This window comes from Heterodontus francisci, chromosome 7 (genome assembly GCF_036365525.1).
Source record: "Heterodontus francisci isolate sHetFra1 chromosome 7, sHetFra1.hap1, whole genome shotgun sequence".
NCBI classification, from domain to species: Eukaryota; Metazoa; Chordata; class Chondrichthyes; order Heterodontiformes; family Heterodontidae; genus Heterodontus; species Heterodontus francisci.
In genome coordinates, this window is record NC_090377.1 from 53195827 (window position 1) to 53484184 (window position 288358).

At 42.7% G+C, this 288358-nt stretch overlaps 1 protein-coding gene across 1 annotated transcript; it reads right to left on the reverse strand.

Annotated features, from left to right (window-relative positions):
* Window positions 1–32046: 32046 nt before the first annotated feature.
* LOC137371989 (xin actin-binding repeat-containing protein 2-like) lies at window positions 32047–161211 on the reverse strand. Its single transcript, XM_068035206.1, has 12 exons — window positions 159989–161211; window positions 112403–112553; window positions 86491–86627; window positions 80330–80434; window positions 67000–67110; window positions 63503–63505; window positions 63109–63184; window positions 61320–61435; window positions 53938–60666; window positions 51111–53850; window positions 42883–43016; window positions 32047–32135 (listed from the first exon to the last, which is right to left on the reverse strand). The coding sequence occupies exons 1-11, from the start codon at window positions 160199–160201 to the stop codon at window positions 42922–42924; spliced, it is 10476 nt and encodes a 3491-aa protein (XP_067891307.1). The 5' UTR covers window positions 160202–161211; the 3' UTR covers window positions 32047–32135; window positions 42883–42921.
* Between the last annotated feature and the right edge of the window lie 127147 nt (window positions 161212–288358).

Consider the following 288358-nt stretch of genomic DNA (forward strand, 5'->3'; position numbering starts at 1 on the left):
TTGGGAGTTCAATTTTTTTTAAAAAGTCCCACGTTGCCCAGCAGGCTAGTCATAGAGTCATGCAGCAGTGAAACAGGACCTTCAGCCCACCAAGTCTGTGCTGATCATCAACCACCCATTTATACTAATCCTACATTAATCCCTACCACATCCCCACCTTCCCTCAATTCTCCTACCACCTCCCTACACTAGGGGCAATTTACAATGGCCAATTTACCTATCAACCTGCAAGGCTTTGGCTGTGGGAGGAAACCAGAGCACCTGGCGGAAACCCGTGCGGTCACAGGGAGAACTTGCAAACTCCACAGAGGCTGTACTCAGAACCGAACCCAGGCCTATGGAGCTGTGAGGCTGCAGTGCTGCCCTAGTCATATGACTAGCTCCTTATATGGAACAGTTGCTTCAAAAACCCTTTGTGGAAAGTGCAACCTCTCTGCACCAGCCATAGTCATGTGACTATAACTGGTCTGACCACCTCAGACCACTTTTAAAAAATTTGAACTCCCAAACAAGGGGATTTGAGGCAGAACGCCGTGTGCTGTCCTGGAACTAAAAACATCTCCTGTCTTTGTTGTATTGGGAAGCAACTGCTGGGGACTCCATTGTTTCAACATTGTCTGGTATTATGCAAATATCCTTCCACTTAGGGCTTGCAGTTTTAAGTTTCTGTTCATGTGGCGAAATAATGTGTGCCTCAGTCTTGACGGGGGGGTGGGGGGGGCAGGGTGCGGGTGGGGGTGGTTTGCCTGACAATATAAGGATGAATTCTAATATATTATGTCAGTCATGAGCATTAAAAAAATTGGGATTTTCCAGCTAGTCAGTAGCACTCTCAATGTTTGCTTGGATCCCAAAAGTTAAATATTTACAACTGGAGTTTCTGATCAACATTCTTTTAACATTAGTGGTAACCCATTATTTTAAATGGATCGCTACCAGCATTATAATATTGTTCAGAAAGCCTAAACGTCAATCTTAATGGGGGTTGGAGCTTAGGTCCAAGGTATGCCTTAATCATTCCTACATTAATGGGGACATTGACTGGAATATGAACTTCAGAGGCAGAAAATTAGTGAAGGCATTAAATTGTATATTGTAAGAAGATCAAGTGCAGCTACGTATTAATTAATTCTACCTCTTGCTGAGAATCAAGGACTGATCTTGCAAAGTTTGCTAAGTATAACATTTATGTTTACATCTTATGTTTATGCAGACTTTATAATGAAGTCGAGGTTTGTTGCAAGCTGTTTGATATGCAATAGCTTGTGAAAAATGCAATATTTTCTTTAAGGTGATTAAGGTCATCCAAATCTGAAGCGGCTGCTGGTTTGTTGTTTAGTTGAATGTTTAGAATGTAAACAGTTTTATGTATAACTATTAATTGTTAAAAGTGCAAATTTTAATGCATCAGCTGAAGATCTGTATTCAACAGCAGCAAATGTTGGAAATACTCAGCAGGTCAGGCAGCATCTGTGGAGAGAAAAACAGAGTTAAAGTTTCAGATCTGTTTTTCTCTGAACAGACGCTGCCTGACCTGCTAAGTTCCAACATTTTCTGTTTTTATTTCAGATTTTCAGATTTCCAGCATCTGAAGTATTTTGCTTTTGTAAAGATCTGTATTATTTGACTGAAACAAGCAGACTCGAACTGTTGTCCCCAACATGCAAACTGCTTGGCATAGTTTATAGAGTAAAACAGGAAGGAGATAGTGAAGACATTGGGGTCAATTCTAACTATTTCGGCCTGGCGGAAACTGTATGGGAGGCAAATAAGATGGAGCAGATAACTCACCTACCTCTGTCTTGCTCTAATTTTACCAACTGCAATTTTAAATTGCAAAATGCTGGGACACACGTCCCAAGTTGTGGGGCAGCAGGCTCACTTTAAATATGCAGACTAGGCTCCAATTATGTCATCAGGGCCCAATATGCCATTTTAACCCAAGGTCTGAGTGGAAAATCAATTGTAGCTTCCCCACCAGGCAAAACCTTCCAGGAGCTTCACTTTGAGCCAGAAGAGGCACAGTAAGGTTTTATTTTTTCACAAGGTTCTATGTGGACCAGGGAAATGAGGAGTACTCATGCAGGCCACACTGTAAAACTGTCCCGGTCTGGACTTCCCAACCCCTCCACTGACCAGAATTCCCGTCCCAGAGTACTTACCTTGAGATGGGAACCATTCCCCTTGGAGTCTGGTGGCAGCCTCCTAACTGTCAAATTTAAGTGGACAAGCAGTCATTTCCTGTTGCCTTCCCAATGTCTTGATTGGGAAGGCTGAAAGCAGCTGTCAATGAGGCCCAGCCATGAAACTATACAGACCCATTCCTGCTACCACTCCTAAATTAGCCAGCTGCTTGCTGTGCCATGTTCCCATCCTAATGTAAGTTGTTGTTGGAGTTAAAGATAGCATGTCAAAATTCCAAATATGCCTCTGGGAGAGTGTGACACTGAGTTGGGAATCTAAATTTGTCAAATTGCCTCTAAAAGCAGAAGGGCTGTAGAGTTTGTTGTCAACACATGGAAAATTGTCAAGATGAGGAAGAGATCAGTCACTGAAATCCAGAAAGTAGTCTGACATATCTAGGAATTTGAGAAACTATAAAGGAATGGGAAGCTTCTAAATCTCCAAAGGGACAAACTTAGAAGATTCAGATCAGGGAGATCCTGACCAGGCAAATGGGAGAAGAAGCAAAAAGAGTAGATGTTAAGAAAATTCTTATTCTCCAAGGTAAGACAACAGAAGGATTGTTAAATTGTGTTCCTTTAATACTCAAATTAGACTCTGACAATGTGAGTGTTAGCATTACAGAATATTTAAACCATATGAGCCCTGTGTCAAATGATATGAAGTCATATACATTCATTCCAACAGTATATTCATACAACCCTGCTGAAAGAAATGGGGCAACAATGAGTAAAACAATTCATTGACTACATGGGAACCGCTCAGTCAAACAAGCCACTGAAGAAAATGAAACCATGGAAAAGATGGCTGGGAGTGGGGGTTGTAAGGGTATCAGTTCCCTTCCTCCTTGCAATAATTCTTGGACCCTGAAATTACAAGAACAAATACATGCGACAAAACAGGTTTTGGCTCAACCTAAAATTGTTAGTTTATTAGAGCAACAAACCCCAGTATAAACCCCTCTATGATTGAAACTTATAATCACCCATACGGCTGGTCATTACTGATGTTGATTGTACGCCTGGATCTGGAGATGACTGGTCCCTGTGCTTCCCTGACTGCAGTGCCCACGTTCCAATGTTGTCCTTTCTTATAGTGTTCCAGTCATGCTGTCCCACACCTGGGCCTCAGCCGTAGTTTCAGTTATCAGCCTGCTGAGCCACCTGGTCTTTCACATCCCTTTATCTTGGTCTTTCAATCTCCTGAGCTATGTAGAACTGCAAGGTTAGAGACAACTCCTCATCTCCTCCCCTGCCGTCTTCACAGAATAAAGATAATTTGATTTCCCTCACGGTAATGGGCGCTTAGCTCATGGCATTGTTCAGGTGTTAATGTGTCCTCCATTCTTGCCAGGAATTGATCGTGATACATAATCTCAGTTAATTTATGGCATTGTCCAGTTGTTACTGTCCTCCAAGCTGATCATGAGTCAGAGTCTCAATTAACTTATTCCTCCTGTGCATCGAGATTAACTGTTTCATGTCCTTCAGGGTAGTGGGTAGCATGGGGAGGAAGAAGAAAATTGTATAGAATTGTTAGAGGTTGCTCATTGTGTACTGCACTGTGACTAGATAAGGACATATAGTCATAGGGATGAATTTTACTAGCCCTCTGGAGACGGGCTGGGAGGTGAGAGGCCTCATAAAATGGCAGCTGAAGGGATCTGGAGGGGCGCCCGACATCTTTCCACGGCCACAGGATATCCTCAATGGTGGGAACATTAGCGCCGTGGCTGCCCACCGACTGGAGGTGGGTGGCCAGTTAAACCAAATAATTGGCCAATTAATAGGCACTTCCTGCCCCCACTGGCATTTTTCTCGTCTCAGACAGACCCCTGCCACATGGAGAGACTGCCAGGTAAATCATGACGGCCTCCCAGCGCATTTCTACGAGGGGGCCTTCCTTCATGGCCGATCCATGGCCCACCGAGGCAACGGTCACCCCCATGGCTCTGATGCCAGTGCTGGATGGTTCATCCCTCCAATCGCTGAGGCCTGCCTGCCTGACACATTAAAAAAAAGTATCTGGCCTTCAAGGGCACCTCAACATTGAGGCCGTCTCTTCCTCTCCCTGCAGCCTCAGCAGTGGCCACCTTTATCAGTGATGCTGCCGACGCTGACAAGCTGCCAGCCCTCTAATTGAACCAGCAGCTCTGAGAGGCGGGTTGCTGTCCTCAATTGGTTGTCACCGGTAAAATCCCACACGAGGTTCCACCGTCCATCTGCACAGGCTCGGGACCCGCTTTTGTTCATGGCAGCAGGACTATCTGGTTCTTGGAAAGATCCAAGCTATCGACTCATTACAGCACAGAAGTAGACCATTCAGCCCATCGAGTCCACGCTGGCTCTCTGTAGAGCAATCCAGTCAGTCCCATGCCCCTGCTCTATCCCCTTAGTCCTACAAGTTTATTTCCCTAAAGTGCCTATCCAATTTGCTTTTGAAATCATCAATCGTCTCCACTTCCACCACTCTCGTAGGCAGCAGGTTCCAGGTCATTACCACTCGTTGTGTAAAAAGGGTTCTTCCTCACATCCCCCCTATGCCTCTTGCCTAAAACCTTAAATCTGTGTCCCCTAGTCCTTGTACCATCAGCTAATAGGAACAGTTTTTTTGTCTAAATTATCTAAACCTGTCATAATCTTGTAGACCTCTATCAAATCTCCCCATAACCTCCTTTGCTCCAAGGAGAATAACCTCAACATCTCCAACCTAACCTTGTAGCTAAATTCTGGTAAATCTCCTCTGCACCCTCTCAACAACTCTCACATCCAGAAATTTCAAGCAACTCATCTTAGCTACCCATCCATGCTAAGGTTAAAGCTAATTAAATTAAATGCTAAATACAAAACTGAACTAAATTTTAGAACAAGATCAACCCTTAAAACCCTTAAAATTCCCTCACTCACCAAATTCCCAGTTTTCATACTCTGAAGAAGCAGTTCTCCGTAAAAGTGGACATCTATATCAAAGTTGGTTTGCTTGAAATTTCAGTGCCGTGTCTGAACTTCATAACACTTCATGTGTCTTGAGGGACGATATGTGTAGGAAGTGTCTCCAGCTGCTTGAGCTTGAGCTTGAGCTCGAGCAAGTCATTGCGAAACATCAGGGAGGCTGTGAGTTTCCTGGATTCTAATTTTGACGAGGTGGCAACCCCACAGGCAGAGAGAGTTCAGAATAGTAGATTGAAGTGTCAGCCTAGATGATGTACTTAAGTCTCTGGAATGGGGCCTGAACCCATAACCTTCTGGCTCAGAAGTGAGCGGGTTACCATTGAGTGAATATACCTATACTGTATATGCCTTTTAATTTCAAAGTTAATTATCAGTTAACTCAACATTCTTTCATGCAGAAAATTCCTCCTATGCTATTTTTAATTGTTTATTTCAAACTGCTGCATTATTCTATTAAAACTGAAGTCAGCAGGGATCAAGGGGAAACTCTTCAGTGGCTGGAAAATATCTGGCACATAAAAAGATTGTCATGGTTGTAGGGATTCAAACATCTCAGCTCAGGACATAGCTGCAGAAATTCCACTGTGCAGTGTCCGACACACAACTATTTTTTAACTGCTTCATTAATGACCTTCCTTCCATCACAAGGTCAGAAGTGGGACTGGTAACTGATAAGTGCACAGTGTTCAGTTCCAGTCACAATTCCTTATAGTGAAGTAGTCCATACCTGGAAGCAGCAAGAACCAGACAACATTTAGGTTTGCGCTGTTAAGTGACAAGTAACATTTGCAATGCACAAGTTCCAGGTAATGACCATTTCCAAAACAAGAGAGCCTAACCACCTCTCTTTGATATTTAATGGCATTACTGCTACCGGCTTCCCTAACAATAAACATCCATTAACCAGAGAGACAACTAGACCAGCCACATAAATACAGTAACTGCTGGAGCTGATCAAAGGTTGCTGGGGCAAATTGGACTCTGTATTTGGGGGGCCACAAGGCCTCTTAAACTACGAAAATATCATCCATGATACACATACACACTTCCAATGGGAAATGTGGTGGATACTATCTTTGTAAAAGGGTGAGCATGTGCGCATTGAGTCATTGACAGCAGCATGCAGAGCAGGCAGCTCATGATGTCAATCAGCGCATAATGCTGATTTGACAACAGCACTGCTGTTATGGAGCACTATGCTCCAGCCTATGCCTAATTGACAGCCCAAAAGGAAGACGTTGAAAACAATGCTGACCAAATGGGTTACGGAATGTAGTCAGCTCTTGAGATTTCTCAGCTAAATGTACTAACCAATATCCATTCTTTCCATCTGGTTTTGAGAAAAATGTGGCTCCCACGAATTTTGGGTTAAGCTTTTCCAATGTGGGAATCTTGGGTGGACAACGCTTAAGTGCTTTCTTCAACCTTCTCGGATCCAGACAGGCTCTAAGTGATCCGTCTTTCTTGACTACACTCGTGATTGAGCTGCACCAATCCATATGTTCTTGTACCTTTCTGATGATCTCATCGGTTTCCATCTTGTCCCGTTCGACTTTCAACTTGGACTGAATGTTAATGCTGCATTTGCGTGGTGGGTCAATTGATGGTACGGCATCCTCTCTTAAAAATTTGTGGCTCCCTTGAAGCTGCCAATTCTATCAAAGCAATCTGAGTACTGTGCTGTTAGATCACTGACAAAAGTGATGGTGTCATGCTAAGCCTCCACCTACCAAGAAGGAGGCAGATTAATTTTTCATGAACATTGATTTTAAACTGTTACTGGAGTGAAGAAAGGACTTGTTAAACAGATCAGCTGTGGCTGGAAAATACATTTGCATATTAACAGACGGCAATTGGAAGGACAAAGGACCATTCCCTGACACATTCAACCCACAATGGACCTTGATCACCAGGTATTGTGTGTAAGAGGAGCATTCCAGAGACTGCTAAGGTGATACAATCCAAGACGTGTTCAGACCAGTTAGTCACATGAATAACCTACTTGGCAACCTGGGTTTTTCTGCATTGTACAAACTGTTTGAACTGAGAGTGTCAGTTTGCTCCTGGACTGAGAAGATCTCTCCTGTCTGCTCCCATCTCTTTCTCACAAGCTTTTGAATCCACTGAAGACACATGAACCCCAAGAGAAAAAAGTCTCTTACAGTGAATAAGGTTTAAGAAGAATACTGGGCCCCACCAAAAAGCAAGAACTACCTACAATCAAGAACTCTACAGTGAGCTTGAAGAACCATAACAAAAACTCTTCAGATAGTGCCTCAAACTTTTCCACTTTATTTTTTCTTCTCTTTTCTGTTTCTAATTGCATGTGTATATCACGTATGCATGCTAGCTTGGGCGCATCGTGTATCCGTAGGCATCAACCGAATTAGAATTTAAGTTTAATAAATTTCAACTTTTCTTCTTTAAACCTAAGAAAACCTGTTTGTGCTGGTTTCTTTGCCTTATAATTGGAAAGCGGTGAACAAAGATTCACCAAAGGGGAGCTAAAAACACAGTGTTTTAAAATTAAACCCTGTTACGGTAAGACCAGGTGAAGGCTGAAAGGGACCCCCAGACAACTTTCTCACCGGGTCGTAACAGATGGTCATATCTGTGATACTGTTTTGCTTTCCAGCACCTGGTTGATCCCATGTATTGGTACCAAGTTTAGATATCAGCACACTGATAGACCTGCAATCGCTGGATCTTCATACATCCCTATGATGTAGAACGTTTGCGACATCCACGATGGCTCGTTATATTTACACTCTATCGTGATGGATCCTAAGCATGGAATGGCTGATCCATTGTATGCAGACATTTTTACAGCTGTTGGTTTTGTCATGACCTTCCATTTGCTTTGGTACATTTTTTGTAGAATCTGCAGAGGGAGTATGTTTGTGCTCACCACTGTATCTATTTTGGCCAATAACAAATATTTGCCAACTTTTTGTGGACAGATGATCTGGATTGTGGCAAAAACTTCAGATGATGCAATGACATCTATATGTTCTGTGATATGGATGGTGTGGAAAGTGTGCTCACCTTGCCTCGCATCAGGTTGCACTTCAATGCCACTGTCCACTTTGTCCACTACCTTGTGTATGCTTTTCCTGCCAAATCTGCTCCAATCTTTATTGCTGCCTGAAGTTACTGTCTGCCTGTGGTCCACTGGAACCTTTGTGTGACTCCTCACAGCTCTTCTGCATTGTCTCTGCCAGTGTTGCTTCATGCCATATGCTTTGCAGATATGAAAGAACGCTGGACAAATCTTTGGTGCGTGTAGAAGTCCACATCTCTTACATGGTTTTCCAGGCTTGGATACTGTCCTCAGTGTGTTGATTGTAAAGATTGTGCATAAACCTTGTAGGCTCTGTTAGCCTGCAATGATGGCTTCATATTTGAGTCCATCCTTAAGCAGTTCATAAATGCTGCTACTTTTGGGTTTATCTAGCAGATCTTTCTGAAATCCATCGATCAGTGTGGATGCAAACACCAGCTCGGGGAGTCTTTCTGCTAGCTTGGCGTCTGATAAGTCGTAGTCTGCATGCTTTTACTTGCACCTAATAATGAAGTGGTCAATGGACTCTGTCCATACCCCTCATGATTTTGGATACCTCTATCAACTCCCCTCTCAGCCTTCTTTTCTCCAAGGAAAACAGTCCTAACTTCTCCAATATGGCTTCATAACTGAAGTTCCTCATCCCTGGAACCATTCTCATGAATCTTTTCTGCACTCTCTGCAAAGGTAATGATAATCAGTGTATGGCAGGAAGGGACAGTGATTGCAAACGTAAGAGTGTGCCAGCAGATAGGGATAGAGTTTACAAAAACAGTAAAAAAAAACTGAATTAAGGGCTCTGTAACTGAATACCCACAGCATTTGCAATAAAACAGATGAATTGTCAGCTCAAATAGAAATTCATATGTATGACCTGATAGCACTTACAGAGACATGGCTACAAGGAAACCAAAGCCAGGACCTGAATATCCAAGGGTACATGACATTCAGGAAGGACAGAAAGCTGGGAAAAGGTGGTGGGGTAGCTCTGTTAATTAAAGAGGGCATTGGTACTGTAGTGAGAGATGACCTTAGTTCTAAGGATCAAAATGTAGAATCAGTTTGGGTTGAACTCAGAAAAAGCAAGGGGCAGAAAACATTGTTGGGAGTTATTTATGGGCCACCAAACAGCAGTGGAAATGTAAATCACAGTATAAATCAGGAAATTAAAGATGTGTGTAACAAGGGTAGAACAGTAATCATGGGGGATTTCAATCTACATATAGACTGGGTAAACCTAATTAGGACTAATGTTGTGACGGACAAACTCTTGGAACATATGCAGGCTGGTTTTATAGAGCAGTACACTGAGGAACCAACTCGGGAATGAACTATTTTAGATCTAGTATTGTGCAATGAAAAAGGGCTAATTAATAATCTTGTTTTAAAGGAGCCTTTAGGAAAGAGTGACCGTAATATGATAGAATTTTACATTAAGTTTGAAAGTGATGTAGTTCAATCAGAAACTAGCGTCTTAAATCTAAGCAAAGGAAGCTATGAAGGTACGAGGGGCAAATTGGTTATGGTGGATTGGGAAACTATGTGAAAAGGTATGACGGTAGACAGGCAATGGCTAACATTTAAAGAGCTAGTATATAGTTTACAACAAAAATACATTTGTTTAATGCACAAAAATCCAGCAAGGAAAGTGTTCCAACCGTGGCTAATGAAAGAAATCAAGGATTGTATTAGATCAAAGGAAGAGGTGTATAAAGTTGCCCAAAAAAATGGTAAATTGAGGATTGGGAGCATTTCAGAATTCTGCAAAGGAAGAGCAAGAAAAAGATTAAAAAAGGGAAAATAAAATATGACAATAAACTAGCAAGAAACATAAAAATAGACTGTAAAAGATTCTTTAGGTATATAAAAGAAAAAGACTAGCAAAAACAAATGTGGATCCATTACAAGCGGAGTCAGGAGTATTTATAATGGGGTATAAGGAAATGGCAGAGAAACTAAACAAATACTTTGTGGCAGTCTATACGGAGGAAAATACTAAAAACCTCCCAGAAATAATGGAGAATCAAAGGACTAGTGTAAATTAGGAATGGCAAGATATTAATGTTCACAAAAAAAATGTGCTAGAGAAATTAATGGGACTTAAAGTAGATAAATCTCCTGGACTTGATGATTTACATCCCAGTGTTGAAAGAGGTGGCTGTAGAGATAGTACATGCACTGGTGGTCATCTTTCAAAATTCTATAGACTATGGAATGGTTCCTGCAGATTGGAATGTGGCAATTTTAACCCCACTATTTAAGAAAGGAGGGAGAGAAAAAAGGGGGAACTACAGTCCTGTTAGTCTAACATCAGTCATAGGGAAAATGCGGGAATCTATAATAAAGGATGTGATAACAGAACGCTTAGAAAATAATGGTAGGATTGGGCAGAGTCAACATGGATTTATGAAAGGGAAATCATGTTTAACAAACGCATTGGAATTTTTTTGAGGATGTAACTAGCAGAATAGAGAAGGGGGACCAGTGGATGTGGTATATTTAGATTTTCAGAAAGCTTTTGAGTAAGGTCCCATGTAAGAGGTTAGTAAACAAAACTAGAGCACATGGGATTGTGCGGAATATACTGGCATGGATTAAGAATTGGTTAACGGACAGAAACAGAGAGTAGGAATAAATGAGTCATTCCCTCCTGCGTCATTTTCAGGTTGGCAGGTTGTTATTAGTGTGGTACTGCAAGGATCAGTGCTTGGGCCCCAGCTATTCACAATCTACATCAATGATTTGGATGTGGGGATTAAATGTAATCTTTCTAAGTTTGCAGATGATGTAAGTGCGAGTTGTGAAGAAAGACAATTCAAGGCGATTTGGAGAGGCTAAGCGAGTGGGCAAAAATGTTGTATGTTTGTATGTTTGTATGGCAGGGGAGGCGGTGATGTAGTGATAATGTCACTAGACTAGTAAGCCAGATGCTTAGGCTAATGCTCTGGGACATGGGTTTGAATCCTGCCATGGCAAATGGTGAAATTTGAATTCAATTAATAAATCTGGAATTAAAAGCTAGTCTAATGGTGACCATGAAACCATTGTCGATGTTGTAATAACCCATCTGGTTCACTAATGTCCTTTAGGGAAGGAAATTTGCTGTCCTTACCTGGTCTGGCCTACATGTAACTCCAGACCCACAGCATTGTGGTTGACTCTTAAATGCCCTCTGAAATGGCCCGGCAAGCCACTCAGTTGTATTAAACCACTACAAAGTGTAAATCACTACAAAGTATAAGCAAAGGAATAAAACCAGACATTCCAGCCGGCATTGACTTAAGCACTGAAAACAACAACGGCAAACCCAGCCCTGTTGACCCTGTAAAGTCTGCCTTACTAACATCTGCAAACGTACACCCTTGTTCAAAGAAGGGTGTAAAGATAAGTCCAGCACCTACAGGCCAGTCGGTTTAACTTCCATGGTAGAAAAACTTCTAGAAAAAATAATTCGGGACAAAATCAATAGTCACATGGACAAATGCGAGTTAATTAAGGAAAGCTAGCAGGGATTTCTTAATGGAAAATCATGTTTAGCTAACTTGCTGGAGTTTTTTGAAAAGGTAACAGAGAGGGTTGATGAGAGCAATGCTGTTGATGTGGTGAACATAGACTTTCAAAAGGCATTTGATACAGTGCCACACAACAGACTTGTGATCAAACACGTAGCTCATGGAATAAAAGGGACAGTAGCAACATGGATACGAAATTGGTTGAGTGATAGGAAACAAAGTGTAGTGGTTAATGAAAGTTTTTCGGGTTGGAGGAAGGTTTGTAGTGGAGTTCCCCAAGGATCAGTATTGGGACCCTTGCTTTTCCTGAGATATATTAATGACTTAGACCTTGGTGTACAGGGCACAATTTCAAAGTTTGCAGATGATACAAAACTTGGAAACATTGTAAACTGTGAGGAAGATAGTGTAGAACTTCAAAAGGACATAGACAAGTTGGTGGAATGGACAGACAGGTGGCAGATAAAGTTCAATGCAGAGAAATGTGAAGTGATTCGTAGGAAGAACATGGAGAGACAATATAGAATAAAGGGTATAATTCTAAAGGGGGTGCAGGAGCAGAGGGACCTAGGTGTATATGTACACAAGTCAGTGAAGGCGGCAGGACAGGTTGAGTGAGCAATTAATAAAGCATGTAGTATCCTGGGCTTATTAATAGGGGCATAGAGTACAAGAGCAAGGAAGTTATGTTGAACTTGTATAAGACACTAGTTTGGCCTCAGCTGGAGGATTGTGTCCAATTCTGGGCACCGCACTTGAGGAAAGACTTGAGGGCATTGGAGAGAGTACAGAAAAGATTCACAAGAATGGTTCCAGGTATGAGGAATTTCAGTTATGAAGATAGATTAGAGAAGTTAGGAGTGTTTTCCTTGGAAAAGAGAAGGCTGAAGGGTGATTTGTTCGAGGTCTTGAAAATCATGAGGGGTATGGACAGAGTAGATAGAGAGAAACTGTTCCCTTTCATGAAAGAATCGAGAACGAGAGGGCACAGATTTAAAGTATTTAGTAAGAGAGGCAAAAGCGACATGAGGAAAATCTTTTTCACGCAGCGAGTAGTTAAGGTCTGGAATGCACTGTCTGAGAATGTGGTGGAGGCAGGTTCAATTGAAGCATCCAAAAGGGAATTAGACAGTTACATGACAACATCCAGATTTGGACTGATAAGTCGCAAGTAACATTCGTGCAATACAAGTGCCAGGCAATGACCATCTCAAAAAAGAGAGAACCTAGCCATCTTCCCTTGGCGTTCAATGGCATTACCATCGCTGAATCCCCCACTATCAACATCCTGGGAGTTACCATTGACCAGAAACTGAACTGGACCAGCAACATAAATGCTGTGGCTACAAGAGCAGGTCAGAGGCTGGGAATTCTGCGGCGAGTAAATCACCTCCTGACTGCCCAGTGCCTGTCCACAGGGCACAAATCAGGAATGTGATGGAATACTCTCCACCTGCCTGGATGGGTGCAGCTCCAACAACACTCTAAAAGCTCGACACCATCCAGGACAAAGCAGCCCGCTTGATTTGCACCCCACCCACCACCTTCTATATTTACTCTTCACCACTGACGCACAGTACCATCTACAAGATGCACTGCAGCAATGCACCAAGCCTCCTTCGGCAGCACCTTCCAAACACGCAACCTCTACCATCTAGAAGGACAAGGGTAGCAGTTGCATGGGAACACCACCACCTTCAAGTTCCCCTCCAAGCCATACACCATCCAGACTTGGAACTATATCGCTGTTCCGTCACTGTCGCTGGGTCAAAATCCTGGAACTCACTTCCTTACACCACCTTCTTAAGGGCAATCAGTGATGGGCAATAAATGCTGGCCTAGCCAGCAATGCCCACATCCCATGAACGATTATAAAAAAGAAATGTGGAGAAATGTGAGGTTATCGACTTTGGTAGGAAAAACTGAAATACAGATTGCCTGTTCAATGGTAAGAAGCTGGGAAGTGTTGAACTTCGAAAAGATTTGGTTGTCCTTTTCATGAATCACTGACAGCTAACTTGCAGGTGCAGCAAGCAATTAGGAGGTCAAATGGTATGTTGATCTTTATTGCAAGAGAATTTGAGTATAGGAGTAAAGATGTCATACTGCAATTATATAGAGCCTCGTTCAGACCACAGCTAGAGTATTCTGTGCAGTTTTGATCTCCTTACCTAAGGAAAGATATACTTCCCAAAGAGGCAGTGCAAAGAAGGTTCACCAAAATAATTCCTGGGATGGAGGGATTGTCCTATGAGGAAAGATTGAATAGACTGGGCCCTTATTCTCTGGAGTTTAGAAGAATGAGAGAAGATCTCATTGAAGCATACAAAATTCTTACAGGGCTTGGCTGGGGAGTCATAGAGAGAGATACAGCACTGAAACAGGCCCTTCAGCCCACTGAGTCTGTGCCGACCATCAACCACCCATTTGTACTAATCCTACATTAATCTTACCACATTCCCACCTTCCCGCAATTCTCCTACCTATACTAGGGGCAATTTACCTATCAACCTGCAAGTCTTTGGCTGTGGGCGGAAACCAGAGCACCCGCGGTACCAATGCCGTCACAGGGAGAACGTGCAAACTCCGCACAGGCAGCACCCAGAATTTAACCTGGGTTGCTGGATCTGTGAGGCTGCAGTGCTAACCACTGTGCCACTCACATTGGGGAGTCTGGAACCAAGGGACCCAGTCTCAGAATAAGGGGCAGGCCATTTAGGACTGAGATGAGAAGGAATTTCTTCACTCAGAGGGTGGTAAATCTTTGGAATTCTCTGCTCCAGAGGGTTGTGGAGGCTCAGTTGTTGGATATGTTCAAGACTGAGATCAATAGATTTCTACATTGTCATGCCAATGTGCTTTGCTGAATGATAATTTTCTTTAATCCAGTGACTGAAGATCTGAATTTATATTTTTTGAAGAAATTTTAAAAAAGAACAGATAAAAAAGATGACTTTACTGGCAGCTTAGGATGGCCACATAATTTGCAATCCTGTATCCTACATTGCAAGGCTTGTGAGGAGGGAGACAAAATGTCTATTCATTCCCCAGAAATAACTAAGACCCAGGAAGTTTAAGGGAACTGCTTGTTCATTTTCTTTTAGCCAGAAGAAATACTGCTAACTGCTATGTTTGAATTACTGAGTGACTGTGATGTGACAGTCCCCATCTGTGATTTTAAGCTTGTGTTTCTCTGCAGCAGAGGAGAAGCTTCTGGACTCTGTCATGTGCAGACCCAAGTGGGGGGAGGGGGGGGGGGGGTCTCTCTCTCTCTCTCTCTCTCTCTCTCCATTCCAGCTTGAAACTTTCAAATCCTGCTTGTTGACTGACCACCTTTGCATACTCCAGCTATAATCAGAAACCCCACTGGAGAAAATCATCCACATCGCTGTCTCCAAGAAACCCATAGAACCAGTGGTTCACAAGGTAGTGGTGCCACCGAGGTACTGCAGGAAAATATTGAGAATAGCCCACGAGATTCTAAAGGCTGGACATGTCAGTATCAGAAAAACCCAAGCTCACATAAGATAGCATTTTCACAAGGATGTGGAGTTCTCTAAGACTTGCTATACTTGCCAGGTTGCAGGGAAGCCTCAACCTGCAATAAAACCTGCACCCCTAATTCCCATACCGGCTTTTGGGGAACTGTTCAGCAGATTGTGTGGGGCCTCTGCTGAAAACAAAAGGGGGCTACCAGTATCTTCTCACCATTATGGATGTGGCTGCCTGACTTTCAGAGGCTATCCCTCTGAGAACTATCTCTGCCAAGGTAGTGGTGGAGGGACTAATCCAATCCTTCACCCGATATGGACTGCCTGTTGAAATCCAGTATTTTTCAAAAGTTCATGGGTGATCTGGGCATAACCCAGCTAAAGTCCTCAGCCTACCCGCCCCCGCCCCCAGTCAAATGGGGCTTAGGAGCAGTACCACCAGACCCTAAAGACAATAATCAGGGCAAACTGCGATGAGTACCCCCATGACTGGGACAAAAGGCTGGGATTTCTTCTGTTTGCTCAGAGGGACGATCCCAATGTGTCCACTGGCTTTAGTTCCTTTGAATTAGTTTATGGACATGAGGTGAGAAGTCCTCTAAAACTAATAATGGGGAAGTTATTAGGACATAGGGATGAATATTCCCGGTTAGACTACATCTGCATGTTCCAAGGACGGCTCACAAGAGCCTCTGTGGGGGCTCAGGAACACCTAAAAACCTCCCAGACAACTATATAAAAGCAGGTGGATAAACATGCCAAGGCCAGAACATTTCATGCCAGAGACCATGCGTTAATGCTATTACCAATACAGGGAGAACCATCGAAAGCCCGGTTCAATGGCTTGTACAGAGTAATAAAGTGAATTAGCCAGGTAAATTATATAATTAATCCCAGATCATAGGAAAAAGCAAAGGCTGTACCACATCAATATGTTAAAACGATATCACAGCCGGGAAGGGGACAAACAAGCACAAGACTATCAGGCAGTCAGGAAAGAGGAAAGCAAAAAGGACAGTGAGGACAGGTTAGAGGGAGGCCTGGAGGATTCCCAAATTGAACCCCCTACTGTTCGGTTAGGGAAATTAGACTGAAATGTTAGGGAAATTAGACATCATACTCTCCTATTTAAATGCAGAACAGAGAGGAGACCTAACAAGGCTATTCACATCATTTAAAGGGATCTGCAGGGACAAACCAGGGTGCACAACCCTAACCCTACATGATGTTGATGTAGGAGAGACCCCTCCCATAAAACAATTTCCTTATCACCTAAGTCCCAGGAAACTGACGCAGGTTCGGCAGGAAATTGAGACTGAAGACGTAGAAATTAAAGATTTAAATTCTGAAGGGAGACACAGAAAAGCTCATAAGCCAAAGGAAAACCCGAAGCCCAGATCAGTTTTTGTGGTAGATTTGGAGGGTGGTGATGGTGGTGGTGACTGCAAGTCAAGTATCCTAACTGAGGAGGAATTGTGGGCCAGGCTGGATAAGCTGGAACAACAGGAAGAGTTGCAGGATAAAATTGATAGGCAAGGAAAAAAATCCAGCATTGGGTTAAAGTATAAAATGACTATGAAGCGCTACAAGGCAGGCGTAAAACTTTGCCTGACAAAGTGTCTTATAATGTTAAGGCGCCATTTGGCCCGCTTGCATTTATGCCAGGACAGCTAATCCACACAAATGAAGTCACCATTTTACCAGGTGACAGTTGGTATGCAAAGTGCTCTGCAAAGCAAGCTGGTGACCTGGTGGAGCACAAAAAAAAAATGAACAAAAAGCACTGGATAATCTTCACAAAGTTATGAACAGTTCACTGATATAGAGAAACTGGAATAGGATGGTATTGTAGAAATACATGGGGAAATTCAGTATATGTGGAAGGAAAAGCTGATTGAGCCCAGTCAGAGCAGTTGGAGTTCCCCAGTTGTGCTCGTGCCCAATCCCGGATGAAAAAAAAAACTAGAGTATGGCCATAACAGTGGCACTGATGACTGTGTGAGTACAGTTTCTTTTTAATTTGCGACCTCACAATGAAATATTTCTGTCATCACATTTCATTTCGCATGGTGGGGAGACGTCACACCAATGTGCTTTGTTGAATGATAATTTTCTTTAATCCACTGACTGAAGACATTTAAAAAAGAACAGAAAAAAATGACTTTGGTGACAGCTTCAGATGGCCACATAATTTGCAACATTGTATCCTACATTGCAAGGCTTGTCAGGAGGGAAACAAAATGTCTGCTCATTCCCCAGAAAGTACCAAGATCCAGGAAGTTTAAGGGAACTGCTTATTCTTTTTCTTTTAGCCAGAGGAAATACTGCTAACTGCTATGTTTGAATCACTGAGTGACTGTGATGTGACAAGCCCCTCCAAATCTGTGGTTTTAAGCTTGTGTTTCTCTGTAGAAGAGCAGAAGCTTCCGGACTCTGACACGTGCAGATCTAAGTGGGGGGTCTCTCTCTCTCTTTCTCCCCCCATTCCAGCTTGAAAGCTTTCAAATCCTGCTTGTTGTAAACCGTAGCACGGAGTCAACTCCCCTTGGCCCCTTTATTCCCTTCGCCCACTTGATCCTGGCTGTCACGTGGGACTAAGTCCTCTTAATTCAGGCTCAGGCTGGGTGTTTGGGATATCGGGGTTGCAGGAGAGCCACCCTCCACCTAATCCACCGGCTACGGTTAATGGCTTAGTACAAAGAGGAGGAAACTCAGAGGTAGTAATCTCAGGATTGCTACCAGTGCCACGTGCTAGTCAGAGTAGAAATGAAAGAATAGTCAGGATGAATGCGTGGCATGAGAGATGGTGCAGGAGGGAGGGGTTCAGATTTTTGGGACATTGGGACCGGTTCTGGGGGAGGTGGGACTATTACAAATTGGACGGTCTACACCTGGGCCGGACTGGAACCAATGTCCTTGGGGGTGCTTTTGCTAACGCTGTTGGGGAGGGTTTAAACTAATGTGGCAGGGGGATGGGAACCAAATGAGGAGGTCAGTGGACAGTAAGGAGGTAGTAACTAAAGCCTGTAAGGAACTAGATAATGAAGTCAGCGTGACTAAGGGGAAGAGTAGGCAGGGAGCAGATGATGAACGCAAAGGGACTGGTGGTCTGAGGTGCATTTGTTTTAATGCAAGAAGTGTAGTAGGCAAGGCAGATGAACTTAGGGCTTGGATTAGTACCTGGGAGTGTGATGTTATTGCTATTACTGAAACTTGGTTGAGGGAAGGGCACGATTGGCAACTAAATATCCCAGGATATCGATGCTTCAGGCGGGATAGAGAGGGAGGTAAAAGGGGTGGAGGAGTTGCATTACTGGTCAAAGAGGATATCACAGCTGTGCTGAAGGAGGGCACTATGGAGGACTCGAGCAGTGAAGCAATATGGGCAGAACTCAGAAATAGGAAGGGTGTGGTAACAATGTTGGGGCTGTACTACAGGCCTCCCAACAGCGAGCGTGAGATAGAGGTACAAATATGTAAACAGATTATGGAAAGATGTAGGAGCAACAGGGTGGTGGTGATAGGAGATTTTAATTTTCCCAACATTGACTGGGATTCACTTAGTGGTAGAGGTCTAGATGGAGCAGAATTTGTAAGGAGCATCCAGGAGGGTTTTCTAGAGCAGTATGTAAATAGTCCAACTCGGGAAGGGGCCATACTGGACCTGGTGTTGGGGAATGAGCCTGGCCAGGTGGTTGAAGTTTCAGTAGGGGACTACTTTGGGAATAGTGATCACAATTCCGTAAGTTTTAGAATACTCATGGACAAAGACGAGAGTGGTCCTAAAGGAAGAGTGCTAAATTGGGGGAAGGCCAACTATACCAAAATTCGGCAGGAGCTGGGGAATGTAGATTGGGAGCAGCTGTTTGAAGATAAATCCACATTTGATATGTGGGAGGCTTTTAAAGAGAGGTTGATTAGCGTGCAGGAGAGACATGTTCCTGTGAAAATGAGGGATAGAAATGGCAAGATTAGGGAACCATGGATGACAGGTGAAATTGTGAGACGAGCTAAGAGGAAAAAGGAAGCATACATAAGGTCTAGGCGGCTGAAGAAAGACGAAGCTTTGGAAGAATATCGGGAATGTAGGACCAATCTGAAACGAGGAATTAAGAGGGCTAAAAGGGGTCATGAAATATCTTTAGCAAACAGGGTTAAGGAAAATCCCAAAGCCTTTTATTCATATATAAGGAGCAAGAGGGTAGCGAGAGAAAGGATTGGCCCACTCAAGGACAAAGGAGGAAAATTATGCGTGGAGTCAGAGAAAATGGGTGAGATTCTAAACGAGTACTTTGCATCGGTATTCACCGAGGAGAGGGACATGACGGATGTTGAGGTTAGGGATAGATGTTTGATTACTCTCGGTCAAGTCGGCATAAGGAGGGAGGAAGTGTTGGGTATTCTAAAAGGCATTAAGGTGGACAAGTCCCCAGGTCCGGATGGGATCTATCCCAGATTACTGAGGGAAGCAAGAGAGGAAATAGCTGGGGCCTTAACAGATATCTTTGCAGCATCCTTAAACACGGGTGAGGTCCCGGAGGACTGGAGAATTGCTAATGTTGTCACCTTGTTTAAGAAGGGTAGCAGGGATAATCCAGGTAATTATAGACCGGTGAGGCCTGACGTCAGTGGTAGGGAAGCTGCTGGAGAAGATACTGAGGGATAGGATCTATTCCCATTTGGAAGAAAATGGGCTTATCAGTGATAGGCAACATGGTTTTGTGCAGGGAAGGTCATGTCTTACCAACTTAATAGAATTCTTTGAGGAAGTGACAAAGTTGATTGATGAGGGAAGGGCTGTAGATGTCATATACATGGACTTCAGTAAGGCGTTTGATAAGGTTCCCCATGGTAGGTTGATGGAGAAAGTGAAGTCGCATGGGGTCCAGGGTGTACTAGCTAGATGGATAAAGAATTGGCTGGGCAACAGGAGACAGAGAGTAGCAGTGGAAGGGAGTTTCTCAAAATGGAGATGTGTGACCAGTGGTGATCCACAGGGATCCGTGCTGGGACCACTGTTGTTTGTGATATACATAAATGATTTGGAGGAAAGTATAGGTGGTCTGATTAGCAAGTTTGCAGACGACACTAAGATTGGTGGAGTAGCAGATAGTGAAGGGGACTGTCAGAGAATACAGCAGAATATAGATAGATTGGAGAGTTGGGCAGAGAAATGGCAGATGGAGTTCAATCCGGGCAAATGCGAGGTGATGCATTTTGGAAGATCCAATTCAAGAGTGAACTATACAATAAATGGAAAAGTCCTGGGGAAAATTGACGTACAGAGAGATTTGGGTGTTCAGGTCCATTGTTCCCTGAAGGTGGCAACGCAGGTCAATAGAGTAGTCAAGAAGGCATGCGGCATGCTTTCCTTCATCGGACGGGGTATTGAGTACAAGAGTTGGCAGGTCATGTTACAGTTGTATAGGACTTTGGTTCGGCCACATTTGGAATACTGCGTGCAGTTCTGGTCGCCACATTACCAAAAGGATGTAGATGCTTTGGAGAGGGTGCAAAGGAGGTTCACCAGGATGTTGCCTGGCATGGAGGGCGCTAGCTATGAAGAGAGGTTGAGTAGATTAGGATTATTTTCATTAGAAAGACGGAGGTTGAGGGGGGATCTGATTGAGGTGTACAAAATCATGAGAGGTATAGACAGGGTGGATAGCAAGAAGCTTTTTCCCAGAGTGGGGGATTCAATTACTAGGGGTCACGAGTTCAAAGTGAGAGGGGAAAAGTTTAGGGGGGATATGCGTGGAAAGTTCTTTACGCAGAGGGTGGTGGGTGCCTGGAACGCGTTGCCAGCGGAGGTGGTAGACGCGGGCACAATAGCGTCTTTTAAGATGTATCTAGACAGATACATGAATGGGCAGGAAGCAAAGAGATACAGCCCCTTAGAAAATAGGCGACAGGTTTAGATAGAGGATCTGGATCGGCGCAGGCTTGAAGGGCCGAAGGGCCTGTTCCTGTGCTGTAATTTTTTTTGTTCTTTGTTCTTTCTTTAACTATCAATTTACTTTATTCACGTTGTTGTACAATGTAAGAATAAGGCTTATACACTTGGTTAGACAAAAAGATGCAACTTATACTGGGTTATACAGTTAATGACCAAGCTAGCTAGAAACGATACGTACACCCACTAGGTTCCTCTGACCTTCCCTGACCTAGTCACAGAAAACAAAGGATAATACCCGAAAAAGGGGAGAGCTGACGCTGGCCAGGCGTTCCGTTCTCTCTCTCTTTTACGTTGTCGCCGCGTTGCTGACGCAGAGTCTTCCACCCGCGATGGTTGGTCTCCGGAGTTTCTCACTGGCTCTATGCCCGAGATTCTCCATACTTATTCTCTTTCTTATCTCTTTGAGCTGTGCTGTCTCTTTCCTGTTGGTTTAGGCCTGCTCACCTCTTTCGTATCTTCTCCTTATTGGCCCAGGCCCAAAGACCCCGGTATCACTCCGTGTCCAAATAAGGCTCTATTCCTGTGATCTCTCCCTTGTCTTTCACATAAATTAATTAGTTCAAACTGGTTTTTACCAGCACAGGCCAGTGTCTGAGCTCAGGTTAATTTAGTTCACAAGCAATCCAACAGTGTCTGAGCTCAGGTTACTTCAGTTCACAAGCAATTCAACAGTTTGTAACAGACTCTGTACTTCTTGCAGCCCCTGGCCAACATTGTTGACTGACCACCTTTGCATACTCCGGCTACAATCATAAACCCCGTTGGAGGAAATCATCCACATCACTGTCTCCAAGAAACCCATCAAACCAGTCATCTACCTTTTCAAACTAAAAGCCTCAGGACCACCGAATTCAGCTAGAAGCCAGCTGAATCATCAAACTCCACAGATTGTATACCCCTTATTTCTATGTATAACTCAACTGAATTATCTTTCCCCACTCTGTAACCTATTTGTGTGTGTGTAAACCTCGAGTGTGTGTGTGTGTGAGTGAAAGTTGGCGTGTAGTTTGTTATTTTTATTAGTGCGGTTTCGGTACAATAAAGTTAACCTCTTTCTTTGGTAAACTCAAGAAAACCTGTCCGATTGTTTTTTGTTATGATCATAACAAGTAAGTAATCCAGCAGCTACTGAATTGGCCAGTACATCCACTTTAATAAAGAATTAAACCTGTTGTAGTCAAACAAGGAGAGGGAAAAGAGGGAAGCCCTTTGACTCCTCCTCACTTGACCTTAACAACACATTAAAAACAACAAAGGATATGGGGATAGTGCAAGATAATGGTGTTGAAGTTGAAGATCAGCTACAATCTCATACAATGGCAGAGCGGGCTGGATGAGCTAATGGCCCACTCTTGCTCCTTTACTTATGTTCTTATGCCTTCACATCTTTCTGAAAGTGCGGCGCCCAGAACTGGATGCAATGCTCCAGCGGAGGCTGAACTAGTGTCTTATACAAGTTCAACGTGACCTCCTTGCTCTTGTACTCTGTACCCCTATTAATAGGGCCCAGGATACTGTAAGCTTTATTAACTGCTCTCTCAACCTGTCCTGCCACCTTCGATAACTTATGCACATATACACCCAGGTCCCTCTTCACCTGCGCCCCGGTTGGAATTGTACCCTTTATTTTATATTGTCTCTCTATGTTCTTCCTACCAAAATGAATCACTTCACATTGAACTTCATCTGCCACCTGTCTACCCATTCCACCAACTTGTCTATCCAGTTTTGTATCATAGACATACTGCACTGAAACAGGCCCTTTGGCCCACCGAGTCTGTGCTGACCATTAACCACCCATTTATACTAATCCTACATTAATCCCATATTCCCTGCCACATCCCCACAATTCTTCTACCATCTACCTACACTAGGGGCAATTTACAATGGCCAATTTACCTATCAACCTGCAAGTCACAGGGAGAACTTGCAAACTCCACATAGGCAGTGCCCAGAAATGAACCGAAGTCACTGGAGCTGTGAGGCTGTGGTGCTAACCACTGCACCACCCTAATCTGCAAGCTTTGAAATTGTGCCCTGTACACAAAGGTCTAAATCATTAATATATATCAGCCCAAAAAACATCTATTAACCACTATTCTTTGTTTCCTGTCACTCAACCAATTCCGTATCCATGTTACTACTGTCCAGTTTATTCCATGAGCTATAATTTTGCTCACAAGTCTGTTGTGTGGCACTGTATCAAATGCCTTTTGGAAGTCCACGTACACCACATAAACTGCATTGCTCTCACCAACCCTCTCTGTTACCTCCTCAAAAAACTCCAGCAAGTTAGGTAAACATGATTTACCTCAAGAAATCCATGATGGCTTTCTTTAACCTGCATTTGTCCATGTGGCTATTAATTTTGTCCCGACTTATTCTATCTAGAAGTTTCCCCACTACCGAAGTTAAACTGACTGGCCTGTAGTTGCTGGGCTTATCTTTACACCCTTCTTTGAACAAGGGTATAACATTTGCAATTCTCCATTCCTCTGGCACCACCCCTGAGTCTAAGGAAGACTGAAAAGTTATGGCCAGTGCCTCCGCAATTTCTGCTCTCACTTCCCTCAGTATCCTTGGATGCATCTCATCTGGTCCTGGCACTTTATCCACTTTAAGTACAGACAGCCTATCTAATACCGCCTCCTTATCAATTTTAAACCTTTCTCGTGTCTGAATTACCTCCTCTTTCACCATTGCCTTGGTTGCATCTTCTTTCTTGATGCAAAAATTAACTTGAACTCTTAACTGGTCTTCTCGAGTTGTCCAGATTTCTTTGGATCCCTTTGGTGCTCTTCTGTGAGCCCAGATGTATCTAATCGTTGTAGGCCTTCGTTTCCAATCGCAATACGGATATTGATAGACTGCTTATCTGGCTCAGAGATTCCCAGGAAGATGAACCATAGCTCTATTCTTTGTTTGAACAGCCTGAACTCTGATAATAAATCGGCTGCTTTCCAATTGATGCTTTGAAATTTTACAGTCATGTTCCCAGTTTTCGGGACTTTCCTGCTGCTTTCTGTGTTTTAAAGCAATGTCCCTGTCGTTTTGCTGCTCAGAGCCTGAGCAGTCACTGTGGACGCTGCAGTTCCTCTGCTTGTCACAGCTTGTCCTATTGCTGAAGCACGAGTTAAGTTGGGTGGCACTGTTGTCACTTCCGCGTGCTTTTCTCTGACTCCACCCACAAAGCTCAGTTGCGGCAGGATGAACCACAGTGCCTGCACAGTCTGTAATGGTTTGTATATATTTGTTTTTGCCATCAACATTTGTGACCCTTCTTGGCCCAATTTCAACAATGGTTCCAATATTGCTTGCTCGCAATCAATCTGGATGCCCATGTCCCCGTAATTCGACTTCTCTAGCTGAGCACTGCTCGGCGCTCGACCTCTTGGTGCACTGTTCCAATTTTTAAAGCTTACAGAACTCACTGCGTAGTTGTCTTTGGTTTTTACACCACGCACTGTTTGTCCACTGAGCGGATTTGACTCTGAAGTTCATTATTGCTTAGCAGTCGTTTCTGGTATCTCCGATGGTTCCGCACTGCACATGGTGAACTTGAATTTCAAAAATCTTCGAGTCTTCAACTCTTCACCACCACTAGCTGATGTTGTATTTCATGGGCTTTAAAATGAAGCTCTGGTTAGACCCCATTTAAAGTACAGCATTCAGTTCTGGGCACCTCAAAAATAATATATTGTCCTTGGAAGGATACATTGCAGATTCATCCATCATGTTATGTGACACAGCCACCATGCTAAATGGGATAGATTCATAACAATTCTAGTAGCTCAAAACTGGACATCTATGAGGTGCTGTGGGCCATCAGCAGCAGTAGAATTGTATTCAACCACAAGCTGTAATCTCATGGTCCAGCATATCTCTCGCTCTACCATTACCATCAAGCCAAGGGATCAACCCTGGTTCAATGAAGAGTGCAGGAGAACATGCCAGGAGCAGCACTATGCATACCTAAAAATGTGGTGTCAACCTAGTGAAGCTACAATATAAGACTACATGCTGTAGACAGAGCAAAGCATCCCCACAGCCAACTATCAGATCAAAGCCTTTCAGTCCTGCCACTTCCAGTCATGAATGGTGGCAGATAATTTATTCGATAATTAAACAACTAAGTGGAGGAAAAGGCTCCACAAACATCCCCATTCTCAATGATGGTGGCCCCCAGCATATCTGTGCAAGTCAAGATCGAAGCTTTTGCAACCATCTTCAGCCAGAAGTGTCGTGTGGATGATCCATCTCAGCCTCCACCTCAGGTCCCCACAACCACAGATGCCAGTCTTCAGCCAATTTGATTTATTCCATGTGATATCAAGAAATGACTGAAGGCACTGGGTACAGCAAAGGCTATAGTACTGAAGACTTGTGCTCCAGAATTAGCTGCGCCTTTACACAAGCTGTTCCAGTACAGCTACAACACTGGCATCTACCCGACACTGTGGAAAATTGCCCAGCTATGTTCTGTCAACAAAAAGCAGGACAAATGTTTCCTCTGGTGGGGCAATCTAGAACGAGAGGTCATAGTTTTAGGATAAGGGGTAGCAGATTTAAAAGAGAGATGAGGAGAAATTACTTCTCTCAAAGGATCGTGAGTCTGTGGAATTCACTACCCCAGAGTGCGGTGGATGCTGGGACATTGAGTAAATTTAAGGAGGAGATAGACAGATTTTTAATTAGTAATGGGTTGAAGGGTTATGGAGAATAGGCAGGAAAGTGGAGTTGAGGCTGAGATGAGATCAGCCATGATCGTATTGAATGATGGAGCAGACCCGAGGGGCTGAATTGCCTACTCCTGCTCCTAGTTCTTATGTTCTTATATAAATCTAATCCAGCCAATTACCACCTTATCAGTCTACTCTCGATCATCAGCAAATTGATGGAAGGTGTCATTGTCAGTGCTATCAAGCGGCACTCACTTAGCAATAACCTGTTCAATTTGAGTTCCGGCAGAGCCACTCAGCTCTAGACCTCATTACAGTTTTGGTCCAAATATGGACAAAGGAGCTGAATACCAGAGGTGAGGTGAGAGGACTGCCCTTGACATCAGGACAGCATTTGACCGAGTGTGGTATCAAGGAGCCCTAGCAAAATTGAAGTCAATGGGAATTAGGGGAAAAGCTCTTTGCTGGTTGGAGTCATACCTAGCACAAAGGAAGATGGTTGTTGTTGTTGGAGGTCAATCATTTAAGTCTTAGGACATCGCTGCAGCTTTCCTCAGGGTAGTGTCCTCGGCCCAACCATCTTCAGCTGCTTCATCAATCTTCACCTCTAAGATAAGGTCAGAAGTTGGGATGTTCACTGATGATTGCACAGTGTTCAGTATCATTCTACTCCTCAGAAAGTGAAGCAGTCCATGTCCGCATGCAGAAAGGCCTGGACAACATTCAGGCTTGAGCAAGTTGCAAATAACATTCATGCCACACAAGTGCCAGGCAATGACCATCTCCAACAACAGAGAATCTAACCATCTTCCCTTGCGGTTCACCAACATTACCATTGCTGCATGCCGCACCATCAACATCTTGGCGGTTACCATTGACCAGACACTTAACTGGACCAGCCATATAAATACTGTGGCTACAAGAGCAGGTCAGTGGCTGGGAATTCTGCAGTGAATAACTCATCACCTAACTGTCCAAAGCCTATCCACCATCTGCAAAGCACAAATCAAGAGTGTGATGCAATACTCTCCAGTTGCCTGGATGAGTATGGCTACAACACTCAAGAGGTTCAACACCATCCAGAACAAAGCAGCCCGCTTGATCAGAGCCACATCCATCACCTTAAGCATTCACTCTTTCCGCCACCAGCGCACAATGGTGGCCGTGTCTACCATCTATAAGATTCACTGCAGCAACTCGCCAAGGCTCCTTCAACAGCACCTTCCAGACCTGCAACCTCTACCACCTAGAAGGACAAGGGCAACGGACACATGGGTACATCAGCACCTGCAAGATCCCCTCCAAGCCACACACCATCCTGACCTGGAATTATATTCCTTCACAGTGACTGGGTCAAAATCCTGGAATTCCCTCCCTATCAGCACTGTGGCTGTATCTACACCACATGGACTGCAGCAGTTCAAGAAGGCAGCTCACCACCAGCTTTTCAAGGGCAATTAAGGATAGGCAACAAACGCTGGCCTTGCCAGCGATGCTCATATCCCATGAATGAATAAAAAAAGAATGATACCAGGCTATGAGGATTATAATTATGAAGACAGGTTGCATAGACTAGGCTTGTATTCCTTTGAGTCTAGAAGATTAAGGAGTTAATAGGTAGTCTAATTGAAGTGTTTAGATGATTAAACGAGCTGATGAGTTAGGTAGACAGAAATTATTTCCTCTGGTGGTGAAGTCCAGGACAAGGGAGTAGAACCTAAAATTGTAGTTCGGCCATTCAGGAGCAATGTCAGGAGGCACTTCACATGACGTGTGATGGAAATCTGGGACTCTGTCCCTCAAGAAACTGTTAAGGCCACGTCAGTTGGAAGTTTAAAAACTGAGATTGATAGATTTTTGTTAGGCTAGGCTGGTAGCTGGAGTTAAGATACAGATCAGCCATAATCTAATTGAATGTTGGAACAGGTTAGACAGGTGAGTAGCCTGTTCCTGTCCCTATGTTCCTTTCATGAGGTTAAGCATTATGCATATGATTTACCTAGAAGAAAAAGGAATTACAAACAAATAAGCTCTCTTGTGTCTATGCCAGTGTAAAAAGGAAATTGCACACAGGAGTGCTATTTTTGTGTTTAATACATTCTGTAACTGTAACTGCTCCAGTTGCTGCTTAGCTCTCAACTCTGTTTTGCACATACTGACCTAATTCATTGGTACACAACATTTTAACCAGTGACATGTTGATGTACATGCACACTTGCAGAAATCTTCCGAAACAATTGCACATTATTAGTTCATACTTAACTGTGCTTTCTGTTCCTAAAATAGTGCATTAAAATCTTAAGCAAGATCACATTGGGGAAGATGGATCTGCAGTATTCACATTGGTGCCTCAATGTCTCACTCTTCAGGGATCTGCAAAGATAGCTTGTGTCATGGAAAGTTATCCATTTTCTGTATGGATCTGCAAATGTCTTCTGCAGAAGAATGCTTATGAGAAGTTGTAATGTTGAATGCAATTAAAAATAAATAGATAAATAACAACATAATGCTTTGGAGATTGATCTTAAAATGAAAAAAAGTTATTTTGGCTCATTGTTTTATTATTGGTCATTATAGATAAACAATTGAGATGGAAGTTGGCCAGGTACAATGAACATGGGAAAATTTGGGAGATCATTGGCACAATCCCTATGGCAACAAATCAATAGGCACACAATACCCGCTAAAGGCAAATCACTGGAGAGGGCTTCCTCACCTTTAAACCCTTCACCCCCTTCAAGAATAAAGCCACAAAGCATGTAGGGAGATACTCAGCTCCGACCATGAAAAAGGGTGGGGTCGACAGCATCTTACTGTCATCAAGTTACAGACTGAGCTCTTGCATTGTCACCTAGACATCTCTGTGAAGCACCCCACAGCCACAAATGTCCAATCCCTCTAAGGTTCACCCATTTTTGTCATCAACCCTCCCTGCTAATCCACTACAGCAATGGGTGGCATAGCACGGGGAAGAGGATGGTGATGAGGACAAAGTCACCCAGGAGCAGCTGAATGACATTGCCATTCTTCAGGACAAAAAGAGGCATTACAATGGAACAAGTAGAAAATGAGCCTGGCTACAACCCATTGACAGAGTATTGAAAGAACAGACTTGAAAGCATGTTTGCTGAACCTAGTTGCAAAACAGAAAGCCTAAAATTTCTGCTGACAGGAGCCACTTCTGTGTGTAAATTGGGTGGCTGGTAGTGGAAATATGGATCAGGATCCCATCCTGCTGGAACTCTATACACTTTGCATCATAGCATAGTTTTTGGTGGTTGTTGACCAGGGCATGTGAAATGCTTCCCTCAAACAAGACATTGGGGAACACACCCAACCTGCACATCATTCCCAACATATGGGCTTGCATAATGTCATTGCTAAGGTATAGAAAGGGCATCCAGCATTGCTAGGGAAACAGCTGTGTCGTCAGCTGATTTAAAGGTCACAGATAACTGTGTTGAATCTGCAATATTTCTGTAATATGTAGACCATTCTTGTTAATTTATTTTGTTTTCTGCTGGCCAGGACACTCACTTTGCAACCATGGAACAGGCAAAGCATGTGCTGCCCTGCTCCATCACTTGCCTGGAGCTTCTGCTTTGTGATTTCACATGTGCGTTCCCTTTTGCTTCAGTATTCTCATAGATTCATTTACGGCTCAGAAGGAGGTCATTCGACCCATTGGGTCCATGCCAGCTCTCCATGGAGCTATGCAGTCCATCCCACTCCCTGGCTCGATCCCCATTGCCCTCTGGCCTTTCTTTCCCTTCTCCTTCATTTATGCCTTGGCCAAGACTGCCAATATGCTCAGTGCATTTTCAACATTTCAAACATTGTAAAAAAATTCTCCCATTCAATGCCGCCAATTACTTTTAAATGATAGCATCTCTTTAAATTTCAGCTGCTGCTCTATTTTGTGCTCTCCGCATTTGGACGGCTCAAAGCAAAATCTAGGGAAGGAGCTTGTTATAATTATGATATGACATGACTTGGAGAGTTGTAGTAAGTGCACATTTCACTATCATTGCTGGAGCTGTTGGCCAATCCTAGTTTCACTAAGCTGTGTTCAGAAAATAGGAGCTTATCTATATTACTTTTCTGAAAAATTAAATCAAAGTAATGTCATTTTTGTGTTATTTCAAATGACTAGAAAAATCAAGGACACTGTATGAATATAGATTTTTTTATTATGCATAAAACAGCCACAAAAGCATGGTTACAATTTACTAGTGAAGAGCTGAAAGAAGTATATAGAAGCAGAAACAAGCAACATTTAAGTGAACTGTTATCAACTAGATTTAAACTTGAAAGTGTATAATCTAGAAGCAGCTAAATGATTTGTGGCTTCTTTACATTGAGTATTTTAGATGTATGTGTATCGATTAGAAAGAAATTAACATAAAATTGTACCAATTATGAGCAACAGCTCTATCAATAAAATAACCATAATTCGTCCTCTGCACGCCAGGTGCTTTACTCAAATTTAAAATGGTTTGTACAGCAAGAGATAAGCTTATCAAACAACCTTAAAAACAATAGAATGGTAGAATATAAAATGAGCATAAGGCCTGTCTATTCCCATTGTTGTACTAAAAATGTAACATGATGCATCACTCCATGAATTTGTATACTGAAATCGCATAATAAAGCATAACATTTTTAAAAAAGTATTTATTTTAAAATGTTATTCAAGACTTAATCTACGAAATAACCAAAATCAAAATGAATGTATCAGACATGAATACATTTTCAAAAATCAATCCACAGTGTTACTTAAAACCTTATTTTTTCTTATTCATCTTCATCATAGCATCTGTTTCTCTTGATTTGTTCTTCAATTGTAAGTAGAAGAGGCTCTTTTTTAAAAAGGCTGGTATTGGAAAATGGTTCCATCACATCTCCTGAGCCAAGAATGTCATAAGGCAGTTTGTTACCCCCCAATTCATTTGTATCAACTTCAGTAGCCAGAAAGTCACAAAATAAAGTATAATCCTTTTGGTTACTAAGACACTGCATTCTTGAAGACTCTGTCGGACTGAGGCCAAGAAAGTCATCTTCTTCTGAATTCTGATCAACAGATGAGATGTGATATTCAGCATCATTTGGCTTACCATTTCTACCATATAGAATTTCATCCAGAGATTTTGTACCTGTCTTTTCAGATTGTTTTAATGGTTTCAAGCAGCTCTCTCCAAATGAGTCATTGGATAAATTAGCAGTATCAGCATCTTTTTTAGAACTAGATACCAACTGTTTACTATCAAAGAAATCTGAAAAGGTTACATCAATTTGACTGACTTGATCTGTTGAAATGTTATCACTTAATTCTTCTGTTAAGATTTGATTACATGGTTGTGTGAATTGATTCAACATTGCCTGATCTGGGAGGAAATCGATTATTGGAGATTCTTCAATTGAGTCATGAATTTGCAGAAAAGCTATTTGTTGCACAGCCCCATTATTGTTGTTATTGGAATTTAAGTTTTCAAGATAATTTTCACTTTCTTTATCACTGACAACCAAGGATTTCAATGTCTCTTCAGGCTCAGCCAATTTTCCTTCAAAGTCTTTTGGATCCTTTGTCTCGACTTCATTAAACACCTTACTTGTTCCATTAACACATACTTCATTTATATTGTTTCCATCATTCAGTTCCACTTCCACATTCTCTTTACCATCCACTTCAAACTGTACCTCATCATCTTCTTTCTCAATATTTTCATAATTGGAATGCTCATTATACAAGATGCTTTCTGCTTTTTCCACAGTTTTGATTTGTGGTTGCAGAGTGCTGACTAATGATTCTGTAGGCTCTTCACACTCATTTACTTTAGAATTCAATGTTTGTTGACTAGAACCTTCTGGAGGCCATTTTGGTTTTGTCACTTTCACTTCCTCTTCAATACTGAAAGTTTTCTTATTTGCATCAATGGAAGGTGGCCAATTGATATTTAATCTATTTCTGTCTGTGGCCTTCTTGATCTGATCAGGCGAGTTTTTCAATTGTTCCTCTGTATTCCTGTTCTGTTGCTCTACATCATGTGCATCAACCAACTGATCAAATTTATTGCTGATGGTTTTCTCTTCTTCCAAAATCTCCATTGTGCTGCAATCTGTAGTTGTCTTATTTCCTGGAGAAATTTTATTAACAGAGAAGTTGCTTTGACTGTTATTTATCCGGCTGCCTTTGTAAGGTGTGTGTCCAAAACCTTCATCATAGTTGCCTTTGGATTTGAAAAGCTGCTTAAAATGAGGTTTGCAGTACATTTGTCCATGGAGGGATGCATAATTTCCAAGACTTGTGAAAATAAGAAGCACAGTTTAACATCCTAAAGACACTTTATTGGCACATGTCATTAAATATCTTAAGTCAAATAGTTGTCCTATTCTGCTTGTCTGTGACTTTGCTTGTTCTAACCTAATGCACATAACACAATTTTTTAAAAATCATAGCTTCTTTTAATTGTCTCAGAGTTCAGTTAAATTATATAAACTAGACCAAGACTAGTTAGTGTGATATTGCAGCATTAATATATGAAGATGAATGAAAATTACCTGACTGTTTTGGCACATCGAGCTGAATTTTCAGGTCCTGCCAAGGGCAGGAAAGGAGACGATGGTAAAGGCCTGCTCAGGGCACAAAAACAAACCCGACCCGAACCCAACAGAACCACATCGGACCTGAGCCCAACCCGAGTCCCTCCATTTTTTTCCCGCACCCGACCCGACCTGAGCCTGGCCCGACCTGACCCGAGCCGAGCCCAACCTGACCACAGGAATGTTCCCTTTACCTACCTTGCGACTCCCAATCTGCAGGAAGCTGCAGCATGAGCGTGATGACATCATAGAGATGCTCACTCGCTCACTGCGCAGGTTCAGAGTTTCCCTCTTTGATGTCCTGGACTCCCAGCTCAGGTAGGTTTTTTACTTTTAACACTTCTTGCTGCGTGTGTCCGACCCGGATCCGGACCCGGACCCAGCCCGAACTGGGCCTGACCCGACCCAGACCCGGCCCGACCCGAGCCCGAAAGCCGGACCTGGAAGAGCGACCCAACCCAAACCCGATACGTGACGTTGGGTTTGGGTTGGGTAGTAGGCCTTTAGACGATGATACCACCACTGGCCGGCGTGCCGGTTTCCTGACACGTTCTTGGTGCCAGCTATATTCACCAGGCTAGGAAGAGGGTGGGATTGCAATCCCACCACATCCCACATTTTTAAGGTCAATTAAGGAGGGCTCAATAAGAGCTCGTTAATGGGGGTGTGTGTTGAGAGTTTTACGAGAGAGCGCTGTCTAGGACAGACCAGGTGAAGGGAGGCGTGCACAGACTGCAGAGCCAATCATGGCACCTCTGCCCCAGGGAATTACCCCAGACCCATAAAAGTTTAAACGGTGCAGATTCAGACTTGGCCATTCACAAAAGGTTGCCTTTGGTGCTGCACAGGCCCTGGGGAGAGTGGGCAGCAAGCAGTGCGGGGGGAGGGTTATTGGGGGGGGGGTGTCATCACCTTGGGCTCACGGTAGCAGAAGAGTGGGGTCAAGGACAATTGGGAAACCAGCTGACCACAAGGAAGGCAGAATCTGTCAATGGGGAATGGGGCCATGACTCTCAGATTTTGGGCCCAGTAGCAATAAGGAGCAACACCCTCTGCAAGAAGGGCAAAGCCCTGGGCATCAGGAGGGCAGGGGAGAGGAACGAGGGGCAGGAAGAACATGGAGGCCATACGCTCCTCATAGGATTTGCCGCCAAAGAGGGAGATACCTGGAGATGACTGAGACCCAGTGCCGTAGGAGATTGCGACTTTCCAGGCACATGGTCACAGACATTTGTTCCCTTTGTCATCTCGCATCTCACAGCGCGGGTTCCCATGCCTGCCAATGGCCATCAAAGTCACAATGGTGCTGACCATCTTCACCTCTGGCTGCTCCCAGTGATCAGTTGCAGACTGCCTCTTGCAGATCACAAATGCCCTATTTGCCTGATGGACAATGCATTCATTTCACGACAGATGAGGCCTCGCAGGCACAAAAGGCATTGGATTTTGCCACCACTGTTGGATTTCCTCAGGTGGAGGGCATGAATTATTGCACCCATGTGCTCATCAAGGCACCCAGCGACTGCCCAGTCAGATTCATCAAGAGGAAGGGCTTCCACTCCCTCAACGTCCAACTGGTCTGTGACCACAACAAGAACTTCCTCCATGTGTGTTCTCGCTTTCCTGGCAGCTGCCATGACTCCTTCATCCCCCGGCAGTCCAGGTGGCCGCAGATCTTCACTCCAACCCCCAAAGTTCTGTGGATGGATCCCGGGGACAAGGGATATCCTTCAAACAGATGGCTACTTACCCCTCTATGGGAGCTCCAGACAGAAGCACAGAAGCAATACAGTCAATGCCACCTGCTCATTAGGACAACCATTGACCCGGCCATCGGTCTTTTCAAAATGTATTTCCTGTGCATGGACATGTTTAGTGGCACCCTCTAATACAATCCTGCAAGGATCTCGCTCATTGTGGTGATCTGCTGCACCCTCCATAACATGGCCCTCCAGAGAGGTGTGGACCTTGAGAATGGTGAGGTCACGGAACCAGATAGAACATCGGAGGAAGAGGAGGCATAGGAGGTGAGAGAAGAGGAGGAAGCAGAGGGGGAGACGCAGAACACCGAGGTTCCCGGCCACACAAGGAGGTAGCCGGGCAGGGTGCGGGGTGCGAAGTTCTCATCAGGATGCCATGAATGTCAGGAATAATTTGATTCAGGGATGTTTCAACTGAGTCCCACTGAAGGATGAAGGGCATGGTAGGGAAGTCAGCGTGAGATGCCTGTGCTAACACATCCATTCCAGATGCAGCCTGAAACATCTAATCATTAACCACTAATGAAGATGCACATCTATCCAGAGCCTTTTCCCTCACTGTGGAGGAACTCTTGATCTCCTCCACCATCTTATAACACTTTTCTTGGCACACTAGCAATAAAAGGAGTCTCATTATTTATACAGTGATAAGAAAGGGAAACAATGCACAGAGACAGAAGAAGACACCCAAGTGACCTACTCGGTGCTCTGCACGCCATGATAGCCTCCGTGCTCAGCCACTGTTATGCGGTGCTCTCCTTGTGACCTTGGTGGAAGTGGAGGCAGCCCGCTCACTTGTGTCTGCTTGCAGCTGAGATACATGTGGTGGTCGACGGAGCGGCAGCCTCCGTCATTGGCTCTGCTGCACAGAGGCTCCCACTGTCAGAGAAGCCAAGGAGGCCGAGGACAATAAAGGTGCCCCATGAGAGGTGGAACCCTCATCCTCCTTTGTGACATCCTCAGCCCTTGGCGGACGCACCGGATGCCTGAAGAGGGACACCATTCAGGACGCAACTGGCATCTACTCCAAACATCTCTGCGCCACCAGCGCCACTGACCAGTCCAGGCTACACAGTGTGGCATGCATCCTGTGAATATCAGTTCGCATTTCCTGCATGTGCTCCAAGTGCTGCATGTGGCTCTCCAAGAGATTGGCCACTGTCTCAGTGGAGGAGCTCATGTGCTCATAGCCCTGAGTCATGGTGGTGCACTTGAGCTGGATGGACTCATCTATTCTCTGCCCATGACCCTACACTATGTCAGGGAACTGTGGCATGTGGGAGCACATGTGAGAGCAGGAGAACAGCATGAACCTGATCCCAAACATTCAGGAGTGATAGCAGGTAGGTGATTGGTGAGTATTAGGTTTTTTTTTAAAAACTAGGGCAGTAGTTTAAACTAGGACCAGGAAACTGTTAAAGTACTGTATTAAATTTATAGCTTAACTAGTTAAACTAATTAATAAGATTTCAATCGGGATAAGTATAACAGTAAGGAAATTTGTATTAAGAGCATTTGCACAGAACAGGTCTAGAGGCATGAAATAAAATTAATAGTTTATACAAGGTAGTAACTAGATTCTAAAAGAGGGAACAGAGATTTTTTCTTAGATCTTGGATGGGCAGTTGGAATCTGTTGCTTTCAAATCCTGCACATTTTCAGGATACGTCATGTGAATTGGGGACCATGTGTGAAGGAAGTGTCTGCAGTTACTTGAACTTGAGCTCAGGATTTCCAAGCCTAAGGAGCAGCTGGAGACACTGCAGAGCATCAGGGTGGATGAGAGTTTCCTGGTTTGTGCATTCCAGGAGGTGGTCACCACGCATGCAGTGAGAGTTCAGGATAGTAGATGGGTGGCAATCCAGAAGAGTAGGAAGAGGTAGGTTGTGCAGGAATCTTCAGGGCGTGTACTACTCTGAAACTGAGTATTTGAGATTGCTGGGATGGACGACACCTTGAAGGTGATGGCACCAATGGGCAAGGGACTGCACAAGAGGGAATAGCAAAGATTAGAAATGCAGTCATTATAGGAGATTCTATAGTTAGGGGACAGGCACTTTTGTAACTGTCATTGTGAGTTCCACATCATTATGTTGCCTCCCTGGTGCTAGGGTAAAGGTCATCACAGAGAGGGTGCAGAATATTCTGTAGGGGACAGGAGTGAGCCAGAAGTTGTGGTACTCATCAGTACCAACGACATAGAGAGAGCAGGTATAGCAGTCTCACAGTCAGAATTTCAGGAGTTAGGGAAGAAGTTAAAAACTAGGATCTTGAAGATGATAATCTCTACATTACTCCCAGTGTCACATGATAACAAGAGTAGCAATAGGAAGATAGGGAGGATCAATGCATGGCTTAAAGCATAGTGCAGGAGGGAGGGTTAAAGATTCTTGGGGCATTGGGACCAGTTCTAGGGCAGGGTGCATCTATTCAAAAGGGATGTGTTGCACCTCAACAGGATGGGACCAATGTCCTCAAGGGGAGGTTCACTAGTGTGATTGGGGAAGGCTTAAACTAAATTGGCAGGGAGATGGGCAAAGGCATAGGAATAAAGGAGTGAGAGTGCTCAATAGTACTACAGAAGGAAGTAGTACCATATTGGATAGGAGCAGACTATGAAGGACTACAAAGAATACAAAGACAGGTTTACAAAGTATGTATTGAAAAACACAAAGCGTGGTGAATAAGGTTTGTGAGCTACAAACACAAAGGCACGTGCGAATATGAAGCAGTGGCAATTACGGAAACATGGCTTAAAATGGTGAGGACCAGACGCTTAATATTCAAGGATACAAAGTGTTCAGGAAAGATAGGGAAGGAGAAAAGGAGGTGGGGTATCAATACTGATTCGGCAAGACACTGCAGTGTTGGAAAGGGAAGATGTCCTTGAAGGGCCAAACATAGAATCCATTTGGTTAGAGTTGAGAAGCATAAAGGATAAAGGCTACTGGGGGTATTCTATAGGACTCCAAATAGTAACACAAAGAAAGAGAGAGATATCGAGAAGCAGGGAAATCACTAAGATGTGCAAGAACAATAGAGTGGTGATCTTGGGGGACTTTAATTACCGAAATAGTGATTGGGATAATGCGAGAGTAAAGAATAAGGAAAGGGAGAAATTTCTGAACTGCATTCAGGAAAAGTTCCTTGACCAATATGTTCTCTGTCCAACCAGGAAGGAGGCATTGCTGGATCTGGTGCTGGGGAATGAAGTGAGCCAAATGGACCAAGTTTCTCTGGGGGAGCACTTGGGTAAGAGTGATCATTGTATCTTAAGGTTTAGATTAGTAATGGAGAAAAGCAAGGAACAATCTGAAGTAGAACTTCTAAATTGAAGAGGGCTAACTTCAACAGGATGAGAGGGGATCTAGCCAGGGTAAAATAGAACCAAAGATTTGACAGGAAAAACTGTAACAGAACAATGGATGACCTTTAAGGAGATGATGTTTCAGGTACAGGTTAGGTAAATTCTAACAAGGACGAAAGATAAGGGAATCCAAACCAGGGCTCCTTCATGAGGAGGATAGAGCAAATGAGGAAACAAAAAAAGAGGGTGCATGATGCGTGTCAGGTGAATTCTTCAAACGAGAACCAGGCCAAATAAAAGAAATTGCGGGGGAAGTGAAGAGGAAATTAAGACTGGCAAAGAGAGAATATGAGAATAGAATGACAGTTAACATAAAAAGGAACCTAAAAATCTTCTACTGGCATGCAAATAGTAAGCGGGTAGTAAGAGGTGCAGTATGGCCTGCAGGACAAAGAGGATGATATATACTTAGAGGCATAGGGAAATGCTAGAATACTTAATAAGTTCTTTTTATCGGTGTTTACTACATAAGAGGATGCTGACAAGATATTGATAGAAGCAGAGGCTTTGACCAAGTCTTTTGTATCTGTCTTCTCAGTAGAAGAAACAAAAAGTATCCCAAGAATAGTAGAAAATGAGGAGGCAAAAGGGAGGGAGGAACGTAAAACATCACTATCGCTAGAGAAAAAGTAATGGGAATATTAATGGGACCAAAAGCGGACAAGTCCCCTAAACCTGATGGCCTGTATCCTCAGGCCTTAAAGGAAGTGGCTGCAGAGATAGTGGATGCATTGGCTGTAATCTTCCAAAATTCCCTAGATTCTGGAAAGGTCCCAGTGGATTGGAAAACTGCAAATGTAACACCTCTGTTCAAGAAAGGAGGGAGACAGAAAGCAGGAAACGATAGGCCAGTTAGCCTAATGTCTGTCATTGGGAAAATGCCAGAATCCATTATTAAAGAGGTAGTAGCGGGACATCTATAAAATCAAAATACAAACAGGCAGAGTTAACATGGCTTTGTGAAAGGGAAATTGTGTTTGACAAATTTATTAGAGTTCTTTGAGGATGTAACAAGTAGGGTGGATGAAGGGGACCCAGTAGATGTAGTGTATTTGGATTTCCAAAAGGCATTCAATAAGGTGGCATATAAAATTTTACTACACAAGATAAGATCTCATGATTTTGGGGGTGATACATCAGCATGGATGGCTAACTAACAGGAAACAGAGTAAGGATAAATGGGTCTTTTTCAGTATGGCAAACTGTAACTAGTGGAGTACCACAAGGATCTGATTGGCTGGCAGCTGTCGAAGGGCGGGATTTCTGTTGATAGGGTCCTAAATCCTATGGAAGGCCTGCCGCTGACCACTTAAGTGCCTGATTGGCACTAAATTCAGCAGGCCTTCTGGAAAACAGGCAACATGGGGATCTTGGCGTTGTTTCCCCAACGTTGAGACCCCTGCCACCAGCATAAGATTCCTCCCATAATGTGAGAAAAAGTGAAGGAGAAAAGCAGAATATTATTTAAATGGAAAGATACGGCAGAATGCTGTAGTACAGAGGGTGTCCTTGTACATAAATCATAAAAAGTCAGCATGCAGAGACAGCAAGTAATTAGGAGTGCAAATGAGATGTTGGTCTTTATTGCAAGGGAGATGGAGTATAAAAGTAAGGAAGTCTTGCTACAACTGTACAGGGCACTGGTGAGACTGCACCTACAGTACTATGTACAGTTTTGGTCACCTTATTTAAGGAGGAACATATATACATTGGAAATAGTTCAGAGAAGGTTCACTAGGCTGATTCCTGGGATGAGGGGTTTGTCCTATGAGGAAAGGTTGAGCAGGTTGGGCCTATACTCATGGGAGTTTAGAAGATTGAGATCTTATTGATGCTTATAAGATTCTGAGGGGGCTTAACAGAATAGATGCTGAGAGGATGTTTCCCCTCGTGGGGAATCCAGAACTAAGGGGCACAGTTTCAAATTAAGGAGTCTCCCATTTAAAGATGGAGATAAGGAGGAATTTCTTCTCTCAGAGAGTAGTTAGTGTTTGTAATTCTATTCCCCAGTGAGCAGTGGAGGCTGAGTCACTGAATATATTCAAGGCTGAGTTAGACAGATTTTTGATTGACAAGGGAGTAAAGTGTTATGGAGGCAAGCAGGAAGGTGGAGTTCAGGCCACAATCAGATCAGCCATGATCTTATTGAATAGTGGAGTAAGCCCGAGCGACTGAATGGCCTACTCCTGCTCCTATTTTCTTATGAGATGGTAGAGGCAATAGCTGGGGTTAAAATTGATAGCAAGGATGTACTCGAAAGGCTTACTATGCTTGTCCAGAAGGCTTGCATTCCAGGTTGCAAAAGAAAGTGGGAGTGGAGATAATGGAAGGGCTTGCCATAATCTTCCAATCTTGCCTAGATACAGGGATATGACTGCCAGAGTGGAAAATGTGACACCCTTGTTTAAGAAAGGGTGGAAAGACATTCCTAGTATCTACAGGCCGGTAAGTTTAACATCAGTGGTGGATAAGGTTTGCAAAACAATAATCAGGACAAAAATTAGCACAAACTTGGAGAGGTTTGAGTTAATTAAGGAGGGCCAACATGGATTTATAAAAGGAAGATTGTATTTGACTAAGCTAATTGAATTTTTTGTTGAAGTAACAGAGAAGGTTAATGAAGGAATGCAGTGAACGTTGTCTATATGGATTTTAAGAAAGCCTTTGACAAAGTACCACATAAAAGGGTGACTAACAAAACTGAAGCTCATTTAATAGGAGGGTCAGTGTCAGCTTGGATAAAATATTGGTTTAAGGATAGAAAACAGCGAGTCATGGTAAATGGGTTTTTTTTAGACTGGAGGATGGTGGAGTGGTGTTCCACAAGAATCAGTGCTAGGACCACTGCTTTATATATATATGACTTGAATATTGGAATACAGAGTGAAATTTAAAAATTTGCTGATAATACCAAACTTGAAGGTGTGGCAGACAGTGAGGATGCAACAGGACATAGATAGGCTAACAGAATGGGCAGACAATAGGCAGATGGAATTTAATACAGAGAAGTGTAAGGTGCTACACTATGGCAGAAGGGATAGGGAGAGGCAGTATATAGGTAATGGCACTGTTCTAAAGAGTGTGCAGGGCAGAGGAATCTGGGGGTTCATGTGCATGGATCTTTGACAATGGCAGGACACATTGACAGTGTGGTTAGCAAAGCATATGGGCTTCATAATAGAGGCATTGAGTACAAATGCAGGAAGCTGTGTGTTTATAAACCTCTTGTTGGGCCACAACTTGAGTATTGTGTCCAGTTCTGGTCACCACACTTTAGGAAGGATGTGAGGGTCCTTGAGAAGGTGCAGAGGAGATTTACCGTAATGGCTGCATGGATGAGGGAATTTAATACAAGGTTAGGATGGAGAAGCTGGGGTTGTTCTCCTTGGAACAAAGGAGATTGAGGGGAGATTTGATAAAGCTGTGTAAGGTTATAGCAGCTTTAAATCAGGTAGACGAAGAAAAGCTGTTCCCATTAGCTGATGGCACAAAGACTACGGGACACAGATTTAAGGATTTGGGCAAGCGATGCAGAGGGGATGTGAGGAAAAACTTCTTTACACAGTGATTGGTAAAGACCTGGAGCTCACTGCCTATGAGGATGGTGGAAGCAAAGAAGATGAATGATTTCAAAATGAAATTGGATGTGGAGGAAAATAAATTTGCAGGGCTACGAGGATTAAGCAGGGAAATGGGATTGATTGGATTGTTCTGCAGAGAACTGGCATGGACTCGATGGGCCGAATGGCCTCATTCTGTGCTGTAATGACTCTATGACTCTATGACATCTCCTGCTGCTGTTCTAGGTCGAGCCTCCTTTCTTGTGACTCCTGAGGTCCTACATCTCTGCTCAGCTGAGCACTGCCCACTGGTGCCATGCTCCTCACCCAGTGACACACTCCGTAACCGCACATAAGGACCCACTGAGGTGAGAGTATCTGTGCTGGTGGATGGTACACTTGTAAGGTGTGATGGTGCTTTTTCTGTATCTCACTGTTGCTCTTGTGCCGCTGTTTATAAGGGAGAAGGTCTCTCTGGATAGACGCCTGTACCTGTGGGAGACATAAGGAAAGATCATGATCGCTAGCCTCACAGAGCAGTGCTGAGGCTTCCCAGGGCAATTCAGTTTTTGGCATGCTGTCAGATGTGGGAGAGTGTAGTGCACCCCGTTAATGAATGCATTGCCCTCTGTAATCACCATCTCCACCATGAATGCCCATTTTGCCAGGGCTGACTTCCTCCTGATCAATGATCCTAACTATTTCCATCACTCCACCTTACATGGGTGTTATCACTTGAATGCAGGGGCCAACACCTCCCATTTAGGCCTTTTCCCACACATTGTGTGCCCACTTCTCTTGCAAGGACAAAAGAGAGCGAGATAAGGCACTGCTGTCCTATATGGTCAATGTCACCTGCTACTGTTCATGAGGAGCTGCATGTCTTAGTGGTGACAGGTCCTCAGCAGCACTATGGCTCTGACCCATTCTGAGGGAGTATCATTAAGTATCCTGGGCACGCACTCCTCCCATGTTCAGGGCAGAATACACCCAGGGACTCCTCAGCAGGTAAAACTGCTGGAGGGTGAACCATCAGGGACTTGCCCTGAGGGTTGGGGATGGCACTCACCTTGCCAGAGCATATGAGGCAATTGAACCATTTCTGGCATTGGATCCAGGATCTCCAGGTGACACTTCTGCCGCTCACAATTGCAGCGATGTCCTGCCAGGCCTATGTGCGGGTGGCATCCTCCTGCTACCCTCCGGGAAGAGGATCTCCCTCCTCTCCTGCACTGCTTCCAACATAGCTTCAAGGTCTGCATCAAAGAAATGAGGAGCAGCCCTGCTCCAGATTCCAGGCCTCTGGCTCTCCTGGAACATCTTGGAGTTAACAACAATAGCTGCCATAGTCTGTTAAAATTGCGCCTTCACTTGAACAGTCCTGCCTCCATTCCAGCCCCCGCAGCCACTAATTGGATGGTAAACTCTTAAAGGGGCACCCCCGTGGATATCATTCATCATTTCTGTTTCCCATTGGGGGCGGGTTCACAACCCGGAAACCGTCCCAGCTTACATTACCTGCCCCCAACTTGAAAATTCAGCCCATCTTGTTTCCTCAAAAAGGGTAATGTCAAACACTAATCTCAAAATCTATCTATCAACAAATACTGTAAAAACATTATTATGCCTACTTTGAAGCACTAATCCTGAAAAAATTATATTTAACATATTGTGGAGTAGATACTATAATTCTATGAAATGTAAGAAATAGATACTATAATTTTTTAAGGAACTTACTTGTACATTTGAAATATCTCCTACCTTAATTTATTGTTACAGTGGTGGCAACGGAAACAGGACTTATGAAAGATTTGCTTGTCTGCTGTCAGACTTTCCATGGGATATACTATCTTTCGGCAAATTGCGCAGGTCTCCCTGGAAAGAACCTGTATTTTCTAAGACAACAAAAAACATGTTACAATGGCTCTTACCTCTTCTTTCTAATTCTGTATTCTTTTTGAAATGGTGTTAGTTTATATGTCCAATAATTAAATACTGTTGCATCCATACAAAAATCTATTGAACCTTTCCAGTGAACATCTCAAAGGTAAAAATTGTAAAATTTGGATTTTATTCCTTTGATTAAAATATTTAGTAATAAGAATGTTAAGATGTTATGAAAAAGATTCCAAATTTTATTAACGTAGAAAGTAAGAATTCAACATTGATTTTTTATCCTATTTTACTCGTAAGTGCAATTATTTATTAATTATTACTCTGAAAATACCCAATCCTTTTGTGATTTTCACAGAAATTATCCATAGTCAGAAATATTAATATCTGAATAAGAATTCAGTTAAATATAATATTGTCAGTTAAATGTAATTGCACTCAAGTTAGTGAAAATTGTAATATTGAAATGCAATCAACAATCTTGTTCTGTTCTTACAAAAGTCATGAGAATATCATAGGGACTATTTTATTCTCCTATACATCTGGTAAATGCGCAGTTTCCAAGTGCAAAGGAGAGTGAAAAGGCATGTGGAGCCTTTGACACAGATTTTGGACAGCAAGTAGAAGACCCCACATTTGTTGACCATTAGCACTTCTACAGACCTCTTAAGCCACCATCCTAATCCTAGGTGCAGAACCCTGCCAAAATCTGCAGAAACACTGGGGCAATACTTCTCATCATATCCCAGGAATCCAAGCAGGTTCAAGTCACAACAGGTGGAGTCCGCCTTACCTGAACTGCACCCAAAGTGGGTGGGGTGGGCGGGGGGGGGGGGGGGGATGGTGAGGAAGGGAGGAGGAAACAGGGGATGTAAAATTCAGTTCCATATATTTTGAAGTTTAGTACTGGCCAGATGGTTTAGAGTTTTTATTTCCCCTTCTGAACATTCCTACGTTCATATATGGTGGTGCAAGAATTGTGAACTGTCATGCAATTAGTGATCTAAAATTAGTTTTGAACAGTTGGGCAATTATCTGCAATTTATCGTTATTGTCAATAAAAGTAAATTTGTGCAGCAAATAAATGTGAAGCAAAAATGAGTTATGGTCATGCTTCACCCATTGCATAGTCAGTGAACAGAAAATCTAGCTAATGTTTCTAACTTAATACCAACATTAGATTGCAAGATGTAGGCAGTAGCTTTTAAAATCTCATTGTATTTTATCGATTATTCACCTTGTAAAAGATCTGTATTTTCCTAAAATATAGTATCAAGACCTTCGAAAATATTTCTTAGTTATGAATTAAACCAATGTACTGTATTGCCAACAACAGATCAATCTTGCGTTCTCAGAGTAGATCATAACATGGAAGTATGTTTCATATGCACACAGACCTGGAAATTCCTGGGTCCCCAATGCAGTGACATAAGTGCAGTGAGGTTGGAACTATGCTAGTCAATATTGGAGGAGGCTGACCTAGTGAGAAATCCTGGGATCAGCAAATTTAAATAATATTGTCAGGATAAAGGCCGTTATCCTTCCAGCAAGGATTCCAACATACCAGGGACCCGAGAAAATTTGGGAAGGGCGAAGCAAAGACACAACTGTATTTAAAGGATTGAGCAGGCTCTTGGAAGTGGAAGTAAAATGGTTGGAGCTAAAGAAAGAAATAATTTACATTTATATAGCACCTTTCATGACCAAAGGATTTCCCCAAGCACTTTACAACCAATGAAATACTTTTGAAGTGTGTCACTGTTTTCCTGTAAGGCAACAAGGCAGTCAACTTGCAAGCAACAGAAATGCGATACATGACCAGATTTTAAAAAAAAATTATGTTGGTTTAAGGATAAATATCAGCTAGCATACTAGAGTGGGAAGGGAACTCCCCTGCTCTTCTTCAATTAGTATCATAGCATATTTTGCACACACCTCTGAGGGCCAACGGGCCTCAGTATAATGTTGTATCTGAAAGACAACACCTCTGACAGTGCAGGGTTCTCTCAGTACTGCACTGAACTATCAGCCTAGATTACACTCAAGTTCTGGACTGTGGTTTGAATCTACAACCTTCTGACTCAGGGATGAGCGTATTCCAACTGAGTCAAAGCTGATAACTAAAGAAAAAAGATGAGCATGTAACTTTTCTGAGGTTGCTGACACACATCAGAGAACAGAGGGATGTCATTTTTGGATTATCAAGGAAGAAGCAATCATAGGCAGCAGCACCTGCCATGTGGAAATTTGCAACTGTTGGCTGTAAGTGGGTCCTCCACAAGCCAAAGCAGCCCTTTGCAGTGTCAGAAGAAGTTTAGTGTCCTCACTATACCTGCAAAGGTTTGAGTGTTTTCTTATGAATAACAAGCCAGATAACTGATACACAGAGAAGCTCATGGATATTCCCAAGAATAGTCAGGCATTCCCCTTTAGAGTGTCATATGGCATCATAGTGCTTGACCCAGAAGCAACGTCACTCAGCAATACTCATATTAAGCATCTCACATCCTGTAATACATGCTAGCACACTGAAGTCTCTCTTGGTTTCTTACATCTATCATTACTATCATCAATTCTACAAATCCTGACTGGTTGTGACTCCTGGATCTAGAGACTGCAACAGCTAATTTACACAATATATTTATCCTGCAGGCGAAGATAGAATACCATGCCAGGGAACACCAATCCACAAGAGGAGAATATGTCAATGTCTGGATGCAATGTCCATAATTAGTTTTCACTTTGGCTTGACAGGTAGGGATAAAGATGTGGGAATTTCTGGGCCTATGGTGTGTTCATGAGAACATACACTTCTTATTTTTAATGCTTCTAAGTCTTCTTCAATCTCTTTAATGTTCATTAGTTTCACTAAAAGATCCACAAAGCAGCTGATTAAGAAAGAATACTGCTCAAGCGTACCAAAGTTAACAATACTGTGCAGAATGTAGGAGAAGACATCCTGAGAGTGAGTGATCTTTCCCCCCAATACCTACAGAGTCCCAAGACATAGCCAAAAGTCTCCACAAGTAAACTTAGTTGTGCTATGTCCCTTTAACCAAGTACTTCTGCTCAAAAAAAAAAACAGTGGAAAACAATTTCAAGGACAGATAGGAAGATGGAAGTCAGAATTTAAGATGAATGATGTCATCCCATCCTAACAGTGGCGCAGTGGTTAGCACCGCAGCCTCACAGCTCCAGGGACCCGAGTTCGATTCTGGGTTCTGCCTGTGTGGAGTTTGCAAGTTCTCCCTGTGTCTGCGTGGGTTTCCTCCGGGTGCTCCGGTTTCCTCCCACAAGCAAAAAGACTTGCAGGTTGGTAGGTAAATTGGCCATTATAAATTGTCACTAGTATAGGTAGGTGGTAGGGAAATATAGGGGCAGGTGGGGATGATTGGTAGGAATGTGGGATTAGTGTAGGATTAGCATAAATGGGTGGTTGATGGTCGGCACAGACTCGGTGGGCCGAAGGGCCTGTTTCAGTGCTGTATATCTAATCTAATCTAATCAACTCTGTCATTTATATGTGGCTGGCACTGAGACAGTAAACACTTCTTCAATGCTCCCTGCAACTGAATGGAATTTATGTCAGCACATTTCTTTATTAGAACCTCAGCATACGTTGGTTCGATCAGAAATTCTTGGCTTCACAAAAGTGTAATTGCAGACTTATGCCTTCCCCTAGCTCAGAAATTTTCGGAACCATTCTCTGGAAATTTCATCTGGTGTTCTCCCAATTTTTGGTGGAGATTTTGGATCTATCTGGAGTTTCAGCCAATTGTCCATTGATGTTACAGTGGCCAAGTGGGTGAACCTCTGAAAAGTTTCCTGGAAAATATGTTTACATCAATAGATTTACAGGCATTAAGTGCCTCAACAGGAGGACTATTCCTCAACCATTCGAACTTTAGCCCAACCTACAATTGCTAAATTTGCCAGCTGATAATCAGCTTCTTTCAACTTATTCTATATTTTCCCCCCTGTCAGCATAGCACTTAAGAACCCAAGGAACAAAAAGAGGCCATTCAATCTAAGCCCATTCTTTGATACTAACCAACTCATCCCAAGAAAATATTCCTCAAAAACTGAACAAAACACTTCTAAATTTATACTGTAGACTATTCATTTCTGGCCTTTCTCAGGACCAAATTCATATGGTTCCAGCTGTTCAGAATCCATCATGTTCCATGGAGCATTTGATCACCTCTATCTATATTAACTCTCAAACCTGTTCTTAACTGGATGCTTATCCAATTTTTTCAAAGGTGTTAATTGATACTGCATTAACTACTTTAGCTTCTGACTCGATACCTAAAGTGATAATTTTACAAAATTTGCACCCCTCATGTGAACCTTTGCCTACGAGGAGAACATTTTGGGAATTCAAGCATGTATTCCCTGTGATTTTCTGTCCAGCTAATTCACAAAATTAACCCTGACAAATCCACTATTCTGTGAAAAAATAATAACTTTTATACTTGTTTTGGGTTGTTAATTTTATATTTATGCCATCTGTCACTTACAGTTAAATAATCATCTTGCTATTTTTATTCTCCAACTTCGTCAAGAATTTAATGTCATGTACCCCCTTAAACTGTGCACCTCTAATTAAAATAACCTTGTTCTTCTCAGTGCAGTTTTCTTTCAGGTCAAACTCCTCACATTTTCATTCCTCTCCATCTTTGTTGGCTATTTTTTACTCACCATTCTGCCTTTATTGTACAAACCTCCCCAATATGAAGAGTAGATCATACAGTTACAATGTAAGCTACAACCTCATACAGACTTCAGCATTGGCAGTAGCCCATCAAACATTTTATTTTCATATAAGATAAGACAGGAATGTCCAATCTTTTTGATCTGTTGAAAAATCAGTGAGTAGGCTAGATGATTACATAGAAATATATGAGTGCCAGTTGGTAGCAGATTCAAATACTTTCATAGACAAAGATTCAAACCCCCATACATAAAACTTATGATACCCACATAGACCAAAAAGTGAGACTGCCCACATATAACTTTATACTTTTCACACATAAAATGCGAAATCCTGTCAACACAAAAAGTGAAACCCTTTTACACAAATTCTCCCCAATACACAAAAGTTCAAGCCTTTCCACTCTTCCCACCATGCTTAGCCCCATCTTTCCTTCTGTCCTCATTCTCACCCTCCCTACTTGCCATAATTTCATTCTTGTTCTTCTCTACCTATCTTTTTCCTCTTAGATCCAAGGAAGATGCATATAAATTTGCCAGAAAAAACAACAGACCTGAGGATTGGGAGCAGTTTAGAATTCAGCAAAGGAGGACCAAGGGATTGATTAAGAAGGGGAAAATAGAGTACGAGAGCAAGCTTGCGGGGAACATAAAAATTGACTGTAAAAGTTTCTATAGGTATGTGAAGAGAAAAAGATTAGTGAAGACAAATGTAGGTCCCTTACAGTCAGAAACAGGGAATTTATTATGGGGAACAAAGAAATGGCTGACCAACTAAGTGCATGCTTTGGTTCTGTCTTCACAAAGGAGGACACAAATATCATAGCAGAAATGTTGGGGAACACAGGACTTAGTGAGAGGGAGGAACTGAAGAAAATCAGTATTAGTAGAGAAATGGTGTTGGGGAAATTGATGGGACTGAAGGGCAATAAATCCCCAGGGCCTGATAATCTACATCCCAGAGTACTTAAGGTAGTGGCCCTAGAAATAGTGGATGCATTGGTGGTCATCTTCCAAGATTCTATAGACTCTGGAACAGTTCCTACAGATTGGAGGGTAGCTAATGTAACCCCACTATTTAAAAAGGGAGGTAGAGAGAGAGCAGGGAATTATAGACCAGTCAGCCTGATGTCGGTAGTGGGGAAAATTCTAGAGTCCATTATCAAAGATTTTATAGCAGAGCATTTAGAGAACAGTGGTAGAATCGGGCAGAGTCAGCATGGATTTACGAAAGGGAAATTATGCTTGACAAATCTACTAGAATTCTTCGAGGATGTAACTAGCGGAGTTGGTGAGGGGGAGCCAGTGGATGTGGTTTATTTGGACTTTCAGAAGGCTTTTGACAAAGTCCCATATAACAGATTAGCATGTAAAATTAAAGTGCATGGGATTGGGGGTAGTGTATTGCGATGGATAGAAAATTGGTTGGCAGACAGGAAACAAAGAGTAGGGATAAATGGGTCTTTTTCTGAATGGCAGGCAGTGACTAGTGGGGATCGGTGTTAAGACCCCAGCTATTCACAATATATATTAATGATTTAGATGAGGGAACCAAATGTAATATTACCAAATTTGCAGATGACACAAAACTGGGTGGGAGGGTGAGTTGTGAGGAGGATGCAGAGAGGCTTCAGGGTGATTTGGACAAGTTGAGTGAGTGGGCTAATGCATGGCAGATGCAGTACAATGTGGATAAATGTGAGGTTATACACTTTGGTAGCAAAAACAGGAAGGCAGACTATTACCTGAATGGTTATAACCTGAGAGAGGGGAATATGCAGCAAGACCTGGGTGTTCTCGTACACCAGTTGCTGAAGGTAAGCATGCAGGTGCAACAGGCGGTAAAAAAGGCAAATGGTATGTTGGCATTCATAGCGAGAGGATTCGAGTACAGGAGCAGGGATGTCTTGCTGCAATTATACAGGGCCTTGGTGAGACCACACCTGGAATATGGTGTGCAGTTCTGGTCTCCTTATCTGAGGAAGGATGTTCTTGCTATAGAGGGAGTGCAGCGAAGGTTTACCAGACTGATTCCTGGGATGGCGGATCTGACGTATGAGGAGAGATTGAGTTGGTTGGGTTTATATTTGCTGGAGTTCAGAAGAGTGAGGGGGAGGATCTCATAGAAACCTATAAAATTCTAACAGGACTGTTCAGGGTAGATGCAAGAAGGATGTTCCTAATGGTGGGGGAGTACAGAACCAGGGGTCACAGTCTAAGGATACGGGATAAACCTTTCAGGACTGAGATGAGGAGAAATTTCTTCACCCAGAGAGTGGTGAGCCTGTGGCATTCGTTATCACAGAAAGCAGTTGAGACCAAAACATTGTATGTTTTCAAGAAGGAGTTAGATATAGCTCTTGTGTCTAAAGAGATCAAAGGGTATGGGGCGAAAGTGGGAACAGGTTACTGAGTTGGATGATCAGCCATGATCATAATGAATGGCAGAGCAGGCTTGAAAGGCTGAATGGCCTACTCCTGCTCCTATTTTCTATGTTTCAATGTTTCCCGAAGCATGAAAAATGGGAAGCTTCAGTCTAATCTCTTTAAACGTCCTAGGCTGCCACTTAAGGGCCTTTGCCTGCTTCCATGGGGATTTTACCCGTGGCAATCGGGCGACCTGGAGATGTAAAAGGCCGCCCAGTGAAACCTGGTGGCCTCTCAGCGCACTGGGTGGAGGGGGCCCAGACAACGGGCACAAGGTGCCCGATTGAAGGCCACCCCCACTTCCCCAACTATCCCCAGGACCTGAAACATCCCCCTTTCCCCCCAAATGACCATCCTTGCCTCGCCAGGGCCCGACCAATCAGCCCGGCGAGGCAACCCTAATTTACCTAGACTCCTGGCTCCATGTCCTTGGCTGGGCTGCAGACCCAGCAGTGGCCACTGCTCCCAGTGTCGCTGCTGGGACTAAGAGCTGCCGGCCTGTAAAATGCGGGCCGGGCAGAAGCGGGTTCGCCATCAACTTTTACGTTGGTGGCCAGCTCCCATCCGCCCCACGCAAAATCCAGCCCATTGTCCACTGCTCCGAAAGCACTCTATAGCATTCCCAACCAAGAGAGATTTCTTACAGCATTGTAACTTGTTGAGTTTGCCACTCAGTTGTCAAGTTAGCCTTACTAGTGGAAATATTTATCCTATAGCATTCTTACCCCAATGTTATTAACTAAGAAATCTCATTTGTTTTAGTTCAGTAATAGTATCAATGTTCAGATTCATCACAAGAAAAGTGTGATGAGTGTGAAATAAAGCAGCAAATCAATGAAGAAAAAATAGATTAGTATTATTTCCATTATAGTTTTTATGATATAAATATATGTATGATATTGTGTTTGTTAATTTAATTGCTTAAGTTTAATCTTCATGCTTTTCATGCAGATTACCAGTCAAAGCCATATCTTCATGAAGTATATCTTCTTGCCACCTAGTTTCACTGGTGTCTGAGATTTCGTAGCCAAGACTCCTGAAGACACGTTCACTTTCCTGCCATGTCTTTTGAAAATTCTTCAGCAATTCTTCTGGTGTATTATCAGCTGATATATCTAATATCTGTCCTGAAATTACATCGTCATAGGTTGGTGGTGCATGCCTGGAATCAATGCCTGAAAACATTTCAGAGTGCTGAATTCTAGTTCGGGAGCCAGTTGCTTCAGTTTCAAACTCATCCACGTGTGCAAACTGCTTGTTAATCGCTTCAGGATATAGCATGGATTGTGTTGATGCCTTAATTCCTTCCTTCACTTTCTGAGAATATTTAGATTTTTTCAAAGGTTTTCCACCTCCCTGGAGATATTCATGTTTTATAGGACTAGTAGTTTGCCCAGAGCTTTCAAACACAGGCTTGACAGATTTTATATCAAAAGTTGGGATTTCCTGAAACACAGTTTTTTTCCCAAATAGGTCTTCTTCACCATCACTTTCTAATCTTTCAGTAATTATGTCTGGGTCCTTTTGAAAATAAATTGTTTGATCTGGCACTTCAAATTTATGAACAAGTTCTGAAAGATCTACTTTCGGCATCTGACCTTTCTGCTTGCTAACAGCAGCCTCAGACTCCTCTGTGTCAGAGCCCAAACGTTCTGGAATGTCTATGGGATCCTTACGCATATACACTTTATTTTCTTCTGACCTTCTAGCCTCTTCAAACATTTCTGTTATATCCCTAACCGTAACAGACATTACAGGAGATTCGTGTTTAGGTAATATATCTGTAACTGGCGTGTCAATCTTTAACTGACGTCGAAGAGTTGCTGGTGATGGAATAATTTCTGACCTTTTTTCTGCTACCTGAACATGTGTAGGCTGCGTAGATTGTGAAATTCCATGTGACAGTTTTGCTGTAGTATCTTTAAGTTTGGCAAGCTGATCATAACGTTTACCTCTTGGTGGAGACGGTGATGTTGAAGAGGTGCGAATTCTGGATGTTGGCATCTCAGAGCTGCGGATTGGTAGTGGAGGTGTTAGTGTAGTTTCCCGTTGGACTGGGGATGGTGTACTGTATGCTTTCTGAGAAAGTGGTGGAGAGGGAATAGTTCTAAGAGGTGATTCTGTGCGCCTTGCTGTAGACTCAATAGTTATGTAAGAAGGGGATGGTGATGACATTCTTTTTGCTGGCGACTGGGTTCTCTGCTCTGCAAACCTAATTTCACTCAGCTGTTCTTTTCTACTTTCACATGCTTGTTCTTCTACATTGTTTTTTCCTAATTTATCTAATTTGCAAGAACCAATGCTTATCTTGGATATCTTCTGTGATGGTGAACTACAACCAAATGTTTCTTTTCCAGGTTTTAAACCGGATATAGAAATCAATGCTTTTTGTATTGATTCATCAAAATATGCAAGCTTTAGTAATGCTTTCTGTTTAATTTGTGTTAGTTCGTTTTTCATCTTTTGCAAATCATTCCCTTTGATAACCTTCATTGGGAATCCATAGCCATCTGTAAGCCATTTAGGAACCTTTTCCAAAAAGGCTTTTATTGCATTTATATCTATGCTGTCATTCTCTTTTTCAAACTGAATCAGTCTGAATAAAATGTTTTGCAGTTCCTCACGCTTTCGGTAACTATCACTAATTTCTTCATAATGACTTGTCACACCTTTATCAAATTCCTTTTCATGCACAGCAGTATTTCTACTTTCTTTGTTCTCCTGTTTTATGTAAGCAGGGACCAGCCCATGCTTACTAGCCACATTTTTCACATAACAAGCTTGCTCTTCCTTTGCCTGAAAGGACTCTTGTTCAGTTTTATGTTCAATCTGACTTTCTGAAATTATCATTTCCTTCACATGTGCCTGTTTGCCTAAAGACTTTTGATTAATTACTTGCATTGCTAAGTCATCTTTCTGTTGATCTTGTTTTCCTTGAATTGTTGGAAATGCCTCTTTCTGAGCCTTAACATGATGCTTCTGCATTTTTTCACTCTTTACTTCTTTGTCTATGGCCCCTTTTTCCTTCTTTTGTTGTACTTTCTGAGTTTCTTTTAAATGAACTGTATATGATTGTTGATTATGCTGTTGTACCGCTTTCTTATTTTTCACTTGATCTTGTGCCACATTTGTTGCAAGTGTTTGTGAAACAGTTGGCTTTTCAATGTTCTGATTACCTTCAGTTGCTGATTGGTAATATTCACCCAAATAATTATGTTGCTGAACAATAATGTTATGCTGCTCTTGTTTAGCCACATTCAGACAGTTGTTTTGTTTTATTTGAAACTGTTCAGTGGCAGTTTTCTCTTGACTTTTATTTTCTTCTGGTTTTGAAATTTGTTTTTGCTCCCTTTTGTATGACAGTGTACTTTCTTTTTTTTCTTGCATTATTTGACCCCCTTTAGGTAGCTGAATAGTTTTAACCTTAAATTTTGGCAGAGAAACTGATTGAGGCTTCAGATGACTATGTTGTTCTTGTGCCTTTATGTGTCTCTCTTTGTCGTGTTTAATCATTTCCAAGCCAATATCTTTTACTGAATCTTTAAATGCATTAAATATCGTTTCCTTATTACTCATCCCATCGGAAGAATATTTTAATATACGATGCAGTTGTTCTGAAGCAGCCTCCACTGCTGACTGGGAGCAAGAAACAGAAGACACTGTTTTTGTGGATATCTGATCTCCTGAAGCAGAGGACTCTGCTGGTTTTGGATAAACTTGATGCCCTGCAGCAGTGAGTTCTGCTGGTTTTGGATAATCTTGATGCTCCACAATAGTGGGCACTCTTGGTTTTGGATTAATCTGATGTTTTTCAACAGTAGGCATGTTTTCTGTTTCCATTACCTGACTAGTCAGATGATCATCAGCCAATGTGACTTCTGGCAAAACTGAAGGCTTCACTGTAAAACTATTTTCAGATCCTCCTTTATTTGGGCTTTTGGATACTGCTGCCACTTGCTTCCCCATATTTATGGGCCAAGCCATTTTAGCTGCTTTACTTTTTTCCATTTCTTCTCTCTCTTTCCTGTATTTTTCTTCAGCTATCATTAAAGGAGTTTTAAATTTTCTGGTATAAGGTTTAGGCTGTGGTTTTGCAGTTTCTGTTTTGGGTAAAGGATCTAGTGGCATAAAAGCTTTGCTAACAGCAGAAGGAGCCTGTACTTCCTTTTTCTGCGATAGCTTGCATACAGGCCTTATTACTGGTTGATCGAGGGGTGATTGTGTAGCCTGTGAACATGTTGAATGCTGAACAGGTTCATGTTGTTTCTCTTGTATGGGATCATGTTTCTGCTGTTGAATATCTAGCTTAGATGATATGGAATCCTCTGCTATAATTACATTTGGTTTTGAAATGAATGGTATGTTCTTCTTCGGTTGCTCTTTTGGTTTGATAGATTCAAGGTTTGGCATTTTTGGTGAAGACTGTAACTTTGAGGTCTTATTAATGACTTTCCTTTGTTGGGAAGGTGATTGGGGAAGGGATGGTGTTGGTGGCAGTAAATTTAAATCAGACTGTGAAAGAGATGGAGGAAGATGTCCTGCTACGAACTTTTCCTGGACAAGAGGTATAATCGGAGTAATAGGGGGAGGGGGTGGAGGAGGAAGAGGAGAAGGAGGGAGTTCAGTTTCATATATCTCTGATTTTATCTGGACTAATGGCGGTGGTGGTGGTGGTGGTGGGAGAGGAAACATTTGACCATCTTCTTCTATATATGAAGGAGGAGGAGGAGGAGGAAGAGCAAGTTCAGCATCAGAAGATAGCAGAGTTGGTGGCAGTAGTGGCGGCGGTGGAATTGAAAATTGAACCACTGGCATACTCTTCTTGTCCATTTTTACATGGCTTAATCCTTTCTTTCTAGTAGTTTGAGTTTTAACATCCATCCTGCTTGTAGGCATTCTTAATTTTTCAAATGAAGGAGTTCCAGATATGATCGTAGGTACAAGTTCTTTACTTACTACCTGACTAAGGTCATCAACAGTTTTATGCAACTCTTTGTTACTTTTTATTTCCTGTTTACTTTTTACATCATATTCCATAATTGATTGTGATGTAAAAGTCTGAACTGTTTGATTGGATACCTGTGCAATTTCCTGAAGAATACTTGTTCCCTGAATGGGTTGAGAGTTCATGACTTGTGTAACTGCTGTATCAACATCTGTACAAATCTCAGTATTTGGTATTTCCATAACCTCAGAAGTTCTTGGAGACTGGAAGGAGTTCTGACCAGCTGTTGAGACTGTAACCTTCTGTTTAGCCATTTGTCTGTCAACTGAACCAAAGGTTCCTTTTACCTTGTGTGTATTATATTTATTATCTATGGACTTGCTTCTGGTTGCTTGTACACTTTGAGCACCACTATGTTTAGATGTCATCCTGGGACTGTGTACATCTGAGATCTTCTTTATGTCTTTGTTAATAACTTCATATACATTATATTGATGTTGCTTATCAGGTGGTAAAAGATATTGAAGTTCCTCTTGTGTATCTCTTTTCACTGAATCATCAGCTTTCATATTAATGCTTTTAGTACCCTCATGTTGTTCGATATTCAATTTTGTCCGTATTGTGTTTTTTTTAATATCCATCTTACTTTGTTCTTGAATTGCTAAAAGAGATTTTATGGAACCATGTGCACCTCCTTTATGGTCAATATTCTTTGCAATAGCTATCAGTTTCTGGCCTTCCTGATGGTTTTTAATAGTATTTTGAATGGCTCCTATTTCACTAGCCTGAGGTTGAACCTTCTGTTCTGATGACTTCTGTAGATTTTGGATAGTAATGTTTACATCCCCTTTATTGTTCATCCGATGTTCCACTTTCTTTTCGGAAGCTGCTTCTAATAAATTTCTCATTGAAGATTGAAGGTCAGCTCTCAATATAATTTCTTTTTCAGCCTGCTTCATTTTGCTTTCTGCTTCACCCAAACGTTTTGAAGTATAGTGGACGTCACTAGGCATCATATCTTCCTCGCCTACTTCAACCCTGGTATTTACTGACTTTTCTGGAGAATTTAGATTGCCTTTAATGTCTCCTGGAATAACATTAAACTTTTCAACATGTTTTTTCTGAGATTTTGCTGCTTCAAGAGATTTTAGAGTTGCAGATAAATTACCACGTACAACTTCTTCCTTTTCTACTAGTGTGGGTTGATTTATGGCCTGGTTCAGTGAATTCAAAGCTGCTTTTAAATTGCCTCGTATGATTTCTTCTTTTTCTACATTGGCAGATATATTTTGCCTTTCAGTCATAAAAGTCAGCACAGCATTTTGGACATCACCAGATAAAATTTCAGACTCTGCAACTGTACGTTCAATTTGCATTTGCTGCTGCTTAAGCATTTGTTTGGCACCCTCAACATCTCCATGTATTATTTCCTCAGACTTCTGTTGAACCATAGCGGTTTCATCAGTTCCCTGCTGAAGTAGTTTAAGATAATCCAATGCTCCAGACTCAATACAAGTTGTGTAAAACTGAACATTTCCTTTTTCAGTGTCATTTACTTTAACTTTCTGTGAAAGTTCACTGCTCAGAGAAATAGTTATAAGCTTATCAATTGCAGCTTGTATATCACCTTTTATGACTTCACCTTGCTGAACTTCGGTATCATCCATTCTGTTGAGAAGAGAATAAATTGTCATTCTAACATCCCCTTTCTCACTCTCTTGAATCAGAATCCCCTTTTTTGCAGAGTTGTCACAACTTAAAAGATTGTTGATAACTTGCTGAATATCACAACCAATTATTTTTTCTTTTTCTACATTAATATCTGTTGTCCTTTTAAAAAGCTGTGCTGTTGTCAAATTAACATTCCCTTTTTCATTAGAGTCTATAGTGATTCCCTTTTCAGTAGATTCATTTTTGTTTAGTAATTCCATCATTATTTTTTGTAGATCTCCTCTGACAATCTGTTCTTTTTGTATCTTTGGGGATGTTTGGTTCAAAAGTTGATATTTTGCCATTCTGACATCTCCAACCTCATCTGCTTCAATGAGGATTCCTTGGGATTGGACAAGTTTGCAGTCATAAAGTGACTTAAGGGTTTCTTCAATATTTTTTCCCATTATTTCTGGCCTCTCTACTGGACTTTCATTGAATTGGTGCAACGGTGTAGTTTCAAAAAGCCAGGTCGTAGTTTTGACATCCATTTGTGGAATTTCTTCTTGAAGTATTTTTACATTTGTATCATTACTTTCCTTTATGCTGTCCAATGGTTGCTTTTCAAAAAGCCAAATGGCCTGTTTTACGTCACCTTTTTGTACGTCTTCTCGTTCAACTGTCTTAATCTTTTTATATTCTGAATCTTCCCCTTTTATCTCATCAATGGTATGCGATTCAAAAAGCCAAGTGGCAGTCCTTACGTTACCATGCTGTATTTCACTGACACTCACTGTTCTAATGTATTTCTGATCAAGATCTGATTCGAATAGTTGAGTACTTGATCTCACATCACCACCTTGCACATCACAAACTGTTTTCAGGATTACTTTCTCATGATCTGCAATTTTGTCCAGTGGCTGTGTTTCAAATCTCCATCGTGCAGAAGTAACGTCTCCTTTTTGAATATCTTCCTGTGTCACAGCTTTGATCACATATACTTCATCAGTTTCTTTAATTAAATCTAGTGGCTTAGTTTCAAACAGCCACCTGGTGCCCCGCACATCTCCACTAATCACTTCCTCCTTCCGAACAGTCGTTACTTCATGATAACATCCTTCTTTATCTTTGATGGCATACAATGGCTGAGTTTCAAACAGCATAGTGTAGTTTTTAACATCTCCTTTTTCTCTTTGTTCGTTACTAAATTTTTTGAGGTCTGTAGTCTCGGAAGATTCTTCCTTAATCTGATCCAGTGAATAGGTCTCAAAAATAAAACGCCCTTTACCAACATCCCCACCCTGAACATCTGTGATTTTGCGGAGAATCGCTTGCTCTTCGACATTTTCTTTTATAGCATCTATTGGATGGTTTTCAAAAAGCCAAGTGCAATTAATAACATTACCTTTCTGAATATCTTCTGCTGTCATAGATCTAATCTTTTTCAACACCTCTTCTGAACTGGAGTTTATCGAATCAAGAGACTTATTTTCAAAGATCCACTTCTTGCGAGATACATCCCCTGATTGAATATCTATCTTAGTTACCCGCCTAAATTCTTCATTCTCTCCTTGTATATTTCCCAGAGGTTCAGTCTCAAACAGAAAGCGGGCCATTTGTACATCACTTCCCTGGATGTCTTCCCGCTGTACTGTACGCATTGTTAGAATTGTTTCTGAATTATCTTTTATGGCATCTAAAGGCTGAGTTTCAAATAACCAAGTACAAGTTTTTACATCTCCTTTCTGGATCTCATCTACTTCATTTTTAATGTCGACTTTTTCATAGAGCGTATCCATTGGTTGTGTTTCAAACAACCATCTGCAAATTTGTACATCTCCTTTAACATCATCACATTGCTTTGCTACAATTTCTTCATCTTCTACATTGCTAAAATATTTGATAGCATCAAGCGGCTGTGTTTCAAAGAGCCACTTAGCTGTCTTCACATCACCAGATTGTATTTCTTCTTTGGATATCCCCTTGATGATTTGAAACTTCTGAATACTTTCATCAAACTGATCAATAGGGGTTGTCTCAAACATCCATCTACAAGTTCGAACATCACCCCTCACAATTTCTTCTCTCCTCACCGTTTTAACCTCATGATAGTGTCCAGCACTATCCTGAACAGCATATAGAGGAGTTGTTTCAAATAAAATTCTATTTGACATTACAGCACCACTAGCCACACCATCCACTTGAATCTTTTTAGATTCATCAGTGTTACTTAAATTCATTGTTTCAAACATCTGTCTGTAATTGCTGACATCACCTTTTGTGATTTCTTCTAGCTGAATTGTTTTTGTATATTTTTCTTTCTCCTCCCCAATCATCTCAAGTGGTTGGGTTTCAAAAATCCATGTTTGGTGTCTCACGTCCCCTTTTTCCTCTTCAGATGCAAGCATATATTTATGCTTTGCTACATCTGGGCTGTCCTTTAAAGCATCCATAGGAATAGTCTCAAACAAGTGTTTTGTTGAACGCACATCACCTCCTATTATTTCTTCAGTTTCTATAGGTCTTGCATTGTCATTGTCTTTAAGTAAGTCAAATGGTTGGGTTTCAAAAATCCAGCAATGTCTGCTAACATCAGCGCCTTGTATTTCTTCTTTATATTTGACAGAAGTGTCTGTTTCTGACTGTTCTTTGATGCTGTCTAGGGAATGTGTTTCAAACAACCATTTAGCCCTGTTCACACCACCTTGATTAACTTCCTCCCTAGAGATACCACATACAACTTTTATACTTGAAACATCCTTGTGAATCGTATCTAAAGGTTTTGTCTCAAACAGCCAAAGTGCAGTTCTTACATCTCCTCTTTCAATCTCCTCTCTTTTGACAGTTTTGATTTCTAGCACTTGACCAGACTGATCCCTAATAACATAGAGAGGTTGAGTTTCGAACAATTTTGTTGTTTTCTTCACATTTCCTTTAATTTCTTCAATTTCAGTTTTCAGATGCAGGCAGTTCATTTCATCCACTGAATCCAAATGCCCAAGTGTATCAAGGGATTGAGTTTCAAATAAATATCTGGCAGTTTTAACATCACCAGCAGTAATGTCATTTGTGACAGAAGTCTCTTTTGCTTGCTCACTTTCTTGGTGAATCTTATTCATTAAATCAAGTGGCTGTGTTTCAAACAACCAGGTGGCAGTGCGGACATCTCCTCTTGCTAATTCAGGGATCTCACCAGTGGTTTCTGTAGATTCTGGAGAACTTACACCATGTGCATCAATGGCTTGTGTCTCAAACATCCATGCTGTGTACTTCACATCACCTCCTGCTATCATTTCTTGTTGCGAAATGTATTTTACATTGCTTTGGTCAGGGGATTCATCCTTGATAGAATCTAATGGTTGAGTCTCAAACATCCAGCGCATGGACTGTACCTCTCCTTTAAGGATCTCATCCCATTCTAAATACTCTCTTTCTGGGCTCATACATTTTTGGGGGCTGTGGCCGGTGTGTTCAAAAACATACTTAGCCTGCTGCACATCTCCCATGACATCATTATTTTTAGTTTCATTTGTCACAATCTCACTGATCTCTTGCATTAATTCCTTTTCCAGGTTCTTTCTCACCCCTGGATTGATATGCTTATACAACCGTTTTAGCTCATAAAGATTTCTTTGCTTTGAATACAGTTCCTTAGGAATGACTTGTTTTGTTGAAGAAAGAGGATGTTCGGGAGATTGTGAAAAATAAGTTATTTCTGATGGTGTATTTAGTAAATCTGGTGGTGGAGGAGGGAATTCTTCCATGCTTCCATGGTTACTGGAGCTGACAGAAACTGAAGCAGCTGTACTGTCTATTTTTCCTAATGATGTAGCTTCAGAAATCTTGACTGCTGTTGTGGCGATGTTGGAAGTAGAAACAACAGGAAGCCACTGCATCTCTTGGAGGTTATGCTCTGTCTTAATGAAAAAGTCAATATTCATGTTGAACTATGCATAGTTTTTGTTGCTGTTTCTGAACATGCAGTTTAGAAGTCTGCTTAAATCAGCTTTCATGCAATGCAATGTCAACACACCATCTTCATTATATTCCACCAAACGTATTTCAGTGTCACAATGCAATTTTAACAAAAAAAGGAACTGTTTTGTAATAATATTTTGTTTCTTCAAGTTGCTTCTCTGCTGCAGATTTTAAAGATTGATTCCATTATTTGATGGTAGTCATAATTAAGGAAGCCAAGTGATGTAAAAGTGATTTCTTACCTTTCTGTTTTCTTCAAAATATCCTTAATTTCTCCACAATGGTTCCTTTTCATTCCTAATTGTATGACTTAGTGGAACAAAAAATACTTTACATAGGGGCAGATTATGAAAGGGGATATAATATTTACAAGATGATGGGAAGTGGAAAATATAATGATGTGCAGCAGAGAAAGAAATGTTAAAGAATTAGAAAAAAGCAAGACATAAAGTTAGAAAAAGTCCACTTTTGCAAACGAAGACTCTGCATTTCAAATGTCATTTCTTGGATTTATATGTTTTACCAGTAGGCAAACAATGTTAATGGTCATTGCTGTCAACATGCACACATTCAAGAACACAGCAATATATACCTTAATCTTTTTGGTGGTGTTAGTTGCCATTTGGGTGGGCTGAGCCGATTTTTCAAACTGCTGTTTTAACATCTGAGTGGAGACTTGCGGCGTCTCATCTTCAGTCACTGCATCCACTTTTCAAGTGTAAAAGAAATATATGAAAAACATTTTTAGAATGGAAGGAGAAAGCAAAATACAATCTCCTCCAAACTCCCAATTGACACACCATATTTATTCTATGTTTTTTAACAAAATCCCTTCACAGATACTATCAATGCCCCTTACAGACTAACCTGCCAGAAGCCAAACTTGAATGAAAGAAAATAGGAATTCAGTCTATTTTTTCTAATTACACAAAAATCAATACTACATTCCCAGGTGAATGATGCAGTATATCTTTAAGTAAAATATCAGAAGTCAAACTTATTATCCTTTCTCTTAATTAACATACAGCCCCACCACACATCTGTATACATAGCATCAATGTTAACTCTAGAGTAAACTTACTTTTAACAATATGGAAAAATCTCCCCAATGCCCAATACTGACACATGAATATACTCTGAGAATTTTCTTCGATCTTCTGCTCCCCACCATAACTTTGACATAAAACGCATTTACACATGTAAATATATCTCTCGCAAAATTATGGTGGTGGAACAGGAGAAACCTAACATAATTCTCAGCAATACAGATTAAAGTTATGCGTTCAACTTCTGGGGTGTGCCATATTATTTGACCCCAGTTGGGAAAGCAGTTGAATGATAAAATTAGCCTCAGTACCTTGGAATAAGCAGGAGGAAAATCAGTCACGGTTCTTGCTTCAGATTGCTGACAACTAGGGACGGCACAGTGGTGCAGTGGTTAGCACCGCAGCCTCACAGCTCCAGGGACCCGGGTTCAATTCTGGGTACTGCCTGTGCGGAGTTTGCAAGTTCTCCCTGTGACTGTGTGGGTTTTCGCCGGGTGCTCCGGTTTCCTCCCACCGCCAAAGACTTGTAGGTGATAGGTAAATTGGCCATTGTAAATTGCCCCTAGTGTAGGTAGGTGGTAGGGAATATGGGATTACTGTAGGGTTAGTATAAATGGGTGGTTCTTGGTCAGCACAGACTCGGTGGGCCAAAGGGCCTGTTTCAGTGCTGTATCTCTAAATAAATAAATAAAAAAAATAACTACCCCCTTATTTGAATGCTAACATTTAGAAATATTGGGTGAGAATAGGATCAAGCTTAATTGTGATGGCTTCTATAGCCAAATACCCTGATCAGGGTTAAAATAAGAAATAGCTGCTTGGACAAGGTACAGGAGAGCTAATGGATCCTATGGAATCTTACCCTAACAATAGTGCATTCAAGGGAGCCAAGGAGAAAAGGGGAGAAATTAGAAGCATTATTCAGTACCTTTCAGATACAATCAACAATAATTCATAGTATTAGACATTTGCCTTTCACCTCTTTTGCCTAGTTCCAAATTTCTCTCAATCTTCTCTTCTGTAAGGAGAACAGCCCAAGCTTCTCTAATCTCAGCTGCAATATCCAATCCCTCCCTGCTGCTACATCACACTACCATCCCAAGAAAGGATGGAAGTTCTAGGCTAAAGGATTCTGTGCATATGTAGCGCCATTTTGAGAGTTATGTGTTAATTGGCACCACGCTTTGGTTGTCAATTTTTATTGAATTTAGTATGAGTTTGAGTTGTTAGTGGTTTATGAAAGTTTGAAGTTCAAAGTAATTTAACTTGAAGCACATAGCATAAGTAAACTAATGCAATGGTACCCATGCTTATAATATAATTCTATGCACTTACCACTGAAATCATTGAAGTGATTTTCAAAGTTGCCCACCATACTTGACAGATGAGTATTCTGCTCAATAACAGAAGCCTGCAGAAACACATCAAGTTTACTGGTACTGAATCCATTAGGATGCAGAAACACATCAAATATGTAACAATCATATGGTCTAGATATTGAAGGCATTTTAAACGGTCACTAGCCAAAAGCAATTCTCATTTATAAAGCAGTACTGTATTTTATAAAGTGAAATCACTGATGCACACAAGCTATTTGTTACAAAAGCAAAGTCCTACATATGCTGAAAATCTGAAATAATAACAGAAAATGCTGGAAATACTCAGTAGATCTAGCAGCATCTGTGAAGAGAGAAATGGAGTTAATGGGTCTCATTTTATCTTAACAGACCTGCTTACAGAGGGGGGACTGGTAGCGTGTCGGGAACCTGTTTGGTTCAGGAGCAGCATTAGCATCCCACTTCTGACCAATCAGATAGGGCGGGCAGGATGGCATGCCAAATATGTCAAAGGAAGGATTTCTAGTTAAAAGGGACTCTGGCAGGAGTCAGAATGGCTGGACTGTGTGCTGATTCCTGAGGCTTCAGTATCCACTGGAATGGAAAGGAGACCTGGGAAGGCTGTTCCCTGGACTTTTGCCTCTTAGCTGGACAGGAATTCGTTGGTGTGTGCGGCGGGCTTTGCGTGGCTTTTTAACTGAGCTGTGACATAGCATCCGGCTTCCGGGTTTCCTGACCAATCAAAAAGGTTTTTGTTAATTCGTTTGTGGGATGTGGGCGTTGCTGGCTAGGCCCACATTTATTGCCCATCCCTAATAGCCCTTAAGAAGGTGGTGGTGAGGGTGAGTGGTGTGGTGTGCCAAATCTGTCAAAGGAAGGATTTATAACTAAAGAGACCCTGACATGGGTCAGAAAGGCTTAACTGGATATGGAATCCTGAGGCTACAACAACCACCGGCATGGAAAGGACGACTAGGAAGGCTGCTCCCCCCACCACATGGGTCTCTCACTCTTACCTGGAGGTCCTGCTGCGGGATTTAAGGGACTGCAGTGAGGTGATCCTTCCCAAGGATTCCAGGAAGAGGCCAGCTTCTCAAACCAAGCAGGCATGGATGGAAGTGGCTGAGGAAGTGAGCAGCAGGAGTGTGGTCCCTTGAACTTGGAGACAGTGCCCCATGAGGTTCAAGGACCTCAGGATGGCAAGAAAGGTGAGCGGCATAATGCTTCCAGGTGCCAAGCCCACACTCTGACATTCCAGGGGGCAGGTGGTGGGGGGAGGCTTCCAGTGATATGTACCTTGACGGCCACTGACAATGCATGCCCACTTAGTCCACTGGGAAGGAGGTCTTGTTCCAAGAGGCAACAATTTGACTTGAAAGCTTGAAAGTCCTGTGGAGTGGCATGTGCCCATCTCGCCCCATTTCTCTGCCTCTCCCTGGAGTTCTGTGCTGTCTTCTTCTGCAAGTTGTGTGAATTGTGTGGAGAGGAGCGAAGGACAACATTTGTGGTGGGTGACTGTGAGGCATGGGTGTGATATGGCACAAAGATGAGGGTGAATCTGAGTGTTAGAGTCATAGAGTCATAGAGTTAAACAACACTGAAACAGGCCCTTTGGCCCATTGTGTCTGTGCCAACCATCAAGCACTGAACTATTCTAGTCCCATTTTCCAGCACTTGGCCCGCAGCCTTGTATGCTATGGCGTTTCAAGTACTCATCTAAATACTTCTTAAATGTTGTGAGAGTTCCTGCCTCTACCACCCCTTCAGGCAGTGTATTCCAGATTCCAACCACCCTCTGGGTGAAATTTGTTTTCCTCAAATCCCCTCTAAACCACCTGCCCCTTACCTTAAATCTATGCCCTCTGGTTATTGACCCCTCTGCTAAGGAAAAAAGTTTCTTCCTATCTAATCTATCAATGCCCCTCATAATTTTGTATACCTCAATCATGTCCCCCCTCAGCCTTCTCTACTCTAAGGAAAACAACCCTAGCCTTTGCATTCTCTTTTCATAGCTGAAATGCTCCAGCCCAGGCAACATCCTGGTGAATCTCCTCTGCACCCTCTCCAGTGCAATCACATCCTTCTTATAGTGTGGTGCCCAGAAGTGTACTCAGTACTCCAGCTGTGGCCTAACTAGCGTTTTATACAGCTCCATCATAACCTCCCTGCTCTTATATTCTACGCCTCGGCTAATAAAGGCAAGTATCCCATATGCCTTCCTAACCACCTTCTCTACCTGTGCTGCTGCCTTCTGTGATCGATGGACAAGTACACCCAGGTCCCTCTGACCTTCTGTACTTCCTAGGGTCCTACCATCCATTGTATATTCCCTTGCCTTGTTAGTCCTCCCAAAATGCATCACCTCACACTTCTCAGGATTAAATTCCATTTGTCACTGCTCCGCCCATCTTACCAGCCATCTATATTGTCCTGTAATCTAAGGCTTTCCTCCTCACTATTTACGACACTACCAATTTTCGTGTCATCTGCAAACTTACTTATCATACCTCCTGTATTCACGTCTAAATCATTAATGTACACAACAAACAGCATGGGTCCCAGCACCGATCCCTGCGGTACACCACTGGTCACAGGCTTCTACTCGAAAAAACAACCCTCGACCATTACCCTCTGTTTCCTGCCACCAAGCCAATTTTGGATCCAATTTGCCAAATTGCCCTGGATCCCATGGGCTCTTCCCTTCTTAACCAATCTCCCATGCGGGATCTTATCAAAAGCCTTACTGAGGTCCATGTAGACTACATCAACTGCTTTACCCTCATCTACACATCTAGTCACCTCCTCGAAAAATTCAATCAAGTTAGTTAGACACGATCTCCCCCTGACAAAGCCTTGCTGACTATCCCTGATTATTCCCTGCCTCTCCAAGTGGAAATTAATCCTATCCCTCAGAATTTTTTCCAATAGTTTCCCAACCACTGATGTTAGACTCACTGGCCTGTAATTACCTGGTCTATCTCAGGTCCACCAGCCGTCACCGCTCCTGTCTTCAGGTAAGACTGTTTAGATGGGGATGTGTGGAAGTGCCTGGAGTGGGAGGGATGAGTGAAGCTGCAAGTTGTGTTGGTGTGAGGAATGTTATACAAGAGAATACTGGGAAGGTCAGAGTGTGGGGTTTAGCACCAGAAAGTGTTATGCCCCCACCCACCTTTCTAGCCCTGCTAAGGTCCTTGAACCTCTTTGGGCTCTGTATCCGGGTTTGAGGGATCACATTCCTGCTGCTCACTTCCTTAGCCTCTTCCATGCATGCTTGCTCAGCTTGAGAGACTGGCCTTTTGCTCCCATCCTTGGTTGCTGTAGCCTCAGGAATCCATATCCAGTTGAGCCATTCTGACCCATGTCAGGGTCCCTTTAGTTATAAATCCTTCCTTTGACAGATTTGACGAGCCATACCACTCACCCTCACCACCACCTTCTTAAGGCAATTAGGGATGGGCAATAAATGCTGGCCTAGCCAGCGATGCCCACATCCCATGAACAATGAAAAAAAACCCTCTTTGATTGGTCAGGAAACCCGGAGGCAGGATGCCATGTCATCGCTTAGTTAAAAAGCCACGGCAAAGTCCGCTGCAATTACCAACGAGTTCCTGATCCACCACACGTCCCGCCATTTCAGAAGTGGACTATCAATTGAAAATTTCGCCTATTAACTCAGTTTCTCTGTCGACAGTTGCTGCCAGACCTACTCACATTTTCAATTTTTATTTCAAGTTATTGGTCATACAGTTTTACTCAAACACAAAGTGAAATCATTGGAAAATAACAACAGTTTTTATCTAATTCATAACATTAAGTGTTAAAGATAGAACCAGGTAAATAGAATTTACATTTAAATAACTTTATTCAAGTGTTGTATTGCACTTATTACCATTTCCATTTGGTAGGACAAAAGCTGTTCAGTTGTTGATGTTGGACCATTTCCCTGATCGTTTTTTCTGGTACTGCTGCTCACTTTAACTTTGCTGGTGCTTGTCGCATCCTGAAAGAAGTAGGTTAACATAGTGTTAGTTACATAGAGTCATTTATGGCATAGAAGAAAGCCCATCGAGTCCATACCAGTTCTCTGTGGAGAAATCCAGTCAGTCCCACTCCCCTGCTCGATCCCCGTAGCCCTGCACATTTATTTTCTTCAAGTGCCCATCAAATTTCCTTTTGAAATCATTGATTGTCTCTGCTTCCATCACCCTCACTGTCAGTGTGTTCCAGGTTATTACCACTTACTGTGTAAGAAGGTTCTTCCTCATATTCCCCCTGCATCTCTTGCCCAAAACCTTCAATCTGTGTCTCCTAGTCCTTGCACCATCAGTTAATGGGAACAATTTTTCCTTGTCTAACTTATCTAACCCTGTCTTAATCTTGTACACCTCTATCAAATCTCCCCTCAATCTCCTTTGCTCCAAGGAGAACAACCCCAGCTTTTCCAACCTAACTAAAATCCCCCATACCTGGAACCATTCTGGTAAATCACCTCTGCATCCTTTCAAGGAGGCTCGCATCATTCCTAAAGTGTGGTGACTAGAACTGGACGCAATATATGTAACATAAAAATTATTCACCCAGGTAAAGCTTGGCCTTTAAAAAGATGTTTTTATTCATGACATCAGTCCAAAAAGATTTGCTCAGCATGACAATCAGTAGCACTAACTATGCCTAAAACAAAATAACAGAAAGCCAAATAACTTATTTTATGCAAAACTAGAGCAAATATGTGTAAAATGTGCTAACATGCACAAACACACAGTTTATTAAAGTTAGTAAAGAGGTATTTCAGTCATCTTACAAACAAGTAAAGACATTTATATGGCTGCAGGGATTACTGGGCTGATTCAGCAGTACTTTGCATTAGGAAAGCAGGTGAACAACTGGCTCAGGGAGAACACTGAACTGAGAGCGAAGACCTTTTACCAATTCATTTTCTGACCTGCAATTATGCACCATGCATTTTAGTGAGGGGTGGTCCTTATGCATATTTCCTACACAAGCCTCATCAAGGCCCCCGGATTGAATGCAAACATATTTAAATGTACAAAATAAAAGCAAAATACTGTGGATGCTGGAAATCTGAAATAAAAACAGAAAATGCAGGAGATGCTCAGCAGGTCTGGCAGCATATGTGGAGAAAGAAACAGAGTTAATGGGCCGGATCTTGCTCCCATCCTGACGGTGGGTTTCGTGGCAGGGTGGGGGTGGGGGGAGGGGGGGGGTGGGTGCCAGAGAATTGGGGCAGGATCATCTGCCACGGAACACGACGCTGGGATTCCTGCTTTTGATTCTCCTGGGGGCGGGATAGGCCGATGATAACCTTCCTGCCCAGAAGCCAATTGAGGCCCTTAAGTGGCCTATTGACAGTGAATTAAGGGCTGCTTCCAGTCGCCACTGGGATCTTACCAGTGGTGGGGGGAGCCTCCACCACACGGGAAGGATGCCTTGTAAAATGAGGTGCCCTCCCTACAGGTTTGTGGAGGTGTGTCCCTCCTTCGTGGGCAATTTGTGGCCCACAGAGGACCTCCCCCAGGAATAACCGTACCCCGCCTGGGAACCTCTCCACCTGCACCGAATGCCCACCCACCCAACCCCTTGCCGGGGCCTTCAGGACTGGCTCCAGCGACCCCGCCTCACCTACCTCTTCTCAGGGGTTCCACCACTGGGCCTGGGTCCAAGGCCTCTGCAGCACTGGCAGTGGCCACCGCTGCTGGTGGCGCTGCCTATACTGCTGAGCTGCCAGCCGTCAGTTTGGCCGGCGGCTCTTGGGGGTGGGATTCCCATCTCTATAATGTCTTTAAAGGGACGGGGATCCTGCCTCGTTAAAGTTTGACCCCAAAAGATTGGAGGATCTCTCTGGGGGGGCTGAAAAAATGCAAAAGCAGTGGTCCCCCTGCCTTTTCTGCCTGGTACTGGGAGCCCTGCCTCCTGCACAAAATCCAGCCCAACATTTCAGGTCAATGACCTTTCATCAGAACTGGCAAAGGTTAGAAATATAATAGGTTTTGAGCAAGTGAAATGGAGGATGGGAAGAAGAACAAAAGGGAAGGTCGGTGATAGGGCGGAGGGTGGGAGAGATTAAATGACAAAGATGTCTTGAAACAAAAGGCAAAGGGAGTGGTAATAGTTGTAGTCAAAAACAAAGCACTTATCCAGAGAGAGTGTTAATGGCAGAATAATGAACTGCTCGGTCCAAAAGCAATAACATGGAAAACAAGCTTAAGGCCGGGTCGTGGTCTGAAATTGTTGAACTCAATGTTGAGTCCACACGGCTGTAAAGTGCCTAAGCAGAAGTTGAGGTGCTGTTCCTTGAGCTTCACTGGAACACGAAAGCAGGCCGAGGACACAAATGTGGGCTTGAGAACAAGGTGGTGAATTAAAATGGCAAGCAACCAGAAGCACTGGGTCATGCCTGCGGACTGAATGGAGGTATTACCAAAGGGGTCACCCAATCTGCATTTGGTCTCCTTAATTTAGGGGAAACCGCATTGTGAACAGCGAATACAGTATACTAAATTGAAAGAAGTACGAGTAAATCGCTGCTTCACCTAGAAGGAGTGTTTAGGGCCTTGGATGGTGAGAAGAGAGGAGGTAAAAGGGCAGGTGTTACACCTCTTGTGATTGCATGGGAAGGTGTCATGTTCTTTCTTTGCCAGTCTTATTTTCCTCTTCACCTCCCTCTCAACTTATTGTATATGGCCTGGTTCTCACTTGAAGAATTCACCTGACCTACATCATACACCCTCTCTTTTTGTTTCGACAATCAACAAACTAGGAGTACATCATTCTCACATATTGAAAGATGGACAGAGTGGTTAATATGTAAGTACTACTGTTTTCTTTCAAAGATTTGCTTTTGATAGTTCAGCAATCAGGGCAAATAAATTAGTCTATTATATTCCACTCTGTGCCAATTTGCATGTATTATCATTTCAAATAGTATGTTTCTGAAAGTAATAGAAATTGCAATTTCATCTGAATGGTTGAAATGTAAACAGCATGCAAATTACCCCTGGGTTTTCAAAGAACCTTTAATTTGATGATCTTGGGAACAAAGGCTACTTTGCTTAAGCCCAAATCCACTGTCTGTAGTTATTAAAACAGATCCCAAGGAAGCACTTAGACTCAATATTTAATAATCACCTTCCTTTGGGGTTGCATAATGAGCATGAAGATCAGTAGTCTTCAAGTAAAAGGGCACTAGTGAGTGGGTAATATTTGGACCATGATAAGCACACTTAATTTAGTTTGCATATTGAAATAATACTTTTGCCATTATTTTTAAACAATACCTTCACAAAGCCTACATCAATTAGGGGAAGAGAGAAGTAGAGTTGGAGAGAACACAAGAGTTTTTCGACTAATGAGGCTGAAGAACTGGGTATGTCATAACTGAGGCCTTACAGAATTACAGGCCGGTAAGTTTACATAAGCACTTTCCTATAGAATTATAAATTATTACAGCACAAAAGGAGGCCGTATGGTCTGTCGTGTGCATGCCAGCTCTCTGCAAGAGCAAATCAGCTAATTCCATTCCCCTCCCCTTTCCCCGTAGCCCCACACATTTTTTCATCCAATCCTCATTTGAAAGCCCCAATTGTACTTGCCTTCACCAGACTCTCAAGTAGTGCATTCCAGATCCTGAACACTCACTAGGTATAAAAGCTTTCCTAATGCTGCCACTGGTTCTTTTGTCAACTGCCTAAGGTCAACTATCACAGTCTAAGGAAAAGGGGTATTTTAGGACTGAGATGAGGAGAGATTTCTTCACCCAGAGAGTAGTGAACCTGTGGAATTCTCACGGAAAGCAGTTGAGGCCAAATCATTAAATATATTCAAGAAAGAGTTAGATATAGTTCTTAGGGCTAATGGGATCAAGGGATACGGGGAGGAAGCGGGAACAGGTTACTGAGTTTGGATGATCAGCTGTGATCGTATTGAATGGTGGAGCAGGCTCGAAGGGCCAAATGGCCTACTCCTGCTCCTATTTTTCTATGTTTCTACCTTAAATTGATGTCCTCTGGTTCTTGACCCTTCTGCCAATGGGTCTGTCTACTCTGTCTAGCACCCTCATGATTTTGAACATTTCTATTAATTCACCCCTCAAACTTTTGTAATCTAAGGAGAACAACCCCAGCTTCTCCAATCTATCCTGGTAACTGAAGTCCCTCATCCCTGGAACCATTAACGTGAATCTTTTTCTGCATCCTCTCTAAAGCCTTCACAGCCTTCTTAATTGGCAGAATTGTACACAATACCCCAGTTGAGGTTGAACCAGAGTTTTATAAAGGTTCAACATAACTTCCTTGATTTTGTACTCTATGGGCTGAAGTTTGTGCTGGAGGCAGGGTCCAGGCACTGGGCGAAAAAGGTGAGGGGATCCCTGCCTCTGCCTTTCCCTACACCCCCCACCAACCCCGCCCCCCCCCCGCCCCCCACAACCCAACCCCACCCCACCCCACCCCGGAGCAATCTACTTTTTTTTTCAACGTTTTAGGAGGTGGGATCCCCATTCCTTTAAAGAGACAAGGATCCCGCCTCCAAGAGCTGCTGGCCAATCACAGGGCTGGCAGCTCAGCAGTATCAGCAGCTCCACTGGGAGCGATGGCTGCTGCCGGTACTGCAGAGGCCTCTGACCCAGGCTCAGCACTGGAACCCTGGAGAAGAGGTAGGTGAGGCGGGGTCACTGGGCTCAGTCCGGAAGGCCCCAGCAAGGCGGGGTGGTGGGGGGATCCCAGGGGGTGATTTGGTTCCTGGTGGGAGACCTCCATGGGCTACAAATTGCCCATGAAGGAGAAACTCCTCCCAAGCCCACAGGGAGGGTGCATCGTTTTACAAGGCATCGTCCCCACGTGGCAGAAGCAGCCCCACCCCACACCCCCCACCCCACCCCACCGCCGCCCCTGGTAAGATCCCAGTGGGAAAAGGGCCTTAATTGGTCCTTAATAGGCCACTTAATACATCCAGTAGTCATAGAGTCATAGACTTATACAGCACAGAAACAGGCCCTTTGGTCCATTGTGTCCGTGACGGCCATCAAGCACCTAACTATTCTAATCCCATTTTCCAGCACTTGGCCCGTAGCCTTGTATGCTACAGCGTTTCAAGTGCTCATCTAAATACTTCTTAAATGTTGTGAGGGTTCCTGCCTCTACTACCTCTACAGGCAGTGCATTCCAGATTCCAATCGCCCTCTGGGTGAAAACTTTTTTCCTCAAATCCCCTCTAAACCGCCTGCCCCTTACCTTTAATCTATGCCCTCTGGTTATTGACCCCTCCGCTAAGGGAATTAGTTTCTTCCTATCTAATCTATCAATGCCCCTCATAATTTTGTATACCTCAGTCATGTCCCCCCTCAGCCTTCTCTGCTCTAAGGAAAACAACCCTAGCCTTTTCAGTCTCTCTTCATAGCTGAAATGTTCCAGTCCAGGCAACATCCTGGTGAATCTCCTCTGCACCCTCCAGTGCAATCCCATCCTTCCTATAGTGTGGTGCCCAGAACTGTACACAGTACTCCAAATGTGGCCTAACTAGCATTTTATACAGTTCCATCATAACCTCCCTGCTCTTATATTCTACGCCTCAGCTAATAAAGGCAAGTATCCGATATGCCTTCCTAACCACCTTATCTGCCTGTGCTGCTGCCTTCAGTGATCTATAGACACGTACACCAAGGTCCCTCTGACCCTCATTTTACACAGCTCCATCATAACCTCCCTGCTCTTATATTCTACGCCTCGGCTAATAAAGGCAAGTATCCCAATATGCCTTCCTAACCACCTTATTTACCTGTGCTGCTGCCTTCAGTGATCTATGGACAAGTACACCAAGGTCCCTCTGACCCTCTGTACTTCCTAGGGTCCTACCATCCATTGTAACCAGTAGTGTAATGATGCTCTATTGTTTCTTAACTCTAACCAAATAGATTCAGTCCTTGATTCCTCCAGGACATCCTCTCCCTCATAATATTGTCCTTAATCATTACAGCCACCCCTCCTCCTTTCTTTCCTTCCTTGTCTTTCCTGAAAATTTAGTACCCCGGCCTGCCCTTATTGAGCCTGGTCTCCATTATCACTACAACATCATATTTCCATGTGGCTATTTGTGTCTGCAGCTCACCAACCTTACTTAACATGTTTTGTGTGTCTACAAACATGTACTGTAAACTTAATTTAGATTTTATTGAATTACCTTTTAGTCCGACTCCACCAAATACCTTACTATTGCGTACTCTCGTGCTATCTGCTTCTCGCAATCCTCTGTGCATCTTCATAATGCTGCATCCTTGTTCCCATTCCCCTGCCAAGTTAGTTAAACCCTCCCCAACAGCAAGAGCAAACCGCCCCGTGAGGACATTGGTCCCAGCTCTGTTTAGGTGCAACCTGTCTGGTCTGTATAAGTACCACCTCCTCCAGAACTGTCCCAATGTCCCAGGGAATTATGTGTCCACAATTACAATGGAAAAAATGACACAGCAAAGACAATTATTAATAAATTATCCAATAATAAAGTATACTTGATATATCATCAGAGTTTGGCTCTGACATTCCTAGGGCTGTGAATTGGGAGTTCCAGCACAAAAGAGGTGGTAAAGGACCTGCAGAAAATCTAGTAGGAACTGAAAATGCTGGATCTGTGTCCTGGATATATTCACCAGGAATTCCTGTTGGGTTGTGTAGCAGTTTTGTCCACCCCACTCACGGCCTGCAATCAGGAAGGAGACAGAGCTAGCAGGATGGCAACACCCAGCAGAATTCAACTACTCCATCTTCTTTGCCTTAAGTGACCCAAATTTAAGAAATGATATCCTAGCATTGCAGGCAGCTCAGAAGAGGTTCACTAGTCTGATTCCTGGGATGAAGGGTTGACTTATCAAGAATGGTAAACAGGTTAGGCCTTTATTCATTAGAGTTTAGAAGAATGAGGGGTGATCTTATTGAAACATAGAAGATTCTAAAGGGGCTTGACAGGGTAGACGTTGAGAAGATGTTTCCACTAGTGGGAGAATCTCAAACTAGAGGACATAGTTACAGAATAAGGGGACACTCATTTAAAACTGAGATGCAAAGGAATTTCTTCTCTCAGAGGGTAGTGAATGTCTGGAATTCTTTACCCCAGACAGTTGTGGAGGCTAGACCACTGAAAGTATTTAAAGAGGAGGTAGATATATTTTTGAAATATCGGGGAGCTGAGGGCTATGAGTTGCTGACACGAAAGAGGAATTGAGGTCTGGAGCGGATCAGCCATGATCTTATTGAATGGCGGGGCAGGCTCGAGGGGCAGAATGGCCTACTCCTGCTCCTATTTCTTATGTTCTTATGGATGCTGGCAGGCACTAAGCTATCTACAGTGTTGTCGGGGCATCTGCCTTAGCTGAGGGAATTGCGAGAGCATATTAGTTGGTAGTACAGGCTGCAAACTTTAAAAAAAGTGTTTATGTGTAAATTTTTTAATTTGTGCTTTGACTCAGGTTGTGTTCGCCAAAATGGTTATTTAAATTTAATACCCTCCTCCATGACCCATACTCAGCATTCCTTATACCGAGCATTTCTAGGGTGCAGATGTCAGGAAATAATTGGATGGATGTCATATTAAGCTACTTTTTTGTGCTGTTAAGAGTGAGGAATGTTGACCAAGGCACCAGAATTCCCAATATGCAGTATGGTGTGAAGTTCTGCCCTGGGAGCACTGAAGCTGAACATTTACCCAATGTGTCCTCATGCCATTAGGCATTTTATCCAGTTTTAAATTTATTGTCATTTAATACATCATCAAGGTGAGTATATAAAATGATCGTGCTGTATGCACCCTAACTATGACAAAGACCCACTTCTGCAATTGCAGATTTTGTCCTTCATAGAATAGTGCCTGATGAGTATTTATTTAAGTCCAAGTTATAAGTTATTGGGTTCTCATTGTTAGGAATTTGCTTTGTTCGTTGTAAATATAGTACATTTTTTTATAATAGAATGCATGCATATAGGCATCTAAATGTAACTGTTGTTCCATTTGTAAAAATACAATATGGGAATTATAGTTTTCTAAATAAATTGCAATGTATAAGAAACATTCATACTACATTGCTGACAATGCTGTACAGTATATTATAAAACTCGAAGGCGATTAATATTGATGCAAAAATGTTAAAGCAGAATAACAGTGCTTATTTGTTCAGGTTCTGTAAATAATAGGGCAACTGATAACACTTATAAATGCAGTAAATAACACACATCTCAAAGGAAATTTACATGTTCTGAGTCTCCTTCTCCACCTTTAGGTCTTCTCTTAAGTATCATTACTCAGTCATACAACAGTTCCTAGCCATTCTGAGTAAACCACTAGGTGGCGTGCAAGATCAGTCAGGGCTGGCACTTAGATTATGGTTCCCTCCCAGTGAAGCAATAAATGGCCTTCACTTAAAGGCACAGACTAGATTGTAAGATTGGTAAGGATTGGAACAGTAAACATGAATCAGCTTCCAATTACCTAGTATGCATTGCATTGGAAAATTAATGCATATTAAAACTATTCTGGCCTGATAGCTCAAGGAAAAATAAAATGCAAAAGTATGATTTCTGGCATACAACTAAACTTAGCAAAGCAACTGAATATGGATTTTTTTAAAATGCTTTTGAAAATAAATCTTTAACTTCCTGACATCAAAATAAAACTCAGCAGAGTGATGCATAAAAAAGAATCTATCACATTTCAGGTTAGAAAACATCACACAATCCTACACCTATACTAACAGTCATGTACTGTTGCTATGGTCAGTCTGATTCAAATATGGATTAGACAAAGAATGCCAATCAGACACATTCTTCCTCAGGCTTTCTCATTTTTTTTTTGCCTTTAATTCCTCCAATTAAGATCATTTTGCCCAGCTGGTCTCTTTCACCTCTGCCTCTATGATCAAAATACTGCTCTCAGTTCTTGCCCTTATAAGCAAATATTCTTTACCACTCTTTTCAGTCCAGTCAAGTCAAGAGTGAGAGGATATTGTAGTAATCTTCGAGATCAGTGCCCACAAACCAGTATCTTGCCTTCAAGCTTTTTTTATGGTAATCTGTCTGAGTCAGGCAAAGAGCACAGTAGTGGTTTCTATCTATACAACAAAGATCCTATAGTGAGACAAAATGCTACACCAAGAGAACTTGTTGATAGCAGCGATCATGCTTAATTCACTGGAGAAAAGGAGGGGGACGGTGGAAGGGGGAAATCTGTGATGCCAACTTCCTACCCCCCTCTGGTAAGGTGTGAGAGGCAGGCATGTAAATGAAGTGGGGGTTGGGGGTGGGGAGGGTAATCACCGCCCTAGTACCTCATTTTGCTGACAGTTCAAAAGAAGGGTATCCAGTCCATCCTCTATCCATACCACAGCACTGAGAGTACCAAAAAAAGTAATGAATGAAAATCTTTGGTGATACAGATGATGGTATGCTATCCTGCCTTATCCTCCTCTGATCTTTGATCATACTGTCCTAATCCCCCACTTCTGTTCTTTTTGCCCAGTTACGTGGCTTGCCCTTGTGTGATTTTATTCCCACATTTCTCAACAGTCTGCACATCTCTACCAATTGCTTCTCATCTCTCCCTTGCAACGTTCAAAGCAGCAAATAAGGTACATATAAATAAAATTGGAGGGGAAACTAAATTACGTGGCCCAGTAAAATAGATCTGGGTATGGTGAGAAACTATTGTAAGGCTAAAGGATGATGTGAGGAGATAATTAGTCAAAATTGGGCTAATAAAAAAGGGGGGGAAAGTAAGCAAAACTGTGTTGAAAATATATTGTAAGGCAGTAAAGGAATGACAACAACTGGACTAATAGGCAGCACAAGAGAAACAGCAGTAAATCAAAAACACAGACAGTGTCTGGAGTCAGTGAAGGATGACCAAAATGCATCTTGAAAAGAGAAGTTGATTGATGAAAAACTGTGGCTGATCCAGGAGGCTAATAGTTGAGCTCTTCCTTGGAGCAAGTGACCAGAGTCATTTTTCCCATTTTTGCTTACTTTTTGTTACTCAATGCATGTGTTTTACTTGGCTATTTCTCAAATCCCTAATAATTTTTGGATGGGCTCCAGTATGACACTGAGTCAGATGCAGTGAGGTTTTCATTTTTGCTGGGAACAAATTCCCATATCGTTACTGAACTCCAGTATTACCATGGTTGATATTAACATTAAGTCAGAAATGGGGATGTTCACTGATGGTTGCAGTGTTCAGTCCTATTCGTAACTCCTCAGATAATGAAGCAATTTATGCAGACATGCAGCAAGACCTGGACAACATTCAGACTTGGGTTGATAAGTGGCAAGTAACATTCACACCACACAATTGCCAGGCAATGACCATTTCCAAAATAATCTAATCATCTCCCCATATCATTCAACAACATTACCATCACTGAACTCCCCACCATCAACATCCTAGGGGTTACCATTAACCAGAAACTGACAGAAACGGCCCCAGCTACATAAATACTGTGACTACAAGAGCAGGTCAGAAGTTGGGAATTCTGCAGTGAGTAACTCCTCTCCTGACTCCCCAGAGCCTGTTCACCATCTACAAGGCACAAGTCAGGATTGTGATGGAATACTCTCCACTTGCCTGGATGAGTGCTGCTCCAATAACACTGAAGAAACGTGACACCATCTGGGACAAAGCAGCCTGCCTGATTGGCACCATTCATTTCTTCCACTGCTGACGCAGAGTGGCATCTGTGTGTACCATCTATGGGATGCACTGCAGACGCTCACCAAGGCTCCTTCGAAAGCACCTGCCAAACCCACTACCTCTATCACCTAAAGGAACAAGGGCCACAGACAACTGGGAACACCACTAACTGCAAGATCCCCTCCAAGTCATACACCTACCTGAAATGGAAATATATCACATTCCTTCTCTGTCGCTGTGTCAATATCCTGCAACTCCCTCCCTAACAGCACTGTGGGTGTACCTACACTACAAGGACTGCAGTGGTTCACAAAGGCAGCTTACCACCACCTTCTCAAGGGCAAGTAGTGGCCTTGCCAGCAATCCCTACATCCCATGAATGAATAATGGAAACATATTTTCCCTTTTGTTTGATATAATTAGTCCTGGTATCCACTCGACAGGTAGGGCAAGATTCGGTTTCTCTAGTGGGTTGGGTTCTTGGCTCCTCATGTATAAGGGCTTCGTTTGACTAAAATTTCTTTTCTCTCTACAGTTGGTCTTTGTGCCTTTGTAAGACAGCTAGAAAACTTTTTTTTCCAAATGGGAAATGTTGCAAATTCACAAATCACTGGGGTGACCATTGTACCTAGCCTGCCAGTAAGAAAAATGAAAATTCAGTCTTAAAAGCCACATGATGTAACTATGATGGTGCTTCTTAGCAAACACTCAGTTATCCTACTGAGCCATTTTATTGCACTAAAAATCATAGTGAAACAATGGTCAGGAAATTGTGACTGGGCAGCACAGAAACTAAAAATTCTGGTCACTGGCTGGAATCTTACACCCTCCCCAGGAGTGTGCTGGAGGTGGGAGGGGGTGTAAAATCGAGTATAAGATGGGGGGCATGGTTCCTGTCGCCTACCCGCCCTCACTGCCATTTAACCAGTGGGGGGAAGTGGAAAGCGACCTGACTGCCCCAGCCCAATTGAGGCCCTTAAGTGGTCAATTAAGTGGCCCACAGAGGGCCCCACCCAGTGGCACAACCGCCCCCACCGGACCACCTCCCCCTGCGCACTCAATTGAAGAAATAGTGTCATGGCACCTTATATGTCCACCTGAGAGGGAAGGCGAAGCCTCCTTTTTAAGGTCTCATCTGAAAGATGGAATCTCCGACAATGCAGCACTTCCTCAGTACTTCACTAAACTGTCAGTCCAGAATATAGTCGGGATTTTATGTGGTCCCTTGAGGCAGGGTCAGAGGCAGGGGTGCACAGCGTATCGCGACGGGTGGCGAGGGGCGGATGGCCCGTCACCAAGCGATCATCCTGGGGGTGGGATAGGCTGACAACGGCCTTCCCACCCAGAGGCCAACTGAGGCCTTTGTGGCCTATTAATGGCCAATTAAAGGCCTCTTGCCAATGCCGTTGGGATCTTACCAGTGGTGGACGGGACCTCCGCTACATGGGGAGGGTGCCATAACACGAGACGCAGTCCCTGTGGGCATGGGGGGATGTCCCTCCTCCATTGTCAATCTGTGGCAAATGAAGGACCCCCACTGAGCACCACTTTACCCCGCGGGAGCCCCCCCTCCCACTAGACTGCACAACCACCCCCCCCCCCCCCCGCACAACCCCCTCGATGGGCCTTCCTGACCGGCCTCGGTGACCCGCCTCACTTACCTGAGGTCCGGGGTTCCAGCACTGGGCCTGGGTTCAAGGCCTCTGCAGTACCGGCAGTGGACACTACTCCCGATGGCGCTGCCGCTACTGCTGAGCTGCCGGCCATCTGATTGGCCGGCAGCTCTTGGAGGCGGGATCCCCGTCTTTAAAGGGACAGGGATCCCGGCTCCTGAAACTTAGTTTTAAAAAGACTGGAGGATCGCTAGGGGGTGGGGGGCACGAAAAGGCAGAGGTGGGTTTTCCCCCGCCTTTTTGGCCTGACGCCGAAAGCCCCACCTCCAACACAAAATCCAGCCTGATATTCCCAAGTCTCTGTATTGGGACTTCAATCCACAACCTCACCACAACCAGTGGTGAGAGCAGTACCACCGATCAATGCTGCCATTTAAATAAAGGGAACACTTGATATCTGAGTCAGTTACTAGGGGACATAGGTTTAAGGTGCGAGGGGCAAAGTTTAGAGGGGATGTGCGAGGCAAGTTCTTTACACAGAGGGTGGTGAGTGCCTGGAACTTGCTGCCGGGGGAGGTGGTGGAAGCAGGTACGATAGCGACGTTTAAGAGGCATCTTGACAAATACATGAATAGGATGGGAATAGAGCGATAAGGTCCCTGGAAGTGCAGAAGGTTTTAGTTCAGACAGGTATCAAGATCGGCGCAGGCTAGGAGGGCCAAATGGCCTGTTCCTGTACTGTTGCTGTACTGTGCTGTACTGTTCTTTGTTCTTTGATCCAAAGAGCAAAGTTTTCAGGATCTTAAGAAAAGTCTAATTACTTTGACAATTTTAAAATATAACCTAACAGCAATTATATCAGGTGTCAGCTGAAGTATGCAGCCCACATTGATAAAGTCAAGTTTCACAAGCGCAGCTAATTACCTGTACAGATCGCTGCTGGTAGTGAGCAGCAGTGCTATGTGATTCAAACTGTTTCTTCACGCTTGCAAGGCCTCCTGGCAAGGCTCGAGCTTCTTCTTCTGGAGCCTGACAAAATTATGACAAAGAAATATTATGCTGTTTGAAATCCCTTTGATAACAAAAATGCTACTAAACCCTGAGAATCTTAATATATTGGCCCTGTGTAACTGGTTTGTTTTACCAGTAGGTTTTATAAGACAATGTCGAGCAAGGCCACTATTAACAAAAAAATTGTATAACCATGTACAACAAGGTATTTTAGTTCATCCAAACTGGAATTCTTAATTACAGATTCAAACCTGGTACTGCAAAAGTTCCTTCTCCAACTATATGGGAAGGGGTTGGGGGGGCAGGGGGGGGGGGGGTAAGAAGAGAAAGAGACAACAGATAGACAGAGGAGGGAAAAAATAAAGTCATTCTGGATTTGGTAAGCTGAAACATTTTGCATTCACCAGTTTGAATGCAATTTGCAAACATTCATTTTGCTTTAGTAACAATAATTTATTAGCAAAAAATGTTTAATATAACAAAATACAAATTTGTTGACCTCAGATTATTGATCAGCACTTTGAATATTATTAATATTACTATAGCTTTGCAGAAATTCTAAAAGGAATTAGAGTCAGAAAATTACCTGAAAAATCTAAAACTTCTAAAATTTGATTTATCTGGAAAACATTGAAAACTTTCTTCAACACTGCTTCCCCCACCCCTTCATCAGTGTATGCAGGATAGTATTACTGATTTAACATGCAGTGATTTATGTTGTAATCAGACGATACACTGTTTTTGATTACCAAAAAGCAACACAGTTAATATATCAAACTACTGATGAAGACTGTTGCTTTTGTTGCCATGCTTCACTTCACATAATTCTTTCCAGTTTGGACACAAACAGGGCAAAATTCCATATCAGCAGGAGTGCAAAATCATACACCTCGCCTGATATACTTTTCCATGACCTCCTTCTGAAATCAATATCTGGTACATTAATGGGCATCTTTTGAAGTTGAGGGGAAAAGCAAATTTTAGAGGCAGTGTGACAAAAGATTATGGTGTATCGAGTTTTTCCCTTTCTTAGTCTGAGAATACCTGGTACTGACACTGGTAACAAATGCAGGAAAATATCCTATTCAGCATTAACATTGCTCACCTTATTGCTATTTGATAAAAATTTTCCAGTACTGAATGTTCAGTCAGGGTGAGGTGCAGTCTTTAAACTGTGCCATCTTAACTTACAGCACCAGTATGAATCTTTTCATTTCTACTGGGTAAACATTAAACTTATTGATGTTACCAGCTATTACTTTAGCTTCAACAAATTCCATCAGTGCTTCAGCTAAAATGTCACATAACGCATTTTACCATTCCTCATGAATTTTGATATATTTCCATATTTACAAAGAATCGGCAAAAGATTGGCATTGATAATTATATCAATAGAAATACAAATGTGGGAAAACAGGTAATCTTAAAATGGCACAATTTTCAGCAGTCAACTTTTGCACAGAAGTCTATCAAGTTCATATAAACTGTTAAAATGAGATTGCAGTCAAATGTATTCCAGGTGTTATAATATGGTTAAGTGAATTCCCCATTGATCACCACCTCTTCGGCAAATAAACAAGAACTGCCATATTTCCAGAATCCACCAGTCTAGATAACTTATTTTTATTGCACAGGTACAAAAGTGCCTTTCCTTAATTGCCTTGTGATACTGGCAGTCCCCAGCTCCCTCCTCATTCCCTAAGTTAATGAAGAACAGCAACAAGGGAGCAGGAGAGTAACTGGATCTGACAGCAGCCAATCACACTGAAGAAATGCCTATACGCTTTAGCTCATGGGATCAACTTCAACTCAGCACATGGTAAATATTCCATGCATTGTCCACTGACATCCCACATTTATCAATCTAACTGACAAATACATTGAAGAAACTCAAAGTATGTCTGGCAGCCTATGATACAAAATAAACATCCCTTCTAGTCAGCTAAGTTTAGCCCCCTGCATGTTACCCATCAAGGAACAAGGCTATATGGGTCTTAACAATTTGTTGGAAAAGAAATGACTACAAGTTCAAACTACTTATAGTCATTATACACACGCAAAGCAAGTTGGAATATCTTGGCATCACAGAAACTTATTCAGAGGTATAATACAAAGGCATCTTATCCTTGAGGTCTGTTTAATTGAGAATGAAATGTATGGCGTATAAAGAAACATATGATTACAAATGATATGGAAGGAATATCATTTGTAATCATAAGCTTCTTGATATGCCATACATTTTATTCTCAATTAAGCAGACCTCAAGTATAAGATGCCTTTGTGTTATACCTCTGAATAAGTTTCTGGGAAATTAGCAAACAGTCATAGTTACTGGCAGCCGGATGACCACAGATAAGGAAACTGAATCATCAGTATGGTCAAAAACACAATTTAGCCACACCTTAAAAATGTTAGCTGAGTTAGGTTTTGTGCATAGTGTGGATGTTAACCATTTTTTATCATGCAGTTGTGTTGTAACTCATGCATCCATAATCCTGATGTAAATTGGGGGAACAAAGTAATTTTTTTTATATTTTAAAAGAAAGCTTGTGTTATGGTCATCAAGGTGGGAAATGTTGTTTCTGCATCAAGCCACACAGACTCCCAATTTACATAGTATAGGATAACTGTATTTACACTGCAACTTTAATATCAGTACTGTGCACTGTGGGTATGTGTCAACTGAAAGCTTTACTGAATCTAGCTCCTCGCTGAAATTGCCCCCAAACTCATATCACTCAGAAGACTTACAACGAATAGAGACCAGAATATCTCATTGGTTTAGGTTGGAGTCAGACTTATCAAAAAGGTAAAAATGGCAATGTTTTAACTCCTTATTGCACCCTAATTATAATGTTGTATTTTGGTCAGAAAATCTCTTCAAAAATAAACTTTTCAAAAATTTTAAAACAGTAAGCTATGGCAATATATTGGGATTCTGAAGCTCTGTAACTCAGATAAAGACATTCAGAGTGTGACATACTAGCCAGATGAGTACTGAACTTGCTTAATGAAAAAGATTTAATAGCTATAAGGTTGGCTTTATATTTTGAACTTGCAGTCACCAGTATCTTCATGGGTCAACACATCCAAGTGATCACCACTCTCAGCCTTCAGGTAGGGTTATCTGCTGAAAGCAGAACTTGGATGAACACAACTATTTTGCAGCAAAAGACTGTAAAGATAATTGGAAGTCTGCAGGTCTTAATTTTTTAAAACATATTTGGGGAGTAAAATGCTGACATAATGGGGGTGAAATTCACCTTGGGCATTACTACAAATTGGCCAATAGTGAGTCAGTAGCCTGTTTATTACTCTGCCTAATTCTCATTTCCATTAAAGTGGATGACCTTACACTTCCACACATTGAACTCCTTCTACCATAATTTTGCCCTTTCATTTAAATGCTTTATGTCCCTTTGTAACTTCCTGCTTCCATCTACACAACTTACTGTGCCTTCTAACTTAGTTTCATCTTCAAACATGGATATGCAATTCTATATTCCTTCATCCAAGTCATTAATATATGTGATGAAAAGCAGTGGCCCCAGTACAGATCCCTAGGAAACACCATTTGTCACATCCTGCCAATCATAATATAGTTCCTTTATCCCTTCTCTCTGGCTCCTACCTTCCAACCAATTACTCAGGGTGTAAAATGGGCTGCTAATTCATTATTACCTATTTTGCCCACAACTAGGGCTGGATTTTATGCAGGAGGTGGGGCTCCCGGCGCCGGGCCAAGAAAACAGAGGGAACCCCACCTTTGCAGTTTTTCAGATCCCTGGAGGGATCCTCCGGTCTTTTGGGGTCAAAGTTTAAGGAGGCAGCATCCCCGTCTCTTTAAACACTTAATAGAGAAGGGGGATCCTGCCCCCAAGAGCTACTGGCCAATCACAGGGCGGGCAGCTCAACAGTATCAGCAGCGCCACCTGGAACGGTAGCCACTGCCAGTACTGCAGAGGCCTCAGACCCAGGCCCAGCGTTGGAACCCCAGACCCGAGGTAGGTGAGGCAGGGTCGTCAGGGCTGGGCTAGAAGGCCTCAGTGAGAGGGGGGTGGTGGGTTGGGCATTTGGTCCAGGAAGTGGGGGGTCCTGGGGGGGTACCAGTGGTTCCCAGTGGGAGTCCTCCGTAGGCCACGAATTGCCTATGAAGGAGGGACCCTCCCAAGTCCACCGGAAAGGTGCCTCATTTTCCAAGGCATCCTCCCCGCGTGACGGAGAACCTTCCACCGCTGGTAAGGTCCCAGCCGCAGTGGGAAGAGGCCCTTATTTGGCCTCTGGGCAGGAAGGCCGATGTTGGCCTACCATGCCCCCAGGAAGATGGAGTCCAACAGTCCCGGTGTCCGGTTCCATGGCGGCCACTACACCTCCGATTTTCCGGCCCCCTCCAAACCACTGAACACGATGTTGGGCTGGGAACAAAATCCAGTCCCTAGTTTCACCCCCAAAAGCTTAGCTCATGTGAAATTTAGGTATGGCAGTGCTTTATGTAGAGGCATAGCTCCCAAACATGTTAAGATCAACCAGAATTGCTCAGTTATAAATATTTGAACAGAAAGCAGCTAATTAAGCATCCAAACTCCTCCAACTGGTCTCATTTCTAACTCCAGCAATGTATGAGTCATGTATTGCACAACTGTATTTGCAGAAATTTATCCCTACTTAAAAGATTTACTAGAGCTCACAATGCAAAACCTCCCACCCAGAAAGGAAATAACCATCCCTCATCACAATAACAGCAACTTACATTTATATAGTGTCTTTAACGTAGTAAAATGTTCCAAGGCCCATGCACAGGAACATTATAAAATAAAGTATGACACCAAATGACACAATGGAAATATGAAGACAGATGACCAAAAGCTTGGCGAACGAGGTAGGTTTAAGGAGTGTCTTAAAGAAGGAAAGTGAGGTGTAGAGACAGAGAGACATAGGGAGGGTATTCCAGAGTTTAAGCCGAGGCAACTGAAGGCACAGCCATCAATGTTGGAGTGATTAAAATCAGGGATGCACAACAGGCCAGAACTAGAGGAGTGCAGACATTCTGGAGGAGATTACAGAGATAGGGAGGGGCAAGGCCATAGAGCGACAAGGATGAGAATTTTAAAATCAAGACGTTGCTTGACCTGGAGCCAACGTAGGTCACCGAGCACAGGGGTGATAGGCGAATGGGACTTAGTGCAAGTTAGGACATGGGCAGCAGAGTTTTGGGTGACCTCAAGTTTACGGGAAAGTAGAATGTGGGTGGCAGCCTGGAGTGCGTTGGAATAGTCAGGTCTAGAGGTAAGAAGATATGAATGAGGCATGAATCACCTGTGAAATCCCTTTGAGAGGATTATTTCCAACTCAAATCAGGTGGTCTGATCATGACAAAGACCCAAAGAAAGCACTAAAAGTCAGGGTGTGACAAACACAGAAAATGCTGAAAGTACTCTGCAGGTCTGGCAGCATCTGTGGAGCAAGAAACAGAGTTAGAAAGTCATCGACTTGAAACATTAACTCTGTTTCTCTCTCCACAGTTGCTGCCAGACTAGCTGAGCATTTCCAGCATTTTCTGTTTATATTTTTGATTCCCAGCATCTGCAGTCTTTTGCTTTTGTTGATTGTGGTATACTTTTTTCTTTCAAAAATTTCTGTCAAGATAATGAAATGTATGTAACTGTTTAAGTTTAAAATCTGGATAATGTTTGGTAAATTTGACAAAATGAAGCCTTTCACTGTATTTGTTGCCCATAAGTTAAGATAAAGACAATGCAGATACAGAAAGCTTCCAATAATTTCAAGCAAGCAAAATCAAGAAGGTGTTTTGTGCCTTATTCTAAATCCCAAACATGGCAGACAATGAGCTTCTCCTCTTCTACCCTGCACTTCCACCAAAAAAAAACCCAGAATTTGTCCAAGCTCTACAATTATTGAGATTCAAGTTAACCATGTTTCTATTCAAGCTCATCTACTGATCAAAGGGAAAATATATCAGTCTTCAGACTATACAAGCAAACACTGAAGCACATCTACATTGAAATATGACAATGATCAGTTTTTTTAAAGAAACTAGTAAGATTGCTACTTACAGCAACTGAAGGGCTGCTACTCTCCTTCTTAGAAACAGCTGCTTGATACATGGCCAATCGGTCCTTAAGTGAGACAGTGTCCTGGATATCAAGAGGCACACTGTCAGCCTGGCTAGGCTCATCAGATACGACTGCAGCTGGAAATGAGAACACAACTGGATTTCAAGACTTTATAGTAGTGGCTCATTAGGTTTCAGAGCAAGGTGCGAGATGTACTGTCATGAATCACAATGCTAACCCTCACCTCCCATCCCCTCTCCATTTGGGGAGAGGATAGAATAAGTTAAAAAATCAAATGAAGAGGTAGGAGACTCATTTTATATTATAACAGAAGTTCCTTGAGGATGGATGAGTTGTCTTTGTGGTTAATTTTCTATCAGTTATCATTGTTTTACACAAGGTACTATTTTGCAAGGCATAACAAAAATATCTCCAAGCAACCAAGCATAGAAGATTATGGAATCAAGAAAGAGCATCCAAGCAACAATGGAAAATGTCTTGCAGTTATTGAAATGTACTGGGGGTGGGGGAGACTCCAATACAGGGGAAAAAAGCAACATGGAAGTAGTTTACATGTAACCTTTCAATCTTACTGTAGCTCTGAAATTTAATACATCCCCGAATGTTTTTATCTATTGTTGGGTTTAAAGCTTCCATCCAAAGTAAATTTTTACAATAGTTTTTAAAACTATATTAGTGCACAAAAGCTGACCAAAGTAGTCACTTTTTATAGAGATTTATTAGTAGCTTTGGTACCTATTTACCCTGATCAGTCTGGGATGTTTCCTCCTATCCACCTAGTTTTTTTAATGTCAAATCTTACTAGCAGGTGCCACAATAAATGCCATTTCAATACGAAAACTTCTTTTTTGCTACAGCCCACAATGAAGGAGACTTTCCACTAGCAAATCATCAGTTACAGGATATGTTGGTGACCATAACATTCTCAAATACAAGTGAGGCCAGCAAGCCCAAGGACTGGTATGGAATACTTCAATAATCCACCCTCCAGACTTATCCATTTGACTATAAAGGCACAGTTGAAACATTTCTGATGTTGGTTCAGGTTTACCTGGCTTGAATTCCAGGAACGCATGTTTTCAAACAACCAACTGTGATTGCTTCATAGTCTAAATTTTAAGAGTCCATCTCTGCTGGTGGCAAGGTATCTCACTGGTGCACACTCGGGAAACTGATCCAGTGTTGGGTGTAAAGCAATGTGCAGTTACCTAACTTTAAGCAGAGGCATGGATCAGGCTGCTATCTCTCCAAATGATGCCACATCTAGCTCGTCTAGACTCTGACAATGGATATGTCAGAAGGTGATCAGAAACAGCCAGCGGTATAGTTCCACACATCACCGTATCACTTCAGCTTTATTAAGCTTCATACTCAATTTCAGATATTTAAGTTTTGCGAAGACTGGGGTGAAGGTGGAGTTGCGAAAGGGAACCTAAGGTGGAGGCATGTAACTGCTTCTGTAGAAAAGTGTATTGGTGGTGTTTTAGGAAAAATTAAATAGATATGCAACTGTATTGGATGTTTGTGAGGAGGGTTCTCAATTTGGTACTTCAGAGCATCCTATACCATGTGTTCTGTGGACAGCAAAAAAGATTGCTTGGTGCAAAGTGATGCCAACCCACATCTGTTCCTCCCCTATACACTTCTACAATTTTGCTCATGTTCTTTGAATCTTGTGCATACCCTGCCTCAGGATTGCACACCATCAACATACATAGAATTGGAAACTTCATCATAAGGCCATAAAATTCAAGTCATTTTAGAAAAACTAAACAATGCTTATATTATAAGATACTGTGTGTAATAGTCTTGTACTTGAGTGCTTGCATGTGAGTGAATAAAAGTAGAAATATACATTTTGAATGGCTCTTCCATGAGGAGATTGTCCTTAAGCAACGAACATGGCAGCCCATGAATGAGTCATTAAATACATTACCTCAAGGACAGCATCTATAAATCATTTTGTGGAACGCAATGCAATCAATCATTCACCTTCAACCCCTCAGCTTGCTGGTTAATGGAAAATGCAACCCTTTAAATAGCAGTAGGAATATTTGGAAACTTCTGAAGATATGCAAGTGCTACAGCATACAGCCTGCTGTGCATATTGGAAGTTACCATGAATAGAGGGGAAAAAATGCAATTAATGAATTCCAAGCAGGAACAGTTGTCCAGGAAAAGTCATGGGGATATCCTGCATAGAACCATTCCTGCACCATTATTTCCTGACAGGTTTTCAATGATCAAAACTACAACTAATAATTGACACTGTCCACCATGGTGGAAAATAAATATACGTCATCTGATAAACAAGACCAAATGGTTATGTTCCTACTACTCTGTTACTCTGCAGTGCCAGTTGATATCAATTTCTAATATTGATTCTGCTTCAGCTGCTATATTTCAAAGGAAGGTTCAAAAAGCTGAGCAGAGCAATTCAAATCCACTGTACTTGTTATTTAACAATTTCTTTCTATGTCAAATTAAGTTTTCTTTTTTGAAAATAATGACTAAAGTTTTGTTTATTTTTTCAACTTTCTGAAGGTGCAACCCCAGCTCAACACAAGACATTCTATTAATTTCCATAGCTTGAAAACAAGTGCTCTGATTGACAGAACATAGATCTAAATTAGCCACAAGACCACACACTATTGGGTTTCCAGTATCAGTACACCACTGTGGGGACAGACGGGCAAGCCAGTTCAGCAACCTACAATCGCAGTTGCTACATGGGTCAGGTCTTATAGAATGTAGGGAGCTGGTGGATAATTCATAAGGAGAGAGGTTCATACCCTCATATAACATCCTATTTTCCCCACAGTAGATGCTGTTCACACCTTGGAAAATAGTTTCCATTTTTAATCCTTGTCACTTCAATTGGCTATATTGTTATTTTATTTTAATTGATGGAATTTGCCAGTCAATAGCTATCACTAACATATCATTTCCCTATTTAAAACCAACTGACTATATCAGATCAGATCAATTTTAAACTCACACATGGAAATTTTAAGCACAAGTACTGTTAAATGCATAACTCTTACATAGTGCCTGTAAAGACCTTTAGCAAATAGCCCAAACCAAGATACGATTTTGCAGAGGTAATTTTATGAGTCTTTAGATCATAATACAAAAACAGAAGAACTTCCTTGACTAATCCTCCTCCATGCAGTTTAGAGTAATTCCCAAATTACAGGTATCCCAAATACACACTGGAGGTTTGCAGGCTGACAAAGGCAGCCATCTGATCATAGTATGTTCCATTTTAAAACCTTTAACCACCCTTATGAGTTACTATGAGTTATAACTAGCATGCAATTGCAAACCTATCAGGTTGTTGCTATTAGATCTGATACTTGCACAGCAATCTCTTAAAATAAATGGTGTCATTTTTGTCCCATATTTGAGGTATTAGTCAGGCAATTTAAAAAAACATAAGCAAAAATACTCATGGAATTTTAAACTGATTGAGAGAAATATGGTTCTAGAATAAGCGCACCTCTTATTATCAAGAATACATATTTATCATTATATGTTATATAGATCAAAAAGATTGAGTGATAGACCTAGGATATCTCATGACGAGTTGGGAGTGGAGTCAAACGTTCATTTAACATAGGATGATGAAGTAATCACAGTACCCAGGATGGCCTAAAGTATTGCAGCCCATCTTATAGCACGATCAACTGACCTTATAAAAATCAAATTTTAGAGAAGTGAGTCCTGCCATTCTTTTTCACATTAATCAGCAGCTTTCCAATTACCCACATACGCTGCAAGATCTAGAGTATTAATACTTAACAGCAGCTTCATTTCAGGACAGATCTTTTAATGAATAATTATCATGACCCCTCCATTTGAGAAACCAAGCATCAAATCAATGTTCGCTTATCACACCACTGTCAAAATTAGTACTTCAGCCAAATCAGTTAAAAAATATAAACTTTTTGCAAAGTAATTTTACCCCAAATAGTCATCAAATCTAGCATAATCATTCTCTTAAAAGGTTGTCATTTGTTTAATATCTGACAAAGAATGATGTGCATTTTTATTGTTACTTTGCTGTCAAATTTCCTTGATAATAGGCATAGACTGACCATCATGGGCATCCATGAGATGATGTGGATCATCATCAGCAGCAGAATTGTACTCAACCACAATCTGTAACCTCATGGTCCAGCATATCCCCTATTCTACCATTACCAACAAGCTGGGGGACCAACCCTGGTTCAATGAAGAGTGCAGGAGGGCATGCCAGGAGCAGCACCAGGCATACCTCAAAATGAGGTGTCAACCTGGTGAAGCTACAACACAGGACTGCTTGCGTGCCAAACAGCGTAAGCAGCACACAATAGACAGAGCTAAGCGATCCCACAACCAATGGATCAGAGCTAAGCTCTGCAGTCTGCCACATTCAGTCGTGAATGGTGGTGGACAATTAAACAATTAAATAGAGGAGGTGGCTCCATAAATATCTCCATCCTCAATGATGGGGGAGCCCAGCACATCAGTGCAAAAGGTAAGGCTAACGCATTTGCAACAATCTTCAGCCAGAAGTGCCGAGTTGATGATCCATCTCGGCCTCCTCCTGAGGTCCCCAGTATCACAGATGCCAGTCTTCAGCCAATTTGATTCACTCCACGTGATATCAAGAAATGACTGAAGGCACTGGATACTGCAAAGGCTATGGGCCCTGACAATATTCCGGCAATAGTACTGAAGACCTGTGCTCCAGAACTTGCTGCACCCCTAGCCAAGCTGTTCCCGTACAGCTACAACACTGGCATCTACCCGTCAATGTGGAAAATTGCCCAGATATGTCCTGTACACAAAAAGCAGGACAAGTCCAACCCAGCCAATTACCCCATCAGTCTACTCTCAATCATCAGTAAAGTGATGGAAGGTGCCATCAACAGTGCTATCAAGTAGCACTTGCTTAGCAATAACCTGCTCACTGACGCTCAGTTTGGGTTCTGCAGGGGTCACTCAGCTCTAGACCTCATTACAGCCTCGGTTCAAACATGGACAAAAGAGTTGAAATCAAGAGGTGAGGTGAGAGTGACTACCCTTGACATCAAAGCAGCATTTGACCGAGTATGGCATCAAGGAGCCCTAGACAAACTGGAGTCAATGGGAATCAGGTGGAAAACTCATTGCTGGTTGGAGTTGTACCTAGCACAAAGGCAGATGGTTGTGGTTGTTGGAGGTCAATCATTTCACCTCCAGGACATCACTGCAGGAGTTCCTCATGGTAGTGTTCTAGGCCCAACCATCTTCAGCTGCTTCATCAATGATCTTCCTTCAATCATAAGGTCAAAAGTGTGGATATTCGCTGATAATTGCACAATGTTCAGCACCTGAAGCAGTCCGTGTAGAAATACAGCAAGACCTGGACAATATCCAGGCTTGGGTTGATAAGGGGTAAGTAACATTCATGCCACACAAGTGCCAGGCAATGACGATTCCCAACAAGAGAGAATCTAACCATCTCCCCTTGACATTTAATGGCATTATGATCACTGAATCCCCACTATCAATATCCTGGGGGTCATCATTGACCAGAAACTGAACTGCAGTAACCATATAAATACCATGGGTTGATAGCAGGTCAGAGGCTGGGAATCCTACGGCGAGTAACACACCTCCTGACTCCCCAAATCCTATCCACCATCTACAAGGCACAAGTCAGGAGTGTGATGGAATACTCTCCAATTGCCTGGATGAGTGCAGCTCCAACAGCACTCAAGAAGTTTGACACCTTCCAGAACAAAGCAGCCCACTTGATTGGCATCCCATCCACAAACATTCACTCCTTCCACCACCGACGCACAGTGGCAACAGTGTGTACTCTCTACAAGATGCACTGTAGAAACGCACCAAAGCTCCTTGGACAGCACCCTCCAATCCTGCAACCTCCTAGAAGGACAAGGGCAGCAGAAGCATGGGAATACGTGCATGTTCCCCTCCAAGCCATACACCATCCTGACTTGGAACTATATCGCCGTTCCTTCACAGTCGCTGGGTCAAAATGCTGGAACTCCCATCCTAACAACACTGTAAGTGTACCTACCCTACATCGACTGCAGTGGTTCAAGAAGGCAGCTCACCACCACCTTCTCAAGAGCAATTAGGGATAGACAATAAATGCTGTCTTAGCCAGTGACGCCCACATCCCAGGAACAAATTAAAAAAAACTGAATGGAACGACCTGTAGATTAGTCTGAGCACCTCATGTTAGCCGGGAATCCATTATCTTTTTACCTATACAGCATAACAAAAATAAGAGCCAGAAACTATGGCATGAACAAGACTGAATAAAATTGTTCCCCGAAGTTTCCCTTTTGTATACAGTGTCTCATAGGGTCTGGTGTTATTTACAGAATTAAATTTTCACAAAGGGCCATGCCGACATTTGAGTTGTGAATTTGCAATTGTTTCAGCCAGTCTTTCTATATCACTGTGCTTCTTGTTGCATAGGATCAAGCATCTTAGCTATGCATTTAGGAAAAGCTTTATCTAACATACATATTTCATCCGCATAAAGAATTGATGAGAAAGGAAAAGAATGTCAGCTTAAAGAGTGTAAGAGGTGTATTGAGTTCATGCACTGACACACTGCAGAACAGCAAAGTGCTGATTTGAGCCCCTGTGATATGTTCAAACTGGTTACCTAGTGGGCTGGATTTTAAGATGGCCACGCCAAAGAGCCACCGCAATCTCATGTGCAGTGACTCATTTAAATAGTCGGGGTGGCCTGCACCCCTCCAATCAGGTGGAGAGGGCGGGCTGTCCGTCCCTGGCAATGGCATTAGCTGCCTGTGCGCAGGCGATTGCGCCATTTTTAAAGGGCAGCCAGCCCTCCCAGCATTTTTGAAATTTGAAAGAAATACCCCCCAAAATTTATTAAATACATTTCTAATGCCCCTTTCCCAACCCCCAATAACAATGACATTAACTATCTGACCTTTTGCTCCCCAAAATGCTTACCTTTTAAATGTGACCTTCCCCCCTCCCCAGACTGCACAAGGTTTGAAGTTCACCCCTTCCCACCATCCCCTATACCCATTACATTTATTTGACCCTATCCAGCCCTCCCACACTGAAAATCTTCACTCCTCCCCTCTCCCCACCAGTGTCATGCCGCCTATCCCCGGATGGGGAATTGAAAGCGCGGGAGTGCCGGCCACCACACCGAAGATTGTGGTGGGTCCAGAAGATTGAAGGTAAATCCATTTAAATGTTTTCATTTTATTAATTTAAATATTTAAATTCAAGTCCCGTCACCCAGCAGCAGGGGGGCTGCCACGGAGCCTCGCTGCTGCTGGAAGGATTGGGCTGGGCCCTCCCAGTGTCGAGGTCCGATGCGGGCCTCTTCTGGACCCAACTTCAGGCACTGCCCCCCCCCCCCCCCCCCCCCCCACCACCCCCCATCACAGATCACGACAGTTGGGCTTGGTAAAATCCAGCCCAATGATCCAGACAATTTTTGTCTGATTACACTCCTGTGAAGTGCCTTGGGACATTTTACTATGTTAAGGGTGCTATATAAATGTTATTGCTGCTGTTGTTTGTCCTGAAGGATGGGGGGAAAAAAGACCAAACAAACATAATATTTTCTTGCATGTGCACTGTTGCATGTACAGCAGAATGGTAAAAGACGGTTGCCATCCTCTACTCTTTGCAGAATAATTTGTTGTGGAGGGAGAGACAGAAATTGAATATATTCCAATTTTCATAAAATAAAGACATGCATTTATTTTTATATACATATAGTTTCAATTCAAGCAAACAATTAAAGATTTCAAAAAGTTGTTGAATGAATTACCAAATTTTCATAGTCAGAATCTGCTTGGCTATTAGAAGCAATTTGGATTAAAAGCCACAAAGTTACCCTTTCCACACAATGCAAGCCCAGCAAATGTAATTACCAAAATTAGGTTACATGTTATAAATGTACAGAATGACACTTTGTTAAAGTAGGCAATTTTAGGCCGAGCATATTCATTTTAGTGCAATTTCAAAAATAACTAAAATACAATTTGGAAAAAAGCATAAACATTACCGTATTCTTAAAACAAAAAGAGCTTTGGTTTTTACCTTGGTAAACTCAATGCATATTACATGTTTTAAACAGAGCAAGAAAAACTTGCATCGCTAATGAAAATCCATCTACTGCATATGCGATATGTATATTTGGTATACATCAGGATGTTTCATACATACCCTTTTAATTCAGCAAAGGTTCGGTTGGTAAGTTTTGTAAAAGAGCAAATTATGTAGAAGAGACTTCTTTTTAATCCTGTACCAGCAGTGTTTCTACCTTATGTCCAGTAAAAGTGAAAAATCCCTCCTAGTGCAGCCATTTACTGGAGACCAGCTCCAGTCAAATCTGCCTCTACCTCCTCTCAGACGTGATGGTGACAGCTGATTTTATTTTAGCCGCTTGCGAGGATGATTTCAGTTATTTTTAGGAGTTGAGACCTATAGATGCTACATCTAGTCAATTGCCTGAGCTGGAAATCTATTTTGCAAGACAGACAGACTCATGCTGCCCTCTAAATGCCTTTGGCACCTGTTGAACCAATCAAATTGACTAGGACATAAAATAAGTTGAAGCCATTAGGTTAAGCACCTGCTATAATTATCAATACATCTTATTACAGGAAAGTGAGCAAAGCTGTGAAGTTCTATAATGGAACGAATGAATGTTCTAGAGGACAGTTTATCTTGAATAAGACAGAACAGCCACTGGTATTTTATACTGCATTTAAAATGAAAATCCCAATCAAATGAGCCGTTGCCTGCAAGTGAAAAATCATATTACAAAAGGCCTCAAAATTTATGATGCAAAACAAGCACCTAAGCACTCAATCTGGTGGGTGGGATGTGCTTATTCATTATGACCCAGAAGTGGGCCACTGGCAATATTGGTTCAGGCTGCTCCACAGGTGTCCAGGGCACTATTCAGAACTATAAAACCACTAAAATATTAGGGTTCTATGCTTGTTGTGAGACTCTTTTCTGATATTGGTCTACCCTAGTAACTGATGCACCACATGATCAGCTCAACTCAACCTTGTGGCACTAACAAACAGGAAGTAGTAAATGCCACTTAATGCTTAGTTGCTAACTTGTCATCTAAGGCCACTGGTCAACTTTTGTTTTTGGGGCTGTTTCCTGCCTATGGAAACTTAATTCTGACTGCTGAGAAGATTTTGCTGTTACACTATTTCTGGCTGTCTTCTAAACAGCTTACTGTAATCATCAATGGTCTGGTAGGGGCTGCCTTTGGGGCTGGATGAGAAGGGGATAATAGCAAGGAAGACAGCAGGGGGACGTTAGCATACTGGCAATGTTACAGGACTAGTAATCCAGAGGCCTGAACTAATACTCCCAAGACATGAGTTCCCATCCCACCACGGCAGCTGGAGGAATTTAAATTCAATTAATTAATAAATCTGGAATAAATTGCTAGTCTCATTAATGATGATCATGAAACTACTGGATTGATGTAAAAACCCATCTGGTTCACCAATGTCCTTTTGGGAAGGAAATCTGCTGACCTTACCCAGGCTGGCCTACATGTTATTTCAGACCCACAGCAATGTGGTTCACTCTTAACTGCCCTCTGAAATGGCCTAGCAAGCCACTCAGTTGTTGGTGGCTCACCACCACTTACTCAAGGGCAATTAGGGATAGGCAATAAATGCTAGCCTTGCCAATGCACTCACATCCCAAGAACAAATTTTTAAAAAGGAGCAGCTTGCAGAAAAAGGAGAGGGGGGTAATGTGCAGGAAGCCATACCCACAGGGAGACTAGATGTGATGTGAGGGACTCATCCAGGTGAGGGTTCAGCCTCCTTCAGTGGCAGCCTCCTGGCTAGAGTTGTGCATGATCTTTTCCTGCATGCAAGAAGAGAATGTGTTCGTGGGTGTTTTGAGGTGGGAAAAGAATATGCCTGACATGGTCGCATAGTTGGTATGCAGTGTGTAAAATATGAGGTGTGGAGAAGTGAGAGTTGCAATAGCAATGAGAGTAGGAAGTGCGAGTATGCAGAGAAAGAGGTGGTGTGAAGTGTGGTGCAGCAATTGTAGAAGAGTGAAAGGAAGTGGGGGGAGGGGAGCATTGCGAGTAGTGAGGCTGGAGTTGATGGAGGTGTATACTGAAAGCAAGTATCCTCAGCTTGACAAATCTGGTGAGGTCCTTGAAGTTCAGCATTGCAGCCATGTTCTGGCATTGATCTCCTCTGCAACCTATTCCTACTGGTGCTGCCTGGAGAGCTTTGTCTTCTACCCCACCCACGTAAGGGGACCAGCATCACTCCACTCTCCTGCCCACTCACTGCACAAAGGCCTCCAACGTAACATCGGAGAACCTGGGTGTTGTCTTTGGATCTCCTGTGAAGTTTCCCTGCTCTCTGTGCCAAAGTGTACCTCTTCTTGAAGAGATGCTTTTGCTTTAAGTAGTATCTGAGATACCTGATTTCTGACTGCTACAACCAGATGTGCAAGTAGTGCATAGGGCAGATGGTGCTAGTTGCACTAATATAATATATATGTGATGAAACATTAATGCTGTTTCTCTCTCCACAGATGCTGTCAAACCTGCTGAGTATTTCCAGCAATTTGTGTTTTAATTTCAGATTTCTAGCATCCTCAGTATTTTGCTTTTGTGTTGTTGTCGTGGTGCTGGTTGCACGCCTGAATCATTTAATGAAATTTAACATGTTGTCTGCGACTACGTGAACTAGCAAATGCAGCGTCCCATGTCTTTAGGATGTGCTCGAATTCCTAGACCATTAAATTTCCAGTTAATATGTTCACTATTTGTAACTGTTAACCTAAACACTCAATCTCAAGCAGACCATTTCAAACAGGTTATATCTGCTTTCCACATTACATTAGTTTACAGTCTTGGATTTCAGAAGAGTTTCATAGAAATCTTATGTTAGAATCATTTAGTGTGCATCAGGCCATAACATTTTCCATTATGATTAAGCACAACATACTGGTGTGGAACACTTCATAAAACATCCTTATTCCTGGCTCTCATTACTCTGGACTCCATTTGACTAAAAGAAGTAAAATTACATGCATCCTGTGACTAGCTTTACAAACAGCACAGCAGCAACTCTGAAATGGATGACATAATTTCCCAGTTAGTACTGTATCCCATTACAGATTGTGGAATGACCATTAAATCCTATTCAGTGTTTGAAAAAAAAATTACTGAGGCCATCTTTTTGCAGCATCAGGAAACAACATATAAAAGACAAAAGAATTCTGGATTCTGGCTAAGTCCATGACTAAATATCATAATTCTTACCTGAGCTTATATTATCATCTGTGTAGTTTATAGTTCCCATCTTGGAAAAATCAACAATGTTCTCACAATTTTTGATTTATGCTTTTGGTTCATCTAGTTGCTAAAGATCTCCCAAGATTTCTTTCTTTGCATTTCAGGCAGTAGGAAACTGCACAGTTACTCAGAGTTTAAAACAAATGGAAGTGTAAAGAGGTTAACTCGTCAGTACAAGAGACCGGACTTATGAGACTACTCTTCCTCCCAATTCCCTTCCTGCACACAATGCCAGCATATATATTACAAACACACTTTAGGATAATGGGACATAAGTCAAACACAGTGCAGCAATAAGCATAGGTGGCTCATATAACAAAATCTAATATATCAAAAGATGCCTTGCCATTGAGAGAAAGACAATTTGAGCAGAATATTAATCATCATGCACAGTACTGTTCTATAAGCTTGCTGAAAGAGATTTGAAATGTTTAAACTTTAGTAAGAAAGTTCTGGTATCATCTCAAAAGTAATGTACAGTGTGGAAATTAAAGAGCTGTAAGTCACAAATAGAAAAGCATATAATAGGAATGGTTAAAGGCACTAATGGTAACAAAAAGTACAGCACGAGACAAATAGTTTTTACCAGTCACCTGAACCTTGAGATTCAATTATAGCCTTGAAGTCAGTCTCTGGCATTTATTTAAAATGTATTGTTTTAACTTCATGTTAGGGTTTATTAGGTTTTAACCAGCCGTAATTACTATTAAAAACAACTACTGCATACCCTGGGCTCTGATGCAATTACTGTGGCTTCATGGAAAAGATTTTTGAAATATTCAGGGCTAAATTTGGTGCGGTGGCCATGGAGCCTGTGACGACCCGGAAATGGGTGTTGTTCTCGCTAGTCAAGTGGGTGGCTGCCCCACCACGATGGCACAGCGGTTAGCCATTTTGCATAATGGAGGCGTGGAGGTGTGGGACCTATCCAATCATGCAGTGGGGACAGGATGTGAGATGCTGAATACAGTGTAAGATGACTCCATGACTCCAGAGCAGGTGCTGGTGCCGTATTAAAGGTCTGCCAGCATTGCTTGCATTATTTCCTTGCACTCATTTGCTGCTAGCTTGTCAAATCAGAGACCCATGTTGCAGTGACTCTTGTTATGACCGAGGCGGGAGGAGTGCACTGTCAATTCAGTCCCACTTCCCCACAGGGCACAACACATCAATAAATTTTCCCACTTACACACACAGCCAATTAGATACTCTATTTGTCCCCAGAATAAAGCACACCAACCAGGTGTCATAGGTAGGCCCTTCTTGGCATGGCCGGCTGCTGCTGCTCTCATCATGGAGCTTCACGGCCGGCGTGGCTGCCTCCTGGCCCTCCCTCCATCAGAGGCACTGCATCATGCCCCGGGGTTCCATAAAGACCCATGCCAGGTGTCCAGTGGGCCTACAGAGTGCTGTCAATGTAGAGACGAACCCGCCTTGGCAACTGAGCTTTTGCTACTTCTCTGGGCAAACTCCCTGATGACTCGAAGTGTGCACCCTTTCTGATAGTCATCTCATATGGGCAACCAAATATCTCACCCAACAGTTCAGTCATCCAATACAGCCACGCAAAACCAAGACCATCCTGAAGAGCACCTGAGACACTGACCCTCTTTCAGTGCACCCGAGAATCCAAACGCCTTTGTAGAGCACCCAAGAATCCGAACGCCCCTTCAGAGCGCACAGCACTGCAGGCCGGCAATGGCCTCTGCACTCTGCTCTTCCCCTATGCAGTGCTGTACATGGCTGCCGACCCGTCGTGGCACTGAGGCCTCGCCTTGGTGCAGCAAGCTTTTAATGGCCGAGAATCTGAAGGCAAGTGAGTGCTGCCCGCCGTCTACTTAACCCCAAGCACCTCATTGAATTGGGATGAATTAGATGCAAATGTATTAACATTAGGTGCTCAGCAATTTAAACTACATTCCCGTTGCATCGGGGAGGCGATTCTGCTTTGGTGCTTTCCCGCCACCCGCGAAATCCGGAATCGATGTCGCAAACCGGATTTCCAGGTGGACGCTTCTGACATGATTCTCCGTCCCCTCACACCACCATTCCCACTCCAAATGGCCATACTAAATTCAGCCCTCTATGCGCAATACATGAAATCCAACCATGCATGAACTTGCATTCGATGGAGCTAAGAACAAAGAACAGTACAATACAGGAACAGGCCATTCGGCCCTCCAAGCCTGCACCAATCTTGATGCCTGCCTAAACTAACACCTTCTGCACTTCCGGGGCCCATATCCCTCTATTCCCTTCCTATTCATATATTTGTCAAGATGTCTCTTAAACGTCGCTATCGTATCTGCTTCCACCACCTCCCCTGGCAGCAAGTTCCAGGCACTCACCACCCTCTGTGTGAAAAAAAACAATTTCTTCTGGCAGTGTGATCAAGTTTAGTTTAGTTTAGAGATACAGCACTGAAACAGGCCCTTCGGCCTACCGAGTCTGTGCTGACCATCAACCACCCATTTATACTAATGCTACACTAATCCCATATTCCTACCACATCCCCACCTGTCCCTTTATTCCCCTATCTATACTAGGGGCAATTGCTAATGGCCAATTTACCTATCAACCTGCAAGTCTTTGGCATGTGGGAGGAAACCGGAGCACCCGGAGGAAACCCACACAGACACAGGGTGAACTTGCAAACTCCACACAGGCAGTACCCAGAATTGAACCCAGGTCGCTGGAGCTGTGAGGCTGCGGTGCTAACCACTGCGCCACTGTGTCACCCCTGTGACCAGATAAATTTAGGTCAGTCATTTTCAAATTAGGGTATCCTAAAAACATTGAGACTCCAGGAAATCCCTTATCCTAATTTCCAAAGAATGGGAGCAGCTGTGCAGAAGAAAATATATACAAAACACTTTACTTGCATAACACTGTAGGCCATGCCCCAGTGGGACCGAAATCTAAAGACTTCACAGATTCCTTCAGAGCAGAATGTGCAAATCTATGGTTTGGGTAAAGGGATACCTTTTGCAATTCTGTGAGATCGAAACGAGAAAGACTCAATAAGAAAGAGACAATTTTTGTTCTGTTACTCGATTAATGTAGAAAATTTAAATATGCAATACGGATGTAGCCATGATGTAAAATTGTAAACAAGATTTGTTTTACAATACACAAGACAAGACAATGTAGACAACCCCACCCCCTACTCCCAAGAATCAAGAGTTTTTCCGAACAACATACAACATCAACTATGATAATGTGCTGATCATAACAGGCAACTGTCATTTGCACTACTTGGTTCGATCATTTCATGACATACATCAAGAACAATAATCAGTTCTTCCTAAATAAGTACTGTTCCTTGTCCAAACATCATCATTATTATTTCAGTTATTACTATGACGACTGCAGAATGATGGCCATGGTGAAGTGAATGTAATTGCGAATACTTTACCATACGGGAAATCCTTGACATAAACCCACCACGCCCTATTGTTCCATAGCTTAGTACATTAGCATTATGTCAACACACTCCGCCGGTTTAGTAACAGCACAATACCAAACTGCTACACTGGTGAAATGCTTTGCTCTTTAATACTACAGTTAGGTTGGTGCTAGAATGACTGATGGGGTCAAAATTAATTATGCACCCAATACACGCAGCATTTGAAAGAAAAAATGATTTATCCCACAGCAGTGAATTATACCTCCTATGGGTTGTGTAGTACAAGGCACTAACAGGTGATTAATGCAGGGCTACGTTTCTCAATCATCTACTGGAGAAATGGGACTGTAATCAATAGGGGATCTAAGTAATGAAGAGAGTGAGAAAGTAAGTGAGACAAACTTACACAAAAGAAAAGCATCAGAGAACGGAACACTTTGTTATAACGGTGGAGTTTTATTTGAAATGATGGGCATTGCAGGATTGATTTGGAATCTTCCACAATAAAATGATCATATTTCATTTTATTTTATTGCTAAGTGATTCATTTAGGAACATAGGAAAAGCAGTACATTTTTTAGCGCCTCAAGCACGTTCGACCATTCAATGACATTCTATGTGACTGTGACAAAGATAAATCATTCCTCCTTGTCTTTGTCAACCTGTCTACAGCCTTTGACATGGTTGACCACACCATCCTACTCCAATGCCTCTCTACTGGTATCCTGCTTGGTGGGACTGGTCTCGCATGGTTCCATTCTTATTTATCTCATTGTAGCCAGAGTATCACTTGCAATGGCTTTGCTTCCTGCTCCTGCAGCATTCCCTCTGGTGTTCCCCAAGGATCAATCTTTGGCCCCCTCCTATTTCTCATCTACATACTGCCCCTCAGTGACATCATCTGAAAGCACAGCGTCAGTTTTCATATGTACGCTGGTGGCACCCAACTCTACATCACCACCGCCGCACTCTCAACTCCTCCACTGTTGCTAAACTACTGGACTGCTTATCTGACATCCAGGACTGGAGGAGCAGAAATTTTCTCCAATTATATATTGGGAAGACTGAAGCATTGTCTTTGGCCTCCGCTCTATACTCCTTTCCCTGCCCACCAATTCCATCCCTCTCCCTAGAAACTGTCTGAGACTAAACCAGAGTGTTCACAACCTTGGTGTCACATCTGACCTTGAGATGATCTTCCGACCACATATCCATGCCATCACTAAGATCACCTATTTTTACCTCTGTAACATCGCCTAACTCTGCCCCTGCATCAGCTTATCTTCTGCCGAAACCCTCATCCATGCCTTTGCTACCTCTATTGACTGTTTCAACACACTCCTGGCTGTCTCCAACATTCTACCCTCTGTAAATTTGAGGTCATCCAAAACTCTGCTACCTGCGCAACAAGTCCCATTCACTTCTCACCCCTGTGCTCGCTGGCCTACATTTATTTCGGGTCAAACAACACCTTGATTTTAAAATTCTCAGCCTTGCATTTTAAGTCCCTCCATAGCCTTGGCCCTCCCTATCTCTGTAATCACCCCCAGCCCCACAATCCTCCAAGATATCTGCGCTCATCTGGTCTCTTGAGCATTCCCAATTTTAATTGCTCCACCACCGGTTTTCATGCCTTCAGCTGCCTAGGTCCTAAGCTCCGAAAGTCCCTCCCTAAATGTCTCTGACTTGCTGGCTGGAATTTTACGTCACCTCAGAGAGCCAGATGGTGGTGGGGCGGGGGGTGGGGGGGGGGGGTGTTAAATGGAGCGGGAGGCTCCAGGAGGCCTTTGTTTGTGATATACATAAATGATTTGGAGGAAAGTATAGGTGGTCTGATTAGCAAGTTTGCAGATGACACTAAGATTGGTGGAGTAGCAGATACTGAAGGGGACTGTCAGAGAATACAGCAGAATATAGATAGACTGGAGAGTTGGGCAGAGAAATGGCAGATGGAGTTCAATCAGGGCAAATGCGAGGTGATGCATTTTGGAAGATCCAATTCAAGAGTGAACTATACAGTAAATGGAAAAGTCCTGGGGAAAATTGATGTACAGAGAGATTTGGGTGTTCAGGTCCATTGTTCCCTGAAGGTGGCAACGCAGGTCAATAGAGTGGTCAAGAAGGCATACGGCATGCTTTCCTTCATCGGACGGGGTATTGAGTACAAGAGTTGGCAGGTCATGTTACAGTTGTATAGGACTTTGGTTCGGCCACATTTGGAATACTGCTTGCAGTTCTGGTCGCCACATTACCAAAAGGATGTGGATGCTTTGGAGAGGGTGCAGAGGAGGTTCACCAGGATGTTGCCTGGTATGGAGGGCGCTAGCTATGAAGAGAGGTTGAGTAGATTAGGATTATTTTCATTAGAAAGACGAAGGTTGAGGGGGGACCTGATTGAGGTGTACAAAATCATGAGAGGTATAGACAGGGTGGATAGCAAGAAGCTTTTTCCCAGAGTGGGGGATTCAATTACAAGGGGACACGAGTTCAAAGTGAAAGGGGAAAAGTTTAGGGGGGATATGCGTGGAAAGTTCTTTATGCAGAGGGTGGTGGGTGCATGGAACGCATTACCAGCGGAGGTGGTAGACGCGGGCACGATAGCGTCTTTTAAGATGTATCTAGACAGATACATGAATGGGCAGGAAGTAAAGAGATACAGACCCTTAGAAAATAGGCGACAGGTTTAGATAGAGGATTTGGATCGACGTAGGCTTGGAGGGCCGAAGGGCCTGTTCCTGTGCTGTAATTTTCTTTGTTCTTTGTTCTTTGTTCCCGACCCGTTCCTTCCTCTGCCCCACTTTACATAGGGCAGGGGTGGCGGGGGTGGGGGGGGGGCGGTGATAAACAGGCCACCCACCCCAGGCCAATAAAGGCCCTTAAGTTGCCAATTACCGGCCACTTAAGGGCCTTCACCCGCCTCCATGGGGATTTTACCCGTGGCAAGCTGTGGTTGGGGAAGCGGGGGCGGCCCTCAATCGGGCACCCTGTGCCCGTTTGTCAGGGCCCACCCCCGGGGTGCTGAGAGACCGCCAACTTTCATCAGGCGACCTTTCCTCGCTCCAGGACCCCCACTTGCCATGAGTAAAATGCGTGGCTCCATGGCCTTGGCTGGGCTGCAGTCCCAGCAGTGGCCACTGCTCCCAGTGGCACTGCTGGGACGAAGGGCTGCCGGCCCGATGATTGGCCAGCAGCTCAGAACAATTAAAGCCTGGGGACCTGTAAAATGTGGGACGGATCCCCAGGCTAGGCGGAAGCGGGTTCACCACCGACTTTTACGTCGGTGACAAGCTCCCATCCACCCGACGTAAAGTCCATCCCATTAACTCCCTTTCTTTCTTGAGACACTCCTTAAAACCTATCTCTTTGACCCAGCTCTTGGCCATCTGCCCCAATATTGCCTTATGTGGCTCGGTGCCTAATTTTGCTGAATAATGCTCCTGTGAAGCACCCTTGGACATTCTATTACATTAAAGGTGCTATATAAATATAAGTTATTGTTGCTGTTGTTGATCATGGCTGATCTGCAACCTAACTCCATATACCTGCCTTTGCCCATATCTCTTAATACTTTTTGCTAACAAAAATCTGTCAATCTTAATTTTAAAATTAACAATTGATCTAGCATCAATTACCATTTATAGAAGAAGTTTCCAAACTTCTACCCATCCTATGTGTGAAGAAGTATTTACTTATTTCACTCCTGAAAGGTCAGGCCTTAATTTTTTGACTATGTCCCCTAGTCCTAGACTCCCCAATTGGTGGAAATAGTTTCTCTCTACCTACTCTACCTGTTCCCCTTAATAGCTTGAAAACTTTGATCAAATCAGTCTTTAATCTTCTAAATTTCAGGCAATACAACCATAGTTTGTTTAAGCTCTCCTCACAACTTAACCCTCGGAGTTCAGGTATCATTCTAGTAAATCTATGCTGCACTCCCTCCAAGCCTAGTATATCTTTCCTAAGGTGTGGTGCCCAGAAGTGAACTCAGAGTACTCCAGCTGTGGTCTAACCAGGGCTTTGCAATTAATTTGCATATGATTTCAAAATACAGAATTAAAAATGTTTGATGGAAATACAAAGGTCATGGATAAATTTGCAGGCCTGCTGAAAGTGCAAGTTAACCAAGATATAATAGAACTTCGAAAGCTGTCTCTAAACTCAGCACTCTACTGATATAAGTCATATATCTTAAATTATAATTAAGCTTTTGAGCAGTTTGGTTGAATGGGGTATAGTAATTACACAGCAGGACTTAATATTTTCAGTATTTAATATCTACCTGCCTGTAGTCAGTTCTTCTTGAATAGTTTTATACTCTAATAGGAATATATATTTTGCATTGTACAGAAGTGTTACACACCAATCAATTTCTAAAGCCCACATCCAAAAGACCAGCAACAGAACTACTCTTTCTAAAGCGGAAATTGGCTGAACTAATCTATGAATATGTTAATCTCATCATCCGCAATGAGGTTATCCACTGCACTGAATTATCACTTACTAATCCTTAGTGGAATGTATAATTGTTCCCTATGGTGGGAGAGACAATGGACTTGAAATTATATCTGGTGCTATGAAAGTACAATAGATGAGAGTGCTCAGAATTTAATGCTCTTGGTGGGCAATGCCAATGGTCATGCTAAAATAGCAAAGAGAGAGAGAAAAAAGGAGAGAAAGATTCCAGGCAAATGCATTAATTTGATATTTCATGTTGATATTTCACCACATAATTTAAGGATTTTTTTCCTAATACTGAAAAATCAAGACTATCCTTTTAAACAAGAAACTGTAATTGACAAGGCTTTTTTTTTAAGAAAAAAGGGTTAGACATTAACTCATATTTCAACTCTACAGAAGGCTAAAGACTAAAATGCTAAACCACAAGTAGAAACAAACAATTGGACCTCTATTTATATAGCACCTTCCATAACCTCAGGTTGTCTCAAAGAAATTTCAGCTTATGAAGTACTTTTTTTGAAGTGTAGTCACTGTTGTAATGTAGCAAAATTCAGCATCCAAAAATGTACACAGTAAGGCTCCACAAACAGCATTGAGATTGGTGACCAGAGTGGTGTTGGTTGAATGACAAATGTTGGCTACATCACAGGGATAACTTCCCTGCTCTTCTTTGAATAGTGCATGGGATCTTTTACATCCACCCGAGTAGGTGAACGGGACCTCAGTTTAACGTTTCATGTGATGGACAACAATTGTAACAGTGTAGTACTGCCTCAGTACGGCACTGAAATGTTAGACTAGATTATGCTCCTTCAATTCTCGCCTCTTTTGCGTCCCTGATTTTAACTGTGCCTTCAGCTGCACGGACCCTCGGCTCTGGAATTCCCTTACTAAATCTATCCACCTCTCTCATCCTTTAAGATGCTCCTTAAAACCAATCTCTTTGACCAAGCTTTTGGTTACCCATCCTAATATGTCCTTATGTGATTCAGTATCAAACTTTGTTTGATAACGCTCCTGTGAAGCACCTTGGGACATTTTACTACATTAAAGGCACTATTTAAATGCAAATTGTTTAAGATTATGTGCTCTAATCTCTGGAGTAGCTTGTTGAATACGCACAAGTTCAGAGTAATGGTTAAGTGGAAAACATTACCAGCAAAAACAATAAAAAATGTTGATTGATTCTTTCATCAAAAAGGTCAGAAAACAAAAAGAGGCCAGGGGTTAAATGTAAACTTTTATATCCTCCTCAACCAGCACATTGAAGGTTGGTTCAACATGGCCCAGATTTTGCAACTGTAATGACAATGAAATTGTTAGCATTTGCTGTCATTGCTCTTTGAAACTGACAAAAACTTCTGGCATCTACACATACATAGTTAAACCTGCAAGCACAAAAGTTGCTGTCAGTGATTCCCCTGCTTCTGAAGTCGTGTTGAAGTTCTCACAGATGGAAATCAATTAGAAATCATCGATTTGATGCAAGTTTCCACATTTTGCGTTATTATTCTCCATGTAAAACTCTTGAAAAATTTACGCTTTGTTGAATGAGATATAACTGGGTTTTTAATGCTGAAGAAGAAAGAAGAAGATGAATGCTGTACTAAGTCTAATTACTGCTGAACAACCTTGCTGGTCTGAAAAAGTTATATCTGTGGAATGTCAAATTTCTCCATTCCATGCCAAAGCTCCATGCATTTTTAAAGCAACAATTTTTTTGTAAGAGTTTATGACATTTCAGTTTCTCCCTTAATCCCGTATGTATGTCCCAATTTTCTGTAAAATTATAAGAAGTGAATGATTAAACCTACTCGTTACTTCTTAGTTTGCAGTCTGTGAGAATTCTTCAAGACTGCTTAGCCTGCTTGATGGCATCACTATTGCTAGACACTAGAGTTCCCCTATAGTTGGCAACAGAATGAAACTACTGTTGGGTAATGTAAAATTCATGCCACAGGGATTGCTAGATCTTTGTGGGCAGCTTTCTTCCAAGTCAACAACGAGTGGCATAACGGCCCCACTTACAGCAAAATCCAAGCCAATATTAAAAAGATGATACCCATGAGATTCTCTCAGTCTGCATTGAAGCATGAGCCTAAATTATGTGCTCAAGTTCTGCAGTAGAGTTTGAAGTCGCAAACCTCTGACTCAAAGGTAACAACAACAAAACTTCTATTTATATATAGCGTCTTTAATGTATTCAAATGTCACAAGAGGCATTATAAGACAAAATATGATACTGAGCCACATAAGGGGATGTTAGGGCAGATATAGGTTTTAAGAAGCATCTAAAAGGAGGTAAACAAGATAGAGAGGCATAAAAGTGGGTTCAGGAAGACAAGCCATTGTAAGTGATTCTCTGGCTATGATTATATAGATAAAAATGGAATCAGGTGAGTGCAATCCCACCCAGGTGGACAACAGTGAAGAGGCATTAGAACAGGATAGTATGATCAACACTGTCAAACGCTGCAGGCAAGTCAAGAAGGAAGAGGAAGGATAATTTACCTTTGTCAGTTACATAGGATGTTATTTGTGGCTTTGATAAGAGTCATTTCGGTACTGTGGCCGAGTGGAAACCTGATTGGAGGGATTCAAACATGGAGTCCCTGGAAAGATGAGCACAGATTTGGGAGGTGACAACACATTCAAGGACTTTGGAGAGGAAAGGGAGATTGGAGATGGGTGGTAGTTTGCAAGGACGGAGGGGTCAATAGTTAGTTTTTTGAGAGGGGTGCTAACAGCAGATGGCTATCAATACTCAGATCATGGCAGTGCTATTACTGAGCCAAGGTAGCACTTTGTCAAACATTCCATAGCATATGATGGTTATTGTGGGAACATGTGCACCTCCAAATTCTCTTCCAAGTCACACACCATCCTGACTTGGAAATATATCACCACTCCTTCATTGCTGCTGGGTTAAAATCCTGGAACCCCTATCGAACAGCATTGTGAAAGTACCTTCATCACATGGGTTACAGTGGCTAAAAAAGGCCTTCTCCAGGGCAATTAGGGATGAGCAATAAATGCTGGTCTTGCTAGCAATGCCCACATTCAGTGAATGTATAAAATTTTTTTTAAAGTATTTTGGTGGGAAGCAAGCATCATCTATGGAAGGTTGCCAGCACAGTCTAAAGAGTAGAGACATAAAAAAGATGGATAATTTGGAGTTACTTTGGGGGTGCGGAAAAGACTATTTGTCCTGTCCTTTCCACTCAGGAGATTAAATATTTACAGTCAATTTTTTTTCCCGGGAAGTTGCATGCTCAACATAAACAACAAACCCATTATGCTACTGATAAACCAAATGGAAATGAGTACTTTACATCTCATTTTCCCGGTCTCTCTGACTAATGGATGGACAAATAATATTTTGACCTGGTCATATATCAGATTAAATTATGGATGAAGTTTGTTAAGTAAAATCCTTGTGAAGCAAAAGCAAACAAAACACATTTCACAAGATTTAACACTTCACTTAATCAGTCAAAACAATGAAAGGTTAAGGAACCCTTAGCGGTTCTTTGCATGAGATTAAAGCAACTCTTCAATACAAGAAAAACCCTCAGAGATTCCTCCATTTTCCTCTACCCAAGTGTCAGTACATAAAAAGGAACTAATGAAATGTGAAAAGGTGTCAGTATATAGGTCTTGCTGTGAAGCAAGCCTCAAGTTTGGAGCTGTCAATCAATTCTTCCGGATAAAATGCCTGCTGCAACAGAATTCTACCTCTCAGTGGGTCAGCAATCACAGATGAAGAACTGTCCTCTCTTCCAGGCTGACAATCAAGTTTTTAAAGCTTCCTGGCCCCACACAAAGAAAAATCTAGACCGTTGTCACTCAGTTTCTTAACTGATATAAAATGTCTTACTGATGTTTTTCTATTTATTTTGTCACAGCTTATAGTTTCTCCTATGTACTTTAAAGTTTACACTACATCCTCATGTCTGAATTCCTCAGTGTGGCTTATTGAGGATGTCCAAGTAAAATATTCATACAAGACTAGCATCTTTGTCATTAAAAGCAATGTTGAAAAAGAAAACCAGAGAAGAAAAGGAACTGTGATTGTATGTTTATATGTGATAATACAATTATCAACCAGAGAATGTGCTTATGCTAGAGCTTATTCTTAGAACTATAACTGAATTAAAATGGATGCAAGCCCCCATATAAAATGAAAGATGGATCTCTCTACAAGGGTGGGGGATGGGGGGAGGGAGGAGGGATGGTAGATTCTGCTAACCTATAAACTCACAACATTTGTGAAGAAACCATTGTTTCACAATCACAATTCAAGTTAAGTAGCTGTCTTATTTCTATCTACGTTATGGGGGTCTTTTAATATGTTAAAAGTGGATTACTGATTTCCTTTTCTCTAAAGAAAAGAAATCAAATTCAGAGTCTGTCTTTGTAATTTAAAATTGTAAGTTCCAAAGTCTTCTTGTCTCTCAACTCTGAACTTGCTCCAATGCAGAAAAGTCCTTTAGAAAGTAGGTTATCCAAAAATCCACACAAAGGTCACACATTTTAGCATGTGTCTACAGGACTTAGATTGGAGTTGCTCAGAACAGAATGATTCTTACCACTTACCAATCCTAATCCTGTAAACCTAAAATAGAAAATGATTTATTGTGCTTGTGTGTGTATAAAGTGGTGCTTGAATTTTAGATTTGTTTTCAGAAATCATCTGAGGGAGGAAAGAAACCTGATGATTCTGTATTATTTTTATTGCAAAAATGTTGTTATTGGCCAGTCTTTTGAAAGTTAACATTGTAGGTAGCATAAAATAAAGATTTGTTTTCACTTCTAATCAAATGTCCTTGAAATGCATCTCACTAGCTGATTAGACTTCTTAATGACAGTCTCACATCAATACTTTGTGAATGATTGATAACCATCTCCAAATACCTTTCCACCTTTACTATAATGGACAATTATCTATTGTGTCCAGATGATTCACCTTTCCAGTATGCATTCTGTTACAATTATTTTTGGTAACATTCATCTGCCATTTTAGGCCACCTACTTAGATGGTCCAGAGCTCTTTGAATGCAACCAACTTCCCATGCACTAGTGGCTGGGTGGGGAAAAAAGAGGCAGCGCGAGGCATTTATGCTTTATCATGGGGAGGGGATGGCATAGTGGTAATGTTACTGGACTAGTAATCCACAGCCCAGGCTAATGATCAGGGGGCATGAGTTCAAATCCCACCATGGCAGATGGTGAAATTTGAATTCAATTAATAAAAACAAATCTGGAATTAAAAGCTAGTCTAATGGTGACCATGAAACCATTGTCAATTGTTGTAAAAACCCATCTGGTTCGCTTATGTCATTTAGGGAAGGAAAGCTGCTGTCCTTTCCTGGTCTGGTCTACATGTGACTCCAGATCGACAGCAATGTGGTTGATTCTTAACTGCTCTTTGAAATGGCCTAGCATGCCACTCAGTTCAACGGCAATTAGGGATGGGCACTAAATGCTGGCCTAGTCAGTGATGTCCACATTCCACAAAAAAAAAAATCTCTAGCATTTCCGCTGATCTCCTACTGAGGTTATGGCAGGAGATTGGGATAACCCATGGAAGTTCAGTGCTGCAATATTTAGCATACATGGAAACAAACCTAGTACTTTAATTTAGTATATCAAGGATACAGGGAGAAAAGAAATCTCTATTTTACACTACCGACAATGTTACCTTTCAAAAGACTGGCCAATAACAACATTTTTGCAATAAAAATAATACAGAATCATCAGGATTATTTCCCCCCTCAGATGATTTCTGAAAACAAATCTGACTTTAACATTCAAGCACCACGTTATACACACACAAGCACAATAAATCACTTTCTATTTTACGTTTACAGGATTAGGATTGGTAAGTGGTAAGAATCATTGTGTTCTTAACGCCAATTGACATGAGCTTCCATTACAGTAAGAAGCTTGTTAAGGATAATGAAGTTTTGCGCTCAGTGTTAGGAGAAGACACATCAATTTTCACTGTGGCTAATGACAATAGTTTATCTGTCCCCATCTCCAGGTGATAGGGCAGATTTTGTACTTTTATTTCCTCACAGAATGAGAAAATGATTGTCAGGGTACACAGTCTTTGATGGCCCGTTGCTTTGAACGTGCAATGATATCTGCTAACTTTTGATATGGAGAGATAATTGGTAGGAAGCACAGTTTGTAGTAATGTATGCTTCTGTGCCCACAATGAGATCTTGATCTTAGTCTTGCCATCAGAATAAAATGTTAAGTAGAGGTCAGGCATTTTCTGTACAAGAGAGTTAAAAAAGGTGTCAAATCTCTTAGCAATTCTTCATGCTAAATATTAAACAGCAAAATGCTTTTCTAAATGATACTGATCAGAAAGCTGAGGTATCTAACCCAGCAAGAGGCTACGGGATGGGGGAAAGATGAGATAGAAGATAATTCCCTGATTGAGAATGGAGAAGCAGCCCTCATCCTTCTCAACACAAAATGGACAAAATACAAACTTGGAGGAAACTATGAACAACTAAAATGAAAAGAAAAGAAAAGCCCCATTTTCTCATGACTATTAACATTAAAAAAAAATTGTAAAAGACACAGTCCAAAAGCAGATCTTGGATTCTGTAGACAGCATTGCTATGACGAGGCATTTTAAGTGTTATGGCACTTACCATCACTGCTGTTTGTTTCCTTGCCATCCAAGGACATTGTATTCTCCAGTTTCCCCCAAACTTTACAATCTAGATTAGTTAAGGAGCTGCCTGAAGGATTTCCAGGCTGCTGCTTTGATGGTGGAGAGGGTGAACCTCCACCTCTCAGTTCCTGTAAAAGAACAAAGAAAAAAAAACTGTCACGCTAACTGCTATTTGGAAACATCTGTGGTTTTCCTCTTACACTTATTGTTGAGCTGAACTCTGATCAGTGGAACTGATCATACAGTAGCTCTCAGTGAAATAGACACATGAACGGCACTGAGCATACCACATTAGTTTCAGCACAAGAATGTCCTACAGACAAGTTCCTCAGTACATGTTTCTGCTGATCAGTTACAGGTTTTTATAAAACAGGAAGAATTACATCACTGAACAAACAATAGGTATCAAGTGGCATGTATAATGCAAAGGCCACCATTTAGTTGATCGTTCATAATAAGAGCATTTCATTAACTCAAAACTGTAGGTCTCAATTCCTTAAAAGGGACTTTTCAACAGTTTATTCTTAACAAAATCAAGGCTTCAAAAATTTTTGGGCTGTTTTGAATTTTAACCTTGCGCCATGACAGATCTGGAACTTGCTACCACACAAACAAATACAGAAGCCAGCATTGTACAGTTTGAACTGAACTTTTGGAGCAGCCTGCTAAGGTAATAGAGAAGGTGATAAGGGTAATCTGGTTGATATGGCGTATATGAACTTCCAAAGGCATTTGTTAAAGTACCACAAAATAAGCTGGTCAGCAAATTTGAAGTCCATGGAACAAAAGGGAAAGTGAAGCATGGATACAAATTTGACTGAGTGACAGAAAGCAGAGAGTAATGGTGAATTGTCTTTTGGATTGGAGGAAGGTTTCGAGTTCCCCAGGGGTTGGTACTGGGACCATTGCTTTTCTTGATCTATATTAATGACTTAGGGCTGGATTTTGTTCTTATCCCGATGGCGTGTTTTGTGGCAGGGGAAGCCGGAGAATCGGGGCAGAATCGCCCGCCATGGAACCTAACGCCGGGATTACCGGCTCCGATTCTCCCAGGGGTGGGGTAGGCAACGATGACCTTCCCTTCCAGAGGCCAAATAAGGGCCTCTTCCCACTGCTGCTGGGATCTTACCAGCGACGGGTGAGGCCTCCATCGCACAGGGAGGACGCCTTGGAAACGAGGCGCTCTCCTTGTGGGCTTGGGCTGGGGGCGTCCCTCCTTTGTGGGCAATTTTTGGTCCATGGAGCACCCCCACTGAAAACAACTGTAGCCCCTGGACCCTCCCTCCTCCTGGACTGAACGACCATCCCCAGTCCCCCCTCACCAGGGCTTTCTGAACTGGAACCGGTGACCCTGCCTCACCTACTTCCTCTGGGGTTCCAGCGTTGGGCCTGGGTCCGAGGCCTCTGCAGTACCAGAAGTGGCCACCACTCCTGGTGGCGCTGCCAATACTGCTGAGCTGCCAGCCCTCTGATTGGTCGGCAGCTCCAAGAGACAGGATCCCCATCCCCGTCCCTTTAAAGGGACGGAGATCCCACCTCCTGAAAATTTGACCCCAAAAGACTGGAGAATTGCTCTGGATGTCTGAAAAAAGGCAGAGGTGGGGTTCCCCCAACTTTTCGGCCTGGAGCTGAGAGGCCTGCCTCCTGCTCAAAATCCAGCCCTTAGACCTGGATGTAGAGGGCATAATTTCAAAATTTGCAGATGACACAAAACTTGGGCATATTTTGAACAGTGAGGAGGATAGTGATGGACTTGAAGAGGACATAGAGGGGCAGGTGGAATGGACGGATACATGGCAGATGCAATTTAAAGCAGAAGTGCAAAGTGATACATTTTTGTAGGAAGACCAAAGAGAGGTGATATAATCCAAAGGGTATAGTTCTAAAGGCGGTGCAGGAACATAGAGACCTGGTGGTCACAATTGTGGAAGGTGGCAGGGCAGGTTGAGAAAGTGGTTAAAAACGCATACGGAATCTTGGGCTTTATAGAGTACACTACTAAGGAAGAACCTTTATAAAATTCTGATTTGGCCTCAATTGGAGTACTGTGTCTACTTCTGGGCATCACATTTTAGGAAGGATGTGAAGGCTTTGGAGAGGGTGCAGAAAAGACTTACAAGAATAGTTCCCAGGATGAGGGACTTCAGTTACGTGGATAGACTGGAAAAATCAATCCTCAGGGAAGAGGAGATTGAGAGGAGATTTGATAGAGGTGTTTAAAATCATGAGGGGTCTAGGCAGAGTTAGTAGCAAGAAACTGTTCCCATTGGCAATAGGGTCGAGAACCAAAGGGCGCAGAGTCAAAGTGATTGGCAAAAGAGATAAAGGTGACATGAGGAAAAACCTTTTTACACAGTGAGTGTTTAGGATTTGAACTGCACTGCCTGAAAGGATGGTGGAGGCAGATTCAATAATGGCTTTCAAAAGAGAATTGGATAGGCACCTGAAGAGAAAGAGATTTCAGGGCTGCAGGGAGAGAGCCAGGAAGTGGAACTAGGTAAGTTGTTCTTGCAGAGTGCTGGCATGGACTCAACAGGCCGAAATGGCCTCCTTCTGTGATGTAACCATTCTATGATTCGGTGCTTGATAACTTCCCAACAAAGTGAACAAAGTCCTTTAAATGTAGTTTTTTTTTTAGCTACAGTAATATGCAAATACTAAGGTATAACTCAAGTTATTTAATTACTCAAATATACCTTGAGTAAGCTTAATTATGGAAAACCCTATGTAATCAACTTATGTTCAATTACTGGATATGAAATATTTATGAGTCCATAAATAAAATTACAGAAAGTTATATCAGTTATTGTAAGTTAAGTCATGGCAGAGAAGAAGCTTTTACAAATATGAAAACTGCAATGTGATACCAGTTGCATTAAAATTGAAGTTTAATCAAAATTGAAAGTCATAAAGAAAAACCTGGATTCATACAGTGCATTTCACAACTGCAGAATGTTCCATAGCACTTTACAGGCCAATGAAGTACATTAATTTTGAACTGTAGTTACTGTTGTAATATAGCAAACTTAGCAGCCAACTTGTACACAGCAAGCTCTCACAAACAGCAATGTGTTAATAACCAGATAATCTGTTTTTGGTGATATTGGTTGAGGGATAAATATTGGCCAGGGCACCGAGGAGAACTCCCCCTTGAATCTTTTACATCTACTTGAGAGGGCAGACAAGGCCTTTGTTTAACATCTCATCCAAAACAAGGCACCACCAATAGTGCATGACTCCTGTAGGACTGCACTGGAATGTTGACCTAGATTTTATGCACAATTCTCTGAAGTGGAACTTAAACCCACAACATTCTGACTCATAGGTGAAAAACTCTGCCAACTGAGCCACAGCTTACACCAAAAATTGCTGTCTGATTCATTTTTTTTATAATTTTAATTATTCATCAGCTTTCCCATTCAAAAACCTTGAGAAAATGCAGCTTCTTCCCAAGTTAATTATTTTTCCCAAGTTGCTTTCACTTTATAATCCTGTTTATAATACTGTTTTCTCCTCTAACCAAGAGGTGGGCATTGTCTGGGCCACAGGCATTTCCCAAACCAACAGGTCTCAGCTTGTCTGGAGTTTACTCGCTTGTCCCGCATCATAGATTGGTGAATTTTGGTACAGACTAAAACTGGAGAACTTATAAACTAGAGTTGGGGTCAGAGGACGAACTCCTGTGGCCTATGAAATGGGAATTTAAAAGTTGAAAGATTGATAAACCAATATAATTATTGTTTCATGATTGAGCAACAGGATCAAAGAAGGAAATTTCACTATAATGTGATCTGAAATTAGCAATGGTGCCAATTACCCAACTGAGCCAGGCAGTGGGAAGAAGTCTTGGATTCAAAATTCAAAAGCTCTATTTAGATGAAGAGAAGGAAAGCAAGCCCTCAATGACTGCAGATTAAATTTTGGTGAACAAATTCTAATTTCACTGCCTATTACCTTTTAGAGGACTAATTTGGCATGCACTGTTGATCTAGTTCTGCAAAATTTGTATTGATAATCTCAATAATATTTTGAATTAGATATGATACCAAACATCCAATATAAATAATAATTGACTTTGCTAAAAGGACAATGTCACCATGTCAAAACATCATTTTGTTAACAGCCAAACGATGCATGATCATTTATCCAATAGCAATCATAATGTGATTGAGCTCAATGTTGTGCTTGAAAGGGAGAAACACGACACAGCTACTAAGATTCTAAATTTAGGCAAGGCTGACTTCAACAGAATGAAACAGAGACTGTCCAAAGTAAACTGGGCAAATCTGTTAATGGTTAGAATGACAGAAAATCAGTGGGGGATGTTCAAAAAAGAATTTAACGCAATACGGAACCATTTTATTACCCCTTCTGGGCAAGAGCTCTACTTGCCAAAACATAAAAGTCACGGGTAACTAAAGAAGTAAGAGACAACATAAAACTAAAAGAAAAAGCCTACAAGAATGCAAAAAATTGCACAGATCATAACAAATGGGAAAGGTACAAAGAACAACAAAGGATGGCAAAACAGGTAAGATATACAAAAAGGTAGTATGAAAAGAAAATTGCAATGGATATCAAGATCAACACAAAAAATGTTACAATTATATGAGGAAAAAGAGGGTGCTTAAGAGCAACGTGGGTCCCTTAAAAACTGATACTGATGATATAAATGAAAATAAGGAAATGGCGGATAGGTTAAATAATTACTTTATGTTAGTATTTACAGTAGAGGAAGAGGATAGCATGCTGGATGTTCCATAGACGCTAAGATTGAAAGGCATCCAGACTCATTAAGATTAATGTAAGCAAATTAACAGTAATGAAAGAAATAATGGCAGTTAGGTGTCACAAATTTCCAGGATCAGGTGGTTATCATCCCAGGGTTTTCAAAGAAGTAGGTGAGAACATTGCAGATTCAGGAACCATTCCTTTAGATTGGAAAATTGCACATGTCACACTGTTATTTAAGAAAGCTGACAGATGGAAACCAGGGAATTATAGACCGCTTAGCCTAACATCTGTTGTCGTGAAGTTGCTAGAATCTATAATTAAGGATGGAGCGACTGAACAGCTTGAAAAGAGTGCCAGCATGGATTTGTAAAGCTTAGGTCATGTCTGATGAACCAGATTGATTTTCTTTTCAAGACATGACTAAAGTAGTGGTTGGGAGAATGTCTATGGATGTTAGTTATATGGAATTCCAGAAGGTATTTGATAAGAGTCTGCTATCTAACGTTGAAGTTCATGGAATTGTGGGCAAATTATTGATATGGTTAGGAGATTGACTGAGTGGCAGGTGTCAGAGTAGAGATAATGATAAGGTACTCTAATTAGCAGGATGTGATTAGTGGCATCCCACAGGGATCTTTGTTGGGGCCTCAGATATTCATTGTATTTAATAATGAATTAGACAAAAGGATAGAGAGCCACATATCCAAGTTTGCCATGACACAAAGATAGGTGGTATTGTAAGAAGTGTAGATCGAAGCATAAAATTACAATGAGATAATAAGAGATTAAGTGAATGGGCAAAATGGTGGCAAATGGATTTCAGTATAGGCAAGTGTTAGGACATCCACCTTTGACCAAAAATGGATAGATCAGAGTAATTTCTAAATGTTGAAAAACTAAAAACAATGGAGGTTCAAAAAGACTTAAGGATGCATATATATAGACCATTAAAATGTCATGAATAGGAAAAAGAAAAATCAAAAAGATTAATGGAATGCTGGTCTTTATATCTAAAGGACCAGAATACAATGGTTTAGAAGTTATGCTTCAGCTATACAACCCCCTTGGTTAGACCACAGCTGGAGTACTGTGAGCAGTTCTGGGCATCATACCTTAGGAAGAATATATATGTGATAAAGAGACTCCAAGGGTTAAATTACGAGAAGAGATTGCACAAACTAGGGTTGCATGCCCTGTAACTTAGAAGGTTAGGGAGTGGTTTTATCAAAGTTTTCAAGATATTAAAGGGAATTGATAGTTTCTTTCTGTCTATCCTATTTCCCCTGTTGGGGAGTCTAGAACTAGGGGATGAAATCTAAACACTGGAGACAAGCTTTTCAAGTGTGAAGTTAGGAAAAACTACAAGCAAAGGGTGATAGAAGTTTGGAAGTCTGTTCCGCAAATGGCAGTTGATGCTAGATCAATTGTTAACTTTAAATCTGTGATTGATAGATTTCTGTTAACCAAAGCTATTAAGGGATATGGGGCAAAAGTGTCTATAACTTAGATCACAGATCAGTCACGACCTCATTGAATGGCAGAACAGGCTCAAGAGGCTTAATAATTCCTACAATATAAACACTGATAAATAGTTATAATATAAGCACTGTTAAAAATGCAAATATTGCATTGAAAGGTCCCTCCTGCAGAAGAATGAAACTGTAATTATGCTAACAGGGCATGACTGTTTTAAAGCATGAAGTTCCAGGAAGTGAAGCTATCCAAATACATACAGTTTATTGACATAGTAACAATGGCCATTGAAGGCATTTGGCCACCACTGGACTGAATCAAATTTTGAAGGAGCTACTTTATTGTAAAGTTACAAATTGTAGCTGAGATCTTTAGAACAGAAAAAAAAATAGCCACTGCCCATCCATCCTCCTGGGATTGCCTTCCCTCCCCAGACTCTGACTGTTGGGGGCCCGCCAATTTCCCATCCTGCCAACACTAGCAAGCTGTGGCAGGGCATCCGTTTGGCACCCACAGCTCGCCGGTGGAATGGAAATGAGGTTCAGGTCTCTAAATGACTTGGACTTCCCTGCTGGCAAGAATGGATTAGCAGTGGTTGCAATCTGATTTTCCGTTCTCCATTTGTAGTTATATTCAACACTAATGTCCACTTCTGCAGGTGAAGGGTGAAATTAATTAAATAGTTTTATGAAAAAAGCTCATTGACACTATAATTTAGTGCAATTGAATGTCAATGCCTTAAAGAAAGTGCAGAGGAGATTTAGTAGAATCGTATCAAGGATGAGGGGCTTCAGTTAAGTGGAGAGAGACTGGAGAATTTGGGATTGTTCGTCTTAGAGCAGTGAAGGTTAAGCGGAGATTTAATAGAGGTGTTCAAAATAATGAACAATTTTGATAGAATAAATAAGAAACTGTTTCCATTGGCAGGTGGGTCAGTTACCAAAGTACACAGATTTAAGACAATTGGCAAAAGAATCAGAGGGCCCATGAGTAGAATTTATGTAGCGAGTTATGACCTGGAATGCATTGTCCGAAAGGGTGATGTAGCAGATTCAATAGTAACTTTCTAAAGGGCATTAGGTAAATACTTGAAAAAGAAAAGATGCAGGGCTACAGGAAAAGAGTAAGGGAGTGGGACTAATTGGACAGTTCTTTCAAAGAGCAGGCACAGACACAATGGGCTGAATGGCCTCCCTCTGTGCTGTATGATTATATCTGATCTATGGGGGGAGTTGTATCATGGGTGAATGGTTGGGACTGTGTGCAGGCTAAATGAACAAAAGTTTTTCATCGTCATGAAACCTGCTCCAACCCGGGAGGCAAATTGGCATTTTAAATATGTTAACGAGGCTAGAAGCCTCAGATTTAATCCACTTTGCAGGTGTAGCTATGGATAGCTGGTCTTTCTGGGCCTTGAGAAACCCAACAGCTGCAGCAAGGCAAGGACAGCCTCAGGGAGAAGGAAAGTGCATTCACAGCACTGCTTTGTGGGCAAAGAGATGCATGAGCACTTCCTCCCAGCCCCGCAAGCTCCTCCATGATGAGACCATACCGCCCCCCCGCCAGGGTCAGGGATCAGATTTCCCCCTCCACCTCCTCCCCCCCACAGCCCCCTAACATAGGGATCAGCTGGCGGGAAGTCCAAGCCATTGAGAGGTCTGGGCCTCATTTGCATTCCATCACTGAGCTGCAGGTGCCAAAATTGCTAGTGTTGGGATCACGGGAAATAGGCCAATGTGCTCAGACATTTTGCCCATTATTGCCTCCCCACCACCTGCATCCAATTCCACCCATGTTAAAATTCCCCCCGTAGAATCTTATAATCATACACCACAGAAGGAGACCATTCAGCCCATTGTGCCTGTGCCTGTTACTGCCTAGGCCTTGGGATGCAAGCAGTTGTAGCAAGGCAAGGGTATCCTCAGGGAGAAGGAAATTGCCTTCACAGCACTCCTTGTGGGCCAGGAGGAGAAGTAATGCTTCCTTCAAGCCCCGCAAGCTTCCTCACCATCAGACCTCCCCATACAACCCCCACCTGGTGTAAGGGTTCGAATTTCCCTTTAGGATCAGACTCCCCTTCCTTGGGGTAATTCTTGTCAAAGCATATTTTCCATGATAACCAATATTTTTTGCTGCTTCCGAGTATTACACAAATTATTAGCAGGTCGTTGAAATTAGAAAAAGGTTATATTATAACACTTGTGTGCTTCGATCACAGAGTTAGAAATCAATTTGCCAAACCTTTTTATGAGGTAGGGTGCACTGAGCCATTGCTAGCGATTTGAAATTTGTACAACCAGATCTGTTACTTCTAGCACAGTATGTGTGGGATTTGAATGCAGGTACCAACATAACTTCAATTTAAGTTACTTGTATTGTATTTTCCTTTATTTTCATAGGCAGGATGTTGCAGCGCATGTGCAAATCCATCATTTGAGGACTCACAAATATTCAAACTCCACTTCATTGTAAAAATTATGAGATAATAATTACACTTTCTAGAACTTTCACTGATTTGCAGTTTCATTCCTGTTTCTACAAAAAGTCTTATGTTAATATTTCTATAAATATAGAATATTTAATATTCTATAAAACCCAATGAAAGAATGCTATAGCTTTGATAGGTTTTCTATATTCTGTTGTTCCTGTATTCAATACAGTACAAAGCCATATCGGATCAGTGGACAGAATTTGATTTGCCAACTCTATCTTGTGAAAAAAACAAGGAGGAGCCTAGGAGCACTAAGTTTAAGCCAGGTATACCACAGTTTATGCACTGCACCTCAATATTCTGTGTCAATTCCAAACATCTGTATTGAATATGTGAGGTGAAACCTTGTCCCCCTCTTCTCCTTACTACATGGGAGTGTTATTGTTTGGAATTCTGTCCTCATTATGCATAAGTACAAATGCAGAGTAAGCCAGTACTTATTGAACCAAAGCTCTTGAGGCACATTAGGTTAAGGAAGAGCCGTGGAAGACCCATGGATTTTCTCACTGGAAAACCAACTTCAATGGCCCAGATCTTTCTGTGTTCCCAACAATTACTAAAGTCAATCTCATAAGACAACTATTCATATTCCACATTTGTCATACAAATAAAACAGGAAACTTAGAATTGTATCAATGGCAACAAGACTGCGAATATCCATGAATATAAAGACCTCCATAAAAGATGCTTCGTTCCATAAGTATAATTCTTCTAATGTAACAAAAAGGAAAAAAAACAGGATTGTACCATATAAACACAACCATTAACAATGGCTGTGACATTCAGTGACTAAGTGTGGGTGGACGGAGATCAAGCTTTTATCTATATCTTTGTATTTTATTGTGGCATATTAATTAGGAGTCTGAATGCACTGCTGTTAACACCACTTTTCACATTAGCTGCATAGAGGATAATCGTTAACAAACTCTTAGTCATTTCAACTAAGTAATTACTCAGTATTAAATCTAAATTTGAAACTAATAATGATAATGTTGTTTGACCCAACTCTTACAAGAACAAAGAAGAGAAGCAGAGATTTGATGCATCTGTTCACAAAATTTTCCTGCTGATGCCCATTATATTATTGTTCTTCAGGCTAAACTACCAGTTATTATACCTTCCCGTTGATTGAAAATAGTCATGCACATGGTCAATAACTATTGAAATATGTTTACAATAATTAACTGTGAATGAAATGGATCAAAAGCAAACTGAACTCCTCCTTTATGTGTCAATTCTTTATTTTCTAGTTTAGTCATTAACTTACAATCTTGCCAAATAAAATGTCACAGGATGTAGTGCATCATTATCGAACATGCATAAAACAACCATGATTTAAAATAGAATTGGGTTAACATTCTAACAAATTGTAGGTGGAGTCAGCACCTCTTTATTATAAATATTCCTGCTATTCTGTGTTTATTTTGGTTGATTGCAGCACTTAATCAAGGCCTTTACTTATGTAAAATCCATCTGAAGAATCTACAAGATTGAATGGTGCCTGCATGTCCAAAAGAAGTACGCAATAGAGCCTACAGTAATTCTGAACACTGATGCACTTATAGGCCTTCTATTTAGTTCCTTTATTACTTGCTGATATGTTTTTAAATTAGAATATGAAACAAGGACCTACTGTCTATTCCCTTGAGGTCTATTCCACATGTACACTCATTTCACACACATTTTTCCAACTGGTGCCAAGGAATTCTGTTCCGAAGCTTCTGGCAATGCTAATATTAAACTAGGGCCAGGAGATATGGAATAGTAGCTTAAGGTTATCTGCTTTCTGTTGCAGTTTGAGCTTTTAAAGCCCAAATTTATTTTCCAAAGGCCATGTAGTACTTCTCAATGATCAGATCCAATTATTTACTTCATATGAGCTCTGCTATTTCAAAAACAAACACAGCCTAGGTTTGATGATTAACACAACTGCAGTAAAATTGTATATTGGCTTTTATTTAAAATTACAACTACATCTTCTATTGCATCAAAAGCAGAAATAACATAAGCTAGATAAGACCTATATAGAGGATAAAATCACTACGGTGCTAACTTATACATTAAAGGATATCTAGAACTTTAAGAAATAGAAGACTACAAACACACATTGGTATTTTTGAAAATACATGCAGTTAGAATTCCCACTTAAAGAGCAACATGTACATCCAGCTTTTCTGCAGCAAAATAAAAGATACTCATTAGGCTTCAAATGACTGCTCTGAGCAGCAATCACTCCTTCAAAGTTTTAAAAAATAATTTCTCCAAAACATTTTGTTGCATTAATTTACAGATTCTACTGAGCTTTTTTCCCTTTGCCAGCTACAGGAGAAATGTCGTGAACAACAGATGCCCCTCTACGTTGCTTTCATTGATCTCACCAAAGCCTTTGACCTCGTCAGCAGACGTGGTCTCTTCAGACTACTAGAAAAGATTGGATGCCCACCAAAGCTACTAAGTATCATCATCTCATTCCATGACAATATGAAAGGCACAAGAGAGTGTGGGAAAATGGTGCACTGACACAGAACACAAAAGTCCAAGTGTATCAAGCCTGTGTCCTCAGTACCTTGCTCTACGGCAGCAAGGCCTGGATAACGTACATCAGCCAAGAGCAACGTCTCAATTCATTCCATCTTCGCTGCCTCCGGAGAATCCTTGACATCAGGTGGCAGGACTGTATCTCCAACACAGAAGTCCTCGAGGCAGCCAACATCCCCAGCATATACACCCTACTGAGCTAGTGGCGCTTGAGATGGCTTGGCCATGTGAACCGCATGGAGGATGGCAGGATCCCCAAGGACACATTGTAGAGCGAGCTCGTACTGGTACCAGACCCAATGGCCGTCCATGTCTCCGCTTTAAAGACGTCTGCAAACGTGACATGAAGTCCTGTGACATTGATCACAAGTTGTGGGAGTCAGTTGCCAGCGATCACCAGAGCTGGCGGGCATTCATAAAGGTGGGGCTAAAGTGTGGCAAGTCGAAGAGACTTAGCAGTTGGCAGGAAAAAAGACAGAAGCGCAAGGAGAGAGCCAACTGTGTAACAGCCCCGACAACCAATTTTATCTGCAGCACCTGTGGAAGAGTCTGTCACTCTAGAATTGGACTTTATAGCCACTCCAGGCGCTGCTTCACAAACTACTGACCACCTCCAGGCACTGACCCATTGTCTCTCGAGACAAGGAGGCCAAAGAGAGAAGAACTGTGCTTTTTGCATGAAACCACCTAATTTATTTCACCCTTCACACGTGGAAGTTGACATTTGGGTTGAATTTAACTACAGGAAGATGGATCATGACCAACGTCAAACCTGCTCTTACCAGCGGGAACTTGAAGCCATTTAGAGGTCTGGGTCTCATTTCAATTCCACCAATGAGCTGAGGGTGCCATACAGATGCCCTAAAATCAGTTGGTTCCCATGCTGAGCTGGCCAACCAACAGAACCTGGGGAGGGAAGTAATCACAGGAGGGGAAGGACTTGGATGGGTGGGTACCAGCCTGGTCACAATCAAAAATAAAATCTGACATTTCCTGGAGCGTTAGGCCAATCACCACCAGGTACAAATGGGCAGAGTATGCACGCTGTACACTACACCCATTTATACCCCATGTTATAGATTGTATAATTTAATGAATCTCTCAACTAATTCAGGTGATCACCCGTGCTGTCCTTGTAAAGATCCTGCCAATATGGTGGAAGGTAGAGTTAGAGCTGGAATGGGGTGCTAAGTGTAGCATTCCGATTTCAGGGCTGCTACCAACCCATTGCCACCCAGTGGACTGAGTTGAAATCAGCCCTATTGCCTCCAACCTTCCTTCTTTTGGATAAGTGCCTGAATTTTATTCTGCATATTTCCTACTGCATAATTAAGATCAAGAATGTACTGTGTGGCAAACTGCAGGCTCAAGTCCACATCCTACTGCATCACGAAAGGTTTTCAGAAAAATTACTGAACAACAGCCTCAGCCATTCTAAAAAAAAATTATTATTGTTAGACATGATAAATGTATGGACAGAAATGCTTTAAACAGTCTTTGATATTTGAGAAATAGCTAATCACAACTCACTAGAGTTTTAATTTCACTCATGTGTTGGTATTTTAAGTATGTTTATTTCAAGCAGTTAGTTATTAACAATGGTTCAAAAAAAGGTTCCACGCACATTATACAACTTTTCTGCAAGCAACAGGCAACCAGTCTCTTAATCCTCTTTTCTTTTAGTTCCTGTAGTTTTCTCCTAAGATCTCTGACATAACACGACCAGAATATCTTAAATAAATTTGCAGAAAATGGGTTTTAATTTGTCATAGAAACATAGAAAATAGGAGCAGGGGTAGGCCATTCGGCCCTTCGAGCCTGCTCCGCCATTCATTATGATCATGGCTGATCATCCAACTCAGTAACCTGTTCCCGCTTTCTCCCCATATCCTTTGATCCCTTTCACCCCAAGAGCTATATCTAACTCCTTCTCGAAAACATACAATGTTTTGGCCTCAACTGCTTTCTGTGGTAGCGAATTCCACAGGCTCACCACTCTCTGGGTGAAGAAATTTCTCCTCATCTCAGTCCTGAAAGGCTTACCCCCTATCCTTAGACTATGACCCCTGGTTCTGGACTCCCCCAACATCGGGAACATCCTTCCTGCATCTACCCTGTCAAGTCCTGTTAGAAATTTATAGGTTTCTATGAGATCCCCCCTCACTCTTCTGAACTCCAGCGAATATAATAATAACCGACTCAATCTCTCCTCATACGTCAGACCCGCCATCCCAGGAATCAGTCTGGTAAACCTTCGCTGCACTCCCTCTATAGCAAGAACATCCTTCCTCAGATAAGGAGTCCAAAACTGCACACCATATTCCAGGTGTGGCCTCACCAAGGCCCTGTATAATTGCAGCAAGACATCCCTGCTCCTGTACTCGAATCCTCTTGCTATGAAGGCCAACATACCATTTGCCTTTTTTACCACCTGTTGCACCTGCCTGCTTACCTTCAGCAACTGGTGTATGAGAACACCCAGGTCTCGCTGCATATTCCCCTCTCTCAGTTTATAACCATTCAGATAATAATTTGCCTTCCTGTTTTTGCTACCAAAGTGGATAACCTTACATTTATTCACATTATACTGCATCTGCCATGCATTTGCCGACTCACTTAACTTGTCCAAATCACCCTGAAGCCTCTCTGCATCCTCCTCACAACTCACCCTCCCACCCAGTTTTGTGTCAGCTGCAAATTTGGAGATATTACACTTAGTTCCCTCATCTAAATCATTAATATATATTGTGAATAGCTGGGGTCCTAGCACCGATCCCTGCGGTACCCCACTAGTCACTGCCTGCCATTCGGAAAAAGACCCATTTACCCCTCTTCTTTGTTTCCTGTCTGCCAACCAATTTTCTATCCATTGCAATACACTACCCCCAATCCCATGCGCTTTAATTTTACACACTACTCTCTTATGTGGGACTTTGTCAAAAGCCTTCTGAAAGTCCAAATAAACTACACCCACTGGCTCCCTCTCATCAACTCTATTAGTTACATCCTCGAAGAATTCTAGTAGATTTGTCAAGCATGATTTCCCTTTCGTAAATCCATGCTGACTCTGTCCGAATTTACCACTATTCTCCAAGTGCTCTGCTATAAAATCTTTATAATGGACCATAGAATTTTCCCCACTACCGTTGTCAGGCTGACTGGTCTATAATTCCCTGCTTTCTCCCTACCTCATTTTTTAAATAGTGGGGTTACATTAGCTACCCTCCAATTTGTAGGAACTGTTCCAGAGTCTATAGAATCTTGGAAGATGATCACCAATGCATCCACTATTTGGAATGTCACAGGAAAACAGGCAGAGTACTTGATTTCTATTGCCTCTTTATTTAAAGTAAACCCACCAAAATTAAAGTTTCCATATGCAGAATTTCTGCTTCGACTGGTCGAGCTGTACGGATCTGTTCAACTATCAAAGTTGGTGCAGAGTATCCTCACATGAAGAACAATGCATTATTAACATACCATAAAACAAACAACACCTTCTTGCTCACAAACTTAGGAATTCAGACTTGACCTAATTTTTCACAAATCTCTCAGAGTAAACACTTTCTCCACACACAATGAAATAACAACTCAGTTCCCAACAAATGTGTGTCACTACAGAAGCATGCATAGGAAACTATGGGGAGCTTTTACCCCAAAAATGGGTGTGTTTGGGTCAGTTGTGATGAGAAAATTAGAAAACAACTCATAACAGACCCCAAACAACCTCTAACTTGCCCATTTTTGGTTTTAATGGAGGCAGGATAGAGGGGTGGGCAACCAACCCAATCCCAGGAGATGGGTTGATCATTTAAATATTATAATGAGACTGCATGCTACAGATTTTACCACCATTTTAAATTTAACACTGGCTAGGCAGGTTTCCTGGGCCTCAGGAAACCCAACTGGTAAAGGGAGGCAAGGACTGCTTTGTGGTGAAGTAAGTGCCTTTGCAGCACTGCTTGTGGGCCAAGAGGAGCAGGAGTGCTTCCTCCCAGCTACCAAGCTTACTTGTTTCCCCATCTGCAATCAGAACTCACTGGGATCAGCGATCAAAACCCCCCTTCATTCTTGGAATCAGCGACCACCTCCACAACCCTGTGCCACATTCCTACTAATGCAACTGCAGGCTGCCTACTTGCTCCTGGGCTGCAGCCTCATCTGAAGCATTGCCCGCCCAACAGGGAATGAAGCCTGTCAATAAGGCTGGCTCTCGGGTGGGGGGGCCTGCCGGGGAAGAAAACACACTCTGCAACGTTAAAACTGCACAGCTCCACACAATTCCTGGGCCCTACCCCAGCTCACACAATCCAACCCAGTATGTATTAAGGGCTGTGTTTCCATTTAGCTAGCAACACAAGCTGGAACAGAAACCTACAGCAACAATCAGTGCCATCGTCACAACAAATGTCTAAGGAAGGAACAATAAAGGAAGTCCCAATTCTGTCAACATGACTTCACAGCAAAGAGGTAAGATCGCATTGTAACAATGGAGTCTGCCTGTACTGCACTGGGGAATTGAGGAAAGCAGGCTGATTTAATACAAAACCTGCATTAATAATATTTCAATTGAGCTGCTTATCCTGATGTTACGGACACGTGGTGCGATGTGGGTGGTTCCCACTGTGTTAACCAACTACAGCAAATTACTCCTGCAAATAATGCATCCTCAAAAAGCTAAATGTATCCAATTAACAGCACTTGGGAGGGGAAAAATTCTCTCAATAGCATAGAATCTCTTTCAGATTGATACAAAATCTCTTTCAAATTGATACAATCAGCAAGTTATGTTCACTTACCAATTATACATAGCAACCTCGCTGAGGTTTGGACTAATTGGTCTTCACAGTATACATTGGGTCCCATAACAGCCCACTCTCTTAATTACCAACTGTATCACTAGTGTTTTCCCTCCCCGATTCCATAATATTTAAAGCCTCACCTTCATATATGAATATTATCAATAGTAGCAATAGAATCACAGAATGATAAAGCGCAGAAGGAGGCCATTCAGTCCATCATACCTGTGCTGGATATTTGAAAGCGCTACCCAATTAGTCCCACTCCATTGCCTCTTTCCCCATAGCATTACTAATGTTTGCATTTCAAGTATTTATACAATTCCCTTTGAAAATTATTATTGAATCAGCTTCCACCTTTCAGGCAGTGCATTCCATCTCATAACAATTTGTTGTGTCATTCTTTTTTCCTCAAGCCACCTCTGGTTTGTGTGCCAATTACATTAAATCTGGGTCCTCTGGTTTTGACTCTTCTGTCACTGAAATCAGTTTCTCCTTATTTACTCTATCAAAACCCATCATGATGTTCAACATCTCCATCAATTTTTCCTTTAAACTTCTCTGCTCTAAAGACAACATCCCCAGTTTCTCTAGTCTCACCATATAACTGAAGTATTTTTCAAATAAAACATTTCCTCTGAAGAAAATTATGTTGGATATTTTTTCAAAATAAAATTAGTTACTTTTTTTACTTTTCCTGTTTGTTTCTTTTATTGGTCTCCCTTAATCCCATCTGTATTTCCCAATCTTTATTTTGCTTTCTCTATATTATTTAAATCTGATTTCTATTTCCTGCTTTATACTTCCTCATTGGGACTCTGCATAGCTCAGCGAAGATTCTTCAATCTGATTGGTTGAAGAGCCTCGTTGCTTCTTGCCCTGTCCGCAAATGTCACAGATCCCCTAGAGATGATGCTGCATTAAAACAGATGCACCACAACAGGAAATCTCTGCTGTAAAGCATCTTACAGTGAGTTGAATGGCAAATATCATTTCTTCACTGCTAACAGGAAAATCCAATGAATCATAGCATTGCACCTGGAAGAACCAAGGATGAGTGAGTCACATTAAGCATTGCCAACTCTATTAAACCAAATTGTAATGATGCTCATTTTTTCTCTGAAACTCAAAACACCGGTGCCAATGAATGAGTGCAAAGCCATTACTTGCAATATGTATTTTCACATAACAGAACTAAGTTTCTAAGGCACCTGAAGCATCAGAGTGTTCCTATTTCATCAAGAATGTCGCTAATACATGTCTAGCTGGGTGATGGGGTGGAGCAGACTGACTCCAATAAGTAACAGGATGGTTTTCAAAGTACTTCCTACTAATAACATCTTAACTCTGATTTTAGAGGTTCAGGAGAGGTAGGGAAACAAAAGGAAATTACCCAATTTTTAAAATATACATTTGGGATATGCACAACCCACACAAAGCTGGTATTTCTTGTCGATCCCTAGTTGGCTTTCAGAAGGTGATGGTGAGTCCACCATCTTGAACCACCACAGCCTGTGTGGTAGAGATGTTCCCTCAAGGCTGTTAGGTAGGGAGTTCCAGGATTTTGACTAATAAAGTTTATGGAACGGCAAGTAATATATGTCCAAGTCAGGATAAGTGCGACTTGAATATGGATTGTCTCCCATGTACGTCCTTCCAGGTGGTAGAGGTCTTGGGTTTCAAAAAGCCTGGATAACAGTGATGATCAACATCCTTTGACTGTGTAAGAGCCAGAATTCCACCTCTCATCAAGTGTGTCTGGAAAGCTTTGAAATCAAAAACCCTCCCAGAAGTTGCTGTTTCAAACAAAGAGATGGCCGCATGAACTACCTGCTGGTAAGCCTGGGGCTTTTTGAATTGTACCTCAGAAAGAAAAAGACTGCAATTTGAACACCAAGAAGGAAAGCCTCTCTCTCTCTGTCTTTCTCTCCAGCCAAGTCCCGGTGGCAGTTTCTACGCTTCAGGACTACAGACAAAGCATATCTTCGGCCATCTGGTACCAGAGAAGCAAGTCTGACATTGTACACCTGGCCCCAGTGAGAACACCAAGACCTCAACTTCAATCAAGGACATTACATCAAAGACCCAAAAGACAGTAACTGAATTCCATTTATTACAAACTCTACTTCAAACCCCCCTCCCAATTCTTTCTTCCCCTCTGTATCTATTTCTGTGTGTGTGTTTATCTCGTGTACATGCGAGCATGGCTGTGTCATGTATTTTAGTAATTTTAACCGAGTTATAGTAATAAGGCTAATAGACTTACACCTTTCTTGTCTAATCCTAAGAAAATCTGTCTGATTGGTTCAATTGCAATTACAATTAGAGTGCAGTGAGCAAAAGCTCACTGGGGGGGTAAACAAAAATCACTGTGTTTCAAAAAGATAAACCCCGTTACGGTTAAACCAGGAAAGGGGCAAGAGAGGAGCCTGAGACCCCTTCTTTACCCAGTCATAACAGCTGGCACACAAGAGATTGGGAATCCAATTGTTTCCTGGTTATAAAAAGACATACGCTTTAACCCTAATTGAAATATCAAAAGAATTATGCTTAAAAATCTTTTTGAGGGACAACATATACGGTTGAATTTTTGGGCCTCCTAAAGTCGGGAACAGTGATGGAGGTGCCTGAAAATACTGATGCCAGGCATCATGTTAATTTCAAGGCGCCTTTCCTGGCGCCAGCAATAATTACCAGGGCGGGTGGGGGCCAGCACAGGATTCCTACTCTCCTCCAAATTGAGCCCAAGTAAAGATGTTCAAAAGCTCATTCAGAGCTTGTCAGGATTAGAGATTTAAAATTTCAAAGGAGTGCAGAAGCTACCCCTCCCTTCAGAAACAGATCAACTGAAGGGAGGAGGGTACATATTAAGGAGCCAATCATTGCTATCCCAGCGCATCACCCAAACTCCATAAGAGAGTCAGCAGGGCAAAGGACAACTTGGCACATAAGGGGGTGCCCTTGGCCCTGCATAGATGGCAGGGAGAGTGGGCACTCAGTGCCCTGGCTTTGAATGGTCAGCACCCCACTGGCATTGTGGTGGCAGGAGAGCAGGGGGCAAGGCTGCCCAGGATAATTGGGTGGCCACCTGCCCAGAAGGCTCCAGCTGGCAATTGGGGGCACAACTGTCAGATTTTGGGCAGTGACAATGAGCGGCAACATCCGCTGCAGGAAAGGCAGAACCCCAGGCTTCAGGAGAGAACAGGAAAGGAAAGAGGGGCAGGAAGGGAATGAAGGCCACGCCCTCAACTCCGCTGAAGACAGAGCTATCTAGAGATGACCAAGAACCAGCGTAGCAGGAAACTACAAATCTCCAGGCAGATGGTCACAGACATCTGTTGCCTCATGCGAGATCCTCAGCGACCTCACAACACTGCTTGCTATGCCCTGCCAGAAGCCGTCAAAATCACTGTGCCCATGAACTGATTCACTTCTGGCTCCTTCCAAGAATCATCTGTGGGCCTTAGTGGCATCTCATAAACGGCTGCACACCACTGCATCTGACGGGTCACTGATGCCCTCTTTGCCAGAGCTAACAGCACTTTCAAGTAAGGACAAACATGACTTCGCAGAGACTGAGGGCATTGGGTTTCACATACATTGTTGGATTCCACCAGGTGCCGAGCATCATCAATTGGACCCATGTGGCCATCAGGGGACCCAGTGACCAGCCAGTGAAATTCATTAACAAGAAGGGCTTCCACTCCCTTAACATCCAACTAGTCTGTGACCACAACAAGAGTTTCCTCCGTATGCGCCCACTTTCCTGGCAGCTGCTGTGACTCCTTCATCCTTTGCCAATCCATGCTGCCTCAGACCTTCACCCGAACCCTAAAATGTATGGCTGGATCCTAGGGTAAAATGGATATCCACTGAAGGCATGGCTACTCACCCGTCTATGGGAGCCACAAACAGAAATGTTCCAACCAATGCCACCTTCTCAGTAGGACAACTATTGAGCAGGCCATTGAGCTTCTGAAGATGCAATTCCAGTGCTTGGAAGTTGGGTGGTGCCCTCCAATACCTCCTGCAAAGATATTGATCATTGTGGTCGTCTGCTGCACTCTCCATTACAAGATGGTCTGCTGCACTCTCCATTACAAGACTCTCCAGAGAGGTGTGGAGCTTCCAGACAATGAGGCCCTGGAAGGAGGCAGCTCATCAGGGGAGGAGCAGGGACAGGAGGTGAGGAGGAATAGGGGGCGGAGGGGGATGACACTGCAGAAAAGAGGTGCCCCTGCTGCAGGATGAGGTGGCCTCCTCCTGCCCCCCTCTGGGAAGAGGACCTCCCTCCTCTCCCTCACGGCCTCCAGCATTAGATCCAGGTCAGCATCAATGAAGCGAGGGGTTGCCCTGCCCTGGGTACCAGGCTCCAGCTCCCCTGCGACATATTGCTTCCCTCTGGTGCTGTGAAAGGCTTTGACACAAACTGTAGATATTTCCCTCAGAGCAATCAACAGCCTCAGTGATGGCTGCCGTGGGACCATAGGAACATAGGAAATAGGAGCAGGATTAGGCCATTAGCCCCCTCAAGCCTGCTCTGCCAGTCAACTAGATCATGGCCGATCTTCTACCTCAAAGCTATTTTCCCACACTATTCCCATATCCCTCAATATCTTAATATCTAGAAATCTATCAATCTCTGTGTTGAACATACCTGAAGTCTGAATGTGTCCCACCCTTCATCTGACCCACCTCCATTCTCCCCCCCCACCATTGGCTTTAAATGGACAGGAATCCTGTCCCTGTATCAATTATGGGCTTCCTCACACGAACATTCTAACTTTGAAGAGTTTCCCACTTGAGGAGGGTTTCTGATGCAAAAACAAGCCCAGCTCCTGTTTCCTGCATCCGTGGCAAAAATTCAACCCATGTATCCTCACATATCCTTTGTTGTGATATTATGGAGGAGAAAATCCAGTCCAAGGATCCTTTTTAGAAGGATTGTATTTGAAAAACAGCTGGCACACGTTGCCAATGGTTGTAAATACTGATTATCTCAGCACCTTAATATCATGTTTTTCCCCAATTTACTTTCCAGTACTCAATTTTTGCAGCAATTATAAATAATATTTTCTCCCACTATTTGTTCCCGCCTGACATCACCAGCTGGAGGCTTGAATTATTTTGATGGTTGGGCCACATTTAAATTTGACAGATGAGCTGCCCATGCATTTCCAGCATTGATAAGTAGCTCGCTGAATGTGGGTAGCGGTGTAAGGGTGTGAACCCCGGCAGCCCATCTGAGGAGATGAACCAACAGCTCCAACTTAAAGCAGAGCACCAGGCCAATCAGGGGAGTGGGGAGGGTGAGAAACTGGGTAAAATCCTTCTATTGGTGGTGCAAGAAGAGCTTTTTGCTCATCTGGAACACAGAAATGTTCCAAAAAAACATGCGGTTCTCATTTGTTCAAGTGACCTCCTTTAAAGAATGCTGGTTTGTGTGCATTTGATACGGAGTGGTGGGTGGTGCTTATACAAAGCCAGAATTTACCCATCAAAATTACATTGGCGTTCTATTTATGTCATAGGACCCTAATTTTCGTTGAATAATAAGGCCCCCATCTGTTTCCACTGGCAGACTTACCCAGTTATTTCAAGGCCTGGACTAAAACAGGGGCAAATGCAAAGACTGCAGGAAGTTTATCATTGTATTACCACCCTGTTTCCACAGAAAAATGGGGCAGAGGAGAGAACAAAACACCCCCAGTAGGTCACATGGTCTTTTTATAATTGGTAATATTTGAAGTTTGTGGGTAGGAGGAGTAATTTAATTTTTAAAACAATGATACCGAATGATTTGTGTTATTTTTCAACACAATTACATTTTTATAATTTCTTTTCATTTTAAGTCCAAATTAAAATATCATCGAAATGTTGCTCCCATCCAGTGCCTTGGCTGTTATACAATAGTGTGCCCAGGTTTCTTTATCTGCATGAAAATAATATATTGCTGTCCTGTGGTGTAAACCAATGCCCCGTATTGGTTCAGAGTGATGTAATGATTTATAAATATGTTGACCTTGGAGTGGATATGAAAGCATGACCCAGTTAAAAATTATTCTTACACAGGCGTATGACTACAGTATTTAGAAATGTATGCTGTATGGTAAAGGTTCCTGATTAACTTTCAAATATATATTTAACCAATGCAAAGTTTTTTACTGCATTAAAATATAACATTAAGTTTCTTGAGGAGATTTATTGTTTCTAGTTCCTTTTCATATGCACAGTATTACTATTCTATTTGAATGTTTCTTTTCAGTTTTGTTACTTTGCTCATTGTTTAAAATCATATATATTATATAAGTGCTAATAAGATATTTTTCAATATTTTTCAAAAAAATCTATATTGTTCTACATTATCATGCTTCATCAGGACAGCACGGCACAGATGTCTGTCCTTAGTTTAAGCCTAGGCTTCTGGTCTCAAATATTTATGTCTTGGTTACATTTTATTCACATTTGAGTAAAGAGAAAAGTACAGGCCTGAATTTTCAGCACCCCCGTGAAGGTGGGAATGGAGACGGGACGGCTCCGAAAATACTGGCGCCAGGAGACCTGTCAATTTCAAGGCACCGATCCCGACGTCAGCAATAATCACCAGGGCAGGAGGAGGGTTGGACAGGAATCCTGCTGCCGTCCCACTTGAAGCTAAATGAACAAGTTAAAAACACATTAAGGAGCATTTTGAAGGAGAAGGAAGGAATATTTAAAGAAGAGGACGGGTTTCAGAAGCTGTCAGTTTCTGAACAGATAAGGGGAGGCAGGTACAGAATGGGGAGTCAGTCAAGGCACCTCAGTCAATGTGATGATCTGCTGTGCCCTCCATTATATGGCCCTCCAGAGAGGTGTGGACCTTAAAGACAATGAGACCCTGGAAGGAGACAGCTCATTGAGGGAGGAACAGGTGCAAGAGGTGAGACAGGAGGAGGAAGAAGCGGAAGGAGATGATGCTGAACAAAGAGATGCCCCAGCTGCAGGGTGAAGTAGCCTCCTCCTGTCACCCTCCGGCAAGAGGACCTCCCTCCTCTCCCTCAAGGCCTCCAGGATTAGATCCAGATCAGCATCAATGAAGTGAGGGGCTGCCCTGCCCTGGGTGCCAGGCCTTCGGCTCCCCTGTGACATCTTGCTTCCCTCTGGTGCAGTGGAAGGCTTTGGCACAAACCACAGATCTCTTCTTTAGGACAACGAGCAGCCTCAATGATGGCTGCAGTGGGACTCTAAATAAGTCCCACACTTCATTTGATCTGCCTCCGTTCCCACAACCACTGCCTCTAAGTGCACAGGAAACCCATCTCCATACCAATTAAGGGCGAAAATCTGAACTTTAATCAGTTTCACCCCGGGGCAGGTTTCTGACCCAAAAACACTGCCGGCTCCTGTTTCCTGCCTCGTAGCAAAAATTCAGCCCACAGTTTCTGGCTATTACTGAAGAATACTTTCAGGAGTTACTGAGAGAAAAATACTCAGACTAATAATGGTGGAGATCTACCTTGCAATCTTCAGCCTGTGCATGCGACCACTGTTGGTTAGCAGGTGTTCAGTTACAGACCACGCTATCATCTCTTCTGGGAAGTCTGTGCTGGGTTGCCCAACAAGCATAATGGATGGAAAGTGCGACAGGAGGCTGAAAATTCCCATCTCTCACACACTGTCTCATATAAATGTCTCCATCTGGCCTGCATCTATTACAGGCACAAGACATCCTCTGGCCCCACTGGAAATCCCTCGAATCCTGGGGCAATATTAAAGAGTTAGAGACCTGGGTTTCCATCCCATTTTCTTAACTATTGGTCCTGTGGAGCACTCTGGGCTTGAACTGTAGGAAAGCTGGCCCTACTAACATTAGTGTGTACTGCATAGGCACAGGTGAGTTATGATGGTGGATTTTGCAAGGCTCATCAAGCCTGTTTCCTCCATTGACAATGTGTAATTTGTTCTGTTAGGGAATCAACTCAACTCATTCAATCCCTGAAAGGGACCAACTACATGCTAAGCCACAGAAGATAAGGTTCTGTGAATATACTCCTCAGGTTCTGCAGGCAATAACAGATAATGTCACTGGTTATCTCTTTTTGACCTCATTTTGAATGTAAGAAACTCAATTTTATGAGAAACTTCAGGCTACTATTAACCAAGCCCACAATGATTTGTAATTGGTCAGGGGGTAGGAGACAGAAAGTGGCGATAAAGGAAACATTCTCTAATTGTGTGATGTTCACCTAGGGATCGATACCAGGGAAATTCATTCTGTATATGAGTAATTTGAATAAAGGAATAGTGAGTTGTATGTCCATGTTTCTGGATGAAACTAAGTTAAAAGACAGAGTAAGTTTTGTAGCTGGAGCAGGAGTTAAAAAGGGACATGTACAGGTTAATTTGGTGGTCAAAACTATGGCAAATGGAGTTCAATTTTGGGAAATGGATCAGAGAAACACAAATTGGATTGTTTTCTTAATGGTGAGAGGCTGTACCTGTGGAAGAGCAAAAGGATTTGGGTGTCCATATAAGCTTATCACTAAAAGCTAGTACACAGGTATAACATTCATCAAAAAGGTGAATTAAATGTTGGCTTTTACCTCAAAGGCTTTGGAATACAAACATGCGGAGTGATGCTTCAGTTGTACAGACCTTTGGTAAGACACTATCTGGACAACTGCATTCAGTTTTAGGCACCCCATCTGGAGGAAAAATATATTAAGGCCAGAGTTTTCTGAAAAAAATAACAGTGGCTGAATGACACTCGCTGTTACTAATATGTAAATCAGCCAGAAACCTGTGACTTGCCACAAGTTGCTGGCTGACTTGGACCACTCTGCCATTATCTTGTGAAAAGCACATTTTATACTTAACCTCTCTGATTTTCATGAGGTTGCTGCATTTACACATTAATTTCCCATTAAACATGCCACAGGCAGTAAAGTCTGGTAATTATCAGCAATCAGTTTTATCCCCCTTATCAAAAACAAATAGTGACATCACTGAAATTCTGTGGACTGACTGGTCAGTGAGTTGCAGCTTTTGTTGCCTGTGGATAGCTTCGATAGAGCAGAGTGAAAAAAAAGGTTCTTTAAAAAAAAGGCCTGGGATAGCTACCTGTCATTTATTAGTGATTACTAGCTGGAATAATGCTGCTTGCACAGAGGTTGGGGGGGTTTGGTGGGGAGAGGGGGGCGGGCAAGTAGGTGCTCCTTGGTCTCTTTCTTTTCTGCCTTTTCAGCCTCAACGGTTCAGGGGATAAAGCTGATTGCAAATAGTTGGTAAGTTATTACACTAGCTAAATTTCACTGTAAAACTAAGTAATGGCAGGTCAGCTCAGCCAAGTGGAATGTGCCTCTTGTGTTATGTGCGAAGTCGTGGATGTACCATGTGACCTTGATGACCATATCTGCAGAAAGTGTTTCCGGCTGCAGGAGCTTGAGCTTCAGGTTTCGGAGCTCAAGCGGCGGCTGGAGTCACTGTGGAGCATCCGCAAGGTGGAGGTCTACATGGATAGCACATTTCAGGAGGTAGTCAACCTGGTGCCTAAGCAAGCACAGTCATAGAGGGACTGGATAGCTGCCAGACGGACAAGAAGGTCAGGGCAGGTAGTGCAGGAGTCCCCGGAGGGCATCCCACTTTCTAACCGTTATTCAATTCTGAGTACCGATGGGAAGGAGGGTTCCTCTGTAGAGTGTAGTGAGGGTCATGGCCAGAACATCATGGGTGACTCAGCTATGTTGGGAAGGAGGAAAAAAGACAAGAGAGCAATAGTGGTAGGGGATTCTATGGTTAGAGGAACAGATAGGCGTTTTTGTGGTCACAGACGTGATTCCAGGATGGCATGTTTCCTCCCTGGTGCAAGGGTCATGGATATCACCGAGCGGCTACAGAGCATTCTGGAGGGCAAGGGTGCATAGCCGGAGATTGTGGTTCACAAAGGGTATTTATTTAAATGCAAGAAATATAGTAAATAAAGCAGATGAGTTGAGATCACAGATAAACACATGGCAACACGATATCATTGCTATTACAGAAACTTGGCTTAAGGAGGAGCAAGCATGGCAGCTCAACCTCCCTGGATTTAGAGTATTCAGGCGTGATAGAGAGGAAGATAAAATGGGTCGGGGTGTAGCATTATTAGGCAAGGAATCAATAACAGCTTTGAGGAGGGATGATATGCTAAATGAATCATCAAATGAGGCCATATGGGTGGAGCTCAGAAATAAAAAGAGGGCACCGACATTACTGGGACTGTACTATAGACCCCCAAATAGTGAAATGGAGATAGAGAAACAAATATGTAGGCAAATTTCTGAGTACAATAACTTTAGGGTGGTGATGGTTGGGGATTTCAACTACCCCAATATCAATTGGAATGCAAACAGTGTGAAGGGCACAGAGGGGAGAAAATTCTTGTACTGCATTCAAGAGAACTTTTTTAGCCAGTACATAACAAGCCCAACGAGAGGGGACGCAATTCTAGATTTAGTTTTCAGTAATGAAGCTGAACAAGTGGATGAAGTACAGTTGGTGACCATTTTGGAGATAGTGACCATAATACAGTTCCATAATCATGGAAAAGGACAAAGATAAAACAGGAGCAAAGGTTCTAAATTGGGGGAAGACAAATTTTACGAAATTGAGAGGTAACCTGGCGAAGGTGGACTGGATACAGCTACTTGAAGAAAAATCAGTGGCAAACCAATGGGAGGCATTCAAGAGCAAGATACTACAGGCACAGTGTAGGCACATCCACACAAGGTAAAGGGTGGTACTGCCAAATCTAGAGCTTCCTGGTTATCTAGAAGCCTACAGCGTAAGTTAAGCAAAAAAAGAAAGCTTATGATGATCACAAATAACTTAATGCTTTAAAAAGCCTAGAGGAGTATAGAAAGTGCAAGGGTGAAGTAAAATGAAATTAGAAAAGCAGGTAAAATCAAGGAAAACCCGAAGATGCTTTATCAGTACATTAAGAGTAAGAGGATAACTAAGGAAAGGGTCAGGCCTATCAGAGATGTACAGGGGAACTTATGCATGGATGCAGAAGATGTGGGCAGGGTTCTTAATGAGTTTGTTGTCTCTGTCTTCACAGAGGAGAGGGTTGATGCAGACATTGTAGTAAAAGAGGAGGTGTGTGAAATATTATATAAGACAAGCAGAATGAGAGAGGAAGTGCTTGAGGGTCTGACATCCCTGAAAGTGGATAAATCGCCAGGACTGGATGTCTTGCATCCCAGGCTGTTAAAGGAAGCCAGGGAGGAAATGGCAGATGTGCTGAGGATCATCTTCAAATCCTCACTAGATACAGGGGAGGTACCAGATAATTGGAGGTCTGTGAACGTTGTACCATTGTTTAAAAAGGGTGCGAGGGATAAGCCAGGTAATTATAGGCCAGTCAGTTTGACCTTAGTGGTGGGTAAATTGTTAGTTTATTCTGTCCCTCAGAATAGATTCTGTCACTTAGAAAGGCACGGATTAATCAGGGATAGTCAGCATGGATTTGTTAAGAGAAGATCATGTCTTACTAACCTGATTGAGTTTTTTGAGGAAGTAACAATGAGGATTGATGAGGATAGTGCAGTGGATGTGGTTTACCATGGATTTTAGTAAGGCACTTGAGAAGGTCCCACATGGCAGACTGGTCAATAAAATGAAAGCCCATGGGATACAGGGGAACGTGGCGGGTTGGATCCAGAATTGGCTCAGTGACAGGAAACAAAGGGTAGTAGTCGACAGATGTTTTTGTGAATGGAAAGTGGTTTCCAGTGGTGTTCCACAGGGCTCAGTGTTGGGTCCCTTGCTGTTTGTGGCATATATTAATTATTTGGACTTAAATGTGGGAGGCATGATTGGGAAATTTGCTGATGACACAAAAATTGACTGTGCAATTAATAGTGAGGAGGAGAGTCATGGATTCAATGGTTTGGTTGAGTGGGCGGAAAAGTGGCAAATGAAATTCAATCCCGAGAAGTGTGAGGTGATGCATTTGGGGAGGACAAATAAAGTGAAGGAATATACAATAAACGGGAGGATATTGAGAGGTGTAGAAGAAGTGAGAGATCTTGGAGTGCATGTCCACAGGCCCCTGAAGGTGGCAGGACAGGTAGGTAGAATGGTGAAGAAGGCATATGGATTGCTTTCCTTTATTGGCTGAGGTATAGAGTACAAAAGCAGGGATGTGATGCTGGAGCTGTATAGAGCACTGGTTAGGCCGCAGCTGGAGTATTGCATGCAGTTCTGGTCACCACATTACAGGGAGGACATAATTGCTCTGGAGAGAGTGCAGAGGAGATTTACAAGAATGTTGCCAGGGCTTGAGGGTTGCAGCTATGGGGAAAGATTTGATAGGTTGGGTTTGTTTTCCCTGGAATTGAGGAGGCTTGATTGAGATGTACAAAATTATGAGGGGCCGAGATAGAGTAGACAGTAAGGACCGGTTTTCCCTGGTGGGAGGTTGGTTACCAGGGGACACAGAATTAAGGAAGAAGGATTAGAGGGGACATGAGAAGAAACATTTTCACCCAGAGGGTGTTGGGTGTCTGGAATTCACTGCCAGGATCAGTGGTGGAGGCAGAGACCCTCAATTCTTTTAAAAGCTATCTGGAAATGCAGCTAAGGTGCTGTAACCTGCGGGGCTATGGACCAGGTGCTGGAAGGTGGGACTAGTTTGGGTGGATAGCTTATTCAGCTGGTGCAGACACAATGGGCTGAACGGTCTCCTTCTGTGCTGTATTTTGTTCTATGCTCTATGTTCTAAATACCCTTTTAACAACATGATACTTGTCAATGACTGTCAATAAACCTCTCTTGCTCAGAAAGTAAACAGCTGCAAGTGTGGACTCTCATTCTTTCAGGTTGTGAATTGTTTTAGGAGATTTTAAAAACATCAAATTTTAATTTTTTTCTTACTTTTCTCTTTCTCTCAACCTATTTAAAAAAAAATTCTGCACCTGATTTGAAGTTGAATTGACTTACTATAATTTGCCCTCCTTCTCAGTCCTTCTGCTGTTTATTTCTTAATCCTTTAATCTTATTGGTTCCTGAGATATACTATTTGTTCCAAGGTCCCAGATGCCCTGTTCCCTTAGTTGTGCTGTTATTAGCTCAAACTTCCAGCAACTTTACGGGCACAAATGTTTAAAACCTGAAACATACAATTGAATGCCTAACTAATGGAGGTATGCTGTGAGAGGGCCCGGTCCAGCAAAATCTGTCCCACATTGCCCTGGGAAAAGCAGAGCATAGATTCACCAGAATGATACTAAGATTTAAAGGTTTAAATTATGAGGACAGGTTGCAGAAACTTAGTTTGTATTCTGTTGAGTTTAGAAGGTTGCATGATGATCTGACCTAGGTGTTTAAAATGAAAAGAAGATTCGATAGAGTAGATAGAAACTACTAAGTCTGGTGGGACAATCCAAAACCAGAGGGCACCATCTTATAATTAGAATAATGTCATTTATGGGGGGATATCTGGATACACTTTTGCACCCATAAAGGGTACTGGAATTCTAGAACACACCCTCCCAAGAGGCTGTGAATGTTGCAATAATTGAAGTTTCAAGACTAAGATCAATAGACTTTTGTTAGGTAAGGGTGTCAAGGGATCCAGATCAAAGGTGAATAAATGGAGTTGAGGTACAGGTATGTCTTAATCTAATTTACTAGCAGAACAGGCTCGAGGGACGGAATAGCTTACTCGTGTTCCTATGAAATAGAAACTTTTAAGATACTAAACAAATAAGCAATGATCCTTACGCCTTTAGTATATCTGAATAATGATTAGACAACAATGGGCTGAATTCTGTCAGGGTAGTGGTGGCCCCGACAGTGGGCTGGAAAGCCAGGGGTAACCCTGACTTGGCCGTTTCCGGGAGCCCTCACCCAATTCTGTGGCCATCAGGCAATTAACTGTCTGGTGTCAGGGCTCCCATCTATAAAAGGGCAGAGATTCTGCCTCCAAGAGCTGTTGGCCAGTTGAAGGGCTGGCAGCTCTTCAGTCCCAGCAGTGCCACCAGGAGCAGTAGCCACTGCTGGGACTGCATGTGGCCCAGAGCAACATTATGGACACCACCCTGGAACCCAGGTGAGTGGATTCGGGGTCACCAGGGCCAGTCAGGTGGGCGGGGTGGGTGCTGGTTGGTGATGGTGGGAGGGTGGTTGGTCAGGCGGTTGTTTCCATGAGGGAAGCCCTTGGCACTTGGAAGAGGGGGGGCTTCCGTGGGCCGCAGGGTGCCCTATCAGCAAGGCCTCCCCTTCCCCCGAGGCCACAGGGAGGCCACCAACTTTTACTGGCTAATCTCCCCAAGCAGTGGAAGGCCCTCCTCCCCCTACCTTCCCCCCCACCCTCCCCACCGCCCCAAGCCTCTGGTAGAATGCCCGTGGCATGAGAAGAGGCCCTTAAATGGCTGTTATTTGGCCACTTAAGGGTCTCAATTGGTCTCTGGGCGGGAAGGCCATCCTCGACCTTGCCCACCACTGATAAAATTGCACGGCATCGGGAAGGCAACAGGCACTCCACCTCCTGCCTTATCTTTCCAATTTATGGCTCCAACACCCGCCCCCCCCTTCCCACCACCACCTCCCAGCCCATCACTAGAGGGCTAGTAAAATTCAGCCCTATTTCTCCAGAGGCTGTCAGTGAGAAGATCCCCTTGGATATAACCAATGAAATTTATACTATCTAAATATAACACAACATTGTAATGCTCATGCCACAAATAGTCAAAACATGGCAGGAATCAAAAACGACAAGACTTGTTTTTGAAGACTAAGACACATTATTGTGCTGAACATATGGTAGAGAGGAGTTTAAATGTTTTTCTGTTAGAATCTCATTAGTTGTTTCTCAACTTCCTAATATGCTATGCAGGAAGTAACTACAAAACATTTTTTTAAAAGGGAAAAATTTGCCAATACAAGAATTCTAAGATAAAAATAGTTAAAGCTGGAAATATTGCACCAGTCAGCATCAGCAATGGAACTGTTACTCACTTACAGTGTGTTCTCTTTTTATTTCATAATTACAAGAGTGCAAAGCACAAGTAGTTTATCACCATAACTTGAAACCGCAGTTGAGATTGAAACTTTGAAATTACTGCAGGCTATGCTTACTTTGTTGAATGATTATATATTGTAAATTTTATATGGGTTGCTTCATTCCACTTTAGTTATATGTTTGTTTCTCTTGCTGATGTAGCAGTCATGGCTTGATGTTGTTCATGCATGATGAAACACAGTGAAAAATTAATGATCACAATAAAATTTATCAATTCATAATCCACGACATATCAGCAGCATAAATAACAGAACAACAATAATTTTTCAGCATTTAAGGATGGTGTATTTTCTTGAGAATCCTGATAAACCTAAATATTCGGGTGAAGATGGCTGTAACTATACTGCAATGTTCATTTTTAAGAAATACTGAATATTTTCATAAAAGCCATTCATTAAAGTGTGTAAGATTCCATGAATAAATGATGTACAACAACTGAATTCAGTTGTCAATGTAACAAAAATAAGGAAAGCAACCAATAATATTTCACTTGAACAAACATGTTTAATTAGATATTGAAGATGTAGAGAACATCTGTGTCTTTATCAATGTTTGGCAGCAGTGAAGAATTCTATGGTTTAACCAGATGGCCTATTAAACTCAAATCACTTTATTAAAATGACAGAAATTTTGGCTGTTTTAATATTTTATGGAAAACCCCTAATAAAGAAGAGTTCTGGTATTTTAATTGGAATCAAAAGTCAGTATTTGCTACACATGGAAAAGATGGCTGTGACAATCTGTCTAGATCTGCTACAATTGAACAAAGCTGAGAAATACACAAACCAATATTTTCAATGAGTGTTACCAGAACTATTTTTCATTATCCCTTTTATATTAGTCTCACTCCCCTTCAAGGACTACTGGTTAGGCCCCATGTAGATATGGTTATCATGAACACAGCATGTAGGACAGCCCAGTTTCAGGAAAGTGTCCAGAAACAGGCATTAAACCCCACCCTCCACCCCCTATTTGCATATGTTTCAGATGCTGGCCCTCGACACCTATACTTCAGTCTTTACAATAAGGTGGGAGGTGCACTTCTGTCACTGCTTGTGCACATGCATTTTGCCCAGCATATTGGATGCTTAGGCCTCTGTAAAACAGGCACAACATCAGGGTCTAAAATGGAGGGTATTTAGTTTCTCAACATTGATGTTCCTCACTTTGTAAATAAGAAAAAAAATGGATCGCTTCCTTTATATTCCAGCCAAATTATTGTTGTGGTACACACTACATCTAGCATTACTTAATGTAATATGTTGCAACACCTACTTTTTATTTTTTCGCAGTATTTTCATCATCTTAAACCCATGCTATTTGCCATTGTCTGTCTCTGAGGATCCACATGAAACAATATTTAAGTCTCCTGATTATTAATAATTTTGACCAATGAAACATATCACATCATCGGTGCCAGTCTTGGCTCATGTGACAAAACTCTCACCTCTGAGCGAGAAGATCATGAATTTAAGTGCCACTCCAGAGACTTGAGCACTTAATCCAGGCTGGCACTTCAGTGCACAAATGAGGGAGTCTATCGGAGGAGACATTAAACCAAAGCCCCATCTGTCCTCTCAAGTAAATGTAAAAGATCCTGTGGTGCTACATGAAGAAGAGCAGGGGGTTCTGGCTAATATTTATCCGTCAACCAACATTGCTAAAAGCGCATTGTATGTGGGAATTTACTGTGGACACATTGGCTGTCACATTTCCTGCATTACAGTGACTACACTTCAAAAGTACTTTATTGGTTGTGAAACACTTGGGTGGGGGGGCGGGGGGTGCATGGTGGGGTTCTGAGATTGTGAAATATGTTATATAAATGCACGTTCTTTTTTTGAATTGTACAAAGCAGTTAGATATTGTATACAGCCAGAATTAAAATTATTACCATACCAGTAGGAATTATATTTTCTGGCATCACATTCTGAATTTAGTGATAGATAATAACCTCAAAAACAGCATTATTATATAACTTTAAACATAGTATTGTAAGCCATCAAAGATGCAAAGTTTTAAATAAATAATCTGAACGTTGATAGAGTTCCCAAACAAAAATGCATAATGGTGTTTAGTTCAGTTACTTATATTAGTGTTTTATTGGAGGTATCACATATTTTATTTACAATTGGAGGGTGTATGTTTAATAATGCATCCTAGAAAACAAGTGTGATTTGGCATTGCTATTAAGCAAGGGCAGATAAAATTAGCCAATTTGACCAAGAAAGAGAGTGCCACAGTAATGGTCACACATTAACAATTCATTACATTATTTAATACATTTCAGAAATTAATTACTGAATCACAATTGCAAAAATATAGGCAGACTAGAAAAAAGCTTTTTTTCATTTTCTTTTTTCAGGACAGTAAGCATGTTACTTTGAAATTCATTACTGTATGGCCAAACATAATGAGGAAAATTATGCAATTTACATGACCCTGCAACCTGGGGTATTAAAAATTCCACATTAATCGTAGAAAAAAATACAGCTGTTAATATATCCAGAGCTATTATTTAAGTGCCAAACAGTTCGTCCAAAGTCCAATGTGTTCATTGGAAACTTCCATGCATAAAGAAATTATCTGCACACAAAGTCATGTGGTTTACTTGCAGTTTCTATTACATAAATAGAGTACTTTATGTGACCTGCTTGCTATCATTTGGGATAATTGATGGCTTAAACATTGATTGTTTACCAGAATATAATGCTCTGAGTTCAAATAATAGTCAGTTCTCGGGACACGCTGCCCTCCTGGATGGGAAGGCACTTAAATACAACACTTAAAAACTGCAATGCTTCTATTCAGTCACCTGAAGCATTGATGAAACATTCTGTTCCAGGTAACTCAAAACAAAACATTTTCTCTTCTGTAACAAAATATTGGGTTTATTCAGAATTTTTCAGCTAATTCGGTGCATAGAAACTAAATACTCGTTGCCACTCTCCTTTTTACTGTACCGTTTGAACCAAGGAGGTAGAAAATAAGTGAAATAACATAGGTGCATTTTAACAAGTATTTGTTTCAGCACTCATTCCTACCTGCATCTCTTTACTGGAAGTGTAAATGCAAATACAAAGCAGGAGGTATACATGGATCACCAAAGGTGCAGTTTTTTAACACTTATGGTAACAGCAGTTGTACCCCTGAATAAGTGAGCATGTACCACCTCAAAAAGCAACGAGCCCACAGAAAATACAGATTTATGGCATTGGAGGTCTGCAGTTGTGGATAAAGGTGGCAGATCTCGTCAATTCCCTACAGCTTACCAGTTTGCTATGCAGCCATCCACCAATACTACACCCTCGACTGGGGGAACACTTAATAATAGTTCATATCAACATGTCACGCAAAGGGAAAATAAAAGATTAAAACAAGGGCTGATTTTAAGAAGGTCTGGCTGCTGCCACTTTTGGTTGGGTCCTGTTTTACATTTTGCACTTGCAATAGAAAAATTGAGGACCTATAATGTACATAGGACCTGAATGCAGTTTTGAACTACGAATGACTGTCCTTCACCCATTTATACTAGTGTTAGGATTAGGTGAGGAAGTGTTGAAAGGCTCCCCTTTTGCCCTTCCTCTTGTTTGACCACAACAGGTTTTATTCCTTTTTAAACAGTAGTTGTGCTTACCACTTCAGTGAGTATTTTACCTTTTTTTTTTGTTGTGTTCACAAAAGAACCAATCGGATAGGTTTTCTTGAGTTTAAACAAGAAAGAGGTGAGTTTATTGTATTTAACAAAAATCTAAACCCGATCTAGATAAAATAATAAAATTATGCTACACTTTCACTCACACAAGCACAGAAGAATCATACACACAAATAGAGTGATAGGGTGAAACCAGGTGGCCTTCTTGCAGGCTGGTGGGGGGCCCTCCTGATTGGGCACCCTGTGCACAACAGAGGGCCGTCCCTGAAGCTCCAACCACCCCTAACGCACAACACTACCCCCCACCAGCCCCCACCCCCCCAACCGACCCCTCCCTTGCCTTGCCGGGGCCCGACTGATTGGGCCCCAGCAAGGACCTAAAAACTTATCTCCTTTACCGGGCCGTCCTTCACCTTCTTGTGTTGGCTGGGTGTAAGTCCCACAGATTGGCTAGCAGCTCCTATGAGGTGGGACTTCCTGCCTCAAGGAGGTGGAAGTCCCGTCCCAGACCACTTAAAGACCTAGGGAGTGAAAAGTCCCGGTCTGGCTCCAGAGGTCCAGCGGGCGGGCTCGCCACCGACTTTCGGCCAGTGAGTGGCACCTCCCACCCAACGAAAATGTCCAGCCAAAGTCTCAGGAGCTTGTCTACTGTGTGTAACAAAAGTCCAAGTTTTGCACAGCCTGGGGTGACTGTCACATGGTCCTCTCAATCCCCTTTGTTTTTAATGATGTCCATAGTTTAAAACCTTAACTTCCCCCAGGTGGTATTGTCAGTGTTCATCCCCTGGAGGGATGGCTCCACTCATGAATGCCTGAAGATGACTTTGAATGTCCCGCTAACAAGGATGATATGGATAATCTACTCAGTTAGCCAAAGCATTGTCCTGGATGGAATTTTTATTAGGCATGTGTCTCCAGTTCAATGTCCTGGAATGTGAAGTGTTTCAGATGCAAATTATGGTGGACATCTTGGCTGCCAGCTTTTTAAAAGTTAACTGTAGGATCCCAGCTCCTTTTCTGCGGGGGTGGTGGGGGGGGGAGGTCGAGACGTGTTCAAGTAAACATGATGGGTGTAAGGGATGGTGGGAAAGGGTGAACTCTAAACTTTGTGCAGTCTGGGTGGGGGGGGGGGGGAAGGTCACATTTAAAAGGTGTTTTTGGGGGAGAAAGGGCAAATAATTAATGCAAATGTTATTGGGGGTGGGAAAGGGGCATTAGGAACTTATTGTATATTTGTGGGGGGCATATTTCTTTAAAAATTTAAATGAGCCGGCAGGGCTAGCTGCCCTTTAAAAATGGTGCCAGCGCCTGCAAACAGGCAGCTGACGCCATTGCTGGGGACAGACAGCCCACCCCCTCCATGTGATTGGGGGGCGTGGGTCATCCTGGCTATTTAAATGAGCCACTGCATGGGAGATCGCAGCGGCTCTTCGGCATGCAGCCTGCACAGGTGGGCTGCCATTTTATGAGCTCGCCGCCGAAAATCCAGCCCATACTCTATTAACAGTAAGAACAAAAACAACTTACATTTATGTAATGCCTTTAACATAGAACAGTGTTCCAAGGAGTTCCATCGAGGCATTATCAAACTAAAATGAATGTTGAGTTAGAGACCACCAAGGGAGGTGGTTGACAAAGGGGAGGAATGAAAAAGAGTTTGGGGTGGGTTGCAGGGATGGAGGAGGTTACAGAGATAGGGAGCGAATTTGGGCAGCATTTTTGTTGAGCTGATATTTACAGAGCATGGAGGATGGAGGACTGACCAAAAGTGTATTGGACTGGTTCAGAGTGGAGGTGACAAAGTCAGGGATGAGTTTCAGCAGAAGATTGGCTGAGGCAAGGTAAAGGTGGGTGATAAGGAGATGGAGGTAGCTCGGATTCAAATAGGACACTGAGGTTGAAGCCATCTGGTTCAGCCTGAGAGTGTGGCTGTGCAGGAGAATAGAATTGGTAGCAGGGGTTTGTGGTGAGTGCCGAAGACTATGGTACTGCTCCTAATTCGTATGTTCGTATGATCTCTCAATCCTCCTGCTTACAAATTTGGGCAACTTTATAAGCCTCCCCTTTTGAAGGTATGAGGGGCAAATTGGCTGAGGTGGATTGGGAAAATACATTAAAAGGTATGACAGTGCACAGACAATGGATAGTCTTCAAAGAATTATTGCACAGTTTACAGCAACTATACATTCCTTCAGGGTACAAAAACCCCAAAAGTAAAGGTAGTCAACCATGGCTAACAAATGAAGTTAAGGATTGTATAAGATTAAAAGAAAAGGCCTATAAAGTTGCCAGAAATGGTAGTAAACCTGAGGATTGGGAGCATTTTAGAATACAGCAAAGGAGGACCAAGAAACTGATAAAGGGACAATAAAATATGAATGTAAACTAGCAAAAGACATAAAAACAGACTGTAAAATCTTCCATAAAAAGGAAACATTTGGCTAAGACAAATGTGGGTCCATTATAGGCAGTGTCAGGAGAATTTATAATGGGGAATAGAAAAATGGTAGAGAAGCTAAATGATTACTTTGTGTCTGTCTTCACAGAGGAAAATACAAGAAAGCTCCCAGAATTAGAGTTCCAGGAGACTAGGGAGAATGAGGAATTGAAGGAAATTAGTATTAGTAAGAAGGTTGTATTGACGAAATGAATGGGGCTGAAGGTTGATAAGTCCCTGGGACCCGATAATCTACATCCCAGAGTGTTGAAAGAAGTAGCTATGGAGATAGTGGATGCATTGGTGATCATCTTCCAAAATTCTATAGGTTCTGGAACAGTTCCTGCAGATTGGAAGGTAGCAAATATCACCCCACTATTTAAGAAGGGAAGGAGAGAGAAAACAAGGAATTACAGATCTGTTTGCCTTACATCAGTCGTAGGGAAAATGTTAGAATCTATTCTAAAGGATGTGATAAATGGACACTTGGGTAATAATGCTCTGACTGGGCATAGTCAACATGGATTTATAATTAGGAAATCATTTTTGACAAACCTGTTGGAGTTTTTTGAGGATATTACTAACAGAATAGATAAAGGGAAGATGGTGGACATAGTATACTTGGATCTTCAGAAGGTTTTTGATAAAGTCCCCTACAGGAGGTTAGTTAGCAAAATTAAAGTACATGGGATAGGAGGTAATATACCGGCATGGATTAAGGATTGGTTAATGGACAGAAAACAGAAAGTAGGAATCAACAGGTCATTCTCGCATTGGCAGGCTGTGACTAGTGGGGTATCACAAGGATCAGTACTTGGGCCCCAGCTGTTCACAATATATATCAATGATTTGGATGTGGGGACCAAATGCAATATTTCCAAGTTCACAGATGACACAAAACTAGGTGGAATGTGTGTTATGAGGAAGATGCAAAGTGGCTTCAAGGGGATTTGGAAAGACTTAGTGAGTGGGCAAGAATGTGGCAGATGGAATATAAATGTGGAAAAATGTGAGGTTATCCATTTTGGTAGGAGGAACAGAGGTGCAGAGTATTTCTTAAATGGTAAGAGATTAGAAAGTGTAGATGTACAAAGGGGCTTGGGTGTCCTCATCAATAAGTCACTGAAAGCTAACATGCAGGTGCAATAATCAATTAAGAAGGTTAATGGTATGTTAACCTTTATTGCAAGAGGATTTGAGTACAGGAGTAGCGAAGTCTTGCCTCAATTGTATAGAACCTTGGTTAGACCACACCTGGAGTAGTGTGTGCAGTTTTGGTCCCCTTACCTTAGGAAGGATATTATTGCCATAGAGGGAGTGCAATGAAGTTAACCAGACTTGTTCCCAGGATGGCAGGACTGTCCACTGAAGAGAGATTGGGGAAACTGGGCCTGTATTCTCTAGAGTTTCGAAGATTGAGATGTGATCTCATTGAAACCTACAAGATACTTAAAGGGATAAACAAAGTAGATGCAGGTAAGATGTTTCCCCTGGTTGGGGAGTCTAGAACCAGGGGACACAATTTCAAAATAAGGGGGAAGCCACTTAGGACAGAGATGAGGAGAAATTTCTTTACTCAGAGAGTTGTGAATCTTTGGAATTCTCTACCCCAGAGGGCTATGGAAGCTCAGTCACTGACTATGTTTAAAGTAGAGATTGACAGATTTCTATATACCAATGACATAAAGGAATATGGGGATAGTGTGGGAAAAAGGCATTGAAGTGGATGATTGTATTGAATGGCGGAGCAGGCTTGATGGGCTGAATGGCCTACTCCTATGTTCCTATGATCTAATACTATCTTTAATTTCCTTTGTTAGCCACAGCTGACTCACTTTCCCTATTGGATTCATTTGCCTTAAATGAACATATGTTTTTTCGAAAACCATGCATTAAATCTTTACATTCTAGCCATTGCCTATCTACCGTCAAATCTTTTATGTATTTTTCCAATCCACCATGGTCAATCTGCTCCTCATACTTTCACAATTGTCCTTGTTTAGATTTAAGAACCTAGTTTCGGATTGAATTACATCTTTTTCAAACTTAACGGAACCTTATATCATACTATGGTCACTTTTCCCTAAATGTTCTTTTACCACCAGATTATTAATTAGCCCTTTCTCATTGCATAATACTCAATCCAAAATAGCCCATTCCCTACTTGGTTCCTCAACATATTCCTCCAGAAAACCACCTCAGACACATTCAAGGATTTATTTTTCCACAGCATTGGTACGCATTAGATTTACCCAGTCTATATGTAGATTGAAGTCACCCATGATTACTGCATTGCCCTTGCTACATGCACTTCTAATTTCCAGATTTATACCATGTCCTACATTACCACTACTGTTTTGTGGCCTGTAAACCCCTCCTACAAATAACTGTTGTCCCTTGCTGTTTCTTTGCTCCACCCAAACAGATTCTACATCCTGTGCTTCCAATCGAAGATCCCCTCTCACTAATACACTGATCCCATCCCTTATAATCAGCACTACCCCACCTCCTTTTCCTTTTTGCATGTCCTTCCTAAATGTTGAATATCCTTTAATATTCAGTTCTCAGTCTTGGTTACCCTGCTGCCATGTCTCTGTAATGGTAATTAAATCATACCCGTCTACTTCTACTTGCGCCATCAACTGACCTACCTTGTTGTTAATGCTGCGGGCATTTAGATAGAGTGCCTTTAATTCTGCCTTTTTAAAACTATTTTGCATTTTTACCCTGGTTGATTCTAGCACTTATTTCTGCTGCCTTGCACTTTCATTTACAGCTTATCTACTTCCCATAACCTGCTTTGTTTTTCTCATATCCGAATTCCCTGTAGCTTCCCAACCCCCTGACAAGCTAGTTTAAACCCTCCCCAACAGCACTAGCAAATCTCCCTGCATGGATATTAGTCTTGGTCCTGTTAAGGTGTAAACCTTGTGCAGGTCCCACCTGCCCAGAACCAGTCCCAATGCTCCAGGAATCTAAAGCCCTCACTCCTACACCATTTTTTGCAGCCACATGCTCATTTGCTCAATCTTCCTATATCTATACTCACTAGCACGTGGTACTGGGAGTAATCCTGAGAATACTGCCTTAGATGTCCTGCTTTTCAATCTCCTTCCTAACTCACTAAATTCTGCTTTCAGGATCTCATCCCTCTTTCTACCTATGTAATTTGTGCCAATATGGACTATGACCTCTGGCTGTCCACCCTCCCCCAAAAGAAAGTCCTGCAGCCGTTCCATGACATCCTTGACTCTGGCACCAGAGAGGCAACACACCATCCTGGAGTCACTTCTACGACCACAGAAACACCTGTCTGTTCCCCTAAGTATCGAATTGCCTACCACTATTGCCCTTCCACTCTTCTTCCCCCACACCTGTGCAGCTGAGCCACTGTTGTGCCACAAACCTGACTCTTGCAACATTCCTCTGATGAACCATCACCCTCACCAGTATCCAAAACAGAAAACTGGTTAGTGAGTGAGATAGAGTCAGAGGACTCCTGAACTACCTGCCTGGTCTTTCCAGACAGCCTAGCAGTCACCCATTCCCTTTCTGCCTGCACGTTCTTAGTCTGCGGTGTGACCACTTTGTTAAACGTGTTATCCATGTAGCTTTCAGCTTCATGGATGCACCACAGTGACTCCAACCTCCGCCCGTGTTCCAAAACACGGAGCTCAAGTTTTTGCAGCTGGAGACACTTACTGCACATGTGATTGTTTAGACCACGTGAAACGTCCACGACTTCCTACTTGTCACAGGATGGGCATTCCATGCTGCTGAGCTGTCCTGCCTTGCCGTAAACTTGCTTTCGGATTATTTATTTTAAACTGGAGACTAGAAAGACAAGGGCAGCAGGCATATTGGAACCCCTAAACCTCCAAGTAGCCCTCCAAGTCACACAACCATTCCTTCATCATCATTTCAAAATCTTGGAACTCCTTAAGAGCACTGTGGGAATACCTTCACCACAGACATTGCAGTTCAAGAAGGTGCATCACCACCACCTTCTCGAGGGTGTTAGGAATGGACAATAACTACTGGCCTTGCCAGCAACCCCAACATCCCAAGAATGAACAATTTAAAACATATCTTGGAGCACAAGGAGAAAAAATTTGTTACATTTACAGAGGATGTCATTTGTGACATTTTTATTGGGGCTATTTCAGTGCTGTAGCAAGGCCAGAAATCTGCATGAAGGTTTAAACATGGAGTTGCAGGAAAGCTGGGCATGGATTTGGAAAGTGACTACAAATTCTAGGACTTTGGAAAGGAAAGGGAAGTTGGAGATGGGGCAATAGTTTGTAAAGATAGTGGGTTTGATGGTGGGTTTTTTGAGGAGAGTGTGTGATGACAGCTGTTTTGAAATGGAGCGGGTCAGCCCCTAAGGAGAGAACCACTTACAGTGTCAACTAAAAGGGAAGTTGAGGTGCTCAGCAGTTTAGTGGGAATGGGTTCGAGGGAGTTGGTGTAGGTCCCATGGACAAGAAGAGTTCAGAGTGCACATGAGAGGAGATGGGGGAGAAGTTAGAGATTGGTTCAGAACTAGGGCAGGGGAGACCCTAGGTGGAAGTTTAGCTTGGTGGCATGGAGAAGGGAGGAATGCAAAGGCAACTGAATAGATGGTCTCAATACTGGTGACTAAGAAGTCAATGATTTCCTTATATTTGATGTTGGAGCTGAGGGTGGCACGTTGTGCCAGAAACATTCAAGTCTGTGCTACTTGGACTTGAGCAAGTGAAGATGGGGGCCATACCAGGGGCACCCCAGGATAGGAGTGACTGAAAATTTTGTAAGTGACAAGTAGAGGTGAGGGAGTTGTTCAGCAGATCAACAACTGAAGTATTCTGGTGAGTGGAAGCCCACAAACTAGGCATTTAGGAGATTGGAAGTGCAGTTGTAAGTGACTTGGGGGAGTTTTTCTAGTCCTTCTTTCATTGCGCAGAAAACAGAATGTCTGTCTTAAATGCAGGGTATCTGAAATGACTCATTCCTGTGATGTTCACTGTGGGTACTTAAAAAGCCCTGCAGTATAATATTTGATCCACTGACATCCTTTCCTACTATTGACATGGCAAAGTAGATGCTTGCCTTCCTCTTGAAGTCCTTAAGTGCCACATGGAATACCTCAATCACAATGTTTGCTGTGCGCATCAGTCTCCTCATGAAATGGTCCTCAGCCATAATAATTAGCTAACTGCTGCAGTTCAGCAGTTCTTGAGGTAGTGCCTGCTACAAGTCATGCCCTTTGTGCTCCTGGTCTGCCTTTTCTTGCTGGAATGCTATGATATATCCATTAATATATCTTGGCAGAAAACTTCTCTGTACCATCCATGTCTCAGTGCTGAACTGATACTTCCAAATCTTTTCTTTCATTGATCTCACCAACACAGGTCAGACCTAGTGTAAAGTATACTTTTAAAAATGATTCCACTGCCTATGGTACACTATAGGCTAATACTTAATAACCTTTTGAAATATCCTAAGTAAAAATCCAGTTTGTTCTCATCTGTTGCCAGATTTTTTACTTCATTATTTTTGGGGGTAGGTGATAGGAATTTTTAAAATCAGATTCAACATGAATGAATCATCTGCTGGCACTTTGATTTTACATCTACTTTTTCATTTAGTTTTGCAAATACTGGAATGTTGTCTTTGTGTGTCATTTACTTAACTAGTTAGCATCTCAGCAGCAAAACAATAAATTAGCATTCCACCCCTCCCCCCCACCAAGAATGATTACAAATTCAGTTACAGTAAAAACATGAAATCAAGCCAAAAATTGAACGGCAAAGAAATCAGCACATTTGTACAACCAACTGGAGTTCAATTTTGGCAGAGGCAAAATGTTTTGAAGGACGGAATGTGCAAACAAAAATTGTAGAAGCCTACCAGTAATTACTAGCAAGTTATCAGCAATGACCAAAGCCAGGTGCTTTGTATTCTAAAGGACATGAAGTATATGTTTCATGCAGCAACAGCCCTATGTTGAACATTTAAATATTTGTTATATGATACGTTTCCATTATAACTTAAGTAATGCATTTTCATTTTCCTGCAGAAACACTGATATATTTCTTCGTAGTGTTGAGCAAATGTTTAAAGGCCTAACCTATAAAATTTCATTGCACACTTTGATTTCCAGATATCATCTTACAGGAGGGCAGTGATTAAATTCATCTAAAGTGAAATTTGCCACCAAACATTTTGGGCATTTACAATGCTCTTTGATTCATTATATGCTGCAAAATAGGTTCACAAGGTTGATTTTAACCCTATCAATCTGTCAGAAAACAATTAAAATCACCCAGATCACTTACTGGCCCTGGAGCTGCTGGGAGCTGACCTGCCATGATTTTCACCTGCTCTTCGGAGCAGGCAGTAAGGAGACCTGCCCAAAGCTGGAGGGATTCTTTTTAACACATGTATGTCAGGGCCTGATGATGTTTTTGGGACTGTAAATTTTACGGGACCATCTGAGAGGGTAGCACAGTCAGTTTCAAGGCAGGTCAATGCAGTAAGAAATCGGACTAGGGCCATAACAGAACTTAGTGGGTGGTCTCTGGGCCTTGCAAACTTACACCAGAATGGGTGGAAAGTTGGCCAAAGGTACTTACATGAGGCCCAGGAGTTTAAATATTTGGGGCTTTTTTTTCACTGCAGTAGGTGAGTTTTGAACTGACACCAAAACTCACCTGCTGAAAACTGGCCCGGACTAGAAACTAGGCGAGTGTTATCCTTTTGTATTAAAATTTCCTGAAATTAAAAAGTATAATGAATACAATTTTTGTGTTTTTTCCTAGCTGATTTCCTCCTGCTTATCACGAGATTTTATAAAATTAAACTCCGCATATTGAAACTGTTGACCTTGGCATTGCTAATGCAGTTCATACATGCTACTGTAGGCATTGGGTGATTAAGTGCAGGAAATGGATTCTGACTTTCCTCCTGGGAGACTGTGGGCTGAGATGCCATGAAAGTCACACACAGTTACTCACTTTTTCCACAATGCTCTGCTATTCAACAAAATAAAAATCAGCACACATTGCTCATAAAGCAATAAAGGTCCACTATATGCCAAAAATAATAACCTTTATGTACTGTGAAAATAGTTGCTCTTCATCTTTCTCACAGAGGAGTTTGCTAGTTATTTTCTAACTGTTTTATGTTTCTCATAAGTCATGCATCACACTTATAAAAGTTAGCTTAGTCAGACATAAATTTAAATTGTGACAGGCATACCTGCAACACCAAAGAAAAAGTTCCAATTCCAGTATAGACTATTTGCACTCAAGATTTATGTTAGGGAGCAAGTAAAGTTTGTCAGTCTCAGAAAGTCCATTTTGACATTAACAACATCCCGACAGTACATTTTGACTTCCTTGAAGGAGAATGTGGGGTTGGGAACTAACTTTTTAGGGACGGGAGAGGAGGTTAAGAGGAAATTAAAAAAGGACATAAAAACTTTTTTTAATTGTGTTTGCAGTCATTTACACCTATTTCAGGCTTGAAGTGTTTGAGAGTAAACCTCGAAAGCATTTCTTCAAATTGCAGCAGCTTACTATACACCCAATCTCTCAAATGTTACTAAGGGTTGCTTATCAACTTTATTTACATTACAAATTCTGTCCTGTGAATCCAGTATGGACTTTGTAGTATTTGCCCTCTACTAAAATCATTACAGTACCAAATTTTATCCTCTAATCATTGAATTCACATCAGTGAAACATAAATTCTGCTGAGAGGAGAGCATTTAAAGAACACATATCTTTAGGTATTAGGCATTAGTAGGGTTACACGTGTTTTCAGTTGTCTACTTTTCTACAGCAGCATGAAACTGTTATTTTTAAAAATTGCACATGGGGCCTTGAGGCCAGAGAAAGCCAAACTACAGTTTTCTGGACTACATTACATTCCAGTGTAAGAGCCATGGAAGACTGCTGGATAAAACTGTATGATAAAGACTACATCCTTTCTTTATTGCTATTCCCTCTTTGTCATAATTCCACTAGAAGTGACTGCCGAGTTCAGCTAGGAGGAAAAGACAGCCTGTAGTAGAAACTACTCTGCAAGTGCTGCCTCTGAACAGTTGAGAGCAAGTGAACTTAAAAATAGACAGAAAGAGAAAGGTCCATTTGACCTAACAAGACCATTCATTCCACTAGCATGCACTATTTGCTCTATGATGAACTCAAAAGCAACTTATTTAATTTCCTAGGGTAGGACTTTCGAAGTTTCTCCCAGCTCCTCAAGGGTAATCAGACAAAACTTCACAGTACCTAAATTTACAATTTACATTATTCAGCCTGGCTGGTTACTTCCTTGCTTGACATTTCTATGGTTCCAGACATGCAGGAACCATCATAGAGCATTTGATCATTTTTGTCTATACTTGTTCTCATCACCCACATTCCAAATTGGATATTTATTCAGCATTAAATGTTGTTCACTTCATTTAAATGATTTCCATTAGTTCCCCATTCCATAATGCATTAATTTTGGAATTCTTGTCCTTGTTTTCACATTTTTCCTTGGTCTCATTAGCTCTGCATATGCTTCCAGCTCTATATCTAATTCCTAATTTGTGTTTGTTTACCCTCCCTGCCCCTTCTTGAAGCACCTGGAGATATTTTGATATGTTAGAGATGCTATGCAAGTGTAAATTGTTGACGTAAAGGAGTTATTCAAAACAGCATCAACAATTTTTACTTGGAGTGTATTCCACAGAGCTATCTCTATATGAGAAAAAAATGCCTTCTAATCTTGTTTGCTAATTCTATGCTCATGCTCTGCAAAATCTAGTTACATCTCCATTATTCATTTCTTTCAGCATTTTAAAACAGTGAATAATGTCTCCTCTCTACTTTTCTCTCATGGAAGCAAGTTCACCTCTTAATATCTCTTCATAAGCTAGATCTGAGCTTCAGAATCATTATTCTTCTTTGATCCCTCTTTAATAAATCAATGAAGGCTGGATGCTCAGAAACTGTCAACAATATTCCAAACAAGGCCTCATCTATGAATTATACAAAGTTAAATTGTTTCAACTTACGATCAAATGACATGGAAACATCCTTTAAATGTATTTCAATGAATCTGAGCTCACAGTACAACTTCATTCATTGGGGTCACATATTGAGAATTCGGGCATGTGCACCCGACAATCTTGTATTCATTTTAATCATCTCTTTAGTGTAAGGTTAGCAATCACACAACATATTTTGTACTTCTTCCCCCTTTTTTCTGCTATTAAACCCTTTGCTTGTAGGAGCAGTGACTCAGGTGGGGTACAGTTGTGTGGACACCCTTAGCTTTCCTGTAATTTGGCCACTGGTCATTTTTAATGTGTGAGCCTGGAGAGAAAATTTGTGTCAGTGTGTTATCCTATCAGAAGGCTGAGGGGAGAGAAAATTTGTGTCAGTGTGTTATCCTATCAGAAGGCTGAGGAACAAGAATCACAGGCATATTCAGTGCTGCCTTTATCTGATATCCAGCCGGGGTCTTAAGGTAATGGTCAAGATTGGAAACCCCAGTTGATTTTCTCCCACTATAGTCTGAGACCAGTTGTCATGGCCATACCACCACCTTGGTTGGATCAGATAGTTCAAACCTGCTCTCTGTGATTCAATATCACACTAGACATCACATCAGCCATCACGGGAGCTCAACTAGTTGATGCAAACTAAAGCATATCAAATAACACTGCCTCAATCACCTTGTCGGTAATACCTGCTTTGTGCAGACATGCATATGTTACATTAGCTTCTTTGATGTTTGGAGAAAGCTGGAGTGTCTGGCGCATACTGGGTACATATGTAATCTGTCTACCCACAGCCATAAATCTATTAGTCTGATGACTCACATTCACATTATAAGGTAGTTTTTGGGGCACTTGCAGTTCCAACTGTTGACCAATTCTGACAAAGTTACTTCACTATTGAACTTTTCATTCAGTTGAAATACAGTGAAATTTGCTGCTACACATGAGTTATAGGCCAGATTTAGGCTGCTTTGGGCATAGTTGCAATATGGAAATCATTGTTTAACTCAAGGATATAAGTGTCAATTGTTTTGAAGAGTGTTGCTGATTATGCCAATCCAAATTAGTAGAATTATTTTAGAATCAACAAATCAATGTGGAAAAAAAAGTTCTTTTAATCAGCCATCCATGAAACAACCACACCTGCACTGACTGGATATTATTGTATGAAAACATCAGGTGACAATATTTTATATCAGGATATTGCTGAATATTTTAATCAGATTTATAGATTCTAGTTAGCCTGAAATAATTTATATTATTGCCTTTTTAACAATTTTATTCTGGTGAAATGACAAGTTTAAATATCCTCTGTAATTTTCTTAATAGAAGAATATAGTACAAAGAATATGTTACCTTTTTGCTATTCTTTGGTGTGTCTGACTTCTCAAACAGCATTTTCAGGTCATCCAGTGGGATCGCAAATCTTTCAATCCTTCGGGCAGCTTGTAGATCTTCCTTAACAATTTCATTTTGGGTAGATTCTGTTCCTTGTGTAGATTGTGATGAAGCTGAAATGTTCTTTCCCTGTGTTTCTTTCACCATTCTTCTTTCTGACTCACTTTCCATTCTTGTAGAAATACTATTCTCAGGTGGTAAGTTGCAGTGTCTCAGAACACAGGATGTCTTCAGAAATTCCAGCTCCGGTACTCCTATTATTGTCACGGATATTCTTGGGATGGAAGCTTTGGCTGACCGGTGACTTTAAACTGTTATTGAAGGGCTGATGTAAAAGCCCTTCAGTACTGTCTGAAAACCTGATAATGAATGAATTGTTCAGCAGGAACTTCAAATTACTGGGAACAGACTGAGGTAAAGACTCATACAACTTGCTACTGAGAACATTCCTTGAAGACGATGCAATTGAATCACAAGACTTCCACCTTTTCTTCAAAAGACTCAGTGAACCCTTCTCTATTTGGTATTCTGCCAACTCAGTTTTCTACAAGTCAGAAGATTTAAAAATTTAAACATATGGCAGGCAATTGAAACATCATAGCAAAAGAATGTGTTTATAAAATGAATCTCATTTGTGGCTAAACCACAGCTGTGCAAAAAACATGAATTTGTTTAAATCCAGCAGCCCCTGTCATGTGAAAACTCAGTCAATCTAAAATACGTTTTCCTTGTTTTGCTTCAAGCAGCAAGAATATAGCTGACCTTCAGCAAACACTGCTGAACTTGGGGAGAAAATTCCCAGCTCACAGGAAACCAGATCAGGAAGAGAGTGAGTTCCCATCACTTCCTTGTATGGAATAATGCCACGTAACGATTCTACTTCGAAATCCATTCTTTGTTAAGTAAATTCTCGGGAAAAAAAAGACACAGTCTGACGTTAGCTCTTTTAAAGATAACACTTAATATGTAACCCACCAGTCACCTTTTTTATTGCCAGGTCTGGAAAAAAAATCTGCAACTCTTCAGAATTTACAATAAAAGCAGAGCTTTACTGATGGTACAGATACGAGCCAGAAATAGTATACAGTGTGTCACTGGCCAATTCAATGCTATATATGTAGCATGCGCATTAGCGATAGATCTTTCGTGGTATATCTTTCCAACTGGAGGTTTACAAATCAATAAAATAGAAAAAGGTACAATCTGTTTACGAAACGTTTGGGCGGTTTGCTGGCAAATAAACGCACTGTGTGCAGAACCTAATAACTCACTCTTGTTATTTAGTCCAATGTCACTCAGTGAATTTTTCCATACACCACTGCTCCCCATTGTGTCAGCTCCATAAATTATCTTGGGCGGGCGAGAACTTCAGTAGCATTTGTTTTGTATTAAAATATAATTTTAGATTAGTACACTGCATGATATTTTAAACAGGCATTTTATTATGTTCTTTAAAAATTCAGTAGTCAACTTAAATGTCTGATTTAAGACAAATATGATCGTGCAATAAAACTATGATTCTTTACTGCAAAATGCATCTCTTGCAATATAAAAGATCTGCCTCAGGTCATTAAAACACATGGTTCACAGACATACTCCTAAATTATTCTGAAGCCATTAATAGCTATAATGTTTAGTATATTTATTTACTTTGAAGTCTACATTAAACATGGGAAACAATTTAATCACAAAGGAACTAGAATTGTAGTATAACTGTGTATACATTCTGACACTATAGCAAAACAATTTTTGTACTGTCTTTCTTACCACTGATGCTTTTGTTGAAGTTATAGCAGTATCTGATGCAGCAACAGTATTTTGGTATCTGATAAAACTTATAAAAGTAAAGATGCTTAGTTCCCAGGACTCATTAAACTAATGAGCTCCCAGCATGATGGTCTGACACACAGATAACTGATAACAGATAGCTGAAGGATACAAAATCTCCAATATCCCGCTCAGGATCATGCATTATTTAGGAGACCCAAGGAAAAGCAAAGAGCCAATGACTGCATACTTTGGCTATTCCTATGTGATCAGTTTACAGTACAGTCCTTCAAACCCTAGCTTAATTTTCAAGTCACTGAAAATAAGTAATAAACTTGGATTAGAAACATTCTGCTTAGTTGTCCAATACCAGCTAACTCATCAGTAACCAACAGATGATATTAATATTATGGAGAGTTCATTCTATTGCAGTTCTACACACACTGTAACCATGCTTATAATAGCTTATAAGAAAAAATGGATTAGCATTTATCTTTGTGTCTGGGGATTTATTATCATACCTAATCTGGTTCTGAATCATGCTACAGTAACCAACTCAAATATAAAAAAAATCTGGTCACAGCTTGACTAGATCCACAGGAATGCAGAACAATATTGGTTGAAGTATTATTTAACTCTTGGTATACCTCAGGAATATTGAAACTGACCAAATGTATTGGAGTTCTTTGAGGGTGGTGGTCCCACTATTTAAGAGAGGTTGTAGAGATAAGCCAGGGAACTACAGACCAGTGAATCTCACATCAGTGGTAGGGAAACTATTGGAGAAAATTCTGAAGGAGAGAATCTATCTCCACTTGGAGAGGCAAAATTTGATTAGGAATAGTCAGCATGGCTTTGTCAGAGGGAGGTCATGCCTAACAAATTTGATTGAATTTTTTGAGCATGTGACCAGGTGTGTAGATGAGGGTAGTGCAGTTGATGTAGTTTACATGGATTTCAGCAAAGCCTTTGACAAGGTCCCACATGGGAGACTTATCAAGAAAGCAAATGCACATGGGATACAAGGTAACTTGATAAGGTGGATTCAAAATTGGCTTAGCTGTAGGAGACAGAGAGTGATGACAGACGGCTGTTTTAGTGACTGGAAGCCAGTGTCTAGTGGCGTACCACAGGGATCTGTGCTGGGTCCCCTATTGTTTGTCATTTATATAAACGACATAGATGACTAGGTGGGGGGTAGAATAAGTAAGTTTGCGGATGACACAAAGATTGGCCGAGTGGTTAACAGTGAGGTGGAGTGTCTTGGGTTACGGGAAGATATCGACGGGATGGTCAAATGGGCAGAAAAGTGGCAGATGGAATTTAACCCTGAAAAGTATGAGGTGATACACTTTGGAAGGAGTAATGTGACACAGAAGTATTCAATGAATGGCCTGACACTGGGAAGTTCCGAGGAACAAAGGGACCTTGGCGTGTTTGTCCATAGATCTCTGAAGGCAGAAGGGCAGATTAATAGGGTGGTGAAAAAGGAATATGGGACACTTGCCTTTATCAATCGAGGCATAGATTACAAAAGCAGGGAGGTCATGTTGGAGTTGTACAGAACTTTGGTAAGGCCACAGCTGGAGTACTGTGTGCATTTCTGGTCGCCACATTATAGGAAGGATGTGATTGCATTGGAGGGGGTGCAGAGGCGATTCACCAGGATGTTGCCTGGGATGGAACATTTAAGCTATGAAGAGAGGCTGGATAGGCTTGGGTTGTTTTTGCTGGAGCAGAGAAGACTGAGGGATGACCTGATCGAGGTGTACAAGATTATGAGGGGCATGGACAGGGTGGATAGGGAGCAGCTGTTCCCCTTAGTTGAAGGGTCAGTTACGAGGGGTTACAAGTTTAAGGTGAGGGGCGGGAGGTTTAAGGGGGATTTGAGGAAGAACTTTTTTACCCAGAGGGTGGTGACGGTCTGGAATGCCCTGCCTGGGAGAGTGGTAGAGGTGGGTTGCCTCACATCCTTTAAAAGTACCTGGATGAGCAATTGGCACATCATAACATTCAAGGCTATGGGCCAATTGCTGGCAAATGGGATTAGGAAGACAGGTCAGGTATCTTTAATGCATCGGTGCAAACTCGATGGGCCGAAGGGCCTCTTCTGCACTGTATTATTCTGTGATTCTGTGATTCTGTGAGGGAGTTACATGTGCTGTGGATGAAGGTGAACCGATGGAGGTATTGTACTTAGATTTCCGGAAGACATTTGATAAGGTGCCACATCAAAGGTTATTGCAAAAAATAAAAGCTCATGGTGTTGGGGGTAACATATTGGCATGGATAGACGATTGGCTAGCTAACAGGAAACAGAGAGTAGGTATAAATGGGTCATTTTCTGGTTGGCAAGATGTAATGCATGGTGTGCCACAGCGGTCAGAGCTGGGGCTGCAATGTTTTACAATTTATATAAATGACTTGGATGAAGGGACCGAAGATATGGGGCTGGATTTTACGCCGGGTGGACGGGAGCTGGCCACTGACATAAAAGTCAGTGGTGAACCCGCTTCTGCCTGGCCTGGGGATCCAACCCGCATTTTACAGGTCCTCAGGCTTGAATTGTTCCAAGGCGGGACTTCCACCCGCTTGAGGGAGAAGGTTCCGCCTCATTGAGCTCCCAGCCAATCATTGGGCTGGCAGCTATTAGTCCTAGAAGCACCACCAGGAGTGGTGGCCATTGCTGGGACTGCATCCCAGCTGAGGACTTGGAGCCACGACTGAAGGTATGTAAGGGTTGCCTCACCGGGGAGATTGGTCGCACTCGACGAGGCAAGGGTGGTCATTTGGGGGAAAGGGGCGCGTCTCGGGTCCTGGGGGTGGTTGGGAAAGTGGGTGGGGCCCTCAATTGGGCACCTTGTGCCCGATTGTCAGGGCCCACCCCCCACCCTGGTACACTGAGAGGCCACCAGGTATCACTGGGTGGCCTTTCACGTTTCCCGGATGCCCGCTTGCCGTGGGTAAAATACCTATGGATGCAGGCGAAGGCCCTTAAGTGGCCACATAAGGGCATTGATTGGCCTGGGGCGGGCGGCCCATTTCTCACCCACCCTTACACCTCCCCTCCCCCCCAGGCCCACTTAAAGTGGGGCGGGGGCGGGAGCGGGCAGGGAAGGCCTCCCAAAGCCTTCCACTCAATTTAACACCACTCCTCCTGCCAGCATCCGGCTTGCTGGGGTGACATAAAATTCCGGCCATGGTTGCTAAATTTGCTGATGACACACAGATCGTTAGGAAAGTAAGTTGTGAAGAGGACATAAGGAGGCTACAAAGGGATATAGATAGGCTAAGTGAGTGGGCAAAGATCTGGCAAATGGAGTATAACGTGGTAAAATGTGAAATTGTCCATTTTGGAAGGAAGAATAAAAAAGAAGCATATTATCTAGATGGTGAGAGATTGTAGAGCTCTGAAATGCAGAGGGATCTGGGTGTCCGAGTGCGTGAATCGCAAAAGGTTAGCAAGCAGGTACAGCACGTAATTAGGAAAACTAATAGAATATTAGCGCTTATCGCAAGGGGAATTGAATACAAAAGGAGGGAGGTTATGCTTCAGCTATACAGGGCATTGGTGAGACCACATCTGGAGTATTTTGTACAGTATTGGTCTCCTTATTTAAGGAAAGATGTAAATGCATTGGAAACAGTTCAGAGAAGGTTTACTAGACAGATACATGAAATGGGCGGGCTGTCTTACGAGGATAGATTGGACAGGCTAAGCTTGTATCCATTGGAATTTAAAAGAGTAAGAGGCAACTTGATTGAAACATATAAGATCCTGAGGGGTCTTGACAGGGGGGATGTGGAAAGGATGTTTCCCCTTGTGGGAGAATCTAGAACGAGGGGTCACTGTTTAAAAATAAGGGGTCGCCCATTTAAGACAAAGATGAGGAGAAATTTTTTTCTCACAGAGGGTCGTGAGGCTTTGTCTCTCTTCCTCAAAAGGCAGTGGAAGCAGAGACTTTGAATATTTTTAAGGCAGAGGTAAATAGATTCTTGATAAGCAAGGGAGTGCAAGGTTATCGGGGTAGGTGGGAATGTGGAGTAATCAATTCAGCCATGAATTTATTGAATGGCGGAGCAGGCTCGAGGGGCTGAGTAGCCTACTCCTGCTCCTAATTCGTATGTCTGTATGTTCGTATGTATGTAAATGCATTGGGGTGTATTTACTAACAATGCGTCTTTCTACTGCTACATAAGTGATTTTAACTCATAGCAAATTTTGCAAATTTGTTCTCTTAAATCGCTGTGCAGTGATTTATTATCTGGATATGGCACTTCCATGCAAAATGCTTCAAAGATGTAAATGTAGGTTTCTGAGCTGATCTGCATAACAACAAGTTATTCACTACAACAAAATATTTGCCCTAATCATCATAAACAGTACAGTAACTAGAGTTCAGATATTCAACAGTTCAGCAGTTGCTGGGTTTAACTTAACATAACTCATCAGTTGGGGTTGTTCCCCTTATAAACAAAGAGAGTTAGGAGAGATTTGATCGAGGTGTTCAGAATCATGAAGGGTGTTGATTTATTTAATAAGGAGAAACTGTTTTGAGTGACAGAAGGGCTGGTAACCAGAGGACATAGATTTCAGATAACTGTCAAAAGAAACAGAGATAAGATGAGAATTCTTTATGCAGTGAGTTGCTATGATCTGAAACGCACTGCCTGAAGAGGTGGTGGAAGCAGATTTAATAATAACTTTCAAAAGAGAATGGGATAAATACAATATAATATAACAAATAGCAATCGCTAATTGTATGATAAAATAAAGGCATATAACTTGTTCGATAAGGTGGCAATATAACCACTATATCAAGACAGTCTGTTTTCTCTGCAGGATCCTGGCTACATCCTTCAATGCATCATTGGAAGATCCTCTAAATTCTTTTTGGTTCATTTTGAATCTTTTTCTGGCTTCAAGCTACTCCTTGTATGTATTTATACAATAATGCTATATTTCGCATACTTCGTAACTCTAAATTTATACTATTGGGTTAACTGTTGGACTAAACACCACTTTATATTCTTCTCATCCTAAACATTTGAAAATATCCTTACCATATTTCAAAATCTTTTTCTATATCAAGAAAAACTTATAAAAACTACAGTTAAACTTCCCCTTTAAGTATCATTACTTATCTGAATTAAAAGAGTATGTTAGCCAATGATTATTTTGTCAAAGTTTCAGTAAAAACATTTAAAAGTTAATAAGGTACATATAATTCTTAAAGTTGTCCCAAAATCTTGATTTTTTCCATATGTTACTGAAACAATGGAGCGTTTTTTGTATGATTGGCAAAGCAACATTTCTTTAGAATCAGTGGTAATACTATAATTAAAATGGTACACCATTTGCCTGAAAGAAGACATATGTTGTTTTTGATGAACTGTCCCAAAGATGCGCAACATTATCTGTGAATCTGCATTTGAGGAAGAGCCTTGAGATGCTGCAGATGGCCCAGGCACCTTATCAGAAAATTGTTGGTGCACTGCACACAGTATCTGATGAACTATCATCAGGCTAGTAATGTGGAGTCCTGGGAAGATTTATCCTATGAGAGGAAAAGAAACTGCTTTGTTTGAATCATACAGCATTGCTCATCTGTGTACAGGATTCAAATCAATTTCAAGTACCTGCTTGCTTTATAGTATTATAATCAAGATTGAGCTAACCGCTGCAGTTTTAGATTTGCCACAGCTTTGTGTACAACACTGAGCAGTATTTTCTGCTTTTCTCCAAATGGATTCGGCTCCGAATGATGCAGAATGAAGTGTCTGGACTAGCAACTATGGGTGATGTATCTGTAATCCCATTCTGAACCTTGTGTCTAGACAGTTAGCAATTTGGCAAAATAGATTGATATGCTAGCACAGCGTAGCATAATTATTCATACCTGCTGTCTAATTTTCCCTATATCCACAGAGCCATGGCCAGGAATAGCACCTCAAATGTAAGGCAGAACACTGAAAATGTCATAGATCTGGTTATGGTGAATCTTGACCCATTTCAGGATTTCCCAGTTAATGTGGGGAACACCACCACCTGCAAGTTCCCCTCTAAGTCCCACACAATCCTGACTTGGAACTATATCACCATTCCTTCACTGTCACTGAGTCAAAATCCTGGAACTCCTTTCCTAACAGCACTGTGGGTGTACCTACACTACATCAACTGCAGCAGTTTAAGAAGACGGCTCATCACAACCTTCTCAAGGGCAATTAGGCATGGGCAATAAATGTTGTCCTAGCCAGCGATGCCCAGATCCCATGAACGAATAAAAAAAAGAGGCAGAACCTCTACATGTTCCTTACAAGGCCAATGTCAGCAAGAATTGCCCAGGGTGAGAACTCCCTACATCCAGTGTTTCTGCTTCCCTGGCTCAGTCAGTACTAGAGATTGGTATGCAGGGAGAGATGAAGTGTCCCAGCCTCCAGTTGGGTGAAAGTGGGCTCCTATTTAGCATTCCTAGCCAGGGATTTGATTTGGATTCCTAAAGACTCAGGGCCAGGAAGTGGGGGGATTTAAAATCTGGATTTTACAGGGGGCTGAGGCGGTACTCAAAAGAGTCTGCCGGTGTCCTAGAGAACCCTCCCAATAGCAGACAGGTCCCAGATTTTACAGCTGCATGGAGCAGGCTAGGGCACGAAATGGGTATGTTGTGGCAGTCACCCACAGGCCTCATCCAAATTAGGTGTCCTCTTGCTAACCCTGCAAATTATAGTGCCATCACTGATGGAGGGCAATAGTGCCCACAATCCTGTTGTAAGAAATTGAATCATGGACCAAGGATTTTTGTGGAATTTTCTTCCCTTTGCACTGGTGCTAAATTCAATTAGCACCAGCATGTTTGAGACTGGAACTTATTACCAGCATTCTCTCCCCAGTGATCTCTGGTAATGAGTTGGACAAAAGCAACTATATCTTGGGAACACCATTGCTTCCAAATTCTCCAAGTGACATACCAACCTCAGTTGGACATAAATCACCAAAACTTCATTGTCACTGTGTCAATATCCTGGAATTGTCTATGTAACATCATTATACAAGCACCATCACCACAAGGGCTGCAACAGTTCAAGGTGAAGATCCACCACGATATTCCCAGGGCAACTCGGGATGGACAATAATGCAGCCCTCCCAGCATTCCGCACAACCCAAGCGCAAGTAAACAAAAAATATGAACACTGCAATGGATTTAAATATTGCATGAGTGGGAGCATATAATTTCCATGCTATCACTGATGGATGGAGACTAGAAAGCCTGATTAACATGGCATGTCAAAAACTGCCAGCATTATTCCTGAATGAAGTGATGTAACACTTGTAGCCTTCTGTGTCATCACTACTATGATCAGCTAGCATTGTATGACTCAAACCCAGGACTTTCCTGGTCTGCATGGCACCAGATTGTGAACTTATTTACTGATTCACTGGAGCAGCTTAATATTTGTGCCACTGCTATATACTTACAAGCATGGTATTATTGATAATTTTCTCTACCTGTGAAGAAGTTTGCAGGAGCTTTAAGCAATGAGCACTTATACTAACTTTTGCTGAAATAAACAGGTTGAAATTTCACAACCTAACAGTTAAACATGGATCAATATTGGTCGATTTAGGGAAGCCATAATGTCAGAATTTCACTTCTGCTATATTTCCAAATGATGGATCCATTCCTCATCAGAAAGGATTCACTTCTCCTTATGCGGTTAGACAAAACCCAGATGAATTTATTAAGTGAATTATTTTCCCAAACCCATAAGTTCCTTTTTTGTTTCCTCCTGCTTTGGCAGATCTCTTTTTATGGACTCAATCCATCAAGAGACTGCCATTTTCTTCTGATATCCATGGCATTCATGATCAACGTTTGATCTTGAATTAATTTTATGTTGCTTGAGGCAAATATTAGTTTTGGCTTTTGGTATGAAAACCCCTCATGCCAAATGGAAACTATTAATTTCATTGACTGGAATTTTGCCTAAGATTTGTTTTCTGGAAATTCTTTAAAAAGAGTAACCTGACAGCCAAGATGGTCACGGCAATTTGCATATGAAACAGCAAAAGAGTAGACCGGAGACAATATGACTGAGGCAACCTAACCAGAACAATGGGGATGCTCTCTGATTAAATTACCTGAAATGGTCAACATGGTCATCAGCAGCCATTGACATCCATTGACTTTGAAAGAGCCAATCCCCACCAAGTGTGGCTGGACAGCCTGAGGGGAGAGACTGGAATCTCAGAGAACATTCCAGAAGGCCTCATTAAAACACAAAGAGGTTTGGGAATGTCATTTAATGGCTGTGCAACTCTGGGGAGACTGTGAGTTTTTGTGAGTCAGACAGCAGACAGTAACTGTAAGCCATCAAGGGAGCAGCACTCTCTCTCTCCCTCTATTCAATACAGATCCAGAGAAGGCCCAGCTGCAGCTGGTAAAGCCAAGTCTACAGACCACCACAACCAAAACTAGGATATAAGCATCAAAACCCCTTCTTCTGCCTTCTGGAGGCTGAGAAGCAAGCCTGAATTGTGCACGTGGCCCAGAAAGGACTTCAGGACTATAATTTCAACAAAGGACTCTGAGACTGCTGAACTGGATTTAAATTCCATTTATTTCAGACTCTACTCCAACCACCTAACTCTGTGTTCCGTCTGTAATCTATTTGTGTGTGTGTGTGTGTGTGTGTGTGTGTCTCGTGTAAATGTGAGCATGGATGCATAGTGTATTTCAGTAATATTAACCGGTTAAAGTAATAAGGATAATAAACTTACACCTTTCTTGTTTAAACTCAAGAAAACCTGGCTGATTGGTTCTTTAGCAATTATATTAGAGGAACAGGAGCAAGCGCTCACTGAGGTGGTAAGTTCAATCACTGTGATAAAAAAGGATAAACCCTGTTGTGGTCAAAACAGAGAAGGGGTGAAATGGGAGCCTGAGACCCTAGTCATAACAGTGGGCTGAATTTTACTAGTGTGCCCGGAGGCGCGCTTTGAAGCTGGTGCTCCGCCCACGCGAAGCAGCCATTGCTGAGGCCCGCAATATTTCTCATGGGTGCTCATTTAAATGGAATGTGCACAGCGGCCACACCCGATGACATAAAAGGGGCGTCCGTTCCATTTCAATTTTTAAAGGTCCCACTTCACTGCAACCTGCCGAACAATTTTATTCCAACTTAGATTTCCCTCTCCCTCACCCACCGCCCCCCCCATGAGTCCTCATTTATTACAGTAACATATCCCCCTCAAAAAAGCACCATTTGACTTCCTGAACCTCCCCCCTAACATCAGAACATTTGACCCACAACCCCTTCCCATCATTCCCACAACCAATTACAATAGTCCTCCCCGCTCCCCACCCCCCCAACGTGAAAATTTTACTCCTCCCCTCTCCCCACCAGTGTCACGCCTTGGATCCCTGAACGGGGATCCGAAGGTGCGGGACTTCCGGCCACCGGCCAGAATATCAGTGTGGGATGGTTGTCGGGCCAAGGTAAGTTTATTTGAATAATTTGAATAATTTGACCCCAGCGTTGGGGGTCACGGTGGGCGTCTACTGGAAGAATTTTCTGGGCCCCCCGCGATGACCTCTGACGTCAGAGCGCAAATAAAATTCAACCCAGTATCTTAATTATAGTCATACAGTCAGAGTTATACAGCACAGAAACAGGCCCTTCAGCCCGTCATGTCTGTGCTGGCCATCAAGCACCCAACTATTCTAATCCTATATTCCTGCACTTGGTCCGTAGCCTTGTATGCTATGGCGTTTCAAGTGCTCATCTAAATACTTCTTAAATGTTGTGAGGGTTCCTGCCTCCACCACCTTTTCAGGCAGTTCGTTCTAGATTCCAAACACCTGCTGGGTGAAAAAACCTTTCCTCAAATCCCCCCTAAACCTCCTGCCCCTTACTTTAAATCTATGCCCCCTGGTTCTTGACCCCTCTACTAAGGGAAAAAGTTTCTTCCTATCTAACCTATCAATGGCCCTCATAATTTTGTACACCTCAATCATGTCCCCCCTCAGCCTTCTCTGCTCTAAGGGAAACAACCCTAGCCTATCCAGTCTCTCTTCATAGCTGAAATGCTCCAGCCCAGGCAACATCCTGGTGAATCTCCTCTGCACCCTCTCCAGTGCAATCACATCCTTCCTATAGTGTGGTGACTAGAACTGTCCACAGTACTCCAGCTGTGGCCTAACTAGCGTTTTATACAGTTCCATCATAACCTCCCTGCTCTTATATTCTATGCCTTGGCTAATAAAGGCAAGTATCCCATATGCCTTCCTAACCACCTATCTACCTGTGCTGCTAACTTCAGTGATCTATGGACAAGTACACCAAGGTCCTTCTGACCCTCTGTACTTCCTAGGGCCCTACCACCCATTGTATATTCCCTTGCCTCGTTAGTCTTTCCAAAATGCATTACCTCACACTTTTCAGGATTAAATTCCATTTGCCACTGCTCCGCCCATTTTACCAGCCCATCTATATAGCCCTGTAATCTAAGGATTTCCTCCTCACTATTTACAATTCCCACAGTTTAACATCAAGTTAAAATTGGAGTGGAGTACGTTAACTATTGCCTGGGTGAAGGGCAGGAAGAGAAATCCATTGGGAAGGTTCACACACCCATAACAGATTCAATTTCAATGGAAAGTTCTGCGTGCAAAGCTCTCTACCACATTTCCCTTTCATTGCTCTATCTAGATGATGCTGCATACCTAGATGGTAAAGCTGATCAGGTAACCCATGCCCATCTCCCTCCTGATTTCACTCATTCCTCTCCTGATCACCCTCTCTCCTCCTGATTACTCACTCACCTTCCTTCTGATTGACTTTAAGCTCTCCACATTGCCTCCCTCCCTCCCAATTACATTTATTGCCCAGGATTCAGCTGTCAATGAAGGATAATTAAAATCCTTTTTGATAGTGAGCTGCCTGGGACCATGTACAACTGCTGGTAGTATCACTGCAATGTTGTAAGTTGTTAAAGGACTTCTGGCGATGCACTTTTGTTATCATGGGGGCCTTCCTGGGATTTCCACTGTGGTTAGCAAGAGAGAAGCAGAATCAGCATATAGTAGCATACAGAACTGCAGCTGCTGGGAGAGCAAGCAGAGGAGGAGGAGAGTTTATAGGATTCCTTTTCTCCTTTTCATCCAGTGCTGATAGGCCCTGCATGTCTCCAAAGAGCAGGAGATGAAGTGCTTTTGCTTCTCCCGGGAGTCTGTGATAGAATTGTGGCATCTCTTACTGCAAAGCGTGCAGTGAACTGTCGCAGCAAGTGAAACATTGTCTGTTCCAATGAAAGTTTTTTGCCTCCGGCTCTAGGATGCAACAAGGGATTACGTGGCATCAGTCTGTCTCCAGTACACACTTGCATTAAGTAGGTGACGAATACCATATTTGGCACAACAAACAATTTCATCACTTTTGGGGAAAATGACCATAACTCTGTCAGACTTAAGGTAGTTATGGAAAAGGACAAAGAGGGAGCGGAAATAAAGGTACTGAATTGGGGGAAGGCCAATTTCAATATGATAAAACAGGATCTGGCCAAAGGGGACTGGGAGCAGCTACTTGTAGGAAAGTCTACATCAGACCAGTGGGAGTCATTCAAAAAGGAAATAGTGAGAGTTCAGGGCCAACATGTTCCCGTAAAGGTGAAGGGTAGGACCAACAAGTCCAGGGAACCCTGGATGTCAAGGGATATAGAGGATTGGATAAGGAAAAAAAAGGAGGCTTATGGCAGATTCAAAGCACTGAAAACAGCAGAGGCCCTAGAGGAGTGTAGAAAGTGTAGGAGGGTACTTAAAAAAGTAATGAGGAGAGCGAAGAGGGGACATGAAAAAACATTGGTGGGCAAAATAAAGGCAAATCCCAAAGCGTTTTGTAAGTATATTAAGGGCAAGAGGATAACCAGAGAAAGAGCAGGGCCCAATCGGGACCAAAGTGGCAATCTGTGTGTGAAGCCGGAGGACACAGGTGAGGTTTTAAATGATTACTTTTCATCTGTGTTCACTATGAAGAAGGACGACGTAGGAGTAGAGATCAGGGAGGGAGATTGTGATATACTTGAACAAATTAGCTTTGAAAGGATAGAAGTATTAGCTGTTTTAGTGGGCTTAAAAATGGATAACTGCCCAGGCCCAGATGAGATGTATCCCAGGCTGTTTTGTAAGGCAAGGGAGGAGATAGCAGGGGCTCTGACACAAAATTTCAAATCCTCTCTGGCCACAGGAGAGGTACCAGAGGACTGGAGGACAGCGAATGTGGTACCATTATTCAAGAAGGATAGCAGGGACAAACCAGGCAATTACAGACTGGTGAGTCTAACATCAGTGGTAGGGAAACTTTTGGAAAAAATTCTGAGGGACAGGGTTAATCTCCACTTGGAGAGGCAGGGATTAATCAGGGATAGTCAGCATGGCTTTGTCAGGCGGAGATCGTGTCGAACTAACTTGATTGAATTTTTCGAGGAGGTGACCAGATGTGTAGATGAGGGTAAGGATGCAGTCTACATGGACCTCAGTAAGGCTTTTGATAAGGTCCCGCATGGGAGATTGGTTAAGAAGGGAAGAGCCCATGGGATCTAGGGCAATTTGGCAAATTGGATCCAGCATTGGATTAGTGGCAGGAGACAGAGGGTGATGGTCGAGGGTTGTTTTTGCGAGTAGAAGCCTGTGACCAGTGGTGTACCGCAGGGATCAGTGCTGGGAACCTTGCTATTTGTAGTTTACATTAATGATTTAGACATGAATATAGGAGGTATGATCAGTAAGTTTGCAGATGACACGAAAATTGGTGGTGTCGTAAATAGTAAGAAGGAAAGCCTTAGATTACAGGACGATATAAATGGAATTTAATCCTGAGAAGTGTGAGGTGATGCATTTTGGGAGCACTAACAAGGTAAAGGAATATACAATGGATGGTAGGACCCTAGGAAGTACAGGGGGTCAGAGGAACCTTGGTGTACTTGTCCATAGATCACTGAAGGCAGCAGCACAGGTAGATAAGGTGGTTAGGAAGGCATATGGGATACTTGCCTTTATTAGCTGAGGCACAGAATACAAGAGCAGGGAGGTTATGATGGAGCAGTGTAAGACGCTAGTTAGGCCACAGCTGGATTACTGAGTACAGTTCTGGTCACCGCACTATAGGAAGGATGTGATTGCACTGGAGAGGGTGCAGAGGAGATCACCAGGATGTTGCCTGGGCTGGAGCATTTCAGCTATGAAGAGAGACTGGATAGGCTAGGGTTGTTTCCCTTAGAGCAGAGAAGGCTGAGGGGGGACATGATTGAGGTATACAAAATTATGAGGGTCATTGTTAGGATAGATAGGAAGAAACTTTTTCCCTTAGTAGAGGGGTCAAGAACCAAGGGGCATAGATTTAAAGTAAAGGGCAGGAGGTTTAGAGGGGATTTAAGGAAAATGTTTTTCACCCAGTGGGTGTTTGGAATCTGGAACACACTTCCTGAAGGGGTGGTAGAGGCAGGAACCCTCACAACATTTAAGAAGTACTTAGATGAACACTAGAAAGGCCATAGCATACAAGGCTATGGGCCAAGTGCTGGAAAATGGGATTAGAATAGATAGGTGCTTGATGGCCGGCACAGACATGACGGGCCGAAGGGCCTGTTTCTGTGCTGCATTACTCTATGACTCTATGACTTTTCCCTTGAACAACCGGAAATAGAAGAATAGGCCTCTGGGATTTTCCAAAATCTAGCGGATCATTGATTGTGACTTTGAGTGAGGCAGGTAAGGGGATTGAGAAGGCAGAAGTGGAGGAAGCTCAGCCCTTGCAATTGTCCAACAGGTTTGAGATTCTTTCAGCTTGTATGGATGACAGCGAGGGCTGCAGGGTGGATAAGCAAACTGACCGTGGCACTGTGGTACAGGAAGCCATTCAAGCAGGGGGAGTAAATAGGAATGTATTGGAAGTAGGGGACAATATAGTCAGGGGGATAGACACAGTTGCCTGCCTGGTGCTAGGGTGCAGGACATCTGCTCGGAACTGGAGAGGAGCTTGCAGTGGGAGGGGGAGGATCCAGTTGTTATGGTACATGTGGTTAACAATGACATAGATAGGACTAGAAAAGAGGTTCTGCAAAGGAAGTATGAGCAGCTAGGGGCTAAATTAAAAAGCAGAACCTCAAAGATAGTGAAATGCGTGGCTCAAAGATTTGTGTGGGAGAAATTGGTTTCTGTCCATGGGGCACTGGCACAGTACTGGGGAATATGGGAGCTGTACCGTTGGGATGGTCTACACCTGAACTGTGCTGGGACCAGTGTTCTGGCAAGTCGTATAACCAGGACAGTAGAGAGTGGTTTAAATTAAATAGTGGGGATGAGGGATCAAGGGAGGGTGAGGGAAGATGTGATAATTTAAAGAGAGAGTAGAAGGCAAGACAGCAAGATAGCAAAATGGATAATGATAATCAGTGTGTTACAGGAAGGGACTGTGCGTAAAAACTCAAGAGCGATCTAGTAGACAAGACTAGAGGTTGTGAACAAACAGAGTGGGGGGAGGCCTCAGGAAAGGTGAGATTTAGAAATCCAAAAAGAAAGACCAAGGCATCGAAACAGTATGGCATTGTAGGTAAAGACAAGCAGTTTGGGACAAGAAGTAACAGAGAGTTTAACAAAAATTGTACATCAGCAAATAAGGTCATTGAAGAGAATAGAAGCAAAAAAATGAAATTAAAGGTTCTATATCTGAATGCCCAAAGCATCTGCAATAAGATAAATGAACCAGTGGCACAAATAAAGGTACATGATTTAGATCTAACTGCCATTACAGAGACATGGTTACATGGTGATCAAGGTTAAAAATAAATATTCCAGGGTACATAATATTTTGGAAAGACAGGCAGAATAGCAAAGGAGGAGGGGTAGTACTGATGGTAAAGGATGACACAAGGGCATTAGTGAGAAAGGATCTGGCCTCAGAAGATCGTGAAGTAGAATCAGTATGGGTGGAAATAAGGAATAGCAAGAATCAAAAACACTGGTGGGAGTAGTTTATAGGCCCTCTAACAGTAGTTATACCATAGGACGGCACATTAAACAAGAAATTATTGGAGCTTGTAACAAAGGCAATATAATAATTGTGGGGGACATTAATCTTCACGTAGACTCGGACAATAAAATTGACAGGAGTGGTCTAGAAGATGAGTTTGTAGAATGTTTTCAGGACAGTTTCTTCAAGCAATACATTGTGGAGCCAACTAGGGATAAAGCTATCTTAGATCCAGTATTGCGTAATGAAGCAGGGTTAATAAGCAATGTCATAGTAAAAGATCCACTGGGAAACAGTGATTGTAATACCATTGAATTCCATGTTAAATTTGAAAGTGACATGCTCCAATCACAAACAAGAATCTTAAACTTAAACAAAGCCAGTTATGTAGGCATGAGGGGAGAACTGGCTAAGGTAAATTGGGTAAATAAACTAAAAGGTAAGGTGGTAAATGAACAACGAGAAACCTTCAAAGAAACAATCCAAAATGTTCAGAAAAAATACATTCCTTTGAAAAACAAAAACTCAGCAAGAAAGACCCATCCGTGGTTCACTCAAGCAGTTAAGGATACTATTAGATTAAAAGAAAAGGCTTACAATGTTACAAAAAAGAGTAGCAAATCTGAGGATTGGGAATGTTTTAGAAACCAGGAAAGGGCCACCACAAAGGTGATAAAAAAAAAGGAAAAAATGGAATATGTGAGTAAACTAGCCAGTAATATAAAAACAGACTGTGAGAGCTTTTATACGTATATCAAAAGTAAGAGAGTAGCTAAAGTAAACATTGGTCCCTTAGAAGCAGAGACAGGAGAAATTATCATGGGGAATGAGGAAATGATAGAGGCATTGAACAAATATTTTGTGTCTGCTTTCACAGTAGAAGATGCAAGTTTCATACCATAAATAAACAGTAACCTAGGGGCTAAAAAGAGTGAGGAAATGAAGGAAATTCATATCAGCAGAGAAAAATTACTGGAGAAACTTAAGGGACTAAAATCTGTCAAATCTCTGGGACCTGATCGCCTACACCCTAGGGTTCTAAAAGAGATATCTGCAGAGATAGTGGATGTACTAGCTATGATTTTCCAAAATTCCTTAGATTCAGGAATGGTCCCATAAGATTGGAAGTTGGCAAATGTTACACCGCTTTGCAAGAAAGGAGGGAGAGAGAAAACAGAGAACTCCAGGCCAGTTAGCCTAATATCAGTCAGTGGGAAAATGCTGGAATCTATTATTAAGGAAATCTTAACAATGCACTTAAAAAAACACAGTATGATTAAAACAAGTCAACATGGTTTTACTAAAGGAAATCCTGTTTGACAAATTTATTAGAGTTTTTTGAGGATGTAACTAGTAGGGTAGATAACGGGGAATGAGTAGATGTGGTATATCTAGATTTCCAAAAGACATTCAATAAGGTGCCAAACAAAAAGTTAATATACAAGATAAGGGCTCATGGAGTTCGGGTTAACATATCAGTATGGATAGATAATGGGTTAACAGACAGGAATCAACGAGTGGGCATAAACGAGGATAAGAGTAGTCCTCGGGCGAAGGTGCTAAATTGGGGGAAGGCTAATTATAACAATATTAGGCAGGAACTGAAGAATTTAGATTGGGGGCGGCTGTTTGAGGGTAAATCAACATCTGACATGTGGGAGTCTTTCAAATGTCAGTTGATTCAAATCCAGGACCAGCATGTTCCTGTGAGGAAGAAAGACAAGTTTGGCAAGTTTCGGGAACCTTGGATAATGCGGGATATTGTGAGCCCAGTCAAAAAGCAAAAGGAAGCATTCGTAAGGGCTGGAAGGCTAGGAACAGACGAAGCACTTGAGGAATATAAAGACAGTAGAAAGGAACTTAAGCAAGGAGTCAGGAGGGCTAAAAGGGGTCATGAAAAGTCATTGGCAAACAGGATTAAGGAGAATCCCAAGACTTTTTATACATATATAAAGAGCAAGAGGGTAACTAGGGAAAGGGTTGGCCCGCTCAAGGACAGAGAAGGGAATCTATGTGTGGAGCCAGAGGAAATGGGCAAGGTACTAAATGAGTACTTTGCATCAGTATTCACCAAAGAGAAGGACTTGGTGGATGATGAGCCTAGGGAAGGGAGTGTAGATAGTCTCAGTCATCTCATTATCAAGAAGGAGGAGGTGTTGGGTGTCTTGCAAAGCATTAAGGTAGATAAGTCCCCAGGGCCTGATGAGATCTACCCCAGAATACTGAGGGAGACAAGGGAAAAAAATTGCTGGGGCCTTGACAGAAATCTTTGCATCCTCATTGGCTACAGGTGAGGTCCCGGAGGACTGGAGAATAGCCAATGTTGTTCCTTTGTTTACGAAGGGTAGCAAGGATAATCCAGAAAATTATAGGCCGGTGAGCCTTACATCAGTGGTAGGGAAATTATTAGAGAGGATTCTTCGAGACAGGGTTTACTCCCATTTGGAAACAAATGAACTTATTAGCGAGAGACAGCATGGTTTTGTGAAGGGGAGGTCGTGTCTCACTAATTTGATTGAGTTTTTTGAGGAAGTGACAAAGATGATTGATGAAGGAAGGGCAGTGGATGTTATCTATATGGACTTCAGTAAAGCCTTTGACAAGGTCCCTCATGGCAGTCTGGTACAAAAGGTGAAGTCACACGGGATCAGAGGTGAGCTGGCAAGATGGATACAGAACTGTCTCGGTCATAGAAGACAGAGGGTATCAGTGGAAGGGTGCTTTTCTGAATGGAGGGCTGTGACTAGTGGTGTTCCACAGGGATCAGTGCTGGGACCTTTGCTGTTTGTAGTATATATAAATGATTTGGAGGAAAATGTAGCTGGTCTGATTAGTAAGTTTGCGGATGACATAAAGGTTGGTGGAGTTGAGGATAGTGATGAGGATGTCAGAGGATACAGCAGGATATAGATCGGTTGGAGACTTGGGCGGAGAAATGGCAGATGGAGTTTAATTCGGACAAATGTGAGGTGATGAATTTTAGAAGGTCAAATGCAGGTGGGAGGTATACAGTAAATGGCAGAACCCTTAGGAGTATTGACAGGCAGAGAGATCTGGGCGTACAGGTCCACAGGTCACTGAAAGTGGCAATGCAGGTGGATAAGGTAGTCAAGAAGGCATACGGCATGCTTGCCTTCATCGGTTGGGGAATAGAGTATAAAAATTGGCAAGTCATGCTGTAGCTGTACAGAACTTTAGTTAGGCCACACTTAGAATATTGCGTGCAATTCTGGTCGCCACACTACCAGAAGGAAGTGGAGGCTTTGGAGAGGGTACAGAAGAGATTTACCAGGATGTTGCCTGATCTGGAGGGCATTAGCTATGAGGAGAGGTTGGATAAACTCGGATTGTTTTCACTGGAACGACGGAGGTGGAGGGGTGACATGATAGAGGGTTACAAAGTTATGAGTGGCATGGACAGAGTGGATAGTCAGAAGCTTTTTCCCAGGGTGAAAGAGTCAGTTATTAGGGGACATAGATTTAAGGTGAGAGGGGCAAAGTTTAGAGGGGATGTGCGAGGCAAGTTCTTTACACAGAGGGTGGTGAGTGCCTGGAACTTGCTGCCGGGGGAGGTGGTGGAAGCAGGTACGATAGCGATGTTTGAGGCATCTTGACAAATACATGAATAGGATGGGAATAGAGGGATATGGTCCCCGGAAATGCAGAAGGTTTTAGTTTAGGCAGGCATCAAGATCGGCGCAGGCTTGGAGGGCCTGTTCCTGTGCTGTACTGTTCTTTGTTCTTTGTTCTTTGAGGCATTTTCAAGTTGGCAGGCAGTAAATAGTGGAGTGTTGCAAGGATCAGTGCTGGGGCCTCAGCTATTTACAATCTATATCAATGACTTAGATGAAGAGACAGAGGGCAATGTATCTAAGTTTACTACGGATACAAAAATAGGTGGATGGTCAAAGTGTAGGATTGGAATCCCCTCCCCCCCCAACTGGACTTTAAAACTGGACTTTGTGGAGTAGGGGGAAGGAACCCCAACCCCCACGGACAATAGTACTGTGAATGAGAGCCAAATCTCAACACAAAGCACACAGAGGCAGGCTGCATTCCGATGGGTCAATTTCAAACATTCCAACTTCACAACAGAACTGATACTGTTAAAGGACTGGAATTTCGGACATTATCATAACAGTGACACAAGATAACTACCATCATGTTAAGTAATCGGGGAGGCCATTGTTACAACTAACTGGCCCCAGATCACAGCATTCACTCCTGTCAAGACAGGAGAGAAACCTTTGTCATGTATATTGGCTCTGGAGCCTGGGCTACCTCACCTTGGTGGAGTTCATCGTTCTCAGTCATGGAAATAACATCAGGACTAAATGGATCTGTCTGGACCAGGCAGGTAACAGAGGAAAGAGATTAAAAGATGCTAAGTGCTGACCATGCAGCAGGATGACTTCAGGAGATATGTTTATGATATTTCGATAAAGATCATCATAAAAAGGACAAGATCGAAGGGTTTGGCATTGCAATTATGTGAAGAAGGACAGGGACTAGTCATCTCAGGTCCAGGCCTACAATCAACATTGGTAATGACGTGTGGTCGATTGTACATTTTTCAGTCAAATCCTGAAGGGGTCTGTACTATGGGGGCTGCAGTTGGAAGAATGGTCAAAGTTGGTCATCCCGACTAAGGACCTACAATCAACACCGGGACCAACCGGCCATGTGGGTGATTGTAAGTGTTTTCAGCCAAATCGTAGTGATCTTGGTCTGAGGGATTGGGACAAAAGTGTAGTGTTTTTGCCCGTATTTGTGTTCAGCCAATTCGTACTGATATTGGTCTGAGGGTTTGGAACAAAGTGTGGTGTTTTGCCCGTATTTGTGGTTCAGCCAAATTGTGGTGATATTGATCTGAGGGTTTGGGACAAAAGTGTAGTGTTTTTGCCTGAAATTTGTAAGTTTGAGCCAAGTCGTCGTGACTTTGTTTTGGGTAACTGGGAACAGTGGTCAAATCGCTGAAGGGCTCAGCTGGGAATTGGGGTGTCAATTTTAAATTACTGCAGGAGGCTTTGTACGGAGGACAGTTTTGTTTTATTTCTGATTCAACTAACTATAGAGGTGTCTGTATTAGGGATATTATTGGATTCAATAAAACAAAAAATCATGGTTAAGCCAAACCCTGTGTCATGTGCAATTTTGTTCTTGTAATTCCTAAAGCCCAAGAACTGTAGTGAGGGGGTATGGGAATGGAATCTCTTACCAAAGAGATATTGACAGGTTAAGTGAGTGGGCAACAAGATGGCAGATGGAGTATAATGTAGGGAAGTATGAAGTTATTCACTTGGGTCATAAGAATAGAAAAGCAGAATTTTTTTTAAAGCTGTGAAACTTGTAAGTGTCGATGTTCAAAGAGACTTAGGTGTGCTTTTACAAGGAACTCAGAGATTTTACATGCAGGCAAAGCAAACAATTAGGAAGGCAAATGGCATGTTGGCCTTTATTGCAAGGGGATTGGAGTGCAGGAATAAGGAAGTATTGCTGCAATTGTACAGGGTTTTGGTGAGACAACATCTGGAGTACTGCATGCAGTTTTGGTCTCCACATTTAAGAAAGGATATACTTGCATTGGAGGCAGTGCGGCGAAGGTTCACTAGGTTGGTCCCTGGGTTGAGGGGGTTGTCCTATGATGAGAAGTTAAGTAAATTGGGCTTATATTCTCTGGAGTTTAGAAGAAAGACAGGTGATCTCATTGAAACATACAAGATTCTAAAGGCTAAGGTAGACGTTGAGAGATTATTTCCGCTGATTGGGGAATCTGAAACATGGGGCACAGTCTCAGGATAAGGGGCCGATCATTTAGGACTGAGATGAGGAAAAATTACTTTACTCAAAGGGTGTGAATCTTTGGAATTCTCTACCCAGAGGGTTGTGAATGCTCCATCATTGAATACATTTAAGGCTGGGATAGACAGATTTTAGTCTCTCAGGGAATCAAGGGATATGAAGAGCAGGTGGGAAAGTGGAAAGTTGAATCCTAAGATCAGTCATGATAGTTTTGAATGGCAGAGCAGGCTCAATGGGCCATATGGTCTCGTCCTGCTCCTATTTCTTGTGTTCTTGTGTGCATGGTATTTTGCAAATAGCAAAGGCACAACTCTATTTCTTCTGCAATGTGATGACCAGCAGTGCATCATGCACGTATGTGACTGCTGTCATGATGCCTTCATTTTGCACCAGTCCTTCATGTACCCACTCTTTGACCATGCAAGTCAAGTCAGAGACTGGTTGCTTGGTGAGAAGGGCTATTGTCTGCATATGTGGCTTCTGACTCCTCCAGCTTACTCGCTGATCTGCAATATAACCAAATTCATAACTCCACCAGAGCCCTTATTGGGAAGACCAGTCTACTTTCTACTACCTGGACAGGCCTTGTGGTGTGCTGGAGTAAAACCTAAAATAGTGTCCCAAACAAGTTTCTTGTATGCTGCACAACTTTACACTACAATCAGGGAAAAACATGGAGCCATGAATGGAGGAGAGGAATGATATGAGGGTGACATGAACAGTGCTTCAGCTGAACAATCACTGCCCCCCCACTGCATTAACAGTCACATCCAGCATCAATTTCGAGCCTTCCAAACCACAATAAACTGCTTCAACCCAAAGACCAACATTGGTATTGTCAACAAACATTGCAAGGTTCATGTTCTGCCTGCAAAGATTTCAGAAAACATTATGGGGTAGAAATTGGAGCGTCCATTTTACAGGTGTAAAATGGGAGCAAACATACCAATGTAGCAGTGGAGCAGCTTATGCCCAGTCTGCAAAGGCATTGGTCCAACTGCTAAATTTGTGCAGACCACCTTTTTAGTATTCTGAGCAGATACCTAAAACAGGCATTAAGTCACTTGAATATGTTAATTAGTGGCTTAATGATGTAAAAGATGTTCCAGATAAAACCCAGATGGGCCTTGCTCTTTATTTGCCTAACAATTCCTATGTGACTATTAAGAAAAGCTTAGTTTGACATTATGCACTGTCTTTGCATTGCAAAAATGTTCTAAAAGTTCCTTTCCATTATTCTGTAGTATTGCTCACTTTGCAGTGCGTGATATAATTGTGAGCCAGAAGATAACCTTGCAGCAATAATCATAAAAAGTTCACTTTACACATCGGTGCAATTTTATTCGACATTATGTTCGTAAAACGGTGCCTGAATTTCAACATACTAGTGTATGCTAACTTCCTCCTTTCTCACACCAGAGACCACATTTTTGCAGAACAGCTTTTGATACTTTCTTGATTGATTGCCACATTTTTAACAATGCTTCCATTTGAAAAATAGTTTTGTTTTTGAAAAGTGTACTGTTAAATTATTTAAATCTGCAAAGTGCTAGGTATCTCATCTTGCTTTGAAATACACAACTGTATTTGCATTTTCCGATTTACTTGAAGTTGATTTAGCTTTCTTGAAGAATGACCTGATATTTGCAGAGAGAATATAGGGGTGACTTTTAATAGCCGGGGAACGAGGAGAACTTGCAGAATTTAATGGCAGAGTTTTTTTTCATTTAATTTTCCCAATTTACTCTGGGCAGCTGGTCAGATTGAGAGGCTGGCCGGCTGTCGGAAAAACCTGATGTAAAAGCCACAACTGGAGACCAGAAAGGAGAGAGAGAGGGAGGGAGAGATCATGGAGTGGGAGGGAGAGAGCGTGGAATAGGGGGAGAGATCATGCAGGGGGAGAGATTGCAGGTTGGCATCAGATTGATGTCGGAGGGAGGGGAGGGTCAAATGATTGTGAGGAGGGAGTCACATTGTGTGAAGTAAACTCGAAGAGCCAAGAGTAGCAATTCTCCTCCTCCTGTCCCATTAGCAGTCCTGGAAAGTACATATCTGCTGGATCCAGCAGATTTCGCATCCCTTCAGCTGCTGGGTTTCCTGAACTGTGGAAAACCCAGTTCGCAGCAGTTAAATCCACATGGGTTTTAAGATCTGGGGCACGCAGTCTCTATTAAATATTATAATTCCTGACCATCCACTTGAGAGCAGGTTTCTCACCTGCCCAACAACCCGCTCCCATTAAACTGGAAGTAGACATGTTTGTGGTGGGTTGGGGTGGTGTTTTCCATTTTTAAGCATTTAACCCCTGCCTATCCTGGGCGAGGGTTAAAATTCCCCCTGTTCTGAAGCCATAATAGAATTCTGCTCCACACCCTACGCACTTATATTAAAAGAAAAAAAAACTGCAACAGTGCACAACGCACAGCAAGACAACTGTTGTCGCCACGCAATACAATGTAGCATCACAAAAAACAACACCTTCTCTTTGTGAGCCACATTCCCTGAGCGTAGATATACACCACTTTAATTTTCCAGTCATCTGCTCCATTAAATGGTTACTTTTCCTGTGTAGTCCTTCATGATGCTCCATAATATTCATTTCTGGAGGAATAGAATTGAAAAGCAGAGAAGTTGGGCAGGATTTTGGGGCCCGCCCAGGTAGGGCACAGAGGTAGATGAGGCCCGAAAATACCAGCATGGCTAACATGCCAGTTTCCCGACATCATTCCCCTGCGTGGCCATTTTTGCGGGAGGCGGGTTCGAGGCCCGGCTAGGCTTCCCACCCCGACAAGGTGTACAGACATTTAGGCTCATTAAGAGCCTTGTTGATAGTAGGCAAAGGAATTTTCCAGTCGGCCTCCAGTTTCCCGACATGACGGGGGGCCATTCAACTATCTGGACGCGGGCAGCCAGTAGCAGGCCAAGCTGCCTGCTTGCTTGGGTGTGGGTGTAGCCAAAGGTAGCCCTGTAGAGGGACTCCCCCCACCACCCCCCACCCCCCTCCCACCCCAACAGTGGTAGGCTGCTTCCTTTTTTTGTTTCTTTTTTAATGATTTTTAAAAGTTTCTGAGAGGGCACCTTCATGTTGCAGCACCCTTTCAGTTACTTGCAATTCATTACAACCAGCTGCTTCTCTGAAATTGGAAGGTCTCTAATTTGACCTCTAGATTTGAGAGCCCACCTGTTGACTTTAATTCAACAGGGAACCTGTCTCCATGCAAATTAAAGGGATGCCCCAGTCAAAATCCCAAAGAGTGCCTGATCCCTCCACAGTGTTGGAACAAAGGAACCAGTCCCTGCTCCCAATACACAGAACAGAAGTGGTCAGACCAGTTTAGTCACATGACTAACTGGCTGTTGCAGAGTTTTGAACGGACACAAAAACAGTCCTGGCTCCTTTTTCTCACCCCCAAAGTGAAAATCCAACCTGTTATTTTAAACTAAATAGAATCTTGTTTAGACCATCCTTGGAGTACTGTGAACCTTTATGGTCACCTTATGACAAAATGATATATGAGTGTTGGAGAAAGTATAAAAAGATTTACTAGAATTATACCAGAACAGAGAGGTTGATCAGCAAAGATTGAACAGGCTATACTCCAGAAAAGAGAAGACCCGATAGAGGTTTTTAAGATTATAAAAGGGTTTGGTAGGGTGGTGTAGAGAAGATGCTTCCACTTCTGGGAGAGACCAGGACTAGAGGCCACAAATATAAGTTAGTCGCTAATAACTCCACAGTTGGAGGTCATCTTCAAGTTTTCGATTGGTTGTACCTTTGCTACTCTTGACAAATGACAAATGGTTATGTCTGGACAGAGCACTAACTTGTTTATACAGGCCAGCAATGTTGAGGACTTAACAGTACAGGTAGTGCTGTCCATTGCATGGTTCGAGGCTTGAGTCATGACTGCAGCAGGTACATAGCTCAGTAATAGTAAAGTTCCATGACATATTGCTGCTCAGTTAAAGAAAGGTAGGAGGAGTGCTCCCTGAAGACTTCTTTTAGTTATGGTCTCCTGCACAATATCCCCTTCCTCCCTCTTCTCCCACCTGTTCTGTTCTCTCCTAATTTTTTGGCTGGTGCCCGTCATCCTCCAGCCCCAAAGGCAAACCGACCAGACCACCCATGACTAAAATTTAACTGCTTTGAAGGCAGCCAAAAGCAATCCAGAACCAGTAAAAAGTTGTTAGCAGAAGTCAGAAATCAGTGATAGAAGGCAGAAAATAGGCAAAACAAAAACTCATAGAAGTTAAAACAGCATCCTAAAAGGACAAACCAGCCACTAGCCTGTATGGAGTGGATGAACCCTGTTAATAGCACTGCTAAAGAGCCTTTCCTGTCTGTTAACACCATTTGTTGTTGAACGTTTATCATATGGTGCTGGGGCAGACTAATTTCACGTAAGGGTCCTTCAACAAGATTAGGCCTCATGTTTAAATATTTCAATGAGACTTTTTAATACTTCTGTCACACGCCCTGGAAATCCACCGAGGAACTTGATCCAATAGAGCGAGGGCAGAGCATTTCTGGAGTGGAATACTGCCATCTTAGACCCTAATGTATGGCGCAATCACACCACTAAACCATTAAGTTTATTTGACACAAAATGCAAAGCCGCTTTGTGCTCCTAAAGTACTGTAGAATGCAACAATTCAGGAAACATGCATAGATAATAAAATTAAGGCTTCCGACAACACTTAGGTAACTGTTAACTTGAACATTTCTCTTACCTTTTATCTACACATTCCTGAAAAAAAAATTTCACCTGACAAACTCTATAATTCCCCTTGTATCTCATCATTCGTCACCCGAGAAGAGTACTATATCATTTCCTAGGGCTCTATCATTGCCAATCTGAAGACAACTGTTATGAGATAACAGAAATGACCTGAGGTGATATGTCTTCTAATTTCCTTCAGTGCTATTGTGAGTAGTTTTCCTTAACTCTACACTATCGTCTGTCAGCTCAGCTGGGAGCTGGAACATGTCACGTTAGATATTGTAAAGCTGTACCTTAATGGATCTATGATTCACTGAGATGATACTGCAAAGGTTCTGTCACATTACCGTGATATTAACATCCTGGAATTCGTGGGAAACACTGCAACATAAACAGTTACTGTTACGACCAGGTGAGAAAGGTGTTTAGGGGTCCCTCTCAGCCTTCACCTGGCTTACTGTAACAGGGTTTAATTTTAAACACACTGTTTTTTGAGCTCCCCCTTGGTGAATCGCTTCACCGCTTTCCAATTATTAGGCAAAGAAATGAGCACAAACAGGCTTCCTTAGGTTGAAAGAAGAAAGGTGAAATTTATTAAACCTTAAACTAAAAATTCTAATTCGGTTAACGCCTAAGGATACATGCCGTGCCCCACCCTAGCACGCATATGTGATATGCACATGCAAATAGGGATAGAAAAAAGAAGAAAAGATAAAGTGGAAAGGTTTGAGGCAATATCTGAAGAGTTGTTACAGTTTTTTGAGCTGACTATAGAGTCCTTGCTTGTAGGTAGTTCTTGCTGTTCGCTGGGGCCCAATATTCTTCTTAATCCTTGTTCACTGTAAAAGACTTTTCTCTCTTGGGATTCATGTGTCTTTAATGGATTCTGAAGCTGGTGAGAAAGAGATGTGAGCAGACAGTAGAGAGATGTTCTCAATCCAGGAGCCAGGAGCTTTCTGTCTTCAAACACACTGTTTCTACAATTTAAAACCCTCAGTTCAAAACTCTGCAACAGCCAGTGAGTCATGTGACTAAACTGGTCTGACCACTTCTGTTCTGTGTATTGGGAGCAGGGACTGGTTCCTTTGTTCCAACACTGTCTGCTAGTATGCAAAAATGTCTTTCCGGCTAGGGGCCTGGCAATTTCTTGTAATATGCCCTCTTTTCTTCCCAGCAACAATTTGAAGTTTAATGTCCATGTGGCGAAATTAATGTGCCTCAATCCTGGCAGCTGGGGGCCTGCATGACAGTTACATATTCTCTGCATTTCATATCGGCAGAACCTTTTTGCATCAGTCATTTAAGAAATGGAAATTTTTGACATGCCTTTCATTGCAGCAGCTTATTCGGAAGCAGAGAGTGCGAGTGAGTGATCAGCTGGGAAGCAGCTTATTCGGAAGCAGAGAATGTGAGCGAGTGATCAGCTGGGAAGGTCAGTTTCAACTTAAACTTAATTTCCTTTTGTTTTCGGCGGACCAGGGGGCTGCTGGGTAAGTAAAAACCTATATATTTGGGCCGTTTCTGAACCCGAGACACGACACGTGTAGTGTCTCCCACCCGCCCTCCTCCTCTAACCAAAAAAAAAAGGACTCGGTGGTGTGTAGATAAGGTAAGGCTTTTTCTATTTCTCTTTTTTTTTTATTGTGTGATTGGTAAAACTTTTCGTTCCTTTTTCATTTATCTAAGTTAAGACTAAGTTAAGCTTAAGATTAAAAATGGCAGGAGATCTCAGACCTGTGTTATGCTCCTCTTGCTCAATGTGGGAGCTCAGGGACATGGCAGATGTCCCTGACTCCTTCACGTCCAGGAAGTGTGTCCAGCTGCAGCTCTTGTTAGACCGCATGACGGCTCTGGAGCTGCGGGTGGACTCACTTTGGAGCATCCGCGATGCTGAGGAGGTTGTGGATAGCACGTTTAGCGAATTGGTCACACTGCAGATTAGGATTGCTGAGGGAGAAAGGGAATGGGTGACCAAAAGGCAGAGAAAGAGCAGGAAGGCAGCGCAGCTGTCCCCTGCGGTCATCTCCCTCCAAAACAGGTATACCGTTTTGGATACTGTTGAGGGAGATGGCTCACCAGGGGAAGGCAGCAGTAGCCAGGTTCATGGCACCGTGGCTGGCTCTGCTGTTCGGAAGGGCGGGAAAAAGAATGGAAGGGCTATAGTCATAGGGGATTCGATTGTAAGGGGAGTAGATAGGCGGTTCTGTGGTCAAAAACGAGACTCCCGAATGGTATGTTGCCTCCCAGGTGCACGGGTCAGGGATGTCTCAGATCGGCTGCAGAACATTCTGAAGGGGGAGGGTGAACAGCCAGTTGTCGTTGTGCACATAGGCACCAATGATATAGGTAAAAAACGGGATGAGGTCCTACAAGCAGAATTTAGGGAGTTAGGAGCCAAGTTAAAAAGTAGGACCTCAGAGGTAGTAATCTCAGGATTGCTACCAGTGCCACGTGCTAGTCAGAGTAGAAATGAAAGAATAGTCAGGATGAATGCGTGGCTTGAAAGATGGTGCAGGAGGGAGGGGTTCAAATTTTTGGGACATTGGGACCGGTTCTGGGGGAGATGGGACTATTACAAATTGGACGGTCTACACCTGGGCCGGACTGGAACCAATGTCCTCGGGGGTGCTTTTGCTAACGCTGTTGGGGAGGGTTTAAACTAATGTGGCAGGGGGATGGGAACCAAATGAGGTCAGTGGACAGTAAGGAGGTAGTAACTAAAGCCTGTAAGGAACTAGATAATGAAGTCAGCGTGACTAAGGGAAAGAGTAGGCAGGGAGCAGATGATGAACGCAAAGGGACTGGAGGTCTGAGGTGCATTTGTTTTAATGCAAGAAGTGTAGTAGGCAAGGCAGATGAACTTAGGGCTTGGATTAGTACCTGGGTGTATGATGTTATTGCTATTACTGAGACTTGGTTGAGGGAAGGGCATGATTGGCAACTAAATATCCCAGGATATCGATGCTTCAGGCGGGATAGAGAGGGAGGTAAAAGGGGTGGAGGAGTTGCATTACTGGTCAAAGAGGATATCACAGCTGTGCTGAAGGAGGGCACTATGGAGGACTCGAGCGGTGAGGCAATATGGGCAGAACTCAGAAATAGGAAGGGTGCGGTAACAATGTTGGGACTGTACTACAGGCCTCCCAACAGCGAGCGTGAGATAGAGGTACAAATATGTAAACAGATTATGGAAAGATGTAGGAGCAACAGGGTGGTGGTGATAGGAGATTTTAATTTTCCCAACATTGACTGGGATTCACTTAGTGTTAGAGGTCTAGATGGAGCAGAATTTGTAAGGAGCATTCAGGAGGGTTTTCTTGAGCAGTATGTAAATAGTCCAACTCGGGAAGGGGCCATACTGGACCTGGCATTGGGGAATGAGCCCAGCCAGGTGGTTGAAGTTTCAGTAGGGGACTACTTTGGGAATAGTGATCACAATTCCATAAGTTTTAGAATACTCATGGACAAAGACGAGAGTGGTCCTAAAGGAAGAGTGCTAAATTGGGGGAAGGCCAACTATACCAAAATTCGGCAGGAGCTGGGGAATGTAGATTGGGAGCAGCTGTTTGAAGGTAAATCCACATTTGATATGTGGGAGGCTTTTAAAGAAAGGTTGATTAGCGTGCAGGAGAGACATGTTCCTGTGAAAATGAGGGATAGAAATGGCAAGATTAGTGAACCATGGATGACAGGTGAAATTGTGAGACTAGCTAAGAGGAAAAAGGAAGCATACATAAGGTCTAGGAAGCTGAAGAAAGACGAAGCTTTGAAAGAATATCGGGAATGTAGGACCAATCTGAAACGAGGAATTAAGAGGGCTAAAAGGGGTCATGAAATATCTTTAGCAAACAGGGTTAAGGAAAATCCCAAAGCCTTTTATTCATATATAAGGAGCAAGAGGGTAACTAGAGAAAGGATTGGCCCACTCAAGGACAAAGGAGGAACGTTATGCGTGGAGTCAGAGAAAATGGGTGAGATTTTAAACGAGTACTTTGCATCGGTATTCACCGAGGAGAGGAACATGACGGATGTTGAGGTTAGGGACAGATGTTTGATTACTCTAGGTCAAGTCGGCATAAGGAGGGAGGAAGTGTTGGGTATTCTAAAAGGCATTAAGGTGGACAAGTCCCCAGGTCCAGATGGGATCTATCCCAGGTTACTGAGGGAAGCGAGAGAGGAAATAGCTGGGGCCTTAACAGATATCTTTGCAGCATCCTTAAACACGGGTGAGGTCCCGGAGGACTGGAGAATTGCTAATGTTGTCCCCTTGTTTAAGAAGGGTAGCAGGGAAAATCCAGGTAATTATAGACCGGTGAGCCTGACGTCAGTGGTAGGGAAGCTGCTGGAGAAGATACTGAGGGATAGGATCTATTCCCATTTGGAAGAAAATGGGCTTATCAGTGATAGGCAACATGGTTTTGTGCAGGGAAGGTCATGTCTTACCAACTTAATAGAATTCTTTGAGGAAGTGACAAAGTTGATTGATGAGGGAAGGGCTGTAGATGTCATATACATGGACTTCAGTAAGGCGTTTGATAAGGTTCCCCATGGTCGGCTGATGGAGAAAGTGAAGTCGCATGGGGTCCAAGGTGTACTAGCTAGATGGATAAAGAACTGGCTGGGCAACAGGAGACAGAGAGTAGTAGTGGAAGGGAGTTTCTCAAAATGGAGACGTGTGACCAGTGGTGTTCCACAGGGATCCGTGCTGGGACCACTGTTGTTTGTGATATACATAAATGATTTGGAGGAAAGTATAGGTGGTCTGATTAGCAAGTTTGCAGACGACACTAAGATTGGTGGAGTAGCAGATAGTGAAGGGGACTGTCAGAGAATACAGCAGAATATAGATAGATTGGAGAGTTGGGCAGAAAAATGGCAGATGGAGTTCAATCAGGGCAAATGCGAGGTGATGCATTTTGGAAGAACCAATTCAAGAGTGAACTATACAGTAAATGGAAAAGTCCTGGGGAAAATTGATGTACAGAGAGATTTGGGTGTTCAGGTCCATTGTTCCCTGAAGGTGGCAACGCAGGTCAATAGAGTGGTCAAGAAGGCATACAGCATGCTTTCCTTCATCGGATGGGGTATTGAGTACAAGAGTTGGCAGGTCATGTTACAGTTGTATAGGACTTTGGTTCGGCCACATTTGGAATACTGCGTGCAGTTCTGGTCGCCACATTACCAAAAGGATGTAGATGCTTTGGAGAGGGTGCAGAGGAGGTTCACCAGGATGTTGCCTGGTATGGAGGGCGCTAGCTATGAAGAGAGGTTGAGTAGATTGGGATTATTTTCATTAGAAAGACGGAGGTTGAGGGGGGACCTGATTGAGGTGTACAAAATCATGAGAGGTATAGACAGGGTGGATAGCAAGAAGCTTTTTCCCAGAGTGGGGGATTCAATTACTAGGGGTCACGAGTTCAAAGTGAGAGGGGAAAAGTTTAGGGGGGATATGCGTGGAAAGTTCTTTACGCAGAGGGTGGTGGGTGCCTGGAACGCATTGCCAGCGGAGGTGGTAGACGCGGGCACGATAGCGTCTTTTAAGATGTATCTAGACAGATACATGAATGGGCAGGAAGCAAAGAGATACAGACCCTTAGAAAATAGGCGACAGGTTGAGATAGAGGATCTGGATCGGCGCAGGCTTGGAGGGCCGAAGGGCCTGTTCCTGTGCTGTAATTTTCTTTGTTCTTTGTTCTTAGTAGTACCAAAGCAAAATTAGTAGCTGCCAAAAAAAAGTAGCTGCTAAAAGGCTATTAGAGCCCATAAGTTGTTTCTCGCACAATAGTCTTAGCAATCAATGTTAAATTTTGTTCACAAAAAGATTTATAAATGTGTAGTAGACAATCCATTCCGTCTTGGACAACAAGGCCATGAGGATACTGTCCAGATCTATAGATCTCCATTTGTTTGAGATTTGACAATACACTTGAGTGTGATAATGTATTGGCTAATTATCCTTTGCCTTATAATTTTGTAAAATTGGCATTAGTTCATCTTGTTTCAACAACAACTTACATTTACATAATGCCTTTGACAGGGAATAATATTACAAAGTGTTTCACAGTGATGCAATCAAAATGTGATTGCTAAGCCTTAGAACCAGTGATGAAATCTTGGTCAAAGATATAAGGAGAAGAGTGAGGTGAATAGGTGGAGAGATTGCTGGAGAGAATTCCAGAGGATGAGTGATCAGGCAAAGGAAGTACGGGATGCACAAGTGATTATAGTCAGAGGAATGGAGTGTTCAGGAGTGTTGGAGGTTCTGGAAGAATTTACATAGATAAGGAGAGACAAGGCCATGAAGGAATTCATACTTGAGGTTGAGAATCCTTTGAGCCATAATGGGACTGGCAGCCAATATAGGTCAGGAAGGAGAGCAGTAATATTTTTATGGGACATGGTACAGGATAGGATCTGGGCAGCAGCGTTTTGTATGATTTTAAGTGGAAAATGACAGTATTGACAGGAGAGAATTGGAATAGTTATGTCTGGAGGTGGCAATGGCATGGTTTGTGGGCTTCAGTAGCAAAGAAGCTGAGGTAGAGAAGGAAGCTTGCGTTGTTACAAACGTGTTTTTTTTTGATGGAGAAGACAGGGGTCAGAATCTCAACATTAGGTTAAATAGATGCTGAGGTTGTGAACTGATTGATTCAGCCAATGACAATAGCTGGTGAGGGGGTCAATGTGAAGGATAAGAAGTTTATGGCAGGGGCCAAAAACGATGACTTTGGTCTTTGCGGTGTTTCACTGCAGGAAGTTGTAGCTCATCTTAGGTTGGATGATGAACAGACAATCATAGGAACACAGGTGAGGTGAGAGTGGCTGCCCTTGACATCAAGGCAGCATTTGACTGAGTATGGTATCAAAGAGCCGGAGCAAAACTGGAGTTGACGGGAATCAGGGGGAAAACTCTCCGCTGGTTGGAGTTATACTTAGCACAAAGGAAGATGGTTGTGGTTGTTGGAGGTCAATCATCTCAGTCTCAGGACATCACTGCAGGAGTTCCTCAGGATAGTGTTCTAGGCCCAATCATCTTCAGCTGCTTCATCAATGGCCTTCTCTCCATTATAAAGTCAGAAGTGCAGATGTTCGCTGATGATTGCACAATGTTCAGCACCATTCGCGACTCCACAGATTCTGAAGCAGCCCTTCCATATACAGCAAGACCTTGACAATATCCAGGCTTGGGCTGATAAGTGGCAAGTAACATTCGTGCCACTCAAGTGCCAGGCAATGACCATCTCAAACAAAAGAGAATCTAACCATCTCCCTTTGACGTTCAATTACATTACCATCGCTGAATCCTCCACTATCAACATCCTGGGGGTCACCACTGACCAGAAACTAAACTGGACCAGCCACATAAATGCTGTGGCTTCAAGAGCAGACCAGATTCTGGGAATTCTGCAGCGAGTAACTCCTGTTTCCCCAAAGTCTGTCCACCATCTACAAGGCTCAAGTCAGAAGTGTGATGGAATATTCTCTACTTGCCTAGATGGGTGCAACTCCAACAACACTCAAGAAGCTCGACACCATCCAGGAGAAAGCAGCCCGCTTGATTGGCACCCATCCACCACTTTAAACATTCACTCCCTCTACCACAGACGCACAGTGGCAGCAGCATGTACCATCTACAAGATGCACTGCGGTAACTCACCAAGGCTCCTTAGACATCACCTTCCAAACCTGCGACTTCAACCACCTATAAGGAAAAGAGCAGCAGATGCATGGGAACACCACCACCTGCAAGATCCCCTCCAAGACACGCACCATCCTGATTTGGAACTATATCGCTGTTCCTTCATTGTCGCTTATCAGATCCTGGAACTTCCTTCCTAACAGCACTGTTGGTGTACCTAAACCTCAAGGACTGGAGTGGTTCAAGAAGGCAGCTCACCACCACCTTCTCAAGGGCAATTAGGGATGGGCAATAAATGCTGGCCTAGCCAGCAACGTCCACATCCCCCGCACGAATAAAAAAATAGGAGTAGGCCATTCAGCTCCTTGGCTCTGTTTTGTCATTCAGTTAGATAATGGCTGCTCTGTACCTCAACTCCCTTTAACTGCCTTTGCTCCTAATCCCTTGATTACCTTACCTAACAAAAATTTATCAATTTCAGTCTAACAACAGAGATGCCGTAGATGGGTTGAGAGAGTTGGTGCATGTGTCACCAGCGTATCTGTGTAAGCTGACCCCATGTCACATAGTTCAGTCAGGACTGTCATTGAGCAAAAATTTGCAATGCAAAAACAATGGTTTACATGTCTGAATAAGCCAGGGTTGCCTTACAACAGAAACCCAGGCTAATGCTCTGGGGACATGGGCTCGAATCCCACCACAGCAGATGGTGAAATTTGAGTTCAGAAAGCTAGTCCAATGGTGACCATGAAACCATTGTCAATTGTTGTAAAAACCCATCTGGTTCACTCACGTCCTTTAGGGAAGGAAATCTGCCGTCATTACCTGGTCTGGCCTACATGTGACTCCAGACCCACAGCAATGTGGTTGACTCTTAAAATGCCCAACATGAAATGAAACAAGCCACTCAGTTCAAGTGCAGTTAGGGATGGGCAATAAATGCAGGCCTAGCCAGCGATGCCCACATTCCATGAACGAATAAAAAAATAGGATGATGATGGTATGCAGAAGCCACAAGCAGAAACCAGTTCCGACAGACTGTGAGACAGTCGAGAAGTCAATTACCCAGTTCTCCCAGCGAGCTCTATAATTCGACACGATTTTCTACTGGACATAACTACAATATTGGAATTGCTAATTGCTTTGTCTGTATTTTTGTTGCAGAGAACAGCATATGATCAATTATAACATTTTTGATTTTAACTAAGACTTTATTTTGATACTACTGGATTTTAAATAGCACCCCCGCCCCCCATCTGTGCCCCAACACTACCATTGCAAATCAGGCTGAGTGGGGGATGGGGTGGTGGTGAATAGTTAAAATGGAGCAGGGAATTTACCCACTTTGCAGGCTTCAAGGACATCCCCCCAAAGCAGTGGGATCTCTCTTTTAACATGCACCTGAACCAGAGGGGTACCAATATCCTGGGGGGGAGATTTGTTAGTGCTCTTCGGGGGGGGTTTAAACTAAATCAGCAGGGGAATGGGAACCTAAATTGCAGTGCCAGTGTACAGGCTGTTGAGAGTAGTGAGGTAGGGGATAAGGTTACAGGGACGCAAGAGGGCACTGGCAAGCAAGAACTTGGTTTAAAGTGTGTCTACTTCAACGCCAGGAGCATCCGGAATAAGGTGGGTGAGCTTGCAGCATGGGTTGGTACCTGGGATCCTGATGTTGTGGCCATTTCGGAGACATGGGTAGAGCAGGGGCAGGAATGGATGTTGCAGGTTCCGGGATTTAGATGTTTCAGAAAGAACAGAGAAGAGGGTAAAAGAGGGGGGGGGTGTGGCATTGTTAATCAAGGAAAGTATTACAGCGGCAGAAAGGACATTTGAGGACTCGTCTACTGAGGTAGTCTGGGCCGAGGTTAGAAACAGGAGAGGAGAGGTCACCCTGTTGGGAGTTTTCTACAGACCTCCGAATAGTTCCAGAGATGTAGAGGAAAGGATAGCGAAGATGATTCTCGACAGGAGCGAGAGTAACAGGGTAGTGGTTATGGAGGACTTTAACTTTCCAAATATTGACTGGAAATACTATAGTTCGAGTACTTTAGATGGGTCTGTTTTTGTCCAGTGTGTGCAGGAGGGTTTTCTGACACAGTATGTGGACAGGCCAACCAGGGGCGATGCCACATTGGATTTGGTACTGGGTAATGAACCCGGCCAGGTGTTTGATTTAGATGTAGGTGAGCACTTTGGCGATAGTGATCACAATTCGGTTAGGTTCACCTTAGCGATGGGCAGGGACAGGTATATACCGCAGGGCAAGAATTATAGCTGGGGGAAAGGAAATTATGACGCGATTAGGCAAGATTTAGGATGTGTAGGATGGGGAAGGAAACTGCAGGGGATGGGCACAAACGAAATGTGGAGCTTATTCAAGGAGCAGCTAATGCGTGTCCTTGATAAGTATGTACCTGTCAGGCAGGGAGGAAGTTGTCGAGCAAGGGAGCCGTGGTTTACTCAAGAAGTTGAAGCGCTTGTCAAGAGGAAGAGGGCGGCTTATGTTAGGATGAGACGTGAAGGCTCAGTTAGGGCGCTTGAGAGTTACAAGCTAGCCAGGAAGGATCTAAAGGGAGGGCTAAGAAGAGCAAGGAGAGGACACGAGAAGTCATTGGCGGATAGGATCAAAGAAAACCCTAAGGCTTTCTATAGGTATATCAGGAATAAACGAATGATAAGAGTTAGAACAGGGCCAATCAAGGATAGTAGTGGGAAGTTGTGTGCGGAATCAGAGGAGATAGGGGAAGCGTTAAATGAATATTTTTCGTCAGTATTTACAGTAGAGAAAGAAAATGTTGCCGAGGAGATTACTGAGATACAGCCTACTAGGCTAGATGGGATTGAGATTCACAAGGAGGAGGTGTTAGCAATTTTGGAAAGAGTGAAAATAGATAAGTCCCCTGGGCCAGATGGGATTTATCCTAGGATTCTCTGGGAAGCCAGGGAGGAGATTGCAGAGCCGTTGTTGTTGATCTTTAAGTCGTCATTGTCGACAGGAGTAGTGCCGGAGGACTGGAGGATAGCAAATGTTGTCCCCTTGTTCAAGAAGGGGAGTAGAGACAGCCCTGGTAATTATAGACCTGTGAGCCTTACTTCGGTTGTGGGTAAAATGTTGGAAAAGGTTATAAGAGACAGGATTTATAATCATCTTGAAAAGAATAAGTTCATTTGCGATAGTCAGCACGGTTTTGTGAAAGGTAGGTCGTGCCTCACAAACCTTATTGAGTTTTTCGAGAAGGTGACCAAACAGGTGGATGAGGGTAAAGCCGTGGATGTGGTGTATATGGATTTCAGTAAGGCGTTTGATAAGGTTCCCCACGGTAGGCTATTGCAGAAAATATGCAAGTATGGGGTTGAAGGTGATTTAGAGCTTTGGATCAGAAATTGGCTAGCTGAAAGAAGACAGAGGGTGGTGGTTGATGGCAAATGTTCATCCTGGAGTTTAGTTACTAGTGGTGTACCGCAAGGATCTGTTTTGGGGCCACTGCTGTTTGTCATTTTTATAAACGACCTGGATGAGGGTGTAGAAGGGTGGGTTAGTAAATTTGCGGATGACACGAAGGTCGGTGGAGTTGTGGATAGTGTCGAAGGGTGTTGTAGGGTACAGAGGGACATAGATAGGCTGCAGAGCTGGGCTGAGAGATGGCAAATGGAGTTTAATGCGGAGAAGTGTGAGGTGATTCACTTTGGAAGGAGTAACAGGAATGCAGAGTACTGGGCTAATGGGAAGATTCTTGGTAGTGTAGATGAGCAGAGAGATCTTGGTATCCAGGTACATAAATCCCTGAAAGTTGCTACCCAGGTTAATAGGGCTGTTAAGAAGGCATATGGTGTGTTAGCCTTTATTAGTAGGGGGATCGAGTTTCAGAGCCACGGGGTCATGATGCAGCTGTACAAAACTCTGGTGAGGCCGCACCTGGAGTATTGCGTGCAGTTCTGGTCACCGCATTATAGGAAGGATGTCGAAGCTTTGGAAAGGGTGCAGAGGAGATTTACTAGGATGTTGCCTGGTATGGAAGGAAGGTCTTACGAGGAAAGGCTGAGGGACTTGGGGTTGTTTTCGTTAGAGAGAAGGAGGAGGAGAGGTGACTTAATAGAGACATACAAGATAATCAGAGGGTTAGATAGGGTGGATAGTGAGAGTCTTTTTCCTCGGATGAGGATGGCAAACACGAGGGGACATAGCTTTAAGTTGAGGGGTGAAAGATATAGGACAGATGTCAGAGGTAGTTTCTTTACGCAGAGAGTAGTAGGGGCGTGGAACGCCCTGCCTGCAACAGTAGTAGACTCGCCAACTTTAAGGGCATTTAAGTGGTCATTGGATAGACATATGGATGTAAATGGAATAGTGTAGGTCAGATGATCGGCGCAACATCGAGGGCCGAAGGGCCTGTACTGCGCTGTAATATTCTAATTCTAATTCTAATGCAGTTCAGGCTTCAATGATGTCATCACAGTCTGCAATATTAACGTGAAGCTTCCTCGCCAGTCCAAAGCTATCTGGAGAAGAGGCTCAGAAAAGCCAATAGCACGTTAATGAAACCTATCCATTGAAATCCCAAAGCCTGCAAAGCAGTGGAATCATTTGACAGAAATATTTTGACTGTGTCCACTGAATGCACTACTGAGGTTACAACTGCAGATGCCACTAATAGCAGACAACTTTTGTTCTAACTATCCATATCATGTTTCAATCATGCATATAGTGGCAGTGCCTTTTCAATATCGACCATATGATCTTCTGTCCTGGCAGATTGGCAGATTTCTTCCCTTCACCTGCTGGCCCCTTAGCAACCCTTGCCACTGTACTACTTCCTCACCAGCGCTCTGTGCTTCATCTGCCATATCATTGTCTAATTTTTACAAACTATTTCCAGTGCTTGGTTCAGATGTCAGTGGTGATTGTAGATCCTGTGCGATTTGCAAAGCACTGTGTATTTCTTTCTTTGTGAAGACAGCAAGTGTTATATTATTGATCTAGACAGAGTAGATAAAGAGAAACTGTTCCCATTGGTGGAAGGATCAAGAACCAGAGGACACAGATATAAAGTGATTGGCAAAAGAACCAATGGCGACATGAGTTTTTACGCAGCGAGTGGTTACATTCTGGAATGCACTGCCTGAAATATTGGCGGAGGCAGATTCAATCATGGCTTTCAAAAGGGAATTGTATAAGCACTTGAAGGGAAAACATTTGCAGGGCTCCGGGGAAAGGGTTGGAGAGTGGGACTAACTAAATTGCTCTTGTGAAAAATGACATTTCTCAGTCTCTCACCATTTAAAAAATATTCTGCTCTTCCATTTTCCTTCCAAGTGGATAAATTCACATTTGCCCGCATTATATTCCATCTGTCATGTTCTTGCCCACTCATCTAACCTGTCTAAATCCTTTTGCAGCCTCTTTGCAAACCTCTTCAAAGCTGACTTTTCCACCTAATTTTGGATACATTACACTCAGCCCTGTCATCTCAATTATTGATATAAATTGTAAATAGCTAAGGCACAAGTTCTGATCCTTGTGGTACCCTACTAGTTATAGCCTACCATTGAAAAATGCCCATTTATTCCGAGTATTTTCTGTCCATTCAATCCTTTTTTTTCTCTCTTGCTAGTTTATTCTCATATTTGCTTTCTTGATCAATTTCATGGTCACTGAATTCTAAAATGCTCCCAATCCTCAGGTTTACTGTTCTTCTTGGCAACATTACATGCCAGTTACTTCTCACGAATGTTGAGTTGTTCAACAGGTACTCCCTCTTTAACTGATTCACTGAAGTTTCTTTGCTCAGGCCAGTGTGCTGAGGATTACTTGATGGATGTTCATATGACAAACCAATTTCCTGCTCACCCCTAATGGCAGGCGCTTCATCTTGTGAACTCCCTGTACAAAGAGAAAGGAAACATGGGCACACAGCAACAAGGCCAATACAGTGCCATGCTGATGATGGGAAAATGTGTCTGTATATGATTGATTGAATTTGAAGGGCAAGCATAGTTGAAGAACATTTAGTCTGCTGGGTTGCCACAATACCACCAAATTATCCCTTGCTCACTCTCTCTATGGCATCAATGATTTGAAAGTTGATGTTGTCATGAACACATGCTATGCTGAACAATGATTTTTTTTAATCCACTGGCTGGAAACCTGAATTCAATTTTTTTCAAAAGGAACAAATAAAAGGTGACAGCTCGCAGCTAAGATGGCCATCGCAATTTGCATCAATATACCCTACATTCCAATGCATCGAGGTGGAGACGGATTTTCTGGCCAGTCTCCTCCAGAACAATGACTTGGGGAATTTTGAGTGAATTACCTGTCCTCCTCTCATTAGCAAGACATTAAGGCATCACTTGGGACATTAAACTGGTGGAGACGAACCACTCAACCTTATCACTTCAACAATGGGACCCTGGTTGAGAGAATGGAATTCCTAGACATGATGAAGTTGCAAGAGAAAATACACACTGAGCCATCATGTTGAATCACTGGGAGATAGTAATGTGACAGCCCCACCATCTGTGTGTTTAAGCTGGTGTTTTCTCTGCAGCAACAGAGACAAGCAACTAGACACTGACAAAGAAGCCTGCCTACGACCATCATGAGAGAACCCATACTGAGGATGGTCCAGCCAGACTGCACCATTTCACTTGATGTGAGGCCAAGGGTAGATCCTTGGGCAACACCAAAGGTAATGGTGCAGGAGCAGGAAGAGAAGCCATTGCAAGTGATACTCTGTCTACGATTAGATAGGTAAGAATGGAACCAGGTGAGAGGCATTGGAGGGGGATAGTGTGGTCAACTGTGATAAAGGCTGCAGACAGGTCGAGAACAGAAAGCTTAACTTTATTAAAATCAGATAGGATGCCATTAGGGACTTTGATAAGAGCTGTTTCAGTACTGTGGCAGGGACGCAAACATGGATTTCTGGGAAAGATGGGCATGGATCTGGGAGGCAACAACACATTCAAGGATTTCAGAGAGGAAAGGGAGGCTGCAGATGGGATGGTAGTTGGCAAGGACAGTCGGATCAAGGGTTGGTTTTTTGAGGGGAGGGATGATGACAGCAGATTTAAAGTATAGAGGGAACCACTAACAATATCGGCTGACATGGGGACCAGGGAGGAAGTTGGGTGGTCAGCAGTTCAGTGGCAATAGGGTTGGGGTTTCCAGGAGGTGGGTCTCATGGACAAGATGAGCTCGGAGCGGACATGAACAGAGATAGGAGAGAAACTAGAGCAAGATGCAAGTTCAGGGCAAGGGCAGGGGGAGCTTTAGAGGAAGTTTGGCCTGGTGGGCTTAGGGGAAGGGAGGGAAGCAGCAGAGGCAGCTAATTAGATGGTCTCAATCTTCATGATAAAGAGGTCCATGAACTCCTTGCACTTATTGTTGGAGAGGAGGATGGAGGAGACAGGGGAGAGATGTTTATGAAGGTAGTTTGCAGTTGTGAAAAGAAGTCGGGGGTTATCTTTGCATTTCAGGATGATCTTGGAATAATGAGCAGTTTTAACAGGAAAGAGCAGGACCCAACAATGCTTTATGTGGTCTAGCCAGATTCGGAGTAGATGTATAAAACAGTTGTTCGCCATATCCTTTCTAGTCTGCATCCCTTGGTAATACTGGGTAATACTGGAGGCCACGAGGCTCAGTCCCTGAACCTAAAGGATGCCTTTTGAGTCAACATTAGGGTCAGTTACCTGGATGCAGCCTAAGGTTCACTTGGTATGTTTGGGGCCCAACATTATCCACTGTGGCACGGTGTAAGCATTTCAATCATGTATTGCCAGCCAGTACCACAATGATGCAATTTCACAGACTGGTGGTGCTAGCCATTGAATCAAAATCCTCACTCACCAATGCTGTCTGCTTATAAGCTACACTTTTATCTGGTTAAACTGGCATATGTTGCATGCTTGGGAAGGAAAAAGGCAAGTTTAGTCTCATGGTTCCCAAAGCTCTCCACCTTTGGGTATTCTTTGTTTCATTTCTGGGTCTGTTGTCGATTAATTGATAGAGATTGAAAGGTTTAGCCAACAACTGCATTATCATTGTATCAGGATGATAAAAGATAAACTGGATGAATCTTGATCTTTTTTTCATCTAGTGTTGATATTTCTTAACCTGCAATAACCATAAAATCTCCTGCAGTCTACCTTCCTATAGTGACATATCCCTTGATTTAAGAATGTATTCTTGTGGGTAAGAACAATTGTGCCATTATGTTTCACAGCAAATTCCTCATCTTCCCCTACCCCTGTTGAATTAAAGGCCTCATTAGCTTCTTGAAATTACCTTTCATGAAAATGGCTACAGATGTGCAGAGTATTTCTTAAATGATAAAAGATTAGAAAGTGTAGATGTACAAAGGGACCTGGATGTCCTTGTCAATAAGTCACTGAATGCTAACATGCAGGTGCAGCAAGCAATTAAGAGGACTAATGGTATGTTAAGCTTAGCACAAGGGGATTTGAGTACAGGAGTAGCAAAGTCTTGCTTCAATTGTACAGAACGTTGGTTAGACCGCACCCAGAGTACTGTGTGCAGTTTTGGTCCCCTTACCTTAGGAAGGATATTATTGCTGTCGAGGGAGTGCAACAAAGATTCACCAGACTTATTCCCAGGATGGCGGGACTGTCCTATGAGGTGAGATTGGGGAAACTGGGCCTGTATTAGTCTCTAGCGTTACCAAGAACAAGAGGTGATCTCATTGAAACCTACAAAATACCTAAAGGGATAGACAGGGTGGATGCAGGTAAGATGTTTCCCCTAGTTGGGAAGTCTAGAATCAGGGGACACAATTTCAAAATAAGGGAGAAGCCACTTAGGACCGAGATGAGGAGAAATTTCTTTACTCAGAGGGTTGTGAATCTTTGGAATCCTCTACCCCAGAGGTCTGTGGAAGCTCAGTCATTGAGTTTGGTAAAAGCAGCAATTGACAGATTTCTAAATACCAATGACATAAGGGATATGAGGATAGCTTGGGAAAAAAGCATTGAAGTGGATGATCTGCCACTATCGTATTGATTGGCAGAGCAGGCTGAATGGGCTGAATGGCCTACTTCTGTTCCTATGTTCCTTTGGCTAAAAGAGCTACAAAAAAACAGGTCAGCAAAGAATCGCATGACTATCCCAGTGATGTGCTATGTAGGCAGTGACTCAGCTCTGAGAATGGAAAAGGATCACTCCAAGTAATGACTGGTGTGGGGGTGCAATATTAGCAGTCCTACATGTCCAGGACTCATTATTGGGTCTTTGCACATTATACAGTACAATGCACCAGTCTCCCTGTGTAATCTGTAAGCAGCCAACTACCAGTTCCTCTCGTGGCTTTGTTCCCAATCCACTGTAGTCATATGACAACACTTAACCCACAAATATTTAGAGTTGATGTAATTTCATACATTTCTTTGTGACCAATGAATCACATTGCAAGAAATACTTGGACATCAATCATGTCGAAAGCATCTTAAAGACATGAAGTGCAGTCTTTCATGACTGTAAACTTAACACAATGGTTTTCTAACTTTTTGTTTGAGAAGACTCCCTGTAAATATTGATACCCTCCAAGGAAATCCTATCTTAACTTCTAAAAGTGCTAGAAATTTGGGAGTTCTCATTTTTAATTCTCCTGCACACAAATAGTGAGGTCAGAGGATTCCCCAGATATTGGACCTTGGGCCTTACTAGCATAGAGATTGTGCTGCAGGAGGAGACCACAAAGCTAAACTGTTTAGGCCTCTGCAAGCACTGTAATGGCCTACAGGCAAGTGGTTGTTGGATGATAGAAAGATTGCAGGCCTTGGGGTGGAAATTGGGCCTCAGGGGAGGGCAGGGGAAAGTGAGCTGGTCTCAGTTGGTGGGTGGAGGGTGGAGGGGGTGTGGAGGGGGGAAGCAGCCTGACCTCAGAGTGGTGGGGAGGGAGATTGGTGGTTGAGCTGGAAGTGAGATCGGGCGTCAGGAAGCCTGGAGGATAGGGATTTCAGCAGTGGCAGTGTTTGGGATGGAGCTTGGGTAAAGTAACTTACCTTTTTTATGTAGCTGATCTTTAGCATTGATTTCCAAGGGCAGCTAGTGCTGCACTGGCTACATCAGGGAAACCAGTGTTGCTGCAGGGACCTTAAACTGGTGTTGGGACCTTATTTTGCATATGCAAATGGATAAACTCCTGTTTTAGATGTAGGTAAGGGTTACCTCTTATTCACCTTTACCCAATATGGTGGTTGATGCATTTCCAGTCGGAAGCTTATGTGCACTTCTTCCTGCCATTTTTGGGTCTTAAGCAGCCATTTAGGATCTGTCAAACATGTGTTGCATGGCCAAATCTAACCATAAATCTCTGCTTCCCAAAGGGAAACCATCCTAGCAGTGCACAAAATGTTTTTTTTAATTGATTTGCAGAATACAAATAGTATCCAAGTAAAAAGTATAGAAAAATACAAAGATCTGTTCATAGAAGAATCTGTGGGATCCCCTCACAGAACCTTTAGTATCTAAAGACTCCAGTTTGAAAACCAAATCTTTAATCTTTTGCATTACTAGAACAGTTTCCATTCAAATAATGAGCATACAAGGTAGTCAGAAGGGGAAGAATGAGTAGAAGTTAAATTCTGTTTTGTCCAGTTTTTGGACTCTAATTTAGCATTCAATGTATCAATTTCAGGTACTTGTGTTAGGACTCTTTTGGGAAATTGGTGCCTGGGAAATTTTTTTCAAACTTGCCCAGAAAAACATGTCATGAACACTCAAGAAGTAGGATGAAGTAACAATACTGATAGGGATCCCCAGTTCCATTAAGTCACTGGATTGTCATTTTTAGCTGCTGGGGATTTTTGGAGCCATTTTCTGGGTGCTTTCACTGAGATTGAAAAATTGTTTGTTCTAAATAGCTGATGGAGAGTGTTTTATTTACTCTGGGATGCTGGATAAAGTATGTATATCTGATTTATCTCATAGTAATGCAGATATCAGACTTGTATTAAACCACCAACTCGTTTATTTACAGCACATTAAACTATAACAATTCTTACACAATCTCAGCACATATCTTCACAGAGCAGTCAGTGTGTCTTCTATAAAGATCTGAGCTGCATATTTTAGTTTCACTTTTAACTCTTCAGCTCCACCCATAGGCTTAATCAATCAAACACAGTGAATACAGATAAGTGAACAGACTGATACAATCAAACCCAGATCCCTCAAACACTACATTTTCCCCCTTTTGACTAAAGACATTATTTTTGAATTAAATTATTAGAACATTACAGCGCAGTACAGGCCCTTCGGCCCTCGATGTTGCGCCGACCTGTGAAACCATCTGACCTACACTATTCCATTTTCATCCATATATCTATCCAATGACCACTTAAATGCCCTTAAAGTTGGCGAATCTACTACTGCTGCAGGCAGGGCGTTCCACGCCCTTACTACTCTCTGAGTAAAGAAACTACCTCTCACATCTGTCCTATATCTATCACCCCTCAACTTGAAGCTATGTCCCCTCGTGTTTGCCATCACCATCCGAGGAAAAAGACTCTCACTATCCACCCTATCTAACCCTCTGATTATCTTATATGTCTCTATTAAGTCACCTCTCCTCCTCCTTCTCTCCAACGAAAACAACCTCAAGTCCCTCAGCCTTTCCTCGTTAGACCTTCCCTCCATACCAGGCAACATCCTAGTAAATCTCCTCTGCACCCTTTCCATAGCTTCCACATCCTTCCTATAATGCGGTGACCAGAACTGCACGCAATACGCCAGGTGCGGTCTCACCAGAGTTTTGTACAGTTGCAGCATGACCTCTTGGCTCCGAAACTCGATCCCCCTACTAATAAAAGCTAACACACCATATGCCTTCTTAACAGCCCTATTAACCTGGTTAGCAACCTTCAGGGATTTATGCACCTGGACACCAAGATCTCTCTGTTCATCTACACTACCAAGAATCTTCCCATTAGCCCAGTACTCTGCATTCCTGTTACTCCTTCCAAAGTGAATCACCTCACACTTTTCTGCATTAAACTCCATTTGCCATCTCTCAGCCCAGCTCTGCAGCCTATCTATGTCCCTCTGTACCCTACAACATCCTTCGGCACGATCCACAACTCCACCGACCTTAGTGTCATCTGCAAATTTACTAACCCACCCTTCTACACCCTCTTCCAGGTCATTTATAAAAATGACAAACAGCAGTGGCCCCAAAACAGATCCTTGCGGTACACCACTAGTAACTAAACTCCAGGATGAACATTTGCCATCAACCACCACCCTCTGTCTTCTTTCAGCTAGCCAATTTCTGATCCAAAGCTCTAAATCACCTTCAACCCCATACTTCCGTATTTTCTGCAATAGCCTACCGTGGGGAACCTTATCAAACGCCTTACTGAAATCCATATACACCACATCCACTGCTTTACCCTCATCCACCTGTTTGGTCACCTTCTCGAAAAACTCAATAAGGTTTGTGAGGCACGACCTACCCGTCACAAAACCGTGCTGACTATCTCTAATGAACTTATTCTTTTCAAGATGATTATAAATCCTGTCTCTTATAACCTTTTCCAACATTTTACCCACAACCGAAGTAAGGCTCACAGGTCTATAATTACCAGGGCTGTCTCTACTCCCCTTCTTGAACAAGGGGACAACATTTGCTATCCTCCAGTCTTCCGGCACTATACCTGTCGACAATGACGACATAAAGATCAAGGACAAAGGCTCTGCAATCTCCTCCCTAGCTTCCCAGAGAATCCTAGGATAAATCCCATCTGGCCCAGGGGACTTATCTATTTTCACACTTTCCAAAATTGCTAACACCTCCTCCTTGTGAACCTCAATCCCATCTAGCCTGGTAGCCTGAATCTCAGTATTCTCAACAACATTTTCTTTCTCTACTGTAAATACTGACGCAAAATATTCATTTAACACTTCCCCTATCTTCTCTGATTCCACACACAACTTCCCACTACTATCCTTGATTGGCCCTAATCTAAATCTAGTCATTCTTTTATTCCTGATATACCTATAGAAAGCCTTAGGGTTTTCCCTGATCCTATCCACCAATGACTTCTCGTGTCCTCTCCTTGCTCTTCTTAGCTCTCCCTTTAGATCCTTTCTGGCTAGCTTGTAGCTCTCAAGCGCCCTAACTGAGCCTTCACGTCTCATCCTAACATAAGCCGCCTTCTTCCTCTTGACAAGCGCTTCAACTTCTTTAGTAAACCACGGCTCCCTCGCACGACAACTTCCTCCCTGCCTCACAGGTACATACTTATCAAGGACACACAGTAGCTGCTCCTTGAATAAGCTCCACATTTCGATTGTTCCCATCCCCTGCAGTTTCCTTCCCCATCCTACGCATCCTAAATCTTGCCTAATCGCATCATAAAGTATTCTAAACATCAAACATATGTACATCAAGTTATTTCTTAGTGTTCAAGTGAACACAGATAAATGGAGTGACTAATACAATTTAAACCAGATCCATCAAACACTACAGAGAGCTGTCTTTTTGCTGCACCTGTTCTGTGCCACTTCAATGGCTATAGAAGTAATGGAAAAGATGGGAATGTTGCTGGGATTATCATTGAGGATGCCGCTGCAGCAGCAACAACAGAAGTTTCAAGCACAGATCTGTATAGGCTCAAAGAAGACAACGAAGGAGTCCAGAGAAAAAGTCATCTCACCACATACGGATGTTTCTCAGGATGTCTCAACTCAACATGACAGAGGAGCAGTGTATGAGGAGGCTGCGCTTCAGCAGTTATGCAGCCACTGACCTATGACAACCCATTGCAATAGAAATTGCAACCAAACACCCAGGCACTCATTGCCTCTGCCTGTGAAGGTTATGGTGGCTGTCAACTTCTATGCCACAGGCTCATTCAAGGTTGCAGCAGATAACATAAGCAACAGTCAGTTTGCTTTCCAAATGGCCATCAAACAGGTAATGGATGCCTTCTTCACAAGGAGACAACAACATGACGACTTCATTGGTCTTCTTATATAACTAAGAATATGAAAACCAACATCAATGCAAAATGTAAACCTGCCATTACCATGGGGCTGTACCTCTATACTCTCTCTGCTTATGTGTGAGAACAGTGAAGGAGTGTAGTGATACTCTGGAAGACCCTATTCATAATTTCCAAACTTCTAATCATGCTCTTCTTTTTGGAATAAAATCCTGAGGAGATGATAGACACCAGAGTCATGATGGCCGCAGTCTAGGCTCCCAGTGGAGCTGTTAGAGCTGTCACCCAAAGTTCCATCATTTCGCACCCCATTGCAGTGTTCATAGAGCTGACCACTCACTCGATAATTGACTGCATGGTCTCAATGCTGTGCCCGATATCCCTCACAAGACGGAGCTGGACCCCTCCATGCTCTCTCCTATTGATTGCAGGCTGCCCAGTGCACTTAAAGAAATTAGTTTTTTAATGTAGCTGCAAGGTCATAGGGACATGAATAGGTCATTCAGGCGCTCAAAACATTCAATGAGATCACGGCTGATTTGTGACCTAACTTCATATACCTGCCTTTGCCCCATATCTCTTAATACCTTTGGTTTACAAAAATCTATCGATCTCAGATTTAAAATTAACAACTGATCTAGCATCAATTGCATTTGTGAAGGAGAGTTCCAAACTTCTACCACCCTTTCTGTGTAGAAGTGTTTCCTAATTTCACTCCTGAAAGGTTTAGCTCTAATTTTTGTTTGTACCCCAGTCCTTGACTCCCCAAACAACAGAAACAGTTTCTCTATCCACCCTATCTATTCTCCTTAATATCTTGAAAATGTTGATCAAATCAGCCCTTAACCTTCTAATTTACAAGGAATACAACCTTAGTTTGTTCAATCTCTCCTCGTAATTTAACCCTTAGGGTCCAGGTATTATTCTGGTACATTTATGCTGCTCTCAGTCCAAGAGAAATATATCCTTCCTGAGGTGTGGTGCTCAGAACTGCTCACAGTACTCCAGGTTTGGTCTAACCAGGGGTTTGTACAGCTAAGCATGACTTCTACCCCCTTGTATTCTAGTCCTCCAGATATAAAGGCCAGAATTCCATTAACCTTTTTGATTATTTTCTGCACCTGTTCATGACATTTTAATGATCTGTGTACCTGGACACCGCAACACCATCACCCCCCCATTCGCCCACCAAAAGTCTCTTCAGACCTCCACTGTTTTTAGCTCTTCAATATTTAGAAAATACCCTATTCTATCCTCTTTAGGCCCAAAGTGGATGACTCCACCCTTGCATACATTGAAATCCATTTGCCACAGTTTTGCCCATTCAGATAATCTCTTTATAATTTTCTGCTTCCATCTACATTGCTTGCCTATCTTTGTGTCATCAACAAATTTGGATATGTGGCTTTCTATCCCATCAACTATGCCGCTTGAGGGACACCACTAGTCGCATCCTTTCCATTAGAGTATCTACTCATTATCCTTACTGTCTGTCTCTTGCTGCTCAGCCAATTTCCTAAATAGGTCAATAATTTGCGTTCAATTCCATGAGCTTTAACTTTAGCTAATATGAGAGACTTCATCAAATGTCTTCTGAAAGTTCATATAAATTACAGCCATAGACATCCCATTGTCCACTACTTTAGTGATGACTTCAATAAAATCAACCAGGTTTGACCTACTCTTTACAAATTCATGTAGGCTCTCTCTGGTAGCTAAAAATTTTCAAGGTGTTCATTCTCCAGTAATTTCCTGACAACCGTTGTTAGGCTAGCTAGTTTATAGTTCCCCGGTTTCCCTAGTCCATTGTTTAAATAGCAGAGTGACAAGCGCAATTTTCCAAACTAAAGGAACAATTTCCAAATCATGAAAAATTTGTAAGAGTATATTCGGGGCACCTGCAATGTTCCTACTCATCTCCTTTAAACCCTGGGATGGAAACCATCTGGTTCTGGAGATTTGTCTTTATTTAGTGCCATTGTTTTCTTCATTACTGTTGTTTTGCTTAGGTTAATTCTCATGAGTCCCTGTTCCTGATTCAATATTAGTTTCCTTGGGATGTCTGGCATAATGATCTCTTCCTGAATTATAAATATTGATGCAAAGTAATTCTTCAACATGTCAGTCGTTTCCTTATTTTCATTGACAATATCACTATCTTGATCTGTGCCCTGTGCAGAAGAGCTAGGATGCAGGCTACTTCTTGGGCTATCCCATCCCCCTGTGCACTAATGCTTAGTCTGTCTTGCAGTGGACAACTTTCTGCTTGTCCTATGAAGTACACATAGTGTCAGTCTCTGAGCTCGCCCCTACTAGGGTATGATCAAGTAAAACTATGTCACGAGTTCTGCACTCTTCTAGCTTCTCAGTCTTTGAGCACTCTACCATTGCTTCATCTGAAAGGGAAGAGAGGAACAAGGATTAGCATTTAATGTCAACAATAAGGAGAGATAGGAAGTGTGTAAAGGTGAGGTATTAGTGAGAAAAGACAAAGTGTAAGATGGCCAAAAAACCTGTCAAATCTGTCCTCCAGCCTTTCCACACCCCTAATGTGACGATCTCCATCAAATCTTCCTCACTTGAGTGAGAATGTGAGAGAATGCTCTCCAAGTTCCAGTCCTCACTTCCTATTAATGCTTGTCAACTTGCACTTCAAGAAAGATGGGAGTGTGTTAGTGGTAGGCTAGTGATACCTTTTGAGGATGTGCATGCCAAGGAAGAAAGTTTATGTTGGTTTCTGAGGTGGAGAAGGAAGTGAGGAAAGTAGCAGGTGCAAAATGTAGCATTAAATGAAGGAGTTGGTGTAGTGTACTGCAGTAAATGTAGGAGAGAGTTTGTGATTGGGAGATGGAAGTGTTGTGAGTGCTGTGACTTCAGATAGTGCAGAGTTATACAGAGAGTGATGCAAGATAAGAATGAGCAATCTTACCTTAGCAACCCTGGTCAAGTCATTAAACTTTTCCCGCTTTGGAACTAGTTCCATGGCACATGCTTGTGGTTCTAACCTGCTCTATCACCTGTGCCCACTGTTGTTGTATATTTCAATATAGCCCTGACATCAATCACCTAGCCTCTACTGTTTCTTTTTAATCACAGAGACTTTTATGTTTCTTTCTGTACTGTCCATCCAATGTTTTTGTATTTGCATACTATCTCACAGAATAAAAGCAGGACAGGAATGAATGGTTTAGGATTTTAGTGCAATCTATTGGTGAATTGTTGTCATGAAACACTACTGATTTATTGTGGAATAATATATCTGCAGTTTGTAAACAATTAAAAGGGAATGAAGTAGCTTTTGTAAATAATCTCAAAACAGCTAGTGAATACATACACTAAACTGCTAAACATTTTAGTGACAACACATATAGGAAACAGTGTAAGTTATTTTAGAACAATAATTCTATGAGAAAGGCACAGCTTTATTTAATTCACTGTACATGATAGTGTAAGAATTTTGGATATAATAGAGTTAATAGTCTGTAGAAAAAATCTGATTGATGTCTTCTTTCAAATGCCAACCTCAAAAAAATAAACATCTTAGGCTTCACAATCGCAAAAGCATCTGTTCAATTATAGGTCAGACAGACCGATTCACTCAGCGATTCCCAAGAGGTTTGGTAACAAGAAGCACATTTACTGTATAAACCCATATAAAGTAAGGAGAAATATTTTAGCCATGTTGTACTGATTTAGTAATAGTTGCCATAGTCACTAAATCACAAGCTTCCTTTGAGTAACTAATTATAGTTCATTTTTATGCACCAATACTTTAAAACAAAAAAACATATTGCTCCTCTTTACCAATGAATGTTTCAATGCAGTTCTTGTAAACTAGTTCAGCAAAATGTAATTATCGACTTATTTCAAACTATACAAACTGAATTATGATATGAATTTACTCGCTTCAAGAACTGTTCCATAAATGTTGCTGATGTTGCCTTGGAAACAGCTGCAAGATCTGGAACTGTCATACACATTGACTGTGACCATGGTAACAGAGAAGGTCCACCTGGAAACTTCTGCCTTCTGGGTTCCATCTGTATGGCAATCTAAAATCCACAGTAACACTCAATGACCTGGTTATCTCATTTGTTTCATGGTTAGTTAGTAAATTGAAGATTGGTTATACAGTTTCTCAAGAACTAGCATCTGTGTCATAAACCACTTTAAAAAATTAATACAAGCAATGCTGCATTGTTATATTGGTCTGTAATTTAGTGGTATTTCAAAATATTGCATTAGATGTTGAGGATTTATCAACCAAGAAAACTTAATAATTTGTGTCACTTATGGGTTTTTTTTTGTAAGGGAATAATGCATAAGCTGCCATACATTGCTTCTGCCTCTCGCCAATATTTTCCCATCTCCTCTTCTAAAGAGCTTGACTCCTTGCTGGAGTACTCTTTCCCAGGTTCCAGTCAGTTTCTGAAATATTGCCAAGTAAGCATTATTCCTGTGTGAATTCTACCATTACCCTGACTAATAGCAGTCAACCCTGACCTTGATAGAACCAGACCCTCCCTAGCCTCTGCAGCTCAGCTACTCACTAAGCCCTCAAAGCACCAAATGTTAAAATTAATTTTTAACTGCAAAGACAAGCATTATATATAAAGTGGAACATAATATATAGTTTGTAGTATAGTTGTAGCATGGAAGATGGCAGGATCCCCAAAGACACATTGTACAGCGAGCTCGCCACTGGTATCAGACCCACCGGCCGTCCATGTCTCCGCTATAAAGACGTCTGCAAACGCGACATGAAATCGTGTGACATTGATCACAAGTCGTGGGAGTCAGTTGCCAGCATTCGCCAGAGCTGGTGGGCAGCCATAAAGACAGGGCTAAATTGTGGCGAGTCGAAGAGACTTAGTAGTTGGCAGGAAAAAAGACAGAGGCGCAAGGGGAGAGCCAACTGTGCAACAGCCCCGACAAACAAATTTCTCTGCAGCACCTGTGGAAGAGCCTGTCACTCCAGAATTGGCCTTTATAGCCACTCCAGGCGCTGCTTCACAAACCACTGACCACCTCCAGGCGCGTATCCATTGTCTCTTGAGATAAGGAGGCCCAAAAGAAGTATATATAAGTGATTTGGAGGAAAATGTAGCTGGTCTGATTAGTAAGTTAGCGGACGACACAAAGGTTGGTGGAGTTGCGGATAGTGATGAGGATTGTCAGAAGATACAGCAGGATATAGATCGGTTGGAGACTTGGGCGGAGAAATGGCAGATGGAGTTTAATCTGGACAAATGTGAGGTAATGCATTTTGGAAGATCTAATACAGGTGGGAAGTATACAGTAAATGGCAGAACCCTTAGGAGTATTGACAGGCAGAGAGATGTGGGCGTACAGGTCCACAGGTCACTGAAAGTGGCAACGCAGGTGAGTAAGGTAGTCAAGAAGGCATATGGCATGCTTGCCTTCATCGGTCGGGGTATAGAGTATAAAAATTGGCAAGTCATGCTGCAGCTGTACAGAACCTTAGTTAGGCCACACTTAGAATATTGCGGGCAATTCTGGTCGCCACACTACCAGAAGGACGTGGAGGCTTTGGAGAGGATACAGAAGAGGTTTACCAGGATGTTGCCTGGTCTGGAGGGCATTATCTATGTGAAGAGGTTGGATAGACTCGGATTGTTTTCACTGGAACGACGTAGGTGGAGGGGCGACATGATAGAGGTTTACAAAGTTATGAGTGGCATGGATAGAGTGGATAGTCAGAAGCTTTTTCCCAGGGTGGAAGAGTCAATTACTAGGGGACATAGGTTTAAGGTGCGAGAGGCAAAGTTTAGAGGGGATGTGCGAGACAAGTTCTTTACACAGAGGGTGGTGAGTGCCTGGAACTTGCTGCCGGGGCAGGTACGATCGTGACGTTTAAGAGGCATCTTGACAAATACATGAATAGGATGAGAATAGAGGGATAAGGTCCCCGGAAGTGCAGAAGGTTTTAGTTTAGACAGGCATCAAGATCGGCGCAGGCTTGGAGGGCCGAATCGCCTGTTCCTGTGCTGTACTGTTCTTTGTTCTTTGTAATCTCAATAGCTCTATTAAGACTTGACAATTCTGCGATACTATCCATTTAGTAGGCATTATTTTTAAATTCAGTTGACTACATTTACCAGCTGGGCATTAGGCTACAGTGAGGGGATGCAGTGAGAGGGTACATTTGCCTGAGTGAGACATTGCCAGAGTGAAGCTGGAAATTTGGTGCACGTGGGAATTTGGTGCAGAGGGGGAAAGAGGGGCTCCTTTTCCTTTTTTTTTAGCCTCCAGCAGCTGGTGAGTCTTCCCTTGAGTCCAAGGTAGGTGATTGGTTGGTGAGTTTTATTTAATCAGGAATCTTTCAAAACTCAGGTAATTTTATGAATGGTAAGGTTTTAATTTTTAATACTAGTTAAGCATAGTAGATTGGGAAACAACGAGAGAGTTAATTAAGAAAATATTTAATAAAGAACTTAAAGTAAATTTACTAATAGAATAAGTAACAACGGCAGGTCAGGTGTTATGTTGCAGCTGTGGTATGTGGGAGCTTTTGGATGCCATGGCAATCCAGGAGAAACATGTCTGCAGAAAGTGTAAGCAGCTAGAGGAATTCCAAATTAGAATTATTGATCTGGAAGCAAACACTGCGCAACATTAAGGGTGGGGGAGAAAAACCTGGACATTTTGTTCCGGAAGATGGTCACACTACTTAGAAAGGGTCATCTGTTTTGGTCAGCAGTGAGGGACAGAAGGATGTGACCGTGATAGAGGCAGGTAAAGGGACCAAGCAGACAGTAGTGGAGGAGCCTCAGACTTTGCAATTGTCAAACAGGTTTGAGGTGCTCTCAACCTGTGTGGACGAAAGTGAGATCTGCAAGGTGGATGAGCAGACTGGCCATGGCACTGTGGTAGAAGAAGCTATTCAAGTGTTGGGGGCGGGGGGGTGGTGGCGGGGGAAGAAAAAGGAATGTAGTGCTAGTAGGGGATAGTATAGTGAGGGGGATTGACACTGTTCTGTGCAGCTGAGAGAGTGAGTCCAGAAGGCTGTGTTGCTAATCCAGTGCCAGGGTTCAGGACATCTGCTCAGGGCTGGACAGGAACTTGGAGTGGGAGGAGGAGGAACCAGTTGTTGTGGTCCATGTGGGTACCAACAACTTAGGTAGGACTAGGAAAGAGGTTCTGCTTAAACAGTATGAGGAACTAGGCACCAAACTGAAGAGCAGAACCTCAAGGGTAATAATCTCTTGGTAGCAGCGACCACAATATGATTGAATTTTATATCCAGTTTGAAAGCCAGAAGAGTGGGTCTAAGACTAATATTTTAAATAAGGGTAACTATGTGGGCATGAAAGCTGAGCTAGCTGAAGTGAACTGGGTTACTAAACTAGGAGATAGATCAATAGAGAAGCAGTGGCAGACATTTAAGGGGATATTTCAGAATACTCAGAAGAAGTACATTCCTACTATAAAGAAAAATTCTAAGGGGAGGACCCACCATCTGTGGTTAACTAAAGAAGTCAAAGAAAGCATCAAACTTAAAGAAAAAGCATATAATTGCGCAAAGATGAGTGGCAGGTCATAATATAAAGAACACAGAGAATGACTAAAAGGTTAATCAGGAGGAAGAAATTAGAGTATGAGAGGAAGCTAGTCAGAAATGTTAAAACGAATAGTAAGAGTTTCTACAGGTATTTTAAAAGGAAAAGGAGAAGTGTTGGCCCTCTAGAGAGTGAGAATGGGGATTTGATAGTAGATAATAAGGAAATGGCAGATGAAATGAACAAATATTTTGCTTCTGTCTTCACTATCGAAGATACAAAAACATTCCAGTAATAGCTGTAAATCAGGAGGTGGAAGGCAGAGAGGAACTCGGAAAGATTACAATCATCAGGGCAGTGGTACTGAGCAAACTGATGGTGCTGCGGGCTGACAAGTCCCAGGGTCCTGATGGGCTTCATCCTAAGGTCTTAAAGGAGGTGGCTAATGAAGTAGTAGATGCATTGGTGTTAATTTTTCAAACTTTGCTAGATTCTGGAAAGGTTTCATCAGAATGGAAAGTAGCAAATAAAAAAACCTCTATTCAAGAAGGTGGGGAGGCAGAAAACAGGTAACTACAGGCCAGTTAGCTTGATGTCTATCGTGGGGAAGGTGTTAGAATTGGTCATTAAGGAGGCTATAGCTGGGCACTTAGAAACACTTAAGGTAATCGGGAATAGTCAACATGGTCTTGTGAAAGGGAAATCATGTTTAACCAATTTATTGGAGTTCTTTGAAGGAGTAGCATGCACTGTGGATAAAGGGGAGCCCGTTGACGTACTATAGTTGGATTTCCAGAAGGCATTTGACAAGGTGCCACATAAAAGGTTATTGTGCAAAGTAGGAGCTCATGATGTATGGGGTAACATAGTAGCATGGAAAGACGATTGCCTGGCTGGCTGGCGGAAAACAGACTCTATACATAAATGGGTTCTTTTCTGATTGGCAGGATGCGATGAGTGGAATTCCGCAGAGGTCTGTGCTGGGGCCTCAACTTTTTAAAATTTATATCAATGACTTAGATGAGAGGAGCGATGGCATGGTAGCAAAATTTGCAGATGACACAAAAGATAGGTAGGAAAGTATGTCGTGAAGAGGACGTAAGGAGGTTACAATATAGGTTGAGTGCGTGGGCAAAAATCTGGTAGATGGAGTATAATATGGGAAAATGTGAAGTTGTTCACTTTGGCAGGAAGAGTAAAAAAGCAGAGTATTAATTAAATGAAGAACAACTGGAGAATTTCAAGCTGCAGAGGTAGCTAGGTGTTCTAGTGCATGAGTCACAAAAGGTTAGTATGCAGGTACAGCAAGTAATAAAGAAGGCTAATGGAATGCTATCCTTTATTATGAGCGGAATTGAAAATAAAAGTAAGGATGTGATACATCAGTTATACAGGGCATTGGTGAGACCACATCTCGAATATCGTGTGCAGTTTTGGTCTCCTTATTTAAGGAAGGATGTAAATGCGTTGGAGGCGGTTCAGAGGAGGTTTACTAGATTGATACCTGGAATGAGCGGGTTGTCATATGAGGAAAGGTTGGACAGACTGGCTTGTTTTCACTGGAGTTTAGAAGAGTGAGGGGAGACTTGATTGAAGTTTATAAGATCCTGAACGGTCTTGACAAGGAAAGGATGTTTCCTCTTGTGAGTGAGTCCAGAACTAGGGAGCACTGTTTTAAAATGAGGGATTGCCCTTTTAGCACAGAGATGAGGAGAAATTTTTCTCTCAGGGGGTTATGTGACTTTGGAACTCTCTGCCTCAGAAGGTGGTGGAGGCGGGGTCATTGAATATTTTTAAGGCAGAGGTAGATAGATTCTTGTTAGGCAAGGGAATCAAAGGTTATCGGGGGTAGATGGGAGTGTGGAATTTGAGACACAAACAGATCAGCCATGATCTTATTGAATGGCGGAGCCGGTTAGAGGGACCGAATGGCCTACTTCTGCTCCTAATTCATATGTTCATATGTACATGACATATGACACAGCCTGTTCATGGTTTGCCTCATTGCCCAGAATTTTACGTCGAGCCAGAGGCTCCGCCCACAAGCAGAAAACATTAGTGACGAGCCCGCCTCTGCCATGCCTGGAAGCCACGCCATGATTTTACGTGGCCAAGGCCCTTAATTGGCCTTGGGCAGGACTTGTGCCCCTTTGAGGCAGTAAGTCCAACTTCCAAGAGCTGCCAGCCAGGCAGCTCTTCAATCCCAGCAATGCCATTGGAAGCGGTGGCCACTGTCGGGACTCCACCCAGCCAGGACCGGCAACATAGATGAGGCCCCAGAATGCAGGTGAGTGTGTTGGGCCTTGTCAGGGACAATTGGCGTGGCCCCGGCAAGGCGGGGAGTGCGGGGGGGGGGGTGTCATCGCTTGATGGGGGAGGCGGAGGTGCTCCAGTGGGGACAGCTTGTGCCGTGGAGGGGGCCCACAAGGAGGCTGCCAGGTTTTACTGAACTGCCTGTCCGCCGCTGGTAATATTCCAGCGGTAATGGGAGGAGGCCTTTAAGTGGCAATTAATTGGCCACTTAAGGGCTTTAATTGGCCTGAGGCATGCTGGCCATTTGTCACCTCTGCTACAGCTTGTATCATGGTAGTCGGGGCAGGAAGGTGATGGGAATGACACTCCCCGCCTCCCATTCAATTTTATGCCCACTGCACCCCCCCCCCACCGCCTCCACTCGCTCACGTGGGGCGCATAAAATTCTGACCATTAAGTTACGCAAGATACTACTTTTCAAAGTAGAGATTTCTTTATCTAAATGATTGCTATTTGCTCTTCAAATCATTGCAAGAAATTTATTGAATGGTAAGTATTTTTAAAATAAGCAGTATCATAGATTTCCTTGTAATTTTTACTTAATTAATGTGGCCTGTAAATTTCTGTTCCCTTGCAAATTAGGGGTAATGCGACTGTACTTAACTGGCTATGTAATTATGATATTTAGGATTTACATAATTTATCTACTGTATGCAAGTTCCACAGTAAGTTGACTAATCTAACATTTGTATGAGGTCAATAGCCAGTGGTAATTTGAAGATCTCCAGCAGCAATGTAAACTGTAATATTCTTCCCTGCAATAGAAGGGAAGGTGTTTTGACCTTTAAAGTTCCTGGGTAATGGAAGCTTCTTGTCGTGCATGTTGCAGAAAATAAGAGGAAAAGGTGTTTTTATTCCCATGGAGATTAACAAACCAAAAGAACCGAATTTACTGCATTACCCCATTAAAACAACCAAATGGACAAGATTTCACTTTTATAACTTTCACTCTAGCAATCCAACCAAAAACAACATAAATTAAGCATGAATTAACAGAAAAATCTCGGTCAATATATATTTTTCAAATTATACGTTAACTATCAGATACATCAAAGGTCGATCTCATGGATTTACTGGGAAGCCAACTCAGCATATATGGCACCAATTACAGCCACAAAGTTCTTCAACGCTCTGAAATTCCTTAGGTGGATCTCCAAGATGCAGCCACCGAATCTCATCCGATAGCAGTTTCTCTTCGTTCCCAAACTCCACGGGTACTGTTTCCACAAGAAAAGGTACACTACTCTGGTACCTCCTCAGCCATGCCCACAACAATCTTGATGGCGTGAATCCACCAGTATTTCTTTAAGTAATCAAAAACAACTGCAGCAAAATGTATTTGCCTATGGCCAGCTCATGGATTCAGTCTCCTTTTTCTCAGCTTGCCTGCACACTGCCTGCAGCCTGATTGAACTCTGCAATCTGGAGATCTGGGGAAGACTCTGGGATGAGTCTGTCTCTTATCTGGTTCCAACCAGTCCTGTCTCCTCAGAAACCTGAAGTTTTTAGTTTCACTTTTAGTTAGGGACTAGCTCAAAAAAACAAGCTTTGAAACCAGAGTCTGTGAACATAGAACATAGAAAGATAGGAGCAGGAGTAGGCCATTCAGCCCTTCGAGCCTGCACCGCCATTCAATACGATCATGGCTGATCATCCAAACTCAGTACCCTGTTCCTGCTTTCTCCCCGTATCCCTTGATCCCTTTAGTTCAAAGAACTATATCTAACTTTTTCTTGAATATATTCCATGATTTGGCCTCAACTGCTTTCTGAGGTAGAGAATTCCACAGGTTCACCACTCTCTGGGTGAAGAAATCCCTCCTCATCTCAGTCCTAAATGGTTTACCCCTTATCCTTAGATTGTGACCCCTGGTCCTGGACTCCCCTGCCATTGGGAACATCCTTCCTGCATCTAGTCTGTCCAGTCCTGTTAGAATTTTGTAGGTTTCGACGAGATCCCCTCTCATTCTTCTAAACTCTAGCAAATATAATCCTAACCGACTCAATCTCTTATCATACGTCAGTCCTGCCATCCCAAGAATCAGTCTGGTAAACCTTTGCTGCACTCCCTCCATAGCAAGAACATTCCTCCTTATGATTCTTGGGACATTGGGACTGGTTCTGGGGGAGGTGGGACCAGTACAAGCTGGACAGGTTTCCCCAGGGCAGGACCGGGACTGATGTCCTAGGGTGAGTATTTGCTAGAATGATTGGGGGGGGTTTAAACTAAAATGGCAGGGGGATGGGAACCTTTGCAAGACGTCAGAGGAGGGGGGATCAAAGACAAGAACAAAAGACAGTAAGGGGAATAAACAAAGTGATAGGAAGAGAAATCAAGGGCCAGAATCAAACACAGGGCCACAGTGAAAAATAGTGGGAAGGGGACAAGTAATGTTAAAAAGACAAGCCTTAAGGCTTTGTGCCTTAACGCGCGGAGCATTCACAATAAAGTAGATGAAATAATTGAGCAATTAGATGTAAACGAGTATGATATAGTCAGGATTACGCAGACATGGCTGCAGGGTGACCAGGGATAGGAAATGAACATCCAGTATTCAGTAGTTAGGAAGGACAGACAAAAAGTAAAAGGTGGTGGAGTTGCATTGCTGGTTAAAGAGGAAATTAACGCAATAGTGAGGAAGGATATTAGCTCTGACGATGTGGAATCTGTATGGGTAAAGCTGAGAAACACTAAGGGGAAAAAACGTTAGTGGAGGTTGTATATAGACCCCAAAACTGTCGTGGTGATGTTGGGAATGGCATTAAACAGGAAATTAGAGACACTTGCATTAAAGGAACATCTGTAATTATTGGTGATTTTAATCTGCATATAGATTGGGCTAATCAAATTAATCACAATACAGTAGAGGAGGAATTCATGGAATGTATACGGGATGGTTTTCTGGACCAATATGTTGAGGAACCAATTAGAGAACAGGCCATCCTAGACTGGGTATTGTGTAATGAGAGAGGAATAATTGACAATCTAGTGGTGTGAGACCCCTTGGGGATGAGCGATCATAATATGATAGAATTCTTCATCAAGATGGAAAGTGACATAGTTGATTCTGAGACTAGGGTCCTGAATCTTAGTAAAGGAAACTACGAAAGTATGAAGTGCAAGTTGGCTATGATTGATTGGGAAATGTTACTTAAAGGGATGACGGTGGATAGGCAATGGTAAACATTCAAGGAGCACATGGATGAACTGCAACAATTGTTTATTCCTGTCTGGCGCAAAAGTAAAATGGGAAAGGTAGCCAAACCATGGCTTACAAGGGAAATTAGAGATAGTATTAGATCCAAGGAAGAGGCATACAAATTCGCCAGAAAAAACAACAGACCTGAGGATTGGGAGCGGTTTAGAATTCAGCAAAGGAGGACCAAGGGATTGATTAAGAAGGGGAAAATAGAGTATGAGAGTAAGCTTGTGGGAAACATAAAACTGACTGTAAAAGTTTCTATAGGTATGTGAAGAGAAAAAGATTAGTGAAGACAAATGTAGGTCCCTTACAGTCAGAAACAGGGGAATTTATTATGGGGAACAAAGAAATGGCTGATCAACTAAATGCATACTTTGGTTCTGTCTTCACAAAGGAGGACAGAAATAACATACCAGAAATGTTGGGGAACACAGGGTTTAGTGAGAGGGAGGAACTGAAGGAAATCAGTATTAGTAAAGAAATGGTGTTGGGGAAATTGATGGGATTGAAGGCCGATAAATCCCCAGAGCCTGAAAATCTACATTCCAGAGTACTCAAGGAAGTGGCCCTAGAAATAGTGGATACATTGGTGGTCATGCTCCAAGATTCTATAGACTCTGGAACAGTTCCTACAGATTGGAGGGTAGCTAATGTAACTCCACCATTTAAAAAGGGAGGTAGAGGGAAAAGAGGGAATTATAGACCAGTCAGCCTGACGTCGATAATAGGGAAAATGCTAGAGTCTATTGTAAAAGATTTTATAGCAGAGCACTTGGAGAACAGTGGTAGAATCAGACAGAGTCAGCATGGATTTACAAAAGGGAAATCACGCTTGACCAATCTACTAGAATTCTTCGAGGATGTAACTACTAGAGTTGATGAGGGGGAGCCTGTGGATGTGGTTTATTTGGACTTTCAGAAGGCTTTTGACAAAGTCCCACGTAAAAGATAAGCGTGTAAAATTAAAGCACATGGGACTGGGGGTAGTGTATTGCGATGGATAGAAAATTTGTTGGCAGACAGGAAACAAAGAGTAGGAATAAACGGGTCTTTTTCTGAATGACAGGCAGTGACTAGTGGGGTACCGCAAGGATCGGTGCTAGGACCCCAGCTCTTCACAATATACATTAATGATTTAGATGAGGGAACTAAATGTAATATCTCCAAATTTGCAGATGACACATAACTGGATGGGAGAGGGAGTTGTGAGGAGGATGCAGGGAAGCTTCAGGGTGATTTGGACAAGTTAAGTGAGCGGGCAAATGCATGGCAGATGCAGTATCATGTGGATAAATGTGAGGCTATCCAATTCGGTAGCAAAAACAGGAAGGCAGATTATTATCTGAATTGCTATAAACTGAGAGAGGGGAAAATGCAACGAGACCTGGGTGTTCTCACACACCAATCGCTGAACGTAAGCGTGCAGGTGCAACAGGTGGTAAAAAAGTCAAATGGTTTGTTGGCCACCATAGCGAGAGGATTCGAGTACAAGAGCAGGGATGTCTTGCTGCAATTATACAGGGCCTTGGTGAAGCCACACCTGGAATATTGTGTGTAGTTTTCATCTCCTTATCTGAGGAAGGATGTTCTTGCTATAGAGGGAGTGCAGCAAAGGTTTACCAGACTGATTCCTGGGATGGCAGGACTGACGTATGAGGAGAGATTGAGTCGGTTAGGATTATATTCTCTGGAGTTCAGAAGAGTGAGGGGGGATCTCATAGAAACCTATAAAATTCTAACAGGACCTGACAGTGTCGATACAGGGGGAGTCCAAAACCAGGGGTCATAGTCTGAGGATACGGGATAAACCTTTCAGAACTGAGATGCGGAGAAATTTCTTCACCCAGAGAGTGGTGAGCCTGTGGAGTTCGCTACCACAGAAAGCAGTTGAGGCCAAAACATTGCATGTTTTCAAGAAGGAGTTAGATATAGTTCTTGGGGTGAAAGGGATCAAAGGGTATGGGGCGAAAGCAGGAACAGGTTACTGAGTTGTCTATCTGCCATGATCATCATAAATTGCGGAGCAGGCTCGAAAGGCCGAATGGCTTACTCCTGCTCCTATTTTCTATGTTTCCTCAGACAAGGAGACCAAAACTGCACACAATACTCCAGATGTGTTCCCACCAAGGCCTTGTATTATTGCAGCAGGACTTCCTTGCTCCTGTACTCGAATCCTCTCGCTATGAAGGCCAACATACCATTTGCCTTCTTAACTGCCTGCTGCACCTGCATGCTTACTTTCAGCGACTGGTGCACAAGAACACCCAGGTCTCACTGCACCTCCCCCTTTCCCAATCTATCGCCATTCAGATAATAATCTGGCTTTCTGTTTTTGCCACTGAAGTGGATTACCTCTTATTTATCCACATTATATTGCATCTACCATGTATTTGCCCACTCACTCAACCTGTCCAAATCACACTGGAGTTTCGCTGCATCCTCCTCACAGCTCACACTCCCACCCAGCTCTGTGTCGTCTGCTGTGTGTACCCAACAGAACATTCAACAAGTCATCCATTCAGACAACAGCTTGCACGTGCTCCTCCACTGGTTTTGCAAACCACAGACTCCATCACAAAGGACAATTCTCTTCTGTGGTACACCCTCCACTGCCACAATGGCTGCTTTTTGTGCATCTCATGTCAAGCCTGCCACGTGCCTGAAGCAGATAGTGAAGCGGTCTGTGTGTATATGCAGCAAGACCTGGACAAAATTCAGGCTTGGCCTGATAAGTGGCAAGTAACGTTCGCGCCAACCAAGTACCAGGCAATGGCCATCTCAAACAAGAGAGAATGTAACCATCTCCCCTTGACATTCAACAGCATTATCATTGCTGAAGCCTCCTCTATCAGCATCCTGGGGGTTACCAATGACCAGAAACTGAATTCGAGCAGCCATATAAATACTATGGCTATAACACCAGGTCAAAGGCTGGGAATTCTGCAGCAATAGCCCATCTTCTGACTCCCCGAAGCCTGTCCATCATCTGCAAGGCACAATTCAGGAGTGTGATGGAATATTCTCCACTTGCCTGGATGGGTGCAGCTCCAACAACACTCAGGAAGCTCAACCCCATCCAGGACAAAGCAGCCTGCTTGATCAGCACCCATCCACCACCTTTAACATTCACTCCCTCCACCACCAACTCACAGTGACAGCGTTATGTACTTGATACAAGATACACTACAGCAACTCACCAACTCTCCTTCGACAGCACCTTCCAAATCTATGACCTCTTCCAAGTAGAAGGAGAAAGACAGTAGATGCAAGGGAACACCACCATCCGCAAGCACCCACCAAGCCACACCCATCCTGACTTGGAAATATATCACCGTTTCTTCACTGTCACTGGATCAAAATCCTGGAACTCCCTCCCTTACAGCACTGTGGGTGGACCAGCACCAGATGGACTGCAGCAATTCAAGGCGGTGGCTCACCACCACCTTCTCAAGGGCAATTAGGGATGGGTAATAAAAGCTGGCTTTGCCAGCGATGGCTACATTACATGAAACAAATAAAAAAAAGTTTCCACTCCCTCGAAGTACAACTGGTATCCGACCACAGATGGCACATGTTACGATCCCATTAGGGACTGTTGATGTTTAAAAAAGAGAAAGTCGAATTTCCAGTTATTACTGAAAGAATTACACCATAAGATTTCACATTTTAAACAAAAACTTTACTGTACAAGAGTTAAACAAAAAAGAACACTACAAACTTAACACTACAATTTGAGGCATTTATATTTTAAATTTAAAATCCGACTGAACACTCCTGTTTGACTTTTATTTCCACCCCGAAGAATTTCTCTATACGTTACAGGATTTTGGTGGTTTGTTCACCTATCCTGGGACCAATCCAAATTGTTCCACAGCTGTTAGGAATTCACTGTAATTTCCTTAATTTCTCAGCTGTCTTCCAAGGTTTGTGATTTCCTGGGAATTTTCCCTCTAGCTTCAGCTGGGCAAATGCTCCAGTTCACCTTCAATACCTCACGACTCGGGATTTCCCAGCTTGAGCAAGGGGCTTTCCAAAAGCTAACTGACTGACTGTAGCCAACTCACTGATTGTCTCAGCAAACAAATCTAAAAAAATCTCCTGACACCAAAAAGGTCTCTCTCCCAAGCAACATCTATCTTCATAGCAAAGTGGTAAATATGAGTTGCCTCAGATAGTAATTTAAGTTAATTATTTCCAACTCCAAATCTTCCCTTTGTTCTGGGAAATAACCTGAATAATTTAAACCCCTGACTGATATAGCTGCAGACACACCATCTTCACACTTCCCATTATGACCTGACTAAATAAACCTGGGTTACCCTTTGATTTGTAACCAACCCCACCATCCCCACACCACCCACTGCCAGGTTTGTTTGTCAGCTTTTTAAACCAGGTGTTTCCATTTGTCTTGCAATTTTAAAAAAATTAAATTCTAAATTAAAAATTACCTCTAGAAAATTAATACAAATCTTGAACGAGGTGATCATAACATACATCAGGTAGGTCAATGCCTGGCACCCTGGCACCATGCACAACGTATTCATTATCCTGCAGTCCTCCATGCCTGCCGGTTCTGTACCACTTTCTCCTGCAAGAGAAAGATAAGTGTTTCAGTGAATGTCATACAATCTATTTGAGTGATGTAGCCATCATGGTTGAATAGTGCCATAGCATGTAAGCTGTGAGATGTGGCTGTGAGGTTTATAATAGTGCTAACTGTTTGAGGATGAGATGAAGCATATAACAGAGATATGACATAAACACTGGAAATACTCAGCAGGTCAGGCAGCATCTGTGGAGAGAGAAGCATAATTAATGTTTAAGGTCTGTGACCTTTCATCAGAACTGGAAAAGATTCGAAAAGAATTGGGTTTTAAGCAAGTGAAGATGGGGGTTGGGCGTTTGGTGGGGAAGAGAACAAAAGGGAAGGTGTGTGATAGGGCAGAGGGCAGGAGAGATTAAGTAACAAAACTGTCTTGGGACAAAGGCAAAGAGTGTGTTGATGCTTGTGGTGAAAGACAAAGCATTAGTCCAGAGAGAGTGTTAATGGCAGAATAATGAGCGGAACTATCCACATGAAAAAACAGGCACATGGTTAAAAATAAAATAAAATTATTTTAAAAAATGAAAAACATCAAAAAAAATTTAAAAGGCCAGTCATGCTCTGAAATTGTTGAACTCAAGGTTGAGTCTGAAAGGGTGTAGAGTGCCTAATCAAAAGATCAGCTGCTGCTCTTCAAGCTTGCGTTGATGTTCACTGGAACACTGCAGCAGGCCAAGGACAGAAATGTTGGCAGAGAGCAGGGGGGTGTGTTGAAATGGCAAACAACCGGAAGCTTGGGGTCATGCTTTCGGACTGAACGGAGGTGTTCCACAAAGTGGTCACTCAATCTGCATTTGGTCTCCGCATTGTGAGCAGCGACTGCATTGTCAGCAGCAAATACAGTATACTAAATTGAAAGAAGTACAAATAAATCACTGCTTCACCTGGAAGGAGTGTTTGGGGCCATGGATGGTGAGGAGAGAGGAGGTAAAAGAACAGGTATGGTAAAGTGCTGTCGGAAGTGGATGAGGTGTCAGGGGTGATGGAGGAGTTGCAGAGGAAATGATCCTTTCGGAATGCTGATAGGGGATGGGAAGGGAAGATGATTTTGGTGGTGGTAGCAAGCTGGAGGTGGTGGAAATGGTGGAGGATGATCTTTTGGATGTGGAGGCTGGTGGGGTGGAAAGTGAGGACAAGGAGAACCCTGTTGTGGTCTGGAAGGGAGGGGAAGGGGTGAGGGCAGAAGTGTGGGAAATGGATCAGACACAGTTGAGGGCCCTGTCAACCGAGGGGGTGGGGGGGGGAATCCTCGGATAAGGAGAAAGGAAGACATGTCAGACACGCTGTTGTGGAAGGTTGCATCATCAAACAGATGCGTTGGAGACGGAGAAACTGGGAGAATGGGATGGAGTCCTTACAGGAAACAGGGTGTGAGGAAGTGTAGTCAAGGTAGCCTTGGGAGTCTGTGGGCTTATAATGAATATTAGTAGACAGCTTATCCCCAGAGATGGAGACAGAGAAGTTGAGGAAGGGAAGGGAAATGTCAGTGATAGACCATGGAAAGGTGAGAGAAGGGTGGAAATTGGAAGCAAAGTTGACAAAGTTTTCCAGTTCGGGGTGAAAGCAGGAAGCAGCACTGATACAGTCATCAATGTACTGGAAATAGAGGTGAGGGAGGGGGCCTGGGTAGGACTGGAACAAGGAATGTTCAACATATTCCACAAAAAGACAGGCATAACTAGGACCCATGTGGATACCCATAGCATAGATATGAATCCTGATTGATTGAAATTTTTGTTAGGTGAGTGATGGTGTGAAGTGCATCGAGCAGTTTGTGAGGCTAGTTGGAGCAGTTGGTAGAATGTGTCATTCGAAGGTGCATTCGTTGACATTAACCACTCATGTGAGGTCATTAAATTTCTTCTGGCACTGGATCCAGGTCCTTAGGATGACACTCTTGGCATTAACCTCCATGGCTTTCTGTCCCACTGCTTTCTCATTGTGTGTCTGGATGCCCCCCTGCCCCTACCCCCAAGGATAGATAACATATTTCCTCCTTCCACCTCCTCCACAAAGACCTGCAGTGCAGTGTTCAAAAACCTGGGGACCTATTCTCACCCATGGTCATCCATTATTCTCTCCTTTCCAGGTCAGATCCAATTGCAAAATGACTTCCAGCATCTGTACCAGCTGCATTGCACCTCCTCTTTAAGAAATGCAATCTGGCTTTAAGTAATGCAAGCTATTAATGGTATTGGGCCCCCTGTTGTTGCATGCAGCCAAAGAACTGTGTGGTTAGCACTGACTGCATACAGCTATCATTATAATTAGAAGGCAGTACGAAGTTACCATGCTCCCTGCATTCTACTCATTGGATGCGGGTTTATCATGCATCACAATCCCCATGCCGATTTTTAGAGGCTAACTAATTTATAAGCCAATAAGGACAAGCACCTTGTACAACAATCAATCTGGTGGCAGTGGTGTTTCTGGCTTTGATTGCAGGTTTCTGCCACTTTTTGTATTGAAAATCACAACATAGTGCAGAGTGAACATGGTTATATGGCATTTGCCCTCATTTATGTTTTGTTGATGACCGTATACTCACTTGTTTGGAGCAGGTTTGTGCTTGTTAGCGAGCTGTCCACTCCACTCCATCACAATTCTGTGTCAGTACTGTTACTGCTGTTGTAAATGCTGAAAATGATTGTGAACATGAGAACTCCCACCCACAGCTTTTACTACAGCAATAATAGAATACAATAGGAACATAGGAACAGGAGTAGGTCATTTAGCCCCTCGAGCCTATTCTACCATTCAATGAGATCATGGCTGATCTATGATCTAACTCCATATACCCACCTTTGCCCCACATCCCTTAATACCTTTGGTTAAGAGAAATCTATCAATCGCAGATTTAAAATTAATGATTGACCTAGCATCAACTGCTATTTGCAGAAGCAAGTTCCAAACTTCTATCACCCTTTGCATGTAGAAGTGTGTCCTAACTTCACCACTGAAGGAGCTGGCTCTAATTGTTATGTGCTGTGCCAGAACTTGGTGGGAGCAAGAGATGGGAAAACCTGGGAGCAGTATAGAGGGCTGGGGAAATGAGTGTCAGCACCGACTTAGCAGGAGGGCAATGGGCCATATTGGAGAGTCAGGTGGAAGGGGAAGGTTGCAGGGCCAGCATGACCTCAGTGATGGGATTGGCGGGGGTGGGGTGGGGTGGGGGTGGCAGTGGTGGGGATGGAAGGGAGAAACATTGTGCCCTCATGAAAGAAAAACTTGCATTTAGATAGCGCTTCGAAACGTCCAGTGGTCATACAGGCAATGAAGTGCTTTTGAAGTAGACTCACTGTTGTATTGTAGAAAACGCAGCAGCCAATTTGCACATAGAAAACTCTCACAAACAGCAATGTGATAATGACCAGATAATCTGTTTTCTTTTGTGATGTTGATTGAGGGATAAATATTAGCCAGGACACCAGGGATAACTCCCCAGCTCTTCTTCAAAACAGCACCATGGCATCTTTTACATGCAATGAAGCAGGCTGATGGGGCCTCAGTTTAACACTTCCTCTGAAAAACAGCACCTCCTACAGTACAGGAGTGTTAGCTTTGATTTTTATGCTTAAGCCCTGCTATGAAACCTGAACCCAGATTCTTTTAATTCAGAGGTAAATGCACTATGAGCTGAGCCATAACTGACACTAGGTGGAGAAAGGTAGGAGAGACACCTTACCAGCATAGACTGGAGGGAGTCACAGTTCCAGCATGGACTGGGGTGGGGGAAACAGAGTGCCAGCATGGAAGCAACAGAGTGCTCATTTATTCTGTTCTGGTGCTTGTGGGCTAGCTTTGAAGCATTTCTTTCCAGCATTATTGGCTAGAATCAACATGACAGCCTAGTAATGCCACCAGGTAGTTTTCTGCTTTTGGAGCAACTACATTTTTTTGCATATTAATTTACAATTTCTTCGACATGTCTTCCCATGCCTCCAACTCCCAACTTATCTCTTTTGACCTCCACTTCCATTTACAGACTTCCAGCTCTGTTCCTGCACCTAACTACAGATTGGCTACTGGCTGACTGCTGAAGACTGGCTACTGGTGGCAGACTGCAGATGGACTACTGGTGGCTAGAACTTGATGGTGGATAGTTGAATGGCTGTGCTTTGGCTGCCTGATGATGGTGGATGGCTGGCTTGGTGTTGCTGGGTAACATCTGGAGGGTAGCTGGCTGGCAGCTGGTTGGCTGACTAGGCTGGCAGTTTGGTGTGCCTTCCTTGTGTATGTGCCTCAGCTACTCATTAGATAAAAATCACTGAGTGATTGAAAAAACATTCTTTGGTTGATATGATTGTATGGTATGTTATTTATACATCATGAAGTATGCATCCTAAAGTGTAGATTTTATACATCAAAAAATCAGAAAAATCTACTGTAAAACATTTGAAAATGCATCAAAGGCGACCCACCACGGCTAGGCTGACTGCCTACAATGATTCTCCAGTCAAGTGTATTCGAATGATAGCTTTGCAGTGCAGCTATGGGAGCCCTGAATATGTACCATAAGTTTTTTATATTGTAGACACAACTGGACCAGCCATTGCAAGACTTTTGGTATGCTGAGATTTCCGAATTGCAACAATGCATGAAGTCAGTAACACACCAAAGATGATAGGAAATATCCAGGTCGAGCGCATCGGGAAAAGGGCGACACAAAAGGCTGGGAGTTCTGACACAAAGAGGCGATATGACCAGGAGTCTCTCCTCGGGCTTCAGTTCATTGCAGCAAGTACCCAGAGGCCAGAGGGATTGCTGGTGATACCGCCAGTCATCATCTTTCTAAGTTGTCAACAGTATGAGATGTACTGCTTTCCAAACAAGGGAAGATGTAGGCTTTAAATAAAAGGAAAGCATGATCAGAATTGCCTTGATTGCGAGTAGGACAAAAGGTCAGAGTTCTCAATCATGCGTCAGGAACTTGGTTTCCTGCAGTAGTTGCTAGGATATTCAACCAACCCAGATCGTTCAAGGTTAAGTCACCCAATGGTGCAATTCTCAGATGGAACTCAGAGATCTGTACAACACTACGGGCTGAATTTTATGAGTGCGCCGCAATTTGCGGCGGTGCACTCTAAGAATGGAGAGCATCCCGTGCGGATGCCCCGTCCCTGAGCCCCCCCGCGATATTACATGTGGGGCCTCATTTAAATAGAGAGGCGGAGCGGCTTCCCTGATGACGTAGAGGGGGCAGCCTCCGCGTCCCCAGCAATGACGTTTGGCGTCACCGCGGAGGTGCCGGTGCCATTTTTAAAGGGCTTTAAGCCAGCACAAATAAGTTTAATTTTTAACGGGTATAAAATAAAATATTTTTAATACATTGAAAGATAAGTGATGGAGGCCCTTCCCCAGCCCCGCTCAATGGTCAATCCAGGCAATGAAATGACCATCAGTTGATTGTTCACATACCTGAACTTCCCCCCCCAACCTTCAATATTTTGCCCTTCAACCCCTTCCCAGCATCCCCACATACAATAAAGATCAGTTTCCCTGCTCCTCCACCCCTCCTGCCCTGAAAATGGTTTTACACCCCCCATCCCACCAGGTTTTCACCCAGAACTCCATTTGGAGTTCCGAAGGCGCGCGGAGCATGAACAGAGGCCGTAATATCAGAGTGGGATGCCCGCCGCCTGCAGATATGTTTAATTAAATATTTTACATGTTCATTTACATGTGCTGATGAAGGGCCCACCGCCAGGCGGTGGGGGGGCTGCATAGAGGTCGCGCCACCACCGGTAATATGCGGTGGGCCCTTCTTGATGCCCCGGTCGAGGCGGGTCTCTCCCCGCAGCATTTTACCAGCCCCCGCACCACGACCTGAAATGTCGAGGGGCCGGTAAAATTCAGCCCTACATGTAGCAACCCAGTGGCATTTTGCAATGTTCAAAAAAAAGTCTGAAGATTAACGTACAGAGGCTATGAGCACAGAGGAAGAGCATGTTAACCAAAGTTCTGAGTCTCAGAGGAGTCATAAAGTCAAGCACAACTCTGAGAAGAGGTTTACGATAACAAGATCGGATGAATAAGCAAAGCTCCTCTACATTTTAGAAGGTGTTAAACTTGCTTACTTGTAAATTATGTTTTGTTTCATTCCTTTACAATTAGTCTGAACCGCAACATCATTGTATACGTACATATGTTTTCTGATTAATGGGATGTGTTTTTTATCTATGGAGAAAAGGGGGATGTTTTGGGATCACTTTAAGAGACTGTAAGTGGAGAGACACAGAAGGAAGTAATGTCACGCCACCCATGATCAGAGAGCTGTGGGTATAGACCGATAGAGTAAGGTGTGTGTAGGTGTGCTCCTGTATATGTTGTGTGTATATATGTTCCAGTTTAAGACCCACATGTTCTTCGTATATTATTTGTATTCCTGTGAATCTTATAATAATTCACACACTAAAGGAAAAAATAATATAACAGTGCACAGCTGGAGAGATGCAAGTTCAACAGCTTTCAGTTCTGTTGCCCTTGCCTGCACAGTTCATCCTAGCAAAAGCACTCATGTTGACATCTAGTCTTTTAAATCAACAGAGACAGATATGTGACGAGTAATAGGAAAATATGAAAGCTGAGAATCGTAAATAAAATTTCATTACCTAAGGTCAAAACTGAATCTTGCACATAGAAAATGATGTTGTTATTAACTAACTTAATGTATCTTGTTGCAGATAAATGTCTTGGCAAATGGCAACAGCTCTACTACTGGTATTCAATCTAAAGAATACTTAGAAACAATCTTAATACTGTGTAGAGTTCCATATTTATTGATGCACATGTTGTGCCTTTGAGTATCGGTTAAAAACCTACATTTAATGCATAGCTTACGGGCTGCATGAATGAATGAAAAACATCTGCCATGAATGAAAGGCCATACTAATAGCTAAATGTCCACCTTGTTTAGTTGTCTGTACATCTGATGTAAATCTTTAGAGCAATAAAGGAGAGCACTGCTTATGAAAATCCATAATGTACAGAAATGTCATAAATATTAATGAAAATTAAAGTGGAGATTGCCAGTTAGATTTTTTAAAAATGCCCCTGCAGCAAAATTAACATGTAATGAAAGTTCTGTACTCCATTAGTGACAGACATAACTAATCTGCTGTTTCCAAATGAACTGATGAAATGACCGGGGAAGACATTATTTTAATATGGACCAGACTTTTGATTTTAAGATAAAGCAACCCATCCAACTCCATCAATCTTAATAAGTGCTTTTCTGCATTCTGCATAAATAGGGATACAAGAAGTAAATAATACTGCAATTCATTTAATGAACTAAGGGGCCCAACAAAGATTTGTTAAAATGCAAATTATTCTCTTTTTCTTGTTTCTGATAAACATCTAAAAGGGTTGTGAATTTGTTTGATTTTGCATTCTGCTTCAACTAAACACAGACTAAAGTACAGTAGCCTGGTTTCTTTATACAAATATTAATACAACAGTTTTATTATTACATCTGCAATACATTCTAAATATGAAAAGATACTGGTCAATCTAAAATTATTTCTGCAAAACTACAGTGAAGCCAAATAAATGATTCATTCACATAACATTTATCAGAGACTACAAAAGTTAATGTGCATCATAAAAAATGGAATAACTATCAATAGATTGTCCATTTCCGCACCAAAAGTATATTATAGAAGCTGGAAATAAAACTTGTTGGGATGGATTCCTTTGTGTGCCAGATGTAGCAACATTGTAAATGTGTTCTTATTAAGTGGAGTTATGACTTTGCTACAACAAACACAGAGAAAGTTTTCCCCCCATGGTGGTCCCACCAAATCTCTGAACATTGAGGAATCTTTTGAATGGCATAGCCTTTTAGAGGGACAGGAAGATTAAAAATCTTCAGTTGGGCACTAATCTTTGCATAATCTAAGCTCAAAGCATGAATTGAAACTGTGAGCTCCAGCATTCTGAAATGAGCAGCGTTTTTGCCTAATCCATGCTATTTTGACATAATTTAAGAACATAAGAAGATAAAGAGTAGGAGCAGGAGTAAGAGTAAACCATATGGCCCGTCTGGCCTGCTCCGCCATTCAACATGATCATGGCTGATCTACTGTGGGCAGCACAGTGGCCCAGTAGCTAGCACCGCAGCCTCACAGCTCCAGCGACCCGGGTTCAATTCTGGGTACTGCCTGTGTGGAGTTTGCAAGTTCTCCCTGTGTCTGCGTGGGTTTCCTCCGGGTGCTCCAGTTTCCTCCCACAAGCCAAAAGACTTGCAGGTTGATAGATAAATTGGCCATTAGCAATTACCACTAGTATAGGTAGGTGGTAGGGAAATATAGGGACAGGTGGGGATGTGGTAGGAATATGGAATTAGTGTAGGATTAGTATAAATGGGTGGTGATGGTCGGCACAGACTCGGTGGGCCGAAGGGCCTGTTTCAGTGCTGTATCTCTAAAAGTAAAACTAAAAACTACTGCAACTCCACCTTCCCCTCCCGCTCCCCATATCCCTTGATTCCCTGAGAGATTAAAAATCTTTTTATCCCAGTCTTAAATATATTTAACGCTGGTTCATCCACACCTTCAGGCGTACAGAATTCGAAAGATTCACAACCCTCTGAGTGAAGAAATTTCTCCTCATCTTGGTACTAATTGATCAACCCCTTATCCTGAGATTGTACCCCTATATTCTAGATTCCCCAGCCAGGGGAAACAACCACTCAGTGTGTACCCTATCAACCTCTTCAGAATCTTGTATATTTCACTGAGATCGCCTCTCATTCTTCTAAACTCCAGAGAGTATAGACCCAATTTATTCAGCCTCTCATCATTGGGCAACTCTCATCCCAGGAACCAATCTAATGAACCTTCACTGAACCACCACCAAGGCAGGTATATCCTCCCTTAGATAGGAGATCAAAACTGCACACAGTATTCCAGGTGTGGTCTCACTAAAGCCAACATGCTATTTGCATTCTTAATTGCTTGCTGTACTTGCATGTCGACTTTCTGTGCCCCTCGCACGAGTAGACCCAAGTCTCTCTGAACATCAACATTAAAAAGTTTCACGCCTTTTAAAAAATATTCTGCTTTTCTATTCTAATTATCCTGAAGGGAATAACCTCACACTTCTGCACATTATATTCCATCTGCCACCTTGTTGCTCACCCACTTAACCTGTCTATATCTTGTCAGGCAAACTCCCCACCTGCCAAGATTGAGGCACACATTATTTCGCCACATGAACTTAAAATTGTAAGCCACTGACCAGAAAGACATTTCCATAGTACCAGACAATGTTGAAACAATGGGGACCCAGCTGTTGGTTCCCCAATACACAGAAGTTGTCAGACCAATTTTAGTCACATGACTAGCTGGTTGGAATTTTTGAATTTGAACTTCCAACAAAGGATTTGAACTCAGACAAAGCCGTGTGCTCATGAAGTGAAGAAGCTTGGAACTGAAGCAGAACCCTCTCCTGTCTGCCTGCTTCAACTCTTCCCACAGAATTGAATCTTGTAAAAATATGTGAAAGTCAAAGAGAGAAAGGTTTCCTCCATGAACAAGGTTTTAAGAAGACTACTGGGCCCCAACAAAACGCAATACCATATCTTCAATCAAGGACTACAGCAAGCTCGAGAAACAGTAACAAGATATTGCCTCAAACTGTTCTACTTATATTTTCTTCTGCTCTTTCCTGCCCCTATTTACATGTTTATATCGTGTGTGCATGCTAGTGTGGGCGTGTCATGTATCCGTAGGTATGAACCATATTAGAGTTTAAGTTTAAGTTTTAATACATTTCATCTTTTTGCTTTAACCAAAGAAAGCCTGTTTGTGCTCATTTCTTTGCCTTATAATTGGAAACTGTGAACAAGGATTCACAAAAAGGGGAGCTTTAAACACAGTGTGTTAAAAATTAACCCTGCTACAATAAGACCAGGTAAAGACAGCACAAGACCACTAGCCACATTGCTCATCTGGTCGTAACAACCTCTTTACAGCCTCTTTGTGTCCTCCTTACAGCTTACATTTCCACCTAACTTTGCATTGTCAGCAAACTTAGATACATTACTCTCGATCTCTTCGTCTAAGTCATTAATATAGATTGTAAATAGTTGAGACCCCAGAACTAATCCTTGCTACTTGTTATAGCCTGCCAACTTGAAAATGCCCCATTTATTCCTAATTTCTGATTTCTGTCTTTTAACCAACCCTCCTCGTCCATGCTAATATATTGCTCCAACTCCATGTGCCCTTATCTTGCATATTAACCTTTTGTGTGGCACCTTATCGAATGCCTTTTGAAAATCCAAGTATACTACATGAACTGGCTCCCCTTTATTTACTTTACTCGTTACATCCTCAAAAAACTCTAATAAATTTGTCAAACATCATTTCCCTTTTGCAAAACCATGTTGACTCTGATCATACTATGATTTTCTAAGTGCATTGTTAAGACTTCCAGCATTTTTCCAACGAATTATGTCAGGTTAATGGGCATGCCGTTCCCCGTTTTCTCTCTCCCTCCTTTCTAGAATAGCAATGTTACATTTGCTAACTTTCAATCTGCTGGGACCATTCTAGAATCTAGGGAATTTTAGAAAATCATAACCAGTGCATCCACTCTCTCTGCAACTACCTCTTTTAGAACCTTAGGGTGCAGGCCATCAGGCCCTGGGGATTGTTGTATTTTAGTCCCTTAAGTTTCTCTAACACTTTTGCTCTGATGATATTAATTACCTTAAGTTCCTCACTCATTAATCCTTTGGTTGTCATCTATTACTGGTCTGTAATTTGTGTCTTTTACTGTGAAGACAGGCATAAATATTTGTTCAACATCTCAGCCATTTCCTCACTCCCTGTGATAATTTCATCTGTCTGCCTCCAAGAGACCAACATTTACTTTAGCTACTCTCCTTTTTATATACTTATAAAAGCTCTTACAATCTGTTTTTATATTCCTGGCTAGTTTACTCTCATTCTATTTTTTTCCTTTTTTATCAACTTTTGTCTACCCTTTGCTGGTTTCTAAAGTTCTCCCAATCTTTAGGCGTACTACTATTCTTTGCAATATTATAAACTTCTTCTTTTAAACGAATACTATCCTTAACTTCCCTAGCTAGCCATGGACGGATCTTTTTCACTGAGTTTCTGCTTTTTAATGGAGCGTATTTTTGCTGAACATTTTGAATCATTTCTTTAAATGTTTCCCACTGTTTATTTAATGTCATAATTTTTGGTCTATTTATTCAATGAACCTTAGCTGACTCTCCCCTTGTATCTAAGTTTAAATTTGTTTAAATTTAAGATATGTATTTTGGACTCGAGGATGGTGCTCTCAAACCTAATATGGAATTCAATTGTATAAGATCACTTTTTCCCAGTGACTCTTTTACTATGAGATTACTAAGTAACCCTGCCTCATTACACAATACTAGATCTAAAATAGCTTTGACCCTGGTTGGTTTCACAACATATTGTTCTAGAAAGCTGTCATGAAAGAATTCTACAAACTCATCTTCTAGATTACCTTTGCCCATTTAATTTGTGCAGTCTATATGAAGTTTCAAGTCCCCCACAGTTATTACATTGCCTTTTGTTACAAGCTCCAATTATTCTTTGCTTAATGCTTTGTCCAAATATTGTTATACTGCAATCTGTATTCACATAGAAAAAAATAACCTTTCTTTTGCAGAACTTCCTTTTAAGAGTTTTCAGTGTTGCAATTTACCCAACAGCTGCAGCACACAAGCATTTCAACCAATGTTATTAAAGAAATAACCAATAACAGAACTGTCAATAATTCTAAACCCATTGAAAGCCGGAATTTGATGGGGTGGCAATGGCCCCAACAATGGGCCAGAAAGCCAGGGGCGACCCCACCTCAGCTGTTTCTGGGAGCCCCAACCAGATTTCATGTCCATCAGGTAGCTAATGAGCTACCGTCAGGGCTCCTGTCTCTTTAAGTGATGAGATCCCACTTTCAAGAGCTGCTGGTCAATCGGAGGGCCGGCAGCAGTTCAGTCCTAGCAACACCACTGGGAGCAGTGGCCACTGCTGGGACTTCATCCAGCTCGGAGAAGCAGCATGGATGCTGTGCTCTTGGACCAAGGTAAGTGGGGTCAGGATCACCAGGGTCAGTCAGGCAAGCAGGCCCTGACGAGGTGGGGGTGTGGTTGATTGGTGAGGGCAGGGTTGGGGGGCAGTGTTGCCATGGGAGCAACCATTGCTGCTGGGGGGTGCCCACTGTGGGCCACAGAGTGCCCAAACAGGAGGGCCCCATTGCCTGATCTCACTGGAGGCCGCCAGTGTTTATCTGCCGGTCTCCCCATGTGGCAGAGAGCTCACCTGCTACTGGTAAAATGCCAGCAACAGTGAGAAGAGGCCCTTAATTGGCCACTTATTGGTCTCTGGGTGGGAGGATCGTCCGCCACCTTCCCCGCTGCTGGCAAAATGCCATGGCAGTGGGAAGGCGACAGGCACATCACCCAACACCCTCCCTCCTGATTTTACGGCGCCCCTACCTCCTCCTTGAGTCCCCGTAAAATCCCGACTGAGGAGTGTAGTAGTCTTTCTAGACTCAAAGGAAGCAAAATTTCAATTAATTCGTCCATGTTCCTCGTGTTAATTTTATTTTGTAACACAAGGGATGAATCTCCATCTGTGTTCTTCCCCTTTTCCAATGTCACTGTGGCAGAAGAACCACGTATAGTTATAGATGGCCAGATATGAGGTAAATATGGATGAGGATGGCTATTTGACCTCACCATAAACAAAGACCCTATAGTACTCCCATCATTGCTTTGCGATATTTCTTAAATAATTACATAGTGTTTGCTTCAAACACCCTACCCAGCAATCTATTCCATGTGTCAAATCAATTTTTGTGAGAAGGGCATATATTTGCCTTTAGCTAGTTAAAATCCCCTCTCAACTGTCTCCTCTCAAGCCAGATCAGGTTCTGCTCCGCTCTTCAACTGTTCCCCACTCCATAGTTTGAGTGCTGTAAGCCTCAGGGGGTGGGGGTAGGTGGGCTTGCATAGTTTTCTTCTCTGGTCCATTCCTTAAATTATTTTACATTGACCAATCACCTCTCCCTTCTCCACAGGCACTGGATTCTGCAAGGATGAGAAACACAGTGGCAGACAAAGGGAAAATGCAGCCAGTGGGAACGGAGTGACCTCAGACTGGAAAATCGCGGTTCCTGCCTTGTACGGTGTTAAAATTAATCCCACTGATTCATAATTTAGGAGTGTTACGCTGATGACAAATTTAACCAGTGACAGAATAAATCTGACATTATATTTATGGTATAATAATAATAATAACAGCAACAACAGAAACAGCATTGGGTAAATGTTCCCTCCTGAGGCTGTTGGGCTGAATTTTGTATGGCCAGCAGGAGTGGATTGAAGGCATGGTGCAGGGGGTGGGGGGGGGTTGCAAAAAATTGGGATGGCACACTTGCCCAGAAACCCAATGTAGTGATGGCAATTCCAGATTTTGTCAGCAGCAGGCAAGCTTCAATGTGGCATCGCCACCCTGACGCTGCAGGACTGCAATTTAAATTGGTGAACAGTCTGTTTTAATACATTTGCGTTGAAGTGATCACAATTTTACAGGGGGTTTTAAATTTAGTCAATGGTATGTGGAGATCACAAGTCTTCTGATCGTCAGCTGTTAGGTGGCAGCAGCGAGGTGAGGCCTCAGTGACACAGCCGGAAGGCAGCCATGGTGATCAGTAGTTAAAGTAAGAGGGGGAAGCGGAGGCCATTATCAGACTGCAGTGCTGGGCATTCTGCACAGGTGGGCAATCTCTCAGTGCAAGGGTCTAGTGGTGAATCTCTTGGGTGCAAGGGTCATATGGGCAATATATTGGGTGCAGGGTCCTGTGGGCTCTATCTTGGGTGAAAAGGTCAGGTGAGAAATCTCTCTGGTGCAAGGGTCTCTGCAAGGGTGGGCTCTGAAGGGCATTAACGCATATTTCGAGGAGATTAGCAAAGGGAAAGGAGCCAAGGCACATTTGTCTCTGCAAGTACAGTGCTCTGGAGGGCTACTGATCAGCTGGTATGGGTGTTATACACCCTATCTTTGTGGACCACCCCCCCACCCCCTGTCACACAGCAGCGGCTCAGATAGAGGGAGGGCTAGGATGCAGCTGAGCCTGACTGTGAAGCTCCAAGGGGAGAGTTGCAGCAGCCAGCCACACCAAGAAGGGCCTACCCATGCCAGAGAGTGTACTGGATTCAACTCAGCTACCTCCAAATGTCCAAGCGGTAGTGTCAGAAAAGACTGTGGCTCTCCAGAGAGGCCATCAACGTCTTATGCGCCATGCTGCAGAACAAGCTGTGACCAATGGGCTTCGGTGGACACTCAACCTCAATGTGACTGGCTCTTTCCAGGGATCCATTGGAGATGTGTTCAGCATCTCATCAAGGAGGTGACCAATGCCCAGTTCATGAGGGCCAGCTACAATGTGCATTACCAGACCAACTGTAATGGTCAGGTGGAGAGGGCCATCAGGTTCAGTGCCATTGATGGATTCCCCCAGGTACAAGGTGTCATCGACTGCACACACGTGCCATCAAGGCTCCTGTGGAGCAGCCAGAGGCCTTCATCAATAGGAAGGGCTTCCATTCAATCAACATTCAACTGATCTGCAACCACCGAATGCATTTCCTGCAGGCAGGGATAGGCACCAACACGTTGCACCACAGACATTTGACAAAATTATTGACTCAGCCACTCCTTATCTCGAGAGACAATGGATACGCGCCTGGAGGTGGTCAGTGGTTTGTGAAGCAGCGCCTGGAGTGGCTATAAAGGCCAATTCTAGAGTGACAGGCTCTTCCACAGGTGCTGCAGAGAAATTTGTTTGTCGGGGCTGTTGCACAGTTGGCTCTCCCCTTGCGCCTCTGTCTTTTTTCCTGCCAACTACTAAGTCTCTTCGACTCGCCACATTTTAGCCCCGTCTTTATGGCTGCCCGCCAGCTCTGGCGAACGCTGGCAACTGACTCCCACGACTTGTGATCAATGTCACAGGATTTCATGTCGCGTTTGCAGATGTCTTTAAAGCGGAGACATGGACGGCCGGTGGGTCTGATACCAGTGGCGAGCTCGCTGTACAATGTGTCTTTGAGGATCCTGCCATCTTCCATGTGGCTCACATGGCCAAGCCACCTCAAGCGCCGCTGACTCAGTAGTGTGTACAAGCTGGGGATGTTGGCCGCCTCGAGGACTTCTGTGTTGGAGATACGGTCCTACCACCTGATGCCAAGTATTCTGTATATATATGCAATTAATCTGTATATAAAGTGTATAGCCAATCAAATGCCATTAAAACTCAGTACTATTTAAACACATTTCTCCCTGTAAATAAAGATAAAGTAACATAAAAACATCAATGGAGAACAGCACAACTGTATTAGCTAGCTAGCAAGCAAAATAGTATGCAATGCCAATGTCAATTACTTTTGTTGGCAGAATATAGCTAGCCACACCATGTGCTAATGTTGCATTAGCATGTAGCCAGCCAGCCAAACCATTATGTGATAAAAATCCAGGGCTGTGAAAAGTAACTTTATGTCATTCAACCAGTAAAATAACAAATAATTTTCCACACTGGAATAAGAGATTAGCTAGTGTCCTAGTTAGTTAGCAAGCTAATAATAATAAATCGATGTAAATCAGAAAAACAGTGGGCCAATACTGAGCCGTGGGGCAACCCATTAAGTACCTCACCACACCCCCCACCTCCCCACCACCAACCCTAATATTAACCAACACCTGTTATTTGCCATCCTCCAGTCAATTTTTTTTATCCAGACCCAGGTTTTGCCTGGAATCCCCACAGTTTTGAGCTTTCATTTCAATTAATAACCTTTTGTGTGGAATTTGAAGGACACAATATCATAGTGTTTGCAATAGTCAGAGAATTGTCACATTCAAAGCATTTTATTACTATGTGGTGGACCAAATTCAAAGTCTGACTTTGACATCCCTTATAAGTGGGCATTAAAAGACAGCAATTCATACTGGATAGATTGAAATCGACCTGCAGCGGAGCCTGTTTTAAAGCAGAGAAGGAGGTAGAAATGTTAACACTAACAATGAAGCAAGCTCATTTGTTTAATTTAGGCAGTGGACATCCGGTACATACATCTATCTAGTGCAAATTTATATTTATGGTTGCCATGACAATTAGGCTTTCAAGGACTATAAAGGCTTTTGATAAGCAGCTTGAGAGACATCACTCGTCAATGCCAGAATAGCACAAAGGACTGATGGAAAATCAGCAACCGGCTTTACATCAGAATCAATTTTATTAACAGAAAATCATCCACTGTGTATAACAGACGGCCAGTTCACTATTAGCCCATTTAGTGCTACTGGCATCGACAAATTTCACTGCATAACCTTTTCTTTGGCATTGAGTTCTTTATAATTGCTCCATAATGTTACTTGCTGCTTCATGTTCTAGGACCTATCCGATGCCCCGATGATCCTGATCCTTTCTAATTACTATAGCTCCTGGTATTTTTAAATGTCTTGCTCCAAGCCGTTAAAAGATTGGAGCAAGACATTTAAAATTACCACAGAGCTCAAAACTTTTATCACAGACATGGGGTCCGTGTACCGACATGTTGCGGATTCCTGCTAGCAGGCGTGTGTCCACTTCCTAGGAAGTAGCCACGATGCCTACATACTTCAACAGTAGCCCCAAGTGCCACAGCTTTTCAGGTCACCACCCCAACCCCTCCCCCCCACCCCACTCGCCTTTAAGAGTCGATTCTTGGGGACAAGGGTGACAATTTGAAGACATGGCTATCAACGCAGGAGGAGAACCCATGCACAGCTGCAGTAGAAAGGTACAACACTTGCCACGGCTCCACCTGAGTGAACATCAAGCAGGCCATTGGGCTGCTGAAGATGAGATTCCGTTGCCATGATTGATCTGGTGGAGCCCTGCAGTATGTTCCAGTGAGGGTCTCGCGTATCAGAGTGATCTGCTGTGCTCTGCAAAATCTAGCACTACAGAGGGGGGAGGCCTTGCATGAAGAGGACATCATTGATCTCCAGTCCTGATCCAACAAGGAGGATGTGGAGGAGGTGAATGAACAGGCACCACTGGATATTGATTCCCTGGCACTGGAGACCAGACCCATTGAAAAATGTGCAAGGAAGGCACAGGATAATCTCATGACACCATGATGGCCTCTCAAAGAGAACTCAATAAAGACTCATCTCACTGTATTCCGCCTGTCGCCTCCTTCCTATCGCACTCCGTGCCTAGCGCCCAGCTTCACCGTGCACTCGGGCACATCTGAGATGCTGACCAAAGGCGGCCTGGGCCAACACTGGCAGCCCATTGAGGGAGCAAGGGTGAAGACAACATCTCACAATTCAGGCATGAAAGAATGAACATTTTACAACAATGAATGTGAACCCTATTTATGACACCAATTGCAGAGAACAATAAAAAGTCCAAAATTAATACACCTAAGAATCCCCAAGTGCATCTAGGTGCTCTTCTTTTTATGTTTTCATGTGCTTCTACATGATGTAACCCCTGCACCAGCATCTGAGGTGGAGGAAGGTTGCTGATCAGACTGTCCCTTGGCCTGGGATGACTTCGGCGGACATCCTCTGACTGCCTGAGGCTGGCTGAGGGCTTCCTGCACAGGTGCAGAAGCCTCCTAAGTCATGCGGCTACTGGAGCTGGGTTCACTGGCGGAGGGGCGGACGAGCCAGTGTTCACACTCAGTGCAGCCTGAAGGGAGCCCCCAGATGTGGAGGTCAACCTTCCCTCTTTCCTTTCAAGGCCTGCTTGAACCTCCCTGCTGACTAGAGAAGAATGTGGCCCCTGGAGAAGACTCCAGGGGCCTGGTCCTTCTCTCGCTTTGGCACTGCTGAGTTGAGCTCATGTCCAAGGCAATGGTGTGCAGGTCCGGGTGCATTTGTGGGATCTGGCTCTCCATGAGGGTTGCCAACCTCTGGATCAAGGAAGCCATGCATTCACATGCCTGAGACACAGCAGCACTCATGGCATGGATGGACTCCTCCATCATCCGCTTATGGCTGCACATTGCCTCTGGTAGCTCCCCCAGATGTTGTCTTACTTCTCTCTGTGACTCCAGCATGCCATGTGCGGTCGACACCAGAGGCTCACCATCAGCCTGGCGCTCAGCATGGACCTGGCAACCCACAGTCCTCTGACTGTCAGCGGTCTCAGCTGTCACAGCCTCCGTCAGCTGCTTAGGCGCGAGCTCCCACCCGCTAGTGACCCTGAATTGAAGTCCAAACACATACCCACTGAGGTCAAAATGTCTGTGCTGGTGGAAGGTGCAGGAGAATGATGTGAAAATGTATCCTCTGACTGCTCTTCCTTCTCCACAGAGGTGGACAGCAGGCCCTTTGTCACAGCGGCTGCACGTTTCTCCAGGGCTTGACCACCTACATGAGGAACACAAACATTTGTGAGTTATGGTGTGCAGATCTCCTCATGCCAACTATGCTTGATGTGGAGCTCCAGAAGGGTGGTGGAGGACACATGAACATAATATCTCCTCACTCTCTTGTGTGGACAATTGTTTCAAGGGCAATTTATGATGGGCAACAAATGCTGACATTGCCAGCAACACTCAAGTCCCATGAAACAAGAAGGAAAACTCCACAATAAAAACAAGAAATGCTGGAAATACTCAGCAGGTTTGACAGCATCAGTGGAGCGAGAAGCAGAGTTAACATTTCAGGTCGGTGACCCTTCATCAGAACAGGCAGAGGCTAGAAATATAATATGTTTTCAGCAAATAAAGCAGGGGTGGCACAAGAGAAAACAAAAGAGAAGGTGTTGATAGGACAAGGTCACAGAGAATAACTGACCAGAAGGTCATGGAGCAAAGGCAAACGGTAAGTTAATGATGTGGTGAAAGACAAAGCGTTAGTGTAGAGAGGGTGCTAATTGACAGAAAAATGAACAGCCCTGGCCCAAAGCACAAACATGAAAAATAAACAGGAGGTAGGCACAGTAGAAACAAACTAAACAAACTAAAATGAAATAAACAAAGAAAAAAGAAAAAGTAACGAAAAGTAAAAATAAAAAGGGGAGCCCGTCATGCTCTGAAATTATTGAACCCAATATTCAGTCCAGCATGCTGTAGCATGCCTAATCAGTAAATAAGATGCTGTTCCTCGAGCTTGTGTTGATTTTCACTGGAAAACTGCAGCAATCCCAGGACAGAGATGTGGGCATGAGAGCAGGGGGGCTATGTTGAAAGAGCAACCGGAAGCTCAGGGTCATGCTTTCGGACTGAGGGGAGGTGTTCCGCAAAGCAGTCACCCAATCTGCGTTTGGTCTCCCCAGGGTAGAGGAGACCACATTGTGAGCAGCGAATACAGTAGTACTAAATTGAAAGAAGTACAAGTAAATCACTGCTTCACCTGGAAGGAGTGTTTGGGGCCTTGGATAGTGAGGAGAGATGAGGTAAATGCGCAGGTATTACACCTCTTGTGATTGCATGGGAAGGTGCCGTGGGAAGGGGACGATTGCTGGGGGTAATGGAAGAGTGGACCAGGGTGTCACGGAGGGAACAATCCCTTCGGAATGCTGACAGGGGAGGAGAGGGAAGATGCGTTTGGTAGTGGCATCACGCTGGACGTGGCGGAAATGGCGGAGGATGATCCTTTGGATGTGGTGACTGGTGGGGTGGAAAGTGAGGACAAGGGGAACCCTGTCGTGGTTCTGGGAGGGAGGGGAAGGGGTGAGGGTAGAGGTGCGGGAAATGGGCAGGACACGGTTTCGGGCCCTGTCAACCACAGTGGAGGGGAATCCTCGGTTGAGGAAAAAGGAAGACATATCAGAAGTGCTGTTGTTGACGGTTGCATCATCAGAGCAGATGCATTGGAGACAGAGAAACTGGGAGAATGGAATGGAGTCCTTACAGGAGGCAGGGTGTGAAGAAATGTAGTCGAGGTAGCTGAGGGAGTCGGTGGGCTTATAATGAATACTAGTAGACAGCCTATCCCCATTGATGGAGACAGAGAAGTCGAGGAAGGGAAGAGAAGTGTCGGAGATGGACCATGGAAAGGTGAGAGAATGGTGGAAACTAGAAGCAAAATTGATAAAGTTTTCCAGTTTGGGGCGGGAACAGTTGTCGCCTCCGCTTCCGGGCTCACTTCTTTGACCAGTAGTCCTCCCCCCGACCAGCAGACCCATTCACCCACCTCCAGCTTTCTCCCTCTACCTGGACCCCTCCCTCTGGCCTCTTACCTGCTCTTGATCTTTTCTTTGAAAATTGTCACCAAGACATCAGCCGTCTCAATTTCTCTGCTCCCCTCACTAACCCTAACCTGTCTCCCTCTGAACTTGCTGCACTCCGTTCTCTCAGATCTAACCCCGACATTGTCATCAAACCTGCAGACAAGGGTGGTGCTGTTGTTGTCTGGCGTACCTACCTCTATCTTGTAGAGGCTCAGCGCCAACTCTCAGACACTTCTTTCTACTTCCCCCTGGACCATGATCCCACCACCGAACATCAAGCTACTATCCACAGGACTGTCACTGACCTCACCTCCTCTGGAGATCTTCCCTCTACAGCTTCCAACCTCATAGTCCTGCAACCCCAGACAGCCCACTTCTACCTCCTTCCCAAAAGCCACAAACAGGACTGTCCAGGCAGACCCATTGTCACAGCCTGTTCCTGCCCCACTGAACTTATTTCTTCCTTCCTTAACTCTATCTTTTCTCCCCGGTCCAGTCTCTTCCCACCTACATCCCTGACTCTTCTGACGCCCTACATCATTTTGACAATTTCCAGTTTCCTGGCCCCAACCGCCTCCTCTTCACCATGGATGTCCAATCTCTCTACACCTTCATCCCCCACCAGGATGGTCTGAGGGCTCTTCGTTTCTTCTTCGAACAGAGGCCCAACCAGTCTCCATCCACCACTACCCTCCTCCGCCTGGCTGAACTTGTTCTCACATTGAACAGCTTCTCCTTCACCTGCACTCACTTCCTTCAAGTAAAAGGTGTTGCTATGGGTACCCACATGGGTCCTAGCTATGCCTGTCTTTTTGTGGGATATGTCGAACATTCCTTGTTCCAGTCCTACTCAGGTCCCTGCCCCCAACTCTTTTTCCGGTACATTGATGACTGTATCGGTGCCGTTATCTGCTCCCGACCTGAACTGGAATACTTTATCAACTTTGGTTCTAATTTCCACCCTTCTCTCATCTTTACATGGTTCATTGCCGACACTTCCCTTCCCTTCACCGACTCCCACAGCTACCTCGACTACACTACTTCATGCCCTGCCTCCTGTGAGGACTCCCTTCCATTCTCCCAGTGTTTCAGTCTCTCCGACGCATCTGCTCTGATGATGCAACCTTCCACAACCGTGCTTCTGATATGTCTTCCTTTTTCCTCAACCGAGGATTCCCCCCCCCACTGTGGTTGACAGGGCCCTCAACTGTTTCCAGCCCATTTTCTGCACCTCTACCCTCACCCCTTCCCCTTCCTCCCAGAACCGTGACAGGATTCCCCTTGTCCTCACGTTCCACCCCACCAGCCTCCACATCCAATGGATCATCCTCTGCCATTTCCGCCACGTCCAGTGCCACTACCAAATGCACCTTCCCCTCCCCTGTCAGCATTCCGAAGGGATCGTTCCCTCTGTGACACCCTGGTCCACTCCTCCATTACACCTCGTCCCCTTCCCACAGAAACTTCCCATGCAATCGCAAGAGGTGTAACACCTGCCCATTTACCTCCTTTCTCCTCACTATCCAAGGCCCCAAACACTCCTTTTAGGTGAAGCAGCGATTTACTTGTACTTCTTTCAATTTAGTATACTGTATTCGCTGCTCACAATGTGGTCTCCCCAGTGTACAGGAGACCACACTGTGAGCAGTGAATACAGTATACTAAATTGAAAGAAGTACAAGTAAATCGCTGCTTCACCTGAAAGGAATGTTTGGGTGACTGCTTTGCAAAACATCTCCTCTCAGTCCGCAAGCAGGACCCCGAGCTTCTGGTTGCTGGCCATTTCAACACATCCCCCTGCTCTCATGCCCACATCTCTGTCCTGGGATTGCTGCAGTGTTCCAGTGAACATCAACACAAGCTCGAGGAACAGCATCTCATTTATCAATTAGGCACACTACAGCCCGCCAGACTGAACATTGAGTTCAATAATTTCAGAGCATGACGGGCCCCCCTTTTTATTTTTATTTAGTGTCAATTTTTATTTTTTATTTGTTTATTTTATTTTAGTTTGTTTAGTTTGTTTCTAGTGTGCCTACCCACCGTTTTTTTCATGTTTGTGCTTTGGGCCAGGGCTGTTCATTTTTCTGTCAATTAGCACCCTCTCTGCACTAACACTTTGTCTTTCACCACACCTGTAACATACCATTTGCCTTTGCTCCATGACCTTCTGGTCAGTTATTCTCTGTGACCCTGTCCTATCAACACCTTGCCTTTTGTTATCTCTTGCTCCACCCCTGCTTTATTTGCTTAAAACCTATTACATTTCAAATATTTGCCAGTTCTGATGAAGGGTCACTGACCTGAAATATTAACTCTGCTTCTCTCTCTACTGGTGCTGCCAGACCTGCTGAGTATTTCCAGCATTTCTTGTTTTTATTTCAGATTTCCTGCATCTGCAGTAGTTTGCTTTTATTAAACAAAACTCTAGTCTCACTGTCCACAATTGAAGTGCTGCACTGGCCCCCGTTAGCTCCAGAGCCTCCTCCTCAGAAAGAAGATCAGGGATCCCTCTGCCAGTGATGAAGTCTCCCTGGTGTTTTGGGCCTATTTGTCTTGCAAGTGGAAAGAGGGACACAATAAGATTTTGCAGGAAGAGCAACAGAACAGTTAAGCTAGTAACAGTCCCTCATCCCCTGATGGGGTCTCCTATATGGCTCCTTCCCACGTCCACTCTAAGGGGACGTAATGGAGCTGCACTGTGAAAGAAGGTGGCCTGTCGCCGAGATGCAGCCATGCTTCTGACAGAATGTGGTGATGCCTCATTCCCTTGCCACCACCTTTGTGGTTACTCCCTCCCCATGTCGTGCTGTGTTCCACGTAGCCATATGCAAGCCCAAAAAGGAGAGAGGTATGAAGGACTCACCTTGGCGGAACGAAGAAGGTCATTGACCCACTTGCAATCCTGGACCCAGTTCCAGGGGTAACCCCATGGCTGCTGACCTACTCTGTGATCTGCAGCCAGGCTTGTTTGGTCAGGTGGGAGGATCATCTCTTTTTATCATCCCTTGGAAAGAGGACCTTCCGCCTTTGCCTTACAGCCTGGAGGAGGATCTCCAGGGAAGCATTGCTAAATCTTTAAATTCTTTTAAGTCCCACCTGCAATCTTTTAAGAAGGCTGACAAGCCAGATAATCTCTCTCAATCTGTTGGACTTCCAGCAAAAGGTCCAATCCACAATAGGAGCTCGCCTTGAATGAGGGCTAACTTTGGAAGATCCCATTGGGTTTGGGCGTTGCGCCTTTATACAAGTACAGAGTAAGGTAAGTGATGGCATGTGGGGATGAAAATAGTTGCCAGCCTTTCAAAAAGCTAACTGACATAAAGAAAGTGACTGGAAAGTCCTGTAGATGACAAAGAAAATGCGCAAGCAGGGGAAAAAAAGTTGTGAGCAAGTGATGGAGGAAACCAGCTTTAAACCTCCTGTTGGATGGCTAGCTTGAAATGCTACAGTATGACATGGATGCAAGGAGGGTTGCTCTGCTTTTATTCCAAGGCTGCCAAAGACAGTACTGCAACATGCATAGTAGGAATTGATGCCCAGGGAAGGTGGTACTCACAACACTTTAAGAACAGATGTGAAGGAGGATGACATACCTTAAAGCTGCCGAGATGGACTACAAATAGTACCAAATGCTGGGTAGATCACAGTGTTGCCTTTCTGCCTGCTACATTTTTCCTGCTTGCCCATATCTAGCCCTTAGACATTTACAGTTATTTTATTGCTCATTTTGCCTGCCTTACTCCACCTGGGCACACATTCAAGCCGCAATTTGCACAGAAACCCTTGGCCAATACTGCAGTGCCAGTCTAAAACGAAAACTAAAGACATGTATTTCTAGAGCACCTTTCACAACTTCAGTCTGTCCCAAGGCACTTTACAGCCTGCTGAGAATGAGCAGATGGTAGGAAAGCTGAAAGCAGTGTTTGACCATTTGTCAATGGCATACCCGTGTTGCAGGCTGGTTGCAGAAACCCTGGCAGCAGATGCTACAACTGTACCAACCTGGAGCCCACAAAGGTAGTTCCCTCAGTCATTGTTAGGTAGATATACCAGGACCTGTAGCTAAGATTGATGGCATAATGGTAAGTGCAAGCAGTCTGACTTTGGTTCCAAATTATCTCTTGCCATGCTTTCATCCATTTTGTACCACTTCAACCACAAAGTAATGCAATCAAAGAGCTTTAAAAGCAGCTACCATCATTAAATTTTAATTTGTCGTGTCAAATGGTGAAGAATTCTGTAGCTTGCAATTAGATGCTTTATCCTTCCCTAAGCTGGAGTAAAAGTTTACATTGTAAGAGGCCCTTATCATCTCTGCTCTTTCTTTAACATCCTGCAGTCCTGTTGAACTCTTTAAATACAGTTGACTTCCTAGTGATTTTGTAAACAATACTCCGCTAGTTTTGACTCTGCATAAACATTATCTACATGTTCTACCATCAATAAAAAGGAGACATATACACAAAAACATCTGTAAAAAAACACTGAAAATAAAATGACAAAATAACCCCCACCACTTTAAGACCTATTTCATGCACTGACTTGCCTTTACTCCATATCTGAATAGATGGGCACAGCACCAGGTGATCCCATCTTTGGTAGGATAATCATGTTAGGGCTTATTTATGTTTTGCAATATATTTTAATATTTAAATAAATCTCTCGAACATTATGAACTAGGATATTTTAGGCCAATTTAAATGGTCAGCCAGGAGATTACTAATGACATTCATTCAGGAGGCCCAGCAAAGGGATTCCATCTAATATTCTGGCACTTGTATACATATTTGGCACTAATGGAATCGATACCTGTAGATGGAAATATATAGCTGAGGAGCCTTTAGAGTTAGTACATAAGAGTTTTATACAGGCCCATAAAGCATGTAAAACAACAAGCAGTTTTTTTTTAAATTTCCCAATTTTTTTGAAAATATCTGCAGCTAAACTGCTCAGAATTCCAATATCTCTGTCTTCATTGTGCATTCAATTAATTTCACACAGTACTTGGAGAAATATAATATTGCTGTCATACTCCAAATACACTGAGGGGCCAATACTCTTACATTGCCCTTGCATTATACTTTCTCCTGCATTTTGTGCAGCTTGGGTATACTGGACAATAGTAATGTACAGTTCCCAACAATATTGAACCCACTGAATAGCCGGTGCTGCTGCATAGACAAATAGAATTTGAAATTACTAGAGGATTTAATTGAAATTCATGAATTAAAATATCTTAATATTTAATACGTGCTAGAATGTTAAAAGAGAGCATGTCCATGAATGCCATCCTTCAGTTTCATATGAACCACTTGCTTCAAATACTTTCATATGTAAAATGCAGTGTTCTGTCAGTTCCATGTGTAACAATACAGCAAACATAATGAATGTGAATGGGTGGTCAGACTATATATCAATCCCTGCTTTCAGGAACAATTTTACCCTTTTGGCCAATACTAGGAGATCGAGGTTGCAGGTTATAACTTATGTCTGGAATGAACTAATACAGACCAAGTGGGTGAATGGAGCCCTTGGGCACGAACTTGGGTTCCATAGCACCACAGGTACCAGTAGTATGGAAGTGCCGAAGCAAGAAAATGGCAGTGCCCGTGCTTCCAGCCATTTTCAGTACAACCTGCGCAGTACCCCATGCTGGGAAGTGTGCTAGTGCAAGCGTGCTGTGCATGCACTGGAAGGTTCAGGTGTGGTGCTAGCATGACGTCAAACAGCAATTGCTGATTTGACGTTAGCTTCAGTAACTCGATCTGCACGTGTCCAATGAACGCTTATGCTGATCACTCCCAGCTGAACAGGCATTCAGCAGTATGAGACCAATCCCCACCACATCCCACCCCACCCCCACCCCCTGCCCCACCAACAGATCTATTGTTACGACCACTCAGAACAAAGCCCCCAATCAAAATATATGATTCTGATTGCGGTGGAAACAACGCATTGTCAATTCAGTCCCATTGTTTACAGGTCACAGTATATTTCTTTAAGCTTTCCAAATTGGAAATAAAGCAGCCCAAATTGAACATTCTAGTAACCCCTGAATGAAGTGGACCAAACCAGGTATCCTTAGATAACAATAAATTAACTATTTATTAAAAAGCTAAAATCTTAAACACAGCTAAGATAAACCAATGTCTAAAGACCTTATAACTTCTTATTTAAAAATTTAACTCCCACATTTGCATACATATACTAAAATTAACAGTAATTCAGTTTTTAATTAGCTGACCGAAAATATAAATATAAAGTCTTTGCAAGTTACGTTCCTGACGAATGGAGTCTTCCGATGTAGAAACAGTCCGAGGTCACTTGAAGTCTTCACAGTGGTCTGATGAAAAAAAAAGGGTCCTTCAAAGATAGGAATTTAGCAGTTTGACTGTTGTAGCATTAACTGTCCCTTCAGTGATGAACACAGCAATACCAATACTTTGCTAAGAAAGAAAAGCTTTTCTTATGTTTTGTATGGAATTAATTTGGCTTGTAGCTTTGTAGAATCTTCTTGAAAGAGAGAGAAATAAAACTGCTTCTTCCTTCAGTTGCTGGAACAGTCTCTGCTTAAAACCAGTTTTTGCCAGCTAGTTTCAAAGGTCAAACTGCAACATTGAATCACGTGTCCTCTCTCTCCTGCTGTTGTTGCTTGGCAACCAAAATGCACTCTGGTAGATTGAGTCACTGGAACGTTCTGTCTTAAAGGTGCACTGATCTTTCTACAGTCTTAAAGGTACACACAATATTTCCGTGTAGAAAAAAACAAGACTGTGACACTATTTAATGGACCAGACACCAACTCGCAGGTGAGGTGCTTTTGGCTTACTTCTGTTTAGGCTGAATTTGTGGAAGTACAGTAATTTTATTTCAGAGGTCTTTTGGGCAGCTGTGCTCAAAATCAGAAAAGACACAGGACCTAGGTTTGGGGACTATGGTTATAGTACTTCATGGTCTACAACATGACCATGTATTGGAGTGAAGGCTGCAGGGAGGGGAAGCTCTGCACAAAGGGAGGAGGAGGAGAGCTCTCCACAGAAGGCCCTATTCACCAAGAGTTTTTTGGGAGCTAGGATAGCAGAATTCCTGATGCTGCAGGATGCCATCAATTGTGCCCAAGCGGCTCTGTGAGCCCGCCATGTCAATGGCGAGAGGTACAGGAACCTCAAGGGCTGGCATTCTATTAGTGTGCAGTTGATATGTGACCACTCACAATACATCATGCCAATGAATGCCTGCTCTGCTGGCAGCAGCCACAATACATTCAGCTTGCACCTGTCGGCTGGGTCCACAGTATTTGGACCTCTGCAGAAAACAAGAGGCTAGCTATTCGTGGATACAGGTTAGCCCTATACACATGACTGATGGCCACCCTCCACCACCTGACCATACAAAGACAGCAGGTATATAATGATAGCCATGGAGCCACAAGAAACATCATGGAGCAGACAATCAGCCTTCTCAAGCAATGGTTCCACAGCCTTGACCACTCAGGGTTTGGCTCCCAGTAAACACTAGAGTGGGTTTCAAAGTTCATGGTGGTCTGCTGTGTCCTCCATAACATTGCCACCAGGAATCCAAAGGCCATCTCGAGAGGAGGGGGAGGAGGAAGAAGTGGAGAAGGCAGAGAGGATGCATCCTTGATCTTTTCGCTCTGGGCAAGTTATCCAAGGGTGCCTCCTCAGACCCCACTTTCAATGAAACTACTGCCCCTACCACCATGGATCCATCATTACCCATCATTGCCTCCATCTGAGAAGCTCCGACACGGTAAGGGCCTGCTCAAGTCACAAAACAAAACCCGATCCAAACCCAACAGAAACACATCGGACCTGAGCCCGACCCAGCCCAAGTCCTTCCATTTTCCCCTGAGTCCAACCCGACCCGAGCCCGACCTGACCATTGCAATGTTCCCTTTATTTACCTTCCGACTCCCAATCTTCAAGAAGCTGCAGCATGAGCGTGATGACGTCATAGAGACGCTCACACGCTCACTGTGCAGACTCAGAGTTTCCCTGCTTGACGTCCCGGACTCGCAGTTCAGCTAAGTTTTTAACTTTTAACATTTACCTGCAATTCTTGCTGTGTGTGTCCGACTCAGACCCTGCCTGACCCGGACCCGGCCCGACTCGTACCTGGCCCGGACCCAACCCGAGTCCGAAGGCCGGACCTGGAAGAGTAGCCCAACCTGAACCCAACCCCGACACATCGTCGGGTCCCGTTGGGTTCTGGTCGGGTAGCAGGCCTTTACCTCATGGTGTCCCCTTGGCCACCATCCAACAAAAAAGGCCAATGGTAAAAATCTTTGCAGTAACATCTTTATCAAACAACACATCCAAATTATACAAGCAGAAATGAACTGGTTACTCTTGTGCATTTCCTTAGTGCCTGTCTTGCGGGTGCCTCCACCTGGCCTAGTGCTCCTATGCAGTGTTATCCAGATGGTTGAAGCATTGCATGGCTGCTGAATTTCGCTGGGGGAGACTGCAGATCGTCTTGCAGGACACCCTAGATCAGCTCTGCAACTTGAGGACCTGACTTCAGACTGCACCATCTCAACATGGGCAGCAGCAATCTGGGCTGGCAAGCTGTGAGGTGGCCACAAGGGCACTGGCGGGCTGACAGTGGCAGGATCATAAATGCTATCGTCCTGAGAGAGGACAGCAGGTTCATGCACCATGGAGACACTGCAGTCTCACGGAGCGGCACTGCACCAATCCTAGTAATCTGCAAGAGGACAGATTGCTGATTCAGTGGATTGGATTTTCCCGGCCTCGTGGAGACAGGGTTGGAGGTGGGGGCGGTGGGTTGGTGCTGGAAAAATAGTGAGGGGGATTGGCAGTGCAGGGGATGGTGGTGAGGTGCTGTGCCTGGTTCCCCAACACATTTCCGCTGCCAGGGATCTTTCCCAGAGTTGCCTGGTATCAGGATCGGCTGCCTACTCCATGGAGGCGGGCTGCCAATTAGGGTGGTTATGAACCGAATTTGGGGCGATTTTGCGGTATCACACCTTTTCCACCTGTGGAGTGGCCCCTGCCACATGTGGAGGCTGTCAGCTCATTGGAGGCGGCCTCCCTTCACCAGTTGTGGAGTTCTAGGAGCCGGAGGCTCCATCCCCCAGGGATGGGGCAGTGTGGATGATTGTGGCCGTGTCTGATCCTGCAGAGGGTTTCCCCTCAATCGTGATGTCCCTACTAGCTTTGGGAGCCTTCAATCCAGCCTTTCTGTGTTGGTTATTGAGGGTGCCTCCATATTGAGGTGCCCTCGTGGTCACTGGCCTGCCTCAGCAATGCCCACCTCTCCCAGTGGGGCTGCCAAAGCTCCAAAGCATCACGAGTCTGCTTGCCATCCTTAAAAGGATGGAGAGCACGCAGGTGGATAATTAGGAGACCACCTCCTGGAAGATTGCACATTGGCCTTGCTACTGGCAAGTGCGGGTTTGAGAGCCCACTTTGGTCCTGATGTCCGGGTTCTGAAGCCCACGGCAAAATCCGGCCCAGTATCTAAGCTGGTGGCTGTGAGTAACAGATCAAGTTACAGTGCTTCCTGATCAATAGTGTGGCGTTGCTCTATCGCTTCCTTTCAGTTCTTGGGTATCTAAAAGTATAAAATTAGAAGAGGAGGGTTGAGGTGAGAGGCATGTATTGGGGAGGACAGCTAGAGGGCTATGGTAACACATCTATAAGAGCCTGCAAGCCCCATGGAACACTGAGATCTGCAGCCATGAAAGCAGCAGCCTGAACCTGCATAGCAGCAAGCATGTATCTCATGACAACAGTCTGAGTTTTCCTAGTAGCACTGAGATGTTAGACGGCTTCCACCTACACTGCAGAGGAAGCTGAGACAGCGGCCACCAGAAGTTGCATCACAGACGAATGGTGTCATGGAGTTGGCCACCACTTCCATGATGGAAAGGATAAGCTCCAAGCTCTGTGATGCCTTGAGTCATGTTGGAGCCAGACACCTCCATGCTCCTTGATGGTGACAAAAGGTTGTCTGATAGGCCTACCAATGTACCAGCATCCCTGTGTGCATGTTCATCAGCATTCTCCTATAGGCTGCCCATCAAAGTCCTTATCTGAGTTCGTGTGGCAGAACTCGTTTGTGACCTCACCCTCCAGGGAGCTGCCACATGAACTATCCCCCTGTCCTGGCTGCAGCTCATTCATGCCCAGTGTCTCATCACTTGCAGATTCCAACTCTATACTAGCCTCTAAAGTTTGTGCAGTGCCAGTATCTGAGCTGGTGGCTGCGAGCTTCAGATTGAGTGATGGTGCATCCTAATCACTGGCATGAGGTTGCTCTCTGTCTCTTCCTTCTGGATGCGCTGTGGCTGGCAAGGTGACAATTCTTGGGTATCTGAACGTACAAAGTCAGAAGAGGAGGATTGTGGTGAGAGAGGTGGGGTGGGGAGGACAGTGGATGAAGGCCCGCCTGCCCCCTGCTGTCTCTCTGCTGCTCCCTCCTGTTATTGAACCATTTTATCGTACCAGAGAGAATGCAGAATGTCAGTGGTTGTTTTGCACTGTGCTTGGGTGATGTACCTGCCGTAGCTGAATAGGTGGAGATACGTGGAGATTGTGGGTAGGTTGAGGCTGACATGATTGGACGGTGTGTGAGGGTGAGGTGAAGTATATGAATGTTAGGTGTGAGTCTTGAGTGCGAGGGACTGCACTGGGTGAGTGATGGGGATGTGGAGCATTGAACAGCCAGAGAGGTTAATGGCTTGCCATTCAGTGAAGATGCATTCACTTAGCTTGATTACCTATGTAAGGTCATTAAACTTCTCCTGGAACTGGTGCCAGGTCCTTGGGGCCAGACTCCGGCATTGACCTCTTTTGCCTCCTGCTCCCATTGCTTTTAGGGCCTCCTGGTATCCTATGCAAACATGGCCTCTCTCCTCTGTCCACCTCAACGATTACTGCTTCCAGTAACACATTGATAAATCTGGGAGGTCTCTCTCTGCCATGGTGTCCAATTTTCCTTTTGCACAATTCCAGCAATAGCATTCAGCAGCAGTCTCCTGTGATTCAGCGCAGCTTCCCTTTAAGAAGGAAAGACTTCCTTTAAGAGATGGAGGCTCGCTGCAATACACGCTAGGCTCAAACACAATTAGGCCCCCTGATGAACGTGCAACCAACCAGCAACGCATGTCGCGCTGGGCTGCAAGCTGAAATCAGTGCGATGAGGAGGCAGCTTGAAGTTTGCATGCTGCCAGTCTCAACAGAATCAGGGGGTGGGCAGGTCGCAAATCAGGACCCCATGCCCAAAAATGGGAGTTGACAAATTTTCAACCCCTTTTGTCCAATTGTCCCCTCAGCATCCACACAGTTTAAAATGAGCACCTTTGTGAGTACATTGTGTTAAGGAGGGAACAAAGCTATAGAAATTACACTATACCAAACCATGTAATGGTGGTTGAAATCGTAAATGTGATGCACACTCTGCTCTCTCTCTCTCATCTTTCTTGAGTAGAGAAAAGCAAAGCTTCATGCCTGTGTGCTCAAACATGTGCTGTGGCTTAATTCACCAGCCTGCAATAGTTGGTGAAATTTGTATGGGCTGCCCAAGTTCTCTTTGAACTTGAATTTTTTTTTAATCTTTAGCATATCAGATGCAGTTATGGAATTAACACCAATGCCAAACTGTTTGAGAAAAGATGATGCTGTACTGACATCAAACATGCAGCACAGCAGGAACATTATTCTGTTCATTTTAGTTTCAATATTACTACAACCAGACCACCTAATAATGCCATCTCTATTATTTATGTATGCAAGTGAAGGCTCTGTATAATAACACAATGCAATTTAATTACAAATTTATTTATCTGGAGCCTACATAACGAAAAATTCTACATGAAATACCTAGGTTAATATAAAATATTATGTAACAATGTATAGAGTAAAACAGAAACACTTTTTGTACTTCTGCAAAAGTTCAAAGACAAGACTTATCTGAAGCTAATTTCCAGACCAATCCTCAGTTCGGTGATAACTTAACCGTATGAACTTTTAAATTTATTAAGTATTGGGTATGTTAAATTTTCAGCTGGTATCTAACAATAATTATCCTGAGTGTGGGTGCCCCATTGTCACTGCTTTCTTGTATCTATAAAGGAACTGAACTGTGCTCTGGTTAATGAACTTGTCTCTCTTCACCTACCTAGCATCAAATGGTTCACATTGCCCAGGTCTCTCATGTTCCAAGAAGTGCAGAATGCCTTTTCAACAAGCAAAATATTCTTTAATATGCCTTTTTAATTCTTCAGATGGTCAGTATTTTCTACAAAGCCTCATCGAAGAAGAAACTATAAGTCAAAATAAAAAGTAATATGAAAGGGAAAATGGTTCTTTAGCTGAAAAGAACAATCTACAAGAGCATCATGCTGTGCCTGTGTCCTTATTTTTCAAGAATCCTTCATTATCATCTAATGCTTGTTATTCTCAGGTTTATCCTATTTCCTGATCTGAGGATGTTAATTAGCTACCCAATTATGGCCCAGTCAGGCATGCAACGTAAGAACATAAGGAATAGCAGCAGGAGTAGACCATACGCACCCCCCACCCCCCCACCAAACCTGCTCCGCCATTCAATATGATCATAGCTGACCTTCTGCCTCAACTTTCCCATGCACTTCTCATATCCCTTGATTCCCGAGAGAATAAAAATCTATCTTAGTTTTAAATATACTTAGTGATGGAACATCCACAACCCTCTGGAGTAGACAATTCCAAAGATTCACAACTCTCTGAATAAAAAAAAATTCTCATCATGTCAGTCCGAAATGATCGACACCTTATGATGAGACAATGCCCCTGTGTTCTAGATTCCCCAACTAGGGCAAATAACTTCTCAGTGTATACCCTGTCAAGCCGCTTCAGAATCTTGTATGTTGCAATGAGATCACCTGTCATTCTTCTAAACTCCAGACAGTATAGGCCCAATTTACTCAGCCTCTCATCATAGGACAACCTTCTCATCCAGGAACATTCATTGTACTGCCTCTAAGGCAAGTATATACTTCCTTAAATATGGAGACCAAAACTGTGCACAGAACTCCAGGTGTGGTCTCACCAAAACCTTATACAATTATAGCAAGACTTCTACTTATTCTGTACTCCAATCCCCTTGCAATAAAGTCCAACATGCCATTTGCTTTCCTAATTGCTTGCTATACCTGCATGCTAAATTTCTGGATTCCTTGTATGAGTACACCCAAGTATCTCTGAACATTAACATTTAGAAGTTTCACAACTTTTAAAAAATTCTCCTTTTCTATTCTTACTGCCAAAGTGAATAACCTCACACTTCCTCACATTATACTCCATCTGCCACCTTGTTGCCCATTCATTCTGTCTATATCTCTTAGCAGCCTCTTTGTGTCCTCCTCACAGCTTACATTGCTACCTAACTTTGTATTAACAAACTTGGATACATTATTCTCCGTCCCCTCGTCTAAGCCATTAATATGGATTGTAAATAGCTGAAGTTCCAGCACTGATCCTTGCAGCACTAGTTACAGCTTGCCAACCTGAAAGTGCCCCGTTTATCCCTACTCTCTGCTTCGTATCTGTTAACTAATCCTCTATCCATACGAATATAATACCCCCATGAGCCGTTATCTTGCATATTAACCTTTTGTGTGGCATCTTATTGAATGCCTTTTGGAAATCCAAGTATACTACATCTACTAGTTCCCCTTTATTTACCATACTAGTTACATCATCAAAAAACTCGAATAAATTTGTCAAACATGATTCCCTTTCACAAATCCATGTTGGCTCTGTCTCATTATACTATATTCCAGCAATTTGCCAATGACAGGTCTCAGGCTAACTGGCTGGTAGTTTCCTATTTTCCCTCTCCCTCCATTCTTGAATGGAGGTATTACATTTGCTAACTTCCAGTCTGCCAGGACTGTTCTAAAATCTAGGGAATTTTAGAAAATTCTGACCAGTGCATCCACTATCGCTGCAGCTACCTCTTTTAGAATGCTAGGATGTAGGCCATGAGATCCTGGGGATTTGTCAGCTTTTAGTCCCTTACATTTCTCCAATATATTTCCCTGCTGATATTAATTATCTTAAGTTCCTCCCTCATATTAGCCACTTGCTTACCCTTAATTTCAGGTATGTAATTTGTTTCTTCTACTGTGAAGACAGTAAATACATAAATATTGGTTCAACATTTCAGCCATTTCCTCATTCCCATGATAATCTCTCTTGTCTCTGCGTCTAAGGGACCGATGTCTACTTTAGCCAAGTTTGTCCTTTTTTGTACTTGTAAAAGCTCTTAAAATCTGTTTTTATATTCCTGTCTAGTTTACTCTCATATTCTAATTTTTCCCTTTTATCAACTTTTTGGTCCTCCTTTGCTGGTTTCTAAAACTCTCCCAATCCTCAGGTTTCCTACTATTCTTCAAAACATTGTAAGCCTGTTCATATAATATAATACTAATCTTAACATCCTTAGCTGGCCATGGATGGACTTTCTCGCTGGGATTTTGTTTTTTAATGGAATGCATATTTGTTGGACATTTTGAATCATTTCTTTAAATATTACCTATTGTTTATTTACCGCTATACCTTTTATTCTATTTACTAAATCAACCTTATCCAGCTCGCCACTCATACCTATGTAATTGCTTTGTTTAAGATTCTTATTGGTACTGGAGTAGTTGCTCTCAAACTTAATATGGAATTCAATTGCATTATGATCACTTTTTTGCAGAGGATCTTTTACTATAAGATTACTAATTAAACCTGCTGCATTATACAATACTAGATCTAAAATAGCTTTATCCCTAGTTGCTTCCACAAAGTATTGTTCAGGAAACTTTCATGAAAGTATTCTACAAGCACATCTTTGAGATCACCTTTGCAAATTTGATTTGTCCAGTCTATATGAAAATTAAAGTCCATGTTACGACCAGATGAGAAAGGGGCTCCCTCTCAGTCTTTGCCTGGTTTAACCATAACAGGGTTTAATTTTTAAAAAGCACTGCGGTTTTAGCTCTACCGCAGTGAATCCTTGTTCACTGCTCTCCAATTGTAAGGCAAAGAAATCAACCAGACAGTTTTTCTGACCCATTCCCCCTTTTTATTTTAAAGCTTGGTCCACAGCTCTAGTTATACGATTCACCAGGACACTGATTCCAGCCTGGTTTAAGTGTAGCCCCATCCCAACAGAACCACTCCCTCTTTCCCTAGTACTGGTGCTAGTGCCCCATGAATCAAAACCCCCTTCTTCCCCAAAATCTCTTTGATCCACACGTTTAATTCACTAATCTGCTTGACCCTATGCCAGTTGGCACGTGGTTCAGGTGACAACCCAGAGATTATTACCTTTGAGGTTCTGCATTTTAATTTGGACCCTATCTCCTCAAACTCTCTCAGCAGGACATTATTCCTAGTTCTCCCTTGTCGTTGGTTCCTACATGGACTACAACAGGTTTGTCTCTAGCCATGGGGAGATGTCTTTAAACCTGGCACCGGACAGGCAACACAACCTTCGGAACTCCCAGTCATGGCTGCAGAGAACAGCATCTATCCCCCTGACACCTAGGATTACTTTCTAAAATGCATGTGGACTCATTGAAGGGAATTTTAAACCCCCATGACAACAGCCACCAACAATAATTTGCATTTATATCACACCTTTAATGTAGTAAAAGGGACTTCACAGGTGCATTATCAAATGAAAATTGACAGTGAACCACAAAAGGTGATATTAAGGCAGAGGATCAAAAGCTTAGTTGAAGAGGTAGGTTTTAAGTAGTGTCTTAAAGGAGGAAAGAGGTAGAGTGGCAGAGAGGTTTAGGGAGCCAATTCTTGAGATTTAGGACCTTGCCAGCAGAAGGCACGGCCACTAATGGTGGAGTGATTAAGCTGGGATTTTTTTCCTTTGTTCATAAGGGTTTTTGATAGGTTCTCCCTACATTTTTTTTATTCTTTCATGGGATGTGAGTGCTGCTGACAAAGCCAGCATTTCTTTCCCATCCCTAATTGCCCTTGAGAAGGTGGTAGTAATCCACCTTCTTGAACTGCTACAGTCCATCTGGTGTAGGTACACCCACAGTTCTGTTCGGCAGGGAGTTCCAGGTTTTTGACACAATGACAGTGAAGGAATGGTAATACAGTTCCAAGTCAGGATGCTGTGTGGCTCGGAGGGGAACCTGCAGGTGGTAGTGACCCAATGCACCAGCTGCCCTTATTCTTCTAGGTGGCAGAGGTCACAGGTTTGGGAGGTGAGACGGTAGCCTAGTGGTGATGTCACCACACTAGTTATCCAGAAACCCGGCTAATGCCGTGGGGAGACAGGTTCAAATCTCATCACGGGAGCTGGTGGAATTTAAATTCAATGAATTCATAAATTCAGCTGATTAATAAAAATTTTCCACATTGTCAGGTACATAACAATGTTGTAACTCTACTGGAACAGCTTGGCTAGGGACGCAGCTAGATCTGAGCACAAATTCAATACTACTTCTGGAATGCTGTCAGGAACCATGGCCTTTGCAGTATCCAGTGCCTTCAGCCATTTCTTGATATCACATGGAGTTAATCGAATTGGCTGAAGACCAATTGGCATCTGTGATGCTGGGGACCTCAGGAGGAGGCCGTGATAGATCACCCACTTAGTACTTACGGCTGAAGATGGTTGCACATGCTTCAGCCTTTTCTTTTGTATTGACCTGCTGGGCTCCCTTATCATTGAGGATGTAAATGGTTTGTGATGTCTCCTCCTCCAGTTAGTTGCTTAATTGTCCACCAGTCACGATGTTTCAGGACTGCAGAGCTTTGATCTGATAGCTTTACTCTGTCAATTGCATGCTTCTTCCACTGTTTAGCATGCATGTAGTCCTGGGTTGTAGCATCACTAGGTTGGCAACTCTTTTTTTAGGTGTGCCTATGCTGCTCCTGGCATGCTCTCCTGCATTCCTCTTTGAACCAGAGTTAATCCCCTGGCTTGATGGTAATGGTAGAGTGAGGGATATGCCAGGCCATGAGGTTACAGATTGTGGTTGAATACAATTCTGCTGCTGCTGATGGCTGACAGTGCCTCATGGATGCCCAGTTTTGAGCTGCTAGATCTGTTCTGAATCTATCCCATTTAGCATGGTGATAGTGCCACACAACACAATGGATGGTATCCTTAGTGTGAAGACGGGACTTCATTTCCACAAGGACTGTGCAGTGATCACTCCTATCAATACTGTCATGGACAGATGCATCTGCAACAGGTAAGTTTATGAGGGCGAGGTCAAGCAGATTTTTCCCTCACCACCAGCCACAGACCCAGTCTAGCAGCTAGGTCCATCAGACTCAGCCAACTCGGTCAGTAGTGGTGCTACCCACCCAGAGTACATTCAGTGTACTTGCTACCCTCAGTGCTTCTTTCAATTGGTGTTCATCATGGAGGAGTACTGATTCATCAGCTGAGGGATGGCAGTAGGTGGTAATCAGCAGGAGGTTTCCTTGCCCATGTTTGACCTGATGTCATGAGACTTCATGGGATCCAGAGACAATGTCAAGAACGCCCCGGACAACTTCCTCCTGACTGTATACCACTATACTGCCACCTCTGGTGATGGTGAAGTCTGGGACATTGGCTTTAAAGTATAATTCTGTGAGTATGACTATGGTCAAGCTGTTAGTCAGGAGGACTTTGCAGGGTGTGCCGTTGTCATTTCCGGTGCCTAGGTAGACACCAGGTGCTCCATTCGGTTTTATTCCTTTTCAACTTTTCTGTAGCGGTTTCAGACAACTGAGTGGCTTGGTGGGCCATTTCAGAGGGCAGTTAAGATTCAACGTGTAGGTCTGGAGTCACATGTAGGCCAGAGCGGGTAAGGGCAGCAGATTTACTTCCCTAAAGGACAGATGGGATTTTACGATGATCCAATAGTTTCATGGTCAGACGAGCTTTTAATTCCAGATTTATTAATTAATTGAACATAAATTTCACCAGCTCTCCTGGTGGGATTTGAATTTGTGTCTCCTGAGCATTAGTCGGGGCCTCTGGATTACTAGTCCAGTAATATTAACACTGCACCACCATCTTGCTCTATTTCCTTTGACAAATTGGTCACAAATGAGAGATCATAGATTTAAATTAATTCATGAAAGAGCTCGAGGGGAAATGAAAGGAAATTTCTTCATACATAGGGTTGTTAAAATCTGGAACACACTACCTTAAAGTATTAATTTAAAAATCAAGGCCTTGCTGAACTGATAGTTAATGTAGTTCAATGAGTACAAAGGTGATGTGTTCATTAGGACATGGGAAGTAGTGTTTTCCAAGGCCTCATGTCTAGGGAGGGTAGAATGCGGAAGGCCACCAGGAGCGCATTGGAATAGCCAAGTCTAGAGGTAACAAAGGTATACTTGAGGGTTTCATGAGCAAATGAGCTGAGGCAAGGGTGGAGTCAGGTGATGTTTTGAAGGTGGAAATAGATGGTCTTAGCGATGGTGCAGATATGTGATTGGAAGCTCACCTCAGGATCAGATATGATATTGAGATTGCCAATAGTCTGGTTCAGCCTGAGATGGTTACCAGAGACAGGGATGGAGTTGGTGGTAAGAGAACAAAGTTAGTGGCAAGAACTAAAGAAAATTCTTCAGTTTTTGCTAAATTTAGTTGGAGAAAATGTCTGCTCATCCAGTGCTGGATGTTGGATAAGCATTCTGACAATTTAGAGACAGTGGAGGGCTTGAGAGAGGTGGCGCTGAGGTATAGCTGGTTGTTGTCAGTGTATATATGGAAACTGATATATTTTTGGATGAAGTCAACAAGAAGCAAGAGGAAAGGGCCAAGGATAGATCCTTGGGGGACATCAGAGGTAACGGTACAAAAGTGGGAAGACAAGCCATTGCAGGTGATTTTCTGGCTATGATTAGATAGATAAGGATGGAAACAGGTGAGTGCAGCTGGCTTACAGTGGATAGGCATTGGAGAAGGATGGTGTGGTCAACCCTGTCAAAGGCCGCAGACAGGTCAACGAGGACAAGAAGAACAGGCGGAAGACGGTCGGTGGGACGGGGGTTAAATCAGTAAATATGCAAAACCCAATCCCAACCCGCTGCAAATGCACCTACTTCTGGTTTAAAGGTGGCTGTTTCCGGAGTGTTCTGGTAACCCACTCAGTAGAGGCAGGTCCATGATTATAATATATTAATGCAGCTACATTCCTCAGATTTTGGCAGTGATTTAAATTAAATACTGGTCATTCAGGTTTCCCAGGGTTTGGGAAACCTGACAGTTAAAGGGATGCGGGTGCAGTCAGATCCAAACAGATCAGTTCTTTTTATATCAATACTTGTGTGCCTTGGAGGAGCAGGAGTGCTTCCCCTCGGCCTTTCAAGAAAATCTTCTGTCATGATTGGCCAAAACCCATGCCTCGTTCCATATTCTGTCTAGCTCTCTGTGACCTGCCAACCTTTCTTTCTGTGATCAGATGACCACCCGCACAATCTGCAGGTACTCATGCTCCCCCCCACCCCCGAGATCTGTCAACCCATCCTGCAATCTGTCAACCCCCCCCACCACAATCTGCCAACTGCACCCAATAATCTGCCAAACCCCAACACGGTCTGCCAACCTCCTGCAATCTGCTGACCTTATGCAATCTGCTGATCCCCTACCACAATCATTCGACCCTTCGCCCTGATCTGCCAACTCCCCACCATGATCTGCTGACGTTCGCCATAAGGGTGGCACAGTGGCACAGAGGTTAGCACCGCAGCATCACAGCTCCAGGGACCCGGGTTCAATTCTGGGTACTGCCTGTGCGGAGTTTGCAAGTTCTCCCTGTGACCGCGTGGGTTTTCGCCGGGTGCTCCGGTTTCCTCCCACTGCCAAAGACTTGCAGGTGATAGGTAAATTGGCTATTGTAAATTGCCCCTAGTGTAGGTAGGTGGTAGGGAATATGGGATTACTGTAGGGTTACTATAAATGGGTGGTTGTTGGTCGGCACAGACTCGGTGGGCCAAAGGGCCTGTTTCAGTGCTGTCTCTCTAAAAAAAAAATAAAAAAATCTGCCAACCTTCCTGTTACAACTCAGATAACCAAGCTAGAACTAGAGCTTAGTCTTTCTGCACTTACAAGCTTTTATTTACAGAGACACACATTACATATAATGTGCCGCCAAACAGCCATAGTTTCAGTCTGGTATGATATATAAAAGCACAGGTGAATCTCCAGTTAATGCCCGCTGCCTAATTAAAATACAACTATCACTCCCACCCTCCCATGATCTGCTGACCAACCCTCTCCCAGTGTAATGCTGTCACCACCCTGCCCCACCACGATCTACTGACATCCACAAGATCTGGCGATTTCCACCCCCCCCCCACCCCGCCCACCACCATGAGCTGCTGAGCACCCCCCACCCTCTACAATCTGCTGACCCCTGTTGGGATCTGCCAACCCTCCCCCGACTATGATTCGCTTTTTCCCTTCCTCCTTCCTTGCTGCGGTGCTCCAAGCCCCCTCCCTGCCCCCACCACGTCCTGACCTTTCCCTCCTACCCGCCTTCCCTAATTGCAGCCGTGCTCCAAACCTTCTGACCATGCCCTGATTTTTCCATGCCCTGTTTTTTTTTACTATTGCCTGGGACTGTTCTCATTGATCCTCGGCTGTGGCCTACAATCATAGGCTTTCCTGTCCAACAGCTGAGCATTCTCTCAATCTGGCAGGCAGCCAAGTGGGAAATGGATTAAGAAAATAATAATGAGGTCCTGCCTTTAAATTCAGCAGAACCTCCACATCCCGGCATATCTGGGATTTCCCCCACTTCTGCAAACACGTGTAAAATCGGGGCCAGTATGTTTTGGTCGTAGTTTTCTTCTAAAATTCATTCTTTGATGCTTTTATCCTGTTAGGACATTTTCTTTCTTGCAAGTATGTAATTTGATCATTAATAGCAAAAAGCAGCCACATTGTTAAAAATATCCTTTATTATTGCTTTTGAAAAATCAGATTTCAAATGAACAGTAGAATAAGTACAGAAGATTTCAGGGTCAATTGCAGGGACACTTTTTCAGTATCTTAGGAACATAGGAGCAGGAGTAGGCCAGTCAGCCCATCGAGCCTGCTCCACCATTCAAATAGATCATGGCTGATCATCTACCTCAACGTCACTTTCCCATGCTATCCCCAAATCTCTTGATGTCATTAGTATCCGGATAGCTATCGATTACTGTCTTGAACATACTATATGATTGAGCTTCCACAGCCCTCTGGGGCAGAGAATCCCAAAGATTCAACACCCTCTGAGTGAAGAAATTCCTCTTCATCTCAGTCTTAAATGATCTACCCCTTAATCTGAGAGAATGTCCCCTAGCTCTAGACTTACCAGCCAGGGGAAACATCTGCCCTGTCACACCCTGTAAGAACTTTTTAAGTTTCAATGAAATCACCTCTCATTCTTCGAAACTTTAGAGAATACAGCCCCAATTTCCTCAATCTCTCCTCATAAGACAATCCCACCATCCCAGGGATTAGTCTGGTGAACCTCCTTTGCACTCTCTCTCTGGAAAGTATATTTTTCCTTAGATGAGAAGACCAAAACTGTACACAATGCTCCAATTGCGGTCTCACCAAGGTTCTACACAATTGCAGCAAGACTTCTTTACTCCTGTACTCAAAACCTCTTGCAATGAAGGCCAACATACCATTTGTCTTCCTAATTGCTTGCTGCACCCGCATGCTAGCTTTTATTGACTCATGAACAAGGACATCCTTTGAACATCAATGCTTCTCAACCTCTCAGCATTTAAGAAATCCCCTGTCTTTCTGTTTGTTCTACCAAGGTGGATAACTTCACACTTATTCACATTATATTCCATCTGCCATGTTCTTGCCCATTCACTAAGCCTGTCTAAGTTCCCTTGAAGCCTCCTTGAATCCTCCTCACAACTTACATTCCCACCTAATTTAGTGTCATTAGCAAATCTAGAAGGATTACACTCCATCCCCACATCCAAATCTTTAATATAGATTGTGAATAGCTGTGGCCCCAGCATTGTTCCTTGCAGTACCCACTAGTAACAGCCTCCCATCCCGAGAATGATCCTTTTATTCCGACTCTCTGTTTTCTGTCCATTAACCAATTCTCAATCCATACCAGTATATTACCCACAATCTCATTAGCTCTAATTTTGTTTACTAACCTCCTGTGTGGGACCTTATCAAAAGCCTTCTGAAAATCCAAATATGCTGCATCCACTGGTTCTCCTTTATCTATGCTACAAGTAACATTCTCAAAAAAGCTCCAACAGGTTTGTCAAACATAATTTCCTTTTCATAAATCCATATTGACTCTGCCCAATCATATCATTATTTTCTAAATGTCTCATTATCACATTCTTTACAATAGATTCTAACATTTTCCCTACTATTGATGTCAAATTAACAGGTCTGCAGTTCCCCATTTTCTCTCTCCCTCCTTTCTTAAATAGTGGGGTTACATTTGCTACTTTCCAGTCTGTAGGAACCTTTCCAAAATGTATAGAATTTTTAAAGATAGCCACCAATGGATCAACTATCTCTTTAGCATCTCCTTCAATACTCTGGGATGTAGCTCTGGCAATGACCATCTCCAACAGGAGAGAATCTAACCATCTCCCCTTGACATTCAATGGCATTAGCATCGCTGAATCTCCCACTATCAACATCCTAGGGGCTACCATTGACCAGAAACTGAACTGGAGTAGCCATATAAATACCGTGGCTACTAGATCAGGTCAGAGGCTAGGAATCCTGTGGCGAGTAGCTCACCTCCTGACTCCCCCACCATCTACAAGGCACAAGTCAGGAGTGTGATGGAATACTCTCCACTTGCCTGGATGGGTGCAGCTCCAACAACACTCAAGAAGCTCGACACCATACAGGACAAAGCTGCCCACTTGATTGGTTTCCCATCTACAAACATTCACTCCCTTCACCACCGATGCACAGTGGCAGCAGTGTGTACCATCTACAAGATGCACTGCAGCAACGCACCAAGGCTCCTTAGACAGCACCTTCCAAACCTGCGACCTCTACCAACTAGAAGGACGAGGGCAGCAAATGCATGGGAACACCACCACCTGCAAATTCCCCTCTAAGTCACAGACCATCCTGACTTGGAACTATATCGCTGTTCCTTCACAGTCGCTGGGTCAAAATCCTGGAACTCCCTTCCTCACAGCACTGTGGGTGCACCTACCTCTCATGGACTGCAGCGGTTCAAGAAGGCAGCTCACCACCACCTTCTCTAGGGCAATTAGGGATGGGCAATAAATGCTGGCCTAGCCAGCGATGCCCACATCCCATCAATGAATAAAAAAAACTCATCTGTTCTGGGGATTTATGAACTGTCAATCCAGTTAATTTTTTGAGTACTACCTCTTTATTAATACTAATTTCTTTCAGTTCCTCATTTTTACAAGTGTGGTTCCCTAGTATTTCTGGGAAATTTTCTGTATCTGCCTCCGTGAAGACAGACATAAAGTAATTGTTTAGTTTCTCCGCCATTTCCCTATTTTACATTATAAATTCTCCTGTGTCCGCCTGTAATGGACCAACATTTGTCCTTGCTATTCTTTTCCTTTTCACATACCTAAAGAAGCTTTTACAGGTGCCTTTATGTTTCTCGTTAGCTTGCATTCATATTTTTTTTTCCTTTCTTTATCAATTTCTTTGTCATCCTTTGCTGGATTTTAGATTGCTCCCAATCTTCAGGCTTATCACTTTTTCTGGCAATCTTATAAGCCACTTCCTTTGATCTAGTGCAATTTTTAACTTCTTTTGTTAGCCACAGTTGATTCGTCTTTCCTCTTGGGTTTTTGTGTCTTAGAGGAATGTATATTTGTTGTAGACCATGTAATACTTCTTTAAATACTAGCCATTGCTTGTCTACCATCAAATATTTTAGTGTATTTTCCCAATCCACGATAGCCAACTTCGAGTCATAGAGTCATACAGCACAGAAACAGGCCCTTCAGCCCAACGCTTCTGCGCCGACCATCAAGCACCCATCCAATCTAATCCCATTTCCCACTTGGCCCATAGCCTTGTATGCTATGGTGTTTCAAGTGCTCATCTAAATACTTCTTAAATGTTGTGAGGGTTCCTGCCTCTACCTTCAGGCAGTGTGTTCTAGATTCCAACCACCCTCTGGGTGAAAAAACTTTTCCTCAACTCCCCTCTCAACTTCCTGCCCCTTACTTTAAATCTATGCCCCCTGGTTTTTGACCCCTCCACTAAGGGAAAAGGTTTCTTCCTATCTATTCTGTCAATGCCCCTCATAATTTTTGTATATCTCAATCAGGTCCCCCGCTCAGCCTTCTCCGCTCCAAGGAAAACAACCCCAGCCTATCCAGTCTCTCTTCATAACTGAAATGCTCCAGCCCAGGCAACATCCTGATGAATCTTCTCCGTCCCTCATATCTTCATAGTTTCCTTTGTTCAGATTTAAGACCCTAGTTTCAGAATGAACTATATCATTTTCAAACTTAATGTAAAATTCTATCATATTATTATTCTTTCCCAAAGGCTTCTTCACAGCAAAGTTATTAATTAGTCCTTTCTCGTTACATAGTGCTAAATCTAAAATAGCTCGATCCCTAGTTGGTTCTTCAACGTACTGCTCCAGAAATGCATCAGGCACACACTCCAGGAATTCATCCTTCACAGCATTAGTGCTGATTAGGTTTACCCAAACTATATGTAAATTGAAGTCGTGAATTGATTTATAACTTTAACCCCTTATAGGGACTAAACCAAATCAGGAGTACATCCCTATGAATCTCCTTTAATTAAATTCAAACCAGACAAATTGTTATAGACACTTATTTGGGTCCAAAGAATTGAACTAGCTTTCTCTCAAAGAAAGAAAACTAACAGAGAATATTACCATCTTTCGACTAGCCTATTTTTAATAATTATGGCTAAGTCATAAATATCCCAGATATAATAAAGGTCTGGAAAACTCTCTTCAATACGTATCTCTCCACCTAAAGATACACAGAGAGGGCATTCTTGTAATTGTATACAGAATGCTACATGAGACAATTTATTAACTTTTATATATTTATTAAAGAATTTAACATACAATACACTTTTAAATGGATAAGTATATCACAATATCAAATATTAATAAGAGATGTAACACATAATCTTATTTCTGACATAGAATCCAAAAGATTAACCTTGCTAATGCTACAGCAAAATATATTAGAATATCCATCAAAATATAAAGTAATCTTTTACCTTAAATTCCCTGAGTAAACCATGGGGTGAGAAGTAATGTTTGAAGAATTCAGCTCTTCTAATTTTTACTTCAGAACCTCTCATGTTTGTACTGTTTTTAAGGTGTCATATGACCTTTTAGCATATAGGTGTTATCTTTCTGTATGTGTTTTTCTTGCTTTCAAGATCCATATTTGGTAGTATCATTAACTAACATTTCCACTTAATGTTTTACTTGAATTCCCTCTGCTCTTGAAGTTGTGAGCATTTATCTGGTCAAAATATTTATATTTGTGTTTAGTTGACCTCTTGTTCCTGTAAGTACTATTCCATTTATTGTTTTATCATCTATAATTATGTTTTATGTTAGGTTGAACCCTCTTTATGGGTCAATCTGTCTACCTTTACCAACACCATCAATTAATTAAATTTATGGCTACCTTTTACTGATGTCACACAGGATATTTCAATGTGTGCACTTATCCTCCAAAGCCCTGGCAACAGAGACGCTGAAAGGATTTTGCAACTTAAAAGTTGTTTTTATTTCATATTCTATTGTAACAGGAACCTTGAAAGACCTTGAAATTTTTTAACTCTACCTTCTTAAAGGGGAATGTTAGTGAGTCTTGAAAACTGACCATTTATTCAATCTTTAATTCTAAAAGGTATAATATATTAACTATATCTAAATTCTAGCTAATTAAGCCTGTTATACCTATATTCCATCACAGTCGCCCATTATTACTGTATTACCCATGTTACATGCACCTCTAATTTCTTGATTTATACTGTGCCCAACATTACCACTACTATTTGGAGGCCTAAAAACAACTTCCACCAATGTTTGCTGCCCTTTGTTGTTTCATAGTTCCACCCAAATTGATTCTACATCCTGATCCTTCAATCTCCCCTGATGAAGAGCACTACCCCACCTCCTTTTCCTTTTTGCCTATCCTTCCTAAATAACGAATATTCTTGAATATTCAGTTTCCAGTCTTGGTCACCCTGTAACCACATCTCTGTAATGACAATTAGATCATAACCATTTACCTCTATTTGTGCTTTCAAATCATCTACCTGGTTGCGAACATTGCACACATTCAGACAGAGTGCTCTTAACTGTGTCTTTTCAACATTATTCTGCATTCTGATCCTATTTGATGCTTGCCTGCGCTTTGTCTGTCTTCTAATTTTGCTCACTACTTTCCTGCATCCTGTTACCAGTTTTGCTTCCCTGCAATCTTCCCTTCCTGCCACACTCAGATTATCAATTCCTTTATTGCTCCAGTGCTCGCTTGCCTTCTCCTCTCTCTCGCTAAATTATCACAACCTTCCTCACTTAAATCCCTTGTCCCCACTATTTAGTGTAAAGCCCGGTCTAATGTCCTAATTATATGACCAGAACACTGGTCCCAGCAAAGTTCAGGTGAAGACCGTCCCAACAGTACAGCTCCCACTTTCCCCAATACTGGTGCCAGTGCCCCATGAATCAAAACCCATTTCTCCCACACCAATCTTTGAACCACGCATGTACCTCTCTAATCTCCCTATGACAATTTGCTCGTGCCTCAGGTAATAATCCAGAGATTCTGTTTTCCAATTTAGCCCCTAGATGCTCATACTCCCTATGTAGAACCTCTTACTCATGTGGACCACAACAACTGGATCCCCCCCCCCTTCCTACTGCAAGTTCCTCTCCAGACCTGAGCAGATGTCCCGGACCCTGGCACCAGGCAGGCAACACAGCCTTCTGGACTCTTGCTCTTGGCTGCAGAGAATGGTGTCTATCCCCCTGACTATACTGTCTCCTACTACCACTACATACCTATTTACTCCCCCTGCTTGATGGCTTCCTGACCAGTTCCATGGTCAGTTTGCTTATCCACCCTGCAGTCCTCACTCTCATCATACAAGTTGAAAGAACCTCAAAACTGTTTGACAATTGCAAGGGCTGAGCTTCCTCCACTTCCACCTTCTCAATCTTCTTACCTCCCTTACTCACAATCACATCCTCCTGTCCCTGACCACTGATCAAAACAGAAGACCCTATCCTAAGGGGTGTGACTGCTTTCTGGAACAAAGTGTCCAGGTAGCTTTCGCTCTCCCTGATGCAACTTACTGTATAATTGCTAATCCTAAGAATCCACAGCAGAGCCCGTAGGTAGTAAGAGCAGCTTCTTTTTGGAATTCTTTGATTAAAATTTTGGGTGAGTTCATAGCTTACGTAGAATTATCTTTATCTCCCTTTTTTGAAGATAGGAATCACATTTTCTGTCTGTCAGTCCTTTAGCACTACTTCTTTTTCTGTTGATACAAACTAATGCCACTGCTATCTCCTTCCTATTTTCTTTGAGTATCTGTGGAACCAATCCACATGGAGCTGCAGCCTTTTCTTGTCCTTGTCGGGGCAGTGGTGGTGGCATCCCAAAAATGGTGGGCAATGACCTACCCCATCATCGCCACTGCAGCCGTGACAATGTTCAACGGGACCTAGCACTGGACAGCTGGAGCAACCCCCAGAGTTATGTATTAGGCACATTTAAAATAGAAATTGAGATCCTAAGACATGACTAATGGGGCTCGAACCCAAGGACACTGACTCTGTGACAAGCATAGTACCAAGGAGCCATGACAAGGAAACGGGGGTTATGAAGGTAGAGCTTCCATGGTGAACAGAACGGCCACAGAGACTTCATAGAAGCAATTGCCAACTATGTGCACAAAAGCAACCTTGCCCCTTAATTTTTGTTGCTTGTGGGGAAAAACCTTTTCCACATCAGATGTGGCTGTGACCAGTTCAAATTACATCTCAGAGAATCACATAAAACCTTACAAACAACACATATAACTGTCAAGCACTGGATTTGAATGTGAGAAAGAAAGCACCTAAAGGAAAAAAAAAAATTATATTCTATCACTATCAAAGGGTTCATTTGTAATAAACATTCACACACATCAAGGAGTGAGTTGCAGACTGGCATCTAATCAAGAGGTTCAATTTGTGTACATATTGAATAAGAATAGATACCTAGAAGTGAGTTGCAAGCTGAAATCTATTTGAGGAGTTTGTGTGGTTGACATAAAGAAAAAATAATACGCAAAAGCCAGTTGGTCTGTGTATCCAATCAAGCGGTTCTCATATCAAGCCATTATGAAATTTGCATTCTACAGTCGTTTTATGGTTTTGTGTGTCCGTCAGTATCATGCAACACACTGCATGCATACGATGGCCAGAATATTCCAGGTTGTCTTTCCTTTCTAACCATAACTAATCATGGTTAGAAATTATGATTCAATTACTATGTCCTGTAATTGTTTGTGATTACCAGAAACTAACCAAATCACAAGCGAGCAATGGCATTTTCCAATGCTTTGTCAATTCATAAACCAGCATAGCCCATGTCTGTTGGTGTGATACAGTTACAATTCATGGACCAAATAGAAGCTCATGATGTCATTACTCGTGGCCTATATGACTATAAATATATGACATGAACTCAAGGGGTAACTTCTATTTATCTCATATTACGGGTCAGTACTATAAGTAGTTCTTGCAGATAGATTATCCATTACATTTTATTTTGATGCCATAAATTACCTGTTCTGCTGGTCATATATCCCACAGATGTTTTGTCTACAGCTTTGTTGTGGGTGATTTGTACTTAGCCACAGAATGAGAATACATCTTCTTGCAACCAGCAACAACAGCTTCTTAAGGGCTCCTCCTCCATTGAGTAGGATCTATAGGCACAGGGCTGAGGTTGCTGGAATTGAATTCCATCATATTCTCTGAGTTTTTCTGAATTACTCTCCAGAAAGGCTAAATGCAGAAGCAAGGCAAGAATATAGGTAGCATTGATCCTTTCTGACTGCAGCTCCTTCAGCAGTCATGCACCAGAGAGGACTGGAATTTGCAAAGCAACTGTGAAGTGTGGTGCACTTGATACGTTATTTTAAGTTGACGGTCTTGTATTCTGTTGCTGGTGGTAGGTGTGATCGTTTTCTTTCGCAGCTGCCTTCATTCCTCCCCTGCTATCTCATGATGTAAGCCTCATTCCCAGGCATTCAGTCCTTTGTGCTTTTGATGCAATCTAGAGGCTGTGAGTTGGAAGAATTTCATATCTACCTGCCCTTTCTTAGCATAAGTCAAGATTTTCTTTCCTTTTAATTGGGTGCATACATCCCTTGACATTCAGCAAGATAGCCAACGTCAATAGTGTTGGGTTCAAGTGTTGTGTGCATGGGGTAATGATAGTTATTCTGTGCCTTCCCACTGGTAATGAACACATCCCTGTGGGCCAACTAGGTGATATTCCTGGTTGTAGTTTTCTTGTTTTCTACCCAATATGCTGCACCCCCATGATCTGAGAAAGTGATCCCCTGGGATCTCTGGATTCAGGGTTTGCAAACTTGTCTCCGTTACTATGATGGAAAGGTTATGCAAGAACAGCATGTTAGAGGCCAACATAGTGTCCTTGGATACCATTTCCATTGTACTGTGTTTGAAATGGGTTCTACTTCCCACTCCTACCTATCTTTTAAGATTCCAATTTACCTTCCTTGGAAAAGTCCAATTTTGAAAGATAGGTGAATGGCATAGAGTCATTAGGGCACAGAAGGAGGCCATTCAGCCCATCGAGACCATGCCAGCTCTCTGTAGAGCAATCCAATCAGTCCCATTCCCCCACTCTATCCCTGTAGCTCTGCAGGTTTATTTCCCTCAAGTGCCCATCCAATTTCCTTTCGAAATCATACATTGTCTCCACTTCCATCACCCTCATAGACAGCGAGTTCCAGGTTATTCCTACTTGCTGTGTAAAAAAAGATCTTCCTCACATCCCCCCGCATCTCCTTCCCAAAACCTTAACTCTGTCTCCCCTAGTCCTTCTATCAACAGTTAATGGGAATAGCTTGTCTTTGTCTATATTATTTAAACCTATCATAATCTTGTACACCTCTGTCAAATCTCCCCTCAATCTCTTTGCTCCAAGGAGAACAAACCCAGCTTCTCCAACCTAACCTTGTAGCTAAACTCCATCATCCCTGAAACCATTCTGGTAAATCTCCTTGCACCCTCTCAAGGACCTTCCTAAAGTGTGGTGACCAGAACTGGACACAATACTCTAGTTGGGGCCTGACCATAACTTCCCTGCTTTTGTGCTCCATACCTCTATTTATGAAACCCAAGATCCCATATACTTTGCTAACTACTTTCTCAGTATATCCTGCTACCTTCAAAGATCTATGCACACGAACCCTCCCCCCACTCCCCCCCCCCCCCCACACCACCCACCATCCCCCCCCCCAGCTCTCTCTGTCCCTGTACATTCTTTAGAACTGTGTAATTTAGTCTATTTTGCCTCTCCATATCCCTTCTGCCAAAATGTATCACCTCACACGTCTCTGTATTAAATTCCACTTTTGTCTGCCCATTCTACTAGCCTATCTATGTCATGTTGCAGTCGATTGGTATCATCCTCACTGTCTGCCACACCTTAGAGGGTGGTATAATGAGAAATTTTGAACTTTTACTCTGTACTCCAATATTCATGTAATTTAGATACATCAAAAAAAAGCATTGGGTCTAGCACTGACCCTTGGGGAACACTACTGTCTACCATCTTCCAAACTGAAAAACAACCATTTACCACAACTCATTGTTTTATGTCCTTAAGCCAATTTTTTTTATCCAAGCTGACACTGACCTTCCTATTCTATAAGTCTCAGTTTTGATAACCATCATTTTATGTGACGGTTTCTCAAATGCTTTCCTAAAATCCTTATAAACAGCATCCATTGCTTTCCTTTCATCGGCCTTTTTTGTTACTTCATCAAAAAATTCAATTAGATTAGTCAAGCACAATCTGTCTTTTACAAACCAGTGCTGGCTCTCCTTAATTACCTCAAACTTCTCCAAGTGCCTGCAAGGAATTGGTCTTTGTCTGACCCCGAACCCTGAGCAGCCAGCCAGTTGCAGAGCAGAGAGGTTTGTTTGCCTATTAGTGGTACTAATGGACCTCTCCAATTGCGGTCTATTTCAGTGGCCTGTTACGTTTGTATTAATATTCACTACTTTTTTCCTATTTCATTGTTTGGTCAAAGGAGGTCATCGATTTTGTTCAAACACATATGCAAATCTGGAATAACTGAATTATTGCAGACACAACAAGACCATTTTGTCCATTATATTTATGCCAACTCTGTGTAACAGCTAGTCACTTAGTCACATTCTCTACCCTTTGCCAACAGCCTCTAAAAAAATAAAATATTTATCCATTTTTCTTTTAAAAGCTATTATGGATTTGCTTCAGAACGGGGGTCGCAATTCACAACCTGCTCGAGCTGGTTTCGTTGGAGGTGCACAGCATGTACATTTGGTGCTCCTACCTCATTACCATGATTGTAGCATGGGGCTGAATGTCTGCCTCATTGCCAGCTGCTTCTGTGCTAATAGTAAGTGGTGCAGCCAGCCTGCTCTTCTTAAAGACACTCTGTCCATCTTAAAGGGAAGCTGCAATTAATAATATTGCTTCAATATAAAACACAGAAAATGGAACACCAGGGTGGAGAGAGGATCCCAGGGTGACGGATGCAGTGTTGGAGGCATCCATGGTGGAAGTGAGCAGGGGCGCAGATGCCATTGTTGCATGGGAGGGGGTGGCAGGAGAGCCCCAAAGACCACCCTCAGAAAGGAGTGGGAGCAGATGGCCAAGGAGGTCAATTCCAGGTGACCCAAGGACCTGAATGCAGGCCATCTAGTGACCTCACGTGGATGGTCAGGTCAGTGGATACATCTTCACGTGACATCTCCTACCTAGCACACCACCAACCTCTCACGTTGCTTAATGCACCAAACCCCCATCACTCCATCATTCACCCAGCAGCACTCCATGGCACTCGGGACACATGCCTAACATCCAGATATTCCACCTAGCTCTCACACACTTACCAATCCTGCAAGCCTGACACCTACGGCTTGCTGCCTTCACATAACTCCAGCTATTCAGTTATGGCAGGCGCATCACCCAAATACAGTCTAAAACAATCACTGACATTCTGCCCTCTGCCTTGCAAGACAAGGTGGCAAACAATAGAAGGTAGCAGAGCAGAATTGCAGGTGAAAGGATGTCTACAAATCCTAAGCCTTGCGAAGGAGATGGCTCTCAACATCATGGGACCAGTTGCAACAGGGCTCCTGCCACCCAGATCACTGAGACATAGAGGATGATGGTATTTTACCTGCCTTCTGCCCCTTCTCAACTCCCAGCTTACCCTCATCCTGCTATCTAGCATGATGAGCAGGCAGCCTCCTCTCACTATCAAGAAGCATGGAGGAGTTCAGCTTCAAGTTGGTAGAGGGCATGGCACTGAGCTTTCCCGCTTCACAGCCTCTGCTCCAACTCCCTGTCATGCTGCAGACCCAGAGGCACTGCTACTGCTGCCCCCATACGAGTTGCAGCCTTCAGGTCACCGAATTGTCTGCCCTCCCTGTGAAGATGCAGCAATACCCTGGAAAATCCAAAAACTTATCATGACACCTCTATAAACACTTCAGAGTGCTTCCAGACACTTGGAAGTGCTTGACCCTTTAAATAACTCCAGTACAGGACCCATCGTGCAGCTCAGTGATTTCTCCTTGTAGAGTGGAGTGAAAATGTGTTGTCTGGACCTGCATGGTCCATATTAGGCATTTTGACATCCCATCAGCTGGTAGGGCTATGTGACATCAGGATAGTGTTCCGTCCAATGTTTCCAGTGCACGCTGAGGACGCCCACACATTGCTCTTCTCAGGAAGGATTTAACTTAACAAACCACTCATAATTTTGAACACCTCTATCAAATCTACACTTAACCTTCTTTGTTTGAATGAACAGAGACCCAGTTTCTCGAAACGCTGGTAACCAAAGCCTTTTCATTCATGGTGTCATTTTATTGAATCTCTTCTATATCTCCTCCGTAATCTTGACATCCTTTCTAAAGTAAGGCCATAAAACTACACATAATATTCTAACTGCAATCCTACCAATGATTTGAAAAGGTTTAGCATTACTTCTTTGATTTTGTACTCTACTCTCCTATTATTAAATTTAGGATTACATATGCTTCTTTAACAACTTTATCAACTAATTCTTCCACTTTGAAAGATTTGTGTATCTGAACTGTTAATTCTTTCCACTTACACCACAACTCCTTTTGAAGTTTTTAAGAGTATAGTCTTCCTCCCAAAATGTGTCACCTCACATTTCTTTAATCTGACCAATTCTTTAAGCTGGCCAATTTATTTCAACTATTTATTTCCTCCTGAATTCACTTACATGCTCACCTTTAGCCAGTCCTTATTTTTGCATCATCTTCAAATACTGATACTGTGCCTCTATACTTGTCCAAATCATCATTGAGAAGGGCAATGATCTCAACATTAACTCCTTGAGGATACCACTATTTACATTGCTCCAGTCTTAAAACCATCCTTTAACCATAATCAGTTTCTGTCCTTTAACCAATTTCCTATCCATGTTGTCACACTTACTTTAATAGCATTGCCTTGATTTTATCAATAAACCTCCAATGTGACATCTTATCAATGCCTTTTGAAAATCCATATCCACTGTTTTTCCTTTATTAATAAACATTGTTATTTCCTCAATGAAATTGATTAAAGTTGTAAGTTAACATGTAAATGCCTTTAGTTATTTTGAACTAGTTAGCATATTACATGCTAAAAATAAACATTGAAGTAATACCACACAGCTTTTGCATCTTTTATGTAGTCAATCAATGACAGGAATTAAATACCTTTTACAGTCAGTGGAAGCTAATTTGAATTGAAAACTCATGGCTTTTTTTTTTTGCTTTTTTTGATTATTTACCAAAGGTCAAAACCTGGTCAATGCATGAGCTATCACCCCCAATCTACATTAGATTTCCTGCAGCTGCTGGAGAATTCCTGTTTGACATTTTCATGGATGGCTATTAAAACAACTTGACACAGACAGTTAAGTTCTTGCCCTCCAGGCAATGCCAAGTAGCATAGATGCCCCTTGTGGTGGCCATACTAATAGTCAGCTGATCTTTGAACTGTTATATGCAATAAACCAAGGTGTATCATTAAAATTCAATTGATTAATAAAAATCTGGTATTGAAAGCTAGTCTCAGTAATGGTGCCATGAAACTATCACCATTTGTCGTAAAACCCCAACTGGTTCATTAATGTCCTTTAGGGAAGGAAATCTGCTGTCCTTACCTGGTCTGGCCGACATGTGACTCCAGACCCACAGTAATGTGGTTGACTCCTAACTGCCCTCTGAAATGGCCTAGCAAGTCACTCAGTTGGAACTGTGGGCTGACAAGTCCTCGGGTCCTGATGGATTTCATCCTAGGGTCCTAAAAGAAGTGGCTAGTGAGATAGTTGATGTGTTGGTTTTAATTTTTCAAAGTACCCTAGATTTGAGGAAGGTTCCATTAGATTGAAAAATAGCCAATGTAACTCCTTTATTCAAAAAGGGAGGGAGACAGTAAACAGGAAACTACAGGCCAGTTAGCTTAACATCTGTCTTAGGGAAAATGTTAGAAGCTATTATTAAAGACGCTATAGCAGGACCCTTAGAAAAATATAAGGTAATCAGGCAGAGTCAACATGGTTTTGTGAAAGGGAAGTTATGTTTTACCAATTTAATTGAGTTCTTTAAGAAGTAACGTGCTGTGGATAAAGGAGAACCGGTGGATGTGCTGTACTTGGATTTCCAGAAGGCATTTGATAAGGTGCCACATCAAAGGTTATTGCGGAAAATAAAAGCTCATGGTGTAGGGGGTAACATATTGGCATGGATAGAAGATTGGCTAGCTAACAGGAAACAGAGAGTAGGCAATAAATGGGTCATTTTCTGGTTCGCATGATGTAATGAGTGGTATGCCACAGGGATCAGTGCTGGAGCCTCAAATTTTAACAATTTATATAAATGACATGGATGAAGGGACCAAAGGTATGGTTGCTAAATTTGCTGATGACACAAAGATAAGTAGAAAAGTAAGTTGTGAAGAGGACATAAGGAGGCTACAAAGGAATATAGATAGGTTAAGTGAGTGGGCAAAGATCTGGCAAATGGAGTATAATGTGGGAAAATGTGAAATTGTCCATTTTGGCAGGAAGACTAAAAAAGCATATTATCTAAATGGTGAGAGACTGCAGAGCTCTGAGATGCAGAGGGATCTGGGTGTCCTAGTGCATAAATCACAATAGGTTAGTATGCAGGCTCAGCAAGTAATTAGGAAAGCTAACAGAATACTATTGTTTATTGCAAGGGGAATTTAATACAAAAGTAGGGAGGTTATGCTTCATTTATACAGGGCAATGAAGAGACCACATCTGAAGTACTGTGTACAGTATTGGTCTCCTTATATAAGGAAGGATATAAATGCGTTGAAAGCAGATCAGAGAAGGTTTACTAGACTAATAACCAGAATGGGCAGGTTGTCTTCTGAAGAAAGGTTGGACAGGCTTGGCTTGTAATCCACTGGAGTTTAGGAGAGGAAGAGGTGACTTGATTGAAACATATAAGATCCTGAGGGGTCTTGACAGGGTAGATGTGGAAAGGATATTTCCGCTTGTGTGAGAACTAGAACTACCAGTCACTATTTAAAAATAAGGGGTGGCCCATTTAAGACAGAGATGAAGAGAAATGTTTTTCTCTCAGAGGATTGTGTCTTTGGAACTCCCTTCCTCAAAAAGCAGTGGAAGCAGAGTCTTTAAGTATTTTTAAGGCAGAGGTGGATAGATTCTTGATAAGCAAGGGGGTGAAAGGTTATTGGGGGTAGCGGGAATGTGGAGTTGAGATTACAATCAAATCAGCCATGATCTTATTGAATGGCAGAGCAGGCTCGAAGGGCCGAGTGGCCTACTCCTGCTCCTAATTCATATGTTCGTATGTTGTAGTTCAAGGTAATCAGGGATGAGCAACAAATGCTAGCCTGCCAGTAATGCCCACACCCCATAAATTGTGTGCTACAACTTTTATACAATGGAAGCGTGGAGAAAGGGCAAAAGGTTATCTCATGTTTTGCATGCTATCTCACTGAGGGTGCAGCAGCTCAACAGTCAGATTTATGACATTTCTCTATAGCCAAATATTAATGGTATATTCAAGAGGTGCATATATTTATCTTAGCTCTTCTCCTGATATCATTGAACTTTATCGGCATTTGCTTTGGGATCTGACAAACCTAGGAGAATTCACTGACTTGATCTATAACCTTCTTCCATGCAGCTTGGACCAGTGATTTAACAGGAGGGTGGTCTTCTGCTCTAAAGAGGGCCATCTTCCTTTGCTACACCTTTTACAGCATGTCCTTTAATGAAAGGTCAACAATGAAAGACCAATGACCTGAAACTTTAACTCTGTTTTTCCCTCCACAGATGCTGCCTGATCTGCTGACTATTTCCAGCATTTTCTGTTTTTATGTCCTCTGGTGAGTTTGCATCATCATCACATCTGTTTAGAAAGCAAATGATTTCTGTACCTTCTCACAGCTATGACTCTGCATCTGCAATCAAATTAACACAAGAACAGCCCTAGTTTTTAATTGCAAGCAGCAGCTCATTCAGAATTGTCAACTAACCAGATTTTGCAATTTCCAGCCTATTGCATTGCAGGCCTGTCTCCCAATGCATGTTTTCCTTGTGCACAGAACATATGGAAATTAAAGGAACAGGCTTTCCTTGGAAAATTTAGTCAGACAAGCTCTCCCCATTGCCAGCACAGGCATGCCTGCAGCAAAGCCAAATAGAGGCCTGATTTTAACAATATGGCAAATGTATGACTGATAAATCATTTCCTCTTCTCTCTGCCCTTGCTGTTAATGTGACTGCATGATATTTTGAAGCACAATGATGTAATGGCATATTTTAGATTATCTTAAAGAACTGTCTGATTGTCAGAGTATAATTAATAGATTTTTAGACCTTTAGTGAACCTTCCATGGATGCTTAAATTACTGAATATTCCTTGAATTGTAATTTTTATTTTATAGTTTTGTACTGGCTATTACTTTATAATAGTGCATTCTATTTTTATGCTCAATTAGGCTTTCTTCATTTAGTCTTCCCTGAGTAGAAGATTTAGACAGTATACACAACGGGAAACTAATAAAAAAAGATACACAGATATATAAATAAATACACCATGTTAAAGCCTGCAAGCTTATCAAGAAAATGTAAAAGCTATTTATTTTAATAATATGATTTGTACATTCCACTAAAAACTTAACAGATTTCAACACTGTCATTAACATGTGATTATAACCTAAACAATGACAATCTATTAAAAGAAACCTACCAGTGAAATACCATTGACCTGGCATGGCATGAAAGTTCAAACACAATGCAGACCAGCAGGAAACCACTGTGTTTAGAAGATGACATTAGTGGAAGCTTAATTATAATTATTACTTGTAAAAGCCAGCTCCAGTTTCTTTCAGCACATGTAATTCTTTCTAGATGTGTTTATGAAGGGACAAGGTAATTCAGTTTTATTAATTGAGTCAGAAGCCTGGAAATGTTCTTTCAACAAATCAATTCCCTGTTGTCAAATAAAAGTGAAAAGAAACTTCTTTCTTCCTTATATCCCAATATTCCTTTGGACACAATGCCATGCACATCACAAAACAATAAAGAGATGGTATTAAAGAAGAGAAACCTAACAACAATCAGCATTAATGAGATATCAATCAGTCATCTGTTTATCACTAGATTCACATTGGAAGATTGTTTTCCATCTTGAGGGAGGAAAACAAATTCAGCTAACCATTTATGCCCCATCAACCAGAAAAAATATTGTGAAATGCATCATTGAAATTTTTGCATCTCTTCCATAATCACGTAAAGTAACAGTGTTATTATTTTCTTTACCATCTTTTGACAGAGGTAAAAAATGTGGCTTTCTTCCAATCATGCAATTACTAAAACTGTAATGACATCAAAGTAGACATACGGTAAGCCTTTTTTGCTTTTCTCCTTACCTGCCCATATTTATCCAACCATTGGGGCTGAAATTGGATAGCCCCAGGCCTGCTAGCATGAACTCGGTGAAGGGAACAATTTCTGCTCTCAAAAGAATAAGTGCGAGGCATTCTCAAAATTGGGTTTCGGACCTCATTTAAATTAAAATGAATTGCCTGGGAACGCACCATGGTGGCTTGTGAGTAATCTCACCTATAATTACCCACTGCAACACACATAGAAAGTTACTGAGAATATTTTCAGCTGTGCCCTGTCATTAAGTTAACCATAGGGAAGATAGAAATAGTCAAACTATGGTGAAAAGCCACTAGTCAAAAGTGCATAAGTGTAATTTTCAGATCAACTACTCAGAAAGCTATGTGCTTATAAATGTTTTTAACATTAATTCCTGCAGCACCCTCAAGCAGAACAATACTGCACAATATTCTTCTATTCTAGTTTTGCATATAATCTGACTTTTTGGTAAAAATCTGATATAAGTTTGTCCTGCTCCTGTATTTTCTTCTGGGCAGCAACTCCATAATTCCTTATTTTTTTAAGATCCTTTCCTCAATTTCTTGTACTCTGTATTCATGAACTTGTTCTTGACGGATATAACTGACCTGGCAGCCTTATCTGATTCAATATTAATAACTTTCCTTATGTCTTCAATCAGAGTTTTCATTCCCCAATAAATCTTCCTCAAGCACTTTACTACCAGCATCATTAGGCTACTGTGGGTTGGAGCCTGATTATTAATCTTTTCATTTTTGTATTTGTTTGCTGTTTTCTTCTATGAAACTGTACACAAGCACCAAAGTTTAATTTTGCTTTCTGAATCAGGTATGTCAAGATGTGAAATTGAGGCAAGAGTGTAGGTTACAAATATTTAAAAGTTTGTTGCTTGCATATCCTGGCACCCAGTCACTCGGTGAGTTACAACCAGTCCTGTCTGAATAATTTTAATTATAATAGCGCAATAATGGGAAAAGTATGATACTGGACCTCAGCTAGAGAAAGCTTCCAGCATTACTTTGCTCACTGCTTGTTTGTGCCCATAGCCAATATTACCCAGCATGGCCTCCTCAAATGATGTCAGTGATAATAATAGATAAGTGTGGTCTCCTCCATTCTGGGAGCTCCACCCTATTGTGAACCAATTCGTCCTGCAAATAGACAATTATGTTGATATATTAAATTTGATGAGTTTACCATTGCACCCAATTCCTTGTGCTTGTGTACATTTTAAGCCATAGTATCAAGATCCCATAATGCAAAAAAAATTTAAATGAATACCTTGAGCAATTTCCCAAAATTTAGGCCAGTGGTACATTTCTTGCTTTCAAACGACATTTTTCATGAGCACAATGGAAGCGCATGGGGTAGGCCATTTTATTGCAAGGTTTATAGTACCATTTTAGGACTGTGTTGTAACCATTAGAAATGTTTAAATATTTCTGTATGTTTATTAATGATATGTATTTATCAAACAATTTTTGGCAGAACAAATTTTATTTACAGTACCAGTTAGTTTGTTTTTACATACCATGCCCGCTATGTTACCAGAGAAGAAGCTTTAAGTGACATTTGCACCACACAAGTGCCAGCAATGACCATTTCCAACAAGAGAGAGTCTAACCACCTCCCCTTGTCATTCAATGCCAATAACATCGCTGAATCCCACCATCAACATCCTGGAGTCACCAATGACCAGAAACCTAACTGGACCAGCACAAAACTACTGTGGCTACAGGTGAGAGACAGGGTATTCTGTGGTAATTGACTCACCTCCTAACTCCTTAAAGCCAGTCCACCATCTACAAAGTTCAAGTCAGGAGTGTGATGGAATACTCTCCACTTGCCTGGATGAGTGCGTCTCCAGCAACACTCAAGAACATTGACACTATTCAAGACAAAGCAGCCCATTTGACTGGCACCCCATCCATCACCTTCAACATTCAGCAGCCTGCCTCCACCTCAGTTGCCAGCGCAGGTGTTGCACCATGTAGAAGTACATGAGCCTGTAAAGAAGAGCACCTAAATGCACCTGAGGCTTCATGGGTCTATTAATGTGGCCTTTGCATCAGTTCCTGCAATTGTGGTAATAACTTAATTGCTGTAAATGGTCCATGCTTTCAATGCTGACTTGTCAGATCCTTGCACCCTCAATGGGCTGCCAGTGTAGGCACAAGCCACGTTTGGTCAGTGTCTCAGATGTGTCAATGCGCATGGTGAAGCTGGGCACTGGAGTGTGATCGGAAGAAGGCGACAAGCGGAATAGAGTGAGGTTTTATTGAGTTCATTTTGAGAGGCCATCATGGTGGCAGGAAGCAGGTATGTATGAATTCATGTTGTGCCTCCCTTGCACGTCTCTTAATAGCCCTGGTCTCTGGTGCAAGGGAAGCAAGATCCAGAGCCTGCTCATTAGCCTCCTCCACATCCTCCTCATTGGATGAGGAATGGTGATCAATCATGTCCTCCACATGCAAGGCCTGCCCCCTCTGCAAGACTAGATTGTGCAGAGCACAGCAGACCACAATATGTGAGACCCTTGCTGATGTACACTGCAGAACTCCACCTGATCGATCCAGACGCTTAGAAATTCAGGGCCGCGGGCACTTGGTGTCCATTGAAGCCCATGGGTCGTAGCTTGTCCTGCAGCATGGCAGTGATGACCTCCCTGGAGAGCTGCAGTATTTGCTGACACTGACACTCGGACTTTAGGAGGTAGCTGAGACAAGTCTGGTACACTGTCTGGTGCAGATAGGCCCTTCTAGGCATGGCCAGTTGCTGCCACTCTCCTATTGGAGCTTCATGGACAGGCCCAGCCAGATCCTGGCCCGCCATCCCTCTGAGCCGCTGTTGTGTGGCATGGGTGTCCACAATGACAGGTGCATGAAACCTATGCCATTTGATCGGTATCCTTCCCAAGTGTTGTCTTTGCAGAGGTGAACTTGCCTTGGGACTTTCCCATTTCCACTCCCCTCTGAATACACCTCTCAATGCCCACCCTTTGCAGACAGCCCAGCACCTGAGCATGTGGCCACACCTTGCACCGGAGACTGAGCCCAGCCAACCCTTGGACCCGAGACTGCGCCTACCCTTGCAAAGAGCCTATCACGCAGGCCAACAATGGCCTCCACTCCCCCCTCTTTCCTTATTCACTGCTCCCCATTGCTGCCTTCAAGCGACAGCACTGAGGCCTCACCTCGGTGCCACCACCTTACATTTAAACAGCCAGGGATCTGAAAGCACGCGATCCCCATGTGTCATTGTCTAAATCTGAAACCCCCCATAACATT

Bases quoted from the DNA above. Each gene is read 5' to 3' on its own strand.
- LOC137371989 (XM_068035206.1), bottom strand. From the start codon at position 160,201: ATGGAAAGTGAGTCAGAAAGAAGAATGGTGAAAGAAACACAGGGAAAG. The intron at 112,554-159,988 runs GTAACATATTCT...GTTCTTTTACAG, and splicing joins CACCAAAGAATAGCAAAAAG to GAACTGAGAGGTGGAGGTTC. The intron at 67,111-80,329 runs GTAATTAGCTGC...TACTTCTTTCAG, and splicing joins ACCAGCAGCGATCTGTACAG to GATGCGACAAGCACCAGCAA.